Below are 288,358 nucleotides of genomic sequence, written 5' to 3' on the forward strand. Positions count from 1 at the left end.
CCGCAGAATCGCGGGCTTCTTCCACCGTAGCTCTAAGTCTGCAAAACTGCTGCGTGACAGGCAAATCCTGGAGTGCCTCCCACAACACCGGTTACTGCAGGATGTCCCCACCCGCTGGAACTCCACCTACATCATGTTGGAGCGCATGGTGGAGCAACAGAGGGCAGTCCACGCTGTCTCGCTGTCAATTGCGGCTCCGATAAACAAGCTGGTCCCCAACAACCAGGAGTGGATGACCATCACTCAGCTGGTTGAGATCCTAGAACCGTTCAAACTGGCCACCGAAAAACTTTCAGGAGACAAAGCACTACTCAGCCATGTGCTCCCAGTCATCTCGCGATTGAAGAGCCATTTGGAGTCGCTGGGTGGACAAACTACATTGCAGTGTATGGCTGGGCCCTTGACTCCACAGGCCCAGGAGGTGGTCAGAAAGTTGAATTTCTCCCTCCGTAAACGTCTTGTACCGTTGACAGAGAGTAAGATTCATGTTTTCGCAGCACTCTGCGACCCTTCCATCAAGGACACTGTCTGCTCCAAAGAACTCCCAAAGTGGAAGGCCGAACTTCTCTCGCTCGTGAGAGAAGAATACTCTCGGAGGGTGGGGGAACGCTCAGAGCAAATTCCTTCTGCCGTTACTCCCAAAAACACCCGCGGTTACGGCAGCACCGATAACATCAGTCCCGCCTTGCCACCTATCAGGGATGAAGCAAGAGCACTGCAGCTGAAAAAGAGGAGAGCGGAGCGTTTCATACATGACAGTATCGCTTTGATGGCAGGGCAAGGAACATCTTTGTCGGCCCAGGCAGCAAAGATGGACTCGGCAGAGATCTCTGTCAATCGGTACTTTGACGAGCCTCAGGAGGATGTAGACACCGATCCATTGGCGTACTGGTCCTCAAAAAGGAGTACATGGCCTGACCTCTCAACCGTAGCCCGCAAGTTTCTCAGCTGCCCACCAACTAGTGTGCAGAGTGAGAGGGTTTTCAGCCTGGCAGGAGATGTCGTCACCCTCCAACGTACCTCACTCAACCCCCTTTCGGTGGAAAAGCTGGTGTTCTTAAAGGCCAACTTGCCACTTTTGGGCTACCCGGAGATAGATTTCGACACCAACCCTGGCTCCGTGCGGTAGATCACCTTAGTTGCTTTGTGCTTTGTGCCTGCTCAACGCGGGAAGATTGCCCTGATGTGTACTTTAGTGCTTCGTGTTGCCTTCCGTTACCACTGCCCGCTCAACGCGGGAAGATTGCCCTGATGTGTACTTTAGTGCTTCGTGTTGCCTTCCGTTACCACTGCCCGCTCAACGCGGGAAGATTGCCCTGCTGTGTACTTTAGTGCTTCGTGTTGCCTTCCGTTACCACTGCCCGCTCAACGCGGGAAGATTGCCCTGATGTGTACTTTAGTGCTTCGTGTTGCCTTCCGTTACCACTGCCTGCTCAACGCGGGAAGATTGCCCTGCTGTGTACTTTAGTGCTTCGTGTTGCCTTCCGTTACCACTGCCCGCTCAACGCGGGAAGATTGCCCTGATGTGTACTTTAGTGCTTCGTGTTGCCTTGCGTTACCACTGCCCGCTCAACGCGGGAAGATTGCCCTGCTGTGTACTTTAGTGCTTCGTGTTGCCTTCTGTTACCACTGCCCGCTCAACGCGGGAAGATTGCCCTGATGTGTACTTTAGTGCTTCGTGTTGCCTTCCGTTACCACTGCCCGCTCAACGCGGGAAGATTGCCCTGCTGTGTACTTTAGTGCTTCGTGTTGCCTTCCGTTACCACTGCCCGCTCAACGCGGGAAGATTGCCCTGATGTGTACTTTAGTGCTTCGTGTTGCCTTCCGTTACCACTGCCCGCTCAACGCGGGAAGATTGCCCTGCTGTGTACTTTAGTGCTTCGTGTTGCCTTGCGTTACCACTGCCCGCTCAACGCGGGAAGATTGCCCTGCTGTGTACTTTAGTGCTTCGTGTTGCCTTCCGTTACCACTGCCCGCTCAACGCGGGAAGATTGCCCTGATGTGTACTTTAGTGCTTCGTGTTGCCTTCCGTTACCACTGCCTGCTCAACGCGGGAAGATTGCCCTGCTGTGTACTTTAGTGCTTCGTGTTGCCTTCCGTTACCACTGCCCGCTCAACGCGGGAAGATTGCCCTGATGTGTACTTTAGTGCTTCGTGTTGCCTTGCGTTACCACTGCCCGCTCAACGCGGGAAGATTGCCCTGCTGTGTACTTTAGTGCTTCGTGTTGCCTTCTGTTACCACTGCCCGCTCAACGCAGGAAGATTGCCCTGATGTGTACTTTAGTGCTTCGTGTTGCCTTGCGTTACCACTGCCCGCTCAACGCGGGAAGATTGCCCTGCTGTGTACTTTAGTGCTTCGTGTTGCCTTCTGTTACCACTGCCCGCTCAACGCGGGAAGATTGCCCTGATGTGTACTTTAGTGCTTCGTGTTGCCTTCCGTTACCACTGCCCGCTCAACGCGGGAAGATTGCCCTGCTGTGTACTTTAGTGCTTCGTGTTGCCTTCCGTTACCACTGCCCGCTCAACGCGGGAAGATTGCCCTGATGTGTACTTTAGTGCTTCGTGTTGCCTTCCGTTACCACTGCCCGCTCAACGCGGGAAGATTGCCCTGCTGTGTACTTTAGTGCTTCGTGTTGCCTTGCGTTACCACTGCCCGCTCAACGCGGGAAGATTGCCCTGCTGTGTACTTTAGTGCTTCGTGTTGCCTTCCGTTACCACTGCCCGCTCAACGCGGGAAGATTGCCCTGCTGTGTACTTTAGTGCTTCGTGTTGCCTTCCGTTACCACTGCCCGCTCAACGCGGGAAGATTGCCCTGCTGTGTACTTTAGTGCTTCGTGTTGCCTTCCGTTACCACTGCCCGCTCAACGCGGGAAGATTGCCCTGATGTGTACTTTAGTGCTTCGTGTTGCCTTCCGTTACCACTGCCTGCTCAACGCGGGAAGATTGCCCTGCTGTGTACTTTAGTGCTTCGTGTTGCCCCCCCCAAACTCCTTTTCATACACCCTTTCCCCTGTCATCCCCTACCGGTCCCCTTTCAGCCTGTTGGGCATCGCCTCTGGGGTGCCAGGAGAAGAGGCTGTCCTGTACTCCTGTGTACGCTTCCCCCCTCCCCCAACTCCCTTACCCATAAACAACTACCTACCTCATAAAAAAAACACACAAAAAACCACCAAAAAAATGAAAAAAATTTAAAAAAAAGAAAAAAAATTATATTTTAATAGTAGAGCAGCTGCTACTATTATTCGTTGATTTAATTATTTAAAAAAGGAAAACAAAGATACTCACCAAGAAATGCTGCTATTATGTCTTTTATTTATACATTTCTTTAAGAGGCACTCCTGTAGTCCTGTGTACGCTTCACAACAGGGCTTTTGTCCTCTAGTTTGTTAGTTTTAGTTTTGTTTTAGTTTGTTATATTCTTTAAAAAAAAGTATATATTCGCTTTCACGAATCGATTCGTTATTAATCTCAATATCGAATCGAATCGTATGTATGTAATAACGACGTTTCGGAAGTCGCTTTTGCGCATGCGCGATCGCGTCCGACGTACTAACGAATACATTCGTTATATCCTTAACGAATCGACCCCGCGCCAATAACGCCCTCCCCCACCAACTCCCTGTCATACAGCCTTGATTATTGTAATGAGCCACTATCAGTTTCACTGTAACGCCCTTGTGTACTTTACATCCCAAGCTTCCTCTCCCATCCTTTGCAGCCTTTGGCACTCCTGTCACTTTTTATTTATGATTTTAAAGGGTGCCCTGATGCGTACAAAACGCGGGAACATTGCCCTGATGCGATCAGACCCAGGTTATCTAGAGTAACCAAAGCGGCCGGGCCATCATCTCTCCCACGCACTGGGTGATCTGCTTGGCTGTGGGTGACTTTTCCCCCGATCTCATCCTGCCCATGGGCAGACCCCAAACTTTCAGCGTGGACTGAGTCTGTCTCCCCGCTCCCCCCCAACTCTCCCCCCCAAGTCATCACAACAGCTACGGGAGGGAAGCACATGAAGCGGTGAGGGAGGAAGGGGACACCCGCATAGTAGCCAGATCGTCTGAATCAACCCTGGCGATCAATGGCAACTTTTTTTTATGGCGACTTTATGGCAAGTTCGCCCCAACTCACCGTCATGCAGCCTTTCCTCCTTTATTTTCCTTTTTTTACTATTTTTAAAAATTCCCTTTAGTGTATTTCATTTGTTCTTCAATAAAATACAAAAAAAATTCAAAAATATTGTAAAGCTCTTGTGTGGCTGTGTCCTCTACTTGGTCCCTGTTTGTGGCTGTGTTTGGTCCACAGCAGGGAGATTTCCTCCTTTATTTTCCATTTCTGACAATTTTTAAAAAATACCTTGTCATGCAGCCTTTGGAAAAATGGGAAAGTACTGGAGACCACGGTACACTCCTTCTTTACCTTGGACGTCGTCATGCAGCCTTTGGCACTCCTGTGCCCCCCCCCCAACTCCCCGTCATGCAGCCTTTCCCCAGTAGTTGCCTGTCGGTCATTCCCTTTCATACACCATTTCCCCACTTTTTTTTATGTCGACTTTTAGGCAAGTTTTTTTTGTATATTATATTTTGGGAGGGTGCCCTGATGCGTATTATTGATGGTTTTAATCACCGGGGTCAGCACACACGGAGTGCAATGGATGAGCCTAACCCCGGAGGACCACCTTCATGATCACGGTATCTCCCCGGTCATTCCCTGCCAGTTTCCCGCATTTGGGGAAATCGCAGGGGTCAGCGGGACTCAAATGGAAATTTCAGTTTGAATGGCTGTCTTGCAAGGCACTTCTGTGAGTCTTCTCTTGCCGTGCCGTTTCATTTCATTTCTTCATTTAAAAAAATGCAACGCACCTGCCATGACGCCACCTCCGACTTTCATTTCATTGGTTCATTTTAACACCTCCGACTTTCATTTCATTGGTTCATGTTAAAAAATACAAAAAAAATTTGTAAAAAAACAAACTCCGACACTCTGACAGTCCAAACAGGAGAATGAGTACACCTGAAGTGCGTACTAGGGGTAGGCCGAGATCGCTCCAATGGGATCATTACAATGTTATCCCAGTCGAGGAGAGGCAGTTTAAGGAGAATATCCCGGCTCCCAAACTTCTTTGAAATGTCTTCCTTTTTGCTAGGACACTCTAACTTATAAGGAAAAGGCTGCCTGTGTGCTTACCTCCTCCTCCTCCTTCCTCTGCAACGCACCTGCCATGACGCCACGTTCCACTCCAGCAACACCTCCGACTTTCATTTCATTGGTTCATTTAAAAAAAAACAAAAAAAAATCTAAAAAAACAAACACCGACACTCTGACAGTCCAAACAGGAGAATGAGTACACCTGAAGTGCGTAGGGGTAGGCCGAGATCGCTCCAATGGGATCATTACGATGTCTCCTGACATTTCGCCCACATCTATGGCAGGCATCCTCAGAAGTTGCGAGGTCTGTTGGAAACTAGTCAAGTGGGGTTTATATATCTGTAGAATAATGTCCAGGGTGGGAGAAATAAGTCTTGTTTGCTTGAGGCAAGTGTGAATGTTGCTATTGGTCACTTTGATTAGCATTGAATAGCCTTGCAGCTTCAAAGCCTGGCTGTTTCCTGCCAGGGGGAATCCTTTGTTAGTAGGTGTTAGCTGGCCCTGATTGTTTACTATCTGTTTTCTGAGTATTGTTCTTTATTTACAGACCTGATTATTGAAGGTTTTTTTAAAATTATGTGCTTTGAACTGGATTGTATGGCAGTGTAGACACTTATAATCCTGTTTAAAGATGATGATGGGGATCATCAGCTTTGACATTCAGGATTATATGGCAGTATAGATCCAGCCTTAGAGTTAGTTACAGATTTCCCTTTATGAATGCATAGCCTGGAAAATTATTTTGCAATATATATATAAATTCAAATCAATTTTGCTTTGCTTTGCTTTGCTTTGCTTTGCTTTGCTTTGCTTTAGTTTTACATTGCCACTGCCTGCTAAACGCAGGAACATTGTCCTGATATTGAATACAAAACAGATCATAGAATCAAACAGTTGGAAGAGACCTCATGGGCCACCCATTACAAACCCCTGCCAAGAAGCAGGAAAACCGCCGGGCGAGCTTTTTGGTTAATTTCCCTACTTTTTGGTTAATCTCCCCCACAACTCCCCGTCATGCAGCCTTTGGCACTCCTGTGCCCTCCCCCCCCAACTCCCCGTCATGCAGCCTTTCCCCAGTAGTTGCCTGCCGGTCATTCCCTTTCATACACCATTTCCCCACTTTTTTTTATGGCGACTGTTAGGCAAGTTTTTTTTTTATATTATATTTTGGGAGGGTGCCCTGATGCGTATTATTGATGGTTTTAATCACAGGGGTCAGCACACACGGAGTGCAATGGATGAGCTTAACCCCGGAGGACCACCTTCATGATCACGGTGTCTCCCCGGTCATTCCCTGCCAGTTTCCCGCATTTGGGGAAATCGCAGGGGTCAGCGGGACTCAAATGGAAATTTCAGTTTGAATGGCTGTCTTGCAAGGCACTTCTGTGAGTCTTCTCTTGCCGTGCCGTTTCATTTCATTTCATTTAAAAAAATGCAACGCACCTGCCATGACGCCACGTTTCACTCCAGCAACACCTCCGACTTTCATTTCATTGGTTCATTTAAAAAAAAACCCAAAAAAATTCTAAAAAAACAAACACCGACACTCTGACAGTCCAAACAGGAGAATGAGTTCACCTGAAGTGTACTTTCAGCCTGTTGGGCATCGTCTCTGGAGTGCCCGGAAAAGAGGCACTCCTGTGTGTACGCCCCCCCCCCCCAACTCCCTGCAGCCTTTGGAAAAACGAATGCGACTTTATTTTGGTATAAAAAATAGTATTATTTTGGTATAAAAAATTAAAATATTTTAATTATTTTAATTATTTTGATTATTTTAATGAGCCATTTTCAGTTTCACTGTAACGCCCTTGTGTACTTTACATCCCAACCTTCCTCTCCCATCCTTCCCTCTCATCGTCTCTGGGGTGCCCGGAAAAGAGGCACTCCTGTGTGTACGCCCCCCCCCCCAACTCATGCAGCCTTTGGCACATCGCCCTGATGCGATCGGACCCAGGTTATCTAGAGTAACCAAAGCGGCCGTTTGCCCGGTGTTCCTGAGCAGTGAATACAGAAGACATAGCTGCCCGGCTCCAGCCTTATTTTAATTATTTTAATTATTTTGATTATTTTAATGAGCCATTTTCAGTTTCACTGTAACGCCCTTGTGTACTTTACATCCCAACCTTCCTCTCCCATCCTTCCCTCTCATCGTCTCTGGGGTGCCCGGAAAAGAGGCACTCCTGTGTGTACGCCCCCCCCCCCCAACTCATGCAGCCTTTGGCACATCGCCCTGATGCGATCGGACCCAGGTTATCTAGAGTAACCAAAGCGGCCGTTTGCCCGGTGTTCCTGAGCAGTGAATACAGAAGACATAGCTGCCCGGCTCCAGCCTTATTTTAATTATTTTAATTATTTTGATTATTTTAATGAGCCATTTTCAGTTTCACTGTAACGCCCTTGTGTACTTTACATCCCAACCTTCCTCTCCCATCCTTCCCTCTCATCGTCTCTGGGGTGCCCGGAAAAGAGGCACTCCTGTGTGTACGCTTCCCCCCCCCCCAACTCCCTGTCATGCAGCCTTTGGCACCCGCATACCCATCCAGATCATCCGAATCAACCCTGGCGATCAATGGCTACTTATTTTAATCGCGACTTTATGGCGAGTTTCCCCTGATCTGCTTGGCTGTGGGTGAATTTCCCCCCCCCCATAACTCCCTGTCATGCAGCCTTGATTATTGTAATGAGCCATTATCAGTTTCACTGTAACTCTCAGCCTTTGCATGCGTGTCATTTGTTCATTTGTGTAGTAACTTCCAACCGGTGCAGCCCATAAGCCTACACGAAGCCGCAACTCATCACAACAGCTTCGGGAGAGAAGCACATGGAGCGGTGAGGGAGGAAGGGGACACCCGCATAGCCAGCCAGATCATATTCTAAAAAAAATTTAAAACTCTTCTGTGGCAGTGTGCTGTAGTTGCCAACTCTAGTTTACCCCAACTCCCCGTCATGCAGCCTTTGGCAATCCTGTGCCCTCCCCCCCCACACCCTGTCAAGCAACCAAGAAAGGGGAAATCACGAATAGGGTTCAACGGGTTACCAGCACCTGTTTGGCACTCCTGTGCCCTCCCCCCCCCCCCAACTCATCACAACAGCTTCAGGATGGTCATCAAAATACTGTATATTTCTGGTTTGTGATTGATGATTACCAGTCTTGGAATTACTCTAAAGATTTTCTATCTTCAAACCTCCGACTTTCGTTCTTGATTGATGCAAGCGGCCAGCTTTGACCGCACTAATTTTTTCAAAGTAAATGCTTCGGTCCTCCACATTTTCATAGCAGCACTTCGTTTTATTGATGATTTTAATTGCGACTTTATGGGAAGTTTCTTGGCACTCCTGTGTGTACGCTTCCCCCCCAACTCCCTGTCATGCAGCCTTTGGCACTCCTGTGCCCTCCCCCCCCAACTCCCTGTCATGCAGCCTTTGGAAAAACAAGCTAGCTATCATTAGCTAAGTATTTCTTTTATTCTTGATTTATGATTAATGATTAATGATTGATTGTAATGGCGAATTTTAGTCAAGTTTATGATTTTTATGGCGACTGTATGGCAAGATTCCCCCAACTCCCTGTCATGCAGCCGTTGGCACTCCTGTGCCCTCCCCCCCCCCCTCCCTGTCATGCAGCCTTTGGCACTCTAAGGGCATCACAGGAACCCCAGGACACTTTTTATTGATTATTTTAAAGGCGACTTTAGTAATGGAGACCTCGGTACACTCCTTCTTTACCTTTGACTTCGTCCTCTGCAACCGAGCGCCATCAAGCGGCGGAAGCCTTCCCGCTCTACCATATGGAAGGGTTTGGCAGTTGCCAAAGTGGGAGTATTCTTCCTGCGGCTCCAGGTGCTGCCAGTTTCTCTTACTCTCACCTTGATCATTGGGTGATGCCTCTTCATATGCATCTCAAACCCTTCCTGACAGATGGCTAGCCTGTCTCTACTGAATCATAGAATCCTGAATCACAAAATCCTACATTAGGAAGAGACCCAAAAGGCCACCTAGATGGCTTCCCCCCCCCCCCCAACTCCCTTTCATACACACATCCCGGAGGTCTGGGCTCGTCGGCATGGATTAGCTCTAGAGGGTGAGCATTTGGAAAATTTTCCATTTTTAAATAGAGGCAAAGAACTCGGTGAAATTGTTTTTGTTTCACCATGGGAAAACCACCTTCGTTAGGACTTCTTCATCATGGAGGACTGCGCTCGTCGGCATGGATTACCTCTAGAGGGTGAGCATTTGGGTAATTTCCCATTTTTGAATGGAAACCCTCCCCCCCAACTCCCCTTCATACACCAGGGTTCAGAGACGTTGCTCACATCCCTCATACTAGGATGGAATAACATTTTGGGAGGGTGCCCTGATGCATACTACTTTGCTTTCTGCGTTGCGGTTTCTTACATTGTCACTGCCTGCTGAACGCGGGAACATCCCAAGCTTCCTCTCCCATCCTTCCCTCTCAGCCTTTGGCACTCCGACAGTCCAAACAGGAGAATGAGTACTTTCAGCCTGTTGGGCATCGTCTCTGGGGTGCCCGGAGAAGAGGCACTAAACGCTCCCCCACCACTCCCTGACATGCAGCCTTTGGCACTCCAGTGCCCTCCCCCCCCCAACTCATCACAACAGCTTCGGGAGGGAAGCACATGGAGCGGTGAGGGAGGAAGGGGACACCCGCATAACCAGCCAGATCATTTCTGTAGTTCCAACCAGTGTGATGAAACGCTTCCTTCCCGGCGAATACCAAAGAAAGGCAGGGGACTGCAGATGGACACATTGAAACACCCGCATAGCCAGCCAGATCATCCGAATCAACCCTGGCGATCAATGGCACTTCTGTACTCGTGCACTTGTTCCTGATTGATGGGACCGGCCTGCTTTGAACACACTAAAAAGGAAACACTTTGGACCACAGGGACACTCGTTTAAGAGCATGGGGAGAGCGCCGAGAGAAGTTAAAATTTGACTTTGCATGGCTTCCCAACCCCCCAACTCCATAAAAAAATGAATGAATGCATTGCCTGGAAAATTATTTTGCGGTAATTCATAGTCAAGAAAATTATTTAACATACATATTATTTCCCCCCCCCCCCACTAACTGTCTTCCTGGCTGCTGAGAGTAGGCCAGTACTTAATCCCAGACATTTTCGTGGAAGCACTTCTTTTTATTTATGATTATAATTGCGAATTTTGGTTGGTCCCCATCCCTGACCTATACTTGGGAAACCTCCCCCCAACTCCCTTGTCTTCCTGGCTGCTGAGAGTAGGCCAGTACTTAATCCCAGGGGTCAGCACACACGGAGTGCAATGGATGAGCCTAACCCGGGAAGACCGCGGGACTCAAATGAAAATTTGACTTTGCATGGCTTCCCAACCCCCCAACTCCATAAAAAAATGAATGCATAGCCTGGAAAATTATTTTGCGGTATAAATTCATAGTCAAGAAAATTATTTTACATACATATTATTTCATACACCCTTTCCCCAGTCGTTACTTGCCCCCCCCCCCCCCCCCACTAACTGTCTTCCTGGCTGCTGAGAGTAGGCCAGTACTTAATCCCAGACATTTTCGTGGAAGCACTTCTTTTTATTTATGATTATAATTTCGAATTTTGGTTGGTCCCCATCCCTGACCTATACTTGGGAAACCTCCCCCCAACTCCGTTGTCTTCCTGGCTGCTGAGAGTAGGCCAGTACTTAATCCCAGGGGTCAGCACACACGGAGTGCAATGGATGAGCCTAACCCGGGAAGACCGCGGGACTCAAATGAAAATTTGACTTTGAATGGCTGTGAGACCAAAGTTCGTCTTTACCTCCCTTAACTCTCTTTCATACACACTTTCCCCTCCTCTTTACCTCCCTTAACTCCCTTAACTCCCAGAAGGGCCGCACTGGTTGGAACTACACTAATAATGAGCACTGTAAGCATTTTGTGTTGGCTTATGGGCCGCACTAGTTGGAACTACACAAATGAAATGCTTGCCCTGATGTGCAGCGAAAATACCACAGGGCACACAAAAACTGCAGACAAATGCGCTGCAGTGTTTTCATTTTATTTCAAATATTTTATATATTTTTTTTAAGAATAAAAGAAATATGTAGCAGTGAAACTTTTAAAAAAGAAAAATTTCAAAATGCTTGCCCTGTAGTGATGCAAAAACAGCTGCAGGACAGCCACAACAACTGGGTAAAACAGCTTTTGTTTCACCAAAGACAAATGTGAAGACGTCTACAGATGGCGAAAGTCAACTTTCTGGCCACCTCCTAAGCCTGTGGAGTGAACAGGGGCCCAGCCATGATAGCAATGTACTTTGTCCACCCAGCGACTTACCACAGTAAAGGCTGTAGTGATCTACGCATCCATGCTATCCAGATCAATCTGGGGATAGCCCAAAAATGGCAAGTTGGCCTTCAATAAGACCAGCTTTTCCACAGCAAGGGGGTCGAGCAAGTTACGTTGGAGGGTGTGACGATTGCAATGTACTTTGTCCACGCAGTGACTCCAAATGCCTCTTCAAACGCAGGACGACAGGGACCACATGGCTGTAGTGCTTTCTGTGCTGAAAGATGTTCGGTGGCTAATTTGAATGGTTCTAGTATCTCGACCAGCTGAGTGATGATCATCCACTCCTGGTTGTTGGGGGTCAGCTTGGGCTGACAAAGATGTTCCATGCGCTCCCACATGATGCAGGTCAAGAGCCCACCCCGGGAGGAGTTAATCTGTCTCAGTGGCATGGGAGGGAGAAGGCCGGGAAGGGTATCGGCCTTCTCTCAGCAGACAAAAAGGCGGTCAATCCCAGGGGGGCCAGGGTCAAGAGCCCACCCCGGGAGGACTCAGTCTGTCTCACTAGGGGACGGCCAATATGCTGTGTAAGAAATGTGCACACCATGACAGTCCCGGGGGGGGGGGGGCGGGCCGAGCAATGTCCCCCTGGGAGGGAGAAGGCCGGGAAGGGTATCGGCCTTCTCTCAGCAGACAAAAAGGCGGTCAATCCCGGGGGGGCCAGGGTCAAGAGCCCACCCCGGGAGGACTCAGTCTGTCTCACTAGGGGACGGCCAATATGCTGTGTAAGAAATGTGCACACCATGACAGTCCCGGGGGGGGGGGGCGAGCAATGTCCCCCTGGGAGGGAGAAGGCCGGGAAGGGGACGAACAAAATACTATTAAAGATATATTGTTTTGAAGGAGTTAAGTTATTGGGAGTTTTTGGCCAAAAAAGCTTAACAAAAAACTGTTATTTTAAGAAAAATTGCCCAAGAACTGGAGTTAAAAAGATGCATGGTCAAGGAACCCTTATTTAAAACTTCGATTTAGAACTTCGATTTAGAAGAAACACTTCCGGGTTTGAAAGAAATACCGATATAGTACTGTTATAAAAAAAAACAATTTACAAAATTGTCGAACAAAACCACCCAGCCAGATAATTTCCCTTAATTTAATATTCATAGTTGTTTCAAAGTGAAATTTATGATATTTTCTTCTTTTGATTTAATTTACTTTCTGCATTTTTAACAATTAATTTGTAATAATATTATAAATAAATAATTTATATTTCGTATTGTTATGTTAAAAAAATATAATACATTTCTTATGTATTACATTTTATTACAGTCTTAAGTAATTTAATTTCAATTTCTTACCTTGCTTCTTGTTTAGCAACTGACTGTATTTTAATTTTTGGTTTAACTTTTTATTGATTTATATTCTATTTGATAATTTTATTATTCTTATTTGTTATTTTATTGTAGCAGACAGTTATATTATTTTATTATTTTATTTCTTATGTTACATTACTTTATTAATATATGTTTTTTTAATTATTTCTTTTAATTACCAATATATTAAATTACCAATATTAAAATATATATATATATAATATATATTTAAAATATAAAAAATATAAAAAATATAAATATAAAATAAAAAAAATAAAAAAATATAAAAATATAAAAATATAAAAAATATAAAAAATATAAATATAAAAAATATATTTAAAATATAAAAAAATTTAAAAATATATGGGGGAAGGGGTGAAGATAAGGGAGGAAAGAAATCATAAATGCCAAAAAAAAATGATTCCCTTCTATTCTGCTCGTGCAATATCTTTCATTTTCTATGAAAAAAACACAAAATTAGTTCCATCTAAATGTATGATGAAGCTGTAAGGTTTTTGTTTATTTTGTTTATTTTCGATTTATTATTATTATTATTTATTTTTATTTATTTATTTATTTATTTTTATTATGTATTATTATTTATTTATTTATTTATTATTAACGAATGCTTGATTAACGAATTTCGTTAATGCCTCCGCGCATGCGCTAAAGCGCGGAAGCGACATCTTAACGAATCGATTCGTTATTAACGAATAACGAAATTTCGTTAATGTAAAATTCGTTAATCGATTCGTAATTTCGTAATAACGAATTAACGAATTTCGTTAATATTCGCGCATGCGCTTTAAAACCGCTGGCGCCATCTTAACGAATCGATTCGTTATTACCCTTCAATAACGAAATTCGTTAATATTAACGAAATTTCGTAAATAACGAAAAAAATTTTGGGAGAGTTTTGTAAATATTTTTAATATCGAAACAAAAAAAAACCCCAATTAAGAATCGAATTTAGAAACAATTTTTTTCTTGATCAAACAGGCCTACTTTTTACCCCCCCTTTTTTTTCTTTTTCTATTTTTATTATAGCCTTAATGACCTTTTTTTCTTCTGCACTGTTCTATCTTCTTTTTAATGTTCTCCCTCTTTCGTTGTATTTAGTAGATAATTCAATAAAAACTTATTATAAAAAAAAAGATGTCCCTGTTATAGACGATGAAGAAGTGCAGTTTCCCACAGCAAGGCATGAGAGTGTTGATACTGAAAATAGCCAGGTACAGATGGATTCAGAGAAGGGGGATAATTCTCAGCCTGATAATGAGCAAGCAGGGAAACAGGCTGACACTAACATACAGACTGACCTTGACAAAATGAGAAGCTTAGATCGGGTTGACCGTTTGGAATTCCAAGTCCGAAGGAGTGAAAGGATAACTAACAAGAGGGAGGCCAGGGAGGCCAGGGGCCAAAGAAAAGCCTTCATGTTTTGCAAAGGATATTAAGGCATGTGAGACGAAATCTTTGTCAAAGCAACTTTGCGTTCTACTAAGGAGCTTGCCTATGCTTGTCTGGATTTAACTTGCAGTTTTTATGTTCATGATTTCAGGGCCTTGTCATGTTCTCTCAAGTTTTTTGCTTTGCTGTTGTCTTTTTGGACTAAGCTTCAAGTGCTTTAGGATATTGATCTGTTGGAACATTAACCTTTGCTTTTACAAACCTTTTACCTTTTGTTCTTAATAAACTATAAAGACTTCTGGCTGTGTGTGGTTTGGTGTCTTCAGTGAGGTGAATCTACTCTGAGGTGCAATAGTTATATAATTTCATCATGAAGTATGGAGCCACGAAGGGGCAATGGGTCAAACCCTTGTGCCAGCTGAACTGCTGATCTGAAGACCTGAAGGTTGGTGGTTCAAATCCGCAAGACAGGGTAAGCTCTTGTCTGTCAGTCCTATCTTCCCATGTGGGGACATGGGAGAAGCCTCCCACAAGATGGTAATTGAATGCTTGTAGATACAGTGGGTCCACTGCACGGACCTACAAGCTCTCTAAATACAGTTCATCTAGACATCTCTGAAATCACTCTCATGCCCTTAGAGGAAGAGGGGGAAATAAGCATGATTTGCTCCTTGGAATAGATGCAGAATATTGTTAGCATTTTGCAGCTGAGGGTAGAGCAGGTTTCTGCTTAATGTTCATTATTCCAATGAGAAGAGACAGGGCCACTGGCAATGTGTATCAATCTGTAACTACAGAATTTCATACATAAGCAACACCTATGTACCAGAAATGAATATGTACCATATTTATAGAATCATTCTTGAATTTCTCCCTCATTAGCCATGTAGATGCATCTGTGGGAGACAGGATAAATAATCAGTGGCAGTCCCTCCTTTTCTAATTAGTCAAGAAAAAAGATATATGGTTCTTTGTAACATGAATTATTCTTTACTTGTTGGTTAACTGGCATTAGTTTTCTGACATCAGATAATGGAACATTGTGTACAGACAAATCCCACCCTACCCCTGCTTCCAAATCCTGGAGATAAACTGGAAAGGTGTGTGCTCTGAATAATATGGAATAATCTGAATAGCACGTCGTTCAGCTATAAGGCAGAGCTCTTACCTTACATTGGCAGGAAGGATGTTAGGCATATTTATAACTACAAAAGGTTAAAACAGAATGTTCCAAAATGTTGCCAGACGGTTTAGAATTAATAACAGCTGGAAGTCTGTACAGAGCTGGCTTTCCATTTCTAATGCACTACTCAGCACTCAAAGGGGGCAAGAGACTAACTTTGTCCCTCATTTATCTTTCAGGGTCTGCTGTCTTTTAGTAGTCCTTTCTCCTTTGTGACAATGGCAATTCAGAAAGTACTCAATGGGACTGATTAAAGAAACACCATGAAATTTCTGAAATACTGGGGAAAACAAATGTATCCCTACTCCCCTTAGCTTGAATAATACCTGAGAGATTTGTAGTTACAATATAGTAAACAGTTTCTTAAAATAAGCACCTCTGTATCAAGATTCAGAAAGCTTACCAATTAAATTAGGGATGAGCCAAGTTCTCAATTTTTAATATGGTCAAGGGTGTATATCATGGGTCCCCTAACTTTTAAAGTGGAGGGCTGGTTCATGGTCCCGCAGACTGTTTGGGGGGCCAGACTTTAATTGTGCATGTGTGGCGTGAGAGGCGGTGCCACTCACCTTAACTTTACCTCACCACACACTTATTGCCACCGCTCCCTCACACATACACACATTGCTGCTGCCACCACACACTGACTTACTTACTTACTTAGGTGATCCCTCATTGTCTGAGTAGGATAGTCTTCCAAGGTCAGTGTACTGGTGGGTCCGTAGGTGACTGTGGAGCCCTATTCTTGATCTGCTTCTGAGGGCATTGGTTTTCAGATGGAAGGCAGTCTCTGTTGGGATTGGCTTGATGTGTCTTCCTCTTGGCATGTTTCTCTCTTTCGCCCTCCATTCATGCGTCTTCAAATTATACAGCACTGCTGGTCACAGCTGACCTCCAGCTGGAGTGTTCAAGGGCCAGGGCTTCCCAGTTCTCAGTGTCTATGCCAGAGTTTTTAAGGTTGGCTTTGAGCCCATCTTTAAATCTCTTTTCCTGTCCACCAACATTCCGTTTTCCGTTCTTGAGTTCGGAGTACAGCAACTGCTTTGGGAGACGGTGGTCGGGCATCTAGACAACATGGCCAGTCCAGCGGAGTTAATGGCAGAGGACCATCGCTTCAATGCTGGTGGTCTTTGCTTCTCCCAGCACATTGACATTTGTCCATTTGTCTTCCCAAGAGATTTTCAGGATTTTCTGGAGGCAGTGCTGATGGAATCATTCCAGAAGTTGCATGTGACATCTGTAGACAGTCCACGTCTCGCAGGCATATAGCAGGATTGGGAGGAAAATAGCTTTATTGCCACCACCACATGAATGCACCAGCCACACATGTGTAGCAGTAGCAGTGGGGGTTGGGAAAAAGGTCTTGGCTGATCTTAGTTTGGGGACCCCTGGTGTATAAACAAGCATGGTATAGTGGTTGGAATATTGGACTAGGGCTTCAAGAGATAAAGAGTATGAACCCTCACTTGTCCATAGAGAACCAATGGGTTATCTTAGGCAAGTTACATTCTTTCTGCCACAGTAAAAGACAATGCCAACTCAACCCCCTTTGAATGAATCTTGCAAAAAAACAAGCACAAAACAAAAAAAAAAAACCACCCGAGGGGCTTCCTCAGTCAGAAATGACTTGAAAGAATGCAATAATGACAACAAAAGAAAAATCATACTTTACTTCTTGGACAAAAATAAGTTTTTATCGATAACGATTTTATATAAGTGTTGCCTTACGTAAACATCCAGACACTGAGTTTGCATATGTCGAACTATCTTTGAAACCAAGAGTTGTGATCCTATATGTAAACTGATGTTAATGACAGAGTATGTATTTTGGGGGGAATATTGCATTTACTCTCCCATGATCAGTCAGTGGCTAGGAGGAGGGTGTTAGCCTGCTATTTAGTATCTGTCTACAACTGAGCATCCAGGAGAAAGGAACTACTGTTTCCTTCCCAGACTTCCAGCATATGGTAGAATACATCCAGTGCAGCATGGAAGGATAATAACTGCTCCTTTCTCTATAGCAGACAGACATTGCTGGGGCTACCTTCAGACATAAATTGGATGTGGAAAGATGTGTGCTGAAGTTTTATTGGGATCTTTGGGCTCTGGAGGACTTTTGTTCAGGAGTTTTGGGGACTCAATCAGAATTCTGATGATATGATTAAGCAGGCCCATAGCCAGGATTTCGTTTGGGGGGGGGGCCTAAAATTTTTTCGGGGGGTTTTTGGGGGGGGGCTGAGTTTTGGGGGGGGCTGAGTCTGAGTGAAAGAGGGTTTAGCCTAGCAAACCTTTTGTATTATTACCCCAATACCCCCATGCATATGGGATATATTGATTATGGTGATCAGATCATGATATGAATAAACATAACAGTTTAAATAATGCACCAGTAAGGCCTTTTCGCGAACCACCATCAGAATTTCGGGGGGGGGGGGGGGCTGAAGCCCCCCAAGCCCCCCCCCCCCGGCTACATGCCTGTGATTAAGGTACCATCTCCTGCAGGATTTTTGGACAAAAGGGATACTTTCTGGATTCATAGGCTTGAGGCCCTGACACCATAGCCTCAGCCTAGATGATAATACCACCATCTACTGAAGAATGTGAAAAATATAATGTTCTAAGCTGCCACTTTGAATGTGGCCAAGTTTCACCTTTGGCAGTTGAAGAAGGTAGAAACCAAAATGTTTTGCACATTTTATAGTCTTTAGGTCTGAATTAGAATTTTGTAAATATTTAAGTTCATATTTATGGTTGTTACATGACTGAGAAACCAAAATCCAACCTTTGAAATTCCATTATTTGGCAGAGGTACATGTGCCAAGCAAGTTCCTTTTCATCATCACCCATAGAGTTTCAACCACTGACATTCTGGATCTCAAGTAATGGCATGCTAGCAACATTTCCTGTGCCATCCAGATAAAATAGGATTTCACCTGAAATATTTTCTTAGACTGCTTGACCAGCAATTTTCCTGACATTCAAACATTTACAACTGCCCAACCCAATCAGCAGATCTTTAGTATCATTTTTCTCTTTTGCTTCTTTCTCCTGAAAGTAGATGCCATACAATCAATAATGACAGTTGTATCATAGTATCAAAGTACATGGCAAGTAGCTTGATTATGTGACAGCATTCAATACCAGTTCAAAAAAGTGCAAAGCTTTTTGCCACTATTCTGCCTTTTGCATGGCAGTGGCTGATGCCAGGTGTTGGTGACCTTGTGTAAAAGCTTTTAGCATACACCGAACTCTATGTGCATCCATTTTTAGCAAAATATTTCTTACAATTGCTGCACCTAGTCATTTATTGTGTTCTGATGTTGTCGAGTTAATGGCATGACAGGATGAAAGTTCTACACATTTTTGTTGAGCTAAAGTAATTCATGAGGAGGACAGACTCTTGCACAAAAGCCTGATTTTTCAGAGTTCTCTTTCAACTGAAATTTAATTTAGTAATAAGGCACCCTGCCAAATGAGAAAAGGTCAAAGACTAGAGTGACTGGAAAATTCAAGGTTATTCTTGACGAAAGAGGGAAGCAGAAAGATATAACACAACAGCCGACTGTCAGCATATTACTGCCAGAAGCTCAAGACAGAGACGGATTTTTTTACCTTGATAAATTGTTAGAATAGGTCAGTCAGCTGCTCCCCATAGCACCACCAGGAGCTTAAATGTCAGTGATTAAGCGTTTCCATGGAAATCTCTCGGAGTTCCACAAATGGCCCATTATTTACGCCCACAGTTTCTCAGTATAAGTGATAATGACAGTGTGTTTTGTTGTGCCCTGTGATATCTGAGGCAGGCGGTGCAGATGGAGGATGAAATGCAATATCAGAGAACCAAGCCAGATCTCTTGCAAGGAAGCAAGACCTGCTGCTTGATTTGTGGCCCTGAAAGGGTGGCCAGGTTTGTTGTAACCATTGATTGTCAAACAGGCAGCTTCAGGGATGAATTACTGGGACAGAATATGAGACAAAATAAACTCTCTCAAGAAGAGAGGAGGATGGCACAGCGGCTCCATAGTACAGGAAGTATATGTGGCTAATGGCTGATAACACATATAACGTTTACCTTTCAGAAGAATGCAGAATATTGATTGAAATGCTGCTGTTGTTGAAATATTCAGGCAATCCATTTCTTCTGTCTGAAACTGGCACAAGAGCTTGAGAAATAGGCATTTTGTGCCCCACTAAGCTATGATAAAACTGCAATCTTTGTGTGTGGCTGCACTGATTGGTCTCCTCAGTTGATTAGTCCTTCACCGTGACAAATCACTTGCTGTCATTCTCCCTCCCAGCTAATCCCAGCACAGATCCTAGACAAGCTATTTTCTGGCCAATTTGGGGGGGGGGGGGGAGAGTGGGAAGTCTAAACAGCTGTAAGAACTATATAAGATGTCTTTCCCCGTATGTTTATGCTTGTACTTGTATCCTTTTTGGTTGAATCATAATAAATCTCTGTAGCTTGTCTTCAACCTGGTGAGTTGGTTTCTCTGTCCTGGCCTATCTGGTTTAGCATATGCTCGCCAGGTATGGACTTTCTAACTGTGGTCTTAGCTAAATCACTACAAAGGGATGGCCTCCACTGATGTCATAAACAACAGACCTTGGTTATATCATCAATCATCAACCACAGATACTCTGGATATGTCATTAAAATTAAATAAAAAAACAAAGCCAGGGAAGGAATCTGCACACTTAGTTTTCAACCCCTTTAATTTTCTTGCCCTGAGTTTCCTCTCTCATACCTGGGTTCAAGAGAAAAAAGAGCCAGGCCCTAAGATATGGGAACTCCAGATATTTATTCTATCTTCTAAAAGACACAATTATTTTGTATTTCCTCACATTGAAATGTGTTTTCTTAAGACTAGCTCTACATAGTAAGCAGCTAAAATATGCTGGCATATTTTTATCCCAGTATTTTACCTTAAGCCCTTGCTGGCTTGTAGCCTCTGAAAACATCTTTCAAAATTGATTTCAGTCCTTGTTGTGAAAAAAGTTCCATCCCTTAGCTGTGAACAAACAAGTGAACTGATTCTCAGAGTGTTTATCCTTCTGTAGCCAAAATGATTCCATCTACACACAAGAGGTGGTATCAGCAGGCTTGGAAGAAGTCACAATTTGAATATGTACCAAAAACCAAAACAACAACAACAACAACAACAAAAATAACTTTGTAGGAAAATGTCTTAAGGATAGACTTACCAAAAACCAAACTTTGGAGAATTATTTAAAAAAAGTAATTAGATACTGATATAGATCAAACCTTCTCCAAATGGTTACCAATAGATGCAATTGGGGGGGAAACAATTCTTTACTTTATTGGTTCTCACATGTAACAGAATGATTACTTTGAGTTACTTTTAAGACAAAAAATGTTTACTGCTTAAATATGGGTTGAAGCACAGTTTTCTTCTTAGGCATTGTCAAACCAGATAACTATCTCCCAGTTATAAGCTGGCAAACTTATAGGAAACACTAAACACACACACACACACACACACAATTTATGATTAATTAGACTTGGATTTGATTGCTTTCAGTCCAGCAATCAAATCAAGGTCTAATATTTATCTAATGACTGGGTTGTAGCCCTGTTCTCTGATTCAGTTCCTAGAATTGCCATTCTGTATATTGGCACTTCTGGGAATGATACTGCAGTGCTATAAACTCTGATTTAGTGTTCTGTTTAAACGAAATCCTTCCAGGAAGCCTGGCTTTGTCCTCGGAATCCAAACTCATCAAATGTTCACAAGTTTCTCATATCTAATCTTGTTACTTGTTTACCATTTTTTTTGAAAGAGAGAACCCCACCTGATGAGGGTGACCCGTACTGAACTTTATGACCAGCCAGGTGAACATGCCACATGAGAGCAATGCAACCCTTGGCTTATAGGCTGTGGCCTCCTCTTCAAGATGTGTGGGCTTAGTTTAATGTAATCTCCAATGCATGCCAGGCAGAATCATTCTCAAAACAGTTGTTAAATTAATTAAATTTGCACCGGCTGTAGGCTTAATTCACAGATGTCAATAATAAGGTTAATGGTCGTGTGAATTGCTAAGGTTGGCAGAACAATGGCAATCCCTCATTCTGTTCTTCCTAGGTTTAAGGAAATAAATAATAATGTTACAAAAAAAAATAGATCAATAGAGTTCACTCTATGAGTCCAGGAGAAATGTTAGTGGATGCTCCCCTACTCCTGGCTAAGTGATAAAATAGATCTTTGTCATGTTGGTTTGTCAAGTGTCCCTTATTATAGGAGATAGCTCTTACTTAGGGAGCTACGGTGGCGCAATGGGTTAAATCCTTGTGCCATAAAGACTGCTGACCTGAAGGTCAATGGTTCGAATCCATGAGATGGGGTGAGCTCCCATCTGTCAGCTCAAGCTTCTCATGTGAGGACATAAGAGAAGCCTCCCACAGAATGGTAACACATCCGGGCATCCCCTGGGCAACGTCTCTGTAAATGGCCAATTCTCTCATGTCAGAAGTGACTTGCAGTTTCTGAAGTCGCTTCTCACATGATAAAAAAGCTCTTACTTTGTTGGAGCATGCAAGAAATCAGTGAGAAGGGGTGAGAAGGGCTGGGTGAGAAGGGCGGAATATAAATACTGTAAATAAATAAATAGGCATGAAATGATTTGTCAGCTCTGCAAGTTGTGAATTATGACTCTTGTTTGTTATTGGTATTTTGTCCAGTGTATGCAGGTGAAAATTATTGGTATTTTTATTGGTATTTTTAAAACCTGGTAGCACTATTGGCATGCATAGGTTCAGTGCCAGCCATCTGGTGGACAACACACTAATTTAGTTCAAGATACAAATTACATAGCTATCCAGATATTGTTGTACTACAGTTCCCAGCATTTCTCATCACTTTTTAGACTGGTCAGAGCTGCTGTGGGTTGAAATCCAACAATTTCTGCAGGGCCACACAATTTCTGGGTTAAACCACTGAGCTGCAGAGCTTATTTATTTATTTATTTATTTACTTCATTTGTATGCCGCTTTTCTCAGCCCTTAGGCAACTCAAAGCGGTTAACAAGAGCAGCAGCAAAGATTCAATGCTAACATCATACAAACCATTTAAAAACAATTAACACAATAACACACGAAGTAATTAAACATCAGTAAACAACTAATTAGCGTCTCATAACTAGAATCATGATCCAGCTCGTCATCCGTAGTTCCGTTTTCCTATATTCATTGCACTGCCTTCTCAAACGCCTGTTCAAATAACCAGGTGTTCACTTTTCTCCAAAATACCATTAGTGAGGGAGCCGATCTAATATCTGTGGGAAGGGCGTTCCACAGCCGAGGGGCCCCCACTGAGAAGGCCCTGTCCTTCGTTCCCGCTAAACGTGCCTGTGTTGCAGGCGGGATCCTCCCCAGAGGATCTTAAAGTCCTAGTGGGTTCGTAGGTGGAGATGCATTCGGATTGCGTTGGGCCAGAACTGTTAGGGCTTTATAAGCCAACGCCTATGTTGACTGAAAGGTCACAGGTTCAAATCCGGGGAGTGGCGTGAGCTTCCGCTGTCAGCCCCAGCTTCTGCCAACCTAGCAGTTTGAAAACATGCAAATGTGAGTAAATCAATAGGTACCTTTCCAGTGGGAAGGTATGGTGATCCATGCACTCATGCTGGCCACATGACCTTGGAGGTGTCTACGGACAACCCCAGCTCTTCAGCTTAGAAATGGGGATGAGCATCAACCCCCAGAGTCAGACATGACTGTACTTAATGTCAGGGGAAAACCTTTACCTACAAAATTTCTTCTGTTTGCTTGCTCTTGCTCCTCCTTCCAAGCCAGACGTCCAAAACTTTTGTATGAAAAGTTATTTTCAAGTATTTTGAGGTGCACTTCTATCATCTGCTGCCAATGCTATGTATTGGTAATACACACCATTGTCTAATAATCTTTCCCAGCAACATCATCTGTTTTCAAATATTATCATTTAGAAACACAAATAATAAAATGCTACACAATGCTTTAAATCTTTCAACAGACAATTAGCTTATATGCAAAAGAACTGTGTGTCCAAAATATCCTTACTTGTCTACAAAAAAACAAACCAAACCCTAGCATCCTTTGGAAGAGAGTTCCACAGCCTGAGAGTGTCCACCAAGAAGGCCTAAAGCAATGTTTCCAGCCAACTCCATCTATGAAAGAGGAAAGAGTAAACAGGGACATCAATATGAATGTCTTGTAGCCATGCTTTTTGTAATAAACCCTAGTCAATAATCTGTTACAGCTGAAGTTTCTTAATACTTCCAAGATAGTGTGTCACAGGAATCCAACTATAGCAATGTTTAGATCTGCCTTGTCACTCAACTGGCTTTAAGAAATCTGGTGGGTTTTGGCAATTGATGGATTAGTAATAAGTTATTAAATTGCATTTAATTCAAGTTACAGTGTAATGTGTTCAATTATATGCTATTTTATTTGATTTTACTGGCATTTTCTTTCTTTAATCTTCCTGTGAGCCCTATTGAATCCCATAGATATTTATTTATTTATTTCATATATTTATATCCCGTCCTTCTCCCCACAAGGGGAACTCAGCGTGGCCTCACATGAGCATCAGAGGATGCTAACAGCATAAATACCATAAAAATTACAATTCATAATAAAATCATTTTAAAACATTAAAACAAGATAGGAGAAAGGCAGCATCTAAATCAATCAAACAACAAAAAACTAACAAACACACACATTTCAAAATACATTTTAATTATACTTATTGTATTCTAACTGTATTTTAACCTAACACATACAACACTGTTTAATTGTTTTTTTTAAGTATTTGTTTTGTTTTAAATTGATCAAAGTGTGTGGCTGTTAGCCACCTTGATTCCCCTCAAGGAGAAAGTTGAGTAAATCATGTATACAAATTCATTATAATTTTCAAGATTTTATTGGAAGCCAGATTTATCAATAGCTTTTCAGAGCTGTGTGAGCAATTTTAATAAATGAGTCTATCATGGCGTAATGGAAGGAAGGGTCTAACGTCGTCACTTTCCTTCTATATGATTTCAAACAGTTTTGTCTGATGAAGAAACAGTGAAGCTTTTGAAACTTGCATGATTTTTTTTTCTGCATTGCGGTTGGCCAATGAATTGAGTTTTTAAAAAAGATTTTGCATTTTGCTGTATTTTGCTGCATGGGTAACATGGTTACCTCTGAATATTATATTGTATGTGTGAGAGAGATATTTGCATCACATAGCAGCATATGACTAGCATCAATCTATGATTACCTGCTACTTCCACCATAGAGAAGCATTACAGGAAATACATTGTTTTCTGGAGAAAGCAAAGCATATTGCTGACAGCTGGATGAAATTTAAGAAGAGCTTGGAGGTGATGGTTATGGCAATATGTTTATATTTATAATGCTGTGTAAAATGGATTGATGCTGAATACAGATAAACACAATACTTCAAAGACCCGCCCCCCCCCCCCCCGCCACATTCAGGCTTATTATTTTCCTTCCTATTCGGCAATGAGTAATGTGTATCATTTTTGAAGATCACTGAAGTAAACAACAGAGTCAATGTCTAGATATGGATCATTATATTGTACAAATACATCACTCAATCTACTTTCCTAACAAAGCAGTCAGCCCATCAATGTTTGTTCATTTATTTCTTTGGCACAATATCTAGACAATTTCTAATCAAATATCTAAGGGGGGCACAAAAACAAAGCAAAACAACAACAACAACAACAACAACAACAATATATATCTAAATGTTATAAGGAAATCCTTCCTTGACGTTGATTGGATCATAAATAAGGTAAGGGGTAAAGTGAGAGCATCGCTCCTCATAATGGAATTATGCTTTATTCCCACATTTCTAGTCTTGCAGTAAATTAAAACCTGACTACAACATTTAGAGCAGTGGCTCCCAACCTGTGGTCCATGGACCACCAGTGGTCCCCAAGAACTAAATTATGGTCCACGGCCTCACCATTATTACACCGTTGCAATGAGAGCAACTGGTCTCATGAAGCCCTCTTATAGTGCCAAGGAAACGGGGATGTCGGGAGGAGAGAGGCTGACTACCCATGAAAAGTGTGACAACAAGCCTCCTGTCTGCTGCTGATCCTCCTCCTCCCTTCTCTGAGCGGAGCTGTTCCATGTGGCACCTGGAAGCAGGGGTGCCTTGGTGTCTTTGTTTTTACGCCTGTTCCTGGGCTTATTTGGAGTGGTGATTCAGAAAACTGCATTGGATAGACCATATCAGCTCTAGATGATTAAATATGGTTTTCTGTGAGCGAGCAGATTGCAACTACTGGATGGCATATGTTCTGCATCAGAAACTAGAGCTGATGTGGTCTATCCAATGCAATTTTCTAAATTGGCATCCCAAATAACCAAACTTAATCTAAAGTTGACCAAAAGCTGATAACCCTTTTGGTGCTAATGTTGAAGAGTGATCCCTGGTCAAAGTGGTCCCTAGTTAAAAAAAAAAAAAAAGCTGGGAACCACTGATTTCGAGCTATTAAACACAGGAGTTTAAGCATCCAAAGAAAGAGGGCAGAGGGAGTTATGGCATGAGTACAAACACAGCAAATAAACGAAGAAGAACTATTTGAATTCACCTTGGTCATCTTTTCTCTCAGTGTTCACCTTGTTTTCATCAAAACTGTGGATTTTGATTTGACTCATAGATAAGTTGAAGGTTACTAATGCTGTTTAGGGCTAGCTGCCCTTGGCTGCTGCTATTTTCCCAGTCAGGGCATTCAAAACACCATAGGCACTACCACAACAGAGAAAGGAGAGAGGTAGGTGTGTATTTTAGGTTCTCCTAGGATGTGTATCAGTGCTCTGTGTTTTGTGTAATCACTATCTGAACCTCCTAATGGTTCCAGGATTTCCCTATGTAATCATCCTCACAGTGAAACCACTTTCTTCCATACCAGTTTGAAATGACATAAATTGGCCAGTGTAGATGGGGTCCAAGCTTTTGCTTCATTACCCAGAGAAGGCAATGCTTCAATCTTTTTTTTTTAAAATAAGAGTTAAGATACAGTACTCACATTGACCCATGGATTTGTTGATTCTTTGACTAAAATTTTTAGACATACACATGAATATAAATTGTAATTGTAATGGTCTCTGCCAAATAAGGATAATTGAAAGGCATATTGTTAAGAAATATGAACTGGGGGCTTTTAGGTCTGTGAATGGAGTTCTTTTCTTACTATTAGTAAAATCCCCAGGGCCCTTTAGAGCTCTGATTTCTGGGAAATTTGCTGACCCCCCCCCCCCAATAATGTTTCGAACCTTTTAGATTGGACTAGTTGATGAAAGGTATTGAAATAATTGTGACAGTTTTAATGTGATGTAAATTCATCATGATGTTCTCATCACTTTTGGTTTGTGCTGAAAATAATTGCAAAGGCATGAAAAATGTATCCATCATTTTTTTCCTAAAAAAATAAGGTCACATATGGGTTCAAAAGCATCTGAGATAAACATGAAAGGGTTATTGATCTCTTGCTACAAGTATCAGTTATAAAAATTCATGCTCAGGTATCTTGATCAATCTATGGTGATGATGACCTAATTTTGCAAAGTGGGACAAGGTCAATTTTCTGTAAGTGTGCCAGCTAAAATCCAGATAATCATACTACAAGTGAAATAGTGTTAGGTTTCTCAGAGTATTATATTTTTGTGGAGAGAAACAGCTTTTTGTCAGTTCCATTAACCTTAAAAATCCATGTGTTGCTTAAGTCCTTGATACACATCCTGAAGGAACGGACTCTTTTGTACTTGAGTAGCATTTATGAATTTGGAACTGAGTAACAGCAAGTCAGCAAAACTAAATGTAGAAACAAAGCTGCTGCGGGGTTTTCATTTTGCAGAGGTGGACAAATAATGTTGCTTACATTGCAAGCTGTGTGGTGGGATATGTGTAAGCACTGATCTCATTTCTGTGGATACATTCCTTTGTTCAGCTCTAAAGCCGAGGGAGAGGGTATTAAACACCTGTTTTTATTTCCTGAAGAATGTGGCACTTGCAATTTCTAAACAAAATGCATTGGAATTTGTTACTCTGACCTTCAGTGCATCTGGTTTGGCAGACAATTTGCTACTGGTATTTATTCAACTAGCATAACTGCTGGGTTCTTCATGGAAATATGTCCTCTGACACAGTGCAAGATAATTAACATCATCAGCTTTGTGCATCAGCTCTGTTGACAGCACTGAAATGGAAATGTGCCAGTCCCAGCACAGTCTTGAACTATCTCCATGGTATATAAGCCTCTTCCCGTCCTACTGTTTCTGTATCACATCAGGGACTTTCTGGGACTGTGTGGGATCCAGAACTGGAAACCTTTTGCAGTTAGCATATGGATTTAAAACTGGAATGGGAGAAATTCAGTACTACACCTATTCAAGAATTGTACTGTTTTCTGCAATACATCCTGTGATTTACCATCAGGGACCTCATCATATGGAAGTTTTCTTCCATTTCTATTAGTTTCTACATACTTCAAAGATGGACTCCCATGGAGCCCATCAAACAACACAGGGCTGTTTGCAGTGGTTGCTCATGGGACTTCATCTCCACAGTGTGTAGAAATGGGAGAACTTTAAAGGCAGGCAGAGTTGATTTCAACTCCACTCCTCTCCTTGTGCATAGAAATGCTTAAAAATTGTGTTTTCCCTTGTGATGGGAAATGGCGAATTTGTCTGATTACTTTGTGATGTTTCAACATGGGCATTCAAGTGGGTAGTCTGCTAATGCTCCTTTTGTTTCTATTCATGGTTTAAAGGTGGTGTGGGTCCCATTGAACAAAGTGTTTTAAAAAGTGTGCCTGTCTCCTTTGTAGGGGTTTAAGGAGAATGATCCCATGATAAGTGTTGTTTCAAAAAGGAAAGAGTGCTTGTCTCCTTTGTAGGGGTTTAAGAGGAATGATCCCATGGATAGTGGTGTTTCAACAGGATGCCTCTTTTTAAAAAATGTGCTTGTATCCTTGAAATGGGAGGAGACCTCACTTGCCACTAAGTGGATGGTTGAGCTAGAAGCAGGAGGAGGTGATCCTATGTGATGGGAGATGAGTAAGTTCTCCATCTTCTTTAAAGATGGAACCCCATGAAATAACAATTCCATCAACTTTCTCCCCCTTGTGGAATGAAATCTCAGGTAAACTTCTACTATTTCATGAGTATTTCTCATGTCCTTATAAAATATATCATTCTTGGTCCTATGGGGCCAACTATAATTGAATATTGCAAACACAATTGCATTTGCACTTGAAATGCCAATATATATACATGTTTCAGTTTGTGGAGAAGGTTTTCAAAGGGTGTATATAATACGACAAGTGTGTAATTTATGCATCTGTTTTTTTTTATCCTTCCTGTCTCCTGATAATGGGGATTCAAGGTGACTAACAAGGACTATAAAACAATGCTAATGAAAAACAATACAAAGATTTTAAAATATATAATTAAAAAAACAGTTAAGCAATTTATATTGTTAAAACATCTCAATGCATTAAAACATTTTAAAAACCTTAAAATCACAACATCCATCAACTTTAGAAATATTTGATAGCAGAGACATACTTTGATCTACCAATGAAAGGCAAGCTGGGATGATATCATCCTGGTTCCTAACTCTGGGAACCACCACTGAGAAGGTTGTGTGATAATGATACTGTGGGTGATGATGATGATATCCATCATCATCATCATCTCTTAGGCATACAGCTTTAGAGATGGAAATCGTATTAAATCATTGATTTACTTGAGATGAAAATACAACCTACATTTCAGAATCCCATTTCCCCGAGTTGAGAAGGCCAAGGGAAGATGTTACTCCATTCACGGTTTCATCTTTGATCCTTTAAAACTTAAACCAGTGGTTCTCAATCTGTGGGTCTCCAGATGTTTTGACTTCAACTCCCAGAAATCCTAACAGCTGGTAAACTGTCTAGGATTTCTGGGAGTTGTAGTCCAAAACACTCAGGGACCCACAAGTTGAGAACCACTGGCTTAAACTCATTGCAGTAGTCAGATTTTAGAAATGACCCTGTGAATATCAACATCCGGCATCAGAATTGGAAATAGTTCTGCACCTGGGCAGTGGGCCAGATCAAGTACTTGGTATTCAAAGTATGGATTCTGTCCAGTAGAATGCAATTTATTCTGTGTCAGATGGATTACCTTACATAAGCATGTCATTTGCTGTCTGAAGGGATTTACTTTTGTTTAAATCTTCCATTGGGCAAACACATGACCTTTGAAAGATTTAGAGATAAATTTGACTTCTAAGGTATGTTGGGACTAAGCTGGAGGAATTTCTGGAATGGAGATCTGAAGAGGTGATTGAAGAAAGGTAATATTTTGATTGTGTGCTTGAATGCTTTTCTTGAGTAGTGAAGCATGATACTGAGCTAAGGTGTGACCATTTCCCTTAGATCGCTTTGTGTTGTCACATGGGATGGTGATGATGCCATTTCACACATTACAGAGGAAAAAATGAAAAATGGACAGAGAAAAGAAACTCATCAGAGAGCAGGAAAATGCCAGATCTTAGTGATGAATGAATGTTTGCAAAGGCAAGCCTCACCTCAGGTATGGGGAAAGTTCACCTGTGTGAACAATATGTTATCCACAGAACTTTCAAACATGTACACACACACACATTTTTTCCAACTAATGGAAAATTAGTGATTTTGTAATTTTGCTACTCCCAAATTCTTAAATACAGTTCCTAGAAAGTTTAGACTGGCATTTTCCTTGCTATCCTTCTTTAGGAAGGTGACAACCTGTTTGTTTCAGCAGGTGTTTGCAGGCTGAATTCTCAGGGGTGAAATGCCTTTCAAAGTGTATTATATTATCTGTATTTTCTGCTTTTAACTGCTTTTAATTTCATTGAAAGTTTAATTATACTTACAATTTTTAGTAATGTGATCTTTTAAAATGTGTACTTTAAAACTGTTTTAACTTCGTGAGCCACCTTGAGTCCTGGACTGAGAAAAAACACATCCATGACTGCAGTACGAAGGACCTTCAATATAGGACTTTTAATATAGTACTGTTCTTTCACAGGCAACTCAAAATCTCAGTTGTGTATAGTTCAGTTTATTGTTTGTCACTCAGAGGTTGAGAAAATGACCATGCTGCTTGAAGAATTGTGAGAGTTGTAGCCCATACAAATCTACTGTCTCTTCAAGTTATCACTCCAAGAGGATGTTAGGCTTAAGCTGCAGCCGGAGGATCTGGGAACTTCTGTGCTGGTATGTCAGCACAAAATGGACATCAGGGAAGGGATGTCAGTTTTGTGCTCCCTCCTTCTCACTTATACTCTCTCAGAGCCTTTCCAGATGTTATTGAAGACCCCCAACCCCACCCTTAATAAAAAGAAGACATAGTTCAACCTCCGTGGGAACTGTAGTTTCCCAAGGACAAAGGGCCAGATTAATTGGAAAAGGCCTTCATCCTCACAATCTCCCTTCAGCTTCTGTAGCAATGGTAGTGCATGAGAATTCTTGTGTATAAAATGTCTGCTTATGATTAAACTTTTACACTTGTACCCTTTGTGCATCCGTGCTGTATCCCTTTTGCACAAATTGAATAAAGTCTCTGTTGTTTGCCTTCATCCTGGTGAGATTCCTGGTTCCTGATTCCTGACTTGAGATGTTCGTGGTTAGAGAAGCTTGCCAGGCGTCACTTGGTAACCACAGGACTTAGAAAGACTCCAAATTTCTGGCATCATAGACAGTCTCTTAATCCAGGACAAAGAAGTGAGGCAATAAAAAAAATCATGATACCTTAGGGAAAGTCCAGATACAGAGCTTTCAGTTCCAGTAAATGGTCCTCCAGCCCCCTGAAAGGCTTGGTTATAGCGGATTTTTCAAAATGGACATCTGCCTAAGGTTTTCTTTTAATTTCTTTAATGGATGCTCTTATATGTACTGGACCTCATAAGCACTGATGTGGATATTAAAAAGTGCACAGAAGCAAATTTTTTGTTATCTCTCCTCACCCTGCTGCCACCTTTACGTTTGCCCTCTTGAACTCTGTTTCCCTTTGGGGTCACTTACCCATCATGCTGGTGCCCACTGTTTAATTTAAAGCTGTTTAATAATTTCTTAAATATGAGAAGAAAGGAATGGTTGCAGAGAAGTCTCATGGGAATTGTTTCCCAATTGTGTTTACATTTGGCCACCTGTGTGTCTGTGGCTACATTTCTTTAGACTCATCACCAGCTGTTTCAGGATTTTAAAATGTGCACATGCGCTGGAGCAGTTCCCACCAGCGTATTGCAAAGAAATCTCATGTTTTTCTTGAGTGCAGGAAAATACATTGATTTGAATATGCACATTTTCTGGATGAAATCAGATTTTCAATGCACCCTTTACCCCATGTTTTACTGCTGATAGTGTGATTCCAAAAGCATTTTCAGCAAACATCATCTAGTCCCCGTCCCCCACTTATCCCAGTTTCTCTCAGATTTTAGGGCCTGTGTATATAACAAACATATTATTTCCTCACCTTTTAAAAATAAATAGAGGGAACATACTTTGGATGAGCTAAGAGAAGAAGATTTATTTATTTGATGGGTTACAATGTGTGTGTGAATTGCATTGCTAATCTTAAAATATCTACACAAGTAGACATCGGGAAAGAAATATATATGAGGGGAAAAATTAAAATGTGGGCAGAAAAAAGCACCTATGGAACAGTTAAGAAATAATTCATCAGAAAGAAAAGAAATGATTAGAATAACAAAGTCTGATAGATTTTCCAATTTATTCACTGATGCTGGAGTCTGAAGATAATTAAGAGAACTGTGATTCATTTTTTCATTAATAAGCAATAAAATGTAATGACTATGTTATACAGAATGGCAAATTGTAGAAATAATAAACTGAAATGCTGGCAAATTACTGTTTGTAGAGTTGACATATAATAATTACTTTACTTGCCATGGAAATCTGGGAAACGTCAGTAGTGAACACTCACAATGATTTTAATTTCTCTCCACAAATTGCAATTAATTCAAAATCTAAAAAGTGCCAGATGACTGTCTTTTCTATCAACCACTGCCAATAACATATGGCATTAAAGCAAACAAACCATGAATGTTGAGCATAAGTATCTCCTCAAAGTATTTCTTTTACTTCTGTTGGAAAAAAGCAAGCACTTCTTTAGAAACTAATCATTCACCACTATAAGCAAAATTCGGTTCTCTTCCACAATCTGTACTTGCTCATTTGGCAGTCTTAATTTGTCAAGATGAGAAATTCAGTTTACTAAAGAGAGTAGCTTTATTGAGCGAGTGGACATATGCAGTTTTAAATGGAAATGGCAGCTAAAATAGATTAAACAATAAACAGTTTCTTGAGATAATTGCTTCTCTTTATTTTGGAAAAGAAGTCTTAAGCCAGTGTCATATATCTGTAGTATTTTCCCAAGTATTCAGTGAATACAATGCATGCCATGAGCATTGTAAGAGTCAACCTATCCACATTTATTGAAAGCCTCAAGTGCCTATGTGTCTTTTCAGAGATTGGGGGTAACAAATTAAGTAATCCCATTATCTTTAATGACTTATTAGAAGTTATCACAAGGATGTAACATGCATATTTCAAAGCCATGTAGTGGATAGGCATTGCTTTGCTGGCTTTGGTATAATAATTAAGATGCTATAATTCCTTTTAAATGACACTTACAGGGGATTTTTTTAGACATTTTAGGACATTTTGACATGAATTATTCAGGTGTCATGCCATTCTCATTTAAACAATCTATGGAGTTTGAAGGACAAGTGAACAGTGGACATGTGCTAGGGATGAGTGGCGGTAATAAAAACATTATTACACAAATTCTTAGACACAAAATTTATGACAAGCTTTTTCACCCTGGCACTTTCCAGATATATTTGACTGATGTATCACCATCCCCAGACAATAATTGGACTTGTATATGTTGTATATATCTGGAATCTGCCAGGTTTCGGGAAGCAACTTTAATAACTACTACTACTACTTTTGCTCCCAAAAATGCATTATTAAACTATCCATGTTAACCAAAGTATTGTATAGTTTTTTTCCCTGTCAGTTCTATGGTTTCTGACATTAACATCAAGGATTAATATCATGGCAACTTACAATAGTTTCATTCTCTCCCTTGAAAGTAAACACAAAGAATTAGTGAACTCAAAAATCTAATGAAATGTGTTCAGTCTTTTTAAAAATGAGGCTTCAATCTGTACTCCTCTGTGTAGGAGAGAGAGAGAGAACTTCATGGAGGAAAAGCCGCCCTGAGGATATAAATAAAGATGATGATGATGATTATTATTATTATTGAGCAACAGAGGATCCATTTCCTTGAAAACAGACTTTGGAAATCACCAATAATATCAGACAGAGCCTGCTGTGTTCACCTGCATGACAGTCTCCTAAGACTGGCTCAGCAACCAAGCTTTTTCTGGTGGGGACTGCTGAAGATGCTGTAATTTAAATTTAAATCAGTAAATAAAAATTAGCAAGCTTGATAAGGAAACTAAAGCAATTTGGGTCCTCAGTTGTGCTATTTGCATATGTTTGTTGATATGGTTTCCTGTTTGTCCATTTCCCTGAAGAGTTGACACATTATTTCAGATGCAGTATGTTAGGAGGCAGTGAATAAACCTAAACCAATGTCAGCCATGTATCTTAAGCAACTACCTGCATTCAAAGGACGAGCATAGGTAGCATCTCCAGTTACATGGCTGATGGCATTTTGGGGTATCTAGATAGGGTTTGTCTTACTATTATTTGGAGTGAAGCAGTTGCCTCAGGCAGGAAATTCTGGGAGTTGGCAGGAAGATCAAGACAAGAACGGTGTGCCAGACAGTCTGCCCAGCATGCTATCCTATAACGTGTTGAACAGCCAGAAATCTCATTTTTATCCTGGAAGCTCATTTTTAGCAAAAGCAAATGACCAGAAATCCCTTCCTATTCTTTACCTTATTTATACAGTGACCTCTCCTCAGCATAAAATGGCTAGGAAAATAAGAGTAGCAAAAATGCCTCCAACCTCAGATGGCATTGGGGGCGGGGGGGGGGGGGGGGCGGTGGCCAAGAAGGGGCAAACATTTTTTAAACAAAAAATCATTATTTTAGCCCTGCGGAAAGCATGACATAAATTTTACAGTTGGAAGCAGATAGTATGGAGCATGTGGCAGAAGTCTTTTATTTGTGAATATAGATTGTTTGGCAAAAAAAAAAAAACAATCTATTTTGCAGGTGATGGATTTAATCCTTGAAAACTGTTTCCCAAAAGCTCTGAAAAGCAGGGATCAAATGAACAGTCAGTTTGCCAGGGCAGGGTGTGGGCTAAAAATAAGCTCTGTTCTAGTTTGGCCCCTGCTTTTCAGAGCTTTTGGCAAATGTTTAGCAAAATTAAATAAATATTAAATCTTGAAGAATTAAAGTGAAATATACCATTCAGTCAAGCAGAGTTTAATTTGTAAACAAATGCTCACCACTGATATCTCTTAATTGTATTGTTAGCCATAAATCTTGAGATTTTAGTCTTCCTGTAAATGCCAGGGAGCTAATATTTTACACTTACTATTTCTTTCTGTGACTAAAGAAGGCTGAGTGACCCCAGTTCTATGTAGCCTCCTTGGCTTGGTTTCTGATAATTAATTCCCAGTTCAAATAGTGAGGCGCTAATAAGAAAACTGTCCCTATATTTTGTTATTCAGCAATACTTGTAGCATCCTGGCTCCAAACTTCATACAACTTTCAGGAAAAGCAATTTATATTTGATTAAATACTAATAAATCATATAGTTCTCTGATAAATTATATTGTTCTCTTCTGCAGCCTTATTACTTTGTGTTATCTTCCAGCCTTATACTGTAAGATGAATAAAAGCAGGAGCTAGTTTTCAGGCTTGAAATGTGCCTACTGAATTGTATTGTGGCATTCTTAAAGTCCATGGGAGACATTTAGTTTTAAAAAAAAATCAAATTATTGTTCTCAAACAACCTCTCCTGATGGAGTGGGCCAGCAACTTTCATGCAGACAAGTTAAACTAAAAACAAATTGGGTTTTTTCAAGATAGTGGCAGTAATGCAGATGGAGAAATTACTTTTTACTATTTTGATTTCATCTTAATGCCAGACAGCACAGTAGCATAATGTCATTTGAATGTCAAGGAGCCCCCGATGGTGCAATGGGTTAAACTCTTGTGCTGGTAGAACTGCTGACCAAAAGCTTGGTGGTTCAAATCTGGGGAGCAAAATGAGCTCCCGTCTGTCAGCTCCAGCTTCACATATGGGGACATGAGAGAAGCCTCTCACAGGATGTTAAAACATCCAGGCATCCCCTGGGCAACATCCTTGCAGATGGCCAATTATCTCAGAGTAGAAGCGACTTGCAGTTTTTCAAATCGCTCCTGACCCATTTTTTTTTACGGTCAGACAGTAGAGACATTGCTGTTACATGTGGGTCATAAGGGGCTTTTGTAGCTAGACATGAATTGCTTGACGTTGACTACAATAATTCACCTCTGCTTAAATAAATATTGATTCCAGTTTCTGGCATAGATGGTTCATGTTAGTGGAGTGTTAAATCTATTCTGGGTTTTAGTCTGAAAACGTTATCAAAGAGATTTTGACGTAGCACCTTGGATACCTACTTTAGGATTTGATCTTCAAATTTGCCCCTACTGACATGGAAGCTACCAATGACTGTTGGGGCCCAAAGATGTGACAGAGTACTTCAAGATGTTCAGTCTATTATCTGTGTATGTCACACTTGCTCATTCGGCCCTGGGCTCAGTACTGTTCAACATCTTTATTAATGACTTGGAGGAAGGTTTAGAGGGCATGCTTATCAAGTTTGCAGATGACACCAAATTAGGAAGGATAGCTAATACTCTAAAGGACAGAATCAGATTTCAAAATGATCTTAACCGATTAGAGAGCTGGGCCAAAACTAACAAAATGAATATCAACAGGACAAATGTAAGATACTACACTTAGGCAGAAAAATGAAATGCAAAAATACAGAATTGGTAATACCTTCCTCAATAACAGTACATATGGAAAAGATCTTGGAGTCTTCATGAACAACAAGTTGAACATGAGCCAACAGTGTGATGCAGCAGCTAAAAAAGCCAATGGGATTTTGGACTGCATCAAAAGTAGTAACTGTCTAGATCAAGGGAAATCATGATGCCTTTGTATTCTGCTTTGGTTAGATCTTGGCTAAGCTATCTAATAGCAATACAGGACTGGGGGCTTAGCAGATTTGTGGCTCTGATTAGTACTTCAGGTCCAAGAAGATTAATCTAGTAGTTACCCACAGTCTTTCAACTGAAATATTTTGTAGGGCACTACCTTAGTTTAGACAGCCATGCTATTCTTGCTAAACATTTTCTCCCTTTCTTATCTCATTACATTCTTAATGTAAGGCATTGATTCTGGCTATTTAAAATAATAGATTTTTGGGGGCTCTCTTACTGTTGGATTTGACCTGATGAGGTATTCTACCATGGTTTTTAATTTGCCTGCCTGGTCTGTTGAAAAAGAGAGCAGCTCACTCATTGTTCTTTTTTTTCTGAGGCTTGACTACAATGCCTAGAGCAGTGGTGGGCAACTGCAAAGGGAACAAGGGCCTGTTTCCTGATTCAAACATCTGCCTACATGGCTGCAATGTTCCTCCTGGTATGACAGGAAAAATGCAATGTTACTTCCAATTTCATTTTGTTGCCCCTTAGGCTGTTTCCCCCCTTTGTTTTGGAGGGATCTGTGACAAAGGGATCTGTGAAAGCTTGGGTATTTTATGGGCATAGTTTGGCTGAAAAATGTGATTGTGATTGGAGTCATAAGCCATAACTGAGCCATATTGTATAGTCTTGCAATCCTACACATTCACCATTACCCACTCCAATAAATAAAAATGCTTATGGGTTGGAGGTCAGAAATATTTCTCATTAAGCAACCAATTCATGATTTTCAGCCACATTTGCGGAATGGGGAAAATATACTAACAAACTAACGGTTATTTCATAGCTCTGTTTTTTTCTATTCTGTCTTATGATGCCTGAGGTTTTTATGCAGCTTGGCCAAGCCACTCTGGATAACACATGGCAGAACAAAGACATACACATATTTCAAATAAAAGAAAACAAAATACTAGTAAAGCAAAGGTTTCACTTTCCCTGGCCAAGAGCAGGAAAAGCAATTCTGGTATCTTTCAGTTTTTCAACGTCTGTTTGCAGTGAACGCTGCTGTTGCATCTTTGGTATTTTGGTGAGCAATTCTGAGAAGATTCAAAAGCTGGCTTCAAGATAAGAATATATAACATGCTGCTGAATGTCTAGATATAAAATTTCTTTCCTAGCATACAAAACTGAGCCTTAGAAGCAAAGGAGCAATATTGTTCAATCCAATCTGAAGGAGAAAGATTTGATCCAGGCTCTTAAGGCTCTAATTTGTCAAGGCTTGTGTCTAAATCCCAGGATTTTGGATGAAGAGATTGAGTTTCTGCTTGTGAAAAATAGAAGTAGGTTTTATTGAACAGAAAAAAAGTATTATATAAGAGAAAACTATCAAAGTTTTGAGGTAATCTTTAATGCCATGGACAGGCTGTCCATTTTTGTCTAACAAAAGGTATGATAGAGTTGAAGTTAGAGTTGTTAACTGTTTCCTTGTAATTATAGTTCAGAGTGCTGCCAGAAAAATCTTTTATTTTTAAATTACCTTCCTTTAAAAAGATTTTTACAGGGGTAGGAACTTCAGGTGTTATTGTAGTGATTTCAGATAGGAGGTCCATGCCCAGTGAGCATCTGCTAAACCAGATCATCTAGGATAGAGAAGCAAGCTCCCCAGGCTGAAGGCAACGTTTATTATGATTCGGCCAAAAAGGATGCAAGTACAAGCATTTTGCTTCAAAAGGTACAATGTAAACTCACAAAAAAATACATGACATTTCATACAGTTCTGATAGGTATTCAGACTTCCTGCAAGCCCCTTCTAGTTCACAGGAACAACTGTGTTTTAATCTTTAATGTTTATAGTTTTATTGTTAATTTTGTTATTTGATTGTGCTGTATTTTGTGTTTTATCTCAATTTGATGTGTTATTAATTGTTTACTCCATTTTATGCATTTTTCTGTATTGTATTTATTGTATTATTTATGTTGTAAGCTGCTCCGAGTCCCTTGTGGAGAGGTGGCGGGATAAAAATAAAGATGATGATGATGATGATGATTATTATTATTATTATTATATTGTTGTATAACATTTTGTTTTTGGTTTCTCATCTGGACAACCAACAACTTTTATTAAATGAGATTTATGAGATTTTATTATTCCCCTAACAATTCCAGTGTATATTAACACTCTCTTGTCTTTGTGGATACAGTGAGTGTTCATGGGTACAGAATGAACTCCCAACAATTTCATATTTACATGAGGGACAACATTGGTCTTGAATAGACTTTCCTCCCTTTCTCTCTCACTGCCCACACTCTTTTTAAAATATAAACTACACTGCCAGACCTGTAGCCAGGATTTCATTTCGGGGTGAGGGGGTGGGTGGTGGATTTTTTTCAGGGAGGGGTTCGGGGGGGGGCTGAGTTTCGGGGGGGCTGAGTCTGGGTGAAAGAGGGTCTAGCCTAGCAAACCTTTTGTATCATTACCCCAATACCCCCATGCATATGGGATATATTAAGTATGGTGATCAGATCATGATATGAATAAACATAACAGTTTAAATAATGCACCAGTAAGGCTTTTTCGTGAACCACCATGAGAATTTCGGGGGGTGGGGGGGGGAGGCTGAAGCCCCTCGAGCCCCCCCCCCCGGCTACATGCCTGTACACTGCTGCTGTGTTTTGGCAATACTACTATCACTATTTTAAAATGTAAATTCTTCCTTTCTTAAAACAATGAACATAAATTGTGGATAAAAACTGCTTTTGTTATCCAGAAGATCTACAGTATCGTGAGACAACTTTGGTCCCCAGTAACAATTTTTTTTATCTTCTGCAGAAAATCTAGTGAAATACCATTATTTGTGGTAACCATTCTGTAATCCAAGCAGAATAAGAGAATTCAATGTTATAGTGATTCTTTGAAGGAAATTTCTCACCTGAGATCTACCATTTGCTGGTTTTCTTTTGTGCTGACCTGCTGAAGACCTAACCCTAGATGGGGCTTGGAATTCAAGAAGTATTCCATCAAATGGTGCCAATACAGTAGAGTCTTGCTTATCCAACCTTCACTCATTCAACGTTCTGTATTATCCAATGCAGTCTGCCTCCCGCCTTGTTGCACAGCTGTTTTAATATATTGTGATGTTTTGGTGCTAAATTCGTAAATACTGTAATTACTACATAACGTGACCATGTATTGAACTGCTTTTTCTGTTGATTTGTTATAAAATATTATGTTTTGGTGCTTAACTTGTAAAATCATAACGTAATTTGACATTTAATAAGCCTTTCCTTAATCCTTCCTTTTTATCCAACATTTTCCCTTATCCAATGTTCTGCCCATCTGTTTATGTTGGATAAGTGAGACTCTACTGTATAAGGAAACATTTTGGTACTGTAATTTTTAGCAGCTAAAAAAAATGCCCACCACCACATTTTTTTATCTAAGAATTATAGTTTAATCAGTATTGTCAACATGCTGGAAGCAAGCAAGCTGCATGTTATATGACCACACACTTTTTAATTTTGCATGGTTATGTGACCACCTGCTTGACATGTCAAGGTGTTTTACCCCTGGAAAATATTATTAAACATAATGTTTTTTTAAAAAACCAACTCTCATGCAAATTGTATTTTTGAAGTGGTATTCAAGAATTCTTGCTTGATAATGTTATAGAGTAATTTTGTAATTAGGCATTCTTGTAATTATCTTGGCAATCTGCATGGTATCATATCATCAAAATTAGATTAAAACTTCACATGTCAGGGGATGTATATCACCATTCAAGCTTTTTCCTAATGTCGTGAGAACAATGGAAACACTGCCACCTAGTGTCCTTGTTGATATTACAATTTTGTACAAAATTATATATTTTAAACCATTTAATTTTAGATACACTAATTGATTAAAGCTCAACATATACTAACATGTTTCTAACATGGACTATAATTGTGGGGTTAGGTGCGATGCATTTAACAGTTTATTTAAATGTATTTATATGGTTTGTTTGATGATTTTAATGCTCAATGTATTGTGCATTTTGTATGTTTCTGTGTTGCAATATGGCACTGAATTATTGCCAAACTGGAAACTGCTTTGAGTCCCCTTCTGGGTGGAGATAGAGTGGGGTAAAAATGCAGTAAATAAATAAATAAATAAATAAATATTATTTATGATATTATGGTTATCATAAATACCAATGCCACAGCTATTATTAGATTATGGTACATGGTAGTCGGCAGGGCAATATAAGTCAAAGAAAGGCAGGTTGAGCTTTTGAGGAGAGCAAGGTCTGAATTACAATTAAAAACACAGTGAAAAAATACTTGAAAGCAGGGACAGGGAAAGTAGGAGGCACAGGAGACATGTGATTTTAAGTCTATTTTTGAGCCTCGAAATGTCATATATTCTAACATTTCACAGATGAAAACCAGGACGCATGTGACCAAATACTGTTCCTGATTAAGAACAGAGGAAAGATTTCATTAGTTTGTTTGGATGAGCAAGGCTACACAAAGGATCGTATCTCCATATACAAACTTGCCAGAATCTTAAGATTCTGAAGAGAAGCTTTCTCTTGGTCTTCCACCATCATAAGCCTGTTGATGAAGACACATGAGAGAGATTTCTCATGGTTGCTTTCACCTTCCTCCTTGTTTTCCTTTTGTGAGCAGGCAAATACCTTTTTGTTTCAGCAGAAAGACTTCATATTCTCTCTCTGTGTGTTTTCCTTTTAACCTTTCTATGCCTTTTAATGATTTTATACTGTTTTAATGTGATGGTTTAAAATTGTTTTTAAATTTTCATTTCTAGAGTTTAGATGATTCTTTTATGAGCTGAGTGGGTTTCACTCTTGGGGGAGAAAGCAGCATAGAAATGAAGTAAATAAATGCATTTCTCTTTCTCCCTGCTGAGTTAATTGAATGCAAACTCCTTTTGCATTTTGAACTCCACAGTGGTTGAAGTAAGCTGAGGATAAAAATAGGAAAATGGGAGAAGGAGAGAAAAACAGATGTTTTAAAATCAGATGAAAAGTGGGATGACAGAAGATATCAGAACAGTTTGAGAGTATGGACGGTGCCACTCTCACCTCTTTTTGATTTTTGTATGTGTGCTCAGAATGCCTCCCTCTAGTGTACTTTAAAAGGAATGGGGGAAATTACACCATATTTTAGACTTAGGATGTAAATAAACCACAAGTCACTGTGTGAAAGGTCTCTGCTGGTCATAAAGTAAACCTGGGAAGGGGATTAGGAGAATTTTCCATCATGCCCACGAGAAGGCACAGGAGGCATTTGTAGCAAAAACAATTTACTGCATTTCTTTGATTCTAAGACACGATTGTAAGACACACACTAATTTCAATACCACTAATAGAAAAAAAGTTTTATTTATATATAAGAAAAGATGTAATGGAGATGGCATCTATCCTAAACATGGTCCCAAATTGCTAGTTTACTTTGTGCATGTAACTCTATTTTGTTGTGCAGAGGAGTGTTCAAATGGAACTTCACTTTGATGAGGACGTTTTCGCTTTGAAAACCAACTGAATTTTAGAGATGTTTTAGAGATGTTTATACGGGGGAAAGTGCAACTTAGAAATGAAGAAATTGAGTAGTTGAAGTAAGGGTCCATGCCATCATATTACTCATTTTTATATATGGTTGTGAAAGCTGGACAGTGAAAAATGTTATTGGAAGAAAAGCAACTCATTTGAGATGTGGTTTTGAGGAGGCATTCAACAGATATCACAGACTGCTAAAAAGACAGATAAGTGGGTCCTATAGAAATTCAGGCCTGAATTCTCCCTAAAAGCCAAGTTGATTCAACTGAGACTTGCAAACTTTGACCATATTATGAGAAGAGATAATTTGTTAGAAAAGACAATACAGTGGTCCCTCACTTATCGCGGGTGTTACATTCCTGGACCACCCATGATAAGTGAAATTCCGCGATGTAGGGATGCCCCCTCACTTTCCCTCCTCACCTTCCTCTTCCTCCTCATTGCTGCATGGGGTCTCTTGCCACCACTTGGGCCCTGCGACGCCTCCTCAGTCGTGGGGCCCAAGCGGTAGCAAGAGGCCCCATGTGGCAATGAGGAGGAGGAAGAGGAAGGTAAGGAGAGGCAAAGGGGTGGCTCTTCTCCCCCCCTTGCCCTCCTTACCTTCCTCCTCCTCTTCCTCTTCACCACCTGGGGCCTCTTGCTGTGACACTGTATGGTGCCCAGGCGGCAGCAAGAGGCCCCAGGTGGCGAAGAGGAGGAGGAAAAGGAAGGTAAGGAGAGTGAGGGGGCGGCTCTTCTTCCCTCCTCACCCTCCTTATCTTCCTCTTCCTCCTCATGGGATGCAAGCAGCAGCAAGAGGCCCCAGGTGGCGAAGAGTAGGAGGATGAGGAAGGTAAGGAGGGTAAAATTCTTTAAAAAAAACAAACAAACGCAAAACAGCAAGTCCACGATAAGCAGACAGTGAAGGAATGAGGGACCACTGTACTTGGTAAAGTAGATGGTAGGAGCAAAAGAGAAAGATGGATAGACTTAGGGCCTTTCTAACTGACAATGCAGTTTGAAGCCGACTTGAGGCTGCAGTGGCCACAAAATGCACACTGCCAATGTGCACTGCAGCGTACATCTAAGAATATATAACACATTAAAAAATTCTCAGGAATGTCTGGGCCAGCCAAATAATGTGCTGCAGCAGATGTCACTGCATCCCATTTCCAGGGCATAAACAGCTCCACAAATGGAGAACACATTGTAGACACCCTGCCTTGCGGAAGCACATCATAGACTACAGAATGGGGGTTTCCGAAAAGTGTCCCAAGAGCATGACTGGCTAGCAGGGGGCTAATTGAACTCCTTGGAGGGGTAATTGATTATAGCTGGTGCAGTCACTTTCCCTCCCCCCCCCCCTCTGTATACTGATGCGCATCTCTCCTGGAAATGGTGGGAAAACCTCCAAAGAGGCTTGTGTGGGGCTTCTGTGCTAAATATCATCCCCCTCCTGCCCTAAAACCAATTCCAGGTATGGCAATCTGAGCACCCGTGCAAATCAACTGGTTCCTCCTGAACGGATTCCAAACTGAATTATAGTGTCAGTGTAGAAGCTCCCTCAGTTGAGGGAGCTTCTCACGCATAAGGTCATCATAAATTAAAGTTGACTTGAAGGCAGTTAACAACATGCGTTTGCAGCTTTTGAGGTCCTCTGAATACTGCATCAGCCACCAGATCCTGCTTAGTTGCCAAGCTCTGCTTGAAAGGATCTCAGGCATATTTTTAAAAGTCTAAAAGTTGACAGAGATTTTATATAACTGTTTTCAAATGTCCTTGCCACTGGATTTCAAAGTTATAGAAATGCATCAAGATGTAATGCTTACATTCTTTCATTGTTCATATGTATTGTCACAAGGAATGCATCAATGTCTATTAATGTTATGTGCCTACTGTCCAGTTGGTCTAGAATGGTACAATTAATTGCAATTCTTAGGTTTTACAGTTATTCCGCTTCCACATCTCATTTGGCAGAGTGATTAATTGGTAGTGGATTCCTCCCTCTGGGTTCTGTTTTGAAGTGATTTTTCTAGACCTATAGAAACCAGAGGGAAAAATCTACTACCAATTGTCAATATTTTTCTTTCAAATATAATATGAAAAGGAATTTCAGTGTGTTTGAAATTTTTATAATAGGTTGTAAAATGCTATATTCTATTTGTAAATCATAGCAACATCCCTTGGAATCCTGCAACTTGTATTTTGGTGAAGTATTAGACCTCTCTAGCCAGAAATTCCAAATGTCCCTCCCTAAACTGTAAATCCCAGAATTCGTTGGGATGTTGCCATGGAAATTTAAGGAGAATATAGCACAATAATGTATTGTATGAAAGGGCAGGTCATACTCCTCTTGGTGGATAAATACAACAAAATAAAAAATAACACTTTATTTATATTCCGCCCTTCTCACTCCGAAGGGGACTCAGGGCAGAACACATACATGACACATACATGGCAAACATTCAGTGCTGCTTTGTATAGACAGTACACAGACAGACAGAACAGAAAGGAGGTGTGTGTTGTTTTGTCTCGGTGTCCAGCTGTTTTTTAGTGCCATGGAAGGTGAATCCAAGCACAGGGGGTGCTGTCGCTGAATCCTCTGTTACAAAGAGCTGTCAGGACTCCATCCTTCCTTTTGGTCACCCAGCATTTTCTGATCTTCTTTCTTTATTGCGTCGTAAAACACCTCCTCCATTTTTAGCAGTACTTAATTTCTCTAATTACAGCTAAAACTGTTTTCGAATGCTTAGGTAAATAGTGAGCAGGGCTGACAGTTGGCAGCTCATGCTGACCTGGGGCTTTGAATTTGCAACGTTTTGGTTGACAGATCTTATAGTTGCTGGTGATTTACCAGCTGTGCTAAACCTCTGGATCTCCATCTTGCCATTCCTTCCCAAGTCTTCTTTGTAACCATTCAGCACTGAATCTATTCACTTTTCTTCATAGAAAAAAAGACAGTGTTTTGTTGGTAATCTGTCACTTTGTAAGCTTTGGAAGAAGCTAAATTCTCCATTACCCTTAATTTTATTTGATTGGATACAGTGGAATTGGAAGTGGAGAAGAAAGTGGGAGCAATGTGGAGGAGCTGCCATCTCACTATGCTGAAAAACTGAGCCACTGCTTTTTTCTTTCTCTGTTGAATTTAATTCCATCACTTCATTTAATTTGAATGGGAAGGAAATCCCCAATGTCCATTCCTATCTGACGTAAGTGAGGTCAGGTCCTGTGGTGCCTTAAGAACAGGAAAGGTATTGGATTTATTCAGTTATTTTTTCTACTGCGAGCCATTTAAAAGTATTTTGGCAACAATTACTGCAATATACCTGCTAATAGTAGTGTCATACCTTTTGTGTTCTCCCCAGGCGCATCTACATAGCAGAGATGTCAGAGATGCTTCCTCTCTGCCAGTGAAATCTAGCAGAGCAACACTTTGTGAAATTTTAAATTCTACCAACAAATTAGATTTAGATGCTCTGGCAATTAGGATTTCTGTAGATTAATTTTCTTGCCAGTTGCAGGTTATGCTTCAGATTCACAGCATGTAATGAGTTCTGTGCAGAAAATTTACTTGGAAGATTTGGCTATTAATTAGAGCTTTATGCAGAAATTACTACTTGTCATGCAGTTCCCTTGAAATAGCAAGGTTCAGTTCACTAAGTCATGAAACACATTCTAATGCATTTGTTTCCCATCCAAATTCATTTTACAAGAGGCTTTAGAATGGAATTATATTTATTCTTGGATATGCATCCCACATTTCCACCAGACATGAACAAATATGTCTCACAACAAGCTTTCGGGTCAAATGAGAAACTGTGATGTTAAAACAAGTATAGCATGACTACCATATCCGTAGATTCAAAATCTAGTTTCACTTACCCATGCTCCAAAAAACATTCCTCAGTTCAATAAAGATTCATTATTCAACAGTGCCAAATCCAACCTGAAAGCTGTGGGAAAGGATGAAACTCTTTCATTTTGGGTTGCAACTGTGGCAAGAGAAGTAGAATTTCTGCCATTCCTGTGTAAGAACAGGAAAGTCTGGAGACCCCACTATGGCGCTCTGGCTCAGTAGACCAGTGAAATCTCTGGAAGTGTACATGTTCTATGTGCTAGAATTACACAAATACTTCATAATGGCCAGTTCCTTAATCCAACTGAAATAAGGAGGGCATTCTTCTCAATTAACATAAAAACATTTCAAGCATTGGAGAGGTGATTTAAAAACACCCATGAAAATACAAGCCTTTGAATCCTGCACCATGTAGTTTAAACAAATACTTTTGCCAGCCTTTAAAAAGCCGTTTCTAATGCCGTTTCATGTCCATTCCTCTGTGAGTATCATTCTGTATAGCTGAGAGCAATGCTAATGGGAACTACGACTTCAGTGTCCCTGTTAGTTTTAACTTGAAAAGCTGCCAAAACCTTTTCTTCCCAGTGTCTAATATATGAAATAATGTTGCCTTTCCTGCTCAATGGACTTAAAATAAAACATTGCTAGGACTTGACATTTATATTTTTATATAAGGTCACCTTTCCTCAGGGGGGTGAGTTTGTTATGACATAGATCTTTCTTCTGAAGGAATCCAGTACTCAAAAGGACAAGAGGTGAACTGTGATGTCTTCTTGCTTTACAGGAAGTCTAGGCAGGGAGAACAGTGAATAAAACAGGGCATACTACTACTTTTTGCTCTTCCAATGTTTTTAATGGAGGAACATTGAAATATTTCTGAAACCATCTTATATAATTTTATGAAATACAAACAAAGAACATCACACACACACACACATACACATACACAAACCTACTTACAGGACAGTACCCTATGCCAGGTATTAAAAGACTTGGTTTCTCATAGGAAACTTGTTATGTACACTCTGGTCCACACTAACTTATGGTGACTGTATGATAGTGTGATATTGGTAAGATCTGTTCTGAAGAAGTTTGCCAATCATCTTACTTTAAAGGCTGTGAGAGTATGATTTATCCAAGGACACCAAGTTGGTTTGCTGAGTAGGAATTCAAATCAAACCCTGGTCTTTCTATAGAACAGTGGTTCCCAACCTTTTTTGACCAGAGACCATTTGACCACTGACCACTTTGACCAGGGGTCCCTCTCCAACATTAGTACCAAAAGGATTACAAATCAATTTTTGATCAACTCTAGAATCTTTGTTTCCACAACAAGACAAATGTTTCAAAATCCAATTATCACAGGGACAGAAAGTGAAATGAAATATTCTGAATAGGAGTACAGAAAGCAAAACGAACATTACAAGGGCGTTAACCCTTATTTATTATTTATTTAAAACTTTTATATCCCGATCTTCTCAACCTCTGTAGAGGGACTCAGACCGGCTTCACTATGCTATCCAAAATTTTAAAATTATTATTATTATTATTATTATTATTATTATGGCTATTATTATTATTATTCACTTAAAATGAACCTTTTCTAACTTACATACAAATTTAGCTTAAGAACAAAGTTACAGAACCTAGCTTGTCCAGGGACTGCCTGCAGTAAAAAGAGAATCTTTATTTAATCACTTAACTAGAAATTTACAAGGACTATGAAGGAGAAGGGGCTTCCAAGGATGAGATCCTATTGAGGCAGCATGTCCCCACCTGACTCTTTCCCAGTCATCCCTGAATGAGCACCTGAACTCTAGGACAACACCAAATCTCTTGACTTGCTATCCAATCAGCCTTTGGTGCTGGAAGCCTTTTCTAAGAATATGTGTCCATATATCTGGATGTTAATAGGCAGGTGTTTATGAGACATGCCCTAAATGATCATCTATCTCTACCTCAGTCACCATGAGCCAGGCCCGTAGTCAGGATTTTGATTCGGGAGGGGCTGAGTTTGATTCGGGGGGGGGGGGGGGGGCTGAGTCTGAGTGAAATACAGTCTACCCTAGCAAACCTTTTATATCGTTACCCCAATACCCCCATGCATATGGGATATATTGAGCATAGTGATCAGATAATGATATGAATAAACATATCAGTTTAAATAATATACCAGTAAGGCCTTCTCGTGGACCACCATGAGAATTTGGGGGGGGGGGTTGAAGCCCCTCAAGCCCCCCCACCCCGGCTACATGCCTGCCATGAGCTAAAGGTCAACACTGGGTATCCCCGTATACCAAATGGTGCCTGTTGTTACTCTCTGTACATCCTTCTAATTCTCACTGTACGACTTGTAAAGTTCACTTCCTATTTAAGACTGAATTCATAGAATCATAGAACCATAGAATCAAAGAGTTGGAAGAGACCTCAAGGGCCATCCAGTCCAACCCCCTGCCAAGAAGCAGGAATATTACATTCAAAGCACCCCTGACAGATGGCCATCCAGCCTCTGTTTAAAAGCCTCCAAAGAAGGAGCCTCCACCACACTCCGGGGCAGAGAGTTCCATTGCTGAACAGCTCTCACAGTCAGGAAGTTCTTCCTAATGTTTAGATGGAATCTCCTTTCTTGTAGTTTGTCCATTTCTCAGTCTCCCAACTTCATACAGAAAATAAAGACTTTCTGTATATATTTCAGATTTCAATATTAATGTCAAAGATACGTAGTATGATTTTACATAGGATTTGTGCTACATTAGAACAGTAAAGACAAATATCACTTGGCAAAAAAACCCCTCAACAACAAAAGACAAAACCCCAGTGAAAGGCTAGAACATTTCTCCTGGCCAAGTTATGACCAACTTGAACTAACAATGAGCTAGAGTTGGGTGGGTGGGCCAAGCATGTGCAGTGAAAGAGACTTTGAATGGAACAGATCAGGCTAAAACAAGCTCCTTTGCTCCACATCTGACGTGTACATTCAGTGCCAAGACAAAATGCTTTCTAATAGTCTTTATTCTTTCTAGGGCAGGCAAGACAGATGTGTTGTTGGCAGTTCTGCAGCAAGATTACTTAAAAACCACCTGTATGTTTCATGTGACATATCTATGCAACTAATTATACATACCAAAATGATATTCTAAACTGAGTACTCCTGGGTAATTTTAAGATTATACTGTTGTGATGGGCTAAAGAGATCTTGGGTCATAGAAATCTGTTGAAAAATATTTTTTTTTGTTTTTTGTTTAGTACCATTTCTGCTAAATGTATTCCCATAGGAACAGCTTTGTCTCATTTCTTTCCTTTGTCTTGGAATTCTCTGGTTAAGCAAAGCATTATAAACCTCCTGTAAAGTGCTCTTTGCTTAACTTTTTCAAATTCCATAGACACATCAATGAATAACATTTATAGGTCTTTGGAGGATGTTTCCAATTTACCTGACAGGAAATCTTTATGCATGGAGATCTCTGAGGAAGAGCTAACTGGCTGCTCTACTATATTTGAGTGGGGATTTACATTGCACAGTTTTCTACTTGGTTTAACCCTTTGATTATTCTCTAATTCTCCCAGCTATTGATTCTGTTCACTTGCGATTTAATATGAGAACATCTTTAAGGTACTTCTCAACCTGTGCAATTTTAAATTGGTTACAGAGTGCTTAATCCTGCAGTATTGTACATGAAATGCTATCCATGTGATCCACTTCTGCTTGCTGCTAAAATTATACAGGGCTTTGAACATCAAAGATTTTCTGCTTTGAACATCCAAAGAAGTTGTGAGGCAGTTGAAGAGATGACCTTTCTGTAGCTTTAGTGGAAGAGGCTTGCTTTTTATTGATCTTGGAGGTTTTGAGAGGCCACGTGGGAACAGATAGTCTTTCATAGTTTTGAGAACTTAAGAGTTGAATCGAAACAATTTCCAAACAGGTTTTGCATGTCAAAATGGCAGTTGTAATCCTATTCATACAAATATCAGAGTTAGATCACATTAGGTAGGTAGGTAAAGGTAAATAAAGCCAGGTCAACTTTCTCAGGCAGAGGCATTCACTGCCCTCTGGAAGCCATTTGGGACCCCTGAAAATGCAAAGATTGTTGGAGACTAAATATTTCTTAAAGGCAATTCAGGTTGCTGGAGAAGCATTTTAACTGGGAAGGCTTGAGCATATGGGGATGTAAAAGGAGAGCAGAGGCACATTAGTCTTAACAGCTCTAAGGCTAGTTGCCAATGTACTGTATATACTCAAGTATAAGCCTAGTTTTTCAGCCCTTTTTTGGCTGAAAAAGCCCCCCTTGGCTTATACTTGGGTGAGGTTCCTTTGGTTTATACTCAAGTCAATACGTTTTCCCAGTTTTTTAGGGTAATATTAGGTGCCTCAGCTGATATTCGGGTCAGCTTATACTCGAGTATATATGGTAATTCAGAAAAATTGGAAGGACTATGCAGAGTTATTTCTCTAATCAGTTACATGGGCAGGAACATCAGAGGCTGTTCAAGAATGCAGTATTCTATATCAGCCCTGGGGCAGCTACACTCTTTGCTCCCACTACAGAGATGGAATAAAGTCCTAAACCATCCAGTGGGGCCAAAGCAGTTTCAACCCCACTAGACAGCCTCCCTTACCTTTGCTGTTCTGTTGCCATTGTAATGGTGGCTACAACAAAGACACCTGTGTGACTTAAAGAAAGAAGAGGAAAAGGAGGCCAACTCCCTCCCCTCTCTGAGTCAAGGTGGCATCCTTGCCGACATCAGGGACAATGGACAGCCAAGAACTGTTTGGAGCTCTGTGTCTGCCACTTCAACACCAACAAGATGACAGACAGATGTCACCCCCATGTCTCCTTGCTGTAAAGCTCAGGCAAGTTCACATGGCCACACGGATGGCCATGTGAACACTGGAGCCAATTCTGAATCAACTGTTTAACTGGGAAGGCTTGAAGTTCTGGAGCATTCTCTCATGTCGGGGGCAAGGAGGTTCCATGCATCATGTAGGCACCGCAGAGCCAATCCCCATCTGCCCTGAGTTAAAAATACCTATGTAAATATGCCCTTAGACACCTAATATGTGTTCTATGTGCCAGAACTCTTTGTGGGTCCTGTTCTGTAAGAAGGGATGGTTAGATCCTAGTAACCTAAATTGGAATTTGAATTGGCTGTAGATTCAGATCTCTCCTGCTCAAAATATTTTCAGCATTCTTTGTGTTGTAATTTTATTCTCATATGGTAGTATAGAAATAATTCAGACTGCTAATTCAACTAGCCATCATGATGATAAACAGCTGGTGATCAAAAGATTTATTTTATTGGGGTTTTGAAATCATCATCAAACGGAAGCAATGAATTACAAATCCAAAATATTTAAGGTATACATTGTATTGGATACTATGCCAGTCTTCTGGTTGAATGCGACAGGTCTTGTTATTTCAGATGCATGAAATGAATTGTATGCTGGACCCCATTTGTATTCAGCAGTGGAAGTAGTAGTAGGAGCATTAGTCTGCTTTAATAGCTGAAATAACAAGAATTCTCAAAGTGCATATGAAGTTTCACACAACCAATTAGGAATGGGATGTCAGTGCAAGTTTAATACAGTGCACATTCTTTATTTAGCAGGACTTGTGTGTTCAAACATGATAATGTTTTTTAAAGATGCTGGCATGGTATTATATTGAGCCTTTCAACTATCTCAGTTTAGCAGGTACAGTTCCTATTAATTCATGTCATATAATTTTGACCTGCTGTTAAATGTTTCATTCCTCCCTCCTGGTTATACTTTCTTCCTTTGTCATCATCTTATTTCATTTCTTACAAACTGAGATCACCGTGCAAAAGTAGCTTGCATTCAGTTACCTAAACTCAGACAAAGGACAGGAGGGGGTGGAATCTTCTCTTCCCTGTAGCATCAAAACAAATAAAAACTGCTGTATCCTCTCCTAATTTGGGTTTACTTCCCCAATAATACCTGATCTTATTTGGCCACATTGTTTTCATCAGTGAAATTTTGGTGAGTATGTGATATTATATTATTCTTTTTTATACATCAACTGAATGCATGCGTTTCAGAGGTTTAACATATACTTAAGCACCTGTGTTCTTTTGTACATGTAAGAGAAGTAGTGTGGTAGGAATATTTCAAAGAATAGCTGAGCTTGGAAATGTTACCTTTTGGACTATGAACCTTAGTAATTCCTGACTGACAATGGACTTTGAAGATTCAGGTGTGTGTTCAGTCTTCTTGAGGGAATGCCTTTTGGGTCATTCCCTACTACAGAGATGTTTGTTCTTCTATAGCTTTGGGCCGTCTGTTATATCTATTGATTCTTTCTTCTGCGTATGTGGTGCCATTTTGGCATGCAAATCTGAGAACTCATCATATGAAGTTGGAAAACAGTAGCAGCCGTTAAAATGATGTGTATCTATCCTTTTTTTTCCTAGCCAGTATTTGAAACTTAATACAGATCAGCACAACACATTTCAAAAAAGTAAGGGAATGTTCTCTGGTAGATCTGGAGAAACTAAATCAAGGCTGCAAGTAGCCTAAGAGGCATCTGAGTGGAATTTGAGGTCACTGGGTCAGATCAACACAACTGAGACTCTTATTTTAGTTCTGAGGAGAAAACTGCTTTGAATTCTGGATATCTGAGAGATGTCACGACATAGGAGGGAAAAATGTAATTGAACTATAAATAAGCTCCCTGTTTAGAACATTCTCAGCTTATTAGTAAGATTGAACTACATAGTCATATCAATACTAAGAAGAAACAGACACATAAGGAAGGTGGGCTGGATTTGTAAAGCTTTTAAAGGTTCATTTTTGTGTAAAATACCATATTTGTGTGTGGGTTACATTTATCTAGCTCATTCTTGGATTATAGCATATCATTTTGTGTATTGATATTCTAATTTAGAAAGCCAATATCACAAAGCATACAATATCACAAAGCATTCCTCTGATAATACTATTAATTTGGATAACCCATGTGAATTTTTTGTTTAAAAGTGGGAAGGTGCATTTATTTATGTAAATCTTTTCAGTGTTCCCTGTCATAAATCTGAGATACAAGATTAGTTAGAAATGGTACTTATAGTGTGTGGGTAGGAAAAAGCTGAATATTCCTGTTCTGGAACTGCAAATAGAAGGAGGAGGGCAAGGATGAGGGACACACCACAGGAGACTTAAATCTCTCAGCCATGCTATATACCTACATGGTTTCAATCATAGTGCACTAAGGGAGAAGACTCATATCTTCATCGCCACATTTAGGTGAGGGGGAAGTGGGAATAGGAGAGGGAGGGCAAAGGGTGCACAAAAGGCAGAGTGAAAACTGATCGGTCTGTTGGAAAGAAAAAAATTATGTTGTTATGTCCAGTATTACAACATGTAGAAGACCGTTCACTTTGTTTCAGAGTACAACATAAAATAAAGGAAGTGCCATTAAAGTAGGGTGAGACCATGGTATCTGAAACATCACCTACCTACTCTGGGGTATATTCCTCAGAGGCACCTTCAAAGGATGTGTGGGTAGTGACCAGGATTTGGACTCTTCATTGATAAGTCTTTTGTAACTGAAAATATTCCCTGGGTTTATTAACTCTCTGCTGCCAAGATAAAGTAGCTGGTTTGCTTTCTGCTGGAAACTGTCCTAAGTCTCCTTGGGGAGATAGGGCAGGTTAAAAATAAAGATTATTATTATTATTATTATTATTATTATTGCTTTATAAAAACAGAAGTTTTTTATTAGTATGCTTTATATACAATAGGAAAACATTGCTTTTATATTTATATTGAGAGCTTTTTTGCTTGGTAAAATTCTGGATTTTATGTTTAAATATTTAAATTTATGTGAGCCACATGGAAGTTTTCTTAAGTGAAAAAAATTACATTTGGATATTTTCAGTAAATTTATCCTTGCTTAAAATGTTTTCATGGTTGTTAATGGCCAACTCATAAAGAGTGCTTCCTCCTTCTCTCTTTTGGCCACTACAGGCACAAAGCAGCATCGAATTCCAGCTCATTCTGAGGCATGCGAAAATGATCACTCACCCACTGCCCTCATATCCTATGGGAACTCCACTCTGACAGCTGTCATGTCATAACAGTTTCCTGAATCAACCCAGATTCATCATGTCATCATTCAAATGGCTGAGATCCTAAATTTTAGTTATTTGAGATAGAATTAGAGAATTACACCCTCGATGTTCCATCCCTAGCCTTATTCTTCTTCATATTCACACTTGTGCCAAAAATGTTCCATGCAAAGCTACCCTGCTATGGTATTTGCAATGTTAAGATAGTTTCTGCCTGTCTACAGCTGTCAGAGTCTGAGCCAAAGAAAGCAACTTACATGGGGAACAAAGCACTCATTGAGAAGGTGTCATTTTCATGGTGGGCACTTCTTCTGAAAAACACACATTAATTGGACACTGCAAAGCTAGACTAAATTAGTCTCAGCAGCTGTGTTTTGGTTAGCAGACAGGTGTGTCTACAGAACTATATTCTCCCACCCTTCTGCTCTACTTGTCAACAGGCAAACTACTGGAGGGAAATATGCACATAATTTGATGAGTATCTCCTATGCTGTTGTTTCCCCAGGTCATCGTTACAAAGCAAATTGTTACATAGAAAATAAATAATCGGAAATAAACTCATATTCCTTGTGCCTCAGCTTAGAATGGTTGTGGTTGGCACTATTTTAAGACTGCAAATATTTTCCAGACTTCTGATTTTACCCAATCAGTCTGTTAAATTTGTGTAGAGTGCTCAATCTAAAGAAGATTGCTGCTAGTGATGACCAAGCCAGAGGGAAATATTCTTGTATTGTGTAGGATTATCATTTCCAAATGAACTATAAGAGATGAACTGCAAGGATCTTGGGTTGCAACAGATCCATTGGCCAACAGTCTCCTCCCAGTGGCAATTCAAATTCCTGGTTACAACCTACAGTATAAAGCCCTACACAGCTCAAGGTCTGGGTTATCTGAAGGAATTTATTCTCCCATAAGAAATTGTCTATTTTTGAGATCTTCTGGGAAAGACCTTCTACTTGTCCCACCACCCTCATATACTATGGGAACATAGGAGGTCTTTCTGAAAGTTTCTGCCAACTTCTGGGATCCCCTCTCTTTCTTAAGAAGTTAGACTGGTGTCTTCCTTGTTATCTTTCTGTAAGCAAGTTAAAACATCCTTGTTTGGGCAAGACTTTGAGACTTTACTGTTTAGGGGGAGAGAGTCTTTCATGTATGTTGTTGTTTATATTTGTTGTTCTTCTGTTCATGCTTTTAACTGCTTTTACATTTTTGTTAGTTATTTTTACACTTAACTTTTCCTTATGTGATTTATTGAAAATTGCATCTGTTTTACATTTTGTAGGCTAGACTGGGGAAAAGGAATACAAATAAATATAGTAGCAGCAAAAACTATGAAGACTTTTAAAAAACAGCAATTCTTGTTTGAAGGACACAACTGAAAAGGTGGATCATTCTAGTCTAGAACTTGTGATCCTTTTGTTCAAGGACTTTTAAAATCAATTTAACACCGTTAGGAGCATTTGGGAAAATTCTGATAGAAATTAGTGCTGAATCTTTCCTCATTCATCAGTTTAACCAGATACGCCCTCAAAGCTTCTCTCTGATGATCTATATGCAAATGTCTCCACTTAGGACTGGCTGGGTTTATGTAAAACCTCTGAATCCCATTCAAGAATAATGGGTAATGGTCAAGTAGGAAGGTGCTGATGGGGGTACAAGTTAAACACCTCACTGTTGTTTTCAGTTTCACTCTGCCAATGGCTTCACTGCTACATTAACACTGTTCAGCCATGTAGGTTTATAAATCCTATCTGCTCTGTACTGTGAAGTGTTGTCTTCAGGGTGCTCCTACATAAGTGATCAAAACATGGAAGCTGCACTGATTTTCCTCCCTGACCACACTATATGCTCTCTCATTGCCAGTGTTTTTGTATTTTAACTGATATTGTGATTGTATGGATAATGACTCACCTGTTTTTAATTTGGTTTTAGAGCACTAAGTGTGTTTTTCCATTTGACAGATACTGCAGTCTGAGTTGACTTACACCATCATGGCTATTTATTTATTTATTTATTTACTTTGCTTATATACCACTGTATCTCAAGCCCGAAGGCGACTTACAGCGGTTCACAAACAGTAAAAACAGTAGAAACAGCAGTGGTTCCATACAACATATAACAATTGACTTAACACATTATCCATAAATTACCAATAAGCAATTACAATGCACAATTATTACAAAAAACAACCATACCCAATCTTCTCATCATCCAAGCGTAGTCCAGGTTCGTCGTCCATTGTTCCATTCCTATGTTCCATTACCAGATTGCACTAAATTACTCAAACGCCTGCACAAACATCCAGGTCTTCACCTTTTTGCGGAATACCATTAGAGATGGTGCTAGTCTAATGTCTGTAGGAGGGGCGTTCCACAGCCGAGGAGCCACCACCAAGAAGGCCCTATCTCTCATCCCCGCCAGCCGAGCTTGAGAAGCAGGCGGGATCGAGAGCAGGGTCTCCCCGGAAGATCTCAAAGTCCTGGTGGGTTCATAGGCAGAGATGCGGTCGGATAGGTAGCTTGGGCCGGAACCGTTTAGGGCTTTAAAGGCCAACGCCAGCACTTTGAATTCAGCCCGGTAGCAGATCGGTAGCCAGTGGAGTTGGCGCAACAGGGGGGTTGTATGCTCCCTGCGCTCCGCTCCTGTTAAAATCATGGCTGCCGAGCGTTGGACTAGTTGGAGCTTCGGAGCTGTCTTCAAAGGCAACCCCATGTAGAGAGCGTTGCAGTAGTCTAAACGGGATGTAACCAGAGCGTGGACTACCGTGGTCAAGTCAGACTTCCCAAGGTACGGGCGCAGCTGGCGCACAAGCTTTAGCTGTGCAAATGCCCCCCTGGTCACCGCCAAAACCTGGGGTTCCAGGCTCAGCGATGAGTCCAGGGTCACACCCAAGCTGCGAACCTGCGTCTTCAGGGGGAGTGTGGCCCCATCCAACACAGGCTGTAACCCTATGCCCTGTTCGGCCTTGCGACTGACCAGGAGTACCTCTGTCTTGTCTGGATTAAATTTCAATTTGTTCGCCCTCATCCAGACCGTCACAGCGGCCAAGCACCGGTTCAGGACCTGGACAGCCTCCTTAGTAGCAGGTGGAAAGGAATGACAGAGTTGGACATCATCCGCGTACAGATGACACCGTACCCCGAAACTCCGGATGATCTCCCCCAGCGGCTTCATGTAGATGTTAAACAACATGGGAGACAATATTGAGCCCTGAGGAACCCCACAAGACAATGGTTGTGGGGTTGAACAGGTGTCCCCCAACAACACCTTCTGAGATCGACCCTCCAGGAATGACCGGAGCCACTGCAAAACAGTACCTCCAAGACCCATCCCTGCGAGGCGTCCCAGAAGGATACTGTGGTCGACGGTATCGAAGGCCGCTGAGAGGTCCAGCAGCACCAACAGGGACACACTCCCCCTGTCGAGCTCTCGGCGCAGATCATCCACTAAGGCGACCAAGGCTGTCTCGGTACCATGTCCTGTCCTAAAACCAGACTGTGCCGGTTCTAGATAATCCGTGTCTACCAAGAATACCTGGAGTTGTGAGGCCACCACACGTTCCAAGACTTTGCCCAAGAAGGGGAGATTGGAAACTGGCCGATAGTTGTCGAATTTAGTGGGGTCCAGTGATGGTTTCTTAATCAGCGGTTTTATTATAGCTTGTTTTAAGCTCGCTGGAATCTTGCCTTCCCGAAGGGAAGCATTAACCACCACCTTAACCCACTCAGCCAATCCCCCTCTGGCCTCCTTTAGAAGCCAGGATGGGCAGGGGTCCAGGTCGCATGTGGTTGGCCTCATTCCTCCAAGTATCTTGTCCACATCCTCGGGTTTCACCAATTGAAAAGAATCCATCAAAACTGGACAAGCAGGTGGTCGTGTTACATCCTCAGAGACTGCCATTAACATGGTATCCAGACCAGAACGGATCAAAGCGACTTTGTCTGCAAAGAACTGAGCAAAAGCTTCACAGCGAGAAGTCGAATCGTCAGGGTTCCCACCTTGAGTGGTGGGAGTTAAAAGGCCTCTGACAATTCGGAACAGCTCAGCCGGACGGTTCTTTGCAGACGCAATAGTGGCCGCAAAGAAGGCCTTCTTTGCGGCTTTTATTGCCGCGGCATATGCCCTTAAAAAGGACACAAACCGTGTTCGATTTGGCTCACTCGGATCCGAACACCACACACTCTCTAGTTCCCTCTTCCTTCGCTTCATCGCTGCCAGCTCCTCGGTGAACCAGGGAGCTGGTTTAGCTCGGCTACTTGAGAGGGGATGTTCCGGAGCGATCGTGTCAATTGCCCTAGTCATCTCCCCATTCCAGAGAGTGACCAGGGCCTCGACAGGATCACCTACCGAGGCTGCGGGAAACTCCCCAAGAGCCATCAGGAATCCATCCGGATCCATAAGCCTCCTGGGGCGGACCAACTTAATGGGTCCTCCACCTCTGCAGAGGTTAGGGGGCGCAGTGAGCCTAAATCTGACCAGGAAGTGGTCGGTCCATGGCAACGGAGAGATGGTCAGCTCCTCAACCCCACCACCTTCCTCCCATCCCTGGCAGAAAACCAAGTCCAATGTATGTCCTGCACTATGAGTGGGGCCAGATACTTGCTGGGACAGCCCCATGGTTGCCATGGCAGACATGAAGTCCTGAGCCGCTCCTGAAAGGGCCGCCTCGGCATGGACATTGAAGTCCCCCAGCACAAGGAGCCGCTGGGATTCCAATGCCAGGCCTGAGACCACCCCCGCTAGCTCAGGTAAGGAGACTGTAGTGCAGCGAGGTGGGCGGTACACTAACAGAATCCCTATTCTGTCCCGGTCACCCAACCTCAAGTGGACACATTCAAAATTTGTTGACTGCGAGATGGGGCCCCTGGTCGGAGGGATGGAATCTCTATAGACCACTGCGACCCCGCCTCCCCGCCCTCCGGATCTCGGCTGGTGCTGCACGGAAAAATCTGGTGGGCAAAGCTGGGTCAAATTCTCGCCTCCCGCTTCGTCCAACCAGGTCTCCGTAATGCATGCCAGATCTGCCCGCTCATCCAGGATTAAGTCTTGGATGAAAGTTGTTTTTCCATTGACAGATCTGGCGTTCAACAGCACCACCTTCAATCCAGAGGGACCGCCATCCTGGTTACACCAGTTTACCATATCAGGAGACCGGTTTTGAATTACTAATGTTGTTACACGATCCCTAGGCCGAATTAATGGTCTCCTTTTCCCGCATCTCCCCTTCCCCACCACCACTTCTATGGGGGCCCCTCGGCTGGCGCAACACCCCCCTCCTCCATGCCGCATTCCATATCCAGAATCTCAATATGTATTTCATTGTTGGCAATTTGCTTTGTTGGGATCTCAACTTGCCATGGTCTTCTGTTCCCTTTATCTCCCCCACCCCTGTTCTATCATTTCCCAAGATCTCCAGCTCACTTTGTCCCTTGCCCCTTTCACAATTAACTAACAATAAGAATAGTAAATTCTAAGACAAGATGGAAGTGTCTTCTGTTCCCTTATGTCTTTGCTCTGGCTAGAGCAGCCCTTGGAGCCAGAAGGGGGGAGGGGCCTCTCAAGTGATGATATAGGCCAAGATGGAAGTCTCTTCTGTGCCCTTCTGTCTTTGCTCTGGCTAGAGCAGCCCTTGGTGCCAGAAGGGGCGAGGCCTCTAAGTGATGATACAGGCAGAAGACAAGATGGAGTCTCTTCTGTGCCCTTCTGTCTTTGCTCTGGCTAGAGCAGCCCTTGGAGCCAGAAGGGGGTGAGGCCTCTAAGTGATGATATAGGCAGAAGACAAGATGGAGTCTCTTCTGTGCCCTTCTGTCTTTGCTCTGGCTAGAGCAGCCCTTGGAGCCAGAAGGGGGCGAGGCCTCTAAGTGATAATATAGGCAGAAGACAAGATGGAGTCTCTTCTGTGCCCTTCTGTCTTTGCTCTGGCTAGAGCAGCCCTTGGAGCCAGAAGGGGGCGAGGCCTCTAAGTGATGATATAGGCAGAAGACAAGATGGAGTCTCTTCTGTGCCCTTCTGTCTTTGCTCTGGCTAGAGCAGCCCTTGGAGCCAGAAGGGGGCGAGGCCTCTAAGTGACGATATAGGCAGAAGACAAGATGGAGTCTCTTCTGTGCCCTTCTGTCTTTGCTCTGGCTAGAGCAGCCCTTGGAGCCAGAAGGGGGCAAGGCCTCTAAGTGATGATACAGGCAGAAGACAAGCTGGAGTCTCTTCTGTGCCCTTCTGTCTTTGCTCTGGCTATACCTTGGACCCTGGGATTTGTAGTTTGTAGTTTGGTGATGTTTTAAAAAGTCCTGTTGGAGAGCTCTAGTACCGAAGCTGTGTACACTCATCAAGTCCTGTATGTTTTCTGAGGTATGCACATTCTGATCTTGAGGTCGACAATTAAATGCTATAAGAAGAGTAGAGATTTTTGGATTTTGAGGAAAGCCCTTCCACCTACTGCAACAGAGTGACAGAATTTGTCAGTAAGTATGAAGAAATGGCAGAACCTTCATTTGCAGAACTACTTTCCCAGAATTATGTCTGCAGAGCACTAGCTGAAAAGAAGTGGACTGAATCCTAAATGGCTTGAAACACCATATACCAGCAGAATGTGGGCATGAGGTCATTTGTTAACCAAGGCTGTTCAGCCCTGGCAATGTAAACCCTTAAGCCTGGATTTATTGGAGCTTGTTTGTACAACTGTGGATGTTGTGGTTATACTGGTGTCTATGCAGATGCCATAAGAGGGATGGAAAAAAACCATGGAACTTAGCAATTTAAATCAAAGCAGGATTCTTACACATCCAAAGACCAATCACAAGAAAATACATCTCATCTCAAGAATCTGCACATTTGAGAGCCTTAATTCACAATAAACAATATGTATAGAGAGCAACACATATATTTCAAAATGCCATACTTGAGAAAATATGGAGAAAAATCAATGGACTGTTGTTGGGCAAAACCTGTGAATGCGTAAGTTAGAAAAAAAATGCATCACCATTCTATAAAAAAACTGGAAAGTGAAGAAAAGTGGCATTCATAAAATGTAAAAAAATGTTTAAGACATTTTCAGATATCTTGCATGAAAATAAGAAGATGCTTTATCAGTAGTTTTTTACTGATGAAGCAGTAAGAGAAAAAATATGCTTAAAGTGCACAGAGAAGGGATTTTAAAAATACATTCATTAGCAACCCTCATTTGTCTTCGAAAAGCCCGAGCCATTCCTGTCACTTAATTTCAGTAATAAATTTATAATTCTTTTTTGAGCAATTGTTTATACAATGCAGACACACACATAGAGGAAGAGGGAGGAAGAGAGGAGAGTTACTTTGACTATCTTGAACTTTTATTTGGTTTTATTTTTATTGTATTTGTTGTTTGGGCTTGGCCTCATGTAAACCACTCCGAGTCCCCATTGGGGAGATGGTGGCGGGGTACAAAGAAAGATTATTATTATTATTATTATTATTATTATTATTATTATTTCTGGAAAGAATATGAGAGGGCCTCCTTGGTGACTGCTCCCAGGCTCTCAACTTCCTTCTCTTGAGGTTATTATTATTATTATTATTATTATTATTATCATTATCCCTGGTGGCGCAGTGGGTTAAACTGCTGAGCGGCTGAACTTGCTGTCTGAAAGATTGGTGGTTTAACTCCGGGAAGTGGGGTGAGCTCCCACTGTTAGGCCCAACTTCTGCCAATCTAGCAGTTTGAAAACATGCAAATGTGAGTAGATCAATGGGTACTGCTCCTGCAGGAAGGTAATGGCATTCCATGCAGTCATGCTGGCCACATGACCTCGGAGGTGTCTGTGGACAACACTGGTTCTTTGGCTTAGAAATGGAGATGAGCACCACCCCCCAGAGAGACTTCGTGTCAGGGGAAACCTTTACCTTTCCTTATTATTATATTATTGTATTTATATCCCGCTTTATCTCCCCCGAACCTTCCATAGGCAAATTTCAGCAGGCATTTGAAGCCTGACTGCTCAGGCAAAAGAGGATTTCATATGCTGTGTTGATTTGTGTTGTTCTTTTAAATAATAAGCCTTTAACTACTTTTGTAATTTTATTAGTACTTCAGTTAAAGTTTGTATGATATGAATTATTTTAACCATTTTAACCTTTGCAAGCTGCCTAGAGAAAAGGCAGGATACAAATACTATCTGGAATTCTTTATGCAAATCACTCATCCTGCAATCCTCCTCTTTGGGGCAGCAACCACTGAGATTAGTGGGAGTCTGTTCATGTCACTTGGAAAGGGAGTCCGTTCTTGTCACTTTTGCTGCTTTTTCTATCCCATCCCATGGGTGAATTCCATTGCAAGAAGAAAAAGCAAGTCCCTGGTTACGATTCCCCCTTGTATTAGATATTGCTTGGGTAGGGATGAAATGGCAGCCATCTCCTACCCAATTGACAGGGTAACAGATTCTGGTTGATAACAGTAGCTAGTTTGCGAGACTTTCATTGCTTTGAATACATAGAGATCCTATTGTAAGGCTTTCGGGCAAGATTTATTCTACATAGCTCCCAAACCAGGGGCTGTGTAGAGACCATGACTGTAACAGCCATGAAGTACATAACTCCATAATGTACATTTGTAATTATGATACAAAATTCTGGTCATTGTCATAATCATAACCACTATCATAGTTCTCCAGTATAATATAGAGTTACAATATTAAATCAATGTACATCAAAATAAAGGCTATGCTGACAGGTACATCGGCCTTGCAATTCAATAGATATCCCTCTTGAAGCTCCCTCTTTCACAATTCTGTTGAAAGTCAAGAGAGATGTAGTTCTCTTCATCTTGAAACCCTAATGTTTGTATGTGTATTTACATGTGTTCTGTTATTAGATTCATATGAATTCACATTTAATTTACTGGAGCTTTCAAGCAAACATGCAAAAGATTGAGATGCTGTAATGTGTGTGAAATAAGACACAGGGATTTCTTTGCCATCCATCTACCAGGCGCAGCAGGTTAGGTTTCCAAGCTAAAGCATTTCAGTATTTCCTGTTTGGGCTGTCCCACATTTTAAATATTATGTATTAAATCATAATATAAATTAGATACAATTGGTTATTCAATTTTTAAACTTTCATTTGAATTACACTATGATCAATACAGTGCATGCATATATTTTTAATTTCTGTATTTTACCACCATGTGGCGCTGTTTTCTGTGGAATAATAACCAATGGTTTTCATAAAGTTTGTTTTCAGGAAAGCTGGCTTAAGCAATAAATGCTGAATAGGTTTTTTATTATTTGTAACTTCTTCATATTTTGGAGAATTGGATAGAAATATATTTAATAACTACAGACCTTACTTTTTGAGGGGGTGGAGAGCTAAATAACTCTAGTTTGTTAACAGAAAGCCTGATCTCTTGTATGGATCCACAGTAATAACTGAATAGTTCAGTATTCGTTTTGGTCAATTAATCAGTAAGAATAATATAGTTTTAACCAAAATAGACAGTGAAAGGAATAAATTTTTAATAGAAAATCCGCCATTGAACCTTAAAGATAGGGTTCAAAAGTATCCTTTTTCTATAAAGGTATGTTTAACTCCATTATTTGTGGCTTCAAAGGACTGAGTTTAACTTTGCGGGAAACACAAACAATATTTTTTTTTAGGATTACAGAAAATGTGAAAATTGTAAATTTGATGTGCTTCCAACCTTGTGTTGTTTTTACCATATAGTTGAATCCCTTTCACTCAATGTTTTCTATTCAGAGATACATAAAATGCACCTTGGTTTTTTACTGGGCATTTCCCTGGTGACATTATTTAAAGTATGACTGAATTTTAATGCCCATAGCTGTATTAAAAATGCTTGCTTACAAAATCCGCTTCAGAAGACTGGGAAATCATATTCTGCCTTAGTTAAGGCATTGTTCCAAAATACGTTTCAGATCATTTCATTACAGTTTGCTACAATGATTTCACTAGTTGCAGCTATTATAAGCTCTTTTCATTGTTGAAGGCTTTTGTCTTTGCTGCATTGATCATATGGAATTGCTGTTAAACAGAAAAGCAAAAGCATTTCTAGAGCATGATTTGCCTGTATGTCTTGTATCTTTTGAGGCTCGAATTATCTGGACTGTTAGCTATGCTTGGCACAAGGTATAGCTTGCCACAATATATTTTGACTTGGTTATGATGCGGAGCATCTTTCCCCCCCAAGTATTTGTAGTTCGTCAAGGGCCGGACAATGGATTCTGTTGCTTCCTGACCCAGCACACATAACTGGGTTCCTGTTTCCTCTCTGTGAATTCTCTGGCTTGTGTACTGGACCCTGGCCCCTGATCAGGGAAATGTAGTTTCCCAAAGGACACTGCTTCACAGATTGCAACCCAGAAGCCCCCCCCCTTTGAACTCTCTTGCTTGCCCTCTCCTATTGACTTTCTGCTCCACATCCCGGACTGTTTTCAGCCACACTTTTGGACACAAACCTCAGACCAGGCTAGCTTGGAGGGACAAGCAGCCTCTAGCCTACATGCGCCTTCACCAAGGAGACTATGATTCCAACAAGAATGAAATACATTTATTATTGTTGTCTTTAATAAACTTTGCTGGGTTGGGGAAGGGGATTCATTTATGGAATGTATAAAGGATATGAAGCATGATGAGATGTATAAAATAGAAATCAATCATATGAAATGTACCCTGACCCTCTTCCCCACCTTTTTTTCCCTCTGAACCTTGCCCCAAAAAGGAATGTGACCTGAGGTTACTGTCAAGAGAAAATCCTATTTCCTCAAAGGTAAATCCATATTTGCATCTGCATGGCCGCAGTTGGTCTTATCTCGGGGCTCATTTTCAGAGTTCAGACAATGGGCTGAGAGATAAGTCAACAGAAACTCCGGTAAAAGGATGATTAACTCAACCTTTGGTATTTGTGCAGCTCCTTTGTTTACAGGGCTCCCCTGTTTACAGAGTTTTGAGATCCAAATACCATCATCAGCCCCTTTTCATATTTCCTCCAAATCTCATCAACAAAACCAGGAAGCCCTTTGTCCCCCCTGTCTGCCACCCCTTGACAAACACAAAGGCTCGGAAATCAGCTGGGGGACGCCTCCGGGGCGTCCCGCCTCCCCTAAGCTGTCAAACTTCATCCCGCCTCCTGGCCTCTGATTGGACCATCTCCGGAGGCGCTAGGAAGGCTCCGATTGGCCCTCTGGAGGCAGCAGCGCCCGCTGGTTGGTCAAGAGGCGGGACGTGCAGCCAAGCCTCCTCCCAGCTGTTCGGGGGCCAGCCAATCAGGGCGAAGCCAACCAGCAGAGGGGGGGCGGGATTTTCAAACTGTTTTTCCTTTGTTCTGACAATATAAAAATGCCTGTAACTTCTATGAATGTATGCTTGTATGTGAACTATCACTACAATCGCATCCTTTTCAGCTGAATCGCAGAAATAAACGCTTCGGTCACTGGATACCTCTTCAGCCTCTGGTGGGATTAATTCTTAATATTTTGCGCTTTGGATTGGCTTTCGCTGGCTGCTCACCGAGGTCAAAAGACCCCATTAGCGGTCTTTAGGGATCTCCCTTCCTGGGAGGGCCCCCCAAAAGAGCTCGATATCAGTCAGATGTATTATGCTTTTCAACGCTCAGGTCCTGTCAAATGTGATAATTCCTCCCTGTGGTTTGAAGCAGTGCTTGGTTTTCAATTCCATCTGAACATGAAGAATTGACTCCCCAAACCCTGATAGTCAGGACTGAGCAGGAGGATCAGATTGTATTGAGGGAACACCATTGTTGCCTATTCAGACAAAACGGGAATCTTTTATTAGTCTTAAACAGAAAAGATGGGGTTAATTGTATCATGAAAGGTGACAGTGTGAGAACAACTGCCTGAGTCTTTGTGATATCTAAATAATAATAGCTATAGCTGTTAACCATTTTAACTGTCATGATTTCATTCTAGAGAATCTTGATTTTTAGTTTGATAGGGAATATTTTCTCTATAGAAGTAAACTACAATGCAAAAACCCTTTAGCGGGGAATACTATGTATCTCATCAAGCTACACACCCACAGGATAAAGCTATGGTAGTTATAGTTGTATCAAAATACTCTAATGATGGAAGGTACCCTTGAGATTCTTTGCTCATTCATTTAACAGTAAATCTTAGTTTGGTTCTATGTCTCTAATAGTGAGGTAGAAAGATATTAGGCCTGTGCAATCAGTGAAAAAGTTTCAAAAATCATAACTAAATTGGGGGTGGTGGGTGGCGAATCGTGTCTAAAGTGTTTATAAAATATTGTAAGGGGTCAATATTGTAACTATAATGATATAACAATTTTTATTACTTTTTTGTTATGCAATTGTGCAAATAGGGAAGCTTCTGGGGCAAACAGAATTCTGGGAAATGTAGTTTGGGAAGGTGAGGTGCCCTGTGCCAGAGAATTCAAAAGGCTCTACATTTCCCATCATTCTGCTTGCTTCCTGTGTTAAAGCCTCAACATGAGTGTGGTCTCTGCCTCTCTCTCTCTCTCTGGCCCAACCATGTGCCACAGGGGCTTCCTTTTTGCCCAGCCATCCAGCCAGACATCCCTCCTTCCCACCTGCCAGCCCTGGGACCTCTCACCACCCTCTTTGAGGAAAAAGCAAGGATTCTCCTTCCACTCTGGCCTTGCCATCCTCCTGGGGCCCTTTAGGGGAACCAAACCCATCCATTTTGGGGGAGAAGTGGTGCTCACAACAGAGACCTGGAGCTATTTATGAGACTTCCGTAACTCTTCTGAAAAGTCATAGGTCGGTGCTTTGATTCTTAAGATTTTTGTGTGAGTACCCCTCATGTTTCTTAATATCAAGTTGTATGTATGAATTTTACAAAATGGATATGACAAACAAGGCACAAACAAAATTTAGCACAGCCCTATAGATTATCATCATAGTTACCATGATGGTACTACTTATATGCATCTTGTGTGTCATGTAAATGTGCACCATGCTTCTATTGAGATGATAATAACAATTAATTCCCTTTTATTTATACTCCACTGTTCTCCTAGTTGATTTACAAATCGGACTCAAAGCACCTTACCAATTCAAATGATTACAATACATTTAAAATGGACAAAATCCCCCAACATTAAATAGAATTAAATGATTGTTAATATTAAAACATGTGAAACATATGCTTAAGAATAGTACAAAGCAGTCACAACACTACTATTTAAATGATATCCTATTTTAATTCATTTCTTTCAGTTCTAAAAGACTCTTTCAATAAAAAAAATCTTCAAGTGCCAATGGAAGGAGATCAAGGAGAGGGAAATTCTAGCTTTTCAGGGGAGGGAGTCCCAAAGTTAATGGAAAGCCACCTTGTGGGCTTTGCCAACTGCAGAATGTCCTGCTTTAATTTTTGTCAAAACCCCATTCTTTTAATATAAATAACATAGTTGTTAACTTGATGTTCTCTAACATATTGCCAAATATGTCCTCAAAACTTGGGCTTTAAAGACTTTTATACTTGTGACTCCATTTGTCTGAGAAATGTTTATGTGACCCCAGGTATTGAGGTATATAAAATAAGTATAAAAATCAAACATTTACTGAAAATATACATGTGCAAGGCTAATTTTCCTTTTTGTGGAGTACAGCTGAAGCATTTTCTGCAGAGTCCTCTTTAAACACTGCCAGATTTATAAATTAAGAAACCTTTAACTGTTGCCAATTTTGTGACCCCAAAACTGAGCTAAGGGGGGCCCATTAAACCCATAGTTTAAGAAGAATTCTTTATACATCTGGTTGTGTTGAAACAAGTAGTGCTTGTACTAGTTTTGTTTTATCAGTGTATGTGTACTTGTGAGAGGGAACCTCTGCCAGTCCCAGTTCTCAGTCCACAGATTTGTCACAAACATGTCATCTGTTCTAAAATGATGAAAGTTTACTCCATCTGTGGCCAAAGCCTTTTTCTTCACTATTATTGCTCATTTAACAAGGTATTCTTTTCTCATTGAAAATAGATCTTCATAGTTTAGACATGACTTCAATTAAACCCTTCAAGTAATTTCCACTTGACTCAAGGGGACTTTTCCTTAAGTGAATATATGGCTAAAGATTGGAGTGTAAGTACTTTTCATTGTTTCTTACAGCCTGATCTTGCAAGCTTTACATGGATATAGGTTTAATTAAAATCAATAGGAGTTATTTCTCTGCAAATGTGTTTTAGGGTTGAGTGTTACTACTTCTTGAAAGGAAACTGTGTGGGAATCCAATTTTACTAGTATTGAACAAATAGTCTTTTGTATCTGAACAGCCAAGCTCCTGCTTAAAATGAATTCAAAGCAAGACTGATGATCTTTGTAACAATGCCTTTCTAACATAACCATATGAGTCTCTTACCTATACAACTTTAAAATGAATACCAGCCTGGTCTTTTCTGTGGATTTTTAATTTAAGGAAACCATAATTCATGGATTTGTTAAAATATTTGTTTTAATATTATACACTCTAAATAATAGGACATTACCACTGGTGGGAAAATACTGTCAATGGTTAACAAAAATAGTGAACAGTAAAAAGGGCTGGTAAGGAAACTTTTAAAACCATTTAAAAACATTTTTGTGGTTTAGTATTTAAAAAAGACATTTGGAAATGCCAGGGCATATAAATATAGTATGTTTATAAACCCTGGCATTTCCAGGTGTGTTTTTTATAAATATTTTATAAAGATTTACCCAAGTTTGCCAAATAGCTTTACTGTCTAGCAGTGGTCATGCTATGAAATAAATGTAGAAATGTGATATTGAATTTTTTATAACTAAAGTGAGGAAAATATTAGAGAAGCCAATCTTAATTATTGTATATCTGCAAAACTACATTTCTAAATATGTAACGGAAAAACATTTTCCAGACATTTTTATTGGTGATGTTTCATTTGTAGAATGTGGAATTTCCAGAAAACAATTTAAGGCTATTTGGTTCACATCCCATCAAATTCAATGAGATTTACTCACAAGTAAATGGTTTTAGTTGATGGCTAAATAGACAGTAAGTCCCCACTACTTGAATAGCTTCACATATCAAATAACACCAGAAACTTTTGAGCTTTGAGCATGAAGGGTCTGAAGAGGACTTTGTAATTCTACTCACCTGTATTAGTTACAGATCCCCAGGTCTGGGACTGCCTGGAAGGCTTACAATGTATCCTTCCATCATCACTGCTCATTCAGACTTCCATGCATTTAGGTAAACATCTGAACAGGGTTTTAGGAGCCCATACTTTTGATTATAGGTTCATCTTTCGAGGAGCTTTTGTATACATTGCTGCTATTCTGTTTGTAACATAGATTTTAGTACTGGGTTGTTGTAGGATTTTAGTACTGTTTCTAAGTTGATATGATGCTAATCTATATCATCCAGTTGTTGCTTATGTTGCAGATCATAATTTTAAAAATCTTTTGCAAGCTGCTTTGAATACGGGTAAATCTCAGTTAATGAAGTGTTCCTGGGCACAGGTAGGAACATAGCTCCTTCTTTAATAGAAGATTTGATGCCAACCATAGAGACAACTTATAAAGAATATGAGAGAGGGGGAAGAGGGAGGAAGGGGGGAAGGACAGGGAGAAAGGGAGAGAGTGAAGCTCAACACATTCAAGCAACTAATCAGGCAGCATAATTGCTTTTTTGCTTTATTATTTATTTCAGGCATTTCTATCCCATCCTTCTTACCTCCGAAGAGGAACTCAGGATGGCAGGCAGTCATTAGATGCCAAAAAAACACACAATACATTAAAACACACAGTTACAATTAACACAATTAAAACAATTATAAGCATTCAATTAAAAACAGTTTGCCAGTTCAAAACATAATCCAAATCAGACCACAACGCTTGATCCCCAAGCCAGGATTTGAGTTTTTTCTGAAAGGTCAGAAGGGAGGGGGTGGATCTGATATCATTGGGGAGAGAGTTCCACAGTCGAGGAACTTTTATATTTTGCTTTTCACACTTGTTCAGTAAGATAATTTAGAGGCAGGTTATGTTTTCCTGGTCTACTGTATCAGTCATGGATACATATGGACCAGTGCTGCTTATTATACGCTATTGTTGTAGCTGAAAACTATATTAGACTTCTAGAATAAGATGTACAACAACTCATAAAATGATAAATTATACAGATTGTTTGTAGGTCAGGAAATGGCAAATCCTTGAGAATCTCTGTGCTCAACATTGCTTTATGAGGAGACTCAATTGAATCTCCCAGAAATTTGTGGAAACATGCAATGAAGTGCTACAGTTTAGCAAATGTAGGGAAACAATATGTTATATTAAAACATCCAGATTTAGATATTTTGAAATTTTTCACCCACTTTCCAGTCAATTCCATACATATAGGTAATTTTGTATCAACTTGCCTGCAAGTAAGACTCAGAAAGGCATGTTTGGATTTAACATTTGTTATGGTAAAGCCTTTAAACAATTACAGCTAGATGAGTTTGCTTTTAGAACAATAACAATGTTAACAACAACAGGGATGGACAATAACAATGAGCCAGAATTATAGAAAACAAGATAACTTGTTAGCTATTTTTACATCCTAATAACATTGTAGAAGAGCAAGAATTTTTGAGGCACCTTTAACCATTACAAATGGTGATGGTTTTATATCTTCAAGGAAACTAACTGGATCTGCATAGCAAGTTAATGTCATTTATTTTTAGAACCCTTTAAATAATGCAATGGTAACAATCAAACCTGGTTTATATTACATCAGTTAGTGCATCAGACAAAGTAGGATAGATGTAGATTCCACACCTGAAGGAAACACTCATTACGGAGGCATGATTTACAATAGGATCAGTACAATGATCCAAATAATATTTTATTGATTCAGTGAATAAAATACTATACTACAAGGGAGTCAGAATGGTGAACAGAAAACTAGGACATAGTCACAACTGCTGAGCCTGTTATTCCTCTATAAATAAAATGATAAACTCTGCTTTGGTTTTATCCATGATACTCAAAACCAATGATATTCTGATAGATTTACCTCTTCTAGTCCTGTCTGGGGGTAATACCAACTCAAATGCTATCCTGCCTAATACAATAGGTTGACATTATTTCTACCCAGAGGCTGCCTTTAGGTGAGATTTAGGGTGGGCCTGTCTATATTAAAACTACTTTAGATGGTTCTTGGATTCTGATAATGCACTTTACATCAATTGGTCTCTTCTTTATAACTATACTAACATGAGAAATATGCAGTTCAATCCTATGCAAATTTACTCAAAAATAGATCCTTGATGAACTGATCTGTATATTTGCTCAGAATTAAGCCCACCCCAAATTTAATGTGACTTCCTTTCAAGTAAACAAACATAAAATTGTAGCCACAGTGAGACTTTCTTCCCAAGCACACTTAAAACTATACTACAGATTTCTTAAAGTGCTTCCTAAAATGTGGGACAGGGAACTGAGTTTAAGAAACATGGTCCAGAAAGGGAAAGCTGAATCCCGGTACATCATCCCCCACTGTCCCCACAGCTGTCTTTTCATCCGGATTAAGATGGAGGGTGGATCGGAGACATGCCTCACATCTCTGTCTTCCCCTAATTTTTAAGTCAAGCTCTCTTTAAGATTACGAAGTGTAAAAGGCAGAATTTGTATTTCCTTTTCCCATCTGGTTCCCTGAGCCATGTGTGTCTGCGTTTAATGGCTGATTAGCTGTTTTGGACTTGACAGACATCCACATGCTCTGGAGGAGTCCAGAGAGTGGGGAGGACAGCAAAGCATGTGTCTTTCATGTAGCAGGGATATACAGGCATGGAAAGGTGCATTTTTTTCAGGTGTAATCAGGTTTAAAGCACACCTTTTTAGCATGTGCTTTCCAGCCCTTAATCTAATTCCTCCTCATTCCTCCCCCTTTAACCTGATTTAACTTGGGTTTATAAACGCATGTGTAGAAGTACCCTTAGATAATATTCATGGGGTATGTATTTAGCTATAAATTAATGTACATCAAATTATTTCAATTATCTCATAACACATATTGAGTATAGGGAAAGTTATACCTCTTTGAAAAAAAATGCCTATTCTCCTCCACTCCTCCACCCCATCCATATATATATATATATATATATATATATATATATATATCCATGTACCTCTCTAATTCTAATATATATTAATGCATTTGACTGTGTCAGGTAGATATTATCTGAGGTATGTTAGGGATACATGATGAGACTCAGAATCCTCCATTCAATATAGCCACTTGTGGCTGGGAGATTCTAAGTCCAAAAAATTAAGTGTTCCAAGTACTGCTAGGGACACAAATGATGTATATTATACCACTGATTTAGGATTTCAATAATATTCCATTAATGTTCACCAGGGAAGAAAAATATATTCATATAGCCTACTGACTATTCATATCATGGGTTATATTTGGTTTAAGTATAAATACATCTGAAAGCAAGTCTCACTTTGTTCAGTAGTATTTATGCCTCAAAAAGTACTATTAGGACTGGAGCCTTTTTGTAAACTTCATCATCTTCACTGACTCTACAATCCCATGGCAGAATGAGTGAATTCATATACTGGTAATTTAGAAATTGTATGTGAGGGGTTATCCAAGGAGACCCTCCTTAAAAGGGAAATTAACACTCAGAATTCTTCACCAGCCACTGCAGAAACTTTTGCAGCTAGGATTACTCTGATGTCAGAGGAATGTCTCTGGGATTGTGAATGGGTTCGGATCCATACAATACCATGGCTGTCCTGTCCTCAACAATGGATCTCAGATCATGAAAATGGCAAATACGATCTGAGCTGTGCAAATATTTTCTCACTCAGTTTTCAATAGAAGGGAAATAATAAAACAGAACAAAAACTAAACCTTGCTTTGGGGAATAAATTCCCTCACTACCATCTGAGCATTGAGCCATGGCAGTTAAAGTGGTATCAAACTGTATTCATTCTACAATGTAGATGCACCCCTGGAAAGTTCTTGCTCTTGACGTACAGTGGCATAATCCAAAACCCCCGACCCACTCCCCTCTTCTCTCTCCCGACAATTTGTAGGAACAATTCTCGCTATTTTTTTAAAAAAAAGATTGATCAGTTATAGTTCTTTTCTGAAAGCTAAACTTTGATTCCATTAGAACTTCACTCTGTGCAAAACAAACAAACAGGTTCCCAATCTTGTTGTCAGATAAGTAGTATTTCTCATCAATAATGACTTTCTTACCAGTATTTAGGAAGTGTTCACCCATTTTTCAGAATGGCATGAAAAAGCCTTGTAAAATCTGGGAAAATATAGCCAGGAAGGGGGTCACTTCCATTCTGTTTTTATTTCCTTCTCAACAGAGTCCTTTAGCCTCCCGGACTCAACATTATAGGTGCTGCTTTGCTCTGGTAGCTGTTTTCTTCCAGGACACCTATCACTATGAGCCCTCTCAGTATTACTTGTACTATTAAATTTAGCATCCATTAAAGCTTTTGGCATGGATCTAGAGAAGAGAATAATATAATTTTGGGATAATGAAAACTGAAGTTAGTACATACTGGACTGTTTGAAACTGGAATGCATTATGACCTTATAGCAACCTTATAGCTTATTGTGATAACAGCTGTCAACCTAAAGGGTTTCAGAAAAGAAAAGGTCAGATAATTATTTATTGGTGCATCAAATGGGCCATTGCTGGAAAGAAAACAGAATTCTAGGTTATGTGTACCCACTCCAACAGGTTTGATAACCCACCTAATCAGAACTATTTTGGGGTGCACACTTTTGTCTGTGATTATTCTATTTGTAGCAAAAGTGTAGGCAACTTCTTCATTCTTGTATTCCCAAAGAGGTACACGTCATTAAAAAATGGAGGCACATCATGCAGTAACATAAGACAGAACATGCATGGTTCAGGTTTATTTTCCAGTATCTTCAACTTGTTTCTGAAAGAATGCAGAGCTGGCAGTATACGTCCAATGCATTTGCCATCCTCTCACTTCAGTAGGTCCTTTTATCCAACCTGTCAGAGATTAAGACATAAAATGTACTTTATCCTTTTCATTGTCATAATCACTAAAGTCTATAGCTTCTTGTTCTTGGGCTTTGAAATTCTGAAATGCTGTGATGAAATTAAGCTATTGTCAGTGGTACTACATATGACATTCCTGGAAATATTGAACTGGACCTGAACATCAAGTGCCTTTGTAAGGATGTTGGTGGCCTTGAAGATGCATGCAAGTTGATGCCCCAAATTAATACACAATAGCAGTCAGTTTGATCCAATGAGCTGTAACGTCCAGAAACTCTTCTCATTTGGTCCAGCAATCTGACAGAGAGTACATTTGATACAGCACCCATCCACTGTATTGGTTTTTCATGCATTCTAGCTGAAGTTTGGTCAATTCTGTTTTTTGACATCTTGAAACACATGAAGACTATGTTTATTAAAACAAGATAATTTTTAAAAAATCATCTTTTTCCACAAGCTGAATTGCTTGTGTCTCTATGACAAGTTTAACAATTCATATAACATCTTGATACCAAATTCTCTTTATCTGCTCCTTCATTGGGGAGCCCATGGGACATTAAAAAAAAGAATCGGTGGACTTCCAGGGGTGCAAAAGATGGTTGCAAAAATGATGTCTAGGCTGTCTCACGTTATAGTCTGCAAATTTCCACATTAATTGGCAGAAATAAGCTCTTATTGTTGCTGATGCCTTTTGTTCACTCTTTGGAAGGAGAAAATGTCCTTCTGCTCTGTCAGAGACATACTGAAATTCTGGATTTTGTCAGAGATTTATATACTCTGCTTTTTAATCATTCTAGGTGTATGGTGAAAGAGATCTAAAGTAACAATTTTTTGAAGGCTGTATAAATCCATCACCAGTCAAGATTTTGTTTGTGGGCAGTTGAGAAATGAATATTAAGTTGGAAAAAAGGAGTGACTGACAGGAAGTATGATGAAAGCACTTAAAATGTGGCATGTTAAGGTGGTGGTGAAAAAAAGAAATCAACTGACAGAGAGAAACTAACTACTAGAGCCTCTAAAACCTTATAAGATATATTTTGGAGTAGGGGATGTGGGAATTAGGGCTGAGGATGGGGGGAATTTCAAGTGAAAAGGAAAGAAAAATATGCAGATTTTCTTTCCCACTCTCTAGAGCCATTTCTTCACTTAGCAAGTAAGGCTAGAGGGATAAGCTTAAATGATTTGTATGTGGTCTAAGTAATCCAGAGGATTCATACTGACAGCTAAATTGCAAATACTGATGTTGCTAACCACAAGAGTTAATATTATGGCCAAGCAATATCAGAGTGTGGTCAAGATGCCAAAAGTTGTTAAAGAGGATGAATACACAAGCCCAGAGAAGCTCCAGTAGTTTGCTTTTGCTTGAATATACAGGGAAGGGCAAGATATGTCATCTCCTCTCCACACCTGATGAATTTTGCACTATGAACCCAGTTTTCAGCAATAGAAGGATGCTGAGGATAAATAGGAAATGTTGGAAGAGGAGGAAAAATTGGGATTTCTGAAAACAGCTAGAAAAATGGGATGACAGAAGATGAATCAGGACTGTCCATGATGAATCAGGATGGTTGGAGGGCATAGTGGCGTGAGACTGACTTAAAACACACACAGCCACACTGGGTGAGCTCCCAGCATCAGACCCTCGGAATAAACCCTCCCAAACCTCATGACATTTGAAGATTGTGTGTGTAAATATAGTGTCCTCTTATAGGTAACACTCTCAAATAAGGACATAGAAGCTTGCAAATATCACAATATTTGCAAAATCATATGGACTACAAGTTTAAACTCACACATTCTATCCATGCAATCAGGTAGATGTAGAGTAAATGAGACAAGTAATTACACTATATCCAAGTGAAAATGGGCAACATATCAAATCAATATATGGCAGATAGTTTATATAAGGGGGAACTTATTATTCTTAAATAATTATAGTACATGAAATATGACTATGTCATTACTTCTACATAACTTACACAAATTTGTCATTTGGTACATTGTTATGTTAGTATTAGGATTGGAAGACGGGGGTGCCTAGGTTTTCTATCTTGTGTTTAATTAATATTTAAGTACTAAGAGCCATCATGGTGTAGTAGTTTGAGCACTGGATTATGGCTCTGTTTCCCACTCAGCCATGGAAACCCATTGAGGCACCGGGCAAGTGACACTCTCTCAGCTTCTGAGAAAAGCAAAGACAAACCTCTTTCAAAGAAATCTTGCCAAATAAACCACATAATAGGTTCTCTTTTGAGTCATTATGAGTTTGAAATGACTTGAAGGCATACAACAAGAAGCACATAAATACTTGTAAATGTTATGCATAACCAATTCCACATATATCCAGGCCAGCTAGTCTTTGGCAATCCACAGCCTTAGACAGACCTATCCCCCAGATTCCTAAAATGAGATATTGGTGACTGATGTGCAATAGAGAAAAGTTATTTTAATAAGAATGGGCAGACTGATAGGCATTTCTTATTTATGCAAGGCCTAAGAAATCCAGCCGTTACAGGGTCTCATATTGAAAATCTGAAAGCGGTACAAGGACAGGTTAAAACTGAGTTAAGTCCTAGCATCAGGTTGTGCTATAACTCTTCTGACTAATGTTTTAAAAAACATGACTATGCAAATATATTATGTCTGTCAATTTTTTTAGAGTAGTTCTTATTCATACTTGTAGTAAGTTTTTCTTAGCGCAAGATGCTTATCATTTTAAATGCTACAATTCTTACCTGCAGGTGCTGAACTTAATGACTTCAAACCACTAAGGTTTTCTATAAGCTTCACCTTGTACATTCGGCATGAAATTGGGATAAGCAGACCTGGAAGTAAGTCTCGCTCAAATCAATACAGCTTAGTTCCAAACAAATATGTATAAGATTGGATTGCCAAGTATTTATCTGTTGACATGTCTCTTTTATAGATTTGGGAATAAGGATTTGTAGCTCAGTTATACCAATGATAGTTGGACAACAAGAAGGGCTAAAATTAATGTCAAATACCAGACAAAACTACTGGTAAAAATAAATGTAGAGTCACACAAGATTACAAGAAATATTGAGAGCTGAAAAGATGTTCAAGATGGTGAACTACTGTAGCAGGTACATTTTGTGCAATTCTCTTCCTCCACCACCCCCACCCTCCCTCGGTGATACTGAACACAAAATGTCATGTTGGCATTAATTCTAGTTTAAATCTGACATGTCAGAGCATCTTGCCTATGGCAGATTTGCTGAAGTCTGTTTCTGTGTTGACACAGAAGCTCATAGAACTGGGCACCCAATAGGAAACTCTTAGGGAATTGTCCTTTCTCTGAATGTCTGAGACACACAGTGCAAGTCATATATGTCTACCTAGAAGAAATAAGTCCTGGTGAGATTAAGAAGGCTTACTTTTAGATTAGTAATAGGTGAGGTCAGTCTCAGACATTTTCCTGCTTGCCACAGAGAACTCAGTGACATCAAAAAGATGAAGGTATGTATAATACATAAAACCCACATTTTTAACTGACAAGGCAGAAAAATCCATCAGTAGTTTTCCCTCTTCCTAACAGGAAGAGAAAACAAAGCAATCAGGAATAAACTGGCTGCTTATTAATGGCCCCCCAAAATGTTTTCAAAGTAGGAATTAGGCTTGAGCCCAGATTAGTTTTTAGCCATTCCCTTTGGCCAAACTGGCTTCTTTGGTTTGTTCAGATGCCTAAAATGGCAAGGGGCCAACATCACGGATTCCCCTCTGAAAAGAGACCACGTGACAGCCGATCATGGCTCCTCCCTTATTCAACATCACAGTTGAAAATCTTTTTGATTTTCCTTTATTTTCTTGATTCTTTTTATTTATTTATTTATTTACAATATTTCTATCCTGCCTTTCTCAAGCCCGAAGGCGACTCAAGGCGGCTTACAAATTGGCAGCAATGTGATGCCATAGCAACCCACAATATACAATTAAAACATTTAAGACAGCATTATAAAATTAATATAAAATCAATACAATACAAAAACTATCAAAACATATAAAAACCAATGTCTTCCTGTTAATCTCACTTTCCAATAGCATCATCTAAGCCATTCCATGATTCAAACTTATATAACTCAGTGTTTGTCTATTTCACTGCATTTACAAAGGCTTGTTCAAAGAGCCAGGTTTTCACTTTTTTGGAAGCTCAGGAGGGAGGGGGCCAATTTAATATCCCTAGGGAGGGAGTTCCACATCTGGGACTGACTGGAAGTTGGGGATGTGTGCATGTGTTTGGGGGCTTAATGGAGAGGCACCATTTTAGCTTCTTTCCCTCCTTTATTTATTTATTTTATTTATTTCTGATATTTCTACCCCATCTCTTCTCAACCCCCAGAGGGGGACTTGGGACAGTCTACATTTAGTAATGATACGATGCCACTACATAACATTACATTCCCTTCCTCTCCTTCAGAAAATACTTCTAAAAGATAATGATAATTATTAATAATAGTAATCTCAGCAAACAAAGAGAAAATCCTACCTCTCCTCTAGAGTAGAAAGTAGAAACAGCTTTAAGGAAGCAAAACCAGAAGCAAAAAAGAGACTGCAGGCATTAGAGGAAAGACAGGGGATTTTAAAGGTAGTCCTGGGAGGATAGCTCCACTGAGCTCCAGGTCATTGGGCTCAAGTTCCTTTCTTGGGCCTCCTTAAAATGCCTTGGAAAGAAAGAGATATCTTAACTCTCTGATGCTTTTAAACTAGGTCTTAAGATCACTGACTCTTTTAATGGATGAAGCTGACAATGACTATTTTATTGTAATTTATTGAAGAGCTATATTTTTACATCTTATACAGTTTTAACTGTCTGACTGTTTGTTCCTTATGCTTGACTGTTTGACTCATTTTATTAATGAATATCTTTTACTTTGTTTCAATTATATGTATAAATACATTAATGTTTTTGATGGCATTTAATGTTTGCCAATTTTATGTTTTATGTCTGGAAGCCACCATGAGTTCCTTTGGGGAGAGAGGGTGGGTTAAAATAAATAATAATAATAATAATAATAATTATTATTATTATTATTATTATTATCCTTGTTGCTGAAACCCAGTCTCCATTGAAGGGAAAAAAGGAAAAGCAGGAAAAGAAAGGGGTGCCTCGTAAGTTCCCCATTGCTGCCAATGGGCTGAATATAGCCAGTTTTTCAGGTGAGGACCAAAAAAGGCTTATCCGGCTACCCGCCCATTTTCAGGAGGTGAGTGAAAACGGATATGAGCGCCTACAGAAACCAGTAGAAACGGATTGAGATCCAAGCCTAGTAGGAATGACCCTGGTTGCAAGATAGCAGCTGCAGGACTGTGTTGCTGCTGTTAAGTAAAAAAAAAAAATCAACAGTAAAGCACATGAGTGTGATATCAACCACATAAACACTTTATACATATATACTATATTAACTATATTAACTATTTTAGGTTGCTATACTTTGTGTATTTGTTTATCATAGTCAGTGCCGGTATACAACTTTGTGAGTTTCCCATGGAAGGAGTCCTTAGGTGCCTGTAAGCATAAACCTTGCAGAGACTCCACCTATATACTAAGCAACTGCATTTGCTCAGATCTACAAAGGGACTCTGAATTCATGAACTGAAAGCACTGATATTTTCTTTCCAAATTACAGTAGCAGCCTAAAAAGAGAACAAATCAACAAAGTGGGAATTATGCTAAGGAACAATATATTCAAGAGAGATCCCATATGATCTAACTGTCCAATTTGGCAGAGACAATCCTAATTAATCATCTTTTTGGGGAGATGATTTTTAAATGTCTCAGTAAATCTATCCTTCTACTTTTTCTCTTTTGACTTCAGCTTAGTCTATTTGCTGCAAACTGAGTTAGACATGTAAAAGGAGTTTACCACCAATTAACAGGGGTGGGGGCTGGAGCTGTGATGGCGCAATAGGTTAAACCCTTGTGCCGGCTGACCTGCTGATCTGAAGGCTGGCGGTTTGAATCTGTGAGATGAAGTGAGCTCCCATTTGTTAGCTCCAGCTTCCCATGTGAGGATATGAGAGAAGCCTCCCATAGGATGGTAACACATCCAGGCATCCCCTGGGCAACGTCTCTGCACACAGCCAATTCACTCACACCAAAAGTGGCTTGCAGTTTCTCAAGTTGCTTCTGACATGATTAAAAAAACTTGGGTGGGGAGATAAAGAGACAAAATGTTGTCCTTCCCAGTAGGCCACGATAAATACTTCACCCTCTCCTAACTTGAGTGTTGTTCCTCAGGAATAATTTTAATCAGTTTGACCACACTCTGACATTGCTTGGCCTGGTTTTCATCTATGAAATGTTGGAAGGTATGAAGCAAGTTCTACTCTTGTCTTCTAAACACTACACTTTTCTCACAACCTTTAGAAAATTGAATTTAAACTCGGTACAGCAAGCATTAATGATGCCTGACAAATTACGGTTATCAGCCTTCTTCTGTACTGAGGAACTTGTGTTTGTGCATAGCAGTGTGGGGTTGGACTGGATGTCCCCATTTGGTCTCTTCCAACTCCTTGAGTCTATGGTTCTATGTACAATATGATCCAAATCTGTGGGGCCACATTCCCAGACTTCATTTGGATAAATGTAATTGGGGATGATAGCAAACCCTGTTGAAATGAAGGGCTGCTGGCCCAAAAATACCAAATAGTCATGCTGGAGGATCTAGAAAATGCCTAGCAATTGCATATTTTCTTGAAATAAAACAGTGGATATCAGTTCTGTGGATATGGGGGCCATTCTGTACTTAGAAGTGCTTTTAAGCCAGGCATGGGCACACTTGAGCCCTCCCTCCAGGTGTTTTGGACTTCAACTCCCACCATTCCTCACTGCCTCAGGCCCCTTCCTTTCCCCCCTCAGCTGCTTAAGCCAGAAAGGGAAAAGGAAATAGGAAAAGGAAGGGGCCAGAGACTGTTAGAAATTGTGGGAGTTGAAGTCTAAAACACCTGGAGGGCCAAAGTTTGCCCATGTCTGTTTTAAGCTCTGTGAACCTGAGATGTGCCTGATTTTTCTCAGGTAAAGATGGGACTCATGTTGCCTTCCAGACTGACAATCCTTAGCAACACAACAAGAGGGCCAAATCCCTGTGCTGTTGACTTTTGCCTTAAAAGGCCTGTGTGTGTAGATGGATGTTTCCCAACGTATGGTCCGTGGCCCACCAGTGGTTCGCAAGAACTAAAATATGGTCCGTGACCTCAACATTACCACACTGTTGCCTCAAAACCACATGGTAATGAGAGCAACTGGTCTCGCGAAACCCTCTTATAGTGCGAAGGCAACAAGGATGTCGGAAGGGGAGATGCTGACTACCCATGAAAGATTACTACCACATCAGCTCTAGAGGATAAAATATGGTTTTCTATGGGTGACCAGATGGTAACTAGTGGATGGCATATGTTCTGCATCAGAAACGAGAGCTGGTGTGGTCTATCCAATGCAATTTTCTGAATCAGCACCCCAAATAACCAAATTTGATTGAAAACTGATTCGTAACCCTTTTGGTTGGAGAGTGGTCCCTGGTCAAAGTGGTCCCTGGTCAAAAAAAAAGGTTGGGAACAACTGCTGTAGATGCTGGTTTCAAAACCATCTTTTTTTGGGGGGGGGGGGGAGGGCCATTCCCCAATTCTTCAGCCACTCCTGACTGAAAGACTGCAGTAGTCTCAGACTGCTGCTGCTCCTGCCACAGGGGTCCTGAATCCTTCCATCCAGCTTGGCTGCCCTGGACTACTTGTGAGTAGGAGAAGCCCCAGGCCCTTTCCAACTGGGTGCGACTCAGCAATCCTCCAAGGAGGGAGTGACTATAAAGCTGTGTTGCACCTGCCTTGGCCTAGTCTCAGACTGCTGCTGCTCCTGCCACAGGGGTCCTGAATCCTTCCATCCAGCTTGGCTGCCCTGGACTACTTGCGAGTAGGAGAAGCCCCAGGCCCTTTCCAACTGGGTGCGACTCAGCAATCCTCCAAGGAGGGAGTGACTATAAAGCTGTGTTGCACCTGCCTTGGCCTAGTCTCAGACTGCTGCTGCTCCTGCCACAGGGGTCCTGAATCCTTCCATCCAGCTTGGCTGCCCTGGACTACTTGTGAGTAGGAGAAGCCCCAGGCCCTTTCCAACTGGGTGCGACTCAGCAATCCTCCAAGGAGGGAGTGACTATAAAGCTGTGTTGCACCTGCCTTGGCCTTGTGTTACCTGCGCTATTTAACCGGATAGAGACCAACTGGGCCGACCGCCACCGTGTCGACCACCTCCGGAGGTCCATCCGCTATCTTACATCAATCGTCTGTTTTACATCTAAATCATAGCACTTGTGCCAACTGTCAATCTCTTGTTTACTGTGTTTACATATTGCCAACATCGAACGTTATAGTTCCATCCTAACTTGCTGCTAATGTGATAATAAGAGCATAGCATAGCACTTTAAAGGCGCCTGCCTCTGTCGCCAACTGTTTTTGCACTTTGTCCCTTCCCCGAGTCCCCCTGCCGCACTTTAGTAGCATTGAGGGCCAAGTTTTGGGCTTGTTGCACTTTAATATCTTGTCGCACTTTAAGTTCCTGCACTTTAAGAACTACCCTTGTAGCCGTGGATTTTGCTACTGTTACTACTGTTGCACTTAAGACTCTAGCACTCTAGGGACCACCCTATTTTGCGGTTGAACGTTTACCATCTGTATTTACCATCTACCGAAGTGTATTGTTCCCATCCATGTGGTCCCCCACCCTCCTATGTATACTGTCTCTGATACTATTGACTGGTGGAAGAAGCAGGCGAGGAAGTGGGCTGGAGCCTGTGAAGAACAATGAGGAGGGGAGGGGGGACAAAGAAGACCAAAGTAATTGGCAAGAAAAAACGCCAACATTTCAAACATCTGATGAAATAGAGATTAAGACCCTGGTCAGGAACTGCGGCATGGAGGAGGGGAGGTGTTCCACTAGCCGAGGGGCCCCCATAGAGGTCGTGGTGGGAAGGAGGAGATGCGGGAAAAGGAGACCTCAAATTCGGCCAAATTCGGACCATTTATCCAAAACATTAACAATTCCAACTCGGTCTCCTAAGGTAAATTGGTGTAACCAGGTGAGCGGACCCTCTGGACTGAAGGTGGTGCTGTTGAACGCCAGATCTGTCAACGGAAAAACGACCTGGATCCAGGACCTAATCCTGGACGAGCGGGCAGATCTGGCGTGCATCATGGAGACCTGGTTGGATGAAGCTGGAGGAGTAAATCTGACCCAGCTTTGTCCTCCGGGCTTCTCCGTGCAGCACCAACCGAGATCCGGAGGGCGGGGAGGCGGGGTCGCAGTGGTCTATAGAGATTCCATCCATCTGACCAGGTGCCCCATCCCACAGACCGCAAATTTTGAAAGCGTCTACCTGAGGGTGGGTGACCGGGACAGAATAGGGATTCTGTTAGTGTACCGTCCACCTCGCTGCACTACAGTCTCCCTACCTGAGCTAGCGGGGGTGGTCTCGAGCCTGGCGTTGAAGTCTCAACAGCTCCTTGTGCTGGGAGATTTCAACATCCATGCCGAGGCGACCCTCACAGGTGCGGCTCAGGACTTCATGTCTGCCATGGCAACCATGGGGCTGTCCCAACAAATATCTGGCCCCACCCACTGTGCTGGACACACATTGGATTTGGTTTTCTGCCAGGGATGGGAACAGGGTGGCGGTGTGGAGGAGTTGTCCATCTCTCCGTTGCCATGGACCGACCACTTCTGATCAGATTTAGGCTCACTGCGCCCCCTAACCTCTGCAAAGGTGGAGGACCTATTAAAATGGTCCGCCCCAGGAGGCTGATGGATCCGAATGGATTCCTGACGGCTCTTGGGGATTTTCCCGCCACCTCGGTAGGTGACCATGTCGAAGCCTTGGTGGCTCTCTGGAATGGGGAGATGGCCAGGGCTATTGACATGATTGCTCCGGAACGTCCCCTCTCAAGTAGCCGAGCTAAACCAGCCCCTTGGTTTACTGAGGAGCTGGCAGTGATGAAGTGAAGGAAGAGGGAACTAGAGAGCGTGTGGCGTTCGGATCCAAGCGAGTCAAACCGATCACGGTTTGTCCTTTCTTAGGGCATATGCCGCGGCAATAAAGGCCGCAAAAAAAACTTTCTTTGTGGCCACTATTGCGTCTGCAAAGAACCGTCCGGCGGAGTTGTTTCGGATTGTCAGAGGTCTTTTAACTCCTACCACTGCAGGTGGGAGCCCTGACAATTCGGTCGCGCGCTGTGAAGCATTTGCTCGGTTCTTTGCAGACAAAGTCGCCTTGATCCGTTCTGGGCTGGACGCCGCGTTAGATGCAGACTCCGAGAATGTAACAAGAGCACCTGCTTATCCTATTTTGATGGATTCTTTTCAGTTTGTGAAACCCGAGGATGTGGACAAGATACTTGGAGGAATGAGGCCCACCACGTCCATCCTAGACCCCTGCCCATCCTGGCTTCTGAGAGAGGCCAGAGGGGGATTGGCCGAGTGGGTAACAGTGGTGGTGAATGCCTCCCTTCGGGAAGGCAAGATTCCAGCGAGCCTAAAACAGGCTATCATAAAGCCGCTGTTGAAGAAGCCATCACTGGACCCCACTAAATTAGACAACTTTCGGCCTGTTTCCAATCTCCCCTTCTTGGGCAAAGTCATGGAAAGCGTGGTGGCCTCACAACTCCAGGTATTCTTGAGAGACACGGATTATCTGGATCCGGCACAGTCTGGTTTCAGACCGGGGCATGGTACCGAGACGGTCTTGGTCGCCTTAGTGGATGATCTGCGCCGGGAGCTAGACAGGGGGAGTGTGTCCCTGTTGGTGCTCCTGGACCTCTCAGCGGCCTTCGATACCGTCGACCACGGTATCCTTCTGGGGCGCCTTGCGGAAATGGGTATTGGGGGCACTGCTCTGCAGTGGCTCTAGTCATTTCTGGAGGGCCGCACCCAGAAGGTGTTATCGGGGGACTCCTGTTCCGCACCACAACCTTTGACTTGTGGGGTGCCACAGGGTTCCATACTGTCCCCCATGCTGTTTAATATCTACATGAAGCCGCTGGGTGAGATCATCCGGAGTTTCGGGGTGCGGTGTCATCTGTACGCAGATGATGTCCAACTCTGTCACTCCTTCCCACCTGCTACTAAGGAGGCCGCTGTAACGGTCTGGATGAGGGCGAACAAACTGAAACTAAATCCAGACAAGACAGAGGTACTCCTGGTCAGTCGCAAGGCCGAACGGGGTATAGGGTTACAGCCTGTGCTGGACGGGGTCGCACTCCCCTTGAAGGCGCAGGTTCGCAGCTTGGGTGTGACTCTGGACTCATCGTTGAGCCTGGACCCCCAGGTTTCAGCGGTGACCAGGGGAGCATTTGCACAGCTCAGGCTCGTGCGCCAGCTGCGCCCGTATCTCGGGAAGTCTGACTTGGCCACGGTGGTACACGCTCTTGTCACATCCCGCCTGGACTACTGCAACGCTCTCTATGTGGGGCTGCCCTTGAAGACGGCCCGGAAGCTTCAGCTGGTTCAGCGCGCGGCAGCCATGTTACTAACTGGAGCGGGTGGCAGGGAGCACACAACGCCCTTGTTGTCCCAGCTCCACTGGCTGCCGATTTGCTACCGGACCCAATTTAAGGTGCTGGTTTTGGCCTACAAAGCCCTAAACGGTTCCGGCCCAAAATACCTTTCCGACCGCATCTTGGCCTACGAGCCCACGAGGACCTTGAGATCGTCTGGGGAGGCCCTTCTCTCGATCCCGCCTGCCTCACAGGCACGGCTGGCGGGGACGAGGGAGAGGGCCTTCTCGGTGGTGGCCCCCCGGCTGTGGAACACTCTCCCTGCACACATCAGACAGGCGCCTTCCCTCATGTCCTTTCGAAAAAGCCTTAAGACATGGCTGTTCGAGAGGGCATTTAATTAAGTGCTAAACAATACGGTAATGAGAACTGGAATGGAACAAGGAATATGAGACTGGCTATGATTCCACTAAGAGATGAAGCGGATTTTTAGTGTAGTCTGTAATTGTTGTATAGTTTATATGTTGTTGAAACTGGCTTTTTTGTAATTGTCTTTTATGTGTACTGTACACCGCCATGAGTCGCCCTTATGGGCTGAGAATGGCGGTTAATAAGTGCATCAAATAAATAAACAAATAAAATAAAGAAGTGGACTCCCTGAAGACACAGGTCTGCAGCTTGGGTGTGATCCTGGACTCATCGCTGAGCTTGGGACCTCAAGTTTTGGCGGTGACCAGGGGAGCATTTGCACAGTTAAAACTTGTGCGTTAGCTGCGCCCGTACCTTGAGAAGTCTGACTTGGCCACAGTGGTCCACGCTCTTGTTACATCCCAAATAGATTACTGCAACAAACTCTATGTGGGGTTGCCTTTGAAGACTGTTCGGAAGCTTCAAATGATCCAATGGGCGCAGGGCCATAGCCAGAAAGATTTTTTTAGGGAGGGTTGAAACTTTTTTTAGCAAATCATGAAGAGTAGTTCGATAACACAACAACATTTTTAATACAGTCCAAAGATCCTTATTGCTTCGTAAAAGGTAGAAGATACAAGGTATGCAAGGTTAGTAAGGGCAAAAATAGCCAAAACTGATTAAGCCACAAGATGTGGGTGGAATAAACAGCAGATAAAACCGATAAAACAAGGATTAAAACTTATAACCAGCATTTAAGATAGTAATGACCTAGGTAAAAGACTACAAAGGGTAACAGGCATGTTTCATCATGCCATAACATAAAATACTTTAAATTATATGGTTTCAATTATATTTTATATAGAGTTCATTAAATCAAATTTCTATTTTAGTTAAAGTTTCAAGTCTTAAAATAACTGAAAATGATTGCTAATTGATAATTTATAGTTACAAAAGAATACCACAATGTTTGTTAGAAACACTTGAAAACTGTGTCAATACACTTTGACAGAAATCAGGCTCTATTGATAAACTTCGGTGGACACTCAAGAGTACAAGTCCAGTCAGTCTTTCTTGCCTCCTTGTGCTTCTTGTGTATGTTTTCAAACGTTTAAGGGTTGAAAACGACCTTTCATTTGTAGCTGTTGACACTGGCAATATTGCAGAAATCTGAAAAAGTTTCTTCACATTCGGAAAAAACTGTCCGTCACAGACAAGATATGCTTCCAGTGCATTTGATGGTTTTTCTGCAGGTGCAATCTCATAGACTTAGCATGGAGATTTGGTTAGCCAGTTAAAATTCATGAGTAAACCAGGTTTTTTTTTCTAACCTGAAAAGTTTCGGGGGGGGGGGGATTGAACTCCTAACCCCCCCCCCCCCCCGGCTACAGGTGTGAATGGGCGGCTGCCAGGTTACAAACAGGAGTGGCGCACAACTCCTATATTGCGTCAACTACACTGGCTGCCAATTTGTTACTGAGCACAATTCAAAGTGCTGGCTTTAGCCTAAAAAGCCGTAAATGATTTGGGCCCAGCTTACCTGCTCAAACGTATCTCCTCCTATGAACCATCTAAGAGTGTAAGATCGCTTGGGGAGGCCCTGCTCTCGATCCCGCTTGCCTCACAAGTGTGGTTGGCAGAGACAAAGGACTGGGCCGTCTCAGTGTTGGCCCCCCGGCTATGGAACTCCCTCCCCAGGGATATTAGATCGGCCCCCTCCTTCCTGACTTTCTGAAAAAAAAGTAAAGACCTGGCTCTTTGAGTAAGCTTTTGAGATTGCAGCGGAATAGATAACACAGAACTATGAATAATGAACATAAAATAGCCAGACGATGTTACTGGATAATGTTTTTAACAGGGTAACACTGAATATTATATGCTTTAATGGTTTTTATATATGTTTTATATTGTAATGTTATTTTTAATGGCACTTTTATGAATTTCTGGCATCAAATTGTAACCCGCCTTGAGTTGCCATATGGATGAGAAAGGCGGGCTATAAATATCGTAAATAAATAAATAATAAATAAGTTTTCCATCCTCTGCTGTGGCCTCAGGTTGCATTAGGGCAGTGTTTCTCAATCTGTGGATCCCCAGGTGTTTTGGCCTACAACTCCCAGAAATCCCAGCCAGTTTACAAGCTGTTAGGACTTCTGGGAGTTGAAGGCCAAAACATCTGGGGGTAATAGTATGACAACTGGGTCCGGAAGCTCTGAGACGTACACTCTTTCCGCTTCGCTCCTTTGGGAGCGCTGTTTGCGCAACGCAGAACGGAAGACAGATATTATAGAAGGAATGTACAAATTCTTTAATGGTAAAACCACTAAGCCTTACCCTAACCCCTAAGCCTTACTCTAACCCTAAGCCTCACCCTACCCCAAACCCTAAACCTTACCCTAAACTTTATCCTAACCCTCCTCGCCTTTCTATCCTTCCACCAAACTGAAGTATATTCCTACCCTCAGTGTGCCGCTCTCCCCTTCCCTTATTCACAATGTGCATAACGCTCGGCGCTTCAGGCCCCAGCTCTCATACTATCACCCATCTGGGGACCTACAGGTTGAGAACCACTGTATTAGGGCGAGAACCAGTGGTTCCCAACTTTGGCCCTTTAGGTACTCTGAACTTCAGAAGCTTCAACCAGCTTGACTGACAGCCAGGAAGGTTGGGAGCTGAAGTCCGAAACAGACGCCGCTCAAAGTTGGGGCGCTCCCGCGAGACGCCGCCCTCTCCCCGGGAGTCTGGTCCGGGCAGGTGTTCCCTTGGGTTCCGCCGCAGTCCGCTCACGTGCGGCCACGTGAGGGGAAGTTCTGGCCCCGCCCCCGCAGGCAGCCCCTCCGCGCGCAGCCCCCTTCCCCCTCCCGCGGCGCCCGCGCGACCTCCCGTCCCGCCTGTCACTCGCGCCTCCTCCAGCCAATGGCGCCGCCTCCTGTCACCTTTTCCCCACCCTCCTCCTGGGAGAGGAGGGAGGGAGGGAGGGAGGCGGGGGCTTGGAGGGAGTTGAATGATTGAACTTTCTTTTTGGCGCGCCCCTCTTCTCCCTCACTCGCTCGCTCGCTCGCTCGCCTCTTCCCCTTCGAGCGGAGTTTCTGTCGTGCTGCTCGGCGAGGTGGCAGCGTCTCCTTCGCCTCCTGCTTCCTGAGGCGCCTCGGGCCGGCGTTTGCTGCTGCTGCTTCCTCCTCCTCCTCCTCTTCCTCTTCTTCTTGTCTCTCAGCGAGCCATGGGGCGGCGGCGGCGGGATCCCGGCGTGGCCTGGCCCCTTCTCCTCCTGGCCATGGCCTCCGGCTGGGGCTCCGGGGCGGGCGAAATGGCTCTTTCCCGGCGGCAGGACGACTCTTTCTCGGCGGCCGGCAGCGTCTCCGGCGCCCGGTGCGCCTCCCGGTGCCTCAGCCTGCAGATCACGCGCATCTCCGCCTTCTTCAAGCATTTCCAGGTGAGGCGGGAGCTCCCCGGAGGCCCAGCAAGTCCCCGCGAGTTCCCAGGGCCGCCTCTCCTCTCCAGGGCTCGCCGCACCTGCCGGAGTCCTTCGGGAGGAAAGAGGCGCCAAGGCCGGGCTTTGCGGGAAGCCGCTTGGGTGGCTGGGCTTCGACTGGGTGGCCATCCGTCGGGGGCGCTTTGATTGTGTCCCTGCAGGGCAGGACGGGGTTGGAGAAGGTGCCACTTGCGATCTCTTCCAATTCCAAAATCTGTCATCCCTGGGAGTTGAAATCCCCCAGACTTGGGACAGAAGTCCCCCAGAGGACTCGCTTGGGCCTTTGCCTTCAGCTCCTGCCGCTTGGCTTCGTCCTCCTGGGCAGGTCTTTCAAGGGACTTCCTCGCATTTCGGGTGGGGACACATCAGGGTTAGGCTTTTCCTCAACACGGGGAAGGGGCGGCGAGAGTGCAGCTCTGCCATCGAGGCCATGAGCTGGGTCTGTTTACCTTGGAGGAAAGAAGACTGAGAGGAGGAGACAGGAGAGCCATGCTTCAATATTTGGAAAGATATCACATTGAGGAGGGAGCAAGCTTGTTTTCTGCTGCTCTGGAGGCTAGCACAGGAGCAAGGGGTTCAAACCCAACATCTTCATTAATGACTTAGATAGAGGAAGGCTTAGAAGGCAGGATCATCAAGTTTGCAGACGACACCAAATTGGGAGGGATAGCCAATACCCCAGAAGACAGGAGCAGGATTCAAAACGATCTTAACCGATTAGAGAGACGATTGGTCAAAACTAACCAAATGAAGTTCAACAGTGACAAATGCAAGACACTCCACTTAGGCAGAAAAAAATGAAATGCAAAGATACAGAATGGGGGATGCCTGGCTTGAGAGCATTATGTGAGAAAAAGATCTTGGGGTCCTCGTGGACAACAAGTTAAACATGAGCCAACAATGTCATGCAGCAGCTTTAAAAGCCAATGGGATTTTGGCCTACATCAATAGGAGTCTAGATCCAGGGAAGTCATGCTACCCCTCTATTCTGCCTTGGTCAGACCACATCTGGAACATTGTGTCCAATTCTGGGCACCACAGTTGAAGAAAGATGCCAACAAGCTGTAATGTGTCCAGAGGAGGGCAACAAAAATGATCAAAGGACAAGCCCTATGAGGAACGACTTAAAGAGCTGGGCATGTTTAGTCTGCAGAAGAGAAGGCTGAGAGGAGACATGATGGCCATTTATAAATATGAGAGGGGAAGTCATAGGGAGGAGGGAGCAGGCTTGTTTTCTGCTTCCCTGGAGACTAGGATGCAGAACAATGGCTTCAAACTACAGGAAAGAAGATTCCACCTGAACATAAGGAAGAACTTCCTAACTGTGAGAGCTGTTCATCAGTGGAACTCTCTGTCCCAGAGTGTGGTGGAGGCTCCTTTGGAGGCTTTTAAACAAAGGCTGGATGGCCATCTGTTGGGGGTGCTTCGAATGTGATTTTCCTGCTTTTTGGTAGGGGGTTGCACTGGATGGCCCATGAGGTCTCTTCCAACTCTTTGATTCTATGAAGCTTTAGGGAAAGAGATTGAACATCCTTTCAGCTCCCAATATTTTTGGAAGCTTGTGTGACTCTGCATTAGCAAGAACTTCTTGAGGGGAGGAGCTGTTCGGTAGGGGAATGTGAGGAGTTTCCTTCTCTGGAGGTTTTGAAGCAGAGGCTGGATGGCCATCTGTCCAGAGGGCTTTGATGGTGTTTTCTGCATGGCAGAATGGGACTGGACTGGAAGGCCCATGTGGTCTCTTCAATCTGTAGCAGAGGTTTGAGCATTGGACAATTTTGAGCAGGGTTCAAATCCCCACCAGGCCATGGAAACCCACTGGGGGATCTTGAGCAAGTCACACTCTCTCATCCTCAGGCAAAGCCTCCCTCCCAAGCCTGCTCTGAACACATCTTCCCAAGCAAACCTCAGGATCTGTTCCCCCTCAGCATACTGGAGCAAAGCGTGACATCTGGAGATGTGTATTCATAAGGATGAAGGGAGAGTGTTTTGGCTACGAAGGTGATAGTTATTCACACAGATTAAATCACAGTTTTAAAAACTTGAAAACCTGAAGCAGTGGATCAAAGTTAAGCATCTTGGGGTTGCAATCCTGAGAGTAACTTGTACCAAACTCAGTGGGATTCCCTTCTGAGTAAGCAGTGACAGGATTGTACTGTTAAAAAAAATGATGTACCTGTTAACATTCATCTGAATGCAGAGCCTACCACTTATGCCTCTACATGGTCAGAATAGGAAAAAAAATAGGACATTCCAAAGATATATAAACCTCACTTGTGGGTGAAACATCAGGAGAGAATGCTTCTGGAACATGGCAATACAGCCCAAAAAGAACTCACAGCCACCTAGGAAAAGAGCCTCCCCCCCCAACAACAACAAAACTATTGATTTCATCTTTTCACCCTCTTCTTGCAGATTCATGTAAATGTTTTCCATCTTGTTAATACTCTGTATGGAACTGATGGATATTCTTCATTGCTTGTTTTATATATATACACACACACACACACATATATACGTATATGTATACGTATACGTATAGAGAGAGAAAGAGAGAGAGAATTGTCCATTCTTGGATCTGGGGCTGATAGATCTACCTTAGATTACTCATTAAGACACTTTCTTATGGTAATAATTATGACCAGACTGATAAAAAAGACAGTTGGCCCTTCTTTCCCAACTGGTTCATGTACTCATTTAAGTAAATGTGATAAATAGTCTGGATTAACCAGTCTGCATTAAAAAGTGGATTTTCAATGGGCATTTTGTATTTATGTGCTGAATGGGGATAGTCGCTTGGATTCACAATTAGGTGCATGCAACCGGGCTCATGAACTTCCTAGCTTTTTTCTCCCCTCAGCCATTCATTCTGCCTGCAAATGCTGCATAGAATGGTCCCTGTAGAACAGAGTAAATTGGAGAAAGGGAAGGGAGGGGTCCACCAAATTGGGCGGAAGCATCTTCTGTACAGAGAAAGTGAATTCTTGAACCAATCTTGTGAATTTCTGAGTATTGTTTTACTCCTGAAATAACTGAGAATTCTCATGCAGATATTTTATTTGTTTTTGCTAGCCGAGTTTTTCTTTTTGAATATGTGTGTGAGAGAGATAAACTGGATAAAGTGATGTTTTCTGTACATTTTTATCATGGTTAATGAATGCAGCTCTATATTCTAAAACTATACTTTTGTAACATGAATTGGAAATATCAGTTTTCTTATACATTAGCTAAGAATAGTTCACCACATTGAGCTTTACTGAGTTGAGAATGCTAAATTCCATTCAAATCTGTGGATAATAGCCTGTCTAATTCTGTATAAGTTTGGGATGTAAGTTAGGAAAACAGTTTGTTTTGGAAAAGTTGACTCTTCAATGTAGGGAGGGAAGATGTTTTTTCATTGAGTCTCTGCAGGTTCCCATTCACTGCATATAGGGACTGGCAATTATTATGATAACACAGGATATGCAACATGTAACTTTTATGCTTTTTGTCATAGGAAAATAGGCTGGGATAATTCTCTTAGCACATTGATGTATGTATTATGTTTTTGCTTTGTATAGAAAATGGCGAGAAGAAAAGAAATGTCTCCCTTTTTGAGCCTGAATTAATATCTGCTTAAGGGGATTGATGAGAAATGACCAAGTTTTCAGAACTTTGACTAAAACTTTTATGGGGTATCAGTATTGTGTACTTATGTTTATATCCATGTGCTCATATTATGTAGTCATATTACTGACATTAGCTATTTGTACTACCTTTTTAGATGTTTTGAAATTTGTTTTAATAAAAGGACACAAAAAATCTTTTGGAACAGGTGTTTCGTCTTAATGAATTGGCCATTGTTGCTTTTCTTTGACCTTCATGTCATTTCCAATGTGTGGTGACTCTTAAGTGTCATGGGATTTTCTTGGCAAGATTTGTTCCAAGAGGGCTTGCCATTGCCTTCTTCAGAGGCTGAGAGGGTGTGACTTGCCCAAAGTGACTCAGTGGGTTGTCATGGCTATGTGGGGATTCAGATCAACATCTCCAAAACCTTAGTCCAATGCTCAAACTATTACACCATATGTTGGTAAGACAAGCTTTTAAACCCATGACTTTTGTAAACTGTGTCAATTTTTCGCAGAATGTATTCTTGTAAATCAGCTAATTCAGCAATGCAGAAAACAAGGCACTCGACTATTGTGATAGCGAAAACACAGATGTTACATGTTGTTATGTGTTTTGTCATGCAAGTCTTACAGGGAATAGAGGCAATGGTATCTGAATGGTAGTTTGAGTTGGGCTGGGCAGACACCATGTATTGTATATCTTATTGACACTTCTTAACATGTTCAGGTTTTCTCTTCCATTGTTTTCTGTGCTTAAACACATATTTTACTTTCAGCTGCACAAAAATATAGGACATAACTGAGGCCATACTTAGCCCCAAAGTCAGAACTGCCTTTGAATCATATGAGACTAACAGTGCAGTCTTGCATGTGGCTGTCTGAAATGCACTGAGCGTGTTTCTTGTGTGTATACAACTGCGGATTTTCTTGTAATGTTTCCCATTTATTCAGAACCTGGAACCTAAACAGAAATCTTTACAGAAAGCTTTCCAAAACGTATTGAAACAACTTCTGTACTTTATTATAAGTGCTTATGTAATTCATGTTACCATACTAGAACTCTATACTCCAAAAGAGAGTCAAGCAAATTTTTGTTTTGGCTGTACAGACTACATGATCAGCTTTGGGGTAGTCAAAGGAGGGGAATAAAAGCACTTTCTTTAAGAAGAGGATTACATTGTGCATCTCATGCTCATTGCAAAGTGCTAAATCAACAGTGTGGGAAGGACTCTGGGCGTCTGTTGTTACTTTGGTATGTCAAATTAAGTACACTTACTTAAGCCCTCTTAAAATAAATAGAGCTCAGTTTTGTGTTACAGAGTGTGGAGTTGCAGTCTAGGTATAGATTGTACCTGATGTTATAATGTTACAGGTGTGGCGGTAGAATTTAGCACGTCTCATGGCATTGAATCACTATGTATTTTGGAGAATTTCAGCAATTTTAAACATTTTTGTCATAATTCTGGCTGCTCTAAAACGTAAGCAGAGATTTTATCAAATTCTTACATTTTAAATCCATGTTGACTTTGCTACATATTGATGACACAAGTGGCTTAAGAACTTTGATATTTACATCTGAAGTATTTGCCTTTTATATCTGCTCTCACATGCATTCTCTCATCGTTGATTGTGATGTAAATTTTTCCTGAAGTGAGTAGCGGAGTAATTATACCAACAGATTGGTGTAAACCATTACACTCAATATGAGGTACTTGGATAAAAAAAGAAGCTAGCATGTGAGGCATGAATGTCTAAAATTGCTTCTGGGACTTGCGTCCACTAAGAGTGAGAGAGTGTGATCTTTACAAGGTTGCCCAGTGGATTTTTGTGACCTGGGGGGGGGGGGAGAGATTTGACCCTTGGTCCTTGTCTAACTCTCAACCACAAGACCTTACTACAGTGGTTCTCAGCCTTCTTAATGCCACGACCTCTTAATAAAGTTCCTCATGTTGTGGTGATCCCCAACCATAAAATCATTTTTGTTTCTACTTCATAACTGTAATATTGCTACTGTTATGAATTGTAATGCAAATATCGGATATGCAGGATGTATTTTCATCCACTGATCCAAATTTGGCACAAATACCCAATACACCCAAATTTGAATGCTGGTGGGGTTGGGGAGGGGGATTGATTTTGTCATTTAGAAGTTGTAGTTGCTGGGATTTATAGTTAACTTACAATCAAAGACCATTCTGAACTCCATCAACAATGGAATTGAACCAAATTTGGCACACAGAATTCTCATGACCAACAGAAAATACTGGAAGCGTTTTGGAGTTGTAGTTTACCTACATCCAGAGAGCACTGTGGACTCAAACAATGATGGATCTGGACCAAACCTGGCACAAATACTCAATATGCCCAAATGTGAACACTGGTGGAGTTTGGGGAAAATAGACCTTGACATTTGGGAGTTGTAGTTGCTGGGATTTATAGTTCACTTACAATCAAAAAGCATTCTGAACCCTTCCAATGATAAAATTAGGTTAAACTTCCCACACAGAACCCCCATGACCAACAGAAAATACTGTGTTTTCTGATGGTCTTTGGTGACCCCCTGACATGCCCTCACGACCCCACCTGGGGTCCCAACCTCCAGGCTGAGAAATGCTGCTCTAGCAGCATGGGAACCCCCCTCTCAAAACAAATGCTGCTACCCTCCCCTCCCCCGGCAGGTTCATCTTAGGATAGCCCCAATTTGAAAATGACATAACACACAAAAACAGTATGATGGACATCTGCTTTCCTATCTTGCAAAGTATTTGAACTTCATAAAGAAGATACAAAGAAGTAGGTGTTATTACTTTTTTTTGTCTATAGCTACCTTGGCCTCGATCCAATTGAACTTGAATAGATCCACTGAAAAAATTGAATCTGGATACATTTATCATTCAGCAGTGGACTTGCTGGTTCTAGTCTAGCTTGGACTAGAAGTAGGTGTAAACTTTTGAAGTCAAGTTATTATTTGTAGACGGTGCAAATGAACCACTACGAAAGAAAAGATATAGAAATTCATGTTATTGTTTGAAGAATTTAGTGTGGCTTAAGTGTATGTGTATGTGTCTGTACAGATCTAGTTAAATAGAGATATTACTATTGAATTCCATTCATGATGAGTTAAGGGCTCTAGACAGTAAAGATGTGCTGGAATGTAACTTTAAGAACTGTCTCCTATGGCCATGCATTTTCTTCAGAAGATACAGTAAAAGCAGGAAATCATTAAACATAGTTAATTGTCTTGAAAGGAGATTAGGCTTTTTTGAAATTTAAAAAAGCCCTGTTGTCATTTGGTTGTAACTCTTTTTGTTTTACAGTCTCACTGGCTTTATAAAGGAGGCAATTTGCACTAGACACTTTCTAGTGAAAGGCCTTTTTATGTGTGCTCTTTCTTGGCCTGATTTCTTTCCAAGCAAAAACTGCTGACAGAATGCACATTGCCAAACAATAATGATTACATTTTAATTAGCTGGGGTGAAATAAGCTGCAAATTACTCAGTTAAGACTTAATAACTGCCTGTGCCCCCCCCCCCTTTCTGCAAATCAATTGCAAATCGCTGACTCTAACCCTAACCTGTGAAAGCGCAGTGCAATCTGTTTAAATTACAGAGGATTAAATTCTTCGAAGACTTGAAATGGCAGTGGTGTAAAAAAAAAAAGCAATCTGATCTTGTTAATAAATGTTCAGCTCTTTTTTCTTTTAGAAATACAAAGCACCGGAAAGGGATATGGTAAACTGTGTATGGTCTCACAATTTGAGATGTGCAACTGATGACCAGGTCAAGCAGGTGTGTGCAGCATTGTTCTAACATGAAAACAAAGATGACTTTACTGCTGCTACTTTACCATAGCAATTTGAGAAGGTCTTTAAAGTGTAAATGACTCCACAGTATTATAAATCATTACCTGTCTTAGATTGTAAAGAAAGCCAAATCCTGAACAGCAGGAGTAATTGTCTTTTTAGTAAGAAATACAAGACATGTGTGTTCTGTCCTAAGAGAAGTCTGATTCATCTGCACCACTCTTTGATTTACTGTGTGGAGACTTTGCTTTGATGGCAGTTAGTAAGCGGGTCTCAAAGGAAGTTAAAGTAGGTTAAATGATGCTTTTTACTGGGCCAGCCTCTTCTGGGAATAGTGTACAAGCTTTTGGTGTTTATCAGGACTTTTCTTTACAGTTCAGAATTGTGCACACTTCTTTGCAACGTGGATTGGTCCCGTAGAAAACATGATTTAATGGTGTGTGTGTTCTATTAATGACAAAAAAGCTTGCTGCAAATTAAACACGAAAGTGCAAATGTGAACAGCTGTTTATTTTTGGGACTGCAGGGCAGTGCATAATGCATCTATTTTTGTATTCTTTTAAAGCAGCCTTTCTCCATTATTTGATTCTAGAAACTCATGTCCATCTTCATGACATAGTTGCTGAAATGCTGTTACTAGATCAGAGATACATAGTTTTGAATTTTCTTTAAACTCTAAATTTCACTGGGTAGCCTGAGGCCTATATTGCACAACAAAGATGAGAGTAAGCTGGATAACCTCATGTGTGCAACCTTGCAATGTGAAACGTGGAATAGGAGACTGTGGAGAAGTTTGGATCCTTTCAGTAAAGCCATGGATTTATTTTTTACTTGTAGTTTATGGAACCCATTTTCTACTCTACCTAATGAACAAATACATTAAAGCTGTTCTTTACTGAGATAAAATGAAGAGTCTTAAACCTTGCTCTGTACTGAAACATATTCCAATGTGTCACTCAATTGACTATTCTTCTGTTTTTTGCTTTTTACTGTCTTGTCTATTTCAGGTAAATTTTGGTTCCAGTATCCATAGTGATGCTGTCTGTGGATAAAATGAAATGCATCCGTAGGGCACACGACTGGGGAAGATTGTACCGTGAGGAATCTGCTAAAAATTTGGAGTATTTTGTGATCTTTGCACAATTTCCAAATTAAATCATGTAGTTTGATAAGATCTTTAGCTTCTCTACCAAAGAGTGCTGGTTAGTTGGTCTCAAATATTAGCTTGCGTTTTAGGTTTTTTTGTCTGAGTGAAAGGGATTGTTGCCATTGTCAGGAAGAGGGAGAGAGTGCATTGGGGTAATGGGAGGCGGCGGGTTGTGTGGAGTGTTATACCATGAGGCATTGGATTGGCTCAGTTGATGTGTGATTTGTGAGAGAATTGAAAGGAAGAGAAGGTGTTTCTCTGTAAACCAAGTCATACATGAGATTTAGAATGTGTGGAAACATGAAACCATTAATAATACCAAATCCTATTGAAATGAAGGATTCTGGCCTGAGAATACCATAGGGTTGTGTTGAAGGTCCCAGAAAATGCCTAGAAAAAACATATTTTATTGGATGTGCATAAATGAAACTACGCATACCAATCCTGAGGAAAAGGAGGCTGTACTGTGTCTGTAATGAGTAATCTAGCAAGTTGTTTCATAGACAACTTTAACTTGTAAGTCATGTAATTAGTATTTTCGAAAGTAATATTTCAAGCTCTATTTCAATGTGTCTGGAGGGCACATATAACATGAAAGACTTACTGCATTGAAACCCCTGCCATTCACAAAAGCTGGGATAGGAAGTGTCTAAGAATTGTAGAGTCTCATTTATTCCATTGAATCCATTCATATCATATCTACCCCCCCCCCCCCCCCCCCTGGCTACAGGCCTGGCACCAACAATGGAGTTGAACAAATCTTGGCACACAGAACTCCCATGACCAACAGAAATACTGGGAGGGTTTGGTGGGCATTGACCTTGAGTTTTGGAGCTGTAGTTCACCTACATCCATAGAGCACTGTGGACTCAAACAATGATGGATCTGGACCAAACTTGGCACAATTAGCCAATCTCCCAAAATTTGATTACTGGTGGGGTTGGGGGGGGGGATTGATTTTGTCATTTGAGAGTTGATGTTGCTGGGATTTATAATCAACCTACAATCAAAGAGCACTCTGAACCCAATCCATAATGGATCTGTACCAAACTTGGCACACTACCTACATGGCCAACATTCAATACTGGTGGGGTTGGGGGGGCTGTTTTTGAATTCTGGGAGTTGTAGTTCACCAACAATCAGAGAGCACTCTGTACTAAACTGGTCATAGAATCAAAGAGTTGGAAGAGACCTCATGGGCCATCCAGTCCAACCCCCTGCCAAGAAGCAGGAATATTGCATTCAAATCACCCCTGACAAATGGCCATCCAGCCTCTGCTTAAAAGCTTCCAAAGAAGGAGCCTCCACCACACTCCGGGGCAGAGAGTTCCACTGCTGAACGGCTCTCACAGTCAGGAAGTTCTTCCTAATGTTCAGATGGAATCTCCTCTCTTGTAGTTTGAAGCCATTGTTCCGCGTCCTAGTCTCCAAGGAAGCAGAAAACAAGCTTGCTCCCTCCTCCCTGTGGCTTCCTCTCACATATTTATACATGGCTATCATATCTCCTCTCAGGCTTCTCTTCTTCAGGCTAAACATGCCCAGTTCCCTAAGCCGCTCCTCATAGGGCTTGTTCTCCAGACCCTTGATCATTTTAGTCGCCCTCCTCTGGACACATTCCAGCTTGTCAATATCTCTCTTGAATTGTGGTGCCCAGAATTGGACACAATATTCCAGATGTGGTCTAACCAAAGCAGAATAGAGGGGTAGCATTACTTCCTTAGATCTAGACACTATGCTCCTATTGATGCAGGCCAAAATCCCATTGGCTTTTTTTGCCGCCACATCACATTGTTGGCTCATGTTTAACTTGTTGTCTACGAGGACTCCAAGATCTTTTTCACACGTACTGCTCTCGAGCCAGGCGTCACCCATTCTGTATCTTTGCATTTCATTTTTTCTGCCAAAGTGGAGTATCTTGCATTTGTCACTGTTGAACTTCATTTTGTTAGTTTGGGCTCATCTCTCTAATCTGTCAAGATCATTTTGAATTCTGCTCCTGTCCTCTGGACTATTGGCTATCCCTCCCAATTTGGTGTCGTCTGCAAACTTGATGATCATGCCTTCTAGCCCTTCATCTAAGTCATTAATAAAGATGTTGAACAGGACCGGGCCCAGGACGGAGCCCTGCGGCACTCCACTTGTCACTTCTTTCCAAGATGAAGAGGAAGCATTAGTGAGCACTCTGTGTTCATCCACTTAACCAATTACAGATCCACCTCACCGTAGTTTTGCCTAGCCCACATTGGACTAGTTTCCTTGCCAGAAGGTCATGGGGGACCTTGTCGAAGGCCTTACTGAAATCCAGGTACGCTACATCCACGGCATTCCCCACATCTACCCAGCTTGTAGCTCTATCGAAGAAAGAGATCAGATTAGTCTGGCATGACTTGTTTTTGATAAATCCATGTTGACTATTAGCGATGACTGCATTTGTTTCTAAGTGTTTGCAGACCGCTTCCTTAACAATCTTTTCCAGAATCTTGCCTGGTATCGACGTGAGGCTGACCGGACGGTAGTTGTTTGGGTCATCCTTTTTTCCCTTCTTGAAGATTGGGACCACATTGGCCCTCCTCCAATCTGCTGGAACTTCTCCCGTTCTCCAAGAACTCTCAAAGATGGTTGCCAATGGTTCCGAAATGACTTCCGCTAGTTCCTTCAATACTCTGGGGTGTAGTTGATCTGGCCCTGGGGACTTGAACTCATTAAGAGCGGCCAGGTATTCCTGGACGACTTCTTTCCCAATTTGGGTTGGATGTCCTCCAATCCCTCATCCACTCCATCTTGCTGAGGTTGAAGACTCTCTTTTTGTGAGAAGACCGAGGCAAAGAAGGCATTAAGTAGTTCTGCCTTTTCCCTATCCCCTGTCAGCATTGCCCCATCTTCTCCTCGAAGAGGTCCTATCGCCTCTTTGTTTTTCCTTTTTCTACTGACATAAGAATAGAAGCCCTTTTTATTGTTTTTAATGTCCCTGGCAAGTCTGAGCTCGTTTTTTGCTTTAGCCTTGCGGACCTTTTCCCTACAGGTGTTGGCTATTTGAATTCTTCTTTGGTGATTTCTCCCTTTTTCCACTTCTTGTGCATGTCTCTTTTGTGTCTTAGCACAGTTAGAAGTTCTTTGGACATCCATTCTGGCTTCTTTGCACTTGTCCTATTTTTTCTCTTTGTTTGCACAGTTTGCAATTGCGCCTTGAGTATTTCACTCTTGAGAAATTCCCATCCATCCGTAACTCCCTTGTCTTTTAGTATCTGTGTCCACGGAATGCTGCTTAGCATTTCCTTCATTTTTTGGAAATCAGCTCTCCTAAAGTCCAAAATGCGGGTTTGACTTGTCTTAGTTTCGGCCGTCCTTTGTACCTCAAATTGCAGGAGCACATGGTCACTTGCCCCTAAGGATCCTACCACTTCGACCGCATCGATCAGGTCCTCCGCATTTGTTAGGATGAGATCAAGAGTAGCCAATCCCCTTGTTGCCTCTTCTACCTTCTGGACCATGAAATTGTCTGTGATCTATTGTCATGTGATCTATTCAGTGTATATGTCTGTGAGAGCAGGTGGTAATGAGAAGAAAAGAAACAGTGAACACTTAGTTAGTTCTGAACAAAAAAATCCCCATTCATATTTAATTTCTTTTTAGTTCTGATAAAATGAGATGTGGTTTATTTTTCACAATGATATTTCATCTGAATTCAAATTATTGTGCTTTAATATTTTTCAGGGACTAAATTTATAGCAGTTTTATTACAAATTGGGGGTATATGTATGTTGGAGTGTCAGTATCCCAAAAACAACTGGAAAAGTATAATAATTCAAGCATCTACTGTACTTATAAAATGCTTTCTAGAATCACTTTTGTAGAATTAAGAGGAGTAATTATGCTGGGGTGAAAATTGCTGGAAGAAACATTAACAACCTCAGATATGCAGATGACACCACTCTGATGGCCGAAAGCGAGGAGGAGCTGAGGAGCCTTCTAATCAAGGTGAAAGAAGAAAGCGCAAAAGCCGGGTTGCAGCTAAACGTCAAAAAACCCAAGATTATGGCAACAAGAATGATTGACAACTGGAAAATAGAGGGAGAAACCGTGGAGGCCGTGACAGACTTTGTATTTCTAGGTGCAAAGATTACTGCAGATGCAGACTGTAGCCAGGAAATCAGAAGACGCTTACTTCTTGGGAGGAGAGCAATGTCCAATCTCGATAAAATAGTAAAGAGTAGAGACATCAGACTGGCAACAAAGATCCGCCTAGTCAAAGCCATGGTATTCCCTGTAGTAACCTACGGATGTGAGAGCTGGACCTTAGGGAAGGCTGAGCGAAGGAAGATCGATGCTTTTGAGCTTTGGTGTTGGAGGAAAGTTCTGAGAGTGCCTTGGACTGCGAGAAGATCCAACCAGTCCATCCTCCAGGAAATAAAGCCCGACTGCTCACTGGAGGGAAAGATACTAGAGACAAAGTTGAAGTACTTTGGTCACATCATGAGGAGACAGGAAAGCCTAGAGAAGACAATTATGCTGGGGAAAGTGGAAGGCAAAAGGAAGAGGGGCCGACCAAGGGCAAGATGGATGGATGGCATCCTTGAAGTGACTGGACTGACCTTGAGGGAGCTGGGGGTGGTAACGGCCGACAGGGAGCTCTGGCGTGGGCTGGTCCATGAGGTCACGAAGAGTCGGAGACGACTGAACGAATGAACAACAACAAATTATAATTATGAAGATAGGCTACAACAGAGAGAAGAATCTCTGCCTCGGCATCTTGCTATGCTCTTTTCCCTTCCCATATGGTAAGAAAATGAGTGAGCAGCAAGTAAAATTGAGTTCTTGAATTTAGGAAGGTGAGATTTAAATCTCCCCTTGTCATTATTCCTTCAGTTGCTGAACAGAGGGACTTTGTACACACAGGAGAGAGAGAGAAAAATAAAAGAGATTATGGTTATCTGTACAGACTGCCAAGTTTTGTCTGAAGTTCACTACAGGGAATTTGCTTATGCAGCCCTTGCTCTCAAAAAGTTTCCGCGTCCCTATGTAGTGAACCTTTAGTAAGTGTCACAGTTGTAGGGAGCCAATGTGGTGTAGTAGTTAGAGCACTGGACTATGACTCTGGAAACAAGGGTTTGAATTCCCACTCAGTCATTAAACCAACTGGGTGGCCTTGGGAAAACCATACTTTCTCACACCTCAGATTAAGATAATGACAAACCTTTTCTGAACAAATATTTCGAAGAAAACCATGTTATAGGTTTGTCTTAAGGTTGCCATAGGTCAGAAGCAACTTGAAGGCACACAACCGCAACAATCACAGTTGTAGTCCTGCATTATTTTCACATATTTCTTGAATATTACCATAAATTGAAAAATGATATTGCCATGGGGTGGCTTCAGGACATGACTAGTGTACAAGTCAATCTATTGTATTTTGGTATATTGATAAAATGTCATTGCTCCTATATATATGTGTGTGTGTGTGTGTGTGTTTATTGTTGCAGCAAAAAATACATAATCAAAAAGGACAAAGAAAAAAGACACACTTAAACCAAACAAACATAACATAATTAAATAATAATTGAACATAATTAAATAATAAAAATCAAATTATATATAAGTTCACTGAGCACCCTTCCACACAGAATATCAAGGCAGATAATCCTCAATATCTGCTTTGAACTGGATTATCTGAGTCCACACTGCCATATAATCCAGTTCAATGTGGATTTTATACAGCTGTGTGGAAGGGACCTGAGGCTGAATCTACCCTGCCCCATATCCCAGGAACGATCTCAGATTATGTGTTTATCCTAGATTATCAGGCAGTTTAGACACATATAATCCAGTTCAAATCAGGTAATCATGGATCAGATTCCTGGAGTATAGAGCAGTGTAGGACCCTTCCAGACAGGCCCCTAACCTGTGTTGTTAAACCCGCCTCAGGTTAATCCAGAGTAAACTGGGATTTCTTGAGATTGCCTTCCAGGATCTTGAGCACCAACCCCCATTGCCATCCCAGTTCTTTGGGCTCTAAAAGCTTGAAGGAGCAGCAGGACATTCCACCCTCCCCTCCCAGACCCCCCATTCTCCCTCTAAACTTACCGAAGAGGGGTGGCTGCATCCTTAGGCCTCTCAATGACAGCTTGAAGGAACCAGGCCCCTTTAGTAAGTTTAGAGGGGAAATGGGGGGGGGGGGGGTTGCAGGCTGGCTAGTTCTGCTTGACCCAGGAGGGCATGTAGTCACCCTCCATGGAAAATTCTGGGGTTTGGTGCTGCTGGGATTTGAAATTACTATTCCTCTCAGAATTTTGGCCTTTCTGGAAGCACCCATAGATCCACCCTGAAAAATTTGTTAAAAGCAATTATCAAGTGTGGAATTATCTTTTTTTATTGTGATCGACTAGAAAGGTCTTTTCATGTGTGAAATCCAGGCACTCTTTCCACTTAGTCCTAAGTTATATTCAAAGTGTGAAAGAAAAAGATTTGTGAGCAGCTAGAACTGAAAGCAAAACTTTCAGTTCCTTTGTAACCTGAATTGGTTACCTTTCTGCTTTTTAAGATCTTGTATTTCTTTTATTCATTTTATCCCAATTGCAAATGTCAGAAAATGACTTTCTAGAGATGTGCAGTGTGATCAGGAAGCCCTTTTATTTGTGGATTTGAATTTATGTGTTTAGTAAAACTTGCCACACCACCATTCCTTTCACATAGGCTAGACTGTGATGTTAGGAATCTCCTCATTTTTAATTACATTGAAATATTGTGTTATTAGGTTTTTCCCTGTCTTCTGCAAATACTTTCTTCTCTATATTGCCCACAAATGTAGATACATCATTGAGGAAGCCAGGGTATACAGTCTTTAAAGACTTCATCAGACAGGCTGATTTACCTGTCCTATGCCACTTCCTTTCCCTCTTCTTCCATGGTAGAAGAAGAGAGGAAGTGGTGCACGCTGCCACTGTGACAACACAGGAGATTTCCCATGTTGTCTTAGGAGCAGTGGGGGAAACTGGGCGGTGACGCTTCCTCCCATGGAATGGGGGTTGGGATAAGTTGTGCAATGCGGGATGTGGAACGATGGGTTCTCCACACACTCTGCTGGGACCCCCATGGATTTGTCACTATGCATGGTGAATCCTTAGCCTAATGTGATAAGATTGTATGTAAATCAGGCAAGAGAAAAAGACTGTTGAAAACAGTAGTTCTCACTCTTTGGTCCTCCAAATGATTTGAATGGAACTTTTAGAGACATAATAATCCCTAGTAACCAGGAACCGAAGGATTTAAACATCTAAAGATCCGACAGCTGAGAACCACGATTTGAACTACTAGTGGACATGTTAGAGTCAACCTGTGTTCTGAAGTGGTACCATCTAGGAAAGGTTGCCATGTTGGCTAGGAGTCTGAAAACAACAATTCCCTGAGTTATAGATTTCATGGATTCTACTAGAGGAATGTTTTAAGAACACAGAGAAAATGAGAGGACTGAGTTGTGGATTTTAAGTAAACCAATTTCTATAGAACACATTCTGTTCATTATACATTGCATTTTCTAGTTTATTCTCTGAAGAAGAGCCTGAGGTACTAAATATATCAGGATATAAATCTGTTTGCATCTTTAGTCGTGGACTTGGCTGGTATACTTCCTCTATCTGCCATGATCAATTTTGTCAAATACCACCAGGTCATTACATGTCTGCAAAAAGCATACTTCATGATTTTGTAATTTACATCTTTGTCCTTGGGCCCTGGGATGAAATGAAACAGATGAAGAAAATGTTGCTCTCTGTTCAAAAGATTTTCTTTCATATTTCTGAAAATGGATTTTATGTCATTTTTGGTTATAAACAGAAAGGTATTGGAAAATACATTGAGTGACTTTTTAAACAATGTGTTCATTGCCTAGCAATATGTATATACTATCACTGTTCAATATACAGTAATATTGCTGTTTGATCAGTTTTGAATGAGTGGCCTGGCCTTTTTGTCTCACTAGTATTCATGGTGTGTGTTTTCAGTATGTGTTAATTATTGTGGATATTTTCTTGAATGGGCAATTCACTAGCAGGATTAAAGTATTTGACTAGTTCCTGCAGATTATATGTATGTGCAGATAAATCCAAACTGAGAATTTCTTGTTAAAACTGGAAACAGAATGAAGCATTAGACCAGTGGTTCTCAACCTGGGATCCCCAGATGTTTTTGGCCTTCAACTCCCAGAAATCCTAACAGCTGGTAAACTGGCTAGGATTTCTGGAAGTTGTAGGCTATAAACATCTGGGGACCCCAGGTTGAGAACCGCTGCTTTAGACATTGACATATTGCCTACCAACAATTTAATACTGGCTGTAATACCTACCTACACAAGTGTACAAGTAAATACGTTTAGCAAAATGTTTTTTACGTACCTTATTATCAGCACCTTGACAGTATTTTAGGACTTCAGTCATGGAGCCAATGGCTCCCACCACACACCAGCTAAGTACTTCCAGGGCAGCTCCATGGCTGAAATGCTGCTGCCACCAAAAAAATGGTGATGGCAGACAACGGCAAGCTCCCTGCCTTTCTATAAAGAAAGATGTGTTGAGCCACTGAAAAAGGGCTCCCCCCATGTGATGAGGAGGGGGGAAGCCACAACAGAACAGGGTGTGGGGCGACAGGTTCCCACACCCTCTACACAATTGCCAACAGGACATGGCGATCTGGGACATCTTCAGCGGTCTGTATTACAAGGTTGTCAGTCAATTCCTGGTGCTTAGCAGTAAAGGTTAATGATAAAGCTTAAACCAGCCATGGATTTATAACACTGTTTGGGATGTGTGCATGGCTGGATTAATGTTTGTTAACATAAATGAAAAACAGCTAATCTGAGTAATTACTAAGACCCCTTAAACTAGCTGTTGTTATTCAATAGTTAGTCATTTTTTTTATCTACCCACAATATGTATTAAAGAGGCAGCAAGTGATTTGGAAAGAAATAATTCTACTTTGCCTTAGTAGAAGGCTGGTCCTATATAAAAGTAATGCTATGAAATCTATAGAGTTTATGAAGCATCCATTTCCTGGTTGTTTTTAGTAAGTCTGAAATAAGATAGAGTAACTGAGACTAGTTTAATGTCCAATCTTCTGTTGTGGGTAGGAATTTAGAATGTATCTGGTCTCCCAACTGCAGGTGCTCCTGGATGAAACAGATTATTCAGATTCATTTCAGTCTGGTTTCAGGTCTGGCAATGGAACTGAGACAGGTTGTTCACCTTAGTAAATGTCTTACAGGGAACAACAGAGGAGGAACACATTCCTGTTCATCCAGCTAGACCCCTCAGTAACTTTCAATTATTTTGACCATGGTATTTTCCTGTGTTACTTCTCTGGTTTAGGGTCCAGAGACACCGCTTTACTGTAGCTTGGTCTTTCTTGAAGAGCGAAACTCTAAAGGTGGTGCTGATAGATGCCTAATTGTAATTCTGTCCAATAACCTGGGGTATTTTTCAGCATTCAGTTATGTCTCCCATGCTGTTTAATATTTACATGAAACCTCTGAGAAAGGTCATCTGGATTTCTGGAATTAGGTTCAGGGCTTCTTTCCTTTCCATTTAATTTCAAGGACAATGTTTCTGTACTAAACCAGGTTCTGCTGTCAGTAACGGACTGGAGGAAAGTGAGTAGATGTAGCCCCATACAGTACCACCTTCTGAGTTTGCCCCTCCAAGAATGACCAGAACCAGTATAGAGTAGTGTTCCCTACCCCATTCTAGAGAGGCATCCTAGATGGATTCCATGGTGAATGATATTGCAAGCTGCTTAGAGGTCCATCAGCACCAACAGGAACAGTCCTCTTCTCTAGTTCCTTTTGTAGGCCACCAGAGTGACTAGAATTGTTTCTGCCCCATCACCTGTTTTGAAACCAAATTGAGATAGATCTAAACAATCCATGTGTATATATTGTATTACACTTTGGGTAATTTAATATGGGAAAATTTAAGAACTTCTTTTTAGAAGTTTTAAATTGTTCTTAAATCTCATTTTTTTAAAACGATCTATTTTAGGATTTATACTGTGCCATGTAATATAATAGTAATAACATTTTTCTTTATTTTGCTATGAATGTTTGCAGTAGTCTGTGGCTATAGGCAATACAATTTTGAATTCAAGATAATCTGTTTAATCTAGGAATTGAGAGTAGAGGGAGAATCAATAAGAGAATTAGCAGACTGTGTGTATGGATATTTATTGGGGTATTATTCCAACCAATATATTCCAAAGGCAAGAGAGCTTAACCTGAAAAGAAGCCACACAGCCGTAAAATAATGCAGCTAGTTACTGCTAATCTGTTATTGCAATCATTGCTCTTTGCTGTCAGTCTCTCATAAGAAGAAGGAATGACTAAGAAGCAGAAAGTAGTGCATGAAATATTACTTTAAAGTTACTGCTGGCTAGGTTTTGTAACAGGAAATAATAAATCCTTGGCTGGCACTGAGTCTGCTGAAGCATTCTTGTTAACTTATGTTATTTATGGCATCCTCCTAAACTTTTATTTCTGTTCCTGTCCTTTCATAAGCATTTGCACAAGTATTACATTTCACATTTAGTTATACATGTGCTTTAATACATTGAGGATAATTTATGAGGCTTTGCTGCCAACCATAAGATCAGTACATTTGAAGTTCTGACTGTTGAAGATGTAATGTACTTTTCAGTTTAAGATCTGTCAAGATGTAAGTATTTTTATTTGTAAATATTATGGAAAGGTCCTTCTTTTGGCTGGTTTCATAGCCCTAAGATCCACTGACAGAGAAGTTTTTGAATACAGTGAAAGTTTTCTTTATTGCTCCACTGGCAGAGAAGGATCTATAGCACTGGAGTGTTTTACTAGTGCTGGCAAAGACACCAAGGAAGTGGGGAAAGTACACCTCTACGCAATCCCAAACTGACTCATAAAACATGCATACCCATGAATATGGAAGTAGTCCTCTACACATTGGCTCCACAAGAAACCTGTGTAAAATTAAACATTACCTTCACTGTGTCCCACAACATTTTCTCTATTTTCCCTTCCTCTTCATCTGAATTGGGGATCTCTTGGATGCAGTGGAACTATTGGGATCACACTTGGTATTTAAATTAAAACCATTATCTGGTCAACCATGATAATGATCCATGAAGCTTGGTTAAAAGATACTCAGATGTGCATGGATGCCATAGGGTACTATATAACACTTACAGTAACCTGTCTGACAAAGGTGGAAAATAAATTAGATGCATATGCAAATGAATTTTCTATGCATACCATGTTTATTTTGTATATGTTGTAATGTACATGCATAGGATCCAGAGTGAAGCATTGGTGAATCCCTGTTTCTGTGTATCTTTTTAAAAATAGTCACTATACTTTTGTGTGGCAAAATACACAGTGGTTAAATATGATAAAATCCATAAATCATTTTGATCACAACATCTGCCCCCGCCCTCCAATACTGGTATTGGTAAGGGTTCTTTACCTGGGTTATCAAACAAGCATATAGAAGATTTCAACCTTGGGCATTCCTGCTAGGATAGGAAAAAATGGTGCAGTGGTTGAACATTGGACTATGACTCTGGAGACCAGGGTTTGATTCCCCCGCTGGGAGATCTTGGGTGTGTCTCATACCCATTATAGGTTTGTTTTAGAGTCACCATAAGTAGGAAATTACTACAAGGTACACTAAATAGCACCATCATTGTGGACTAAGAATGGAAAAAGTGAACATTTTTATTGTTTTGCAAATTATCCCTGAAAGTCCAGATTTATGCAGGTTTATTTTACCATGAATATTTTACTTCTGCTTATTCAGACTTCCCAAATCTATTAATGTTTGTAGTAAAAATGTAGCTGGAAATTAACATAGAAAGTTTTTGAAGAAGATATATCACTAATTCTCCCTGCTCTTTCTATTCCAGAATAATGGTTCCTTGGTCTGGTGCCAGAATCACAAACAGTGCTCAAAGGTATGGTAGTTTTTCAGCTTTCTATAGTCATTGCTTGTTGTACTTGTGGATTCATCTGTATGTTTCTGGGTTGCTATCTGTAGGAGTTGCTTTATGCGCTACAATGTTTTGCACTATAACACAGTTGCTGGAATTACAATATCTTAATCATATGTAGATTATTGATAACTTAGTGCACATACTTACTACATATATACACATATTTAGATGGCTTTTCATTAAGCTATGCGATTAAATATTAAATAGAACCCAGTGTATTAATATTTTGACTTCCATGGTACATCTCAGTTCTCCTGCTTGGACTCAGTGGGATTTAAAAAGTGCCTATTTCAGGTGCCTCACTACTGTTTAAAAGAGTTAAATATGTCTAATACTATTTATTCTGTAGTTAGTAATTCTTGAGAAGGTAGAATAGTCAATCTTATTTTTTAAAAAATCTACCCAAATTCCAAGCTGATGGAGGTCCAATATTTTATTCTACTTGGCAATTGAATTTTCTGAAGAGTTAATTTTTTTAGGATATTTCTGATGGTCTTGTAGTTGCCTTTTTGTGATAGCTGACTTTTTGACCCTCCTAGATTAGAGTGCAAGTGAGCTAATAACTGTTTGATTCTACTAGAAAAGCATCTTGCTAAGTTGCCTGGAGAGAAGCAACAATGATTCATCAGCTTTAGAAAGTCAACGTGGAAGTACAGGGCTTAGGCACTGACTGTTCTTTTCATCCACATACAAAGCTGAGTGGAGTGCATCTATCCCACTGCTTCAGAAATTCAGCTGCAAAGCTATTAAACAAGTACTCTAATAATTGACGGAGAAAATATTATTTAGCCTATGTAATTCCATGATTCCGTAATGTGGAGGAACATGTATTGAAGCATGCTGACATCTATATTTCATTGTTGATTTTTTGAGGAATAGGTAATGAACAAGAACCAAAGCAATGCTTGATCTTTACTAGTTAACTAAATAGAATATATTGTGTTTTCTGCTTCACACTGCAGAAAAATACATTAGGTCTTCTATTTTTACCAGGACTGCTTTCAAAATGGAAATATCACAAATAAAAAAATCTACTATTTTTTTAAACCTGAGAGAACACTTCTCCAAAAATCCATAGGTTCAGGTCAACTCTATGGTCCACCATAGAATCACTCCGGGGAATGTAGAGATTCCTAGAGAAAACGTATTAATCAAATCCGCGAATAATCAAATCAAGAAAAGTCAAACCTGCAAATGTGGAGCACTGACAGTATCTTGAGAACTTTACATAAAAATCTCTTATTCAAGGATTCCTTAGAAAGCATTTAATTTTTTCTCTCATATCAGCTTTTACCACCAAATTACAAGAGTTCATTTTAGGTCCCATGTACACTGCCATATAATGCAGTTTAAAACTGCATTATATGGTCGGTGCATATTCATGTGATGCAGTTTAAATACATTGAACTCTACATTATATGAGTCTACACTGGCCATATAATGCAGTATGAAAGTTGGATATGTGTCAGTGTAGATGGGGCCTTGGTTTTGGATTAATAGTAATCATACCCAAAGAGGGTTCTGGAGAGGAAATATTAAAGAAATACTGTACAGTTCTTTTTCTTCTTCAGCCCGAATGAGACTGCTGTGCTGTGAAATAAGGAAGATCCATCATGTACGTTACTATGACATGTTTTGAAGTAAGGACAGACTCTTTTAGGAGAGGCCTTGCAAATTTCATTTCATAAAAAAACAAAGAAAAGCAACAAGGCTTATGACTTGGCTGATAACTAATATTGGAATGAGTTGATTGTGTAAAATTATCTTTTAAAAGCATCTTATTCTTTTCTTTCCAAAGAGTTACTGCAATTTTTAAAAGTGCAAAATTGTATTATACAATTTCATCAGCTTTGGCATTACTCTCCCATTTAATCAAGTATTTGTATAGCTATTATAAACATAATAGCTCTTCCATTTCGAAGAGATTGACACCTGTACTAAATCTTTGTCAGACACTTAAAACGCCCTTCTGATTCTTTTAAAAGTAAACTTATATTACAGAGACCTGTCTGGATGAGATGGTGGGGTTAAAGCTTTGGGTCCTTCCAGATGGGTCAAAATCCTGAGTGGAACTGGAGCTTTGGAGAGCCCTCCCCTTTCCAAAGCTCCTGACACATCATTTTGACATGATAGGATTTTACTCCAAGAGGCCTGCAGATAGAAGGAGGCCTCTCCAATAAGCTTAGGCGGAAACAGGCGGTGGAGTGGCAGTGGGGTCCTGAGAGTCAATCAGCACGGGCCCAACACCAGGAAAGATTCAGGCCTTATTGGAAGGTCTGGATCTTCACTGGTATTTTTTTAACCCAGCACAACTTGGAAATCCAGGTTTACTCTGGGTTAAATCAGATTAGTCTGTGTTGTTGTTTGGATGCCTCAGGCTAATCCAGAACCCATTATGGGTTTGGAGCCTGTCTGGAAGGATCATCTCTCAGCTCTGCCCACCAAGATTCGTTCAGCAGCAGGAGGCAAGGCCTGGAGGTGGAGTTGCAGTGGTCTGCTGGGAAAACACACCCCTGACCAGATGCCCTGTCCCTCAGTCTATAGGGTTTGAGTGTGTTTACTTAAAAGTGTGAAGTCAGGAAACCTTGTAATGCCTTTGATGCTGCAGGAAAGAAGTATATAATTGTAGATATGTATACCAGTTTATTTTTACTGTAATTCTTATGTGGAAATAGATGAGAATCACAAGGAGTCATATGTCTTCTATCCCTGAATGTGTTGTGGTTATTGCGACCATTTTCCGTTTTTTTGTGTTGTAAGGAAAAGAATGCCCATCTTGGCACACCAGCTTTCAGCGTGCAATATTGATTTCAGTTATTGATTTGAGGCTTCTGTTCCTAGAGAAATGTTCCTCATACAAAGTATATTTTAGCTAGGTGGATTCAGTGGTAGTCAGCAGTAAGATAAACAAAGGAGAATTTGACCCACTTATGGTAGTGGCCTTTCTTGAGTTACTCAGCTATAAATTCATGTTTCTTTGCAAATGCTTTTGACAGCATGGATTTGTTTGCTTTGAACAGATGCTTTGATTTGGAAATTTTCATAATCTGTCTCAAGAAGGAAAGTACAGTATGTCTCTCAAATAGGTGCAAAAGAAAGATACTACTTCCACTTTAGTATGCAGCCAAGGTGCTCTATAGATCAAAGCATATTTTGCTTTTACTGAGTTGAAAGATTTGTATGGTATAACTGCTCAAGTAAGTACAAGGGATCCAAACTGCAGCTTTTAAGCGGCTTCTATGTTCCAGGTTGTGTAAATATGGCTATTTGTGAAGATAAATGATAAAGATTAAAATAGTGATATTCAAATTCAGCAAAAACATTTCTTCCACCTACAGTCAAAGTAGAACTTGGGAAGGCAAAGAAAGCAAATTTAAAGGATCCCAGAAAAGTTTGTAGAGATCAGAGGTGGGTGAGAAAGAGAGAGTTGTGTCCTGCAGTGACATGTTGGATGGCAGTCACTGTACTTTTGAGGATGCTACATCAAATCTCTTTCCATAATCTCAATCTCTAATTGTTTTTTAATTACTCACTGCCTCAAAGTAATTTTAGGAAAGTTACTCATATACAACGTCTCTTTCATCACTTCAAGGACAAATATAGAATACACTGTAAGCATCAAGATACTTCTAAAGTCTAATCTAATCATTTCAGGTAGCTTTAGAGATTAAAATGTTGACTAATTCAAAGAAATTAAAAATGTACAGTTAAATCTTCTTTTGACACAGCAAACTGGTCTTGAAAAGGTTTCTTCATTTATTTGGCCATAAAACTGTTTTTTAATGAAAACTAAGAAAGGTTACATTATCCTGTCAATCTGTTACAGTTTCCCACAAGTAGCATTTGTAAGACAGCACATGTATTGTTCAATAGACAGTGCTATGACAGAAAAAAACCCAAAGTAAGGCTGGATGATTCTCTCTCTCTCTCTCTCTCTCACTCTCTCTCATCTCAATTTCTTGCATAGCGTTCAAGAAAAATGGTCATCGGCCAATGGTAATTTAAAAAAAAAATTGACTTCAGAGGCATACATTACTACAACTTTTACACATCTCATGCTGCAGGACATATGGCTGGATTAATACTGTTTTAGGAATAGAGTTCAATGGAAGACCATCCAAGAGTAATAATAATAATAATAATAATAATAATAATAATAACTCTATTTATAACTCGCTCTCTCTCCCCGAAGGGACTCAGGGCGGTTTACAAAAATTATCAAAATGGCAAACACTCAATGCCCAAAAACAATGAGACAATCAAAGCAAAATGTAAAATAACATAAACTCAATACAATTTATAAACTAACTTCTAATACTTTGCATACCTCTCACAAAGTTAAACCTGAGTTTGGATTGTTTTTTAAAGACAGGAGAAATGGCTCAATATAAATTTTGGAGTCAGTCTTAGCAGTTGTAGTAGTTCTGAATGTGGGGAAAAGTGGTTTCTTTTGGACATAGAAATATATCCCAGTGAAGGGGGGTGTTTGTGCATTTTTTAAAATGAACTGAGTAGTGACGGAACTGGAGTAGAAATAGGAACTGAACCAGCTTGAAACCGTGTACTGTAGTGCCTTATGTATTGGATTATGACTCTGCAGCCAAGAATTCAAATTCCATCTCAATCCATTGGGTGAATATTTTTTCCAAGAAAACCTGACCTAGGGTCACAATAAGCCAGAAATGACTTGAAGGTACCTAATAACAACAGCAAGGGATGGGACTGCCTTTTCTGGATACTTTTCACAGAGCAGATACTTTTGAAGTAGATTAGCCTGCTTATTTTCTTTCAGCCTGATTTTCAAAGGTTTAATACAGTGAATGGTGTCTCTCACCTGTAAGATTTGAAGTGTGGGTAAGCAAAATACAGCCCATGGATTACATGTGACTAACTATTTAAAAATATCCCTGTCACTTCAAGAGCTTCCCAATGACCCAAACAATCCCCTTTAATTGCTGACAATCTTTAATGGTATTCTTTCAAGGCAGTTGTTATTTTGTAGCCAACGTTTTCTATTAGAATTTAAGTCATGTCCAAGAATTTAATTTCCTATTTCAAGTTTTTAAATTGTTATATGAATGTTTGTATTCATTTATTTGTGGAACATAAGGCACTGTTGATGTTCTCAGGGATATCTGTCTCTAGCCTAATGAAACATCCAAATAAAGAAGAGTTCATTAAGTCTGAACTTTGTTCCATTTGGCTTTACATCTTTTGATTCCCTTCTTTCCTGAGTTCAGTCATTCATTACCTATCTTATACCACAACTGATTTTATCTTCTTGTCATCACTTTTAAAGATCTGTGTTACTACAGTCTTTCCTTAATTATCTATTGCTTGACAAGTGTCAAATTGTCCCTATTCTTTTACTACTACTGTGTGTCTACATCTGTCATTTTCTAATGAAACATCCTTGAATTACTTAATTTTCTGTAGGCTTCTGACCCAGATACAACTGAATTTCCTAGAGACCCATGTTTGTCAACAAGGATTTCTAAATTTTTAATTTTTTCTTTTAGCTTGTGATGCAACAAACTGATTACATATACAGGCAGTCCCCGAGTTACAAACATCTGGCTTACAAATGACTTAAAGTTACAAATGAAGGTGAGACAACAGGAAGTGAGAGAAATTTATCCCTCAGAAGGGAGATTCACTCCTGAAAGAGCTGTCATGGAGAAAGGTGTCTCCACTGAAGCTTTGTCACCAATCTTTGTTTCCACAAGTCATTTTTTTTTCCAAAATCCAATGCTCACAGGGACAAAAAGTGAGGTGAAATCTTCTGATCAGGCCATAGGAATGTTAACCCTTCCCTATGCTATCCAAAACTAAATATATTTTTTTGGGGGGGTGGGGGGGTGGAGTTACCTGTTCCAACTTATAAACAAATTTAATTTAAGAATAAACCTACAGAACCTATCTTGGTTGTAACTTGGAGACTGCCTATACATTGTATACAATTTCGTACAGTTTCTGAGCTCGTCTTGGTTTTAATCATGTTACATCACTATAGGGGAGAAAATGGTTCATTATATTTCATTACTACTAGCCATTCACATTAGAATTAGTCATTCACTTTTAACTGATGTATTTATTTTATTTTACAGAAATTTAGGGTGCAAGTACAGGAATATTTTGTGTAAATAAATGCCATTCATTTTCTCAGAAATGTATATCAGATATAAACATTTCTGTTTAGAAGTGTCTGTTCCCAGCTCTACATATTATTTCAATAATATGAATGATGTTTCATGTGAAGGCAAAATTAATTGTTTCAGAAAGGCAACCATAACATTGTGTACCTGAGCATGGAGGCTATTTTTGTGATATCCTCCTAATTACCCTAAACAAGCTTTGGTACTCTTATATCTCTGTGTCAGAAGTGTTACGAAAGCAGAGGTATTTTGAGAGATGATGTTTAAAATGCCAGTAAGTTTGCAGCTTCTGGTTTGAACACAACTGATGATCGGACAACAATTTAGGAATGCCTGCACATTGACATTTACAAGGACTGAAAATAAGTAGACTACATGCACTGTGAATCACAAGTCTGCTATCTTTATTTCTTTTTGAAAATTCTTGTTGGTGGCAACAATGCACTGACAGCAGTTGCTGATTGATTGAGTCAACCCTGAGGCCATTCAGAGCCTTAAGAATAAAGAGGATTTTGTGAAAGAAGGGATGACTAAGGATATAAATGCAGCAGGAAAATAAACTGTCCGTCTTTAAAAACAAGACCAAAATCTTAGTCAAAGGGCTTACCCTCCAAAAATTGGTCTCTGTGAGCTGTTCTGCAGGGCATCCAGCTATGTTGTTTTTAGAAAGAATGCAGTTAGAAAAATAAGTTATGATCTACATAATTAGAGTTTTGCTGCAACTTTCTGTCTGTCAAATTTTATGAAAGTAAAAAAGCCCAATTGTCACTTGTGCCTTCAGCATCAGACTTTGTCTGAAATCATGTCACAGTTTTGCTCCACCCCTTGCAAAAACTGTCATTATTACAGTGAGCACGCTATTGTTGCATACTAGAATATTTCTACCAGGCATATTATTTTGCATTTTAGGGGATCATTAACCTGCAGCACAAAAGTGAACACTGGGAAGAGGGAAAAAACTTCTCCATTTAATCTCGCTCTCTCTCTCTTTGGATCCTTGAAAGAAAAATCTCCTTGCATGGTCCTTGAGATCTTTAGGAGAGGCCCTTCTCTCAGTTCCATCTCCATCTCAAGCTTGATTGGTGGGAACGAGAGAGTGGGCCTTCCTTCTTGGTAGCTGTCCCTTGACTCTGGAACTCCCTTCTTCCCAGGGAAGTCAGAATGGCCCCCTTCCTGCTGTCCTTCCAGAGGGAAGCTAAAACCTTCTTATTTAGTGCCCTTCCCTACAGCCCTATATCCAAGAATGTCAAGTTAGAAAATCCCACATTATCTGAGTGTGGACACAGATAACCAGTTCAAAGCAGATATTGTGGGATTTTCAGTCTTGATATTCTGGGATATAGGGCTGTGTGGAAGGGCCTTCAGACAGGCTTTTAAAGAAGAAGGTTTTAAAATCAAGTCAGGGGCTGCTGTGGTTTTTAGTTTTGAATATGTTTTTATGGATTTTTTTTTAAAGAATATTATTATTTTTTAAAAATACCAATGATGTTTAATCATGTTTTAATGTTTTTATATTTGTAGTTTTTAAGTTGTATTGAAATTCTTTTAATGTAAGCTGTTTTGAATCTCCTTGTGGAGAGAAAAAGCAGAGTGTAAATAAACATAATAATAATGATGATGGTAATAATAACAGTAGTAGTAGTCCTGATTTAAGTCAATCTATCAATCATTATTGCTCAGCCAAAGGTTATTACAGGCTATTCTACAATAAAATGAAAGAAAAAACATAAACAATTACTATGCCTGTTGTACATTCAGAACCTTATAGAATAGCAGAAATATTTATTTACCGTAAAGATAATTAACATTGAAACAAAAAAACCCCAAGAGAATATGTCCCCATAGTGTTAATACTACCACACTTCTATTTGGTTCTTTAAGCAAATAAAATTCTAATAGCTGTCGAACAAAAGTAATCAAAGAACTGGCCCTCAAATTCTTATGAATAGTGTATGAATTTAAAAATGACAAATGCTTTCTCTTCCTAAATACACTGTTTTTTGAATGTAAGTTTGAAAACGCACAGGAGCAGGGCATTTTTATTTATCTGGCACAAAATACAGCTGGCTGTGCTGAAAAAAGAGTGATTTTTATCTACCCTTGTAATCAGATTTTTCTAGTTCAAATATTCCATACATGAGTGAAGGTCATTTTCTTTTGTGTTCAGTACTATCTTGTTATATTCTGATAAAATCTATTATTTCAAAAAGATTCTTATGTCATAAATACTACAGAAACCAACAGAACTGACTTCAAAAGTTTTTATGGCAAGGGTATAAATTGAATTACAGTGTGACAGTACCAAAATTGAGCTCGCTGATAATCCTTTTGATATTTGCAATATTTGTATCCATGGATGGGATGGAAGAAATAGGCCATTATCAGTAAAGTAATTTTGTGCTTAGAATTCCTTCATTATAATAAATTGTGTTAGAACACCAAAGCTTCCAGTAATGGAAAAGAAAAACTTGGGGTGCATCTGTGTTGTAGAATGAATCCCTTTAATAGCCTTGGCTCAATCCTATGGCATCCTGGGGACTGTAGTTTTATAAGGCCTTGAGCCTTCTCTGCCAAAGAATGCAGGTGTCGCGTCAAACTAGAAATCCTAGGATGACACAGCATTGAGCCCTGGTCATTTATTTAGAGATGATGTCCCTCAAAGAGGAGCTCCAGGTGCGGCTCTTGAAGCACCTTCCCCTTTTGCCTTGGCCCTGCACTTAGATTACTGTGTGACATGAATCTATAAGAAACATACATGATTTTTGTGTTTAGACTTGGATCCTATTTTTAAGATGTCTCGTGATATACATATATTTAAATACTGGTTTGCCAAAATCTCACCCTCCCAAAATAATATACCAAAATCCAAAACACTTCAGGTTCCAAGCATTTTGGATCAAGGGATGCTCACTCGGACAAAGAAGTACCACAGGCTATGTAGAATTTCCCCAAGTTTGTATTTCAGGCTTTACATGTACAACCACAGCAATGGCTTGTGTGTTCTGGCTTAGTAATGAGAAGTGGGAGAGTGGAATATCAAGGCCTTTTGGAAAAGTGCACACACAAAGATACTGTGGTTGGCATTTTGAAGCACTAAATGCTTCTTTAATGTGGTTTTATCTGCTTGAATGAACACTGTGTTGAGAATCTAGGATATTCACACTTCAGATTCTGAGCAAGCCCTCTCTTTTCTTCGGAGCTATTTGGGCACAATAATAATCCTTTCCTAGAACCTTTTATCAAAAGTAATTGAACTATACAGGCTAATCAGCTGTAAATCTTTGCCATCTAGAAAGCAGCTGATTAAATGACATCTAACAGTAGTTCAATCAGTGCCGAAGCAGAGTTGATCAAACACTTTTAAAGGCAGACAGTGCTTTGGGACTCAAGATAAACGAGCAGTTAAGTCTATTTCAGAGTAACAAATTTATTGCTTAAAACTGCAAGACAGCCTTCTTGTGGCTCTCATTACATAGTGTTCCTCAGCTTCTGTAAGTACTATATTACATGTTTTCTATTGTGTATTCATTCTGTAATTTAGAGTGGAGAGAAAATATGAGGTTAGTGGCTGTAGGGTAGAGTGGTGTGAAACTGACATGATGTAAAAGCTATATGTGGCCCTTTTATGTTGACAAACACTGATATATTATGGTTTATTTGTTAAATGATAAATTATTTTCTTACAACAACATGCATGTATAAGATAAACATTGATAAATGTGCAAACACTCAAATTGTCAGCAAAACATCGATTATTTTTGGATAATACCACTACTATGCAAACACCCCCCCCCCTCCACACGCTGTCTATTAAACAGCTGATATATTGAGAAAAATGGGTGAAGCTTGTCATCGACATTGGGAAAAAGCAGGAGTACATCCAGCCTTTAAATCCTCACTCTTGATGTAAAGATATTACTACATTAGAAATCATGCAAATTATTCATCAAATCTCCTGATAATGGTTAGCATTTAATTTGCTTTTCCCACCACTGTTACATCTAAGTTGATGTTTAAATGGAGTTCAGGACACTAGTAGCTCTTGTCAGGCTACTTACCGACCTTTCCTCTATCATTTTGTATGTGAAGTTGGTAAGTTTTTGTTTTTTGCTGTGATTCTAACAGAAAAATTCGTGTCAGAGCTAGTAGGAGTACAGCTGAGTGTGATGCTGTATTGTAAGCTTGCACCATTCAGAGCAAAAACTCTTTCTACTAAATCTAGTTTACGCTAATATAGTTGAAGGATCCAGCAGTTAAATATCGTAGGAATATGCAGGACTTTCAGTCTGATCAGTCTAAAACTATGAGGTGATTTTAGTGCTTACAGTAGTTTTCTGCCCGTCTTGTCATAAAAACAGTCACAAGGAGTGAGCAATAATGTTTTGATTCCTTTATTTAGGATAGTTTAAACAAAAGAGATCACAAAGATTACCAAAAGGTCTTTTTGTGTTGGAAAGTAGTCATTCAAATGACAATATGATGTATAGAAACGAAAATTCCATCATCTCATATACTGGTTATAAGGACAGACAACATGACATTTGCAGTTATTCCAAACATAGGTTACTTACTCTCCACTTTTTTTAATTTTTGGCTTTCTCCTTATTAATTAATTATTGATTTTTCAGCACTCCGAGTACTTATACATTTAGTGAAGAAAAAAAATCTATTTTTAGTTAACATGCTGGTTTTTCTCATCTTCAGCAATAGTTTTCTTTGTGGTCTGTAGCTGCAGGCTGATGTCATTTGCTTATGTATGCAAGAAGTATATAAAGCTAAAGGACCTGAATTCTCCTGGTTAACAAAAAATCTTGTATTATAATGGCTATCTTTTAACTGTCTGATAAGGAGGCCAATTTTAGAACTTAGTTGCATATTTTTGTTACAAGATCAATAGTTTCACATGCTACTTGCCTTAAGAACTGTCAGCTGTATGCCATCTGGATTTAGAGAAGTGTTAATTTTTAATTTGTCAGTTAACCAATCCCATCAAATCAGAGTCTTGCTGTTATGTAATTTAGTAGGTGATGGCAGATTGCCAGTTTATAGCATAGTTTAGGAAAATTTAGTCCTGGCAGTAAAGATTTTTTTTAAAGTACTTGAATGCACTTCATCTAGAAGATATACATGCTCACTTTTACTGAAAGCTACATGAATGGGGGATTTCTTCCCAATGCAAATAGTAGCTTCAGAGGAAGGGCTTTATCCAGCACCATAGCATGGCAGGAAATATTAAAACCCACCTTTTATATGTACTATGTCTCCAATATATTGGCCCTTTCCAAGTAAATTGTGCCTGCATTTAAAAGACAATGCGTGTTGTAGGATTTAATGTCATCACTAATTTTCTTCAAGATTGTAGGTAGAGTACAATACATCCCTTGACCCCAGATCCATTTGGAAGCACTCACTTCTTCATTTAGGACTAATATTGGGATTTTCTATGTAATCCAAAGTAGTTCTAGAGTTTAGAACATTTGGGGAGGGGGGGGGAGGAGGCCCTCTCTTATCATTCCCAAGCTTATTGAATTATTTCTTTTGAATTTATGTCTGATTTGTCTTTTTAGAGAGTTGGAGCACATTCAAAACATCCCAGGTCCTCTAGCTACAAGCAAAGTTCAGTTTCACTAGAAAAAACATACGTCAAAATATTTTTGTTTCAGATTATGTCCCATGCATTCTCCGGTGATGTCTCTAGGTAGAAAAAGTGATGATAAACTAACCTAATGTGAATGTAGCTGCCCAGTTTGCTTAAGTCTACTTGTGATCAGTCACAGTGACTAAAATAGAGACTTTACTGTAGTCCTGATTTACAAAGATCTGAGAGAATAGGGAGAACTTACCATACATAGATTTTCATTCAGTTGGTGAAAAAACATTCATTTTCACGTGGCAGGATGATGTACTTGACCAAAGTATAATTGAATGAGAAAGTATTCACCCAATGATAGTTTGACATTTTTCATCTATATGGATGGAATGTGCTACCCCATGATATCTTTCTTTTTCCCAAAACAAATCGAGTGAACTGATTTTTGATCTTTTGTTTGCCTGTGAGCTAGCAATTCTTGTTCTTGGGTGGCAGAAGTGCTGATGTGGGGTTTGGCCATGCTCAGCAGGATGGAATTGGTCTGCTTTACGGTTGTTAATATTTGTTTGGTTCTGCACTATACTGCTGTCTGATATCTGTAACTCTCATTATTCACTCACTGGGTGGCAGTTACGGATGTGAAGTTCATTAAAAGCATTTGCTGAGAAAAAATTTAGATGGGGTCAAAAGTTGGAGCTGGAACTGAGACAAAAGTCAGCTAGCAAGGCACCATATTATTGAAGTCCATGAAGACAATACATACCTAATTATGTCAATCCTTGGAAAAAATATAATTTGTCTAAGTAGTTATTAAACTCTTGCTGGTACCTAAATGGATATGAACCCATCCCCTCCCTTCACAGTGGTGTTCTTTTGAATAAACTTTCTGCCTCTGTGTTTAGATCCTCTCGCTTCATTATTAAAGCTAGGAGTATTTCCATGACAATGGCAGGTCTCTGAATGCTTCAGCTATCTACTGATTCTCTTTTCAAAATTTGCAAATGAAATATTAGAGCATATGACATTTGGTTTTGAGGTAGGGGTGTAACATGGAATAGTGAAAACAGTTATTATCAACTAGCGTGCCATCTTTTCCCCATCCGTACAATAGCATAACACCATCAAACCTGTTATAATAATGGCAAATACCACTGTTTTATGTTGTCATATAATTTATTTACTCTGAGAACATTTAGTAAGTGCCTCTGACACTTTGGGCATTTGAATCTACAGTGATGTGATTTTCAGGGCAATGTTATGGCCATGCTCCAGAGGCGGTCATAAATACAGTGAGCCTGTGGTGTTTTGAAAGTCCCTTTGGCTGGGAGAAATTGTGGGATAGTATCTGTGTCTCTGCAGCGTAGAAGGAAAATCAGAGAGCACAGTAGATGTGCTTTCCTGGTCCTTAGTTTTTCCAATTTTTGTGTGTCTTGGAACAGTTTCTCCTTTCAGAGATGTTCAATATGTCGTCAAAGGCTTTCATGACCGGAATCACTGGGTTGCTGTGAGTTTTTTGGGCTCTGGAACATGGCCATACAGCCATACAACAAAACTATAACTGTTTTTTTTAGAACAAACAAACAAACACTATTTTCACTTCATTAACGATTTCAAGTTATTGAATATAGAGACAGTTACAGACCAAACGTGGGTTGTTTGAAATTAGAAGCTTAATATATTAGGGGCTTCTCTTATTGCAAAGATATCAGACCTCCTAGGACAGTGGTGCTCAACTTGTGGATCACCAAGTATTTTGGCCTACAACTCTCAGAAATCCCAGCCAATTTACCAGCTGTTAGGATTTCTGGGAGTTGAAGGCCAAAATATCTGGGGACCCATAGGTTGAGAACCAGTGTCCTAGAATGTTTTTGCTTTTGTGTTTCCTTTGCTCATTTCTTTTTAGCATGGATTTATTGCTTTCAGGTAATGCAGAGTTTTATCAGAACCATGCCTATCTTAAGGGATAAGTCCTCCTCTTTATTTAAATGTACTAGATTTTTTGAAGTATGTATGTGGTCATCTAAGCATGGAGGTCAGCTTTGGAAGCCAGAAGCAGGTCCTTATCATTTTATGATCCCATGGCTGGGCACCATTGTAATCTCATCAGAAGCATTTTTATCAAATCCATGAATAATCAAACCTATAAAAATTAAATGTAAATAGCTGGCTGTATTTTCAACTTTATCCCAGGGCAAAACAGCTCAGCTCAACTCTAGAGAGTCTAACTGAAAATTCATCATCAGAAAGAAGAAGTCTTTCTAGATAATTTCTAATGGAATTAGAAAGATTTCATCAATTCAGCATATATGCCCTGTTCCCCAAAGTAGACAGTGTGAAGTAAAGTTTGCTCACATGGAGAGAAAATCAAGAGGTATACAGTATTCCTTCCTCCTTCATACGTGCATTTTCCCATTTTGCACTTCGAACCATTTCTTTCTTCCAACTGCATCTGCATTATTTATATTTGTAGCTTTTCGTATTTGATGGAAAGTGAGATTCTAGATCAAGGGTTCTCAAACGAAGGCCTGAGGGCCGGATACAGCCCTCCAAGGTCATTTACCCGGCCCTTGCTCAGGGTCAACCTACGTCTGAAATGACTTGAAAGCACACAACAACAACAATCTTATCTCATCAGTCAAAAGCAGGCCCACACTTCCCACTGAAATACTAATACGTTTATATTTCTTTAAATTGTTCATTTTAATTGCATTGTTTTTAAGTGTTTTTTGCACTACAAATAAGATATGTGCAGTGTTCATATGTGCATAAGAATTCATTCATTTTTTTTGTCAAATTATAATCCACCCCTCCAACAGTTTGAGGGACTGTGACCTGGCCCTCTGTTTAGAAAGTTTGATGACCCCTGCTCTAGATGATATTTCAAAAATATCCTTGCTATGTAATGTGACATAATTATCATGGGCTTTATAAATTGAATTTGATATTATGTGCACTTTGCACTTATCCCATTCCCTTGCCCACTGTTTACAGCCTGCCCAAGTTTACAGTAGATTACTGCCAGATGAGCACTGTTTTAATTAAGTTTTAAATTGTCTTATATGCTTACTTGTTTTATTTAATTGCATTTTATGTTGTGTTTTATTTTATGTTCCATCTTTAGGCACTTTTGTGCCATGTGTAAGCCGCCCTGAGTCTCTTTGAGGAGATGGTGGTGGGATACAATAATAAAGTTGTTGTTGTGTTGTTGTTGTTGTTGTTGTTGTTACTTCCTTGTTCATTTAATGAAACAAATCCTGTTCACATAGTTGCTTAATTTTACATTTCTCCAGTGTCCAAAACATATGGCAAGATAGTATTGGATAAAATGTTTGTTTCTTTAACAACCCCCCCCCCCCAAAAAAAACAAAACAAAACATAACTTTGTTGTGTAAGTCTGGATTCTACTATATTTATTTGTGGAGGCAGTTGGAATCTTTCAGGCTACTGATAAATTTTGGAAACAAATTTTCTCAGAATGGAAATTGGATATACTGTTCTGTGAATAGCAGGAAATATGGAGCCAGAAAAAGAGAACTAGAATAGAGCTCCTTTTTGTGGGTGGCATTTTTTTTGCTTAGTTTTCAAAATATTAATGGTAAATAAATAGAGGTTAGTTTGGCTCTTGAAATTTCAAAGAATGGCTAATGCTTCTAAGAGTTTCTATTTTCAGAAGCTGTTCCAGCATTGCTGTGGATAAAACCTTCTGATAGTTCCAGCCAATTTGAGATTTCAGCTGGTATATGATGGCAATTTAAGCAAATCTCTGTCCTCTCTGTAGCCTCACAGTGTCCATAAAATTTATTCTGCAGGATTTGTGGGACCATCTTAAGCAAATTTTCTGGGACAGCAGTAGCAGGATTTCAATTTTTTTTCTCCCTTCATTCTACAGAAAGCTTTTAAAATGAGAAATAAAATATATTGTGCACATCATGCCCTATCTTCGATGCATTTATTTTATAAACTATGACTATGCTTTATTATATAGCAATTAATTGAAGAATGTGTACATTGTCATCTATGACACAAATATGCCATATGAAAAAGGAATACTAATTGGGGATTAAATCCACTGTTCTTCATACATGAGCTAGTACCACTCAGTTGTTTTCACAATAATGTATCATATCTGTGTAATTGATTGTTGTTGAAGTCTTAGTACGATTTTTTTTGGAAAGAAGTCTTATGCATTACTTATGGGACATATCTGCTTGAAAGCTAGCAAGAACTTTATTGTCTCAAACAAGAACAGAACAGGCAGAGACAAGGTCAGACTCTATGTAGTTACTGATACTCATCCATATCAGTAACTGACTACATGCTTTCACTATCTGTGTAACTTTTCCACGTTGCATTTACATGACAGTATTGTTGAAACAAATGGAAACAAAAGGCAAACAGTTACTCAAGATGAAATTTGAAATAACTTTGCCATAGTGAGAAACAATATCACATGTAAACTCTGGCTTAACTCCCAGTGATGTAGTCCCATTGACTTTCACTTGTTTGCTACTAGTTTTAGCTTTATAAATTAAAAGAGAAGTACTTCCGGGAATGTCTACCTTTGATTGAGATTCCAAAAAGGTAGTTGTAACAGAACTTAAGATTATGTCTTTCTATTTCTAATTCTGTTGGATGATTTTCTGTAGCTGTCTAGGTTATTGATCAGTATTACTTCAAAGAGCAAAACAGATCATACTGTCTCAATGTTGCTTTTCAGTTTGTTATGCCCTCTGTGTGGATCATAATAAATTGTGGCAAGTTCTTGGTGGGATGGGCATACCAAGCCACCTTGTCTCTCTCCTGAGGAATCTGTACAAGGACCAAGTCGCAACAGTAAGAACTGACCACGGAACAACAGGCTGGTTCAAGATTGGGAAAGGCGTACGGCAAGGCTGCATACTCTCACCCAACCTTTTTAACTTGTATGCAGAACACATCATGCGATGTGCGGGGCTTGATGAATGCAAAGCTGGGGTGAAAATTGCTGGAAGAAACATTAACAACCTCAGATATGCAGATGACACCACTCTGATGGCCGAAAGCGAGGAGGAGCTGAGGAGCCTTCTAATCAAGGTGAAAGAAGAAAGCACAAAAGCCGGGTTGCAGCTGAACGTCAAAAAAACCAAGATTATGGCAACAAGAATGATTGACAACTGGAAAATAGAGGGAGAAAATGTGGAGGCCGTGACAGACTTTGTATTTCTAGGCGCAAAGATTACTGCAGATGCAGACTGTGGCCAGGAAATCAGAAGACGCTTACTTCTTGGGAGGAGAGCAATGTCCAGTCTCGATAAAATAGTAAAGAGTAGAGACATCAGACTGGCAACAAAGATCCGCCTAGTCCAAGCCATGGTATTCCCTGTAGTCACCTACGGATGTGAGAGCTGGACCATAGGGAAGGCTGAGCGAAGGAAGATCGATGCTTTTGAGCTGTGGTGCTGGAGGAAAGTGCTGAGAGTACCTTGGACTGCGAGAAGATCCAACCAGTCCATCCTCCAGGAAATAAAGCCTGGCTGCTCACTGGAAGGAAGGATACTAGAGACAAAGTTGAAGTACTTTGGCCACATCATGAGGAGACAGCAAAGCCTAGAGAAGACAATTATGCTGGGGAAAGTGGAAGGCAAAAGGAAGAGGGGCCGACCTAGGGCAAGATGGATGGATGGCATCCTTGAAGTGACTGGACTGACCTTGAAGGAGCTGGGGGTGGTGACGGCCGACAGGGAGCTCTGGCGTGGGCTGGTCCACGAGGTCACGAAGAGCCGGAGACGACTGAACGAATGAACAACAACATGCCCTCTGTGGGCTTGTCTACACAGACCATATGCCCTAGGTTCATCCAGATGTCACTCCTGGATGTACAGATGACATCCAGAAATTTTGCTTTCACCTCCAAATTTTATTGTATTGTGTCATGTCACTGTTAACCACATTCAATCTCTCTGAGGAGAAGATGGAATAAAAATAAATAAATAAATAAATAAATGCCAGGCAGTATAATTAACCTGATTCCACACTACTTTAGGTAAAGTCAGGGAAATGCTCTGGAGCTTCTTTGAAGCTTTCGAGCAGCTTCCCACTTTGGGGTGTTTGTGAACAGCTGGACCAGTTTTGATTTGGAAGTGTCCTCACTGTTCACATGAGCCAGTAATACCATACAATTTTCTTCATGCTCAGTAGCAGGGGCAAAAGAGGATGGCATTCCCTGTATCATTTTTTATCGCTGCCCTCATTTCTCCCATCCTCAAGTTACCCAGGCATTTTTGCTGACATCACTAAAGGTGCCCAGTGATATCTAGAAACTCTTTGGAGCTTTGTGGCTATGAAAAATGACAAAGGTAAGACAGTGGGGACTGAAGCAGATTCAGCCAAGCTTCGCCACTGCTGTGAAGATATGTAAATATATGTAAATACCGTGGCAGAATCCGGGATTGGTCCAAAGACCCAATGCTTTTGGCTAACCTTGGAGTTTGTGACCCATGTAGATGTGCCCTGTGTTAAGGTACAGTGAGCACAAGTGGTAGTGGAGTAGAAGTTGTAAAGTAGCTGGAATGTCTGGAATTCTTTGCTGGAAGATGAGTTTCACCATTGATTACATTTTTATAATTATACATTTATTGAAGCTTTAAACTCAACTGGTGGAACTTTTTAATGAATGTTTAATAATTGATTTTAACTGTTGTTTTAACTATAATTGTTTATTTATAATTTATGTGTTGGCATCGAATGGCTGGCTTTGTGAAGCTGCCCTGTGTTCCCCTTTGGGGGTGAGAAGGACAGGGTACAAATGTGTGAAATAAATAAATAAATAAGTTTGAATCCGCATTTTAAAAAATGTGATGATCTTGAGTCTCATTAGGATGAGAAAGATGGGATATAAATGAGTAATAATAGTAATGATCATCATCACCACACCACCACCACAATTGGGAAAACACACAAACATTCTGAGATACTGTTCTTTATATTTTGATTTCCCTGCTTTATTTGTAATGGTGCTTTTTGTAGTGCTCTATTGAGGTTTTCATTGTGGTTTTAAGTTGTGGCATTGTATTTGGTTCTGCATTTTTATATTCTCATTTATTTATTATCCCTATTTATTCTAAATATTGTACCCATTTATAATTTTATTGTATTCTGAAACATACTTTTGTCTGTATTTCTGCTATGGTCTTTTACAGTATATCAACCTGTGGTTGAGACCCTTCTCTTCTGACTTGTTTCTGGACTCTGTTTCTGCATAGATCCTCTTCTCAGGCCCCTTCTACCCTGCTATATAATCCAGATGATCAAAGCAGAAAACTCAAATTATCTGGATTTTATGTGGCATTGTAGATGGGGCCTCAGAAACATCTCCAAATTATAAGATGCAGGCTTCTGACTAATATCAGTCTTCTTGATTTTTAAACCATTTTTGTCTGATATAAAAGCCAGAGTGATGATTTCTGTGCTTTAATAAGGTTATTTTGACTATGGATTTTGTAAATTGTTTTATGGCCAATAAAGCTACCTTTGCATATTTTGAAGATGGTGTTTAATAATACTGTACCTGTTGATGTTAAGCAAAAGAAATATTGGTATACATTCCAAGAACAACACTGAATGGAATAAAATTTGAATAACGAATGCTGCCATTACTTGTAATGTGGCCAATAATTGTAATCCAATCTATTAAGGAACAACTTGGCAAGTATATAGTCAAAAGAAATATTATGATATGAAGATGGCAAGGGATCTACTGGGATCCTTTCTTCAGAGTAAAATTTTCAGCTTCAACCCGGAGTTGAGTTTATTGTGTTTATTCAGTAGGTCTTCCCCATCCCTTCCCTTAATTGCAGCTCTGACCCCCATCCTGCACCTGCTGAAATACTGCTTCAGAGTCTTGTGTCTGGTCACACTACATGGGTGGGAGGCTGCCTGGGAAACGAATGTACACCGCCTTGAATTTAATGATGGGAAAATGCAGGAAATAAAAAGCAGGATATAATAACTAACTAGCTAAATAAATAAACAAATTGGTTTGGATTGCAATTAGGTCAGTTTGGCTACACCTTCAACTGGAAAACAGCACATTCATGAAATGAATATTGTGCATATAAAACATTACAGACAATTGTTTTAATAATGTAGCCTATGTGCTGAACATGTAGATATTAATTCGATTTTTGAAGAACAGTTAGACAAAAGGAATACTATCTAATTAATCCAAATGAATTCACTACACTGCCTTTAGATTAATCCCCTACTTCTTGCCAATTGTACAATTATTTTGATTGTTTTTCCCAAACTAGAAGAACACGAAAACTGATACTTTGTGTGTTCAACAGGTCTTGGACTGTGTAAGTGCAAAACATGTTTCACATGCTCAGTCTATTGACCAGAGGCCTTTTTTGAATTACAAATTATTTGCAGTTTGAAAGGCTGTTGTTAGTGAAATACAGGCTGTGAATGCTAATTTGATTCTGTTTAAGCAATTAGCAGCTGTGGATTGAACACCCTGTTTTTACTTATTATAAAACTTATATGTACCATATATGACAGTTGTGCACTACAGATTAGGACAACTTTAACCTCTTACTGGGTTAAAGAAGCAAGTATAAAGAATTCTTCTTGAAGTTCAAGCACTCCTTAGGTAATCAACCGGCTTGTATGTAAATGTGCCTCAGACATAATTTGCTTGTGCAAAGAGAGTTAAAGAAGCTTACTTCCTTTATCCTTATGCAAATAAATGAGTTGCTGTCCATAGTCTATCCATCCACTAGCTGTTTTGAGCAGATTGAGAAATCTATTGCGGTAACTGTAATGATTTTCTTTCATTAACAGTTGAGCCAGACAAATCAAAACCTGTATTGCTGTATAGCTGCCATTATCAACTGGGGTTTGTGACAGTCTGTCCGTTTTGAGATAGAACCCTGTTTCATTCTTATGAGTTCTATTTCTCTTGCATTCTTGTGCCTAAGAACCAAGTTCTCTTCAGATTTTATAGAGCATTATGCTTCATTATTTATTCACCAGTGTGTGGCTTTTCAAAACATGGTGTGCTTAAGCCCACACACATGTACTTATACATAGTCAGTTTTCATTTATAAATATAAATATGCTGGCATGAGAGAAGTAGGGATCATCAGGTATAGAATATGGTCTAAGAGAGTCCCATGCCTCCAACTGTTCCAGTTTGGTAGAGAACATCCAGATCAATGTTCTGCCAACCTGTTTTTTTTTTAAAAATTACTTTTAACATCTGTGGATTTGTCCTCTCTTTAGTTTCCCCCTTTGTTATTAGCTTACTTTCATAGCTGCAAATTGAGTTCAAATTCCAAAAGTATTTGGAAGTACACAATTATTTAACAGGGAGAAGAGGAAAGGAGAGGAGGGGGCAGAATCATGCTTTCTCTGGTAGGTTCAGGCAAAGGCAAATTGATAGCCTCTCATAGTATGTGTGTAAGGGTGAAATGTGTAGCTTTAAAAATGTTCCAGGCTTTTAAAATGTTCTGATGTAATTAATTAAATTTGTTCAAAACACCCTAAACCTTTTAGACAGGGAGGGACATTATGAAATACTTTACATGACCTTTTCAGAGGGTGCATGTTCACTGACCTGTAAATCCAGTCCAGAATCCTTTCAATTTTGGGTTGAAGTCAACATGGTTTAGCCAGGTTGTTTTAGTCTTGGATTGTCACCTTCTCTTCTGCATAGCCAGTGCCACTCTGTTGTCAGTTGGCCACAGAGCCCCCCACTTTCTTCTTTGTCATGCAGATACCTTGGTTGATAGGACCATGAGACGTGACAGCCAGGTGAAGGCGAATCAGTCTAAATTCTGGGAAGGCGAGTCAGTTTTGAGTCTGCTATCCATACTGCCCTAAAGCACTAGGATATTCCAGTGTTTCAAGCATACTTTGAAGCACATTCCAACTTTAACTCAATCAGGGCTAAACCAGATTAACCTGGTTTAACCTACAATATTTTCCAGAAGTTGAAAAATGTTGTGGGAATAGCCAGGAATGAATACAGATTTTAATGCCCATGTAGATGAGCTCAGAGAGTCACCGCTGATAAAAAAGCACTTGTATAATTCTTTGCATATACTTTTCTGCTGTCCAGCACACAAAAATCCTGTTTAAAGAACGTTATTGACAATTGCTCAAGTTGTGTTGACTGGCTGACAGCATGGCCTTGCAGATATGTGATGGATTTGTGCATGCAGTGACTTTGAGATAGCCCTGTTACACTCGTATTATGTGTGGGTTAAACAGAAAGATTGGACGTGCATATATGATTTTTAAAATAAACACTTTTAGGGATTACTCTGCTAAGCATATATTACTAATATCATTCAGGAAAAGCTTTGCTTCCCAACAGAACATTGGAGATGATAGATTTATTTACAGAATTTGTATACCGCTTTTCTCACCCCGAGGGGGACTCAAAGCAGTTTACACATAAGTAATGGCAAAAATTCAATGCCAGTACAAACAATTACAATTATACACTACAATTAGACATAAATTAAATTAAAAAATGGGCAATAAAACAATCATTAAAACAATAAAATAGTCTCGTTTGTCGAATCGCCATTCCAGTCATTGTCTTTCCGAAATGCTGCATACATGTACTTCTACTGCCCAGAGGCCTGGTCCCAAAACCATGATTTTAATTATTTTTCTAAAAGCCAGGAGGGAGGGAGTGAATCTTACCTCATTTGGGAGTGTGTTCCATAGGCGGGGGACCACAGCTGAGAAGGTCCTGTTTCTCGTCCCTGCCAGGCACACCTGTGCTGTTGACGGGAGCGAGAGTAGGGCGTCCCCGGATGATCTTAGATTACGAGGTGGGACGTAGGGGTGGATGCGTTCGGATAAGTAAGCTGGGCCAGAACCGTATGGAGCTTTATAGGTCAAAACCAGCACTTTGAATTGGGCTCGGAGATGGACCGGCAGCAAGTGGAGCTGGCATAGCAGGGGAGTGGTATGCTCCCTGTGTGCCACCCCAGTTAGTAATCTGGCTGCCACCCATTGAACTAGCTGAAGTTTGCAAACTGTCTTCAAAGGCAGCCCCACGTAGAGCACGTTGCAGTAATTTATTTGGGATGTAACCAGAACGTGGACCACTGTGGCCAGATCAGACTTTCCAAGGTATGGGCGCAGCTGGTGCATGAGTTTTAACTGTGCAAAAGCTCCCCTGGCCACCACCAAAACCTGGGGTTCCAGGCTCAGCGCTAAATCCAGGATCACTCCCAAGCTGCGAACCTGTGTCTTCAGGGGGAGTGTAACCCCATCCAACACAGGGCCTTTTCTGTGGTGGCCCCTCGGCTTTGGAACACCCTCCCTATAGAGGTACGATCAGCTTCCTCGCTGATGGTGTTTCGGAAGAGATTGAAGACATGGATGTTTACACAAGCATTCGGTTAATCCGTTGCAACGAATTTTGATGACTAAAGGACTGGTAATCATAGACGACGAATTTTGGACTGCGATTTCAATTACGAGATGCATGGATTATTATTGGTGGCCCAATAATTTGTATTGTATATGTGTTTTAGGTTTTAAACTGAATACTGTTTTTTAAGTGTTGTAAACCGCAATGAGTCGCCGACTTAGGCTGAGATATTAGCGGTATACAAGCGTATAAATAAATAAATGTAACCCTATGCCATGTTTGGCTTTTTGACTGACCAGGAGGACCTCTGTCTTGTCTGGGTTCAATTTCAATTTGTTAGCCCTTATCCAGTCCAACACAGCGACCAAGCACCGGTTCAAGGTCTGGACAGCCTCCTTAGTAAGAGGTGGAAAGGAGTGACAGATTTGGACGTCATCTGCATACAGATAACACCTTACTCCAAAACTCCGGATGATCTCCCCCAGCGGCTTCATGTAGATGTTAAAGAACATCGGGGATAGCACTGAACCCTGAGGGACTCCACAAGACAATGGTTGTGGAGCCAAACAGGTGTCACCCAGTAACACCATCTGAGACAGACCCTCCAGAAAGGACTGAAGCCACTGCAAAGCAGTACTTCCAAGTCCCATTTCTGTGAGGCATCCCAGAAGGATACCATGGTCAACGGTATCGAAGGCCGCTGAGTGGTCCAGCAGAACCAACCGGGACACACCCCGCCTGTTGAGCTCCCGGCGAAGATCATTTACTGAGACGACCAAGGCTGTTTCAGTGTCATGTCCCGGCCTAAAGCCAGACTGTGCCGGATCTAAATAATCAGTGTCTACCAAGAACCCCTGGAGTTGTGAAGCCACCACATGTTCCATGACTTTGCCCAAGTAGGGAAGATCGGAAACTGGCCGATAGTTGATGAATTGAGTGGGGTCCAGTGATGGTTTTTTCAACAGCGATTTTATAACAGCCTGTTTTAGGCTGGCTGGAATCTTGCCCTCCTGTAAGGAGGCATTAACCACCACCTTAACCCACTCTGCCAAACCCTCTCTGGCTTCTTTGATCAGCCAGGATGGGCAGGGGTCTAGGATGCATGTGGTAGGCCTTGCTTCTCCAAGGATCTTGTCCACATCCTCAAGCTGAACCAATTGAAAAGAATCCATTAAAACCGGAAAAGCAGGTCTTTATTGGGTAAAGGAGCATATGAGCTCTTGCAGGGAATTCCTCACACCCTGCCCTCAAGTCACCCTCCTTAATGAAATTCCACCCTAGAAGCTATTCAGTTCTAAAAATAACAAAAATGTTTCTTCCAATTTGGTTTCATTCAGAATGACATTTATAACAAACTTTTCATGGCTCTTTTTAAAAACATGGAATTTAATTCTGTAAACATCTTTATTACATTAGCATATATAGCATATGAGCAGTGGAAGCTTTCCATGTTTTTGTGGACAAGTTATGAACTTTTATATTTCTTATTAAAAAGAGATTACTTTTACTGACAAATGGTTTGTATTTATCAAAACAATGCTCCCCTCACCTTTCCATATTGGCATTTTTGGCCAAGCAATTTATATTGGAAAGATACAACACAGTTAATAGTTTTGTTTCCACTTCTGTGTTTAAAATGTTTGTGTCTTTTAGATTTATGTCTGTGATAAAATGCTTTGCCCAACTTACCGGGTAGAGATGCCGTGGCGGTGGGGCACCTTCCCAGCTGCCATGGCATCGGAGGGGGCTTGTTCTTCCCAGAAATCCCCTCAGTGGCGGGAGAAGTTCCCGCCAGCTGGGTGGCTAGCCAATCAGAAGCAGTGCCTGTTCGCCTCCTAATTGGCTAGGACGCCTGCCCCCAGGAGCTTCAGGCAGCCTTAAAAGGCTGTGAAAGGCCACGGCAGGCCTTAATAATTTTGAATGAGATTTAAAGAATTCTTGTTCAGATATGGAATTGCTTTCCATTTTTATTGTTCAAGATGGTTGTTAATTTAAAATCATGTATTGAAATCTAATGGATGTTAAGGAGTTGCACAGATTTTTTAAAAAGAGACAAATGTGATTAGTTGAAATATTATTATTGTGTCCACAATTTCTTCTTTCTCAATTTTTATTGTACAACTCCAAGAAAGCTTTACATTTGGCTTGTTGCTCAAATAACACATTCATTGGCCTGCTGCTACTGCCTCTATTACTCCTTCTTGTGACTGCTGTTAGTGACCAAACATTTATTCATATTGAATATATTGGCTATGCTTCAGGCTTTCCTGGGCAAAAATTTATCTGTCTTAATGGTGGGTGAAGCATGAAACATGACCCTTGAAATTTTGTGCTTATTACTTCTCATTAAGTATATTGGCTAGGACTGATGGAAGTTGGTCCAGCAACATCTAGAGGGCTACCCTTCACAAACTCCCATTTTTTTCTTGTTCTGTGCTTCTGTGTTGCTCTTAACTTATGTTTTTGTCCTTTCTGTTCCTCTGTTCTCTTTTTGCCTGTTTCTCTATGTATCCTACCTAACTGTGACACTGGATATTTGTAAGTTTAACTTTTATCTTTCTTTTGTATTACATAATTTATTTTCCTGTTTTCTGCTGACTCCTCTTATATGTTTCACTGGACTTTTCTGTGACTAATCAGAACCATAAAGTTCCTTAACCTCATTTGCCTTATTAGATTCTGCAGTGTCTTTTGTAGGGCTTAATTCTGACACTAGTTTCAAGGTCAAATAAATATTTCTTGGCTCAGCCTGCTACCCATATGATTGAGTGCCTTTAGCTGTCTTTGACATTCTTTGAATGCTATTGCCATATTTTGTCATTTTCCCAAAACTATTTGATGTACAAATAAATTTGTTGAGACTAGATGGATCAGAGATGATCATACTTTTTGCATTTTGTATTCTTCTGCAATGTTTGATTCATCAGACATTATGCAAAGTGCCTGGGTGACAGACAGATGCTTGAAACATTAATCACATTTTACGTTTACTTCCGCAGTACAGTATTTATATCGTCTTTCATTATTTTAGCATCCCTTTATGATCCTTACAAGACAGGGATGTTTTTAATGTCAGTGGGGCCAGAGCATTTTAATAGTATCAGCTGTTAGTATATATCTTAGCATAGGAATGGGTTAACATCCCTGTGGTGTTTGTTTTGTGGTCTGCTCCCCTGTTCAGAAGAGTTCACCTCACTTTCTGTCCCTGTGACAATTGGATTTTGAAAAAAAAAAGATTGTCGTGGAAACAAGGATTGGTGATGAAGATTCAGTGGAGATACCTTTTTACCACAATAACTCTTTCAGGAGTGAATTTCCCTTCCAATGGTTAAATTTCTCTCACATCCTGTTGTCTCATCCCCATTTATAACTGTGAATCATTTGTAAGTCAGATAATGGTAACTCAAGGACTGCCTGTATTTCACCCTTAATGAAAATTATCACTTTTTTGCCATATTTGTACTCCAAAATTTTTAACCCTTTCTCTATGTCATGGCAGTTAAAGTGGTGTTAAACTTCATTAATTATACAGTGTAGGTGCACCCTTAGTCCAAAACCTGATTAACTTGAAATAGTAGCCAAAAATCACTTCCAATTTTGATTTTCTATTTCTCCCTCCTTCCCCCCAGCTGCCCACTCATAGTTGAAGAGTTAGTCTGAGTACAGATAAAATGGAAATTTAGAAGTGCTCAGAAGCCATTATTTTCCCACTCTTCATAACACATTTTGTCCCTGGAATTTCAGTGTAGTGAACACCGATTCTTGCTTGTCTAGCGAGAGGCTACATGCAATAACCTCTTCTTTTTCTTCTTCAATCAAAACCCAGAATAGTTTATAGGCATGTTAGAAACATGATAACATGACAAGGATAGCTATGTGACTGATGCCCTTGCAACTCTTCTTGTTGTCCTTTAAGGAACAGCCATGGTGAAATAAGATGAAATTTCACATGTGGCTATCACATGTGGTTCTTTTTCTAATCTTCTAGCATATTTCTAAGTAAGTGGTTGAACATTTTTGTTTGTATGTTGTCCTTTGCTATCCTTTACTGTTAGTTCCAACAAATCAACTATAATCAAGGGCCCTTGATGTATTTCTCTTGCATGGAATTTAGCTACTACTGACCTTGGTTGTGTTTCCAAGAGTGATATCTAATACTGATTTCTCTTTGTTTTGTTTTAATTAAGGAAGTTAACACATTTTTTGTATATTAACTAGATGATGTGGTAGTTGACTAAATGGTCAACCATTCATTAGACATTGTCAGCAGAATACTATTTTACAAACTTTCCAGTACAGGTACAAAATTCTTCTAATTATGCTAAATATGGAATATTTATTAGCTAATTGGAATTAGTTAATACTAATGCTTACATTACTACTCTTGTATGAACTGACACCTTCATACAGCACTGATGCTTTGAAAGTGTAGGCATGCTGGGTGGGATCGGAGGGGGAATATGAATTTTAGTGGCTGTTTTATTTATTGTATTTTAATCCTGTTTTTACTATTTAAGGGTTTTTTTTAACTTTTGCACTTTTAAAACTTGTCTAGTGTGGATTGTTAGGTGCCTTGAGTTTAAATAGTTAATAATAGTAATCATTTGCAGCAATATGTTTGATTATGGCCAAAACTAAGCCAGAAGGGAGGGAAGAATTAACAGTTTTTATCTCAGGTGAGAAACTCATGCCTTATTGTAAAAACACATAGTGAATTAATGTGGAAAATGCATCTGCCTGTTTCATGACTGGCCATCATCAAATGTGTCTCATTTGTTCGTATGCCAATTAATTTTGCCTTATGGATGAAAAAATTCTTCAGTAACCTAAATATGTCTTATCCATTGATACTTGTGATTAGTGATTCAGAGCAGATAAAAGTGTCTTTCACAGTACTGTCTTTCAGATACTTAGCATAAGCAAGAAATTATGTAAAAGGAGCAACATCTGTGGATTCATCCAGCTGAAGTGCAGTGTAAGGGGCTTGTTTTCATTTCTGCACTTAATTGATCCAAAATGTCATTGCACATCACAGAGATTCAGTTTCTTACACTGTTCTTTTTTTGAAGCTGAGATCAGATTCAGCTTGCTCAGATCTGACTTGATATGATCTTCTCTATTAATATGGAACTTCTTGCTTTCAAGAACATTAAAAGTAAAGGAGCAAAGTTAAATTTTAAACACCCCTTAAACATAAAAATATTTGAAAATATTTCCATTAAACAAGGTAACGACATGGTTTGCACAGTATTTGGTAATTTCTGAACTTCCTCATGATCATTTTCTTTTTATATGTGTAAAGATATTTGTACAAGAAATGTTACATTTATACAGCATCATACAATTTATAAAAAACATTGTATTTCATGCAAAATGCAGCATTTTTAGCATATATATATATATATTAGGCCTGGGTAACAACGCAAAAATTTGTTTCTAAAATCGATTTGTAATTGGGGTTTTTTTTGTTTCGATATTTAAAATAATTACAAAATTTTCCAAAAAAAAAGTTCGGTATTTACGAAATTTCGTAAATATTTACAAAACATTTTGTAAAGATGGCGCCCTTTTTTTTCCAATATTTTTAAAATATTTTTAAAATTTAATTATTAATTTAGTAGAATAGGGAGGAGAAATTAAAATTATTATTAAGGAGGGAAGGCAGGCACTCACTCTGGCGGGCCCTCTCGCTCGCCGCTCGCTCGCCCCTCTCGCTCGCCGCTCGCTCGCCCCTCTCGCTTGCCGCTTGCTCGCCCCTCTCGCTCGCCCTCTCGCTCGCTTGCTCAGCCGGCGCCGAGAGAGGAGAGCTCCCAGCAAGCATCGGCAGGCGGCCATCTTACGTATTTCCGAAATGGACGGAAATACAAAAATTTTTGCCGCCTGCCGTTTCGATATTTAAAAACACTTCCAGGTTAAAAAAAAAGTTTTGTAATCGTTTCGTAATTCAAAAATTAACGAATTTTTTAACGAATTACGAATTAACGAAACGAATTGACCAGCCCTATAATATATATATATATATACATACAATTCATATATATACAATTTATATATACAGCATTGGTTTTCTTTTGTTCGCAACTGAAGATATTCATGACATTTTAAAGTTTCTTTTTGCCACTTTTTTTCTTACTGACATATTTTGTGCAATTTTTATCATGAATGCAATGCAATGTAATATAATGGAAGGTTTCAAAAAAGGCTTGATTCCTCTAGTATAGTGGTTCTCAACCTGGGGTCCCCAGATGTTTTTGGACTACAACTCCCAGAAATCCTAACAGCTGGTATAGCTGGGATTTATGGGAGTTGAAGGCCAAAAACATCTGGGGACCTCAGGTTGAGAACCACTGCTATGTCCCACTGAAACATACAAGAATATTTCATAATGTGTTTCCCACTTTTTGCTTTTATTTTGTTGTGTCTGCATTCAAAACAGTCCTTTAATTTAGAGAATTTTGTACTCCTAATGCTAAAGACTTTATTTGAAGTGAGATTCTTTAATGTATTTGTTGGTAACTCTTTTAAATGGCTTTAAAATACAAATGTTTTGATACAGCCAATGGGCTAATCAATAAAACGTACTGTACTGCTTTAAAATACGCTTTTTCTTTTAAAGCTGTAGGCTATGCATCCACATTCATTAGTTAGACTTAACTTGGATGTATACTGCCCTATATCCCATCTGATTGCAGATTATCTGGCAGTGTAGACTCATATAATCCAGTTCAAAGCAGATGATTTGGGATCAGATCCTGGGATATAGGGCAGTGTAGATCCAGCCTTGGAGTACCCACTTCTTTTGTCAAACTCTTGTCATAAATTCATGTCACCTTTTCTACCTGAGGTCCCATCTATACTGTCCTACAATGAAGTTTAAATGCATTGAACAGCTACATACACATATACACAGACTTTATAATTCTGGTTAAAACTGGATTAAATGACAGTGTAGATGGGACTGGAGTCCTCCTCTTTTTCCACTACAGTCGTTATAGAAACAACTGCCCTATGACCAAGATAAGAAACCAAGTAGGGAAACCTAAGCCATCCTCTCTCCTACTTTACATTTGATTTGTGATTTATGTCTTTTAGATTGTCAATGTTTGGCTTGTACCCTTGAATATGTTGGAAAACACCTTTGAGAGAATTTGTTCTCAGGGGTATAAAATACATTAAGAAAGGAACTTCTGCTTGTTGTTAAATTCAAGTGGACTGTAAAATATCATTTTAGTATCCTTGGTTATGAATAGTCCTGAAACCATGCCAACAGCCCAGCAATGAAATATCCACTTACCCTACATTAGCCTAATAAACATTTAGTGTTAATTACAAAGTTTTTCAATAAAAATGTGGCAAAACAGAAATAGCCGACCACTGTTTTTTATAATAGATCATAGGTACTATGCTGGTTCACCAGGATCAATTTGCACTTCACTTATATTTGTTGTGAAAATCCCATAACTAACATAATTTCTTGAAAGAAGTGACTTTAAAAAAAAGAAATTTACAGTACTGTGTTTTCCTTCTTTCCCACCACCCATCCCTGCTTTGAGAAGAACAGATGCCCATTGCCATAATATGGTACTTAGCTGACCATCAAACAGGCTTCTCAAAGAAAGACCTTTCAGGTCCCACAGTGAAACAGCTACGGTATCTTATTATAGCGTGAAATTAGAAGTGAAAAGCCCTACAGCAATTGCTATTTAGTAATGCAGACTATGTCTACATAGAAGGCTATGGTAGTGCTTGGAAGGGATCTGCTAAGCAAAAACCAAAACTGTAGCAGCGGTCTAGACAAATAGAGTGTCTCCAGATTCCTTTCCTGGTTGTTTGGTGGTCTGTAACATCATAACACTGCATTTGCACTTCACCATGCATTTGTTGTTGTTGTTATTGCCTTCATGAAGTCGACAAGAGAACTTAAGAAGAGAATAGTTCTGTTGCCTGTACAGTTCTAAATATTTCTCTATCTCATAAAACAGTAAACATCACCTTCATTTTGCCAAATATGTTTTCTGCTGTAACTATGTGATTTTTAATAAAGGAAACACATACTTTAATAAAGTAAGCAACATTTAGTTTATTTAAACATTGCTTAGCTACAGTACATTATTTTTATACTGTGTAACCACTTGGAGTAGAAAACCTGTCTGTTATAATGGCATTTTATCTTGCTAACCTTTTATACTTCAAAAAAAGAAGTGTTTAAATAACTGCAATGGGGTAAAAAATGAAATTGTTCCCAAAATGGTAAAATACGGATTTTTCAGTTTTTTGTCAATTTTTTTCAGTCAAGTATCTAAATTGTTTTTAACGTATATTTGAAAACAATACACGAGGGAAAACAGACCCATACATAACATATGGCATTATACTGCTATGAGGCTCTGAAGTCAACTTTACCTTGCATTTTGGTGATTTTCATCTTCAGTCCTGATTGTATCTTGTTAGGTAAATGTATCTATGTATAAGGGGGAACCCACTAGAATTAGAAGAGCTGGAAACCTGTGCAGATTTATGTGGAAAGTCTATGTGAATTGGTATCAGATGTCCATGTATAGGGATGTTGGGCCAAGGAGCATGCCTAATTCTTCATTTACATGCAATATATCCGTGAGTTATTCATATGTGAAGAGGTCTATATAAGCCATATTTATTCTGTGAGGATTCTTGAAGAAATCTTTACCAAGAAAGATCTGTCAATTGTTATTGAAATGATTTTTTCAGTGGTGCCAATGAAAATGAACTGTTAGACGTTTTGACTGAGTGGGTGCATTGCACAGAGTAGTTGAGGAAAAGGACATTTTAAGGAGAGTGTAAATTTGTCCATAGGCAAGAAAAGATACACAGAAAGGTGCAGGCAGCTTGTTCCAATACTATTCTATGATCTCATGACACTAGAGCAGGGGTCCTCGAACTTTTAAAGCAGAGGGCCAGGTCACAGTCCCTCAAACTGTTGGAGGGCCAAATTATAATTTGAAAAAAAAACATGAATGAATTCTTACACACATAGGAATACATATCTTATTTATAGTGCAAAAAACCTTTAAAACAATACAATAAATAAAATGAAGAACAATTTTAACAAATATAAACTTATTAGTGTTTCAGTGGGAAGAGTGGCCTGCTTTTGGCTGATGAGATAGGGTTGTTTTGTTGTTGTTGTTTTTGTTGTTGTTGTTATTGTGTGCTTTCAAGTCATTTCAGACTTAGGTTGACCCTGAGCGAGGGCCGGGTAAATGACCTTGGTGGGCCGTATCCGGCCCCCGAGCCTTAGTTTAGAGACCCCTGTACTAGAGCATGGAGCTTTAAATCCAGTTTCTACCTCCTACAGAATTCTGTGGCTCATAGTTTAGGGAGGGGCCTTTAAACTTCTCAGCCAGACAGGTCCTGGGATTGTTAGTGAGGCGTCCAACAAATGTTTCCTCCCCTTCCCGCAAATTATTATTGGTTGCAAATCAGCCTGACCCAGGCAACTGATCCAAGGCTCACAAAAATGGACTTTGTACCACCTTTCTCCCATATAAGTTTTTCTTGTATCACCAGAATCACATGAAAATTGGATGACACTCTGAATTTATACAATAAATAGACTGTTTCAAACATAAAACAAAGAAAGCACACTTTTGGAGTGCTCTTCTGAGTCACATAATTGCTGTAATTACTAAGGAGGTGCATCAGATTACAAGTTTCTAATATTGGGCTAGCTTTCATTTTCCAAGGAGTTTCATGTAAAAGCATTTTATAAAGGTGATCTTTCAGATGGCAGCATGAACTAATAGACTGTTATGCTAATTCATTCTGATAGAATACAAGTCTTAGTTATTCTGGGTGGCACATCAGCCAAATTAATATTTACTTGATACTTTGTTCAGCTACACCACAAAATTAACTAGCACAGGAATCCTCACACTTTGGCCTGCCAGCTGTTTGGGCCTCCCAGTTCCTAGATGCCCTATCTGTTTTTTCCCCAGTGGTCAAGAATTTGGGGAGCTGGAAGTCAAAACAGTTGGATGGCTGCAGTTGTAGGATTCCTGTTGCAAAATGAGGTAGAAGGTCAAAGACCCAGTTTCAGATCTCAACTCCCTATCTACCAGAATACATATGTAGTGATAAGATAGAATATGAGAACTATGTTTAAGAGCCTTAAAATTAAATCAATTAAGTTTTCAGACAGACTTATAATTTAAATGTGTGTACTTTACATGAAAAAAACCATGGAATGCAAAGAGAGGCATAATACTAGTCCTCTAGAAATAATATATTATTTCTTTGTCAGGGGTGTTCCTCTGCTCAGTTGTAATAAAACCAGTGCACAGCAATGACAGTAAAAGCAGTCTCTGCTCACTGCTACCATTTATCAGTTCTCATACTCTGTCTCCTTTATGTTTAGGTAGAATACTCACATCAATTTTAAACTAAGAATCTAAGCCATGAACAGAACCACTTAAATCCAGTCATATGCCTCATCTTACCAATTTACTGACCATTACAAATCCAAGTCTGGCATTTTTTCAAAAGTGGCTTTTCACTCAACAAATGCTCTTCAAGGAGCATCATTTGGATTCCCCCAGTATATATGATAATGTTGCCAAATAAACCTTAGCTGGAACTAATTGAATTAAGGCTCTTGGCTTCACTTAGAAAACTTCCCTTTCCAACCAAATGGTGGTGCTCTCTAATCAAAAGTTGCCAGTTCAGACTGGCACCACTTTTTTTCAGCAAAGAAAACAACTACAGTTTGTGTACAACAACAAGATTTCAATATTTTTGTTGGAACAACTTCAGTACAAATGCTTGAAAAAAAATGAAATGCCTAACTAGACTTCTTACTTGGAGCCTAATAAACCACAGTAAAAAAAACCCACAAAAATTGGTAATGTCATTTTATCTAGCAAACACTGTTGAAGAAAGTATCATGGATTTTAGTAGATTCAAAGAATCTCATTCCAATGAAACACAGGCTAGTAAAATCTTATGATTTTTTTCTTTAGTTCTTCCCCGTTAGTAAAAGGTTCAAGCAAGAAGAAGAGGCCAGCCACTAAGCAGAGAGGAACTTGCACTTATGAATCTAGCCATGGCTACCACTCAAAGAAAGCGAGTGAATTGAATTTCTGCATATGAACACTCATCTAATCTGTAATGGGATTTGTGTCTAACAATGAAAAATGTAAATGCCTTCTACCATATGGACATGGGCATCTTCTACACTTTTAGTATAGTGCACAAAGAAAACATTACCTCAACTGTTAATACTCCATTGAAAGAAAGACTTACTCGACCTCCCTATGGTGTCTCAAGGCTCTGTAGAATAATAAAACTATAGCTGATTAAATGTAAATATCAATTAAATATGCTTGTAAATTAAAATGCACATGAAAGAAACATACAACTACAGATTGGGAAATATTGGAATTGCTAATCTAAAGTCATTACAGTCATTCTGTCACATTTCCAGTTTTGACTTTTGCAGATTTGATTATCCATGGTTTTGATTTAGAATGTTCTCACTAGGAATCTCAAAGTCTTCCAATGCAATTCTATGGCAAGCTGCTGGAGAGTCATGCTAGTAGATCTAGACATTCATGGAAAAGCATTCTCTCAGGGGAAAAAATATCAAATTATTTATGTGCCTTTTTCACATTTACAGGATTCATGTGCTCTAACCCCAGTGAATGTGGAGGACTGGCTGTATAATTAAAGCGGGAGATAATGTGAAATTTTACAGATGTGCTCCAATCTTAACCCGCAGTGATATGAGCTGCTTTTAGATTACAGCCACCCCTAGTCTGTTTTGTAGCTATGGCATATGTCTTTATCTTCTGCACAACTATGTTTAGAATTCTTCCTGTTACCTCCAATATACAATAGTTGAAATAAGTATATTAGTGGTGGTGATATTTTTTATTTTTCTTCTGACCTTTTTACTTTTTTGTTTTTAGTGTCTGGAGCCCTGCAAAGAATCTTGGGACTTGAAGAAAAACCACTGCCAAAGCTTCTGTGAGGTATGTCCCTTCAGGACTATAAAAGAAATCTGCTTTGAATATTTCAGTTGCAATATTAAATGCTAACTAATAGTTACCAAAACTTAGTAACTCGTTGATGACAGCTAAGGTACTATACAATATTTGCACTTTGTGTTCTATCTTGTAATTTATGAAGACTATTGCATCAAATTGATGCATAGGCTATTATTGGTTATTATTGTCAGTGGATTTACGCTGATTTATTGCAAAGTTTTTTTAAAAAAATACACATTTGTTATAATTATAATTAATGTCTTTTTTTCTTAGGCTGCAGCAACTAAACACATTATTGGCTCTTCTGTAGTCATATGTAGTCTCATATTCTCATATGTATTCTCAGTTCTCATATGTATTCCTCCAAAGCAGCTAAAAAGCCAAGGGTAGCCAAAGGATCTACTGATAATATGTACTAGATCAAAAAGGCTTTTTGGTTTCTTATATGTTTAACTGTGGTAACATGAAATTAAATCCCCCTTTTAAATTAGGCTGTTAAAATGAAGAATACAAGGATTGAACTTTGTCATATCATAGAATCATAGAATTGTCATATCATAAAATCTCTCACACAGATTTAAAAAAAACCCCTAAACTGAGTTTATACCTATTATACGATTGCTAGTAGTGACTTTTTATAAACAAAGCTCTTCACTTGAGACAACCTTTCAGTTTGAAGCTGAGCCATCAATGATAACTCTTGGAGCACAGTTTGCTAAGCAATTAGGTCCTATCTGACCATATTCTCATCTATTCCACATTTAATCAGTGTGTTAATTAAACTATTGTGGGAGATATTATTAAATGCTTTCCTTAAATCCATATTGGGGACTTCTGCAGCATTAGCACAATATACTAAACTGGTTACCTGATTCACAAAACAAACAAACAAACAAAAATACCATGGGGGAGGAAGGGGGAGAGAGAGAGAAACTCTTGCTGGCTCCTACTAGTCAGTGTCACCACATTCTCATCAAGTTACTTATAGACAGATTCTATATTCTAATTCTAATATTTTTCCTGATATTTTCCTAGTATTGAGGTCTGGCTGTCCAGTCTGTAAATGGCTTGATCTTCATTTTTGCATTTTATTTTTAAGAGAATGGTTGTCCCTATCCATTGTTTTGGCACGTCTCCTGTTCTTCAAGATTTCTCAGAAAAGAAGGCAAGGGTTTTGGGAGAGCACATCAGAAGATCTTTCAGTACCTTGGGATGCTTTTGGTCTAGTCCTGCAAAACTGAACTTGTTTAGATTAACTAGGTGATTCCTGACTAACTCTGTATTTACCTTTTTAAACCAATACAATAATTTATAATTTTGGTTTGAAAAAAGTTGTGGCTACAGCTCAGAAAGAAGCTTATACTTGGCAAGCTAAGATTTTATATCTATTCTAGAGCAGAAGATTTGGTGTTGTATAATATAGAACTTTATAAAGATTTGTTAACTGCTGCCAAATTACTTGTAGTCTTGCATTCATTCAAGAAGTCCATTCTGGAATTGTACCAGCATGAAAATATTGAGATTGACAAAGGTGAACTGTAAATGTAAAATAAATACGTTAGCTTTATGGGTTATTGTGTTAGGGGCTCATTGAAGACGGAAATGAACGCTTACCAGTTGTACTAAAGAACTATTGTCTTCCAGGTTTAGTCCATGATTTGAATCTATTCTGGGAGTTTAAAAGACTAGAAGTAAAACTGGAACTTAGGCTGGAAACAAAATATTGTATACTATATTGAATAAATCACTTAGGGTATAAGCTTCAAATGAGCTCAGGTGATGAAGTGAAGCTTCAAAGGCATGCTATGCCTCAAGGGACTATAAAAGATTTTTAATTAACTAGGTGAAAATTTGTGATGTTTTCCTTGAGCACATATCCAGACCTGTACACCTGCCCATTTGCCATACCAGATATAAATTTAAAGTATCAGGTACATTTTGTTTCGATTAACCTTTGTCCTTGCCAGCTGCAATCACAAATTAATTACCAGTTTTGCTTTATTGAGCATAGTGTTTGAAAATCAACAAGCATTTAGCTATGGTTCTGATGTATTTCAAAGTGAAAATGAGCTAAGTAAGCTTTGAATACCTCTAAAGTGTGTTCTCCAAGAATAGATAAACTAATCTTCATAGTCTTACCAAGCCTTTTTTCTACTTTATCATATTCAAGTTTTAAATCTCCAATAAAATTTTCTTGCTGGTCATCAGGAACTGCTGGTTTTTATGGCTGGCTGTCCACTGAACTGCAGATGGTGTTTGCCAGTGAACTATGGGGCTATTTACCCTTATTTTGTTCTTATAAATAACAATATATCATTTTAGAAGTTCTTCCCTTTGGGCAAGATTCCATGAGTATTTACACATTTTGAAATAACTTTTCATACTTCATTAACTTTTAAAAAGTTTGAGCTTACTCTTAAAACAATATTACACTGTTGCTACAGAAATGTCATTTGTCTACAAACTATTTTCTACCAGTTTTCTACCATTTTTGTATGAATAAATTTCTTTGAAAAAATATTTTGTTTGTTTATTTATTTATTTACTGAATTTGTATACCGCCCTTCCTTCAAATTTGAAAAATCTTATAGAGCTTGGCCATTTTACTAATAGTTAGGGTGTTTAGTGGGCTGTGATATAAATGCAGATCCTGATTTGATTGTGACCACCCAGATGATGGGTGATGATGACAATGATGATTTTCTCATCCACCTCTTCCCATTGGTTCTTCTTGGAAAATAAAGATCATAATAACACTGTTTTTCTGTTTGTGCAGTAAAATCTTATTACACTTTAATGTGCTCCTTTGTTCTTTCTGCTCTTGGTTCTGCATTTTGGTTTGTACCAGAGTTCATCTCAAATTGCTACCTATGGCATCTAAGGACCCTTCCACACAGCCCTATATCCCAGAATATCATGGCAGAAAATCCCACAATATTTGCTTTGAACTGCGTTAGTGTAGTAATATTCTTCAATAAAACTATTTTCTTACTAGAATATTTATGGACTTACTGAGAAATATTAAAAGGCAGAATTGTTATGTGTTTTGGGCTTTTTAAAAGAAAAATTGGAGCTGGGTATGATGGTGATAAATGGTGGGTGAAAATTTGCAAAAAATGTATAAACAAATACTAGCATGCCTTAGTACACATTGTGGAGAAAGGTGTTTACTTCTTACCACATAATGTCTTTTCTTATACAAAGGGGCAGTGAATTGGACTGGTAATACAAGAGATTTTGTGGTTATTGCCTCTCAACTTAAGGATGTGAGTAGGATGTGGAGCCTGGAGTCCTCCACAGCACCACAGCACACATTTTGCATTACTCCCAACCACTTCTGTGCTTTGGGTCTTGGAATTATCTTTCAAATATCTTGGAAATATTTTAATATGATTTTCCCCTATTAAAGGCATTATATATCTTACCCAATACCTTATCTAATTTTTTTTTTCAGCCTCTTTTCCCCAAGAAGAACTATGAATGCCTTACTAGCTGTGAATTCCTCAAATATATCCTCTCAGTGAAGCAAGGAGACTGCCCAGCACCTGAGAAGGCCAGTGGCTTTGCGGCTGCCTGTGTTGAAAGTTGTGAGGCTGACAGTGAATGCTCTGGTGTGAAAAAATGCTGTTCCAATGGATGTGGACATACTTGTCAAGTACCAAAAAACCTTTATAAAGGTAGAGATTGTTAATGACCATTTCAAGAGATGTATAAGTTAAAGCAAACTACAAAAGAAACTTTATTATAGAGAAGAAATATATGGTGTTGACAACACGGAAAAAGGGGGGATAGAAGGAAAACTCTGTAACTGTGCCAGTGTCTTAAACTTGCTAGACTCTTAAACACAGTTTATGGAACCAGGCTTTGGCACTCTGGATTATTTAGTCTGACCCCAGTTTAATCACCTCTTTTATACCAGCTTCCCCATATCTTTTCTCATTTGCCTTGCATAGAATTATTTATCCCATATAAGGCACAGGATTAGCTGGTATTACTTTCAGGAACTGAAACAAATCTTGGGGTTAAACATTTGAGGGTGAATTTTTAAAATATTATGTTTAATATGGATGGAGAAATTGCAAAAATTACTAAAGCTGGAGGGAAATCCATATAAAGGAGATATGTGCAAGTCAACTTTCACCAGTTTTCATAGATTCACTATATCTAATCCATTGTTTTATATTTATTTGTACTATGTGACTGATTATATATATATATAGACATATATATATATAGACATATATATATATAGACATATATATATATAGACATATATATATATAGACATATATATATATATATATAGACACACACACACTCCTGGAAAATCTGGTTTATCTGCTGTTATTATATCTAACTTTGTTCATATTTGGTATTTACTGATTTACTGAAAGCTCTGATATGTTATACATATCTCATGTTTCTTATTCTGTTTTTCAAGTTGTCTAGGTCCCAAAATTACACTCTAACTTAATAACACTTTAAATCTTTTGAATTCCAGTTTTCCATGGATACTAATACTATACCATTTTTGAAAGAGAGAGGGTGAAATTATTTTGTTTCATTAATTTTTGAAATTAATGTGTTTCTCCTTACATGTCATAATTTCAGATGTATGCTGAAAACAATGTGGCTTAGGTATAGCAGATAGTTATAGACACTTGATCGTCTTGAAAATAATATGTTTATGTTGATTGTATTTGGTATTTTTAAGATTACAAATACATATGTTGAACTCTGCATCCTGCATAAATATTTTGTTTTAGCATCACACCAGTAAAAGGCCAAAAGAGGGCAAAGGATCTGCATCAGTCTAAAAGCCAACCACTTTGTAATGTAGAAGACTAATTTGTGCTACAATATTGGATACAAATAATTTTGTCTAATAAAAACACACTACTAAACTGAAAGCATACATTTGGATGTGAGATTGATGATTTTGGTTGTATTGGAATCTTCTAAAATGCACTGCTGCTATGCTCAACTTGTTAGCACTCATGAGATCCATGTGCATACAATTACAACCATCAGTGGGGGTAAGTTAGCTCCAATCAAGTGAATCCAATGGACCCTAATGCAAACCAGATGCAAGATTTATTTGCAAATAGACTGTGGGTTTATTTAGCATAATAATTGTAGAAGAATTAGTAAATGCAGAAAATGGAAACATTGTGTTTAGCAATATTAATTATAGCACATGCAGTGTGCTGATCATTTATTGACATTTAGATGAAAATTTGTGTGTTTAAAATTATCAATTTTATTCCAGATGCTTTTTGGGTGTATTTATATCTATGGATAAACATGAATAGATACATATGCATGTGTGCATAAACACACACACACACACATATATGCACATATTTGTTTACTACAAATTTGGGTTATTGGATACTTTGGAGGTAGTGTTTTGCTTTCTAGTTTTCTAGAAAACACAGTGTGCTTTTAACTACACATCCAAAGAAGTGTCAAAATAGAAAAAATATTTTATTGGAGGTGTAAGTCATGCTAGGCATTATTTGCCCCTTAACCCCTGAAATAACGAGACAGATAACAAAGGTATGGATTCAAATTGGGCAACTTTTATTGAATGTTACCTATTTAACTTTACCTGAACTAAACTATGTGTCTAGGAACTTGGTGGCAAACCGAGTCAGCGTCCTCGGCTACTTAGTGTGTAATATCTGTGTGCCCTGGATCCCCAACCGGGCAACCTGAAGGTAAAAGTCTGGAGAAGCCTGTGTCCGATTATTGATATTAGCTTCCCTCTTTACTGTGCCAATTGATGTCCCCTCACCCATTTGGTGACTTCTAGGTGAGTGTTTGTTGTACACTGACCCCCACCCTTAAGGGGTGCCTTGCGTATACCTCCATGTCCGTGTTTTCCTGATCTATTTATGCCACGGATTGGGGGCAAATGTCTATTTTGCCCCCATCCCCCACCAAGCTCCCCAAAACTTCCTGAATGCCTAACTGCAAATCAGCCAAAAATTGTGTGCTACCCAAATCTGTTAGGTGTATACCATCACAACAGTAAAACTGTGTTTTGTCATGCGAAATATCTCCATGTTGTATGTAAGATCCTCTGCCCTGTGCCAAAGCCGTGCGCATGGCTCGGTTCACACGCTTTCTGGCCTTCTCGAGCTTCCTGACGTCACCGCCTCCTGGCCACCGAAGGCGTGGAATGATGGCCGACCAAGCGATGTGAACCCGGGGCCATGCCTGCCAGATCTTCAGAATGTCAGCACGGGCTTGTAGATATAGGGCCCTGCCGTTAAGCAGGCCAAGGTCGTTACCTCCGATATGGAGCACCAAAACGTCAGGAGGGGGCCCGCTCCTGTCATGCAATAACAAGGGAACCAAACCGTCCCAACGAAGGCCCCGAACACCCTTCCACCCGACCAATGCAGTGGAAGCAAAACCCAGATGCTGGCCAAAGGACGAGTTCCTGGCGTATCTCTCCGCCCAGTGGACATAACTATGCCCACAAACTAGGATCCTCCATCTATGCACCAGCCTGGCAGTCTCTGAAAAATAAACAACAAATTCACACAAGTACCGAGAGAACATATCGCCTGTAAGCATCCGATTTCCACCTGCCAATTGATTTAATGGCCTCATCATTGTAACCCAAGTGTGCTGCCGAAGATGCCGCCCCTATTCGAAAAGAGTGAGTGCCAAATTTGTGAGAACCCAACCCCAGCATCTTCAGCGCCCTATCTGTGATGGCCCAAAACTGATATTTCGTGAGGGGGGTGGAATCCTGATGGCAGAACAAATAACCCCTTGACTCAGCCCTAACTTGTATGAAATGTGCCATTGCCGAAACAGGGCATAGCTCGGGGTCACTGCATCTGGCTAATGTAACCACAGCGCCCTTGGCTTGCTGGTCCGTCTTGGATGAACGTACCAAAATTTGGTGGGTGTTATGCGTTAGTTTTATATCTGCCAACAGCAACGCCCGCTGAGAGACATCTCTCTTCGACATGGCGAGTAACTCACTTATCCTAAGAGCAGCGAAAAAGGCCGTCAAGGCCGCCGCATGAAATAACCGCTGCTCATACTCGGACCGACACACTTTGGGTCATGTTCCCTTCAATCCCTTTAAAATTGTGGGTGACAAGGGTTCCCTCGTATCCTGCAATGGACCCCGTTGACGGGCCCAACCCGCAATAATTTTATGTAGGCGGAAATCGTTCGTGGGGTCCGAAAGGCCCTGCGCTTTCGACCAGTAGGCTAACGCCGACAGCTGAGACTTAATAGTATGAGGCGTAAGGCCCCTTCTGCGTGAGTACACACAGAATTGCGCCAAATGTTCATAAGGAATCGGTACTGTGGACGGTAACTCGTAAAACTGTCTAAACTCATGAAACTCCTTAACCACCCTCATGTAAGAATTTTGTGAACTTGGGGCTAATGCTAAAGCCATACCCATTACCACCTCGTCCCTCCAACCTGCCAAAGATGGCCTGGCATACGCTGTGGATGAACGTCGGCGCTGGGCGCGAGTTGTCTGAAGCACTCCATCTGCATGCGAGATAGAGCGTCAGCCAAAGAATTGTCAATTCCCGCTATGTGAAAGGCTTTAAACAAAATGTTATACCTCAAGCAGTGTAATGTGAACTGCCTAAGTGCCCCCATCACCCTATTGGATTTTGATGTCAAAGTGTTGATAACCTGAACAGTGGCAAGGTTATCACACCAAAAATGAACGGTTGAATTGGCAAAGGCCTTAACCCATAATGTAACTGCAACTAGTATGGAAAAAAATTCTAAAAATGTTAAGTCTGATGTGATCCCCTGTGCGTGCCAACTGTCCGGCCAGACTTCGGCACACCAGTGTCCCTGAAAAAACACCCCAAAGCCAACTGCACTTGATGCATCGGACGCCACTTTAAGAGCGTCCTGCAGCCTTAACTCCTGCCTCCAGAATGAAACCCCATTAAAACCCCCCAGAAATTCCATCCAAATGGACAGGTCCTCCCTGACCGAAAGTGTAACCCTAATCCGATGATGGGGCATCTTGACCCCTGCTATGGCACTGCATAGCCTACGCAAAAAGGCCCTCCCCAGGGCAACAACCCTACACGCAAAATTTAAGTGGCCAATTAACTCCTGAAATTCTTTTAAAGTGGCTTTTTTTATGAAACAAAAACTGCTGAACCCTACCCGTCAAGTCTGCCACTTTATTAGGTGGCAACCTGGAATATTGATTTACCGTATCCAGTTCGATCCCCAAAAAGGTCAGAACCGGTGACGGGCCTTCCGTTTTTTCTTCCGCCAAGGGAACCCCTAATTCCTGTGCTAGCCGATGAAATGACCTGAGTAAGTCCTTGCAATTACCCGACCCGGAACGCCCTATGAATAGGAAATCATCCAGATAATGAGTGACTCCAGACATTCCAGATTTGGTCCTAACGGCCCAATCAAGGAAGGTACTAAATTGTTCAAAGGCCGCACAGGAAATGGAGCACCCCATGGGAAGTGCCCTGTCCATGTAGAAAAAACCCCGGAATTGAAAACCCAGCAGCTCGAAGTCGGCCGGGTGGACAGGAAGCAAACGAAATGCCGACTTGATGTCGCATTTAGCCAGCTCAGCCCCGAGCCCAAACCGGCGAACAAGCTGCACAGCCAAATCAAACGATGCATAGTGAACCGAGCATTGCTCGTCAGGAATCGCATCGTTCACCGACCTGCCCTTAGGATAGGACAAGTGATGAATGAGGCGATATTCCCCTTGCGTTTTCTTCGGTACTATTCCCAAAGGTGATACCCGCAACATTGGCGTTGGCGGCGCCGTGAATGGGCCCAAAACCCTCCCTTCTAACACTTCCTTTTCAATTTTACGCTGCACTAACTCTTCCATCCCTATAATGGATTTCAAATTTGGGGATAAAGTGGGAAACCGGGGACCCAACGCCGGAATACGAAAACCCTCTGAAAAACCTTCCCATAGGTATTTAGCTGACCCCCTATCCGGGTACTGATCCAACCAGACCCTCAACTGATCTAACTTAATTGGGCTGGGGCCCTTTTGGAACTGCGGCCGGTCCTGAGGGTTTCTTAACAAATTGGGTGTCCCTAGGATTACCTCTTGCGGCTCTCCCTTTGGGGCAATTTCGAGACGGGTGGGTGCCGAAACAAATTGAGCACGAGTGAGAGTATCGACAGATCTTCCGTGAACAGGCTCCCTGAGACACAAATTCCCAGCATAAAGGCTTTTGGCGCTGAGACTGCAGCTGGGGAGCCCCCTGCCGAAAGGGCTGTCCTGTTTTGTTCTGAATAGTATGCCCACTGTCTGCCTTCAAGGCAGCATAAGCCCTGGACGGATTCATAACTTCAATCCAAATTTGGTCATCAATCAAGTCCCAGCGTTTGTCTGGGTGGCAGGCCGCTTCGGATCTAAAGCGCCTATCATATTCTAGCCAAGCGTTAGGGGGGCCACTAACATAAGCCTTGTTAATGATATTCTGGTACTGCCACAGCGCTGTAGCCCTTTCCGGGGCAGCATCCGAGAACAGGTTCGCGCACATCGTGAAACAAGGGAGCCAGTTCTCCCAATTCTGCTCAACCTTGCGTTTTTTAATTCTTTCCTTACTGTCCTCATCTAACTCATCCTTCTCCTTTTTCTCAAGGTCCCTAAAATATAACGAAAAGATATCGATATATTCGTTTCTCAATATCTTCTCCATAGTTTTGGTAGCCAAATGGGAACCTAAGCCTGATACACTGACAGTAGGAGTAGCCAGCAGTGGCCATTTCGCCGTGCCCAGAATTTGTTGACTTCACCAGTTCGGGCCGATTCCAGGGTGATGGTTGCCTGTTTGGCCAATTGAGTGGTAGAATCAGCCCTCTTGTCCCCTATACTGGGCTCTGACCCCACATCGGACTGAATCCCAACTAAAGCGTGTGACTGAACCCCCACCGCAGTGTGAGCCCGCCCTTGGTCCCAGGGCCATGTAAATGAGGTGGAAGTACTCGCTGATGTGAGTGTGGTGGAAGTACCTGCTGATGTGCGGCATGGGGGCAGCTGTCACCACCTGCTCGAGCCCTGCTACGGCAGTGGAAACAGCAGTCGACACCACCGCCTGAGTGGACCCGGCCGCGGCACTGGACGTGGAGGCCAATGCCGCGGGCTGACTGGGTCCGGCCACAGCAGCCGCCATGGACCCGGACGCCTCCGGACCACTGATAGTCTGCACAGCGGAATGTGCTTCAGGGCTAGTGATGGTCTGCACAGCCGATGACGCCAAAGAAGAGCCCTCCGCAGCCCCCGGAGCCGCCAGTTGGTCAGGAATCCGAACCGCCCTTCCAGCCCCCGAGATCGCGACCGACTCTAAAATAGAAACCCGGGACAACAAGGATTTAAACAACTGCTTCTTGCTTGCCCGGCGAGTGGGGCATGAACCAGCCCCACCAATCCCCACCCCCCATCCTTCTCCACTTGGTTAACACGCTGAAGAAGGGCCTCTAAATCTTCAATAGACACGCCGTCTTCATCTGACGATGACCCGTCCTGATGTAAAGGGCGCTTGTGACCCGTCTTCTCTGTGGGACCCTTTCCCTTAGGGCCTCCTCTGTTCTTCCTTGAAGGCATCCTAAAGAAACGGAGGTGAGAAGACACAACACATAAGCATACTATCCCTTAATAAACTAGGGAACGCACCAAAACCCTTCTCTAAAGGAGGTAGCATGTCCCTACTAACATTATTAATAAGAGGGGGGGGGGGCTAGGGCCCTAACATCATAAAATCAAAGAGTTGGAAAAAACCTCGCGCATATAGATAAATATATATCGCACTGACGTATAAAACACCCTATCCACGCAGGCATATAGCGTAATACATTCCGTTTACAACATTATGCCGAGGCTACTTTTGCCATAGAAACCTTGACAAAAATGGAGGGGTGTGGGATTTGCCCATTACCTCCCATAGAAACATAGAATCTAAGAGGTGAAAGAGATCCCGAGTGGTAATCATAGAATCAAAGAGTTGGAAAAAACCCCAAACTATGAGGTTCGTCTATGGCCCCCCCATGGAAACATAGAATCAAAGAGTTGGAAGAGGCCCCCAAGTGCCTATCACAGAATCAAGGAGTTGGAAGAGACCCCATGTGTTAACATAAATCAAAATTGTAAAACCCATGTGTCAGTAATCCCAACCCCTTGACCCAAAGAGGCCTCTAACTGAGAGGCTTTCAAACAGCCCCAAGCCTCGGCTGGCCGGCAGCCTCGCCCATGAAAATTGCCAGCTTGACTCAACAAAAATGGTGGTGGCCAGAAAACATCAGCTGCCACCATCCAGCACCCATAGCCAGCTGTATCCCCCACATGGCGATGGCTAGCGAACCATGCAGCCTCTATTATTAAATTATTATTTATCATTATTATTTTTATTTGTGAAATTCACAGGCGAAGGCCCTGTTGCCGGCCATGCCCTGGGCTAACTGCGTCATTTTTTATCGAAAATGGCAGCCGTTGCCGCCAATTGATGCTAACTGCGTCATCGCGCATCTAAAATGGCGGCCGTTGCCGCCAAATGACGCCAAAATGGCGACCATCGCGGCTGCGCCCAAAATGGCGGCGATCGGCGAAAAATGCAGGCCAAAATGGCGCCAGCCGCGGGCGCGCAATGAGCGACCCAGGAAAACGAAAAATATCGCGCCATTCCCCCGATTGCGCCGCACGCCGTCCATTTCGCGGCTAAGGCCTGCGCGACTAGGCCGCGCCGCACCCCTTCGCGGCCAGGCCCTGGCGACTAAGGCGCGCCGCTCGAAAACGCGCCGTGCGCCACTCGATTCACGGCCGAACCCGGACCGGCCCAAGTGCAGGCCTCCAGCCGCCGCTCCTTCGCCGAATCGCAGGGGAAGGAGAGACAGCACCCTCCTTCCCGATGTGCTCCCAAACCGACCTGGAGCACAGCAGAAACGCGTCTTGCCCTCTGGAAAGTCTGACAAGACTGAGGTAAGGAGGCTGGCTCACGTGGTTAGCCAGCCCCCGCCCCTCTTCCAGGAGGTTCTAATGGAACCTCCTATTCTCTGCATTCAGGGGGAGGGGCAAATTGCTCTCCCCACCAACTGCGTTGGTGTGGAGAGTCCCTTACGCTGCCTGCTTCCGCTAAAAAGCATCCAGTTACAAATAGAAGAAGAAGATAAACGAAAAAAAAAGGGAGAAAATAGAAAGGCGGATATCCAGTTCCACTACATATCGGCAAAGGGTCTGAGGACTGAGGAATACCCCGAAAAGCAAGCAAGCAATGAATGAACCGGTTTGACCTAACAACAGTCCCACAGAATTACGCGGGGGAACGGAGGGCATGGAAAATAGGAAACGTGAGTAACTATCAGTAATCACCGGCACTGAATTCACTACAATATCTGTGATTGTCCCTTGTGATTGTCCCTTGTGCGCTACGGGCTCCAGAAGACTGGAGGACTGTGGACGGAGTACTGAACTTGATTTTTAATCCCCTAAAGTCTATAGTCTATAAGATCCACCCTTGGCTCTCCCTCCCCGCCCCAACATTACCCACCCCGTTTGCTTCCCCGCCCTGCGTCTCCAACTACAGTAATTTAGAGTAATCTCATTTACCTTGCTGCCTCCTCTCCCCTACTCATGAGAAGGACTGCCTCATACAAGCGGGAACACCCGCACGCGGACGTATCGACGTACCGACGCTCAATCACGTACAGCACGCACAGAGAGGAAGTTCAGGCGCAAAACCCGCCGCATCTCCCTCCTGCCCACAAATCGCGCGATACTACGGAAATCGCGGGAAATACCGCGAGAAGAGGAAGAAGAGTGGCGAGAAAGGGCGAACAGGAAGAGAGAGAGAGTGAGAAGAGTGGCGAGGAAAGCGAACAGAAGAGAGGAGGAGGCAGCGAAGGAGGGGAGGAGACCCAAACGGCAGGAACAGAAAGGGCTTGCACTGAAGAGGAAACTGCAAGGAGAAAAGAGAGGTAGGAAGTTTATCCTCCCAGAGCTTTTTACGGCGCGGGGCTGACGGAGGGGAATTAGGGGAGTAGGAAGACTGGAAGAGGGGAATACCCTTAAGGCAGGAACGCAAGTGGGAGAGGCCTCAAGCCTCTTGGAAGAAAGGGGAAGAAGAGTGGCAAAAGTGGACAGGGGCAGGCCGCAAAGCTCCAAGGACAAAGAAGAGACAAAGAACAGAGGAAGGAACAGACTAAGGGAGCACAGACCAGGCAACCCCATTAATAGGGTCGCACGGTAACGTGAGCCTCCCACAACCCAAGAATTACCATTCTAATAGCTGGAAAATAGCTGGGAAAGAGGGAGAATGACGGAGAAAATATCATCTGTGTCGAAACAAAACAAAATAACTGGCTCTACACTAAGCTCCTCGATGAATCCCATAACGGCAACTGCAACCACATCAACAATGCAAGCTCCAATACTGACTCCGACGCCGGCTCGAAGGCTATCCACACAAACGGAAGCGATTCCAAAAGAAACAACCATCAAAGACCTGCTGCAGGAAATGCTGAAGATGCAAGAAAAGATTGAAAAAAAAATAGAGGAAAGCCAGGAAAAGACACAGCAGAATATGGAAAAGTTATTCCAAAAAGAAATGGGGAAACTAAGACAAGAGATGAAGGAAGACATGGCTCAGTTACGGACAGAGGTCTCCGGTATACAGGATGACATTAAAACACTAAAGAAAGAAAATCAAGGTTTAAAGAAAGGTCAAGACAAAACCGAAATCAAAATAAAGAAATTAGAGGAGGCAAAAGACAAACTTGAAAAACAACATGAATTATGGGCAAGTAAAGAGACGGACTTCCAACTAAGATTTAGAAACATTGAAGAGAAGGAAGGAGAAAACTTAAGAGAAATAATAACGGAAATCACTGCACACGCAACCAACATTACCCCAGAGGAAATAAATAAGGAGATTGATACGACACAGAGAATTAACTCTGGCTATGCCAAAAGAAATAAGGTCCCTAGGGATGTTGTGGTAAGCTTCAGCAGACGAAGTGTCCGTGATGAGATAATCAGGCGGAAAGCAAGAGAGGAAATCACATTCAATGGGAAAAAAGTCATAATACTCAAAGAGTTCTCGGCTACATCAATAAGTAAGAGGAAGAAATACTATTTTTTAACGGATGAACTCAAGAAACATAAGATCAAATTTAGGTGGGAGCGTCTAGAGGGTATACAAGTAACATATAAAGAAAGCAAATTTTGGCTTACATCGGAGGAGAAAGCAAAGGAATTTTATAGGAGACTTCAAAAAGACCTGGACCCTCTCCAAAACACCCCAGGAACAGCCGGATCGAACAAATTAAGTAATGCTCCAACAGGAAACCGGCATAAAGAAGAGGAATATAAGAAGAAAGACAAAAAGAGGCCAAGACCAGAATCCCTGGAGGAAGAGGAGGGAAAGAAGGACATGGGACCTTTAACCAATGAGAAGCAATATGTCAATGACGAGCAAGCTTAAAATATATTCCAATAACATCAACGGAATGAATAACCCGAATAAAAGAAGATTAATAGTAAACTCACTTAAAAAAGGTAATTTCGACCTGATAGCCCTTCAGGAAACACACATCGCGGTGAAACATAGCACATACCTAACACAACCTCAACTGGGAAAGGAATTTCACTCATCTGCACCACAAAAAAAAAAGAGGAGTAGTAATATACGCTAAAAGCCCATTAAACGCAACACTGGCATTTAAGGATGAAGACGGAAGGATGGTAGGGATAAAAATTAGAAATAACGACCAAGAACTTCTGGTCTGTAACATCTACGCCCCCACGGGCCCTAAAACAAATTTCGTTAAGGAACTCCGGAAAAAACTCTCTGAATACACACATCTGGACACCATGATAATAGGAGACTTTAACGGGGTCATAGATTGTAACAAGGACAGAACCAGAAAAAACAAGAAAGACACCAGCGGAGGGAAACTACCAACCAGCTTCCTAGACTTACGGAAAGACCTGTACCTGCAAGACGCTTGGAGAGCAAGAAACCCGGAGGGCAGGGACTACACCTTTTATTCGGACAGACACTCATCATGGTCCAGAATAGACGCCTGCTGGGCCTCAAACACCCTAATGACCAAGTTGAAGAAAATCCAAATTCTGCCCAGAACAATATCCGACCACTGTCCGATCCTAATTGAAATAGAAGGGCATAAACGTCAACGAAAGTGGAAGCTAAATGAATACCTATTTTGTAAAGAGGAAGACATAGCGGCATTTAGGGAAAGTATTCAGGAATTCTTCGAACTTAATAAAAGCGACGAGATACATCCAGAGGTGATTTGGGACGCCAGCAAGGCGGTGCTCAGGGGGTACTTCATTCAGAAAGGTGCAAACAGGAACAGGGAGAGACAAGAAGAGTTACTTACACTAACGGAAAACATAAAGGTTAAAGAAGAGGAATTCAAAAAAAAAAACCAAGAAACAAACGAATTAAGTTAGAGCTAAACCTTCTGAAGAAACAACTAAATTCATACCAACTCGAAAAGCTCGCAAAGAATCTGAAATACATGAAAGTCAATTATTATGCTAATGCAAATAAGCCGGGCAAATGGCTTGCCAGGAAACTAATGAAGAAAAAACAGCAACAGCATGTTACAAAAATAGTAAGGAACGGGGAAACTTATCATACGGAGGAAGAGATACTAAACCAATTCAAAGAATTCTATGAGGAATTATACCGGAGAGACAACATCAGACCGGAAGATATAGCAGAATATCTGGCTAAGCACAACCCGGGAAAAATCAATGATGAACAAAGAGAACTCCTCAACAACCCAATAGCAGAATCCGAAATCAGGAAAGCAATAAGTGATCTACCTAACAATAAAGCACCGGGTCCTGACGGATTCACTGCAAAATATTATAAAACATTTCTGGACGACCTGATCCCGCACTTAAAAGTAATATTCAACAATATTCTACACGAGGCCAGAATGCCTGATTCTTGGCAGGAAGCCACCATCACACTCATCCAAAAAGAACCAACAGAGACAGAAAACATGAAGAACTACAGACCTATATCGCTGTTAAACACAGACTATAAGATCTTTACTAGTATTATGGCGAATAGAGTGAAAAAGCTCCTCAGCAACATCATCAATGCAGACCAGACGGGATTTCTTCCGTCAAGATACATGCATGAAAATTTAAGAACTATTGTGGATATCATAGAATATTACGCCAACAACCCACAGAAAGAGTTAGGCTTGCTGTTTCTTGACGCCGAGAAAGCCTTCGACCGGGTCAGTTGGGACTTTATGCTACAACTAATTGGAGAAAAAGACATGGGCTACCAATTCACAAACGTGATAAAAACGATATATTCAAAACAAAGGGCAAAAGTCAGAGTCAATGGACATGAAACAGAAAATATTACAGTGGAAAGGGGAACGAGGCAGGGGTGTCCGCTCTCACCCCTGCTATTCGTTCTGACCTTGGAAAGCTTGCTGGAAGATATAAGAACAGACAATGACCTGAAAGGAACTAGAATTAGGAAGGACGAGTTTAAAGTCAAAGCCTATGCGGATGACATTGTCTGTATCTTGAAGAACCCTCTGGAGACGATCGCAAAATGGCTTGATAAAATAGACAATTATGGGAAGGTCTCAGGACTAAAGATAAACAAAGTTAAAACCAAAATCCTGACCAAAAACATGTCCCCAACCAAAAAGGAAAAACTACAAAATACATCACAACTCGAAATTGTCAGCAAGATAAAATATCTAGGAATCTACGTGACATCAAATAATACACAGCTAGTGAAGAACAACTACGAGGCTACATGGAAAGATCTTACAAAAAAAATAGAGAGTTGGAAGCAACTCAATCTTAGCCTACTGGGAAGAATAGCCATCATCAAGATGAGCCTACTCCCCAAAATGACCTTTTTATTTAGAATGATTCCGGTTTTAAGAACCAACTATTGCTTTACACAATGGAGGAAAGACATACTTAGATTTGTCTGGAATGGTAAAAAAGCCAGGATTAAATATAAATCACTGTCTGACGCTAAAGAAAGAGGAGGGCTTAACCTTCCGAACTTACAACTGTACTACCAGGCTAGCGCCCTAACCTGGGTGAAGGATTGGGCCACCATCTCCAAAACAAAGATGCTTAATCTAGAAGGCTTTGACTTGAGGCGTGGCTGGCACGCCTACTTATGGCATGATAAAGCCAAAATTGAAAAAAGCTTCTCAAATCACTTCGTACGGGCTGCGCTCCTCAAAGTCTGGAACAAATATAAGAGTAATTTTTACAGTAAAACACCTTTATGGCTATCTCCCATCGAAGCCAATCATAAAAGAGAATTCCCAAGTAGTCAATGGCACACCTACAAAACACTGATTGAAAAGAAGGATAACCAGTGGAGACTAAAACCCATCGAATCACTCAGAAGGATAGACGAAAATCTGTCGTGGTTTCATTACCACCAAGTGGCTAACGCATTCAAAGAAGATAAAAAGGCAGATTTCGCGTCAACAGACAATTTTTGGGATTCAGTCATGGTGAAAGAAAAAAAACTGATAAAAATGATCTATAACAAGCTACTAGAATGGGACACGGAAAAGGACTTAGTCAAAAACAGCATGATTGCATGGGCAAAAGACTTTGAGCATTCCATCCTCCTTCAAGAGTGGGAAGACATTTGGAGAAAAAAGATCAGATATGCTAGTTCAGCAGCCATCACAGAAAATTGGTATAAGATGGCTTACAGATGGCATCTCACGCCACAAAAAATATCGAGATTCCACAAAGGAATCAACAGTAATTGCTGGAAATGCGGCTCTCAACCAGGTACATATCTACACACCTGGTGGCAGTGCAGAAAAGTGAAAAGATTTTGGGCGGAAATTCATAAACAGACCCAATTAATTATTCAAACTAAATTTGCCTTTAAGCCCGAATACTACTTGCTACATTTACTGGACTTTGATCTTGAAACGAATAAAGATAGAATTTTTTACCACTTAACAGCAGCAGCAAGAACGGTACTGGCGAGAAAGTGGAAACAAAAAGAACTGCCCACGATAGAGGATTGGCTTTTGAAAGTCAGAGACTTAATGGAAATGGACTCCCTTGCTAATTTACTACATGACCAAAACAAGAAAAAAAGGACGGACTGGGAACCGATGAGGTCATACCTAAAAGAAAAGAAAAAAATTGTACAAGATTGCGGACTGTAAGGTAGTGGAAGCAGAACAAAAAAAAAAAGAGGAGGAGTAACTACAAAGGAGGATCACTTTCCGCCAACTATTTTGGAAGTCAAGCTTTTTTTTAAGTAGTCACACCCCCCCCCCTCCCTTAACCCGCCGGGACCCCCTAGTTCCCAACCCCCTGGGGACCCAACACCCCCACCCCTCCCCCCTCCAGCATGCCCCCCCCCTACCCAAGCCCTATCCATACCCAATACCCAATTGTATGTTTGTATTTACTGGAAAACGCTAATAAAAATATATTTAAAAAAAAAAGAGAGTCCCTTATGTGGATTACACCAATGTCCAGTTACACAAAGGAATATGAGATTACTCCTATCTATCTATCTATCTATCTATCTATCTATCTATCCATCCATCCATCCATCCATCCATCTATCTATCTATCTACCAGGATAGACAATTTAACTACACATTATGCATAGTCAAATGACACACCTGTCAAATCTTGTTTTCCTCCTTATTTTTTGCAATATATAGTAAGCATAACTGTGAAGCAACATTAGAATATTGCATGCTTCCACACCAGTTGCAGCTAATCATGTAGGAAAGAGGCAGGGAGTTTTAATGTGTTATTTATGTCTGTATCTTTGCCAAGCTGTTTCAGGAAATGTGATTAAATATTTCAGAGGAGATGCTGTATAAGAAGTAGAAATTACTATTAATAAATACTTGGACATCCATGCTATAGTGTGTAATTCAAATAAGAACTTTGAAATTAAGATAAAACCTTTAATCCTATGACTACAACAATGTGATAAACAGTAGCTGATATGAATTTATTACAGCTGTTTCACTCTTAATTTATGAGCTGTCATTTTCTTTACCTAGTTTCCTAACTTGCACCCAAGTTGGATGAGTACTGAATCATGGATAGAAATAGCAGCATGAGACCTAACTCTACACAGATGCAGGATGTAATAACCAAGTGCATTTCCATGATATGGTTTTTGCAACTATCATGGGCACAGAAATGGCTGCTTGGATTAGCCCATTTTGCATTTAATTGTCTTTATAGACAAGACCAACAGGTGGAACTAAACAGCTCTGTTCATTGTGTGATCTACTGAGTAATTCTGTTTAGTCAAAGGAGATTAGATTACCTGTGGATAAATGGATTTGGTTCCACACGAGTGATCTTCCATTCTAACAAAGTCATTTGATTAAATTGCATGCTTTGCTTTGACTTTATTTTCAAGCCACCTGAAAAGCAAAGCAAAGCATGCAATATGAAGATAGATTAGTTCGAAATTATTCTCAGTTTAAAGCAAACCTACCAACACACAATTTTGTAACTGATTTCTTATATTTCAGGTGTCCCTCTAAAACCCAGAAAAGAATTAAAATTTAATGAACTTCAGTCTGGACAACTGGAGATTAAGTGGTCTTCAAAATTCAATATATCTATTGAGCCTGTGCTCTATATAGTACAAAGGAGATGGAATTATGGAATTCACCCCAGTGAGGATGATGCTACCAGTTGGCAAACAGTGGCACAGGTCTGTCCTGTCTGTACAAATCTGTATTTTCTAGGCCCTTAATATTATTATCATTGAACAGAAGTCAAAGAATGGTTTTTGCGACCACCCCCAAAAATTTCATGCCAAAGACATCTTACCTTCTTTAAGGATCAAGTGTTGTCTTTGTAGTTCAGTAGAATTGCTAAAATATGCAAGGAAAAGCTGTTCTTCTTTCAATATCTGAACTTGAAAAATGTGAAAAAAATCAAGTGTTGTCCTTGCAGTTGGATTTTTCCTTATCTTTAAAACAAGCACTTCTACTAGAGCAGAGCAAAAATGTTTTGGGGGTGGTATTGTTTGTGCCCTGCATGACAGACATCCAAAAGGTCCAAAGTTAAGCAACTTAGTTTTTATCTACAGTTCTGAGAGACCAACACAGTAAATTGCTCTGTTCTTCTACTTTTTGTCTTCAGCTGATGACAGAACATTATGTTTTGCTGTGATTCTGTGCTTCTATCCAATAAGTATGGGACCCATAAAAACCCTGAGCTTCTGCTAAACATTTGGATTCAAAAATTTCAGGTTGTTTCAATTTATGGAGCTTAACTAACTTCCTAGTAGATTGAAAGAAGTGAATATCTCTTGGAACTTATTAATAAATAGCTTTTTTCTTGGGTACGAGATTCCCCTGATAATTAAATAACCCCACAAGACAGATTCCACAGGCATATCTACAGTGTAAAAATGTACTGTGGCTACTGTCTTCCTTTAAATAATTTCTGACTTGTGGAGACACTATTATGGGATTTTCTTGGCATAACCTGTCTAGGGAGAATTTGCTATTGCGTTCTTCTGATGCTGGGAAGGTGTGAGTTGCCCAAGGTCACTCAGTGGATTTTCAGGATTGAATCCTGGTCTTTCAGAGTCCCTAGTCCAACACTCCCAAACTACTGCATTATCCTAGTTCAAAGATAACTGGATTTTTTTTTAAAAAAAACCAAAACGTTCACTATCTAGACGGGGTGCATCTGAAGCAACAAATGTCATGTTTAGGGATTTTCCTGAGTAGCTGTATTGTTAAATATAGGACAATGGTTCTCAACCTGGGGGTCCCCAGATATTTTGTCCTTCAAATCCCAGAAATCCTAACAGCTGGCAAACTGTCTGGCATTTCAGGGAGTTGTAGGCCAAAACACCCTGGGACCCACTGGTTGAGAACCACTGATCAAGGGGCATGGAAATAAATGTTTATCCCTCTTGTCCTGCCATGAACTGTCAGATGTAAGTTAGAAGTGCAGACAGTGAACACAGAGGTTTGGAAATCATGTAACAGCCAAATATGGCTACAGAGCTTTCTTCTGACTTTTGTGTTCAATAATATAAGTTGAACTTATATTATTGAACAGGTGCTTCAGATATTGTGAAGGATGACAGCTTGTAGCCATTGCCATTTGAAGACAATTGCTTATTACTCTTTAAAGCAGTAAAATATACTAGATTGTTTTTGGTAGAAAACTAATGGTGTGACAGGAGGTATCTCAAAAGAATTCAATTTATAATTATAGCTGACAAGTTTGTACATATGAGACAGCTCAGTTGTTGTTTATTTGAATTGCATGCAGAAGATCCCAGAGACTCCCGCTTTAAAGAAGGATTAGATTAGAAAAGATCTATATGCCTGAGACCTTGGAGATATGTTGACAGCCACAGTAGTCAGTACTGGGCTTGATGGACAGATCCTTTGGTGGAATTGAAGACAGATTCCAAATTTCTGAAAAGAGGGAAAAGGAACTGTCCTTTCTGCATGAGCAAAACATAAAAACAGCAGCACTATAAACTTAATAATAAGCATTAAAGAAAGTTTGTATATTAACCAAGCTTTGTTCTGCAGACCACAGATGAGAGACTCCAATTGTCTGATATCAGGCCAAGCAGGTGGTACCAATTTCGAGTGGCTGCCATTAATGTGCATGGAACACGAGGTTTCACAGCTCCCAGCAAGCATTTTCGTTCTTCAAAAGGTTGGTGTTAATTTCCTACATTTCATAGTCTTGTTTATTTGATTTGCACATGCAATGCAATTCAATTCTTTTAATATTTCTTTTATCTGTGTATTTGCAATAGATGATTATTCAATAGTGAGTCATTGCTCTAAAGTATGGGTGGGCTCAGGGTTTACTTTATTGCATTACATTGCATTTCATTGCATTATTACATATATTAAACACACCATTGATGTTTTGTTCCGAAAGTAGACTCATAGTGGCTAAACCTTCCTTTCAGCTTTTTTCAATGTTAGATGTAACAGTTGAGGTAATTTTATGGATTGACACTGACATTTAAACATGAGAAGATCTGAGACTTTTGTTCTGGCTGATACATAATACTGATTGACTTATGTGTGGTATATAATTTTGATTTCTCAGTTAAAAAAAAAACCAGGAAACCACCAGAAAATTTTCTTATATCCCTCTTGTATCTTTCTAAAACCATGTTGCCTGTGATGCTCATTAAAATTAAGCATTTCTATCTGATTGTGTCATTTCATGTATTTTCCAGCTGTATTTTATGATACAATAAAAACCTGAGAAAAGGCTATTATTCAATAAAAGCCCCAAAAAAGTTTAAGTCACACTATTTCTTTAGTTTGTGAAATTTCTGAGTTTTAAAATTATGATTTAAGGAACAATTGTGGTTTAATTACAGCTGAATTGCTAATATGGAAAGTAGTAAAAAAGCAAACAAATAAAAGATGCCTCATAAACCCAATGCTAATGTTTTACTTATTGAATAAATAAGTAAAACAGTAGCATTTGGGGGACAAAGAGTAGGATAAAAATCCCAACAGTAACAGCCATCATAGCAGGACATCTAAACCAACTAGTAAGTGCGTTGTTGTATGTATTATGAAATATATATATATATGTGTGTGTGTGTGTGTGTATTAGGGCTGTGCGGTTTCGTTCGTTAATTTCGTAATTCGTTAATAATTTGTATTTAAAGTGGCCTATGATCCGATATTGAACCATTCAGAAGCAACTAAAAATTGAAACGAATTTTTAAAATTTATTTCGTAATTGTTTCGTAATTGTTTTGAAATTGTTTCGTTATTATTTCGTTATTATTTCCATATGTCTGGTGCAAGTTTTATAGTTGTTGTTTGTTTTATCAGTGATAAAAAATAAATTATCACACCAACAGTCAACAACAGAGGGAGAGGGAAGCTTCAGAAGTTCCCCCTGTCCCATTTGGAGGGTTTTTTAGAGTATTGCGCAATCGCGTCCGCCATTAACGAATCGATTCGTAATTGTTTCGTAATTGTTTCGTAATTTCCGAAATTTCGTAAATATCGAACTTTTTAAAAGAAAAATTTCGGAATTCTTTTAAAAAACAAAACGCAAAAACCCCCTAAAAACGAATCGAGTTTAGAAACAAATTTTTCCGTGATTGCACAGCCCTACTATATATATATATATATATATATATATATATATATATATATTGCACACTGAACTTTTCTGCACATGTAGTTCTTTGATTCTCACCAGATAGAATAGGATGTATCTTGCTGCTTACAATAGTTGTTCTCTGTGTGTTCAACCATATTAATGAATCCCAGGCAGTGGGACACTGGAAGCAGTAAGTTCACTAAGAAGATATATTTCTCCATTTTCTGTGTTCATAAGTTCAACAAGTATAACTTTGTAATGTGTTACTGAAGTATTTGGGTTTTTACTTAGTGTGCGAAACTGATATTTATAAATATAATTTAAAAAATGGTTGGTTACCTTGTAGATTTCAATAGATCAATGGAAGCAGTACTTAACCATCAAAGATGGGATGGAGAATTTGTTGACCATCTCTACTGCCCCTCCTTCAAAATCTATAGTAGTTTATGAGGGGAAAAATGTAGAGGGAAGGAATTTGTGAAGCTCCCTACAATTTAATTTTATTCAGGGCTTATTCCCACCAGCGTAAAAACAAAACTCAGGATCCTGGCCAAAACGAGTTAAGTGGTTGAGAAAATCCAGGCAAGAAATTTTATGAAATAACTGGTGTGCAATATACCTTTGGCTCAACTTGTATTTATGACTTTGGATGACATCCAAACAAAGTTCAACTTTGTTTAAGTTCCACTGTAGTCACTGGGTCTTAGGCTCTTAGTGGTGACCTTAGCTCCACAGATTGAAACTCAGTGGTCTACTTAAATTAATAGTTAACACCCAGTTGCTTTATCCAAAGAGCCCTATTAACGGCAAATACATTTAGCTGTGTTTGCATGCAATGGAATCTAGAATGCAAGTGTATTCAGATTATTGTATCGAGGGGTCCATCAATTAATGCATTTGGGTAGGCAAGTATGTTTATTCTATATGTGCCGCATACGAATAGCTTTTGAGCCTGTTTGTAAATGTGGTCTTTGTGTCGTTCTATCAGATATTTCTCAATCTGTGCATAAGTTTCACAGGAATTTTTCAAGATGGCAATGACAACTTTAGATCATTGTACTATCTTACTAACCTAAGGACTGTTTTGTTATCCCAGGCAGTTTTGTTATTCCACACAGCTGTATAAAATCCACATTGAACTGGAATATATGGTGGTGTGGACTTAGATAAGCCAGTTCAAAGCAGATATTGTAGGTTATCTGCCTTGATATTCTGAGTTATATAACTGTATGGAAGGGCCTCCAGATATAGTATGTCTCTGGTGAGGTTTTCTCATTAGATAGCTATCTAGCTAGAAAGATTATATGTTTATGTATCAGACTAAGATACTATAGCATTACATCATTCTCAGTGTCACATCATCACATCTAGTTTCAGCTTTTCACAGAGATGCTTGCCTGTCTAGAATTAAATACATAAGTGGAACACTCATAAAGGAATTGTGTGGAAAGTAATAATTAAAGGAAATGGAAAATCTGCTTGGATGATAGCTAATGTGATATAAGACTTTTGTATATATGTTGCAAACTGAAATAAACTGAAATAAAAAGTTGGAAGAGTTTTCTTAGCCCCGCAGCAGAGATGTTGCAATGTATAGTGCCTCTATGCAGGATTCTAGCTTCTCCATTTTACCTCTTTATCCTGTTTGATTTTTCTCTTCACCACCTGCCGTTCACAATTCACTAGGCATTATCAATTCTTAATGGTTGCTGCATTCCAGCTATTTTAAAAAACTTGGATTTTTCCATTGTTTATGATGTATAGCTTTTACTACCATCCAGCAACAGTTGACCAAACAGGCGCAGAGAAGAGATGTAGTAGTCATGGGCGATTTCAACTATCCCGATATTTGCTGGAAAACAAACTCAGCCAAGAGTACAAAGTCCAACAAATTCCTCACTTGCCTTGCAGACAATTTCATGGTCCAGAAGGTAGAAGAGGCAACAAGGGGATTGGCTACTCTTGATCTCATCCTAACAAATGCGGAGGACCTGATCAATGCGGTTGAAGTGGTAGGATCCTTAGGGGCAAGTGACCATGTGCTCCTGCAATTTGAGGTACAAAGGAAGGCCGAAACTAAGACAAGTCAAACCCGCATTTTAGACTTTAGGAGAGCTGATTTCCAAAAAATGAAGGAAACACTGAGCAGCATTCTGTGGACACAGATACTAAAAGACAAGGGAGTTATGGATGGATGGGAGTTTCTCAAGAGTGAAATACTCAAGGCGCAATTGCAAACCGTGCCAACAAAGAGAAAAAATAGGACAAGTGCAAAGAAGCCAGAATGGATGTCCAAAGAACTTCTAACTGTGCTAAGACACAAAAGAGACAGGCACAAGAAGTGGAAAAAGGGAGAAATCACCAAAGAAGAATTCAAACAAATAGCCAACACCTGTAGGGAAAAGGTCCGCAAGGCTAAACGAGAAACGAGACCATAAGATTAAATCCACCACACTGGACTGTAGGAAAAGCAATCCTTGTTTATTGATGAAAAATTGGTTACAAAAGAAAGGTAAGTGCAAAGTCAAAAAGCCACAGAAAAAACACAGCAGTCAGTAGAATCTCTGAACTTGAGCCAAATTTCAAAAGCCACAATACAAGAACCAGGAACCCGTTAGCCTTTTACTAACCATGAACTTGAAAACTAGAAGCCTGTGGGATTACTGGCCATGGAACACAGGAATTCTGCCAAGGCACAGCCACAGTCCCAAACGTTGCTTGATCTAAAGAGGCACCCGGCAGGAGGCCTCTTAAACCAAAGAAACTATTCTTTGAAACGCCCCTTGACTTTGAAGCCTGGACCTGTCTCTCCTGTAAACGATGTGACCTTCGTAGAAACTGTGAAACATTTCTGTCTCTAACTATCTGTTCTCTTTGGTCCTCATTAAAAAACCCAGGTGGAGAGATATCACGGCTAGCGATATCACGGCTAGCTTCCAAAACATTTTCCTCCAGCTGTTGAGTTTCATTTTCATCGCCGCTGACCTCAGCATCAACAACAGATTCCACACTGTCAGGGTCAGGGAGAGCTTCCTCAGTTGGAAAAACTATCAGAGAATCCGGTTCACACAGATCAGTGACAAATGCAAGATACTCCATTTTGCTAGGAAAAACGAAATGCAAAGTATAGAATGGGGGATGCCTGGCTCGAGAGCAGTACGTGTGAAAACGATCTTATTTATTTATTTATTTATTTATTTCGAGGTTTTATATACCGACCCTCTCACCTTCAAAGAGGGATTCGGACCGGTTCACAACATGTGTTAACATACAAAAAATATACAATAACAACACAATGCCACTTCATTACACGATTAAAATATCAGCACCATACACATTAAAATATTAACATCCTAGTTAAAAGAGCCAAATTGTCCAACACCATCACAATCACATTCATCATCCTCCTTTCATGTGGGCAAAGAATTAAATCAGTTGTCAAATGCCGCGTTCCACAACCAGGTCTTTGTTAGTTTCCTGAACGTCATGAGGGAGGGGGCAGTTCTAATCTCTAATGGCAGGGAGTTCCAAAGTCGAGGGGCCACCATCGAGAAGGCCCTGTCCCTCGTCCCCACCAGCCGTGCTTGTGCAGGCGGAGGGACCGAGAGCAGGGCCCCTCCAGACGATCTTAGTGGTCTTGATGGTTCGTAGGGGAGAATACGTTCGGAGAGGTAAACAGGGCCGGAGTCGTTTAGGGCTTTATAGGTTAACACCAGCACTTTGAATTGTGCTCGGAAGCTAATCGGCAGCCAGTGGAGTTCGAGTAACAGCGGAGTGGTGTGCTCCCTGTATCCCGCACCTGTTAGTAATCTGGCTGCCGCGCGTTGTACTTGCTGCAGCTTCCGGGCAGTCTTCAGAGGCAACCCCACGTAGAGAGCATTGCAGTAATCTAAGCGGGATGTAACCAAAGCGTGTACTACCGTGGCCAAGTCAGCCCTCCCAAGGTACGGACGCAGCTGGCGCACAAGTTTTAATTGTGCGAATGCTCCCCTGACCACCGCTGAAACCTGGGGTTCCAGGCTCAGCGATGAATCCAGGAGAACTCCCAGACTGCGTACCTGTGCTTTTAGGGGGAGTGTGACCCCGTCCAACACAGGCTGTAACCCCGTACCCTGTTCGGTCTTACGACTGACCAGGAGTACCTCTGTCTTGTCTGGATTTAGTTTCAATCTGTTGTCCCTCATCCAGTCCGTGACAGCGGCCAAGCACCGGTTCATGACCTGAACAGCCTCCTTAGTGGCAGGTGGAAATGAGTGATAGAGTTGGACATCATCTGCGTACAGATGACATCGCACCCCAAAACTCCGGATGATCTCTCCCAACGGCTTCATGTATATGTTAAACAACATAGGGGACAGTATTGAGCCCTGCGGGACTCCACAGTACAATGGCCGAGGAGTCGAGCAGGAGTCCCCTAGTGACACCTTCTGGGAGCGACCCTCGAGAAAGGACCGGAGCCACTGCAAGGCAGTACCCCCGAGACCCATTCCCGCGAGGCGTCCCAGAAGGATACCGTGGTCGACGGTATCGAAGGCCGAAGAGAGGTCCAGCAGAACTAACAGGGACACACTCCCCCTGTCCAGTTCCCGGCGCAGATCATCAACTAAGGCGACCAAGGCTGTCTCAGTACCATGTCCCGGCCTAAAGCCAGACTGTGACGGATCTAGATAGTCCGTGTCCACCAGGAATTCCTGGAGTTGCGAGGCCACCACACGTGGAGTCCTCATGGACAAAAAGTTAAACATGAGCCAACAATGTGATATGGCGGCAAAAAAAGCCAATGGGATTTTGGCCTGCATTAATAGGAGCATAGTGTCTAGATCTAGGGAAGTAATGCTACCCCTCTATTCTGCTCTGGTTAGACCACACCTGGAATATTGTGTCCAATTCTGGGCACCACAATTCAAGAGAGATATTGACAAGCTGGAATGTATCCAGAGGAGGGCGACTAAAATGATCAAGGGTCTGGAGAACAAGCCCTATGAGGAGCGGCTTAAGGAGCTGGGCATGTTTAGCCTGAAGAAAAGAAGGCTGAGAGGAGATATGATAGCCATGTATAAATATGTGAGAGGAAGCCACAGGGAGGAGGGAGCAAGCTTGTTTCTTGTTTTCTGCTTCCTTGGAGACTAGGATGCGGAACAATGGCTTCAAACTACAAGAGAGGAAATTCCATCTGACGATGAGGAATAACTTCCTGACTGTGAGAGCCATTCAGCAGTGGAACTCTCTGCCCCGGAGTGTGGTGGAGGCTCCTTCTTTGGAAGCTTTTAAACAGGGGCTGGATGGCCATCTGTCAGGGGTGATTTGAATGCAATATTCCTGCTTCTTGGCAGGGGATTGGACTGGATGGCCCATGAGGTCTCTTCCAACTCTTTGATTCTATGATTCTATGATTCTAATGCTCCACCTCAGTTTGAACTCAGAAACCTCCTTTCCCCCTCTCAGTCTTTCAACATATACCCCATTGAGCTACGTTGTATCCCAATGTTAGGTTTTCCAATTCTTTTTCATTTCTGAAAAAATTGGGGTTAACTTACATGCATGTATGTATGTATTTCTTTCATTTACTTTATTATTTTATTTATTATATTTTCCTTACTTTGTTTTATATACACACTGCCTCTCTCCCTATGGGGACTAAAGGTGGCTAACAATTCCACACTTTGACCACAGTTTAAAACAAAATAAATGGAATTTTAAAAAAAAATACTTAAATAATACAGAGTGGATTTAGGTTCAAATACAGATTAAAATATAATAAATACACTTAAAATAGCATTTTAAACTCTCTCACACACTCTTCTCCAGAATTCTAATTTCCCTGTTCATTGCTTTTTCAGTGGGTCTTGGAGTTTTGTCTCAAGTTATGTAGTCAAAAGAAAAATATATATTAATCAATTAGTATGTTAATGTGGCTAGTACGGTCAGTTCTCTGTGGATTTTGCATACATGGAGATTATCATAGAATTATCTCCCCTTTCTATTTAGTCCCCAAAACACAAAGTTTGATTTTGCTATTTTATATAAGGAAAACTATTATATCATACAACTGCAAATAATGGAACTTGAGCATCCACAGGTTTTTGTATATTTATTTATTTATTTGCTGCATTTGTTGACCGCCATTCTCAGCCCTAGGGCGACTCATGGCGGTGTACAACATATAAAAGACAATTTACAATAAGCAATAACAAAAAAAAAAAAAGTCAACATATCAGTAAACACAATCATATAGTTACACTAAATAATCCGCTCCGTCTCATCATAGAATCATAACCAAACTCGTAATCCATGTTCCGTTCCAGTTGTCATTACCAATTTATGTAGCGCTCAGTTAAATGCCTTCTCAAATAGCCATGTCTTTAGGCTCAGAGAGTGGGGGTTCTCGAACGCACCACCAGTGGATACCAAGGACCCACTATACAGTATTCCGAATATATTATTGTTCTAATTCATATTCTATAAAGTTTCTAAATCTTTTGTTACTTCATTCCCACATATAAAAACAAATAATGTCAAATGTTTCCTTCCTGGTGAGTGAGATAATTGGAACTTTTGCACAGTTTAGAGAATTTTTCAAAGTTTAGAACTTTTTGAAAAAAAAAAATCTTCTGAAGTGTATTGTATGCATCTACCTTGTTCTGCATGGATGGACAACTTGATTGTTGAGTGCCCCTCTGGATTTTGACAGCCTGAAAATCTCATCAGTTTGCACCACTGGCTATTCTGATTAGGATTGATAGAGGGCTACATAATTCCTAGCTTTTTTAGTAGAACCAAAAGCATGCTCTTTCAAGCAGCTTGTTCCAGCAAAAAACAAAACAAAAACAAAAACCAAGCAACTAAAAAATAAACACTTTTTAATACAAAATTACAAGATGATAGGATTACCCAAAACTCAATGGTAATTCTATCTGACAGCATTGTTTTCACAGAACATAAGTGGCCATGCTGAATGTGATTTTGTGCATATACATACAAACAGTGTTAGTAAAACAAGAACAGACACCCACTTGTAGCAATAAATTTTTCTGTGTTTTGCCATGGGACTAATGAATGTTATATTGTTGTACAGCTGGTTTGTGTATACCAATTCTAGTGGGCAAAGCCTGTCCCTTTGCATATGCCATGAGACTGTTTAATAGCTGGAAACTTATCTGTAGTTTAGGTTTAACAATCTTTAGAGTCGCATTTTTTAAATAAAAAAAAATCACTATGGGTGATCCCAATTCAATTAGAAGAGAAAAACACTCTTGTCTAATGTGTAAAAAATTTTTATATTATAGCTAAACCTGCTGTTGTGTACATAGCTGAAAATGAGTTTTCCATATTCTTATATTTTCCCACCAGTGGTACATTGTGAATTTATTTATTCGGTTTTTTCATCTCTGAAAGGAATGAAACATTAACATCCATCCAGATGTGAAACATTTTAGTTGCAGTTTTGTTTTTGGTCACATTCAGGTCAGCTTGGATCGGGATGCCGACGTGACTCTGCTTTACGTTCTTCACCTGGTTGTTAATCTATGTCATGACTTTACAGGTGGCTAACAACTTAGAATTTGAATGCTAAATTCACTTAATGTTTTGTAACACTCCCATCCTTCAAAGATTAAAACCTCTTGTCAAAACACTATTCAGCAACTGTGGAAGCCTTTTCTCAATAGTTCCCACATGTAATTTCCACTCAAATTTTCACTGACTTGATTAGATGGGATAGACTTGCCTCTGCTGTCTCTCAGCCTTTGGTGTTATTTATAAAGTGATGTCTTACTTGACTATGACTAAAGGTTACATTATGAATGAGAGACTTCTAAATATCCCTGTGCAGGTCTTGCAAACCTGATGTTATTGTTTCCTTTACTGAGTCTATCCTTCAGTAATACAGACTTCCTTTTCTCTGGCCTTCTACCTTGCCAAACACCATTGTCTTTTCTAATAGACCATGTCTTCTCATGATATGACCAAAATGAGGCAGCCTCAACTTATTCATCATGGCTTCTAGGGGGAGTTTAGGTTTTAATTGCTCTGGGCCCTATTGGTCTTTTTGCCAGTTCATTGTATACACAGAACTCTCTTTCAGAACCACATTTCAAATGAGATGTTCTCTTCGTATTATTTTTTTCTCCTTCAGCTTTCACAAATTTATTCAGAAATCAGAAATACAACGGCATGGGCAATCACTACCTCTGAGGATGCTTGCAATAGATGCAGGCGAAACGTCAGGAGAAATGCCTCTAGAACATGGCCCTATAGCCCGAAAAAACCCACGAGTGGCATTGAGAGGTTCCTGCTCATTCACATGACGATTAATTTTTGGAGTTTCGGAGGACACTGCCGTGTACCCTGTACTACTCAATGTGAAGTCATTGGATAAGATAATTAGAGATTTGTGAGTTAGTACTATGAGTATTCTGATGACATCAGAATACCTTGTCATCAGTGTCAGCTGGGGGTGGGCAGGGTCAAAACAAGTGCTTGGGTGAGATCCAGCAAACTGAAGCTGAAACTTGGTAAGACTGAAACTCTGTAAACTGGTGATTTCCACGTCTGGAATTTGGGTAGGCAATTTGCCCTGGATATGGTTGCACTCCCCCTGAAAGATCAGATGTGCAGTTTGTAAGTGATCCAAGAGCGATCTCTCTCAGGAGACCCTTGACTGATATTAATTGCCATGTTAGCTGCCTTGTGTCCCCATTGAGAGAAAGGCGGGATAAAAATAAAGTAAGTAAGTACATTAATTAAAATATTCCAGTGGTGGTGTTGTAGCTCAGCTAGATGAGGATGAAGATGAGGGATTTGGTGTAGTTCAGCCAGCTGAGGATGATGATGAGGGGTTTGGGGGTGCAGGGCCTGCAGGGCCTGATGCTTAAGGAGATGTTCAGACAGAGGGGATGTTAGAACAGGTTGGTGAGTCCCTGGTTGGGAGAATGAAAGGGGATTTGGGTGATTCTCTATGTGAAAATGAAGCTGTTTTACAAGCTGACAGACAGAGAAGGGTGGAAGGGTGGTTAGATAGAGAATCAAGACTGCTTCTGCAGGGGAAGAATTCCAGGTGCAAACCAGGCTATGGGAAAGTGAGACTGAGAGAGATTACTAAAGGCTGAAGGAATGCTTTCATGCATTGCTGTCCTTAATTAGGGAAAGAATAGCTTTCGGTTCTTAAATCGAGCAACGTAGCAGATAGAGCAAGAGCCGTCTGCCTTGTTCCTCACTTCAAGCCATGCCCTTGTCAAGTTTTGCTTTAAGTCTTGGGGATTTTACTATGGACTCAAGCTCATATATTGTTCTTTGATTCTTGGTTTATGTTTTATTCCTTGTCTTTTGGATTAATCAGGCTCATGATTATACCCTGCACCTTGGATTAATGTTCATGTTTTAACCTTTACATTGGAGATTTATCTCTGGCTTATGAGACTTCTTTTATCTTACCTATTTGGATTTTTTTTACTCTTTTGCTGTATGTGCTTTTTCAATAAACTGTTTATTCCTACGTTTGGCTTCCTGGTGAGTGCTCGAGCAAGGTGAACCCTTGCTGAGGTGCAACTGGTGGCCTTTCCTGGACAGAAATGTCCACAGTAGTTCATAGATTGATAATATTCTGATTATACTACTGGAGTGCACAGTGTATGACTTTGAAAATACTGTGGAAGATGCCATGGAAGCCTTGGCTAGTGCAAAATGAGGCAGCTAGACTGCTGAAAGGAACATCTTATAGAAAGCATACAGGTCTAATTTTAAAAGAATTGCATTGGCTACTAATACGTGTTTGTCTTGCTTTCAAAGTACTGGTAATGCCATTTCAAATCCAAAAAGGTTTGGACCTCAAGATTTGTAGAAACACTTCACCCAGTTTCACTTCTTGCAAATTGAGGTCTGCTAGAGGCGCTTCTCTGTTTTCTTTGAGTAGAAACAATATACTGTATGAAACCATGGGAGAGAGGCTTCTTTACTCTGATGTCTTGGTTTTGGAATTTCCCACCTTTGAATGGCTGATTGGTGCCAATAGTGGCTTCATTTCAGGGCCAAGTTAAAATATGGCCTTTTATCAAACCCTTTGAAGACTAATTAGTTACTCCTAATCTGTCCACTTGTGTGGTCCAAAACTATTTTTAACTTTTTACATTCTTAAATTAATATATTTTTAGAATGTTTATATTATTTTTACTGCCAGTGAGAGATCCAATAAAATTAGCAGGGAAGTACCCTGCCTATCATATACAATTTTTATGTGGTCCCATTAACCCTAATAATAACTAAATATTTTTTTAATATTTTCCTTCAGACAGAAGGTAATGATAGCTTTCTTTGTAAATTTTGTTAAGCTATTTGTATTGTAAGGCATGTAGAAATCTTATGGTACAAGTTAGGATATAAATGCAATAATAAAATAAACTCTTTAAAATTTAGATCAGAAAAAAGAGGAAATCTGATTTTAAACTGTAGACCTTTCTTTAAGTGCAGAAATTAGAAGTGTACACATATGATGTGTACACTTTGTTGGCTATGTATTTTGAAAAAATGATTGATATAGAGAGGTTTTCTATTTTGCAGGTGAGAGGAAATGAATCTGTCATATATTTAGGCCAAAGTTTGTTCATAGTAAGGGTATATCTCAAAACTAAATCAAAACCTCTGTGTTCATTGTTTGCTTTAGCTATAGGGCCAAGGCTAGACATGAAAATTCAGGGTGCATCTACACTGCAAAATTAATCCAGTTTGACACCACATTAATTGTCATGCTATGGAATCATGGGAAGGATGGTTTGTTGAGTTACCAGCATTATTTAATGAAGATGGCCCGAAGCCTTGTAAAACTACAATTCTAGGATTCTGTAGCATTATAAACTTTGGCAGTTAAAGTAGTGTCAGACTACATTAATTCCACAGGTAGATGTACCAGAAGATAGTCATTTGACTGTAACTGACTATAAACTGTCCTGAGTCGCCTCCGGGCTGAGAGGGACGGTATGTAAACATAATAAATAATATAAATAAATTTTTGAATAGGCAAAAAGGTTTATTTCTTCTTTTGCACTGGCTTGAATAGCTAGAAAACAAGATTATGATGCAAGAGCACTGCACAACAACAATTAAAATCATAGAGTTGGAAGGGACCCTTGGGCCATCCAGTCCAACCCTAGGAAAAGCCCAATCAAAGCCAATTTATGCACAGTGCAGCCTTCTTCCATGTGCCCATCCACTTAGGTATAGAATTGGTAGGTATGCATAAACTGAAAAAGACAAGTGAAGGTGGGGGAGGTGGGGTAAAGAAAACTGAAGAGAAAAACCGGATTACGTTAAGGAAAGCTGCACAAGTGTATAGTAGGTAGCAAATATCCCAAGCACATGGAAGAGTTAAATTTGGTGAATTAAGTATTAAGATCTGGGCAGGCTCATTTAAACATAGTTGTAGATCTCCTATGAGCAAGAGCCATGGTAAAGGTGTAATGTTCACTCACAGAAGCTCTATATATGGCTATTTCAAGTTCCACGAGCCTCTTTCAAACGTGTATGTTGTTCATTCGTTCAGTCATTTCCGACTCTTCGTGACCTCATGGACCAGCCCACGTCAGAGCTCCCTGTTGGCCGTCACTACCCCCAGCTCCTTCAAGGTCATGTGCAAATTTTTAATTTTTGAATGTTTGGGTATAATGTGGGCAGATACTGAAATCCTCATTTGGTATTCTGTTCATTGCTATGAAAACATTGAAGTGGACTGAACAGTAAATAATCAAATATCAATTTAATATAAATAACTTTAAAAAAAATAAACATATCTGGCTTTATTTTTGTCTTGAAATAAATGGGGTTTTTTTTACTGTCAATTTAAGAAAATAATTTTAGTTTAGTTTTTACTCAGTTCTGTTCTTTGGTAACATACCTCCATGATTTACAAAGCCTATATTGCAGAAAGTTTTTTAAATTTTGGTAGTAATTGATGCTTCCCTTGCTACCAGAAGGCTCCGTAAGTTGAAGGAACATGAGTTGCTTTAGCTAATTCTCTATTCCTCAGTAACCTCCTACACCTATATTTATTATTTCCAAAAAGTTGGATGATCGATTGCCAAAGTATGGAAGATGCTATGAGGGGGATTTGAAGAAGTCATATTCCATCTCCTTCTTTAATGGAAGCCTATGATTATTTATTTATTTACTTAAAACATTTGTACCCCATCCTTCTCAACCTCCGAAGAGTCGCTGATTTAGGCTGAAAAATGCGGTATAGAAATAAAGCAAATAAATAAAAAATAAATAAACTCAGGACGGCTTTCAACAGGCAACCATTCAGTGCTGACACAATATAAAACTATAAATAAAAAATAGGAGTGGATATTACAGTTTTGTATTTTTTAACATGAGTCTAGTTTTAGGAAATTAGAAGAAACCAACATATTTCTTTTTGGTTAAACAAGACTCAGAAGGGGAAAAGCATGGGAATATTGAAACATGGGACTATATGGTGAATGATAAATGACTATATGATGAAAGATGAATAACTGTATGATGAATGACAAATGAAACACATATAGTTAACAACAGTAATTTTGTATACATTTGGAGATCATCTGGACACCTCCCTTTTTATTGTGGTAATTCCTGCAATAAGGGGGCTGTCTAAATCTGCCCTTAGTAAATTTCCCAGTTTTTGTGCTGTGTGAAGACATTGTCATTTTGTTCATGCTTAGTCTTCTACAGTTCCATTTTCTTAGACGACCCTGGCTTATTCATACCTGTGCCCTGCTCACCCCACCAGCTCAATAGATAGCTTTCTCCATGTCATTCAACATGCATTTTTCATGTGTCTTTACTTTGAACTGTATTTCCTATTGTCCACTCATCCAGTTCAGAAGAATGCCTTTGGAGCTCCTCTCTATCGTAATCTGTGTTATCTAACCCACAAAAGTGAACTAAGCTGAAATAAAGTTTAGGAGCAGTTTAAATACACCAATTCCTTTATTAGTACAGATCCTTGAGGAAACCAATTATTTTTAGTTATCCTTTCTAAGGTCTGTCCATGTAATCGGATTCTCTGTATACACAAAGCAGAAACAAATTTAGACAGATAACATGTTTACACAACTACTATTAGACAGAAGACAAAAATAAAGCATTCTTTCCTATATCTAAACATTCAAGCACTAAACTTACAACACTAAACCAAAATAAACAGACACAGTTTAAATGTCACAACTACCTAGCTCCAAATATATATGTGTATATCTATGTATGTATGTATATATATATATATATATATATATATATATATATATTTGGAGCTAGGTAGTTGTGACATTTAAACTATGTCTGTTTATTTTGGTTTAGTGTTATATATATATATATATATATATATATATATATAAAATAGCTCTAACTCCTATTATTAAGTCAGAACATTTTGATTAATCATAAAAGAAAATTCTAAAAATCCCATTCATTAACAGAATATGTATCAAAATTTAAATTCAAATTATAAGAAAAGACACTTCACATAAACATGTAACTGATTTACTGTAAAATTGATTGATGGTGAAATAGACTCCAACCTATCCTTTGGAGATCTTTAAATAGAAGTTGAATGGGTTTATTTGGGAGTGCTTAAGTTGTGAAACCAATATACATCTCACCTGAGTATTTATAGTTTTGAATTCATGAATTACGTATACTGTCATGTTAAATTCTCAATTTTCCCACCAGATCCATCAGCTCCACCGGCTCCAGCTAATCTTCGAATATCAAATTCTACCAATAACAGTGATGGGAGTGTAAATATACGGATTATATGGGATCTCCCAGAGGAACCTGACATTCCAGTCCACCACTATAAAGTATTTTGGAGCTGGACCGTCAACAGCAAGTCTCTGGTTCCATCTAAAAAGAAAAGAAGGAAGACTACAGATGGGGTACTTAAGTTGCAGTTCATTTTTGTGTTGTTTAAAGATAAAAACATTGACATCCTTTTAGCTTTCTCTGAATATAAAGGTTTTTAAGACCTAAAAAGGAAAAAGTGATAAACATTTAGAAATCACTTGCATAAAAATGAGGAAACAGATAAGTTCATTTAAGAGGACTGCTAGCATACTGAATATTAGAGGAGAACATTTGGATCAGTGATAACTTGGGAAATAAATATATGCATATGTTCCATTGATTTAATGTGTTCCTTGTAATTAGAACTAAAAACTGGATTTAGTCCTTCAGATTTCTGGTAATTATAACTGTTGAAAATGGCCATTATGATGCATAACCCTTGTGCTGGTACGGCTGTACCAGGAACTCCAACTTCATTTCTTCCTATTGAGTGTTTGCATGCATTCCAAAGTTCCATGCATTTTGCAAAAGGTGACTTCCCTTGGTTTGCAGTCATAGGGCTAGCCACCTGTCTATCATTGTTAAGTTTTGGTTCCGCCCCTTTTTCTAGGGCTCTGGGAGGGAAAGGGAACCATTTTTAGTTCAGTCTTATAGTGGAAAGCTTAGCTACAGGACGTGGATCAGCTCCATCTGTAGACAAGCTTCGTTTCTCACAGCATCCAGGGGAAACAGAAGCATCCGCTGGAAACAGCTCCACATCTTTCGTGGAAAAAATCCAAAAGAACTCCAGCTGGAGAATATACAAAGCCTTGGCTGGTAGGTCTACTCGGGTAACCAGAAGAAATTGGAGCCGGGAGTAGAGCCCACACCAGCAAGCATAAAAAGTAGATTGCCTGGGAGGGGTTAAAAAGTGTTTTCCTTGTTAAAGAAAAGAAACCATTCATGAAGCCAGTTACCTGTCCATTTGGGCAAGTTAAGAAGCATTTGTTTGACTTGTTGAAGATCTGAGAAGTGTATTGTCGAAGGCTTTCATGGCCGGAATCACTCAGTTCTTGTGGGTTTTTTTCGGGCTATATGGCCATGTTCTAGAGGCATTTCTCCTGACGTTTCGCCTGCATCTATGGCAGGCATCCTCAGAGGGTGAGGTCTGGAGCTGGGAAAAAGGGGGTTTATATATCTGTGGAAAGACCAGGGTGAGACAAAAGGCTACTGTAAGATGGGCTAGGTGTGAATCTTTTCAATTGACCACCTTGATTAGCATACAATGGGCTGACTGTGCCTGGAGCAAACTCTTAATGAAAGGTGATTAGATGTCCCTGCCTGGTTTTTCTCTCTGTTGTTTTAATTTTAGAATTTTTTAAAACTGGTAGCCAAATTTTGTTCATTTTCATGGTTTCTTCCTTTCTGTTGAAATTGTCCACATGTTTGTGGATTTCAATGGCTTCTCTGTGTAGCCTGACATGGTGGTTGTGAGAGTGGTCCAGCATTTTTGTGTTCTCAAATAGAATGCTGTGTCCAGGTTGGTTCATCAGGTGCTCTGCTATGGCTGATTTCTCTGGTTGGAGTAGTCTGCAGTGCCTTTCATGTTCCTTGATGCGTGTCTGGGCGCTGCGTTTGGTGGTCCCTATGTAGACTTGTCCACAGCTGCATGGTACACGGTAGACTCCTGCAGAGGTGAGAGGATCCCTCTTGTCCTTTGCTGAATGTAGCATTTGTTGAATTTTCTTGGTGGATTTGTAGATTGTTTGTATGTTGTGTTTCCTCATCAGCTTCCCTATGCGGTCAGTGGTTCCCTTGATGTATGGCAGGGACACTTTTCCTCTGGGTGGATCTTCATCTTTATTCTTGTGGCTTGTTCTTGGTCTTGCAGCTCTTCTGATGTCTGAGGTGGAGTATCTGATGTCTGAGGTGGAGTAAGTATATTTCTTGCTGCACGGTTACAAAGCCACATTGGGCTCACAACACACTACATCAAGGACTCAGCCCACTTCATTGAAAAAATCAGCAATCTCAAGCTAAATACAAATGATAAACTGATCAGCTTCGATGTGGTGTCTCTATTTACCATGGTCCCAGTTGCAGACACCATGGCACTCATCAACCAGAGGTTCCCAGAAGACATCACGGCACTGTTTCACCATTGCCTCACCACCAGCTATTTTCAGTGGGACAATGAATTCTACGAACAGAAAGATGGAGTAGCTATGGGGAGCCCTCTCAGCCCAGTCATAGCTAACTTCTACATGGAACAATTTGAAAAACAAGCTCTTGAAACAGCAACCAAAAAGCCCACTATATGGTTCAGATATGTGGATGACACTTTCACCATTTGGAGCCATGGAGAAGAAGAACTCAACAGGTTCCTGGAACATCTTAACAGCATCCACCCTAACATCCAGTTCACTATGGAAATAGAAAAGGAAGGAAGACTGCCTTTTCTAGATGTCCTAGTCATCCGCAAACCAGATCAACAATTGGGTCACACCGTCTACAGAAAACCCACACACACAGATAGATATCTACATAAAAACTCCAACCATCACCCAAGTCAAAAAAGAAGCACCATCAAAGCCTTGGCAGACCGTGCAAAAAGAATCTGTGAACCCCACCTCCTCCAAGATGAACTGAACCACCTCAACTGGGCTCTCCAGGCCAATGGATACTCCACCTCAGACATCAGAAGAGCTGCAAGACCAAGAACAAGCCACAAGAATAAAGATGAAGATCCACCCAGAGGAAAAGTGTCCCTGCCATACATCAAGGGAACCACTGACCGCATAGGGAAGCTGATGAGGAAACACAACATACAAACAATCTACAAATCCACCAAGAAAATTCAACAAATGCTACGTTCAGCAAAGGACAAGAGGGATCCTCTCACCTCTGCAGGGGTCTACCGTGTACCATGCAGCTGTGGACAAGTCTACATAGGGACCACCAAACGCAGCGCCCAGACACGCATCAAGGAACATGAAAGGCACTGCAGACTACTCCAACCAGAGAAATCAGCCATAGCAGAGCACCTGATGAACCAACCTGGACACAGCATTCTATTTGAGAACACAAAAATGCTGGACCACTCTCACAACCACCATGTCAGGCTACACAGAGAAGCCATTGAAATCCACAAACATGTGGACAATTTCAACAGAAAGGAAGAAACCATGAAAATGAACAAAATTTGGCTACCAGTATTAAAAAATTCTAAAATTAAAACAACAGAGAGAAAAACAGGCAGGGACATCTAATCACCTTTCATTAAGAGTTTGCTCCAGGCACAGTCAGCCCATTGTATGCTAATCAAGGTGGTCAATTGAAAAGATTCACACCTAGCCCATCTTACAGTAGCCTTTTGTCTCACCCTGGTCTTTCCACAGATATATAAACCCCCTTTTTCCCAGCTCCAGACCTCACCCTCTGAGGATGCCTGCCATAGATGCAGGCGAAACGTCAGGAGAAATGCCTCTAGAACATGGCCATATAGCCCGAAAAAACCCACAAGAACTGAGGGATCTGAGAAGTGTTTGTTTAAATTGTTGAAAATCTAAGCAATAATAAAGGACTTTGTTAAACTTTTAAAGCATCTAAAGTCTTTTGTATAGGAAAATCCTTAGGGCCTCTCAGCCAAGGCAACTCGACTTTCTGCTGGGCGCAAAGAGCACGTCCTGTTCAAAAGACAATTATTATAGGCCCAGCGCATGACAGCACAACCCTAATATATGAACTAATTGAAATGTTTCTAAATATCTTGGCATTGTTTTGCATTCTCCAAACTGCTTTCTATTCAAATTATATGCTTTTATCAGTCTTGATTTGGCATTAAGCATATTACTTGGATCAATATAAGAAATATGTTTGTGATTCTTACTCTAATTAGAACACAAAGTTGTAAAGTGTAATATATACTTGTATTTTACTCCAGTGTAAAATTTCATGTCCTCTTCATGATTCAGCTTTTGCAGAAGGCTTGCATTTCTATCCATTGTTTTTTTATATATGGTATTTCAGCATATTAGGATTAATGAATTTGGGCAACTATGCTATATTTCTGTTGAATGTGATCCACACAGTGGCATTTATTTTCAAGTACACCTACAAACATAGTATTACATAAATGTTACTAGTCCACAACAAATACCACAAATTAGAAATAATCTGAGTATTACATTGCCAAGTTGAGTCTGTTTGCTTATTGTTGTTATTACTGGGTGTTTTGCCATTTCAATATTTGTTGTGATTTCTAATATTGTGCCTTAGATTGTGATTTGGACACACCGTTCATTTATGAGAGTATCTTGTATATCTTGATTTAACCTATTTAAATTACTAATTCTGTCAAATTACTAGATAAAATTACTGTTTAATTGGGCCTATCCAAGTTGATGCTAAAAACCATCTTATCCAATATTTCCTGTTTATTGGAAAATCATGAATCAAGAAAGTACTGAAGTTAGTAAATATGTAATGAGCTGTACAAATATATTCTATTCTATTATAGTCCCAGAATTATGTCACCCTGGAAGGCCTCCAGCCCAACAGTATTTACATGGTGGAACTACAGGCAGTAACATACTGGGGTCAAATACGCCTGAAAAGTGCCAAAGTGTCTCTCTCCTTTCGTTCTACTCAGACGGTTGTTCACAGCAGTAAGTATTTTCAGAAAGATTCCGTAAAATATTATTGAATCTTTAATGTCTTGGTGTTTCTATTCCATAAATGACATCTTTGCTACCTGGTTTGAACATAGTTTGTTGTGTGTGCTCTTGCTTCTATTGAAATATATTGTAGAGCATTCCTGCTTTTAACTTGTAGTTTTAACTAATACAGAGGTTGATGATGATTTTTGTTTTAATATGTAATATTTTTCTTTCCACCCTCTTCCCCTACCCTGTTCTCTTTGGGTGCATCTATGCTGTAGAATTAATGGAGTTTGGCACCACTTTAACTGCCATGACTCAATCCTTGGGAATCAGAAGTTTTGTAGTTTTACAAAGTCTTTAGCATTCTTTCCCGAAAACTGCTGGTGCCTCACCAAACTACAAATCCCAGCATACCATAGCAGTGAGCCATGCCAGTTAAAGGAATTTCATACTGCACTAATTCTACAGTATAGATGCACTCTCTCTATACTGAAACTTTTGTTAGATTATTTATGGAATCACTTAATGAGTTTCAGAAATTATATTAAACTAATTTATAAGCCTGAATTTCTCATATGACATTCTGCTGTTTTACATGCAGGTGGTAGGGACTTAAATTGAACGTTTAATCAGGCACTATCAGTATACTTTATTTTGGAAATTTTGAAACTCTGAAATGCCTCGGTTGGTTTGCTAACATATATTAGAATCAGTTGAGAAAATGATACATTGCTACAAGTTCTCCATTTGATATTTAGCCATTTCCATCTCCCCACTGTAGATCATATTCAATTTATGACCTGTGAAATCTTTGCCAATCTGTGTTAAGTTACCCTAATCTCCTTATGTGTATTTTGTGGTTTCATCAGTTTATGTTCAGTTCTTTTCTTTCCATTAATATAGATAGCTTTCAGTTCACTCCTTCAGCTACTTTGGAAGACATTCTAATCTTTCTTCATTTTGTTTGCCTTTAAAAAAATAGATTGTGTTTCTGTAAAGTTTGTTATCTGCTTTCCTCTTGCTTAGTGGAGTTTGATATTTCAGTTGGAAACTGATTGTTTAGTTACATTTACATTTAATAAATGTTTGCCTTGCTAGCAGCCAAAGAATTTGACTGGGGGTAAGCAATTGAAGTCCCCATAAAGACATGAGTATTAATATATTGACTGGTGTTTTACACGAGTCTTGGCAGGAGGAAGGGGCCTGGACAGAAGGTTAATCAACTGGCCCCTCCCCCCTGCTTCAGTTTTTCATCCAGCGACCCACCTGCCCTTGGCACATTATGAATGAATGCTGGTCTCCTTAGGGAGCCAGGTAGGATTTTTTTCCCTTTCTGAAAGAGAGGGTTTTTTCACATACCCCATATTGTGTCATTGGAGGAAGGGATTTGTTTGGGTGGCACTACTAATTAAGTTTCCAGTGGTAGGAACTGGGAAGAAAACATTGTTGGTATTCACCTTGGCACCCTCTATATGGGAGTGAAGGGGGATACCTGGGATAGCACTGACAAGTTTTGGGACTTGAGGGCATCTTGGGGCTAGCCCGGGGGGGGGGGTGTCCCTTTCTCTTCTAGAGTTCTCGGGCTCAGGAGGGAGTGCCCCTGGATTGGCCTTCCAGTAATGACTGTCTGGCCCAGCAAGCCCTTAAGTGGACTGTCCCTGGGGTCTGGTGTTCACCCAGAAGTGGACAATGAGATAGTTATTGTGTAATACCTGGCTTCCGTCATGACCTATTTCTTTGTTGCTCCCTCCAGGTTAGTTTTTACAGCTCTCCATTGCAGTTTAAATAGGTCAATAAATGATCCTTTGTTTCATATTTTGTTGTCTGGTCTCTTATTTAATGGTGTTACTTCAAACATCTTTTTCAAGATAAATACTTTGGTGGCTTGCATCTCTAACTATAAAGCAACTTTCCAAGCTTTGCAAGTGCCTTGTTTTAAGAATTTTTGGTCTAAAATTAGGTTAAGTGAAAATTACAGGTAGTGACCTCATGAGCAGGTTTTAGGGTTATTGTGTATTATTTAAATATTGAGATATTTTAACCTTACTAAAATCTTTTTGTACTTTTCCCTCTAGTGTGTAGAACAAACAATGCATTCTTTCCCCATTACTACAAATGGCTTTGTGAATAGAGCTTTAGGTTTAGGTGCTTTAGGTTTGTGCTTTAGGTTTGTCACATAATTAATGTGTGTTTCTTCTGAAAATAGGAAGGATTATAGCTCTGCAAAGTCTGCTGTGTGTTTTATCTTTTATTTCACTTTTCACATATTCTGTTCCAGTTTATTTAATTTGTATTTGGAGGTTGGCTATTGTAGATAAAATGTATCATTTTACTAACTACTGCTTTGGTTGGCTCAAGACACGTTTCTATGTCACTTAGCCAAATGTTTCGTTTCTTTGAATTTTGGGTTATCTGAATCATGTGCATTCATAAAGATTGAAACTTACTTTTATTCACTTTGGCTATGGATAGATATCATGATATTTCATGAGTGCCTTTGGTTACTGGGTGTGTATGTTTGAAAAAGAAAGAGGAAATGAATCTCACAAATCTTGTGTAAATATTAGGAGTTATTCTTTTTTGTTCATTATTTCTGTGGAACTGTATAGGGAAGTAGTTTAGCAATACATAGTAGTGCTTTATAAATATTCAGACTCAATTGGTTTGTGTGTATCTAATTACAGTCTATTTTCCTTGAGAAAATATTGAAAGACACTATCACAATGCTCTGGAGAGTTGGGATGCCAGTTTTCTTCCTTATTCTTATTCTAATAGAACAAAATACAGCCCAATATGGCAAGACTGTAATGTTTCCAAAAGCTGTTATGTCAGTGTGATACATGTTTTAGGCAGGTCTTTAGCAAGTATATGTGAGAGTTAACAATGTGGATGGGACAGTGAGCACTCAATTCATGATTCTCATTGTGTCTAACATCTTTGAAAAAATGTTGAACTTTATGCAGTGAGTGCAAGACCCTTCTAGAGTTTTTAAGTGCATCTAGCTGGACATATTTTCAACATGTCCCATGATTAAGAAACTCAAGGAAATCCTTTTTTACAAGTGACAAACACATGACTGCCTTTAGAGGTGTCCACGTGCCAGGAACAATGAGAACTGGGGCTTGCAAGTGTTCCCTGAGCCACAAAACACTTGCCAAATGTCTGCACAGTGCTCTTTATATCTAGGCAATGTATTATAGTAAATAGAGAGTGACTGCTATAGATTTAGGAGTGGGATTAAGAATTGATTCCCTAGTTTAAGTCTTACATTATTGCTACAATTACAATGTTGAAATAGTTTTAGTAATTTTCTATGTCCTTCCTTATTTCTAGGAAGCCCTAGGAATGATAGCTTAGTGGAAAATATAGCATGGAATTTCTTTAAAACTGGACTTAATTAAATAATATCCAGTAAATTCAATGGAATGTTCTTAATCTATAAAAGGAAGAATCATCCCAGCTATTTTGTCTTGCAGAAGAACATCTATCTACAGTTGCAAAAGCACCTGATGTTCTTCCATCCTTCAAAGGGAGAAGACCTGCTCGTCTTCTCGAAATTGGAGTGCCTTTTTATCAAGATGATCAGCTTCAGGTCAAAGTCTACTGGAAGAAAACAGAAGGTTAGTGGAAAACTCTACTCATAGTAATGCTAGAGGAATGCTGGTAGTCTGTGTAGCAGATGGTTTGCTTAGGATATTAGGTTTTAAGTCTGTCAGAAAAGACTTTTTTTCTTCTGATTGTGTAAAATGGAGGGAAGATGCATGTGAAATTGGCATCTACTGTAATTCTTTCCAGTTTCATGATGTCTTGATAATATGCTGTTTATTGAGACACAAAGCTGAGTGTTTCATCTCATTAAATTCTATCTACTCTGGTCTGGATTCATCAAATCTGCTTTCCTAGGTGTTGTGTCAGAGGAAACATAATTTCTCTTTGTATGTTCTTGCCAATAGTAACTTTATCATTGCGCTCTTTCATTGTGGCAGTAGTTGGAAGGGTAGCTCTTTCTCCTCCCTTATCTTAGTTTAAAAACTCAGAGTTAGAGAATAGCAAGGACAATGTAATTTTGAGTTCTTGGTGAAGGCAATTTTTTCTAATAGTCTCAATAATTTTTTCTAATAGTCTCAATAAATTATTAGTGACAAAAGTGAAAAAATTGATTGTATTACTTTTATTAAAAAATGAAAAAACAAAACAAAAACAAAAACACAGCCAAACATGTAAATTGATCAAAAACTGAAACCCAGGCAATGGCCATTACCATTATTCCTGGCTTGAATATTGCATGGCAGTTATTCTATTTATGACCTAGAGTTATGGACCTGTGACAGTTCTGTATTCAGCTATGATATGGATTTGTGATCATGGCACTATTGCCAAAATCATAAATACCTCGTACTTCTAGAAACTCACCCCAAACTCAAGGAAGCTGGGTTGCTGTGAGTTTTTCTGACTATATGGCCATGTTCCAGCAGCATTCGCTCCTAAAGTTTCACCTGCATTTGTGGCTGGCCTCTTGCAGGTGAAACATTAGGAGTGAATGCTGCTGGAACATGGCCATATAGTCAGAAAAACTCACAGCAACTCAGTGATTCTGGCCATGAAAGCCTCTGTCAAGGGAGGCTGCTAGTCCAGGGTTAGTGGGGTTAGTGGGGCACCTCAGGATAACCTGGCAAGCTTACCTGGACCCAAGACAGACTACCATGAGTCTCCCCCATGCCCTGAGCTACAGAATGCTTCTTCTCATTGTACCACATCTCCAGGACAGGAAGGGCCTAGTCATGTCATTATGAAGTTTTTCACTGGAGGCTACAGAGCTCCATAGCATAGAGGGGGTTCCTTAGGTGCATTCTGGGAATCAATTCCTTAGGTGATGCAAGAGCTCAACCACTATGATTGTCATTATTATTATCAACACCATCACCATTATCTTATTTCTTACAGCTAATCAGTTAGCTGCAGTTGCTTATGCTGAAATATGAGGTCATTCTATAACTTCCTATGTGAACCTAATTTTCCACTTTGCACCATAAGAAGCAGCATTAAGAGCTTTAGAAAGCTCTAAGCTGTAGGCTTTGAATTAGTTAATTTGCCATACCTGGTCATCTCATGGAAAACAGAATCCATCCCCAAATGTGTCATAGTTGTATTGTATAATGCCTAGCTTGAAGTATGTTCCTGGTAATCATATGTTAGCTGCTGCAATCTGGTGCCTTGTGTGTGGTCTGAACATCTTGCCTATATGACGTATATCTAGAAAGTTAGCTTAATTGCTTGGCTTTGCCTTTTATAATAGACTTTCTCACAAAGTTGCATTATGCAGAAAGTGCCAAGTTTTAATTTTGGTCATCTGCTACTGTTTTGGTATCATGTCAAGGCTTATTTCAGTGGATGAAATGTTTATACTCAGAATTGTAGACCATCCTGTCGCATGTCTGGATTTATTTTGACCCAACTGAAATGAAACTGATATGACCCCAAGAGACAGTAAACTGTCAGAAACTCAGGTGTGAAAGGTAGATCTAAGGATCTTATTATTTTTTATTAGATGTGTCAAGATATTTTTATTTTTTCATTTTTCAAGGTATTGAAAAATGAGTGTTTCTTAAGTGTTTTGTGACTAAGTGAATTCAAAGCTTGGCCTGATCCAACGTTTACAGCAATGAAAAATATGATTATAAAATTTATTATTATGAGTTCTAAGGTTCTATCTGTTTTGATAATATTATTAACAGGCACATCCAGTCAGCCGAATAGCATACTGGAATGACAATCTGAAAATAAACAAGAACAGCAAGCATTTGTAAGCTAACAGCTCCAGTAGCAGCGCAACACAAACACAGTAGTGTACTGTGTATTAATGAAGTAGTTTTGTTATCAGTATCACTTGCTTCCCACAATATCTTGTAGGAAGTAGACTGATATTCTCAGAAGTTTACTCTGACAAATCAAACAGAACACTGGAACTGGAACAACAACAGCAACAATATCCTACCCTTTTTACCTAGTTCAGAAATCAGGGTGGTTTAGAACAGATAAAAAAGAGTTACAATTTACAAAATATAAAAGTTAAAATAAACTATCCATGAAAGTAAAACCAGTTAAGGCCTTCATCTTCATGGATGAGTATACCCCTTTCCAGCAAAGACTGAAAGCCTGTTCTCTGGTCTGCACTTTTACTGACTATGAACACCTTTATTGAGACACACATTTCAATTGTTTGTTATCATCTAGTCTATTAATGATGGTGTCGGAACACAGATGCCTTAAAGGGCCAGACTCAGAGTTAGTTCCAAAACAGAGTTTATTAAAGCAAAGTAAAAGACTCAGAGACACTTAACTCAATGCCTCTGGTCAAAACTCAAAGGTAAAACCAGTCCTGGTTCAAAAGGGTAATCCCAAAGTATAATCCGGATTATCCAGAAAAAAAGAACCAAATCAAACACAGTACTCCGAAGTCACAAAAAACAAAACAGAGAAGCCGCAGGGAAGAAAACGTAGTCAAGTGAAGTCCAGCAAGCAGAATCCGAAGTAGCAAAGTCCAGCAAGCAGAATCCGAAGTAGCAAAGTTCCAAAATTCACAGAAGCAGTGTCATAGTCAAGCCGGTCCAAGGTCAAAGAAGGGGGAAATCCACACTCACAAGAATCCAATCCAAGTTGAAAGCACACACGAACAGGAGCAGCAACCTGCAGATCCCAAACCTAATGCCGAACATGAAACAGACAGCGATAAGTCCAGACAGTACCCAATGCATGAACGTATACCAACACCTTGCCTTCTGCAAAGATTCCCCATTTCTGAACCCACTTTTATTACACATCATCATCATCATCAGATGAACTGAACACTGCCCCATGATCATCCCCTGAAGCTGCTCCCAACTCTTCACGTGAAGTCCTACGCCCATCCCTCCATCTTTCTCCATCTCCTGTCAAGACTTAGATTCCCCCAAGACTCAGTTGCATTCCCTGATTGCCAGTCTTCACCTCCAGAGAATCCCATAAATGTATCACTAGATGTTGGCTCCGCACAAATAGCTTGCACTTCCTTTACCTTAGTCCAATCCACAGCGTCATCCCCGTTTTCCCCACTCTGTGACCCATCATCCCCAGAGAAACCCTCAAATGACTCCTCATCCATAGGTGCCGTAAGTATATCCCGGATCCTCTTCCTTTGTCGCTCCTCATCTGATTCCTGCTCCCGAGTGTGGTAAAGTGTTAATTTTAATCTGCAGTTATGTGTAATTAAAGATAGGTGTTTAAAAGGGTAAGTATTTAAACTAGCATAATTGGGGGATGGTAGCCAGCTTCGCTCACTCTGAGCTGAGTCGCCATGGGAAAAAGGGCGGAGCCAACTGCCACTTGGCAGGGCAGCCATTTTAAAACAGTTAGTCTGTAGTCAGTGAACTACAGGGAAGGCTGGTTCTGTTGTGTGTTGAGAACCAGTAAGGTAGTCTGTAGTCTAAGAACTACAGGGAAAAGCTGATTCTACTGTGTTGAGAATCAGGAGGGTTTTGACTTTTAGCCTGTGTAGTTTAGATAGGTCGAGTTGACTTATTTATATTATTAGTCAGTGTATGAGTAAAAGGGGGAGAAAACCCTAATAAGAATCTTTATTGCAACAGAAATAACATAAGGAAAAGATAAGCTTGTACCTGAAGTAATCTGTCAAAGAAAGAAATACATTTTGAAGGAAAATAAGTTTGAAACCTGTTTAATGGAAGGAATAGTCCTCTCAAGAGTTAGTTTATGAAATGTTATAAATGTAACCTATGAAGATATGTGCCTCTAAGAGCTAAGAAACATTGAAACCATCAAGCTTCTTCTATACGTCAATAAACTTGTTACAGTTTCTTCCAAAGCCAAGTCTCTGTTACAGATACTTTCAAGTTAAGTCACGCTACACATTGAAGAAAGCACAAATCAATATTACAAGCTATTAGTTGTGTTATCAATTGAATAAGTCCTTACAAAGTGGTGGCTCCTTTACAAATTGTTACAAGTTGGTGGCATCATTACAAACTGGGTGCCATCTTTACAAATTGGTGGCTTCTTTACACCGAGTAACCCTCTTTCTTCCTCTATTCCCATCCATAACGTCTCCTCTTCTCCTTCACTCATTGACCGCTCATCCCCAGAGAACCCCTCAAATGAGTCCTCATCTGTAGGTGCCATAAGTACATCCCGAATCATTTTCCTCTGTTGTTACTCATCAGACTCCTGCTCACGAGTAACCCCTTTTCTCCTTCTGGCACCCATACTACTGCTTGCAATGTTACTGACAGACTGTACTACAACAGATGGTAGGCTTCAATTTAGAACCAAAGCAACTTCCTTGGTTTGTAGTAAAATTTTATTTTAATAGGTTTTTAATAATGTTAATGTCTTTAGCTATTTTTAATTGTCTTCTTTTAAAGTCTATTTTAATGTTTTAAATAGTACATTGTATTGTTTTCAGCATTGTTACATAGTTGCTTTGAATTTTTTTTAGGAGGTTAAAAACAGGATGATGGTGATGATTATTGTAGTAGTAGTAGAGAGGAATTGTGGAATTGGGTGTCATTTGCATACTGATGGCACCAAATCCCAAAACTTTGGACAACCATTCCTAGTGGTTTCATGTATATGTCCAGTAACATGAGGGACTGAACCCCAAGGGACTCCAAAGGACAACAGCCAAAGAGTCAAACAAGAGTCCCCAAGCACTAACTTCTGGGTTCCCCCTTCATGAAGGAATGAGATTACTGTAAAAAAAAAAAGTCCCATCCCAATGAGGAGGCCCAGAAGGATGACATGGTTGATTGTACTAAAAGCTTGAGAGGTACAGCAAATGATTCCCTATTTACTTTCTGTCTCGTTAATTTACCAAGTCAACTACAGCTCTGTCCCATATCCAGACCTGACACCAAATTAAAATGGATCCAGTTAATCCGACCCATTCAGAAACACTCCAGAACTCTGCCCAAAGGTTTATTAGATACTGGTCAGTAATCATCCAGAATGAAGGGACCCAGGAAGAACTTTGTCGTAATAGTTTTATAACTGCCTCCTTCAAGTATGCTGAAATTCTGCCTTGTTTTAGTGAGACATTAATCCCTCCCTCTACACACTTAGTCAAAAAAATTGCCAGGAATGACCATGATCTCACACACATGTTGTGTCTGTCATCTCCTCAAGAATCCTGTCCACATATTTGGGTTACAAAAGTGAAAAATAGCTGTTATCATTGGAGGGACAAAAATTACAACCACTAGATGTGTATCAATGGTAGCATTCAATTCAGATCAGATTTAAGTAATTTTATTTGCAAAATGCTAGGTATATTGTTTAAATTAGGCTGTTCAATGGTAGGAATCAGGCTATTTTCAGATATTATGTGTTGTGAATACATGTGAATATGTGTCCGTCAAATACAAACCCCCAAGTCAAGTCCAGAGGTGCTGTTGGCTCCTTTTCTTCTTGGTAATATAAACTTAAGGAATCAGTATATTCAACTTACAATAACGCTGTCCATGTTATGCTATAAAAATCTGCATAATGCAAATTTTTCATGTAACAGTATTCAGAAGATAGAGGTGCTTTCTCTAGGACCAACTTTCGTCACTTTAATGGCTTATACACTAGGTTCACTGATTTCATTGATGCAATTTTCTCTCTGCAAAGAGTGGGATGCTGCTGTTTTCATATAGAGATGTAAAAGGGTTTAACCTATCCACAGCTCTGCGGTGACATAATTGCCAAAGTAGGATTTGAGCCCTCAGCAGGCACCTCCAAGTTAGCACTCAATTCAATATGCCATATCCATCATTTTAGTGATACAAAAATGTGGAACCTGGAAACTCAAATACACTTTCAAATGAAATTCAACCTGAAACACTATTTTATGACAACAAAAGTACATTTTCTCTAGGATGTGTTATAACATGAGTAAACCCATGCCTCAGGTTATATAAAATAGTTAGGAAATATTTATGATTTTCCAAGACATAATTGTCAGTGAAACAGATAGCAATTAGGGAAGACAAAGGCCTCTTGTTTTCTAAGTGGAAAGTATGTCTTTTCATGTTCAGCTTTTAACCCACCGCTGAGATTAGAGCAAAACTGTAGATCACACAAGCAACCTATATTCAACTCTTATCAGTGAAAAGAAGAATGTGCTTGTGGCTGGGTTGGAGTAGGCATTATATCTGTGTGAAATTAGAATTTGTGTGCTATTTTTGTAACAGAAGGAAAGTACTTAGCTGAATTCCTTTTAACTCTTTGGTGCTAGGAACTGACAATTCTGGAACTTATAGCAGACTGAGGCCAGGAATAGATGTCAGCTCTCAGCCTGAATAGATGAATTGCATGTTACTTTTAGAGTAATGCTAATTAGGATCACGCACAGCATTGACATGAATAAAATAAAGCTTTCTGCCCAGCATTAAATGGAGGAGCTCACTTTTTCCATAGGCAAGCCTTCGGATCACTCACATGCTCAAACAGTGTTAGATGAGCTTTGTTAGGTAAAAAGAATGGCATGAAAGAGTAGACGACTTTTCAAACAAATGTAACTTGTTTATAATTCTGGTGCTTTGCTTTCTGACCCCCATGCTGAACCCCTTGTCATCATATATGTACCATAATAGGACTGAATAAATGACCTTGGAAGTTGACTCCATCATGCCTTGTAATGACTAAGGCATAAGGAAAACATGGTCATGTCAAATCAGCTGTATGGGACATAGATTTGAATATTACTTGTATGAAACTAATTTGAGATTTTTATGTTCTAAGGTTACATTATCCTTCAAGTGGCTTTAAACTTATAAACTAAATTTTGCCAGAATAGTGAAGTCTAGGACATTAATACTTTAAAGGAGTGGTTCGCAACCTGTGGGTCCCCAGGTGTTTTGGCCTACAACTCCCAGAAATCCCAGCCAGTTTACCAGCTGTTAGGATTTCTGGGAGTTGAAGGCCAAAACATCTGGGGACCTACAGGTTGAGAACCACTGCTCTCAAAGCACCAGATCTTGTATGATCTTAGAAGCAAAGCAGGGTTTGCCATGGTTAGTACTTTTAATTGAGACCACCAATGAATACCAGGTACTTTTGACTACATTTCAGAGGGAGGAACCGGCAAAGCTACTTCTTGGTATTTCTTGCCAAAGAAAATCTTATGAAACACATGAGGCCATCATAAGTCGACAGGGATTTTTTACTTCTCACATTGCCTAGAATTTTATTTGAAAAAGAACTATTGTGGTATGTCAAGAGAGGAGATGGCTGTCTGTGTTTACATTACAGTCAAATTGCCCACTTCTTTGCTATATTAAAGGAGAAATGATCACAGTCTAGTGAAACTTGGCATCAGATTTACTTATTCATTCTAATATTTGCCTAGCACATAAAGCAAAGAATACTTTTATATAAGATAAGGGGAAGAAACCTAAAGTATGTGGGGCTAAACCTGCTAAACTGGACTGCTTGGTAAAACTAGAAGGAATAAAACAAAGACCACGGGAAAGCAAACAGGCATGCTAAAAATATATTTAAATCAATTTACAAAGAAAAGTAAGAAATTTCCTCCTACAGCCCTCTGTCTGCTGTAGCTGATCATTTTTCTTAGCTATAATTTGTTAAACAAGGAAAGCTACTTTCAGATGTATTTTGGCAGTATGGATACTTTGTTAGTTAGACAGTGAATGTGCATGCAATAACACTACCATCAACATCAAGTGAACACGATCCTTCTAAACTTTTGTCTGCCATGACCTGTTCTATGTCTAACCCTGAATAGATGGGAATTTCAAGGCATACCACCCAGCAAAAACAGTCATATGGGATACCATGATATCTTTCTTACTTTAGAAAAATGTGTACAATTGCTTGTTGGCATGTTGGAAGGGGCTGATCCATTGGCTTTTGGAAAGCTCTAAGTTTTCTGCAAGATTTTACAAGGCTAGCTTTGCTGACAAAGAAGTTATTAAATATGATAGAACAAAAGGACAAAACAGTAGATAACATGACATGAAAATTAACAATCCATTGGGTATGTTTCTTTTACAAAATCAAATCTTATGTGCCAGAAACGCCATGCACCTCATGTAGTTAGGTCATGGATGACTGTCATAGAGATAATGAAACAGAGGAGGAAACAATTCCATTTATTTATTATATAGTGTTACAGAACTGACAAAGTAATGTTGCCCACACTGACAAAGATAAGTCAGATGGAAGGAGATGTCATGATCTTTTTTGTTTAGGACATTCACCCAGAAGATTGTAATATTATCACACAGAAAAATCAAAGACAGTGTGAAAACTGTGGTGTGAGAATCTGCCTTATTTTTCCATGCTAGACAAGATATATAAAAGGATTTTAGAATGTGTATCTTGGAGATGTGGATTACACACTTTGAGATATTTCTGACATGTCATTCACTGTATTTGAAGAAGACAGATAAATTCACTGGATGGCGGGACATTTTTTAGCATAAACAATTGTTCCAGAATCTTGAAAGATGTTGCCAACCAATAATGCATTTGCTCACTGTTCTGTATACTTGGATAGAACAAAGATAGTTTCCTCTAAGTGAGGACAGTGTACAAGTAATGATTCCTAATTTACTTTTTTCGATTTAATTATAGGCCTCATCTACACCACACAAAATGTGATGTTGGGGGAACATTATCATGAGGTCGCCAAATGACAGCCAGTTCAGTAAAGAGAAACTGTGCTAACTAATCAGTAAAGCAAGTTCTGCTTAGTATGAGCAGGACTGCACTTTAAATTTATTGTAAGCTGAAAAGCAACAAGGCTTAGTTGCTGGCGGATGAGCCTGATTTATGTATTACTTTCCGTAATGTGGCAGATGCCAAACCACCGTTGAACAAACAGTACTTATTCAGTACTTAACTAAAGGGTGGTTTGTGTGCTGCAGCTGAGCCTAGGTGATCAGCTGCATCACTCTGAGTCAGATGAGAAGTCAATCAATCAATCAATGATTTATTATGGTCTTTGACCAGCACAGAATAGAATGGGGCACAGGAGCCCAAGGAAGGGAATCGCAGTTCCCAAGTAGGTCAGATAAAAAGCAGATTAAAAACATGTTATAAAAGAGACAGATTAAAAAGCAGACTAAACTTACAGTTTAAAATGCATGTATGAATCTAAAATATCAGACAACTGGGAAGCTCTAAAAAGGGATGAGAGGGGAGCATTTACAGCATTTCAGTTATTACAAATCATTCTAACTATATTCCCAGCAGGAAGTTGCCTGGGGGAGTCGGTCATCACCCGTCTAATGTTAATTGCTGCTGCACAGAACTTGGCAACACTGTAGGCTGTCGCAGAGCAAGAGTCCGAGAGCAACAGGGAGGTGTAATATCTTTCGGTTCACCCTGGATGTTTTAAAAGCCATGGAGTGATGACATTAGCTCTAATGTCTCTATAGAATACACATTGGAGGAGCACATGTTCAGTTGTTTCAGTGTAGCCAGACTCGCACGGGCATAGTCTCTCCTGGGCTGGGGTCTTCCGGTACCTCCCCTCCAGTACTGCTGATGGAAGGGCATGGCATCTTGCCAAAGTGAAAGCTCTTCGGTGTTTAGGCACCTCCAGGTTTGCTAAGTAAGCCATGGGAGCAATGAGATATCTGTTATCTTCGCTAATGGTGAATGCTGGAGAGCAGGCTAAGTCTGATTGTCGCTCTATATCCAGGGTCCGTTGTCTAATAAGATCCTTGGCTTGGTCCCATCCCATGCCTAGCCATTGTCCTTGAGAGAAGCCTAGAGTTGCGATTTTGATTGCCACTACCTTATTCCATGTAGACTGAAATTCATCTCTCAGAGTTAACGAAGCAAGGCCAAATGTCGAGAAAGACAGATGCAGCCAATAATTGAGGGTGGCTGTCCACACTCTCGCCTCCACTCTCACGAGGCCTGTCTCTAATCGCAGGGTGGCGTTTGAGACACATCTGGGGACCTGCATCACCGATCTTAGAAAATTTGATTGTACTTGCTCCAGAGGGGCATAGTTTGAGAAGGGACCAAGTTGGGCTCCATACATCATTTGGCCTTTTGGATTTTGCCTCAAAGAACTTAAGTGCTGCTGGTATGTAGCGGCCTCCTCCCATTTTGAGAAACTTTAGGATAGCATATGAGCTCTTTTGCGCTGCCTCTGCTACGTAATCCACATGTACTTTCTTGTTTCCAGTGCAGTGATAGAATACTCCCAGGTATTTAAAGCTTGAAACCTGTTCAGTATTGTGTCCGTCTAGTCTCCAGATATGATGCTTGGGTCGTTTCGCAAACACCATAATTTTGTTGTTTTTTTAAAAATTAAGATGAAGCTGTTCTTTATTACAATATTTTGTTAGGGCTCTCAAGGCTCTTTTCAGGCCTACTTGAGTTCTGGATAGTATCACTGCATCGTCTGCATAGAGCAGGGTAGATACGTATTTTATTTATCGTGTCATCAGCAACCATTGTATTACAATTCTAACAGAGCAAAACAAACACACAGATTAAAAAGAAAAAGGAGGAAAAAAAACAAACAGATTTTGCAAATCTGGTGCCAGAGCGCAGTCTGTTCAGCGCCTTCCAAGTCACCCAGTCTTCTGAGTGCCCAGGGGGGAGTCTCTCATCTGGTATCACCCATGAATTGAGGTGCTGGGTTTGGGCCTGCCACTTTTGGGCTCTCGCTTGCTGGGGTGTTCCAGCGAGTGTCTCTGTAGATCTAAGAAAACTATGTCTTATTTAAGTCGTTGACGTGCTGGCTGATACCCAAACAGGAGATGAGCTGGAGATGTCTCTGCCTTGGTCCTTTCACTATTGGCTGCTACTTCCCGGCGGATGTCAGGTGGTGCAATACCAGCTAAGCAGTGTAATTTCTCCAGTGGTGTGGGGCGCAGACACCCTGTGATAATGCGGCATGTCTCATTAAGTGCCACATCTACTGTTTTAGCATGGTGAGATGTGTTCCACACTGGGCATGCATACTCAGCAGCAGAGTAGCATAGCGCAAGGGCAGATGTTTTCACTGTGTCTGGTTGTGATCCCCAGGTTGTGCCAGTCAGCTTTCGTATGATGTTGTTTCTAGTGCCCACTTTTTGTTTGATGTTCAGGCAGTGCTTCTTGTAGGTCAGAGCACGGTCCAAAGTGACTCCCAGGTATTTGGGTGTGTTGCAATGCTCCAGTGGGATTCCTTCCCAGGTAATCCTCAGAGCTCAGGATGCTTGTCTGTTCTTAAGGTGAAAGGCGCATGTCTGTGTTTTAGATGGATTAGGGATCAGTTGGTTTTCCCTGTAATAGGCAGTAAGAGCACCTAGAGCTTCGGAGAGCTTCTGTTCAACCATCTCAAAGCTCCCTGCTTGAGCGGTAATGGCACAATCATCAGCATAGATTAAACTCTCTGTCCCTTCTGGCAGTGGCTGGTCATTTGTGTAGATGTTGAACATGGATGGAGCAAGCACGCTCCCCTGAGGCAGGCCATTCTTCTGTTTCCGCCATCTGCTTCTCTGGCCCTGGAACTCAACAAAAAAGCTCCTGTTTTGTAGCAGGTTTCCTATGAGGCGGGTGAGGTGGTAGTCCTTTGTGATATTATACATTTTTCTCAGGAGGAGGCGGTGGTTCACAGTATCATAGGCTGCTGACAAGTCTATGAAGACAGCTCCTGTGATCTGCTGCCTTTCAAAGCCATCTTCTATGTGCTGAGTCAGGTTCAGCACTTGCGATGTGCAGCTTTTGCCTTTTCTGAAGCCAGCTTGCTGTGGGATCAGACAGGGGTCTATATTTTCCATAATTCTATGCAAAATAAGTCTCTCCAGAACTTTGTAGAGGTGGCACAACAGGGAGATTGGTCTGTAGCTTTTTGGGTCATTACGGTCTTTGCCTGGCTTCAAGATGGCGATGACTCTTGCTTTCCTCCAGATTTTGGGGATCTGACAGGATGCAGTGCAGTTGTTCATCAGCTCCAGCAGCCAGTGCCTTGCTTTTGGACCAAAGTTCTTGATTTGTTCCATCCGTAGATCATCCAAGCCAGCTGCTTTGCCATTCTTACATTTGTTGAGGGCCATGTCCAATTCATTAGATGTAAAGGGTTCATGAAGGTTGTTGTTCTCAATCTCTTGTTGTCTGGCTATTGGTTTCTTTCCTACTTTGGTGGCAAGGTTGGGTTTCCCGTTCTTCAAGAGTTGGTGTGCTATCTGATCTGCCTTTATGTTGGCATGGGTATTAGTTTGTGAGGGGTCATTGCTCAGCCGTCTTAGCAACCTCCACGCCTTCTGGCTGTTCCTGCCCATGTCGACCTCTGTGATCAGCTTGATCCACTGTTCTTTCTTGGCTTCAGAGATGGAGGACACAATGCTCTGCGCTGCCTGAAGAGTCTGCTCACAAATGGGTCTTCGTTGTGGAGCCTGTAATAGTTTTCCAACAAGGCAGCTGTTTCAGGGGTAATGCTCTGAAGGTAGTTGGTTTTGCAGCCTCTCGGTATAGAGGCCCGTGAGCAGGTTTTCACTATTTCAATAAAATGTTCGTATTCCTCAGGGATTGGCACGACCGATGTGATCATGTCATCTAACATGTCTGAGATATGTGTCTTCCTGCCAGTTTTGGAGGGTGGTAGTCCAAGTTGTAAAGGTGCTTCAACATGGAGTTGATATAAAAGTTAAATAGTAGTGGAGCCAGAGTACATCCATGCTTGACACCTTTCAAGAAGTCAATCTGACACTGTTTCTCCTGACGCCAGCTTTTCATGGTCACAAGCAGAGCCATTTCCTACTTCTTTTATGTGAGCACCTTCAACCATAGATGATGAAAACTGAACATATCAAGTGAGTGGACAGTACTCGTTTCTCTAGGATGTCATGATGCTGTTTTGATGCAGCTTATTATGCCAAAAGTTGAATATCCTGGCTGTGCTATCGCTGCCAACATGGGTAGTCCATGGCAATAAAATACGTCAGCAATAGTAATAACAATTTTCAGTAATGAAGATATAAAAAGCCTCAGTTGAACTAAATTCAACTTACTGGTAACAATAATGAAGACTGCTGAAAATAGGAATTAACAACAACAATGACAAATGTATTCTAGCTTATTTTTATATTTCTTCTTTGTGATAACCCATTCTTAGAAAATGGCCAGGATCATCAGTAGTAAGCTGGAAAGTGCTCTGTGTGTGTTGCCTACTTCATACCACTTTCTTTAATTAGACTTTTCTTTCAAGTAAGGATTTCTAGCCCATTTATCCAAACACCTTTTTTAGTCTTTGCTAATAAGTCAAAAACCACTTTTCTTTACTGGCAGATTTTCTAAGCAAGGAAAATAAACATGGACTTAGACCATCATACTTAAGGATGTATACACTTTGAGAGGGTGGGTGCATATGGGGCATAGCATCGATTTTAAAAAGTTCCTTTGTTTATAGAAAAATCCAGGGATGTGTCTCCAGAAGTTATGGCAAATAGATATCCTAACTGATGTTTATTTGCTTCATCTGATTTTAGTTGTACTATTAACAGTTGTATTGTTTTCTCATTTTAGTCTATCATTATTATTATTTTTAAAATTAAATGGCTCTATTGACGTAAGATCATAGAATTAATCATGCTATTCTAGTCACCAGAGTTAGTGTAAATTATTGTTTGGGTTTTCTGGGTAAATCTTTCCAGGGACTGACCGTACTGTTTTGTATTTTGTGCTGTATTATAGCAAACATAAAACTCTTCCATCATTCCCTGGATACTTGACTGCAGATAGTTTTTGCTAAATCCATTTCATTTTGGCTTAGTAGTCTTATTTTGCTTGTTTACAACATAATTGCAATTGTTTTCTCCTTATGAATGGACATTGGGTTATAGATCAAATGTTTTTGCATATTATAAATGTATGTAGTTTAAAATAGATCTTTGTGGTTTTATAAAAAAGAAAGTTAAAATGGTGACTTTCACAGTTAACTATTATTTTCTTATTTGTTTTGTTTAGATGTAAGCAGTGGGAGTAGATACCATGTCCAGTGGTTCGCAGAATCTTGTGTGCACAATGATACAAAAGGGCCTGAAAAATCCAGTAGTACAACATATGTAAGTTGAGCTTTATTTATTTATTTATTTATTTATTTATTTATTATTTGAACTTATATGCTGACACTCCCCTGGGGCTCGGAGCGGGTTACAAGAACAGGCTAAAATTGAACACAATTTAAAAACAGCAAATATAAAAATTATCAAAATAGGCAATGGAAAAAGGCATAATACATATATATGGAGGAATAGTAACAATTCCCACTATTTTTTCATAGCTCCTTTGTTTTACCTTGAAAGACTCACCTTATCATTGAGTACTTATTTTTGTTTCACAGTCTATTCTTGCCCATAGTTAAAATCTCCCAAAGTTTACTACATTCACCAAAAATATTTTCCTCTTATCTGATCCATATGGTCTGTAGATTATTTAGCAAACCAGCTATGTAAACAAATGAAGAAGATGCACTTGATTTGTCTGCTTGTTTATCTTTTTCACTTTCTCAGCTGTCTGTCTTAAATTCTTTAGCAAATATGTGCTAGTTTTATCTGTTTGTCTTTGAATGGCACCAGAGCCATTAGTTGCTGTTTTATGATAAATTTGTTTTGGTTGACCATTACCAGAAAGTGGTACTGGAAGGCTGTCTCTCCCTTTGCTCAGATCTATATTGGCCTCCATGATTTCTAACATCTGCATGAAATTTCTGAGTTAGTAATAGATAGATTTAGAATAACATGTCATGTGATTAAAAGGATATGCTGAAATATCTGAACTGTAGATAGGCATACAACAAATAACTTTCAGTTCAGTTGAATAGCATTGTAAAATTATATATATATCTATATATATTGCAAAATCTGTTTATCTTTTAAAGTGAAAGTTATTTTAATATCAATCATTTGGTGTAGAGGCAGAAATGAGCATTCAATCTGAAATAATATCTAGAATAAGACAATGAAAAGTTTGATATAAACTCTTTTTTTAAAGGACAACTATATAGTACTCCAGAACCTGTCATTTTCGTGCAAGTACAAAGTCACTGTTCAGCCGGCAAGATCCAAAGACCAGTTGAAGGCTGAAACCATTTTTTTTACTACTCCAACTTGTTCAGATCTTAAAGGGAAAAAGCACAAACACATTCACTGTCCTACTGAGGAAGGTAAGTAGAGATGGCGAGGGGAGAAGCAGAAAAGAGACAAATACTCCTATTCTGAAAGATGCAAAGAACTTTTTTAGGGAAAGATATTAGGCCAATATTTCCTTGTGCAAAGGTTTTCCCCATATTACACAATTATAGCTGAGCAAATAAAAAAATACTAAATTGACACTGGATTTGTGGGGGTGGGTAGAAGCAAAATAAGAAGTTGCCTATAATGCAAAACTGTTAGTAAAAACAGCAATACTCAATGGAGATTGAAAGTGAACTAACAATCTCACAATCTACCTAATCATTTGGGATTATTCAGGATATAAAAGTAAATATAGAAGACATTATGTATCACCATAAGAAAAAAATACTCTATTTAGATAAAGAGAAGGGGGAAATATCCTATTTCAATATTTTTGTTTGTTGGAAAGGATCTTCTTTTTATAGAAAAGTATAGTTTCCCTATTACTCACACTTCCAGGCTCAAAAATGTTATGAAGTTGATAAAAACGCCTGAAATATATTATGAAAAAGAAAAGATGTTTCAATATATATATCATTGGTTGTCCAAATTGTTAGTGTGCGCATTGCCACACAGGTCTTTGTCAAAACTAGCATATAAAACATTGTATTTCTACCAAGTCGGTAGATTTTGGCTTGAAGCAAAGGTTTAATTAAAATGAAATTATTTGGCACACAACAGAGACAGAAGAGATTTAATTGGAAAAAAACAAGACTGCCAAACATGTCCAGTGAGGGCTTTTCAGCTATATACATAGCAATGTAAATGATACAGATGTTTGCTCAAACAAGAAACCTTGAGTCTAAGTCACTGGCTGGTTTCATTAGTTGTTTCTTTTGAATATGATATAGACTTTTAAAATAATCTATAAATCGAGTTAATACAACACATTCATTGTTAAGCTGATTTTTAAACATTTTTTTTTAAAAAAAACAGCTACAAATACTATGAAACCAACAAAAGGTGTTATGGAACCTTAGAGACTTGAAAAATTTGATTTGGCAGAAGAGTCATGGACTGAAGCCTATTTCATCAGATACAGAAAATGAAAACCTTTGCCAGATAAAACTTTCTGGTTTTTAAGATGTTACAAATATCTTTGTTGCTGCTGCAGATTTAAATGTCAAACCCACCTCCTTCCCAGGGAAAATTAATAATATTAGGTAGAGAAAGAGAATATGAACTCTGGAGTTTATTCCACATGTACATATAGTGAAATCTGTTCATAAAATCTTAATAGAAATGCTTACATCATGTTTTTCTTTTTTTTTCTTGGTGGCGATGATACAGCTCTAATCACCCCCAAAGTGCTGGCAAAGCCCGAGAATCTTTCTGCCTCTTTCATTGTTCAGGACATCAACATTACTGGGCATTTTTCCTGGAAAATATCAAAAGCAGATCTTCACCAGCCTATGACAGGGTTTCAAGTCACTTGGGCAGAAGTTACAACAGAGAGCAGACAAAACAGCCTGCCAAACAGCATTATTTCCCAATCACAGATATTGCCAGTCGTAAGTGTCTCCTACTTCTATAGTGTGGTTCAAAAGAAAAAAGTCAGGGAGGCTATTTTGGGCACATCTAGTTGGTCAGTTCACTTAAAAAGACTACTTCTGTTTCCTTTAAGGATCACTATGTACTGACCGTGCCCAACCTCAGACCATCGACTCTATATCGTTTAGAAGTACAAGTGTTGACAACAGGTGGGGAGGGACCTGCAACAATAAAATCATTCCGAACACCTGATTTATTGACATCTCCACACAGTGAGTATTGATGTACTGTAGGGAACAATTTTGACTGATATATGTACATAGAGAAAGGCACTTTCTCTCTCATGTACACATGAAGAATATAAAAAATATCCCACGTTTCTAGGTATGCACTTCTCCATTTGGTAAAACAACCCAACAATCATAATATGTTACTTCATTCTCTTTATGATACTGTCAGGGTGTAGCTTATTCTTAAAATAGGGAATACCAGCAATGTGGGAAAGAAAGTTTGGAAACTATGATTGCATTTTGGAACTTCCCAAATGTACCCAAATTGCACTCAAACTGCTTTTGAAATATTGGTTCTGATTAGGATTTGGTTCACTTGTTTGCCAGTCCTTCTTATCAATCATTTCCTGTCTTCTCCAAATATGGTGGTGACAATGCATGGAAATCTAGCATCTGGACCACCGCAAGGCTGTAATACGCTTTTGAAATATTGTTTAGGACAGTCTTTCACAACCTGGTCACATCACATGGCTTTTACATTTTTAAAATTTAGCATTGTACTGACATTTGGCTACTTAGTATTATATAAATAGAAACAAATATCCCTGTCACCTGTGGGTATGTTCTAAATAAAGAGTCCTATTAGAAAGGGAGAAAAATCAGATTTCATTACAGAGGGATGGCCACGTGCAGAAAGGAAGTAGATTTCAGAACAACTTCAGAAGAAAGGTAAACAAAGGAAACAAGCAGAAGTGAGTTAAAGAGGAGATTCACTTCCAAATTGGTAATGCTCATTTGGATGTTCATAGGGCATTGATTGCCAGGGCTTCCCAAGGCTTAGGTAAAGGTATAGGAATAGGAGGAAAGACCTAACTGAAAAAAACATAGAACACTCTATCCAGGTAACAACTTAAATAAGTAAACTTCAAAAAGTGTCCAGTTTGAGCATCCATTTGATTCTTAACTTGGTGACAGGAGAGATGCTTTACTGAAATGCTTTTACTCACACATAGAACTTTATAGTTTCATGAGAATCCATTCACAAGACTGCAGCTGTACATACAAGGTGAAATTCCTTCCAAGGGTCTCCGACAGCTAACACTTTTTTTCCTGCTGTGGTTGGACATCATCACTGAAATGAAGGGTGGCTTAAATGCTTCACTGGAGATCTCACGGTGGGGGATGCTCTGTCTGGGTGGACAAGTGCCTAAGTGATGCAATAGGAAAACTCTTTGCTTGGAAATGTGGCTTTGCCTCTAGCAGGAGAAATACTTCTGTGAGTGGATCATTGAAAATGGATAACATACCAGGCAACCCTAGGAGAATCACATGTCAGCATGAAATAATGCAGATCATGTAATCACATGGGAATCTGGATTCAGGATAGAAGGAAAGAACACAAATGAGCTAATGCCGCAGTAGTTTGGCTCTGCTCATTCAATAGTTGGTTTCCTGGAGTAAATAGAAATCTTCCTGAGAATCCTAGTTCTGGATAGAACATGCTTATTATGAATTAGAACAGAATCATACTTCCAAGAAACAAATGTATAGTTATTTACAGACTGTCTTTGTGTGGAGATGTGAGCACTTTGGGATTGTAGCATACATCCTGGAGGGATTGGGATTGATTGGAATATTTTGTCTTTTAAGTGGTTTCACTATGGTAGCAACCTGGATACTTAAGTAGGCCTTTAGTAATACACACACACGCACGGACACGTATTTGTAATCTTCCCTTTCAGTACTCATTAATGACTAATTTGTATTCAGACAGTTACAGTAAGGCACATAAAGACCATTGGATTTGCAAGTTCCTTCTTTGTTATTATCTTGTTTACTTTAGTCTAATGTTCATCTTTCTTGGCAAAATTACATTGCCAAAATTGAGGTGTGCATTAAATCTGATGACACATTAGAATCACACACATAAATCCACCTGTGTGAAAAGGCCCGGAGGAATATGGAACCACAGAGTTTGGACATGGAGGTGTGATGCCAGTGGTAGTGGTGCAAGGAATCTGTTCCCAGTGGTGGTGGCGGCAGTCTCCGGGCTCCATGGCCCCCGGAGTAAGAGAAAGAGTGTCCATCTGATGACTCAGTCATTCCTGCTGCTTAGCCCCAGATTCTGCCTATTTTGCAATCCTAGAGGACTCTCCCCTCTCCCCCCTAGACACAGTTCCACAATTCTCAACTGGTCTCATTCACAAAGTCTTCAAAACCTCCCCCTCAGACTGATGGAGAGACGTGGCTTCCCAGGTGGCCTCATTCATGCTGCCTGCCTCCCTAACATGTTATACCTGCACTGTTGGGTTCATTACATTTGAGGGCAAATCCATTTTTTTGTAATGTGCAACTTCAAAATTTGGATGTGCACTACATATGATGGTGCATTATAATGGAGTAAATGTGGTATCTTTAACCATAGTTGTTAGGCTCCTTATAAGTCACTTGCATAACATAGAGAAGGGTATTAGCGTGATGCCCAAATAACGATGGAAACGAAGTAATATTAGCTGTGGGATAGGTAAAATATGCAGTGGGTTTCTTCAACTGCACTTTGATAGTGGATACAGCTGCTGGATTGAATTTTCCTCCCTCCCTACAGTGGTCTTGAGATTGGGGAACCCAATGGAACAAATTTGAAAAGAAGTATTTTAATTTCAGTGTCTCTGTTTTTGCAGTGGAAACACTGCACAAGTGGGAGTCTGCTTGAATAGCATTAGAATCAGTCCTGTACTTTTGCAAATAGACGCACTGCAATTAATCTATCTGTTGATTTAGACTTGGATTAATAAATATAATAATTCCCACATTAACATGGATTTTCTTCATTGTATTTACTTTAATATTTCTATCTCTCCAGGGCCCCATTTGAAACAACATCATCCACATCACTACAAGCCACCACCTGAAAAATATTGAGTTGCATTGGATTATTAACTGGACAAGAAAAAGTAAACACATGCAAGAATTTCAGAAAGATTAAAAATATGCATCTGTATTGGAGTATGGAATGATCTATGGTTCACCCTGTATGGATAGGGTTCAGATAGCTGTGTCATATTGATTGATAAAAGCATGCTTTTGCTAACTGCAAGATGAACTTTGTCATGCAAAGGTGAACTATGTTCATGTAACTTAAACATTCAACTATGGAAATATGAGAGTATTGAATTATAGTGATTTACTGTCATCATAGCATATACTGTATGACACTGTCTTCAGTCTTTTTAACTGTATGTGTGTGAGTGAGTGTGCACATGTGTATTATACAGAGTTTTAAACATACAGATGTCAGCCAACATATGATCCTGTCATTGCTTGCCATAACAAACACAACATAGTGGCACAAGTTTCTTATTTTTCTAGTACATTAATGCACAATAGCAAATACAAGGAATATCCCAGTTGTATTATCTTAGTCAACATATATTATTGTGAAAGTCCTAATGCTAATAAATGCTGGCATATGCATGAGAATGTTGTTAACACCAGATGATCTTGGCAGAAGCGTATTAGGAGAAATAAATGGGTTTTATACATAAATAATAATGAATTTTGTAGATGTCATTTTTAAGACAGAAAATTAAGTATGTGAATGCCAGCAATCATATCTCATAAACTTACCAAAGCTTATAGTTTTTAAATATCTATATTACCTTTCTATTGATCATGTAGAATTATATGTATATGAAATAAACCTCTCAAAATGAAATGCAATAGAACACCAAAATGCATTTTATTCCTTTGTAATTAAGTTGAGTTCCAGCCATGTTTGTTTTCCACTAATCGTTTACAGATATTAAAAGATAACAAAAGATAACCCCCTGTAACCAATAATGCTTATGTTGAGCAATTGATGTAAATGACTATAGAAGTCCACAGAGAGGGAAGACTTTCAGGGGAAAATTGCAAAGCATAATGAATTTAGGAATATTCAAGTGATACCATTTTATAGAACCGACCAACACAAATGAGGACTTCCAGAAGCTAATTTTGAAAAAGAAAACCTTGCCTAAATTATATTTAGCAATTCATTTTTGGATCACACCTTCAGATATACAGTTGATTATTTTTCTCTTGTTCATTCTGCTTTTAAAGCATGATATAGCATGAAATTTGGGAAGTTTCTAGTTAACTTTACATTACATGTGAACACACAAATCTGATATTAGTCCTGGAATAAATAGTTTTCCCTTCCTGCCTCATGCTGCCAACTTAGTGGAAACTAGAGAACTGTGGCAACTTTCCTTGTATTTATGTGATTGATCTTTTTAAAGAAGCAGAATTAAAAGTGCTCTTTTAATGCTCTTAGACTGCTCCTAGAGAAGATGAAAATTAAGTTTGTACTGCTGTCTTAAAGAATGAGATGCCTTTCAATGTGAGTCCTTTTTTTGAAAACACAAGGCAAAAACAGGTTTATACCATAAATAATTACAGGCTTGAGGGTTTCGTAGATAAACATGTAAACTAGGGCTGGAAATCATGATCCATGCAGATGCTGAAATGCAGTTCCTAGCATTCCTCACCACTGGCAATGCTGGCTAGGGCTGCTGGGATTTGCAGTCCAACAATACCTGAAAAAAGCACATGATTACAACCATGAAGCAAACTCACAAGACAATAATTGCAGTTCTATTGTTAAGAGGTATAGTTCTGTTGTAAGAAGTATAGTTTTCATGTTGTTTAATACCATCCAAGATAGTGGATATAAGTCACTTGTAACAAACCATAAGTAGATCTTTCTATTTTATTTCAATAGAAATAGAACAGAAATGTGCATACACATACACACAACTTGTTGCAATTCAATTTTTCTGTGAATTCAAACTTATCAGATGAAGCTAATTTACACTATCAGTTGCAAGTAATAATCTCTTGAGGAATCAAGTTATCTATGTGCATAAATGTCTTTAAACTTAAAATGAAATTTTCATTGGGTTCATTTCTGGAAATAGTTATTTGAATGCTTAAATTGCATTGAAATCACAGAGTGGTTATCAACACAGGAATATGCTTTTACAAAACTATCTGCTGCCTTAAAAAACATAGAAACCAGAGCTATTGTTTCACTCTAATGTATGACACCTTTTCTAAAAGTGGTATAAAGGCAGCTGCAATAATCATTATTTATTTTTAGATTATGCCATGTTTGTTTCATTTATTCTTTTTTGTTATAAAGGGTTTTCAAATTATTGCTCAATACCTGCAAACATATACATTATTATAAATACCATACCTGTACATCTGTATGCCTGTAGCCCAGGAATACAATGCTTATAAGTTGTTGCATGTTTTTTTTAAGTTCCAGAAGTTTATTTAAAACAAGTAAATTAATACCTTCAGATGTTGATGGCGCTTTATAGTTTGGCATGCCAAAACTCATAATTCAGTTATAGGCATGAAATATATGACTGACTGTATTACCTCTATTGAATATATTGGTAAGAAACAATTTACAAAATAATTAACAGAGATTCTATAAGTAAAAAAAATATTTTCCCTTTTATGTAATATTGTAGTGGAGATAACAGAGCTACTTATCTGTTGACTAAATTGGCTGTAGAAATCATGTTCTTTATAACAGACATTTAAAAGTCAGTATTTATTTATATATGTTTTACAAAAGAGGGTTAATTTGTGTGTGTGTCATGTTCCTTAGAGAGAATAATGTAAAAACCATTTTGTAAAAAAATATTGTAAATAGTCTGCTCTGTTTCTCATTATTTTCATGTTTAGATTTTGTACATATGTTTAAGTAATAAACTACCCTTATATATAGAACCAGTCTCATCTCATTTTTGTGTCTATCAGTATTAATCTGAGTTGGCTATAGTCCCTCAAGAAGACTGGCATCCATCCAATGAATGTACATCTAAGCTTGGGCACATTCCATCTTAGCTGAATTCTCAGACTGATCAAATCAGCTATTTGGTGGGGAGAGCACAATCGGAAAATACAGTTTTGCTCTTTTGCTTCTAAACAGTTTATTGGCGCTATATCTAGTGGGTGTAGAATTAGGTGTGCAACAGCTATTTGTCTGTCTAGTTTTCTATCAGCTCGAGGATCCATGCATCTAAATCTACTTCTGGATATTATTTATTATGAAAAAATCGAACCTGCAGTACATATAAAGAACTAAAATTTGATGTAAATAATTAAAAAAACAAAATGTAAAAGTAAACAAATTGCAGTTTAAAAGATATATTAAATGATCTATTACATTAAAATGAGTATTAAAACATGTGCATGGGATGAAACCAAATAATTACACCCCAATGAAGCTTAATAAAAACTGTGTTTTATTTTGTGGCAAAATGTGACCAATGCCAGTGCCAACTCCATGCCTGGGATGTGCCAACAGAGAACACAAGTCTTCATGTGTTACTCCTATTAGAAAGACATAAAGGAATACCCCTGCGGGAGATCTCGGTCCTTGAGAAGACATATATAGCAAGATCAGTATGTGTACAACTATGACTAGCATACCCCTGTCCAAAAAAAAATTCATTGCTAATGAACTGAAGTTGGCCTTATGCACTCTGAGCTAAGAACCTAAAGTGGCAGAGGTGGATGAAGAAGTACTCGGCTATGCTGCTTTCAGAAGGAATGCAACTCCATCCAGAAGAAGTCACATATTCAGGTGAGAGGATGCACCCAGAGGAAAAGTGTTTTTGCCATACATCAAGGGAACCACTGACCGCATAGGGAAACTGATGAGGAAACACAACATACAAACCACTTACAGACCCACCAAGAAAATCCAACAAATGCTACGTTCAGCAAAGGACAAGAGGGATCCTCTCACCTCTGCAGGAGTCTACCGTGTACCATGCAGCTGTGGACAAGTCTACATAGGGACCACCAAACGCAGCGCCCAGACGCATCAAGGAACATGAAAGGCACTGCAAACTACTCCAACCAGAGAAATCAGCCATAGCAGAGCACCTCATGAACCAACCTGGACACAGCATATTATTTGAGAACACAGAAGTGCTGGACCACTCTCACAACCACCATGTCAGACTACACAGAGAAGCCATTGAAATCCACAAGCATGTGGACAATTTCAACAGAAAGGAGGAAACCATGAAGATGAACAAAATCTGGCTACCAGTATTAAAAAACTCAAAAATTACAACAGCAAAACAACAGAGGGGAAACAAACAGGCACATAAAATCACTCTCAACAAGAGATTCCCCCCAGGCGCTTCAAGGCCATTGAATGCAAATCAAGGTGATCAGCTGAAACATTACCCTGGTCATTCCACAGATATATAAACCCATTTTTCCTACTTCCAACAGACCTCACTACCTCTGAGGATGCTTGCCATAGATGCAGGCGAAACGTCAGGAGAAAAATTGCCTCCAAAACATGGCCATATAGCCCGGAAAAACCTACAACAACCCATTGAAGTACTGCTCCAGCATATAAATAGATCCTACTGTCCCCAAGAAAAAGGAGAAATGAAACATTTCTATTATCATATTGATTGCACATATTTCTGAAATTCCTGTCCTACAGCTTTAAGTAGATATTGAACAGCAAGGGTGACCAGAGGGAACGCTGTTATTCCATAAATCAAGAGAGTGAATAGGAACACAATCACGATAACACAACACTTCCTGTGAAGGTGATCCACTAGGTTACTAAGTTCAATTGTGTCAAATGCAGCTGACTTACCAGAAAACTGGTCTATCTTTTGCCCAGTCAGTCACTATGTTTATTTCTGCAAACAAAGGTAATCTGGGTAATTTGTCCTGGTTTGAAACAGATTTAATGTAGTAAATAATCTCTCCAACATATTTTGCCCAGTTACCACACACTTAAGCACCTTGTCCCAAAAGATGATATAAGTGGTATGACAGTAGTTCTCATGTACCACTGCATTCAGGAAAGTAATCTTCAAGTAACAATCCCTATAATTTCCTTCAAGGCCGCTAGCAGTTTCCTCTGACATAGCAAATCATTTACCATTTTTGAACTCACAAATCAATCCTCCTTTTGCTAAGATCTTATTAGCCAAGTTAGGCAAAAGCCAAGCTTTTGCAAGCAAGCATGAACATTGTCTAATTGTCTTTGGGAGTAAGCAAGCATTTTTATTATGCCCAGATTGCTTGGACATAGTTTCCTCCCTTGTAATCCATGCTCTGTGACAGACCATCACAACCTCTTGCCCCAAGGTGTTTAGGACTCCCAACTCCCAGATGTCCTAGCTGGCTTGTCAAGAATTATGGGAGCTGAGATCCAAAATACCTGGAGGGCCACCACCAGTATGGATTTAGGATGAATGGGGCACTGTGCTAATTAAGTTAGAGGCCCCTTCATTGGGCCCTGAAGGAGGTTGGTCCAGGAGGCCTACGCTGCCTGCTTTGTGGAACATTCCCATAGACCAGGAGTCCCAAAACTTTTTAAACAGAGGGCCAGGTCACAGTCCCTCAAACTGTTGGAGGGCCGGATTATAATTTGAAAAAAAAAATGAATTAATTCATATGAACACTGCACATATCTTATTTGTAGTGTAAAAAACACTTAAAACAATACATTAATTAAAATGAGGAACAATGTTAACAAATATAAACTTATTAGTATTTCAATGGGAAATGTGGGCCTGCTTTTGGCTGATGAGATAGGATTGTTGTTGCTGTTATGTGCTTTCAAGTCATTTCAGACTTAGGTTGACCCTGAGTGAGGGCCGGGTAGATGACCTTGGAGGGCCGCATCCACCCCCGGGCCTTAGTTTGAGGACCCCTGCCATAGACTATCAACTCTATCATTATGTCTGTAATCACTCTAAAACAAAATGGCTTCAAATTTAGAATTGCACCACATAAGTAAAATTCATTGTAATTTTTTTGGGGGGGGGGGGAGTACAGGAATATGGGCCCTGTGCTTAAGCATACTTAATGGTAAATAACACAATGGTAAATTCAGCACTGGCCACTGGTTGTGCAAGCCGGCTGTATGGACTTCATTGTTCCAAACATGTATATTGCCATAACATGCAGAATTCATCTACTTGGTTAGCTAATTTGTATTTAAGAGATACTTCCATTGGCACTAAAAGCTGAGGAGACCTTGCCTACAACTTACTCATTGCCACTTTCTTTTAATTCTCAGTCAAATCACACAGTCAGTTGTAGAAAAGGCATCTCCACCTTTTAGTACATCTAGAAGTACTTTCTTTTTCCAGACCTGAACCCCACATCAAACATGCCAAGTGGCTTCATTTGTGGGGCTCACTTGAGTTCCAATTTTCCCTTCACAAAAATTCCCAACCATTCAGAACTGGGAAGTTTCTACCCCCCAAAAGACTTGGCTAAACCACATGGTTGCCTGTCAATCCCACTTGCCATTGTACTGTAGATTCCTGTTTATTAATAAAGTTGTGAACAGTTTTACTCCAATACTGTCATCCTACATTTTAAATTTAATTATATTGAATGAAATGCCAGTTTAAACAATTCAATCAGCAGTTAAAACAGCCACTCGCCAATATAATAAAACCAATAGATTTATTTCAAACAACTGCATCATTGCAAAATTTCTTCCTGGTCCCTAGAGGAGACTCAGACTAACCAAACCTGAACAACCCCCAGAACAGATGGATGGCTGGAATAACAATTAAAGAATTGGGTTATATACCCACTCTAGGATTATCACATTGATTGTGAGAAAGATATTTGCCTTTGCTTCTACTCATTTCTTTTCAATGTCATGTCCCTTACTTATCTATGTTAGATTTTAAGCCATTGGTGTGATTTTGTTTTGTTTGTCATTTAGAATTGCCAGAGGCAGTTTTGAACATTTTATAAATGATAGTTCGGATGCCCTAGTTACCTCTAGAATAAAGTTCTAAGATTGTTTTGATGTCTATTTTAGTTTTTCTGCAGTGTAGTATATAAGATTTTTTCCCTGCCTAATATAATATAAAAATAGTGAGAAGCACCTACTGTATATTTAGAAAAAATTTAGTTCCAAGAATCATAATCATTTGGTCATGCCAGCATTATTGGACTAGAGTCTCTTTCTGGAAAAGAGTTGGTAAGTCAAAAGTTTGCTGAAAATTCATCAATTAGGATTTATATTGAAGGAGAAATATTACAGTTAAAGAAGCAAAGCAGGATTATGAGAAATTATATAATGGCTGAACTACAAAGATTGTTGACATCTTATTCTGTGCAATACCATATGGCCAGTGGCAACAAACCACTTCGGTCTTATGACAAGAAATGGAATAGGCCTTCTGAATATGCTGTTGATATTGCTCTGTTCAGTGAGAGTGAAGAGGGGAGATGAGAAATTTTGAGTTCTTTTGTTTTCAAATGTTGCACTTTTTATTATCTGGAATAAACCCAGTCTCTTTAAGAATGGCCTGAAGCCCAAATACTGGCTTTTGTCCAATGACAATAATACAGCAGAAGGAAAATCAAGGGAACCAGACGATAGATTGTAGACAGATATGCAATTTAAGAAATTAATTAATATGTATAATGCCTGGTGATGTGACAGGAGTTCATCATGCCAGAAAGCATTTTGGCTGCCATGTTTTTTTTGTAATTGTTGGTGCTATGTTGACATTTGGGAGCTAGGATTATAGATACTATTCATATATATGGAAATGTGAAGAATATGCATAAGATTTGGTCTCCTTTTCCCCGAGATGTCAGTCCCTGATCTTCTCAGAAGGAGAGTTTTGGGGAGAGTACATCTTTGAACTTATGTTGATCAGAAAGAGCATTCGGAATATAGAAAGAAAAACTAGGAATTATATGTGCATATTTTTTAAAAGTAAAAAATGATCATGAAAAGGAACAAGATTTCATGACTGGTACTGCAGAAGAAGAATAGAACTGACATACTTATTCATTGCACTCTGCTAATTCCTCCAGGAAGGTCTAACTCCAGGTGGGTCAGTATAAATTAGCTCTATCTTCCAGCAGAAAAGCACATTTTAGGATAGTAAGTTACTAATATTATAAAGAGAACAAGCAAGACAGAATCTAGGTCAAATGCTATGCCACCATTCCCTCATTGAAGTAACAAGAGTGAAGAAAAAACATGACTAATAGTACTAAGAAAAATCTACTAGTAATTCTATAGGAATTTCTTTTCATCTTTCTGTTGAGCTGTGTTTCTTATATTGTGTTTTGAGACTTGTAGGAAAACTAGATGAACAAAGACACACAAAATAGCCTGTAAAGTTGATCTTTTACTGTTTTTCATAGGACCCCTCAACACAGCCATATAACCCAAAATTTCTGCTTTGAACTGGGTTATCTGAGTCCACACTGCCATATATCCCAGTTAAAAGCAGAAAATGTGGGATTTTATTCAGCTTTGTGGAAGGGGCCATAGTTACAAGGTTGTGTTCTCCATGTCCTTGATGATGGATGGGAGAAAACTTTCAAAAGTCTGGCTAGTTCTTAGCATGACAAATACTTACAGAGATTCTATATTAGATGTGCAAGCACTTTTTTCTGTGATTAATGCTTCCCATTTCAAATGTAATATATGAAAATATTGTTATAGAAGACAAATGTGTTTCATTTGTGGTAAATTGCCTTGCTTTGAATTTCATTTTTACAGTTAAGTGTTGACAATATGTATTTACTTGCATGTCATAATCAGGCTATTATAAAAGATAGTTAATGTAAAAACTAGCCACTTTAATATTTTTACACTTTTTATAAGATCAGATATTCACACAACCCCCCCCCCCACTCTTGATTTGACCATAGATTCAGCCTGAAACATTTGAAAGTACAATCTGAATGCTTTAACACATCTCTGAAGTTCATATACATCTGTTTTATGAATTTAATCCAGCAGAGGAAAGAAAAGAATGGACTATTCCTAGTTTAAGAACCTTGGATAGGACTAATTAGATATCTTTCCTACAATAAATTTCAGTCAAATTTCAGTTGGAAATTTTGTGTGTGTCAATGTCAAAAAATGTATTGGCTGTTTAAATATAAGGCCATAATAATCACAAACAAAACAATAATTTAGTTTATCCAACAAATCTGTTTACCTCAGTCTTTCCTTTGCAATATTCCCACAAATGCCTGTTCAGACTTGTTTGACTCAAATATCATTTCCATCTATGCGCATAAAAAAGACAACTTGATGTTTTTGCTCAGGTTTCTTTATATTCACTGGGAAATGTTATAAATGGACATAGCTGAATATTTTAAGAGCGAATGATTACCATTAAATGTCTCACATTAGCAATGTAATATGTTACCCAGAATTTTCTAGTAAAAATCGTACTATATCTAGCATAGCACTTAACACAGTATTCTATTCCATTGGCTAAAATGCCTTGCTATCTGTCTTAGCAACAAGGCAGAAGTTTTGTATGCAAGCATGGAAGCCACGTTGACCCTAGTGGGTAGATATCTTTGTCACCGAGACCTCAGCAAAGCCTGCAATGACTTATTCTTGGATTACATGGTGTTGATTGTGTAAGAACCATTTGCTGTTCATTAGTTTGAGCAAATATGAATGAATAACAAAGGCAGTCTGATAGCTAGATAAACTCTGAAAGAGCAATTTAAGTTCCCTGTGCCTGGATAATATCATCCAACACAAAGCTGCTCTACTTTAAATCTTTGCTGTATGTTTGTCCCACAGGAACTACAAATGTGTATTCAATCATTTCATAGCTTTTTTAAGGAAAAGAGGGGAGGATCATGTCTCATATGGAATAATTTGCATTTTGTTCTTGTGGGTTTTTTCGGGCTATATGGCCATGTTCTAGAGGCATTTCTCCTGACGTTTCGCCTGCATCTATGGCAAGCATCCTCAGAGGTCTGCTGGAGCTGGGAAAAAAGGGGTTTATATATCTGTGGACTGACCAGGGTGAGACAAAAGGCTTTTGTAAGTTGGGCTAGGTGTGAATCTTTTCAACTGACCACCTTGATTAGCATACAATGGGCTGACTGTGCCTGGAGCAAACTCTTAATGAAAGGTGCTTAGATGTCCCTGCCTGTTTTTCTCTCTGCTGTTTTAATTTTAGAATTTTTTAATACTGGTAGCCAGATTTTGTTCATTTTCATGGTTTCTTCCTTTCTGTTGAAATTGTCCACATGTTTGTGGATTTCAATGGCTTCTCTGTGTAGTCTGACATGGTGGTTGTGAGAGTGGTCCAGCATTTTTGTGTTCTCAAATAAAATGCTGTGTCCAGGTTGGTTCATCAGGTGCTCTGCTATGGCTGATTTCTCTGGTTGGAGTAGTCTGCAGTGCCTTTCATGTTCCTGGATTCTTGTTTGGGCGCTGCGTTTGGTGGTCCCTATGTAGACTTGTCCACAGCTGCATGGTATACGGTAGACTCCTGCAGAGGTGAGAGGATCCCTCTTGTCCTTTGCTGAACGTAGCATTTGTTGGATTTTCTTGGTGGGTTTGTAGATTGTTTGTATGTTGTGTTTCCTCATCAGCTTTCCTATGCGATCAGTGGTTCCCTTGATGTATGGCAGGAACACTTTTCCTCTGGGTGGATCTTCATCTTTACTCTTGTGGCTTGTTCTTGGTCTTTCAGCTCTTCTGATGTCTGAGGTGGAATATCCATTGGCCTGTAGAGCCCAGTTGAGATGGTTCAGTTCATCTTGGAGGAGGTGGGGTTCACAGATTCTTTTTGCACGGTCTGCCAAGGCTTTAATGGTGCTTCTTTTTTGACTTGGGTGATGGTTGGAGTTTTTATGTAGATATCTATCTGTGTGTGTGGGTTTTCTGTAAACGGTGTGACCCAATTGTTGATCTGGTTTATTGCATTTTGTTTTCTAAAACAGAGAAGGCTCTTTTGTTTCAGACTTTTCTGATAATAATTACCTTAGAATCAACCAGAGAATTGAGGGACAGTTAGTGCCCATGCTAAATTACAAATGTTTCTAAAAGAAAAAGAAACTACAGCACACACATTTCAAATTCCCTTTGCTTTGGGATGTGTCTGCCTTCTGCAACTCAAGCTAAAGCTTCAGTTTAAATAGCATATTTCTGTTCTTGGAACTCCTACTGCATTTTTATAGTCATGGTTTCATGGATCCTTCTTTAGATTTTCCAGTCAGCATAATGTTGGGGGAGATCATTCTTCTCCAAAATCTCTAAGCATCTACTTTTCTGTCTTAACCTATCTCTATAGCTGTGAAATTATTTCTCTTACTGTAGTCATGGTTCTACATTTCCCCTGCTCAATGAGCTACTTGCAAAATCAAACCTTCACAAGAGAAATGAATGTTTTGATACAGGATAATTAAACAACCATTTTGGCATTAACTGACCAATAAAAACCTCATGTGAAAAATGGGCTAGAATGTCATGGATAATTTAGTTATACAAATCAAATCATATAGAAGTAAAAACAACTGCCATTGCACAAAGATTAGGGATTCCATTGCTCCCGACATGCACTTAAGCAGCAGCACATTTAGGAAAGATATATTCTCTCAAAAATGGTCCTCATAAAAGGAAATAACAACAACAACAACAACAACAACTTTATTTTTGTACTGCGCCTCCATTTCCCCGGAAGGATCTGGGCTGGCTTACAAGAGGATGAGCCAATCAACATAGTTAAAATATAACACATTAAAATACATAAACAACAGCATAAAACAGAATAAAACAACATTATAACAAAATATAAGAGCAAGCATCAAATCAATAACCAATGAACCTGCAATAATGATCAATTTCTGTGTATTTGTGATGTGAGAAATCTGATCATTGAAGTATTAAAGTAAGATTAATTCAAGTGCGGCTTGTTACAAAATGAATGTTATACAGTCCTTTAAACAGAGAGTCTTAGGCCGTCATCCCATTGAGCCAGGGACAGCAGGGGACAGCGAGGGAAATCATGGGGCAGTGTCACGCTGCATTTCCTACCCATCATGGGTCATTGAGGCCCATGGTATCTCTTCCCATAACATTTCCCCACTGTTCCCCACTTCCTCTTCACTTCTTCCGGCTTTCTTTCATGAAGAGATGCTGCCGGCATGGAGCCCCATGGAACCCCACCGGAAGTAGCTCTGCATCATATGATGTGCTCTAGGGGACTCCATGCCAGCACCATGCCAACAGGCCAGAGAAGCAGAAAAAAGGTTGTTTCTTGGCCTCAATGTGACTGTGTGCCGTTGCGCCTGGGGTTATAGCTCTTAGTGAAAGGGACATGGACGTGACATCTTTCCCCCAGGGGATTGCTTCTTGTCCTCCTTTAGAGAACTGGAACTCTCAAGGACCAAGATACTACAAATAACTCGAAATAGGTTTTATTGTTCACAATGAGTTATCTTCCTTAGGAATAAACTTTATATTCAAAGGGGTAAAGGAAACATACATTACAGTCTCTGGAGTCTTGGGTCCAAGGAGTTTTCTAGCTGAGAAGCTTCCAAGTTCTCTCTTTTCTCAATGGCTGTGAAAGTCTGAGCAATCACAACCCCAGTCCAATGGCCTATATTCGAAGGCACAAAGTCTTCCTTTTGTTGCCAAAGGACTGGTTTGAAAGTGCTTGAGACTCCTCAGTGTCATCCAGGGTGAACTGGGCATGAAATGTGAGCCTCAAGGGTAAAAACCTGAGAATTGGTGATGAGAGATAACTTGATCAAGGGCTTTAGAGCCAAGTCTTTCTCACGTCCATCTGTATAGCTGTTTGATGGTGGAATGAAGAAGGAAACACTGCCCCCCTCCCTAGGAAGGGTGGAGCCAAACAATTGAGCTGGGGAAGCAATTCAACTGGTGCAAACAATATTGATTGACAGCTATAAATAACCAATCAATCCAACTATACATTTACAAGGTAGGTAAGCAAGTTTGGGCATGTTACACAGTTCAAACCTTTGCAACTTAAAGTTTTACATACAGGTGGTGCCACTCGCGCCGTCACAGACTGCAATGCCCATCAGCTCAGTTTACTGAATGTAAAGGAATTAGTACAGGAAATCTAATTTGAGCTTGGGTTTGGAAGAGGTTTTTGGGAAAATGAGATCTTCATATTACTGAAGACAGGAAGCCTATTGCTGTAATGATTGACATGCAAAAAAGAACAAATCTTTCGTGCAGATTTTTTCCCACTGATAATATTGGAATATATTGGGGTGGAGCTCCAAAAACCTGCAAGGTCATAGGAAAACTCTATTTCATCACGCTGGAAATGGTTGGCAGTTTTGGAACATAAAGAATCAAGCTGGGGAAAATAGAGATAAGGGACTAGTAGCAGCTAGGTTCACAAAACAAAAGTACAAAAGCTTCCAAAACTTCCTGGCATACTGGAGCCTGTCTCATCTATTTAAATATCCACCTGAGAGCATGCTTCATTTCTCCACATCCAAAGCTATATCTGGTCTGTCAACTATTGAATGTCAAATCTGTATGTGTGTGAGAGAGACTGCTTGTTATTAGTAATGGGATAAAACCTTGCAATGTTCCTGTGCAACCAATCTCCTTTGACTACATTGGGGAAAAAAGCACTGCTTTTCTGCATACCGCAATGGTGGCCAGACTGAAGTTGTGTTTGTAATATTGATAGCTAGTCATCTAACGTTACACTTAACTACACACCTAATTATTGTATATGGTAAGTAATAATAAGCAAGGGCTGGTGGAGTAGTGATGTATTACTCCATACTTTTTCCATACGACTGTCATAATTGCACACTAGCCTTTGATCAAGTTCAGCTGCTTCCATTGCTGACACTGTTGAAACATGGGACAGATTTACACTGACTCATAAGGCAGAATGCCAGAAAGGCTCCAGACATAGTCTAGATGAGGACTTCCACATCTACTGCAGAAGCAGAAGGGAGTCTCCATCACCCAGCAGTGCAGAACACAGTTCTGTTTTATTTTGCAATGGACTCTGGCTGCAATATGGGTTCTAAATGTCTGCTGTCACATGCCGCAATGTTATCTGTCATGAAGAGGAAAGAAGGGAGAGGAGGAATCACCAACCCATCTCTCTCCCTTCCCAGTGTATATTGTCATTCAGGACTGATGTCACAGCACACAATGGTGGCCAGCTAGGAGCTGTGTCACAGCTAGAGATTACTGCAACCTGGAGGGTGAGATTGCCACCTTGTGTTCCTGGGCTGCCTGAGCCTGGGAAACATGGGGTGGCTGTGGGGATAATTGCAGCCACTTATATAGGTCCTAAATTAGGGAGAAGGTTCCATCTGTGTTACTCAAGATCAGCCCACGTGACTGATTTACCTTTATAATGATTTAAGACGTCAGTGTAGAAAGGGAGCATAGTGCTTTGTTGCAAGAATGCCACTCCGCTAGGGTGAATGACTAGGCACAAAGGTGTTGACAATGCCACAGATCTTTGCACATTTAACATAAAGAGCTTTGTAATTCCTGCAATCAATAACCCTAATAGGGGCAATGGGGATAGGACTGCCTGCTCCTTTGCATAAGATGTTCAGGTCAATCCTATCTGGAACACCTGAACCTTCTCTCCTTCTCAGCTTTCTGCTCCTCTTCAAAAACAAGTTGAGCCAAGTCCTCTGTTGTCTCAGTCTGACACGGGGCATACTGAGTCTGTAAGCCCCATAACTAAATGTAGAAGTAACATGATTTATTTGTTTCCCAACTTGCATGCATTTGTGGTTTGTTTTGTTTTTGTTTTAAGATCCCAAACTGTATCCTCATGCTGGATTAGGGTAACAATGTTCACATGGAGACTTGGAGGACTTCCGCAAGCTTCATTATATGCTGACTTTTTCATTACCACTAGCATCATCATATTTTTAAAATAATTCTCAGCAACTTCATATCTCACATTTCTGTGGTTGCTTCTGAATGAATTTTATTGTTACAGTCACAGGCCAATAGTGTAAAACTTTAAAACTTTAAAGTATTAGAAACTGAGTTTTTTTTAAAGTGGTTGCTTATGTTTATAGTAACAAACTTTACAATAGTTGAGATCACATGAGATTTTCCCTTTTCCCATTGTTCCCCTAGTTCAGTTTCCAGTACATTACTCTTCAAAGAAGTATTTTCTCCAAATAGAACATGAAAGTATGTCAAAGGTACATAAATTCAAAGCCAATTAATGAGCGCATTAATTTCAAGGGAAAAGAAAGCAGCTCCTACCTCATCATTCTGTTTGTCAAACTAAAAGGACAGCTTGAGCATTCTGACCCAACTAAGACCCTCTCTTCATACCTAATCTGTGATTTCTTGTGTATCACATGCACAGTAATCTTGTTTCTTTTGACATTTTTCACACCCACTAATCCTATTCACTCTGTGACATGCGAGCCATAATATTGTGTTACTAGGATATGAGAGCCTACCATGTCAATCATTTAAGTATGTTATTGTAGTTAAGTCCTGGGCACTGGATCAGGGAATGTGGGGTGACTGAAGGTAGTCTCTTATATAGCCTTTAAAAGTGTAGGCACATTTGTTAAACAGCCTAGTATTGAAGAGGATGAAAACGAAGTCTCAAGTTGTTTTAGTGTGAGTGTTTAAGCAGGATCAAAAGAAAACTGTCCCAGTTTTGAAAATCCACACAAATTACAAGGTGAGCCAAAGGTAGGGCACAGGTTGTAATCCTCTACTCTTGATGCTAGCTTTCCCTGACATTCCCTACCAAAGGTCTGTCACTTCCTAATATTTTTCCAAAAGGCTACATAAAAGGAAAGTTAGTGGTAAGGCAGTCTTGGAAAGTACAAGACTTATTGGGAACTCTCCAAAGCCCATGTCTTTGAGGGTTTCCTCTAAAATTCTAGAAATGTTCCAGGTGGAAAGAAAACTTGGAATGTTTCTAAAGTAATCCATTTATTGTTCTTTGTTTAAAAATATGTAAATACATTATAATTGGTTTTTGTAAAAATCCTTAAAATATATTTATAAACACAAAAGCATCATCTACAGATGTTATGTCATGCTTTATATCACTTTCTTTCAAGGATTCACAATGAGTTACAACAACATATAACTACAAACCTGATGCTGAAAAGTCTTTAAAAATATTATCTGTCTTGTTTGAACATCAATACCTAAAAAGTATTAAAACATTTAAAAAACATTAAAATACAGATAGAAATACAATATTGCATATACAGTATTACAAATTACTAAAATATGTAAATTTAAAATATTTTTAAATTCCTAATATAAGTCCCCAACTTATATTGGGTTTTGAGTAGGTATTACTTGTTTTACAGTCAGTCTTTTGTATCAACAGATTCAATCATCCACAATTTGAAAATATCCCCCCCCCCCCCCAAAAAAAAATTCCCAAAGCAAACCTTGATTTTACCATTTTATTTAAGAGATGCCATTTTACTACGCCATAATTGGACTTGAGCATCAATGGATTTTGGTATCCTCTGGGGATACTGGAAGCAAGCTCCAGTGGATACTAAGGGCCCACTGTATCAATATCCAAAGATAATGTGCTACAATGAATGCACTGTTGAATAAAGAATAATATAATTGCCTTTCAAGCCTTACTTTGCAGCTTGGACTAGTTTGACCATTATTGCCTATGATTATGAAAAGAGCTCAATATATTTCTACCACCCAGAAGATACCAGGCTCAGTATTGGCATTTCTCAGGTGAGAACTCTAAAGAAGACCTAAAAACCTACACACATTCATTAAGAAGTGGAAATCACATACTGAATAGATGGGTTGCACTTTTTTAGATAACTACAGTATGACCCCCGTATTCATTGGGGATATGTTCCAAGACTTCCCGGGGATACCTAAAACCATAGATAATAGCTGGACTATACTTAGGCCAAAAGTTATAAAATCACACTGGAGGATTTAGAGGCCCACAAGCACTTCCTGGGGGGAATATATTTTGAAGTGTGGGTAAGTTAAACAATCCTTATGAAATTCATGGATGTACTGTATATCATTATTCACTATTACAAGCAGATGTACTGAAAATTGTCCAGATTGTATTGGAGTGATCAATTTGAAGTCTTTTGGTTATTGCTGACTTCTAGATGTATAACCAATGGAAATTGTAGTTTCTTGCTGTAGAAGAAGACAAACACTGGTTATTTGATTACGAGTTTAACATATCATTTCTACTGCTCAATAGGAGTGGGCATGATATCGTCTTGGTGTCCCAGATTCCAGGGATTTTGCTGAATGCATGAAAATGAGCTTGGCACAGGCCAGCCTTTGGCTTTGCCAATACAGATCACAGCAACCAGTTATTTTCAGCTAATGGTGGCTAATAGGGCTGAGCATCACTCTACCTGCGACAGAGGTGGCATTGGGCAGAGCAGCCTCTCAAATCAAGCAAGCAGTGGCTCCTCCTATTATTTCTTCCCCATCAGCCTCCTCCATCCCTTCTCAAAGGCCCCTTCTCCCAGTGCTTGCTTGAGGCAATTGGGAAATCACTTTCCCAACAGCTCTTTGTGTGGCATGGGCATTGACAGAGCCTCTGTGCTCCCTCCTGGGGCATGTTGTGAATTGAGGTTTCTCTCTGTGTGTGTTTTTCATTTTATTTCTCAGCCAATCAGAGATCTGGTTGATTGTGTCCATTCTCTTCCCTTCTTGTGACATGACCTTCGGACTTCAATTCCCAGAAACCCCTGTTTTTAATGTTATGGTAAAAAAAAATTAAATCCCCAAAAATCATTTGATTGTTGAAATGTTCTGAAACTTGGCAGGCTTACAGTTGTAAATGTGGCCTAAAAGTGAGGCAAGTTTTATGCCAATAGGTCTAAAAATGACAGAAATACGAGCCTCTAAAATTTCACCATTGGTACCAATAGATCAAATCTTACTGGCACGAAAATAGAAACCCCCTTCCAAATTTAGAACATTCCCCAAAAACCAGAATGGAGGCATCAAAAATTAGGCACCAAAAATGGCACCAGGTTTTCCCTAATTACACCCCCCTCTGCTTCACACAACATCTCATAGAATATTAAATAGTGATGCTAGCCTTTCCTGACAAATTATCTATAGTCCACCATTTCACATAGCTCACTACAAAGCTCGGTCTGGATCTACTATTCACCAGAGCTATTAGAAAGATCCAAATCAATCAAACAAACAAGCAAAAAAATCCCAACAGTTTTGTGAATGTTTCTTTGAAGGTTTGGCACTTTATGGGATGCCTATATTGACCTATTACTCCTGCCACGTGTGCGACTGATTGTTTCCAGAAAGAAAGGGAAATAAATAAATAAAGCAACAGCATTAAGCCCTGTAGACATGAAGCACGTTCCAAACTGTGGGCTTGCTTTCATAAGTGAGCTCAATGATTTCCAGAGCATTATATACTCACTTAAAAACCAAAAACAAAAGTGTTTGGGCCACCTCTACAGAAATAAAGATGAAAGGAATCTTAGAGTGCTTCCAAATGGAGCCTATTGGTATCAATTTAAAAAAGGGAAGAGGAGAAGGCAAGGTCGGTCACCTGGAAAATGTCTCGATAAATGAGGAAATGACAAAGTACTTAGTACTTGGTGCAATGGATTTTAAGCACTGTGTGTTTGTTTAATAGTTATGTAAAATACTCATTGCATATAGTCAAACCTCAATTTTCATGCTATTAACTTTGATGGATTTGATTGTTTGTGAGTTTCCCAGTAATTAAGTGATTTTTTAAAAAGAGTTTTGTAGCCTACCAGCGAAAAATATAAAGATACTAGGCCTGGGTAACAACGGAAAAATTTGTTTCTAAAATCGATTTGTATTTGGGGGTTTTTTTTGTTTCGATATTTAAAATAATTACAAAATTTTCCCTTAAAAAAGTTCGGTATTTACGAAATTTCATTAATATTAACGAATCAATTCGTTAAAATGGCGGACGCGGTTGCGCGACGTGAAAATAATAGTTTTAAATAATAGTTTTAACCTCGGAGAAGGAAAGAGGGGGGAAAGAGAGAGGAGGGGTGAAACAAACCACTTTCTGCCTTCGTGAATGTAAGGGACAGTGAAAGCAGTACTGAAAGATGGCCATCCATTCTTAATAATAATAATAATAATAATAATAAATATAATTAATATAATAGTTTTAACCTGGAGAAGGAAAGGGGGGGGAAGGAGAGAGAGAGGAGGGTGGGTGAGATCTCTATTCTGGTTTGACAATGCTTCTTCTCAATAATAATAATAATAATAATAATAATAATAACAAACCACTTTCTGCCTTCGTGAATGTAAGGGACAGTGAAAGCAGTACTGAAAGATGGCCATCCATTCTTAATAATAATAATAATAATAATAATAAATATAATTAATATAATAGTTTTAACCTGGAGAAGGAAAGGGGGGGGGAAGGAGAGAGAGAGGAGGGTGGGTGAGATCTCTATTCTGGTTTGACAATGCTTCTTCTCAATAATAATAATAATAATAATAATAATAATAATAATAGCAAACCACTTTCTGCCTTCGTGAATGTAAGGGACAGTCAAAGCAGTACTGAAAGATGGCCATCCATTCTTAATAATAATAATAATAATAATAAATATAATTAATATAATAGTTTTAACCTGGAGAAGGAAAGAGGTTAGGCAGGCAACAGGCAGGTCTCTGAGTGCTGCACTGCTGTGTCTCTTTGCCCAATACACGCAGGCCAGAGTGAGGAACGAGGTGAGGTGATGACAGGAGGAGAGGAGAATTTGATCCACTTAAGCAGAGGCCAGGGACCCGGAAGTGGGGTAAATGCCGACCGCTTGCAACCAGGGAGAGGGGAGGGAAACAACTATCAAACTTGCACCAGACACATACGGAAATAATAACGAAACAATAACAAAACAATTACGAAATAGCTTTAAAAATTCGTTTTGTTTTTTAGTTGCTCCTGGATGGTTTGTTATCGCTTCGTTTACCCAAAAAATAACGAATTATTAACAAATTACGAAATTAACGAACGAAACCGCCCAGCCCTAAAAGATACACATAGAACATAAAGAGTGTTTGCCTTTTCTTTAAACTGGAAACTGCCCTGAGTCCCCTTGGGGAGATAGGGCAGGGCACAGATAAATAATAATAATAATAATAATAATAATAATTATTATTATTATTATTATTATTTGAAACACAACAAGATGAGTACACAGCAGACAAGATCACTCTGCTGGCAGTTGTATTGGATCACATGTCAGACATTTCCCAAGTGTCTAGGACTGTCGGATGTATCGGTGAATAATGCATGCAGATCCCTGTAAGGTGGCCTTCTGCAGCTGACAGATTGTGTTTAAGTGCAGGCCAAGGTCTTTAGGCACTGCACCCAGTGTGCTGATCACCACCGGGACCACCTTTACTGGCTTGTGCCAGAGTCTTTGCAGTTCAGTCTTTAAATCCTCATATCATGTCAGCTTTTCCATTTGTTTCTCTTCAATCCTGTTGTCACCTGGGATTGCAACATTCACAATCCATACTTTGTTTTTTAACACGATTGTGAGGTCAGGAGTATTGTGCTGCAAAACTCTGTCACTCTGAATTCAGAAGTCCCAGAGTAGTTTGACGTGTTCATTTTCTGTAACTTTTTCAGGCTTGTGATTCCACCAGTTCTTTGTCACAGGCAGATGGTGTTTGTGGCACAAGTTCCAATGAATCATTTGAGCAACAGTGTTATGCCTCTGCTTGTAGTCTCTCTGTGCAATCTTCTTGCAGCAGCTGAGGATGTGATCTATTGTTTCATCTGCTTCCTTGCAGTCTACATTTGGGATCTGTCGTCAACTTTTCAATTCTGACTTTGATGGCATTTGTTCTAATGGCTTGTTCTTAGGCTGCCAGAATCAGGCCCTATGTCTCCTTTTGTCAAAGTTCCATTTGTGAGCCACATCCATGTTGTTGTTATTATTAGACTAGAAAATGCAATGAAAAATAGATTAGTAACACATAATTGGATGAAATAAATGTACGGTATTTTTAAACATCTAGTATTAAATATTAAAGTTGGGGAAGGTGCTAGAGGTATTCAGAACTTCCCATTTTCACAGGGTTCCTGCATCACTAACCCTCATGAATCTAGAGGGCTGCATGAACTTAGGGAAACATCTAGGGAAACATTAGCATTGTCTCTGAACTACTATGCTTTACTGTAACCAAGTGTGCAGAAAGTAATCAAATGCTTATTTTTGTTTGTTCCCTGTTTTCTTCCTCTTTCCTAAGTCTGCTTTCTGTTCTACATCAAATTTTAGACTGCAAATTCCTTTCTTATTCCATGAAGTGACATGCACTTTGACTGAGTAATAAACCGTAATCAAAATAATGAAATGCATAAGATTCTGGTTTAAATATGCTAGCAAATGTTGCAGTAAGCTGAAAACAGTATTGTGCAGCAAACTGCAAACCGAGTTCATTCCAAATGAGGCTCTTATTGTGCAAAAGCCCTACTTTGTGGTATTTCTTTCTACATTTTGATCATTATCAAAATATCCCAGTATGTAGTGAAGACAAAATGGATAATAACAGTAGGAACTGTCTGGCTGGAAGAATGCAACACCAATTCAAATCACTATACTTTCCCCAACACTTTGCATACGGGATTATATTGTGTCTATTTATCTATCCATCCACACACATACTTACACACACACCTACACACACACCGAAAAGTGTGTTAGACTTCTGTCACCAAATGATCAAAAATCTACAGCACAAACTACATATATATTTCTTAACTAAAGGAAGGTGATAGTGGCACAATATATATTTTCAGGTGTATAACCTTATTTCAAGGGTTAAGAAAAAAACACTTCACCTGGGGGCATTTATGCATCTAGTTTTAAGCACGTTCTTGGTGAAAGATGTTAAATAGCTGAAGCATTCGTTATAGCACATTGCAATGTGCATTTGGTAGACAGGCTGAACAGAACTGGATTGAAGCTTAGGACATAGTTCCCTACTAAGGCACATACTTTGCATGTCAAAGGTCCACTTTCAATCTCTGCCACGACAAGTTAAAAGATCTCTGGTAGATGTACTTTAAAGAATTCCATCTGCTCCCAATCTCAGCATGTGATGCAGGGTTAAACAACACTGAGTCAGTAAGTGTCAGCATCACCTGGTCATGAATTAGGTATGAATTAAATATGAATGGGAAAAATCCAATGGAAGAGAGCCTGCTAATAAAGGAAACTCTAAAACAGGTCCATTTAGGACTGGCAAGTCTTTGGCTAATAAGTATTGTTTCTAGGCAATATTATGTTCTCCCATATTTCTAGATGAAGAGACAAATCTCAGGGTGAGCACATTTGAGCTCAGAAGAGTTGTTTTTTGAGTTGTATGTCTGAAGTCATTATAAAACCTTGGTACACAATCTCCACTCGTTCCCAGCTTCTGACAGGACCCATACAGAGATGTGTTGCTTGGTTCCATACAAAAGTATGCTGTGTGGTGTGTCATGCATGTGTGCTGCACTTACATATACTTTGGCAGTCCTCAAACCAGGGAACGGGACTGGTGGAGCCATGTTAAAACATGGCTTTATAATTAAGCAAAGGTAGCCACATACCATAAAATAATAGTAGTAGTAGTAGTAGTAGCAGTAGTAGTAATAATAATAATAATAATAAATTAATTAATTAATTTTTTTACCTTCCCTCCATCTCCCTGAAGGGACTCTGGGTGGCTTACAAAGAGACAAGCCCAAAAATTACAGGTTTAAACAAACACAATAAAATACAACGAACAATAAGAAATCAATAAAAAACATCACAATCAGGCAACATCATTAAAAAAACCCCAATATCATGGCTGAACAAAAATGGATGTTGTGTCCGGGGGCTCAGAGTAAGAGCAGTGGTTCCTAAATAGAGCCGAGGAAAGTGCAACATTCAGAGGGTTGGGCTGGAAGGGTAACGCCTTTCAGAACTTCTGATGATGTAACATAATATATTATAGTAAACAACATTGCATGAGAAATAAGGTAAAAGTAAAGGTTTCCCTTTGACATTAAGTCTAGTCATGTCCGACTCTGAGGGGTGGTGCTCATCTCAGTTTCTAAGCTGAAGAGTCAGCATTGTCTGTAGACACCTCCAAGGTCATGTGTCCAGCATGACTGTATAGTGTGCCATTACCTTCCTGCTGAAAGTGGTACCTACTGATCTACTCACATTTGCATGTTTTTGAACTGCTAGGTAGGCAGAACTGGGGCTAACAATGGGAGCTCACCCCATTCTGTGGATTCAAATTGCTGACCTCCCAGTCAGCAAGTTCTGCAGCTTTGTGGTTTAACCCTCTGCACCACCGCTGCCTTGTTAACCATATTAATCAAAATATACCTGTCATAGAATAGATTTTATATTGACTTACAAAAGTAGCACAACACAAGTAATATACTTTTCAGAAAATGGCCAGCTAAGGAGTACATAAATTATTGGATTGCCCTCAGGGTTTAGATATTTCACCCAAGAGAAGATAGTCTAGGATAGACACCTGTTCTCAGCTGGAGCTGCATTAGGTTCCTCTCTCTTGCTCCTTTGAGGTCCCAATAACTTAAAAAGGATATAGATCAAATAAAGTGGCCCTTATTTAGCTCAGCTCCCTGTGTCTAGTCTTATAATTCCATGATTGGTCATCAAACCAAGTATATCTCTCATTAAACAGACTTTATACTTGATTACCAAAGCAGCACAACATAATTATGTTACTGTATAAAAGCAACAACAAAAAATCTCTGTGGACTGGGGCAGAAATTTTCATGAGTCTATTTCTTTTTTCCCTCAGCTGGGATTACCTGATATGTTATTTAAATGTATGTATTTTTGTTTTATATTACATTATTTTGAATTAGAATTGTAAATTATGAATGCCACTTTGGATTTATAGATATTTTATAATCCAAATTGTCACACAAGATTTATGATTATAAATCAAAATAATGCAATATAAAATATATGAGCACACAACACTTAAATAATAGAACAAGTAAAACCATAATCCCAGCAGTGGGGGCAGGGAACAGATGTAAAAGATCTGGATATATAACAATGAACACCCACCACCTTTGGCTGTATTTAAAAGTTTGATCTCAGATGGATTCCTTGAAAAGGTCTTGCTTATATATAATTTCTGCCAGAAGAGATACTTCAAAGGGTTTCTAGGAAATGACTCTAGTATTCAGGTGGGATCATATCACAGAAGGCTGTCTTTTAATCATTAAACCATATTAAGTTCACCAAATGAAAAACCCCAGGATTCTATAGAATGTAGCAATGGGGGTTAAAGTGGCTTTATAGTGCTATGAATGTGAAAAGTGTTCCAGAACTTGAATGAGAGTGTCCCTCATAATTATCTGTACACTTGAATGAGAGTGTCCCTCAAATTAACTGTACACCAATTGTTAATTTGTGGTTCGAGAGATGTTTGTTCACTTAGCACTGGAACTGCAGTTCCACTGTTCTATCATATTAAAAAAAATCATGTTTTTAAAAAAGCAGTTTTGCAATTACAGTTTAGGTTGATTAAAAACAGTCCAAAACAAAACAAACCAATGATTTACTTCCTTGGAATAGTGAGAGAGAGGATGGAGAGTGGGGGAGGAGGGGAATCCAATTCCCTGATGTTGCACCAGTTAAGTCAGGCATGGGCAAACATTTTGCCTTGGGGCTACATTGTGGGCCAGGCGAGGAGGGAGGGGGGCTGGACACACACCAGGTGGGGAGGGCCCAGGAGAGGGTGGGGCAGAAGGGGGCAAGGCAGGGCCGCAGTCATCCTCAGGTTGTCATCCTAGCATAAGGAGGGGGCTGCTCACCCCATTATTATGCCGAGAGGAAGGAGGGACATACAGTAACTGCACTGATCCTCCTCCTCTGATCCTCAGGCTGTCCTCTTGGCATTATGCCAGGAGGAAGGTGAGACAGGCAGTGGCTGAGAGTGCTCTGAAGGGCTTTCACCCACAACGTGCCTTCCTCAAGCCATCCTCCTGGCATAAGGGTGGGGTTTTATACTGGGAGGAGGGCAATAATAATAATAATAATAATAATAATAATAATAATAATAACTCAGCTGCTGGAGGGTTCTCAGCTGCTACATGTCTTCCTCCCCCATCTTTTTGGCATAAGGACACAGTGAGCCACCATGTCCTTCTGTCAAGAGGACAGGGAAAATGAGGAGGGCCTGAGGTAAGCTCTCAGGGGGCCACGTCCAGCCCCTGGGCCTTAATTTGCCCTTGTCTGAGTTAAGTGATTGGAATGTGGAGCAATTCCAGGCTGACAGATTTGTTTCCTGTCAACAGCCGGGGACAGGTTTATAGTGGGAGTTGGTAGTCCAGTAATGGGATGTGCATGGCATCATGTGATAAGGACCATCTCCAAAGGTAATGATCCCATCTCAATGTCAGTTTGCCACCTTTGTGTGATAAAGTACTTGGAAAGTTTACTCTTTTGGATATATGCATTTGCAAAGAAAACACATTATTTTCATATAAGCTTTCTAAAGTGTTGGGTGTATAATTCTTGATCAAAGTACCTGTTATTGATGTCTTGATCTTACTTAGAACTAGAAATCATAACTCAGATATGACCAGCTCCCCAGAATGATTTGTTGGAAGAAAGAAAAAACATACTTGCTATGACTGATCTCTACTATGTCAGGCACAGCTTTGAACAAAGAAAGTATCAGCACTGCACATTATGAATGAATATAAAATGTGTGTTAAAACATGTCAAGATGCATGATTTAAGTGTACTGATAAAACGAGAATAGCAACTTTTAAAAAAAGCTACCCAAAACCCTTCAGTGGTATATAAAGTCTGTCTTAAGGCTTTCAACAAATATTGTTAGATTGATGTTATGGCCTTGCTGAAAATCTACTTTTGCTATCAAGGCTAGAAACATTATAGAATAAATAAGTTCTAGTTTCCTCTCAGGAGGAAACTTTCACATGCATGTTTCAGAAACTATTGCTTCAAAGAGTTGTTCATGTCACTGTAAACAGCTTTATGTTGCAGGCCAAAAGTGCAAAGTGCCAATAATGGAAAAATATGGTTGCGTACATGAAGAAGTTAATTTGCTTTTCCTGTGTGAAGTTTTGCTTTATGTTTTGAAACACAGTGAATGACACTTGTAAAATAAAAATGAATACTCAAATTACTGGGAGAAGCTAAAGAGAGGTCTTTGTTCTATTCTCTTAGTGAGAGCACTCTTATGGAATAGGTAGAACGCCAACTTGCCAAGTTAACATCAATTCAATAAGTCAGCATCTCACCTTTTGATGTGGGAGAACAATTATGGTCTGAATAGTACAGGAGTAGAAAAACATGTTGATCTTCAAAAAATACTTCATATATACAGGAATGTCATTAGGCACCACCAATTGTTCACCTTTGCCCCTTCACTAATACTAATGATGAAAGCAGGTTTATTTGAAGGTTTGGGGATTTACTTTTCTTAATGGGACTCTGATCTTAGGCCAAGTGTTTTGTGAATGAAATCACTAGTTACTAAGAAATATAGAAATAAAATTCAATTAAATACTATATGTCGTAGTATCCATGGTTTGTACAGAGAAAATGACATTTACAAAGCATACTGGAAGATGAAGCTAACACAATAATTTAACAACAACAACAACAACTCTATTTATATTCCACCTCATCTTCCCAGGGGGACTCAGGGCAGATTCCATTATACAATGGCAAACATTCAATACCTCTATAGAACAAACAGGTACTGACAAATAATCCCAGGAAAACCCCACATATAAAAATATTAGAACCTAACATCGATAAATTAAACCAAATGTAATCAAACAAAATTTAGATAATGACACAAAAAACGAACATAAAACATCCACATTGATTTATAGAAGCCAACTATCGTTCCCTATCGTTATGTGGCCAGTGATTGTAACTGGTCTACACATGAACTCGCAGAGCATTCCTAATCTATCATATAAACAAAGAACATTTACTTTCAACATGCGTAATGGCAGACATATTTGAAGCTTTATTATATGCAACCGTTTCTTATTAAATGCCCAGAGTTCCACTTCAATATCACCAGAAAGATGTCAACCAGCAGTTAATTGCATCAGATTAAAAAAATACTTACCTAGAGAGCTGGTGAACTCTCTCATTTACTGTATGCTTCAAAAAGTGACTTTACAGCTACTTACTGGTGATGCTTTAGCTGGAGATCCTGCATTGAGTATTGGGCTGGACCTGATGGCCCCAGGGTTACTTCATACTTTATGATTCTATGATACTATGAAATAATGACTTCACATCCAGGTAAAGGTGAATAGAAGTTAACTAAATTGTTTGAAGTCTACTAACATTTCCTCTTTTCTAGGAGATAGCATATCTCCATTCAGTTATTGTAAAAATACAGTATGTGAAGATGGGAGTATGCTAGCTGCACTGTTGTGTTTTTCAGTTTGAGCAGGCAATCCTTTTCTACCATAGAGTCTATCCACAAAACTGAGAATCCTAAAAATGCAGAGTTCCAATATTATGGAGTTCTTCATATGTAGCAGAAGCTTTTCTATTCAGAGTTATCATTTTCCACATGAGAGAAATGGAACTGGAGATGAGGTAAAGGCATCCTTCAAATAATTCCTAGATATTGCACTATCGTTTTGACTGTGTTTTGTTGATTAGATTTTGGATCTGGAGTATTGTGTTAATTGATTTCAGGAAAGAGTTCCACATATGAGACAATGTCTAGGTAATCATACAAACCCAGTATGGCACCATCAGAAAGTAACCTTATCACTCCCCCCTCCCATTATCAACATTGTGGAGCCAGTAAACATGATATGGCTAGTGTCAGTCACTTCCAGAGTGTCAGAGCAAGACAGGAGGAGGGACAGAGGAGAGGAGGAATTGCCTCTTCCTTTCCCATCTCCAGTTGCCTTGCTACTCTGGCTAGCACTAGCCATGTTGTGTCTTCTGTCTACCACAACAACGAGCATGGGAGGGAGATAGTAAGTGCTATCTCATGTCCCCAGGCCACCCAAACTTAGGTAATATGGAATGGCCATTTTAATAGTTGCAACTGGTTCAATCCCAGAACTGGCCCAACTGCAACCCAAAATCGTGATTTACTCCAGATACTTGGGAAGAATTAGGAGCAACTCATGACTGGTTAATACAATTCAAGACTGCATTAAGAAGCCATGCCTTGCATCAACTTGAAGTTCCTTGTGTTGTTTAGCTACCATAGAGTTGATTCACGATCTCTTCAGGATAATTGTTCAGTGCAGATGTGCCCATGGTCAGTGCCCCTTGGATGAGTTGTGGTACCAGGAGCTGCAGTGCAAAAAAAAAAAAAAAGGTAAAAATTCCAAATTCTGTTTCAAAATGCATTTTTTTCTGATATATTAACTCTGGCTAGGTAACAAAGACATAGATACACAGCAAATTTTCAGCTGAGCTGATAATGAAGAAAGTGTGGACATTAAGTCTCAAACTTAACTAAGCTTGAGTGAGACTGACTGATCTACACCAGGGATCCTCAAACTACGGCCCGAGGGCCAGATATGGCACCCAAGGTCATTTACCCGGCCTTCACTCAGGGTCAACCTAAGTCTGAAATGACTTGAAAGCACACAACAACAACAACAACAACAATTTCATCTCATCAGTCAAAAGCAGGCCCACATTTCCAGTGAAATACTAATAAGCTTATATTTGTTAAAATTGTTCTTCATTTTAATTATTGTATTGTTTTTGTCTCAACAGTTTTATAGTGTTTTTGCACTACAAATATAGCATGTGCAGTGTGCATAGGAATTCATTCATGTTTTTCTCAAATTATAATCCAGCACTCCAACAGTCTGAGGGACTGTGACCTGGCCCTCTGTTAAAAAAGTTTGAGGACCCCTAGTCTACACAGATTAGAAAGATAAACCATGTTGCCTGCTTGCCTTGTAGCAATTCTGTAGTACATGTCATAGATGTTTACCACTTTAGTTAAAACTTGAAGCCTACATCTTCTGGAAAATCTTTGTGCAGGACTATCTAGAAGACCAGAAAATACTGAGACTATATATGGATGAGAATGTTTAAACTGGTTAAAAATGATTACTCCTACATGCAAGTCACTGAATGGGTAAGGATACAATTCCAGTCTAGCATATTTTCTACTGGGGAATCAAGGTTGTTTAATTTATCATTGCAGGTAAGATACATAGCCAAATAGAGTCATAGACAAAGTTGACACATAGTTAGACAATTTGCAGTTTTTGGCAGGAACACTGTAAAACACTGTCTAGACTCATTCTTTGAAGCAAGTATCCAGCACAAAATAAAGCAAAGTTTTCTTTTATTACGGGAATCTAAGTTTGCTGGAAAGTTTGTCAATGTTATTGTGAAAAATCTACAGTGATCAGGTCCCAAATATATGATGAAACTTGACCAAGTTCTCCACAATTTTCTGCAGTGTTGGGCAATGTATTTCAAAGAATCAAAGCCGACCACCCTCTGAGATAGTCTATTCCACTGTCAAACATCTCTTACAGTGTTTGTTTGTGTGATCCCAACAACATTGGTATCAAAGTAGCTGACAACATGTTGTTATTCTTTTGCTATAGTTTCTCTTGTTTTCATCTCGATTAGGATTAATTTTGAGAATGGCCTCATGCTCCCATGCCCAGATGGCACACTGAGATGATAGCCATCAAGTTCATTTTGAGAAGATTAATCAGATCTAATGGATCGAGATTTTAAAACTAATACTATTTTAATGTTTAATTCAACCCCCACCCACCCAACAGATAATGCTTTCCCTGAACATGTAGGTCATTTAATATGTGTGTTTTTCCCCCAGAAGATAAAAAAAGAATGTTATTATAACAGTATTTATTTCATTTTTATTTCTGTTTCTCACATAAAAATACAAATATTAATTTAGAACAAAATGTAAACTGACATTGCAAAGAATACTAATTAGGAACTGAAGTAAAATATGTTGTAGATTTGGACCTTTTGCAAAAGACAGGAAATAATCATGTTATCATTTCTTGTTAATGTGAAACATTTATGATGAGTGTAATCATTCAAATGACATTTAACAGTATGTTTTGATGTATGCAAGCTGCAAAGTATATGTTGGTATCCTTATATAACTGTAATATATTCTGATATGTGGTTACTTTTATGTTGTTGGGGTAATGGTGGTGGTGGCGGCGGCATGCTTTCACATTTATTTCTGATCCACAAATCCATCATAGGGTTTTCTTGTCAATATTTGTTCAGAAGAGATTTGTCATTACCTTTCTCTGAAGCTGAGGGCGTATGACCTGTCCAAAGTGGGTTTCATGGCCAAACAAAGTTTTGAACCCTCATCTCTAAAGCCCAACTCTCAAATAACTGTATCACAGTGCCTCTCTATGATACTACTAAGATACTTAAAAGCTCAGATTCTTATCAGACCATATTTATTTATTATTTATTTACCATTATTAATATGTTTTTTAGAACTAAAGATTTCAAAGTTATATATATATATATATATATATATATATATATATATATATAATTTTGAAATCTATATATAATACACATGCCTAAAATTATTGCATATCTGTATATCCACTGGAATAAATGTATAGTCACAATATACCAAGAATGCATTCATAACCTACTGCATCTGCACATGGTTTGGTAACTGCACAGTGGCAGAAAGGAAGGTGCTCCAAAGGGTCACCACTTTTACACAGTTAATCAATAGCTGCCCTCTCCCCTTGTTGAAAGAACTTTATAATTCCCGCTGCCTTAAGAAAGCTCAGAGCATTCTTGGGGATCTATCCCACCAGGCATATTCTTTTTTTGAATTATTGTCATCTGGCAAACAATACAGGGTGATAAAGACAAGGAAAAACAGACTGAAGGCTACTTTTTATTCTAGAGCTGTGGCTATGTTGAACTCTGTGGTTTCACATTGATGTGACATTGGGGGCTGTGTGGTGATGGGGGTGTGTGGAGGGATGGTTGTGTTGTTTTCTGGTGTGTGTAGGGGAAGGCATGTAATTTCGTTGTGCAAAGGCACAATGACAAATAGAGCTGTTCTAGGTTGTAGGTTTTTTTGGGTTATATGGCCATGTTCTAGAGGCATTGTCTCCTGACATTTTGCCTGCATCTGTGGCAAGCATCCTCAGAGGTTGTGAGGTCCTCACCATCTCTGAGGATGCTTGCCATAGATACAAGCAAAACATCAGGAGAGAATGCCTCTAGAACATGGCCATATAGCCCAAAAAAAACCCTACAACAATGCAGTGATTCCGGCCATGAAAACCTTCGACAATACAAAGCTATTCTATTCTATTCGGAGATGTGTCTTTAAAATTCATCTAAAAATGGTCGATACATACCTAATTTCAAAGTCGAGAGAAGGTCATTCTACACAGTATACAGCATCATATTAAATGCCCTCTCTCAGTTCCTTTATTAAAGGTTTAACATGCTATTGGTATCTTCAGGATCAGCTATAGCAGTAGTTGCATGAAAACTATATTGGTTGCATCTTCTCCAAGCCAGCTGTAAGATGAAGGTGGACAGATTTCCTCAGGTTGACATATACAGCCTTAATGACCCTCTGTCTCCCTGTATTGATGTAACTCTACAAACCTAGGTGGGCAAATCCAGCAGCCAAGCTACACTGGGTCCTATCCAGGACTTTGTCATGGTTGACAAACTAAACTTGCTTGCATTATCACTGGATTAAATTGCTGTGCCCATCCAGGCTACCGATTCTGCACCCCTGTCATAGGTCTGATGGCTAGAGAGATGATGTTCTTTGATCTACAGGAACTTGGCCATTCTCTCCTTGGTTCCAGTTCAGTTGAATCTCATTTTTAAAATGTATATTGTTGAATTGTCAGCAAATGTGCTTTTCAAATTTTTAAAGTATTATGACTCAGATTATGACCTAATTGCCTTAGAATCCACTGAAATCAAAAGAACCTACATCTCATTGATTTCAATAGATCTATTCTAGATAGGACAGTTTGGACCCCACAGAACAACTATATTTCAGGAATATTATATCAAATTGTGTGTATACTAAGCATAACTATAAAACTTTAAATATGTACCTAGGCCTTACACAGAATGTGGAGCATCTCATTATCTTTGTCTGTGTAACAATATTTCAGGACTCTATACTCTAACTTGGGATAATTATGCTGTCAATATTTTTAGCTATACTCATTTAAAACTATCTTAAATTATTACTTCTTCCCCACTGGGGGATTTAAGATTACTGTCTTGGGAATTATAGTTATGTGAGTTAATACATAAAGCAGAACGGAATTTAATAAGCCACAAAACCTGAAATAGTTAGATAGGAATTAAATTGATTAGCTGTCCGGAGATAATTAATGGTTGGTAGATGTATTAGGATTATTTTGCAAAACGTGGACTCTCTAGAACTTCAGAATTCCCTAGCAGATGAATTTTTGTCTGAGTTATGAACTCATAGTTGCTATATCTAGGCATTAAAAACTGAGCTCAGAAAATTGAATCTCCTTTTCCCCGTGTAATGCAGACAATTAGAAAAACCGAACTTTGGAAGATATAATTCTTCCATCTGAATATTGTTTTAACCGAACTTATCAGATACTTAAGAAAACTTTAGTGGTAGTTCCACACGACCCATCATCTGTTTGGGTAGAATGGCTTATACACACCCAAATGGATTTTTGCCAGTTGTATGTTAGTTCCTGGAAGAGCTATACTAGATTAATAAGGGCCATTATACAGCACACTCACTTTGAAATTAACTGTTTTCTTTTGTATAGAAGTGAATTTCCTTCATTGAGGCTACGGTTAAGAACCAGTGAAAACAGCCATGTTTTTATTATTTTGTGTTGCTTTTTAAACTGTGTGTTTTAAACACTGTGTTGTGAGGGCTTTTGGACTGACAGCCTCACAATTGGCCATTCACTGTTGCTTTGCTATTCATTGGAAGCTCCCATTATAATTGACTCCAGCTGAGTAGTAATAGAAAGTACACCCTTTTACAGTTTCTGTACATACTGAGTGAATGCATGTATGAGATATGAGATTTCCCCAGAAGTTCATTTTATCTAAAAGCTGCAATATTGCATATTATCCCAAAGAAAGTGTGGAAGTTAAAGTAGTTCAGTGTGTCATTCTATTCAAAACTATTTCAAAATACAACAGAGAAGGGAAAACAACTTTTGGATTTAAACAAATTTTGGATTCTCCCCTCCCCTTTTCTTTTTAATAAAAACATCCTGACAAAAATTCAAAAAAGCTTTATTTGACAGCAGATGCAAACTGAGTATTCTACCAAGGGCTTTGTAAAGTATCTCTATAGAACTGTACACTGAATTATTAAAGCCATTCCAGCTCCCATAATCAGTTTATATCCCACTTCTTCATAAACATTTGAGCCCAAGGCATTTTAGTATCACAGAGCAGAAGTGTTCATCTCTAACTGTGCTTCAGTGAAGAACAACTGCTTTGAGAGTTTCTGGCCTGTACATGTAGATAAGCATAATATACAACAATATAACAGAATACGTTAGCTACAGATAAAACAGCAGAAGTTTCAGACTTCTCTGCTTTGAAAAGAAATTTATATTGAAGTCATATATAATCAGTCCCAACACACCTTCCCTTCATAGAAAAGGGAGGATATATCAGTTTGAAGAGAAGATGAGGACTAAGAGAAATCATAACCCTTCATTTCTTATTATTTTCTCTCTGAAAGTTTTCCTCTGTCTATCTGTGCAACAAAATATGGATTATATATTAAGTTGAAAATGAGGACTTTAATTTTCCCAAGTAGATTATTGTGTAAAACTGTGTGCCTTTCACACTACACAGTTATATCACTATGATGCACTTTATCTGTTGTGTTTGCATCCTGTTGAAACCTTTTTATGAGGATTATCCAGAAAATAAGGTTACAAGGCATGTAGCTCTCGCTGGGAATTTTCTTGGGGGAAGTTGATATCACTGCCATGTAGCAGGAAGCCACCGGAAGTGAACAAGCAGTGACAGTCGCCAGTAGCTCATCGACTGGCATTATGGTAAGGATTAGAAATGAGCGTCCTTATTCTGTTTCCCTCCAAGTGCAAGGTTCACACTGTAACACATTACATAAATGTTAAAGGCATGAATGCCACATAATTCTTAATGAAATCATTTTAGTTTATGGAGATGATGTATTGTCAAGACAGCATGTGACAAAATGGTTATAGAATATATTGTGAGACCATGAAGAAACTTTGCAGAGCCATCCCAAAGAAACATAGTGAGATGCTGATGGTGGGAGTCTGTCTCCTTCATGACAATGTGCATCCGCACACCTCTCATGCAACACAAGAGTTGTTGAATTCATTTGGTTGGGAGGTTTTAAGCCACCCATCTCACAGCCTCGATCTTGTACCCAGTGACTATAATCTGTGTACTAAATTGAAGGAACACCTTGGTGAAAAACACTTTTCCGATGACAAGGAGGTGAAAATTGAAGAGATGAACTGGCTGAAAAAGGCGGAGGGAAACTTCTATGACACAGGCATCAAAAACTTGTTCCATGGATGACAAAAGGTATTGAACTGAATGGTGATTATGTGTAAAATAATGTAACACCTATGCTACAATCCATATAAGTTTTATTAAAATATATTCATTCTTTGTATTTTTAAAAAAATCTTGTAATCAGGGGCAGCTCAACCCATTATGCAAAGTAAGCATTTGCAGTATAGTTGATTTTGCCCAGAGGCGCTCTTGAGGCGCTCTTGGGGGAAAATAGATCTTGACATATGTGAGTTGTAGTTACTGGGATGTATAGTTCACCTGCAATCAAAGAGCATTCTGAACTCCACCAATGATGGAATTGAACCAAATATGGCACACAGAACTCCCACGATGAACAGAAAATATATATCAGTGATTGGTTGGGGATTGCTTGTAACCTTACATTTATTTATTTATTTAGTATATTTGTATACCACCCCTCACAACCTTCCGGCAACTCGAGGCAGTTTACAAGGCAAAATTCAATGCCACCAAAAACACAATTTACAATATACAACATAAAACGTCCACAACAATAAAATCATAACACTATAATAAAACATAATTCAATAGATACTCATTAAAACAATGTCCAGTCCCGTCATGTACTTTCCAGATAACCCTCATAGTTTGATGCGGCACTAGAGAAGTTTTCTGGCTGAGAATCCTTGATCAATGTTTGTTGTAGGCCTAAAGGCTTTCCTGGGCAGATTTCTTCAGAAGGAGTTTGTCTTTGCCCTCCTCTGTGACTGAGTGAAAATGACTTACCCAAGGTCATTCAGTGAGTTCCCACGACTGAGCAGGGAACCTATCCCTGTTCTCTAAAGTTGTAGTACAATACTCAAATCACTGCACCATGCTGCTCTCCATACTCCTTTCTAAATTTCAAATCCCTGGATTCCATAGGAAGTACCTATGGCATTTAAAGTGGAATCTATGTAGTGTGAAAGAGTTCCCACTGATGATTCTCTGTGAGTTTATGCCAAAGATCATGTTATTGAGCATATATTCAGTCTTTGCTCTTGTGTTAGTCTATACATGTGTAATGTAATAACACCTGCATGGCTTTTGACTGCAAGGTTCAAGAACAAGCCCATGTGCATGAATGAGATTAAAAAAGGTTAAAATATTTGAGAAAAGGGACCTTCAGCAATACCTGGATTGTTAAGGGAAAATTGAAACATTTGTTTTACTCTTTTCTCTGGTTCATGTTGTCCTTAACTAAATAATCTTTAACAAATAAATTATTATTTGTAAAGCAGATAAATTATGGAAAATATGGCTTTCCCTTTAGTGTTTTGCTATTTGAAAGAAAATTAAAGGATGAAAGGTGCTGATCTTATTTTAGAGATAGGGTCTAAAATCTTGGAGATCTCCTCTCAGCCTGACGCTAAACCTTGGCAGGAAGTCAATACTCTACTGACAACTGGAATCTCTTGATTTCAATGAATGTAGCCCTTCAGCCAAGGATGCTGTCCACTTACGATCCATAGATGTCATCCTGTGGTTTTGTCTTCCCAAAATACCAAATAGTCAAGGTTGGCAGAACACAATTAATAACCCATAGGGTCCATTATAATGTGGTAAATAACACATTTTGCCAACCTGATCTATACTGTAGTCATATTGCTACAAAAATAAGAGAAAAAAAATACAACAACAACTTTATTTTTATACCCCGCCAACCATCTCCCCTAGGGGACTCGGGGTGGCTTACAAGGGACACGCCCAAGATTGCAATTAAAACACACATGTAAAACACTTTAGCCAATTAAAGCATCAAATAAAACACATAACAACACAACTGAAAGCAATATAAAAACAATACGGTTGAAAGAAACATAGCTGAGGTACAGATTCAATGAGTGCAATACATTTTTACAGGAGCGCAGGAAAGTGCAACAATACAGGAAACTGGGCAGGAAATACTGTCATAATACATGTTGAGGTAGAATGTATGCCAGTGTAAAATGCGGGCTGATGTAAAGTGCGGAACTTCAAGTAGGGACAAGAAAGTTACTGGTGAGCTGCTTATCAAAAATGCACCGGAACATCCAGGTTTTTAGTTGACTACAAAAGGAGGACAAGGTGGGAACCTTGATCTCCCTAGGGAGGGAGTTCCAGAGCCGGGGGGTCACCACCGAGAAGGCTCTCTCCCTCGTCCCCATCAACCGTGCATGTGGCGGTGGGGGGAGAGAGAGCAGTGCCTCCCCAGAAGATCTCAAGGTACGCACTGGTTCATAGGGAACAATGCAATCATGAAGATAAGCAGGTCCCGAACCATTTCAGCATTCTCTCTTTTTTAACATGTTTAAATAAATTATACATTCTAAAACTTAAGTATAAGATTTCAAAAAAAAAACAACACATGAGCTTTAACATTTACAAATACTATTCTTCCGAGTTAAAATTACATGGTGATATCGCAGCCTGCTAACATATTCTTGGACTGATTAAAATGATTAAAATCTCTGTTGCAGACAAGCAAATAATAGACTCTGCAATATTCTTATCACAAACACCGATAATTCAATTAATGTCTGATCCTATCTGATTCCTATTTGGAATAATCTGAACAGCACATACCATGTTAACTGGCACATAAAGTTAGGTTTGAATTTCTTAAAGTTACTGTCAAATGACAATTCACAGTCAAAAGACTTTTATGGTGTGCTTGTGAGTTTGTTTGTTTGTTTATTTTGTTCAGTGGGGGATGTTAAATAGATAGCCGGTGTAACATAATTTTGTGCAAACGTACTCCAGTTTCTATCTATGGTTGTGAAACTGAATAATGAAGAAAGTTGAGAAGGAAGGAGTCAACACATTTGAAATGGTGTTTGAAATGTTTTACAGCTATCAAAGATTGCCAAAATGACCAATAAATGGATCCTAGAGCACATCAAGGACTAGAAGCAAAATGACTAAACTGTGATTATCGTTCTTTGGCCATATCGTGAGATGTCATGACTCATTAGAAAAGATGGCAATGCTCTATAGAAACCATAGCCCTAAGTTTGTAGGAAGGTTGATAAGTTGTTATTTTGTAGACTTTCCATTCATAGTCTTCATAAGTTGAAGCTGTCTTGACAACAATTACTGACAACTACCTTACTGTTTTCCACCAAACTTTTTTCTGGTAAACATGTGGAAATCCTACAATGCTGTTATTGATGAATAAACAGCTGCTGAATTCAGTTGCTGAATGGGAAGTCAATAGTTAAGAAAATCCCATTGACTCAATGGGGCTGTTTCGGGGTGTGTAAATTCATTAAAGTAACTTCTCTGAAACTATGAAGAATAAACATGGAATGGCTATGATACTATTGGAAAATGAGTTTAACAGGACAATACTGGTGATTATATGTTTTAATGCTTTGTTATATGGGTTTATATTGTTATACTGAATGTTTTTAATTGTATTTTTTTATGAATGTGTGGCATTGAATTGTTGCCAATCTGTAATCTGCCTTGAGTCGCCTTAGGGCTAAGAAAAGTGGGCTAGAAATGCTGTAAATAAACAAATCATAAACAAAACTTCAACTAACCCTCTTCTCATCCACAAAGATGATGTTAATTGTTCACAACCTGGCATTGCTCAAGCAATTTACTTTTTGGATTATGCTAAACTTAGAATATCACTTGATAAGTTTGTACTTCCTATGTGCAATGCCATTTTTCTCTCTAGTGAAAAGGAGCTAGGGAAGGCAATTATTTTTACTTGGAAAACATGACTGCTGCATACATTACAGTGGTATTATAGTCTCTTCAGACATGTATGACATAACATAAGAATTCAAGAGTTTTACTATGAAGATTCCTGACATTTTTGATGAAGTCCTGAAATCTTATATAAGAAATAGAAGAATGCTAGAAAGTTCCGACTGCTCATTGGAGGGAAGGATACTACAGACAAAGCTGAAGTACTTTGGCCACATCATGAGGAGACAGGAAAGCCTAGAGAAGACAATTATGCTGGGGAAAGTAGAAGGAAAAAGGAAGAGGGACCAACCAAGGGCAAGATGGATGGATTTATTTATTTATTTATTTCGTGTACTTATACCCCGCCCTTCTCAACCCCCGAGGGGGGACTCAGGGCGGCTTACAAAAGGCACATCTTGGTGCCTACACAAATACAATAACATATAAAACCAGCAATTAAATGGTCAACAATTAAAAACACTTAAAAACAATATATCACACAATCGATAGCCAATCTCAGACACAGCGTTCATCAACTCAGAGTTCATATTTCGTTCCACCATTGTCCAGTTCCTATCCATCGTCACAGTCCCTTATTCATCTGCCAGAGTGCCCAAAAGCCTGGTCCCACATCCACGTCTTTAATTTCTTTCTGAATGAAAGGAGGGATGTTGCTGATCTGATCTCCCTGGGGAGTGAATTCCATAGGTGAGGGGCTACCACCGAGAAGGCCCTGCTCCTCGTCCCCGCCAATCTCACTTGTGACAGAGGCAGGGCCTCCCCAGAGGATCTCAGACTCCGAGGTGGGATGTAAAGGGAGATGCGTTCGGACAGATACGCTGGGCCGGAATCGTATAGGGTTTTGTAGGTCAAAACCAGCACTTTGAATTGTGCTCGGAACTGGATCGGCAGCCAGTGGAGCTGACATAACAGGGGGGTAGTATGCTCCCTGTATGACGCTCCAGTGAGCAGTCTGGCTGCCTCCCGCTGGACTAATTGAAGTTTCCGAACAGTCTTCAAAGGCAACCCCATGTAGAGTGCGTTGCAGTAATCTATCCGGGATGTAACAAGAGCGTGGACCACCGTGGCCACTTCCGACTTCCCAAGATACGGGCGCAGCTGGCGCACAAGTTTTAATTGTGCAAAAGCTCTCCCGGCCACCGCCGAGACCTGGGGTTCCAGGCTCAGCGATGAGTCCAGGATCACTCCCAAGCTGCGAACCTGCGTCTTCAGGGGGAGCGTAACCCCGTCTAACACAGGGATGGCATCCTTGAAGTGACTGGACTGACCTGACCTTGAAGGAGCTGGGGGTGGTGATGGCCGACAGGGAGCTCTGGCATGGGCTGGTCCATGAGGTCACGAAGAGTCGGAGATGACTGAACGAATGAACAACAACAGAAAGTCCTGGACTGCTGATATGGGAGTCATACTGACCTTCATGAATAACCATGTATAAGAAGCTATTACACTGTCAAAGTAAATTATGAGCTATGGGTCCTGTATCCAGATACAGCTGTACCCTGGTTAAGATCTCAGCTCCTGAAAAACCCACCTCTTTCTTGTTGGCTCCATTTGACATGGTCACAAAGTGGTCAGTAGAGAGCAATAAGAGCTGAGAAATATATGGTTATGTCTAAATAGCCAAACACACATGAAGATATTCTCTGAGATCTCTGGAGTTATGCTAAGAAAGTCCAGGATGATTATTGTGTGTCTGGCTATAGATACACTGCAGGTACTTCTCAGTTGTTCCTCTTTATTTGCCACTTCATAGACATGCCAAATGGAAGGGCAACAAGAGACAGGTGTTTTTTTATGGGACCAGCGGTCACTGCACAAGGTAGGCATTAAATTCCTTGTGCAATGACAAAAGCAAAACAAAAACCACATGTTAGTGTTATGCTGCCACTGAAAAGATGACAATGATAAACCCATTTTGTGGCCAACTTCTGATGAGATATATGCTGACAGGAAAATAGGCTGAGAAAAGCAGAAACCTCCCACACCTATAAGAAAAAGGAAAAAAGAGAGAGCAGGAAACCAATCCATAATCATAGTAAGTAGTGCCTCTCTTATTAAAACCTTTTGGAAAATGTCAGATTTTCAACTGCTAAGATGTATGACTGGACTTTTCTTAAGCTTGACATCAATTGTTGACATCAGTAAGTGGGGTGGTTGGTTTTTGAAGCCCATCTGTACAATATATCTGAAAGCAAAATATTAATCATGAAAGGATATCACAAGATAAATATGTTATGGTGAATGTATCCTGGAAATTAGTCTAATTGGTTATCCTACAACTTGCTTATTTTCACTGATGGTGAATTATATTTTTGCTATCATACAATAATTATTACCAATTTGTTTCTGAACAAGATTTAGATATTCAATCTAGAGTGTAATAACTGGATTTTTAAAGCATAACATCAAGCCTGCTTACCCAACTCAGTGCCCTACAGATGCAGTCCAATGTCAGGAAGGCACCAGACTGAAAATGGATAATGTAAAATAATATTCCTAAACCAAAATGTTTAACTTCTTTATAATTTTAGGTTTCCTGCTGATCTTGAGAGCAAGGAAGTAATTGAGATTCTTTGGAGATACATTCTTCCCCTGTTGCTGCAATCCTTCATCGTCTGGTGGCTACAAATCAGATTGTGAGTACATTATTGATGAGGCATCTGCTAATATTTCATTTGTGAGTGGTGCTATTTTTGTAGCATTGGAGTGAAAACCTGGCTCACATTTCTCAGCCATGTCAGCACCTGGAGATGCTTCCATAGCATTTTGCTATTATTATTCATTAACCAACTCATAATTTTATCATAAATACTACAAAAGAATATGTGCACAAGGTAACTAAGTTTTAACTTCTCAACTATGGGAACAGAACACAATTTATAATCTAACGTAATTGGAGGCATGGGCTGTGATCCAGCATGTGTGTGCTTTCTATTCGAACAATTCAGAGTCAAAAGGTAGTGGAGAATTGGTACAACAGCGTCTAAAGTTGGAATATGACATGTTTCATACCATTTATTTTCTTTTTAGAGCATTTTGAGAGATCTGGAAATGAATTTGAATAGTTTATAAAGTATATGTTTGATGTTACCCTTGCTTTGCAGTTGTGTACATACAGAACACTAGGCATGGCATATCCCTAGATTCAGACACTTATGAACCTGCTTTGGAACATATACCCCATTTACACACAGGGTTTTGTAATCATGGAAATCTCTAAACAAGAGTCTCAACCCTCCTGTCTGAACTGAAAACCAAAAACATTACAGTAATTATGTCCTTATGCGGTAAGTTTACCTTTTATGTGCCGACAATCAAAATACTTAATAAAGTATCTTTTAAGGAAATAAATATATAATGATAGAAAAATAAAGAATATAGAAATGTAGGCCATTCAATGCTAATCAAGATGGACAATTGCAACATTCACATCTGCCTCAATCAAACAAGAGTTCTTTCTTCCACCCTGGACATTCCACAGATATATAAACCTCACTTACCTAGTTTCCAAAAGACCTTACAACCCCTGAGGATGCCTGCTATGGATGTGGGTGAAACGTGAGGAGAGAATGCTTCTGGAACATGGCCATACAGCCTGGAAAACTCACAGCAACTGAGTTTGCTTTATTGTTTGGTGAAAATAACATCATCCCCAAATTGGACAACTTTTGAGACAATATATCAGCATATTTTACTGAATCTATTTTACCACAGCAACCTTTCTAACTAAATGTAGGGCTGAATACTGGTTTGATCACTCCAGAGCTTGGAATTTTGTTCCAGCCATGCAATAACCAAAATCTCCTTCGAACCCACCTTGTATGGAGCATGTTCCTCTGCCCCTCTCCATTTATATGCTATTGGGAGCAACTCCCTCTGTTTTCCTAAGATTGGATGGTCTGCAAGGATGTTATCTGCAGTGAACTTCCAAAAACTTCTGGATGCATGTTGCAGAATACATAGTGCAGGGAAATAGTAGGGAACATTTATGTAGTTTCTTCCATTCTCTAACAACATAAAATTAGTTGGGGCTATGCTTCTTATAAGGTCCGTTTTGCAAGGACAGGAATGGGATACATAACTATGAAGATCTAACCATGTATGTATGTGGATTTTGTTTCCAAAAAGTATCAAATCTATCTGAACACATTTAAAGAAATTGAAAAAACAGGCAGAGGATTTGCATTATTTTGCTATAAAATGCAAAATTCCAAGCTCCTTCTCACCTTCCCCCTCATTTGCAGTGATTTAAATGGAGCCATGATTAGCACAGTGACCCTGAAAGGTGGTTTCTCTGAAGAGACCACAAACCGCATTATTCAAGGACTCTGTGGCTTGCCTTTTACAGTTGGCAAGGAGAAGGATGGAAAAGACACATGACTTTATTTTTGTGCTAATTGCCTGATCAGGCAGGCATTGCTGTGTGCCTTAGACAGGTCCCAGCACTGCAAAACTATAAAAAGAAGAAAATGCAGGAGACCTGACCAGGTGTTTGTTACTTGATCGCCCTTCCCCAGTGGGGGGAATGCCTTGCATATCTCATTCCCTGACTGATGTCTTTCCCCAGGAACGTGCTTCTGTCAGTTTTATGTCTCTCACTCTGCTTTTATAATTCCATTTAAAACTGTATAAATTGACATCAAGTTACAAACAGGCTATCACTTGGACAGTTAGAAATAGCATTTTTGGATACTTCTGATGAATAGCCATATGTGAAGGGATAACGATGGAATAGTGCCCACTTCTTAGCACCAAGCTGCATCCCCAAAGGACAACATGCAACATACAAGGGAGACAAAACAAAACAAAGATTTGCATAACATCTATACATTATACTTTTTACTATTAGAGATTGAAATGTATAAAGAATTTAATTTAAATTGACCTCCTTCTCATCCCAGAACAAAGGCTGTGATGAGTTGATCTGCTATTCTGGGATTTTGGTCTGCATAAATAGGAGTGTAGTCTCTAGATCCAGGGAAGTTATGCTACCCCTCTATTCTGCCTTGGTCAGACCACACCTGGAATACTGTGTCCAATTCTGGGCACCGCAATTGAAGGGAGATGATGCCAAGCTAGAATGTGTCCAGAGGAGGGTGACTAAAAGGATCAAAGGTCTGGAGAACAAGCCCTTTGAGGAGTGCCTTAAAGAGCTGGACATGTTTAGTCTGCAGGAGAGAAGGCTGAGAGGAGGCATGATGACCATGTATAAATATGTGAGAGGAAATCATAGAGAGGAGGGAGCAAGCTTTTTTTTTATGCTGCCCTGGAGACTAGGATGCGGAACAATGGCTTCAAACTACAGGAAAGGAGATTTCACTTGAACATAAGGAAGAACTTCCTAACTGTGAGAGCTGTTTAGCAGTGGAACTCTCTGTCCGCAGTGTGGTGGAGGCTCCTTTTTTGGAGGCTTTTAAACAGAAGCTGGATGGCCATCTGTCAGGGTACTTTGAATGCAATTTTCCTGCTTCTTGGCAGGGGGTTGGATTGGATGGCCCAGGAAGTCTCTTCCAACTCTATGATTCTATGATGCTGTTCTATGATTCTATTATATTGTAAATATTTTTGTGGGTGACTTCAGGGCCCTTGTTATCTCTTATGAGAAGACTTTATTATAAATCAATATTTCCAGCTTAGAAAGCCCTAAAATGGAAAAAGATCAAGTAGATGACTGTCATCTTTAAAAGAGGATACTTTGGTCACATCTACACTGTCTACACTGATCATACACTGCAGTTTAATACTACATCATATAGCAGCATAGATGAAGCCATAGCCACCCTTGAAAGGAATTGAAATAGAGCCCCATCTTTTTTTAAATGCCAGTGCTAGTAAGAACAACATGATTATGGTTATCTTATATTCCCCTCAGTGATTTATTTTTTGCCAGTTTGAAATCATAAACATTCTCTCTTTTTTTGGGGGGGGGGGGGGGTAAACTGGGCTTCTTTTGCAAGCCAATCAGGCTCACAAAGTTTAATGTAGTAATGTAGTTTGACCTTCAGTTAGGTGTATCAAGGGATTTAATTAAATATTTTTGAAAAAAATATTAAAAGTTATAGAGTTTATTCAGCCACAATCAAAATGCATGCAACCCAAGTCTTCTTTGGCTTATTTTGCTAGTATTATACCTGAGAATGTATATTTCATTGGTAGCAAAATAGTCACAAAATTTTTGATTATAGGTTTTCAGCATCCTGTCCCTAATGCATTTAACCAAATGATGAAGCAAAGGTCAGCTATTAAAATTTTCACTTGGATTCTTTTTTTAAAATGGATGGGTGGAGGAATATGAGAACAGATGTAAGTAATTCATTTTTAAATCTGAGAAAAGGCATAAGAAAATTCCATTATAGAATTAAGCTAGCATTGACACTGAATCATACACTCCCTGAATACTTGGCTCTTTAGAGAGATTTTGTATATGTGTGTGGCTTGGAAGGGAAATGTAAATTCTTTACTTATTTTATCCATACTTACCAGCTAATCCAGAAATCCACAAAATAGGGGGAAATATTTTAGTGCCGGATTGTCAAAGATGAATAACTGTAACTCTGCTGGCATTTGCTCAAAAGTAAGTCCCTTGGGGTTTAGTGGGACTTACCATCAAGAAAGTGTGTAAGACTGCCAGTCAAAAGGTGTGACTGGATAGAAATGTTACTTAGCAAAATCGTTAAAATTTCTCTTTGTTCTTTATAGAACAAATGGGTTCTATGACATGAGAATAGATATTTCTCTGTTATCCAAGAAGACAGAAAGTTGCAAAATGTCTTAGGTATAAAATGGATCTTCCAAAGTCTAGATGTTTGTTTATATATCTTTGAGGCAAAACCATTTCAAGCATGATTTTGTCCCCTAATGTTCAATGTTGTCTAAAAATAGGCACATACTTGACAATCGTGATGAATAGGGTTGATTTGCTGAAAGAAAGTTTCCTGGAAACCTTGGCAGGTCCCTGCATTTTGTGAATGGTACTTTCCAGACCAATATTCTTTGTAGGTGGAAGGTGGGAGGCAAAATCAAAACCGCAGCCTTTCAAGATGGAGGGGAAAGCCCACATCCTGTTAATGCTATGGAGATGAATGGTAACCTAATGATCAGTAGAAACACTTTGATCTGTTTGACTATAAGAATAGCAGCATAAACCACTTCCTGTACTAATAATATGGTCTGAGTGTTGCCAGAGCCAATTGAGAGGAAAATTATGATGGAGCCAAAATATCTAAGGAAGCAGACTTAAAGGAGACACAGTATTCTAGATGTTCAAATCTTTAACAAAGTAAGTACTTACTTTAGCTGGAAAACTCAAAGGCTGTTACCAGACATCCTCAGGATATATGTTTTAATGTCTGAACATGGCTTCAGGAATTATAAAGTTCTTCTGAAACATAAAAGTTTCATTTCTTGGCTGATATTAGGTTGGTGAAGCCATGCTAACCAAGGGCCCTTCCAGACAGCCCTATATCCCAGAATATCAAGGCAGGAAATCCCACATTATCAGAGTGTGGACTCAGGGCCCTTCCACACAGTCCTATATCCCAGAATATCAAGGCAGAAAATCCCACAATATCTGCTTTGAACTGGGTTATCTGAGTCCACACTCAGATAATGTGGGGTTTTCTGCCTTGATATTCTGGGATATAGGGCTGTTTGGAAGGGCCCTCAATATGAAAGACCAAAGTTCAGGTAACATCTTGCATTGCATAATAATAGTATAACCCAGGCATGGGCAAAGTTGGGCTCTCCAGGTGTTTCAACTCCCATAATTCAACTCCCACACTTCCAAACAACCAGTAGGCTGTTAGGGACTGTGGAAGTCCAAAACACTAAGAGGGCTGAAGTTTTCCCATGCCTGGTACCACATGTGTCAGGGTCATGCTCCTGTTGTATGGTTTCTTATGCACCTGACTGGTGAGGTTTGGCAGTGTTTCCAGAGATTCTGGGGAAAATAAGCTATTTTAACACCATTTTGCTATTTGCGTGTGTTTTGTCTTTGAGTGGGCATATGCTCGATGGGATGGCAATTCCATTAAGGAAGGAGTATCATATTTCTGCTCCCAATGTAATGTGAATATAGAACCACTGTGTAAATTGCAAAAAAGAAGTCATCTATAAATATAGCAAGAAACAAATAATACAGCTGCAGTATGGCTGAGGAATGTTAGGATAGCTGCAGGTAATCCAGATGAGGTAATACACACTAAACAAGATTCAAACATGAACAAATGTTCTTATTACACACAGTAATTCCCCCTGTCTGATTCTCTCAAGAAGAAAAATATCAAGTAGTCATGTTTTCAGGTATGACTAATTACTTCAAGGTGCACATTGGTAACAACTGGAGCATTTTAGGGTCTCTCTTCAAGTTTATTCAAAACAGCTTTTCAACAAGAGCATCAAGGTCTAGCAAGCACGTGTCATATAACACTTCATGATTAACATTATAAGAACAGCTGCTCTAATTTAATTAAAATTCACTGACAAGAACGGCTTCATGCCAGTGCAATGCTTTGAAGAATAGAGCACATGCTTTTGAAAAGAAATGCCATACATAAGGTTGAAAAAAGAGATTCATTATGTTCAAGAGGTTCGGTTCATATGTTATAATGAAAATGTAAAGACCATCTTTTTTTCCCTCTTGCAAAATTAAATTCAAAATTCATTTCTAAATGTGCAGTAAGTAAATGCTTAAAAAATGTACCAGGGATGAATTTGAATGGGATATAGACTTGATACTCTGCTCTTAATTGACCTTGAAAACAATCTTTTTACAAATTGTCCTAACTATTGCAAGCTTTGACAAAAGGGAGGAGTGTTAATGGATGAAGTACTACTCTTAATTTCACACATACAGAAAAACGTGCACGAAAACTACTGGCAAATGGTACTTTCTGCAGTAGAATTCATTAATGCTGCATTGTATATTCAGGTAATGGCTTATTAGATAAGCTGAAGTTTGCACTAATGATCTTAAAAAGGTCAGACTTGTGTCAGTGCCATTATATACTACATTATTTTAATTTGAATATTTTTTATTGATTAACATTGATCAAACTGAAGACTTTACAGTTCAAGCACTGATTCTTAGTAGAGTTGTGTGTGGAATTAATTTCTCCCATTTCATTCGTTCTTTCGTTCCCTTCGGGAGCACAGAATGGGAACACTCCTCCCGGTATGAAAATCAGCACGACACGAAAGCAATCGGGAGCCAATAACCACCTCCCCCTCTGCTTTTGTGACCTAGCTTGAGTGAGATCTAGGTCATTGACTCTTCCTTCTGTGTGCCTCCTTGAAATGCACAACCAAGGGCCAAGGAGCTGTCCCCTCTCTCCCTCGAACTCTCTCTTTGTGCCGCAGGAGCCTGGATAAGGATGAACGAACAATCTCAGAAAGAGGGGTATCTTTAAACTTCTCGGGTACAGTCTCCTCCTTCTCCACCACCAACATGGAAAACTTTAGCAGCAGCAACAGCCAGGCTTCCATCTCATTTCCACAGAAGGGGGACAAGGCTAAGTGCATGCAGCTAAGGAGCTTCCCCCTTCCTCCCTCAGCCCCCCTCTTGGGAGATGGAATCAGTGCCACAGAAGCCTCATAGCTGAGTCCCCCTAGGGGTGAGAAAAGCGGTATATAAATACTGTAAATAAATAAATAAATAAATAAATAAATAGCCAATCCGTGTCCTGCCTCTCCTCTAGACTAGAAACTATTTGTATATAAGACCAAATAGTTTTAATTGTTTATATGTTTAGATTGTTTATATTATTGTGAGATGTGTTTTATTGTTATCTGCGCCGCACTGATTTTTTGCCGGATTTGTAATCTGCTTTGAGCCCCCTCCCAGGTAGAAATGAAGTAAATAAATAAATAAATAAATAAATAAGAAGCATTAAACTCAGGCTCCTCCTCTACAAAGGGAAAGGATTCTGAAAGAGTGGTAACCCTGATGTATTTTAAAATCCAGGTCTTAATGAAGTATATGGAAGGGGAGCCTGTGGGAAGTTCCCCCCACAATGGGTGCTTTCTTAACCTTGTTGCTGCCAAAGGGCTGAAAATGACCTTTTTTTTTTTTTTTTGGATGCTGAACGAAAACCCCATTCAGCAGTGCGCCCATTTTGAGGAGGCGCTTGAAAATGGATATGGGGGGCTTCTGAAACAAGCAAGCAGAAATGGAAGGTGATTCACCTCGAATGCACTAGCCTAGTACTTAGTATATTGTTGGTTGGAGGAAAAATATTATGATGGTTCCACCCAGGACACTCTTACAAGGTCATAGATGCCTTTGGAAGAGATAGTAGCATGGAAATTAAGAGAAAAACCAAAGCAGTCTTTGAATATAAATCTTCCAGATCTGCTGCATCTATCCACCATGACACACTGAAAGGATCTTTCTTTCCATAAACAATTTAAAATCAGAGTTGGAGTATATATTATAGCCCATTGAGGAAGTACATAGCCATAGTTGTAGTGCAATGCACTCCCAGTCCAAAACAGGAAATTGAGAGCTAGATCATCCACAACATTACCCTGTAGATTTTGCTTATGATCAGTTACTATCCTGATATTCTTGAAGCATACATTATGGCCATACTAGATACTCCCAATCAAGATTTGAGAATGTGATTATCTATATCTATGTAAATTGGATTTCACTTTGGATGGATTTTGTTTTCCATCCTATCAAGTTGATTTTGAATGCCATTCTAATATGTTAACTATTATTTCCAAGTGTGTGTTATTTGCAATTTTTATAAGTGTGTTATCAAAGGCTTTCGTGGGCAGAATCACTGGGTTGCTGTAAGTTATTAGGGCTGCATGGCCATGTTACAGAAGCATTCTCTCCTGACGTACCACCTGCATCTATGGCAGGCATCCTTGGAGGTTGTGAGGTCTGTTGGAAACAAGGAAAATTGGGTTTACATATCTGTGGAATGTCCAGGGTGTGAAAAAAACTCTTGTCTGTTGGAGGTTGGTGTGAATGTTTCAACTGACCACCTTTATTAGCATTTAATGGCCTAGCAGTTTGCAAGGTGTGGCTTCTTACTGCCTGGGGGCATCCTTTGTTGAGAGGTGATTAGCTGCCCCTGATTTTTTCTTGTCTGGAGCTCCCCTGTCTTTATTTACCATTATGATTTTAGATTTTTTAAAATACTGGTAGCCAGATTTTGTTCATTTTCAAGGTTTCTTCCTTTCTGTTGAAATTGTCCACATGTTTGTGGATTTCAGTGGCTTCTCTCTGTAGCCTGACATAGTAGTTGTTAGAGTGGTCCAACATTTGGTTCATCAGGTGCTCTGCTATGGCTGACTTCTCTGGTTGAAGTACTCTGCAGGTTCCTTTCATGCTCCTTGATTTGTGTTTGGTCAGTGCTGCATTTGGTGGTCCCTATGTAGACTTGTCCACAGCTGCATGGTATATGGTAGACTCCTGCAGAGGTCAGAGGACCCCTCTTGTCCTTTGCTGAATGTAGCATTTGTTGGATTATCTTAGAGGGTCCATAGATTGTTTGTATGCTGTTTTTCCTCATCAGTTTCTCTATGCAGTCAGTGATTCCCTTGATGTATTACATGAACACTTTTCCTCTGTATAGCTCAAACTTAAGCATCAAAATATCATGGACTTTGCCAGATACTTTGAAGAAACTGATAAATTTCTTCATCTGCATAAATTTCCTCATCTGCATCTGCTCATTCCAATGAGTGGTGAAGAGATTAGATTAATCTGTCATGATTTTCCACCTCAGACATCAGAAGAGCTGCAAGACCAAGAACAAGCCACAAGAGTAAAGATGAAGATCCACCCAGAGGAAAAGTGTTCCTGCCATACATCAAGGGAACCACTGATCGCATAGGAAAGCTGATGAGGAAACACAACATACAAACAATCTACAAACCCACCAAGAAAATCCAACAAATGCTACGTTCAGCAAAGGACAAGAGGGGTCCTCTCACCTCTGCAGGAGTCTACCGTATACCATGCAGCTGTGGACAAGTCTACATAGGGACCACCAAACGCAGCGCCCAAACAAGAATCCAGGAACATGAAAGGCACTGCAGACTACTCCAACCAGAGAAATCAGCCATAGCAGAGCACCTGATGAACCAACCAGGACACAGCATTTTATTTGAGAACACAAAAATGCTGGACCACTCTCACAACCACCATGTCAGACTACACAGAGAAGCCATTGAAATCCACAAACATGTGGACAATTTCAACAGAAAGGAAGAAACCATGAAAATGAACAAAATCTGGCTACCAGTATTAAAAAAATCTAAAATTAAAACAGCAGAGAGAAAAACAGGCAGGGACATCTAATCACCTTTCAAGAAGAGTTTTGCTCCAGGCACAGTCAGCCCATTGTATGCTAATCAAGGTGGTCAGTTGAAAAGATTCACACCTAGCCCAACTCACAAAAGCCTTTTGTCTCACCCTGGTCATTCCACAGATATATAAACCCCTTTTTTTCCCAGCTCCAGCAGACCTCTGAGGAAGCCTGCCATAGATGCAGGCGAAACATCAGGAGAAATGCCTCTAGAACATGGCCATATAGCCCGAAAAAACCCACAAGAACTGACTGTCATGATTTGTTTTTAACAATTCCACACTGGCTCCACTAATAACTGTGATAAAGATATTTAACAGGAGTCATTCTTAAATCAGGTAGTATGTAGGATAGCCTTCTCTGACCTGGAATATTTCAGATATGTTGGACTATAACTCTCCTCACACAACAGAATCGTTGATCCTTCAAGGTGGAGATAATTGAAGTTATAGCTGAATTTCAATGGTCACTAGGCTAGGGAATGCTGAAAGAACTCGGCGTAGGACCCATATTGTTCATTGAAACTGTGAAGGTGGGTTTAAGTCCCCTCTTTTGTAGTTGATGTGTATGTGACCACCCAAGAATGAAAGCAAATCCTCTACCCTGTATTTACCAGAAAAGTATGAGAATTACAAAGCAAAGCATTATTTTTTAAAAAACACATTAAAAATATAGGCCATTGTACTGAATTTCTGAATAGCAAATGCAGAACATAGAACAATAACCTTTTAATCAGATGTTTTTCATATAATGAAAGCATGAGATGGCATCTTTTCTTCTTTTCCATGAGTATTCCATACCTAAGTGTGTACTAATTTGCGCCAGCTGTTACATCATATTTCCCAAAACATATCTCTAGACAGTACCTCATTCTGCTTTGTGCTAATGGGTGGCTCCTTTCTAGCTTTCATTTCAGTAAGATTATTATTATGTAAAAGTGGGACTAATTTTTTGAAAAGGTTCTTCATGATCTGTGGATGCTAATCACAAGGAACATTTTCATTTTCAAACTGACTGATTGAAATTACGTTAGAGCATACATGGACAAACTTTGGGCTTGGGGACTCTGTTGTTGTTTTTTAACCAAACAGCTTATCTGTCACAAACAAGAGTTGGGTGCCAAATATAAAGAGATTGAATCAAATAACTTTGAGCCCAGAAACTTGGTTTGAGTACTAGAACATAATACAGTTGATACTCCCACCACTTGGGTGGCCACTCACATATCACTCAAATCTAGGACATGTACTATCCCCAAGGGAACACACAGGTTGGAATAAAATGGGCATATACTAATGTTTGCTACAGTATAAATATGTATTATAATCTACATATAAATGTACTACATCTCACCCATATGTTCGCTCAGGTTGCTTTCTAGAGCTGGGATCCTGTTGGTCAACATAACCGAACCAGCACAGATAATGGTAGTGGTTCAGCAGAAACAATATGGTCCTGGTCCTAGTAGCAGTGTGGGTGGAGAAAGGCAATCAAAGCTGCCACTGAGAAGATGGCCTTCTGGCTTCCAAGGTGAATAGGAACCAAGCCAGCAATAGTTTCTCCAAAGTGGTGGCTTTCTCCAACTTCTTAACACCACTGTCATGCAAAAGGTAGTCTATGGCAGCATGACAGAACTTTAACAGTAATGTGAAGCTAGACTGTTCATCAACCAAGGTATTGCTGGGTTCAGGGGAGATGAGAAAAGATGAGTTGTAGTCAGGACCATAGCCAGAGGGGGATGGGGTTTAAAAGTTCAACCTTGCCCTAAAAAGTGTCAAGTTTAAAAAAAGAAACCTGGCTTACTCATACATTGGTTAACCAGTTAAAATTTATGAGTAAACCAGGTTTCAGGGGGTGGGGGTGGAGTTAGAACTCTTTCGGAGGGTTAGAACCCTTAACACACACACACACCCCGCTATAGCCCTGGTTGTAGTTGTGGGAGGGAAACTGCCATAGTCTCTTTTGCATCTGGTCATCCCTAATGGTATACTAGAATAGTTAGTATTTTTATACCCTGCTCCCATCTCCTGAAGGGACTCAGGGTGGCTTACAAAGGGACATGCCCAGGAAATACAGATTAAAAACAAGCACAGAAATACACTCAGCAACTAAAAACATTTAAACATCAAATCATACAAACATCATAAACTAATATCGTGACTCAACAACAAATAGTAGGTTCAGGCTCACGATTCCTAAATGCGATTATTCCTATGCAGCACAAAGGTTAAGTGCGGTAAAATGGAAAGGCTGGGCTAGTGTCCTTATCAATGGATAATTTGACTTAACTGCACAAGTGCCAGAAGGCATTTTGCATATGAATACACGCTCTTAGCTTGCAATGAGAGCATAAGCATGGCACTCGGAAGTAAAATCTCCAGATTTTGGGATTGTAGTGATCCTAGTTTGCTGTTCAAATGGAACTATTGAATGGGTCTTGTATTACATGACCTCCTTGTTCAGTTGCATAATCTAAAGAATGTATAAAGAGAAAATAAAGATAATAGCTGAGACGCTTCATTGCTGTGTTAGGTAGGATTTTTAAAAATATACCTTAATAGTCAGCAGCCATTCCTAACAGTCTGTTCACAGGTGATCAGGATAAAATAAGATGATGTTTTTGGACCTCTCCTAGTAGTGAATGAAATTACAATGAGTAATTTTATAGAGATCTTTCTTATCATTTTTATAGTCTCACTTGCTGGTGAGAGGGGTTGGAAATATCCTGCTTCACCCCCAAATCCAGTGGAATAGCACTCCATTACTCAGAGTGACTCCCTGGAGTTTACAGTAGTTATCAGATGTAGTTTTATTTGTGGCAATAGTGTTTCCCCATTCTGTCTTCAACCCTGGTGATGAGATACTATTTCCATCTCCTTCGAGGACAGTGCGTTTGCACAAGGCATACAGAACAGTTCTGTAATAAACAGCTCCATCATGCAAGCCAGGGGAATAGAAGAACTCTATCATCCAGAGGTGAACAGCTATGAGGCTGTTGCCTCCTCCATACCACACAGCATCTTCTGCCTGAGGGGGTTGCGTCACTCTGTTTAATGGTAAGGCTGGCTCTGTTTTGAAATTCATCTTATTATTTCTTCACAGTAAAATGCTGTTAGCAGCTGCACAACCTTCTTCTGTGCTTGAAGTACATAAATCAGCAGGTGAGAATGCTGATTACCTGCCATACTTTGCTGTTAGAGACCCACTTGCAATGGCTCATTAAAAATCCTACTGAATATAAATATAAACGTATGCCTAAAAATAAATGCAAGTCTTGTAATTTTTATCTGTCTTAGGTAACAGTGATGAAAATATTATTGCTTATTGCTAAAGCAAGGGTGGTGTCGAACTCATTTTTATTGAAGGCCACATCAGTCTTATGGTTGCTTTCAAAGGGCTGTTAAATCCATGGATGGAGAATTCATTGATACAGAGGGCACACTATATTTGCCTACATAGTGGTCAGTGCTCTTAGTTTTACTTAGAAGTTATTGAACTTCAACTCCCATCACTTTTGATTATTTGCCATCTAGTCTAGAGATAATGGAAATCGCAATCCAACAGCAATTGTGACTCAGAGATTGGGGAAAGGTTAAAGAACATTTCAAAGTCAGACATCATATCCACAAGCCTTGTATCTAAATTCAAACTGTATCACAACTTCCGTAATCTCTAATTATGATGTGTAATGATGAGGAATACAGGAGGTGTAGTCCAGCATCTGGAGGGCCACATAAAATGATGTGGTGGACTAGATTTGGTCCACTGGTCTTGAGTTTGGCACATGTATGCAAGAGTATGAAATTTATCCAGACTAATTTATCCTCAATATGTTATTATGGTATTTTTTTCTGCAATTTATTTCTGTTCAGAAACTGATTTTTTTCTACACAACAAACCCTCTCTTTTTTTGCAAATAAAACAGGGGTTTCAACCCAAAATAATTCACCTACAATATTTCAGAACATTTAAATTCTGGTTAAAAATTGGTCTAAATTCATAGTTGTTGCTGTTATATGCCTTCAAGTTATCACTAGACTGGCCACATTGTCTAAAAGGCAAAACACTCTCCCAAAGCAATTACTTTATGCTCAACTCAAGAATGGCAAATGGAATGTCAGTGGACAGCATTTTTTTTTAAAAAAAGATGTGCTTAAAACTATCCTTAAAAATGTGGCATAAACACCAAGAACTAGGAAGCCCTGGCACTCAAACATTATAACTGGAGGTCAGCTGTTACCAACTGCAGATTTTGAAAAGACATTAATACAAGACAAAAGAAAAAATATGCCAAGAGGAAGTCATGTCAAGCAAACCCTCCATCTGGAAATTTATGTCCTCAATTTGAAAGATTATGGACCCATCCAGACAGGCCCAAAACAAGGGACCTGTCTCAATTATAACAAGACATCCACATAGCGCCTCCATTAAAAGTGAATAAATGTGGAGTAAACCAAGGTTTGTCTGGTTTATTCCATATTAATTAAACACCTCATTAGATCTGGATCTTTATGAAAGATCTGGGTCTAATGAGGTGCTGGGCCTGTGAAGACTGACTCTTGGGACACGTCATACGTTTCCCAGGGATCAATCACCTCAGCCATTCTGCTGAGGGCACCCAGGAAGGGCACCCAGGAAGGGCACTCACCCCCTCCCCCAAGCCCCTGATTTACTCTCTAAAACTTACTGAAAGTGATCACTAGCTGCTATGGAACCTCTTCTCGTGTCCTCCTGAAAGACGATGGCATGAGTAAATGGCATGTGAGGTAGGGTGAGGTGGGGCGGGGATGCAGAGGGATTTTCCTCCTTACCTCTCCCATCTCTTCAAGCGTCATTTTCTCATGCCACAAGGACACAAGAAGGGGCTCCATGATGGCTATGGACCCCTTTCAGTAAGATTTAGGTGGTAAATCAGGGGCTTCATGCTATCCCGATTTCAAGCCTAATTTCAATCGAGATAGAATATAGTCACCTTGGGAGGGAAATCCCAGGCTTGTGAGAGGAGGTGGGGACCAAAACCCATGATAAAGCGGGTTACTTTAACCTGTTTTGGCATGGCTTTTAGGTTTGTGTGGAAGTGCCATATGTGGATCCAGAATAGGTCTTCACAGTCATTTATGGACCCACCACCAAGACTCTACTTTTGGAAGACAATAATACTTGACCACAAGTGGTTGCCTATGATGAGAATCAAGACTTTTTAAAGGGAGTTTGCCTCTGATTCTGTGACTAATCCAAGGCCATGCGGTGGAGTCCCATGGCTAAGTGGGGATTTGAATCCTGGTTTCAAAACTGCTAGTCAAAAGCTCAAACCATTACACCACACTAGCTTTACATTCTTGCTGATATTCTTCTCAATTCTTGGTAAACCTGGGAATCAATCATTTTAAGTATTCTTTCCTTTCATGCCTACTTACTTTCAACACTCAGGCTAAGTTGAGTGGAGTTGCACTCCTTACAGATGCTATGACATTGGGGTGATTTTGTTGGGTTTATCTAAGGCTGGATCTACAATGCCCTATATCCCAGGATCTGATTCCAGATTATCTGCTTTACATGAGTCTCCATTGCCATGTAATTTGGGACACACAGATAATCTGGGATCAGATGCTAGGATATAGTGTAGTGTAGAAGGGACCTGTGATACCTCTGGATTTCTTTTCTCAAGCTCTCAGTCAGTTACAAGCAGGCCCATAGCCAGGATTTCGTTTGGGGGGGGGGGCTAAAAATTTTTCAGGGGGGCTGAGTTTCGGGGGGCTGAGTCTGAGTGAAAGAGGGTCTAACCTAGCAAACCTTTTGTATCATTACCCCAATAGCCCCATGCATATGGGATATATTGAGTATGGTGATCAGATCATGATATGAATAAACATAACAGTTTAAATAATGCACCAGTAAGGCCTTTTCACGAAACACCATGAGAATTTGGGGGGGGGGGGGCCTCCCCCGGCTACATGCCTGGTTACAAGTCATATTTTAGGGAGGAGGGGAGGAATGGTGGGTGAATGCTACAACAGAGATTGAGGAAAAAATAGAAGACCAGAGTTTTATGGAGGATGCACTAAATCAATTCATTGTAGTATTGTAAAATAAAATTCTGCTCTAGAAGTCCTGGCACCATCAATTACTGGTTTTTCACTCAGTGCCACCCAAAAACTTGGATGCGGAGCTTTGCTGTCTGTTGGTTGGAAAACGGGTGGAGACAGAATCCATTAGCTCAATTGTGCCAAAGCTTGAGGACTGTTTGTACAACTTAATGTTCTCATGTAGATGAATCTTGACAATACTATTTGCAGGACAAGATTCAAGCCCATATGCCTCATCATTTATTTCACCACAGTGCCATCCAGGTTTTTTTTTTCAAGTTTCTCTAAATATTCACACACACACACACACACCACTTTCATAAATCCCTTCAAAGGCACCTGGATTCCATTTCTATCTTTTGGATCTTGTCCTGCATTCTACCCCCCCCCCCCCCCGCCACTTCCTGGCAGGCTGCCTAGCATGGTATATATTATCTAGAAATTTAAGATTTTTCCTCATATGATTTTTATTGCAAAAATACAAGAAGGATACAAGAGTGGATACAAGAACAGGGGCATTTTTAACATCTTGCATCTTTATCTTTTTCCATTGTTATCTAATACAAAAAAAGGTTTACATGATGTTAAAAGGGGGAAATATTTTTTCTAACCTAAAACAATGATAGAAAAGCTGGTGTGTAGTGTTTTGAAACAAAGGAGATAGAAAAGTTGGGAAACAGAAAATAGAAATTATTATTGTTGCTATATTCCATTCCATACTTTTTCATAGTTGTTTTTATATAGGTTCAGATTTTTCATAGTCATGTAAATTCCCAGATACTCGACTTTGTTGACAATCTCAGTATCTGTCCTTTACTTTAAGGTTCTCTAGTCTTGCTGCAACAACAAGGCAGCAGGAGACGACGGGATCCCAGCTGAACTGTTTAAAATCTTAAAAGATGATGCTGTCAAGGTGATGCATGCCATATACCAGCAAATATGGAAAACACAAGAATGGCCATCAGACTGGGAAAAAAAAATAAACTTACATCCCCATACCAAAAAAGGGAAATGCGAAAGACTGCTCCAACTTCCGTACAGTGGCCCTTATTTCTCATGCCAGCAAGGTAATGCTCAAGATCCTGCAAGGAAGACTCCAGCAATACATGGAGCGAGAGTTGCCAGATGTTCAAGCTGGGTTTAGAAAAGGCAGAGGAACGAGAGACCAGATTGCCAATATCCGCTGGATAATGGAGAAAGGCAGGGAGTTTCAGAAAAACATCTACTTCTGCTTCATTGACTATTCTAAAGCCTTTGACTGTGTGGATCATAATAAATTGTGGCAAGTTCTTAGTGGGATGGGCATCCCAAGCCACCTTGTCTCTCTCCTGAGGAATCTGTACAAGGACCAAGTAGCAACAGTCAGAACTGACCACGGAACAACAGACTGGTTCAAGATTGGGAAAGGCGTACGGCAAGGCTGCATCCTCTCACCCAACCTTTTTAACTTGTATGCAGAACACATCATGCGATGTGCGGGGCTTGATGAATGCAAAGCTGGGGTGAAAATTGCTGGAAGAAACATTAACAACCTCAGATATGCAGATGACACCACTCTGATGGCCGAAAGCGAGGAGGAGCTGAGGAACCTTCTAATCAAGGTGAAAGAAGAAAGCGCAAAAGCCGGGTTGCAGCTGAACGTCAAAAAAACCAAGATTATGGCAACAAGAATGATTGACAACTGGAAAATAGAGGGAGAAAATGTGGAGGCCGTGACAGACTTTGTATTTCTAGGTGCAAAGATTACTGCAGATGCAGACTGTGGCCAGGAAATCAGAAGACGCTTACTTCTTGGGAGGAGAGCAATGTCCAGTCTCGATAAAATAGTAAAGAGTAGAGACATCAGACTGGCAACAAAGATCCGCCTAGTCCAAGCCATGGTATTCCCTGTAGTAACCTACGGATGTGAGAGCTGGACCATAGGGAAGGCTGAGCGAAGGAAGATCGATGCTTTTGAGCTGTGGTGCTGGAGGAAAGTGCTGAGAGTGCCTTGGACTGCAAGAAGATCCAACCAGTCCATCCTCCAGGAAATAAAGCCTGGCTGCTCACTGGAAGGAAGGATACTAGAGACAAAGTTGAAGTACTTTGGCCACATCATGAGGAGACAGCAAAGCCTAGAGAAGACAATTATGCTGGGGAAAGTGGAAGGCAAAAGGAAGAGGGGCCGACCTAGGGCAAGATGGATGGATGGCATCCTTGAAGTGACTGGACTGACCTTGAAGGAGCTGGGGGTGGTGACGGCCGACAGGGAGCTTTGGCGTGGGCTGGTCCACGAGGTCACGAAGAGTCGGAGACGACTGAACGAATGAACAACAACAACAAGTCTTGCTGCTGGACTTTTTTATCATTATTTTTGTTTTATGTTTGCTAATTGTGAATCCAGCCACTTTTCCAAAGTTCTCAATGGTTTTCAATATTTTAGGTATTGTCTCTGTGGGCTCTTCTGTAGCTAGCACCATATCATCTGCAAAGCATCTCAACTTGATTGTTCCTTTTTTTGATTTTCATTCATTTAATTGAGTTTTCTTGCTGTATTTTTTTTGCCAACACTTCTACTGCCATTATAAATAGTAGTGAGGATAACTGATATTCTTGTCTCACAACTTTCTGGATTTCAAATCCTTCAGTCAAATTGCAGTTCATCTGTATTTTTGCATATTGTTTAGTATATATTGCCTTTACCCCATTCAAGAAATTTTGTCTTCATTTAACCATCATGAGCATTTCTTTCATAAATTCCCAGCTCAGATTGTCAAATTTATGATTTGATGTTCTAAACGGTGTTCTAAATAATAATAATAATAATAATAATAATTATAATTATTATTATTTAGAACTCTAGAGATTATGATGTTTATTTATATTCCACTTTTTATCTCCACAAAGGACACTCATGCTTTAACTGTCCAATGCATCATGCAATTACTCCTGTTTAGTACTACACCATGAAGTATTACATGTTATTTTTTTAACGTGATATGCTATCAAGTTCTCATGATAATCATTTTGCATGTCCCAGTCAGGAAGTCTTAATGCTTTTGCAGGGACAGCATGTTAAGTATGTTGGATTCCTCTCTGAGTTGTGATAATAAGATGCCTTCTGGAGAACTTTCCCAGCTGCTACTTAGGCATTTAACATATCCCATGTTTGTAACATTTAATAAGGTAATTAAAACCAATAAAACTTGTGCTCTTTAAACTTCGCAGGAAGGCTAATAGTTGCTGCCCACATGGTAAATAATCAATTACTTTATTATAAAAAATGTAAAATGGGAAATGAATCCACGCCATGTAGTTCACTGCAGTGCTCTCACTCAGAAACTACATCTATTTGATTATAGTCTGTTCTTCTAAGGACATAAACAGCTGTTCAGTAAATGAGGCGGTGCTGAAAAGAGGACTAATTAATTAAATGTATTTATTTACCAGAGCTTATTCCACAGGTGTCAAGATAACTTCAGGGCAACTTCATCACGGCTGTCATTCCAAAAATTAACTCATCGTCTTATGTGCATTTCCCACAGCAAAATCAACTTGCTTCATGGAATTCCTCCCCATTACCCCACTGTCTGTTGAATCTGGAAAATCAAGTTAGCACTGACAGCCTGCAATGAGAGCATTTCTTTTTGTAATTATTTGAAACAGCTATGCTGTAGTTTCTTCTGAACAAGGAAAGCCCAAAACTAAGGTTACATGACTTGCACAAATAACCAGATAGCTGCATTACCTGTTAGCTTCCGAAATGTCTTGAAAGGCAGCCATCTGACTATATTACAATAGTCCAGTCTAGACCAGTGGTTCTCATCCTGTGGGTCCCAGGTGTTTTGGCCTACAACTCCCAGAAATCCCAGCCAGTTTACCAGCTGTTAGGATTTCTGGCCAAAACATCTGGGGACCCACAGATTGAGAACCACTGGTCTAGACCATCAATGACTGAAGCTCAATTTCTTTAGCAGTTGGCTAGTAAAATGTAAATAATCAACAGTTGCAGACTTGTTCTTTCAGATAGAGTACTAAAGGCTTCAATAGTGATCACATAACTTCTTCCAGATGACTTCTCCCAGGGTTATGCATGATCTATCTCAAAAGTAATAAGAATGTTTTTTTTTTTTTGCTGCAGTGCAGAAGGACCAGGAAAAGAAAATGGGGGTTGGGGCAGGTGGAGGGAGAATCCACACATACAGCTTGACCTTCCTCAGTTGAGTCCACTCCTTTGTAACAGTTGGTAATTTAAGGAGTAGCTTCTATGTCTTGTCACCAGCAATAATGCAGAGGAGTCTGGAACAGCATCCCTCAGTTCCAAGAACTGAGAACAATGGACTCAAGTGAAGGCTGTTCTCAACATTTCTCCACCCACCATGCAGCCCTAACTTGGCACTGTGTAATTTCTTTCCCTAAGCTCAAAACCCACCTCACAGGGCATCATTTTGAGATAGTTGAAAATATCCAGGCATCTGAGATGAAGGCTTTGAAAAACATCTCAAGTGAAGACTTCCTCCACTGCTATAAAGAGTGGCAACAATGCTGGAATCACTGTATTTGGGTTGTTGTAGGTTTTTTGGGTTGTATGGCCATGTTCTAGAAGTATTCTCTCCTGATGTTCCAGAGGTTGGGACGATGTTTGCCACAGATGCAGGTGAAACATCAGGAGAGAATGATTCTAGAACATGGCCATACAACTCAAAAAACCTACAACAACTCAGTGATTCCAGCTATGAAAACCTTTGACAACACATCACTGTATTTCATCACAAGGAGCCTATTTTGAAGGGGTTAAAAACTGTAATTACATGCATGTTCAATAACAATAAATAAATAAATAAATCATTCTAATTACTTTGGGACAGACCACACATAACAAACCTTTCATAACATGTAGTAATCTACATCGAGGTAGAAAATATAAAATGGTTTTGTTGAAGTATTAAATATATTACAGTGATTTCCTTTAACTGTAGAAGGCCTCTGAGCAATGACAGATATAGTTACAATATTAAACTTATATATGAGATGCATGCTTTCTTTTAGTTCACATATTTTAGGTTGAATGAAAGCTGTAATATAATGTTGGAAGTTTCTGTAAGATATTACACCGTGAATTTGAAGAAAAGCAGAAACATTTCATGCTGCATTCAGATAAATCTGTTATTATTTGAACATAGCACTTCAGTTGGTATGTTCCTTATGTGATGAGATAAAGAGTAGACCTGAGCACTCCAACATCTTGGAAGTTTAGTTCAAGGTATTTTGGCCTTACTTAGACTGGATGCATTCATCTGCATTTTCATTCAATTGCTCTAAAACCAGACAATATTGCATATTGATATTTGCAGCACCAAAGCAATGGATAATCATTGTTATAGTTACTATAATTATATAATAAACTGCTGGGTCCATTCTGCATATTTGACTATTATAAAACAACACCCACCCTCAGATGGAACAACTGTAAATATGATTTAACAGTTAAGAATACTTATAAATCTTAAAATGATGTAGCAAGGAATGAAGCCTAGCTTTCTGTTTAAGGTAAAAGTGGAGAATCTTCAGCCATGCATATGTTGTAAACCACAAATTTCATAATCTCTTTCCACTGGCCATGTTTGCTGAAGCTTCCATGAACTTTTGGAGGTTAAGCATTCCACATCCCGTATTTATGGGAAACAAAGGGCACAAAATGAGAGGGCAATCCTATTTTTCCAAAACAGTGTTGGAGTAAGTGCAGCCACCTTTTCTCTCCCAAATGGCTGCCTTTCTCAGGCTATCACAAACAAGGATGTCCAAGAGATCAAAACAAGAATTGTCCATACAAGAAAAGTCTAATTGATTTGGCAGTGGGCCTCTTCAGCTAATGTATTGGGGCATGAAAAGATGTATCAGTCAGCAGACAGAAGTGATTTACATTTATCCACTTTCCCACAATGTTTAAGATTACCCATGAAAAGAGACCCAAAAAGAAATATTTCAATTTTCCTCCAAATGTTTTTCTTTTGTCTCATTGCTGATGGTGTATATTTGGAAAAAAGAACAGTAAGGACTGCTTATATAATGCCAGCTAAAATCTTTTGAAATTAGGCAAAGGCATTGAATTGGATCTCTAGATAAAAGTTGCTTTGACATTTTGGAATAAAACATATTTATAGCTGTTTAATTTTCCCCAAGTGATTGAAAGGATTTGCTGTCTTACATTCCTGTCCATAGTCTTGGAAAAATTATGAAGCTGGGATAAACCTTGAATGTTCTATTATAGTCCTGTTTACCCACACCAAGGCCTTTTTACAAATCCAAAATTCCACTCAGTATTCATATCTAAAAATCAAATCCAGCCCAGACTTAAAGGAACATCAGAGCTGAAAACAATTATTTTTTTTCATAGCATAAGAACTTAGCAAACTATATAATAAAAATGACATCTGTGTTATGTTCAGCAATTGTGTAGTATTACTATAAAAGATACCAATTAGAATGTTTTAATAGTATTAGTGTGTAAGTATTGTTTATTTTGTTTTATTTACGGATGATGTCTCTTGTGTTATACTTAATATGATTGTTTTTATGTACTTTGCTTCATTTAATTTAAATTGTCTATATGTTTATTATTGTGACGATGTGTAAGTTTTATTTCTTTGGTTATGTGTAGTTTGGACAGTGGTTTAGGGATGGTAAGTATGGGAGATTATGTTTTGTGGGAGAGGGTGGCTTGGTGTTAGCTGAGTTGCCATAGCAACAAGGGCGGAGCCAACCGCCTCTTCAGGAGGCAGCTGTGTTTTAAAAAGTCAGTCAGTGGCCGGAGAGCTACTGAGAGAACACTGAGTCTCAGGGTGGAGATTCAGGGAATGTAGTTGTAAGCCGGTGAGCTACAGGAAGGGCCTGATTTCTCTAGTGGGAGAAACAGGGAATTAGTCAGTGGCCGGAGAGCTACTGAGAGTACACTGAGTCTCTAGGTGGAGATTCAGGGAATGTGTCTGTAGCCAGTGTGCTATAGGGAATTCTGTTAAAATAAGCCTTTTAGCTTATTTGTTATATTAGGGCAGTTGTCCAAAAGGGTTACATCTGCTTAAAGAAACTTCTTGAAGACTGTGCCTGAGATTACTCATGAAACATTACTATTGTAACCATCAAGATTTGTGCCTCTTGAGAAGAAACAGTTAAATATGTTATACTACTCTTGTTAAAATAAACTTGTTACTGTTTTCCTCAAGCCTTGCCTGATACAGTTTCTTCTAATTTGAACAGCCTGCAATAGTGCAGTCAGCCAGAGATAGTAAACGCTACGCTATCCACTGAATAAAACCTTCTGTCATTAACAGTTCCTTTATAAAATAGCTCCTAGGCTGATATTGATCGTTGCCCGGCTTCCCTCATAGATTAGGTGGCAGTGGGTGTTTTACCACTCGCACCTTCACATTCGGTGGCATTAAAACGGTCTCCTTTACAATTGGTGGCAGCAGTTTAATGACCTCTTTACAATTATCATGTACCTTGTTTATATTATTACATTGCTATAAGCTGCTCCAAGTCCTCTCGGGGAGAGAGGGTGGGATATAAAGAAAGTTTTACTATTATTTATTTATTATAGAGATTCCCAAAGGCAAGGACAGAACTAGACAGTCGCGTTCCAAATTTATGCACACTTATGAAGAATTTCCCAAAGCTGGAAAGCTCGCATTCTTTTTTTATGAATAGATGTTACTCTGTAGAGGGTAATAACATCATTTTGAAGTAGGCTTATTAATAACAGTTATAACTGTATGTTATATGTTATTATATTAAAAAGATTTTTTTGTCGCCTTAAGCAGCTGCAGAAATTATTGCCTAGGACTAAGATTTATGTTATATATGGCAAGAAGCTTGAAGGCTGGTCCACCCATTTGGTGCACCGAGATGACTCCCTTGTGAGGTGAACCTACCCCAATGAGAAAGCTTCACTGGAGCCTTACTTGGCCATACAGGCTTGACATTATTGACTTTGAGGAGGTCCTGGTGTCCTGGTTAATTTCTCAGGGAACCATGCCCATGATGTCTGGTTCTGAGGAAGAATTCTACAGAGTCAGGCACTGTGTCTTGCCAACTCTACAGAGGTTAGCCTTGTGAGACTAGAGCTGTGAAGAACTACACATTCCCTCTTTCTCTTTTTTTCTAAGTGAGACAGAGGATTGGCAGAAGTGGTGAACAGAGGGTGAAAGGAAAGAAAATAGGGAGATCATGGAGAAGTGACAATAGTTGGGGCAGTGCCTTTTCTCCTCATGCCATACATTTCTGAAAGATGTAAAGCAAGCAGCCCATTTCCTTTATTAATTGAAACGGAGGCCCGGGTAGTGCAGTGGGTTACACCCTTGTGCCGGCAGGACTGCTGATTGAATGGTTGGCGGTTCGAATCCAGGAAGCGGGGTGAGCTCCCATCTGTCAGCTCCAGCTTCTCATGAGGAGACATGAGAGAAGCATCCCACAGGATGGTAAGACATCGAGGCATCCCCTGGGCAATGTCCTTGCAGATGGCCAGTTTTCTCACACCAGAAACGACTTGCAATTTCTCAAGTTGCTCCTGACACACACAAAAAATCATTGAAACAGTGCAGTAAGAAGTATCTTGCATTATGAAATGGGATCTGCCCCCCTTGATTTCAACAATGTTTGCCATTCCGATGGATAGACATTCGCCAAATGCTTAGTCCACTTACGCAGTCACAAAACTTTGTTTGCAGGAGTGTCAGTCATGTGTACCCAGAGACCACAGGGGAGAACTTGCTCTCAAAATTCTATCCCTGTTCATTGGATTTGTGGAAAATTATCCACCCCAAAAGTAGCTTGCCTAAAACTGCTATCACTCCTTAACTTCTTTAGAGCATTACATATACATCATCTCTATCAATATTAATTTATCAGATTTATGGGGGAGTGTGCTATCTATCTGCCGGTTATCTAGCTACACAGAGACACAAACACAAGCTCACTTATGAGAAATTTTGTTAGGCAAAAATAAGTTCTGTTTCTTTTGTGTTAAAAAGATTCTATTACACTTCTGCCGAGAAAGAACTTTCCATAATTTGATATTTCTAGGGTCTTAATGAGCAATGTTCTAATCAAGCAAAGATGATCCAGCTTAAACATTGTTCTAATTAAGCAAATCTTCCACCCTTCCCATTTTTTCTGATTAAAGGCCAAAAGAGATAGTTTGGTTTTGAAACTTGCATGTGAATTCCTTGTACATGATTCACAGAAACACTGTAATTGGTTTTGAATTTATTTCATTAATAGTTTTCTTAATATTTACACAGATGCACAGGAACAATCATTCTCACAATAAATTTTCAGTCCCTAAAAATATAAAGTATAGACGAGCATACACATCTAGATTCTAAAGAAAAGACTCACAGTTATATATCGAAATTCTATTGTTGACATTACCCTAAATTTCAGCTGTGAATAATCCCACACAAGATCATGAAGATTTCTTGATCTCCATGGTGGGTGAAATTATTTTGAAGAAGCTATATAAAATACACCAAAGAAGGCATGTCTAAAGTCTGGCCCAGGGCCCAATTGCGGCTCCTGTTCAAATGTCCATTGTTCATCTCTCTCCAGGCCTCTCTCCTTTCCTTGTTTCTTTCCTTCCTCTTTCCCTCCCTTGACTTCCTCCATTCCTTGACTTCCTCCCTCTTTTCATCCATTCCTTTCTTCTTGGTGATTAGGGCCCCAGAAAAGCTGGCTCCTCAGGAGGAGAGAAAGAGAGATCACAGCCTTTTGTGCCCCTTCACCTGGACTAGGTGTTGCCTTCTCCTGGGTCGTTCAAGTCTTGGGCATCCCATTGCTTTTCTCTCTCTTTACCTCTTTCTCCACAACTTTTTCTTTATTTTTTTAAAAAAAGAAGCTTCCCCATTTGCCCCAGGCATTACCGCCCCATGTTTTCCAAAAAGGCTGCCCTTCACTGTGGCTCCTCCCTTGGGAAGAAAAGGGGAGAGCCAGGAGGCAACTATAAGCCCCACACCCACCACAATCAAAGCACTTCTGCTGAAAAACCTCCAGAGGAGACTTCACCAGACTCTAAGGCAGTGTATGCCACTATCTGAAATGACTTGAAGGCACACAACAACAGTCCTAATTAACTTGACTTTCTCATCAGCCAAAAGCAGGTCCACACTTCCCATTGAAAGACTGGTACATTTACATTTATTAAAATTATTTTTCATTTTATACAATGTATTGTTCTTTCATGGATTTTTTGCACTACAAATAAGACATATGCAGTGTGCATAGAAATGTGTTCATGTTTTTTTCCAACTATTGTCTGCCCCCCCCCCCCCCCAAAGGCTGAGGGACCATTAACTGGCCTTTGGCTTCAAAAGTTTGGACCGCAGTGCAAAGGTACCTGATCATGCCTGATCTTGGAAGTTAACCAGAGTCAGCCCTGGTTAATATTTGGATGGGAACCAAATGCTGCAGGCTATGATTCAGAGGAAGGAGCTTACAAAGCACCTCTTACCATTTCTCGCAAGAATACCCTATCAAATTCATGGGGTTATCATTGGTCATAAGGTGACTTAAAGACACAAGAACACATACACACATGAGTGTGTCGTTCTCATTTCTACCAACCAACATAGACTATTGACTGATCCTTCATAGCCCATGAATCCAAAGCATTTATTGTGTCAAACATTTTATTTTTCTCAATTGCAATAGAAAAAATTAAATGATTTTTTGTTCAGTATCTACTCTAAAAACTTTAAGCCCTATAGTAGTAGTGCCCCACTCTATCCTTCTCATCTATCCAATTGTAGCTAGATTTCTGTCTGCCATCTGGTAATTTCTCAGAAGGTGCTGCCCGGTATTATCACTAGATCTCCCATGGATATGCACCTCAAGAACAATATTCAGAGAGCCAAAGACACTGAAGAGTTCATGTATCCATCACATATGAAGTTGGAATAGTGTTACATTTGATCCCTCCTATTTTGGGATGATTTTTGTTTGTGTGGTAAACTGTGACTTTAAAGACTAGGATTCAAATCTGCATTGAGCCATAAAAACCCACTAGGTGACCCTGGGAAAATTACATTCTCCAGCCACAGATGAAGGCAAAGGAAAACCCTTTCTAGACAAATCTTGCCAAGAAAGCTCTGTGATAGGAAAGCATACAATGGCAACAATAATATATGGAAGCAGATGAGAATATCTCATTTCCCAAGCGGTCATAAAGTAGAGGGCTGCCCTGGAGACTAGAGCTTTTCTGCTGCCCTGGAGACTAGAGCTTGGAGCAAGGGGTTAAAATGACAGGAAATCAGATTCCACCTGAACATTATGAAGAACTTCCTGACAGTAAGGGCTGTTCAATAATGGAACTCTCTGCTTTGGAGTGTGGTGGAAGCTCCTTCCTTGGAAGCTTTTAAACAGAAGCTGATGGCCATCTGTCAGGGGTACATTGTGCTTTTCCTGCATGGCAAAGGGTGGACTAGATGGCCCACGTGGTCTCTCCCAACTCTATGATTACAGAACCCTGTCTGTCCCCAAACAACTTTATTTTCTTCTGACCTCCTTCTCAAATTGCTGACAGAAATTTCCTCTGCAGATCCTCTCAAAATGTCTTCATGGATACACCCATACATGGCCAGGTTATAGAATCACCGAGTTGAAAGAGACCAAATGGGCCATCCAGTCTAACCATCTGCCATGCAGGAAAAGCACAATCAAAGGTCCTCTTTAAACTAACACCAATCATGAGGATAGTTTGATCTTCATAATCCCCTTGATACATGAAACAGGGATATTATTTCAAGGAATTTGACATTTCTAGATGCAACCCTGATGTTTACTTTCATGGATGATCCATTTTCTCTTGGTTCAATTTGCAACCATTATCATGAACTTTTATTTAATGGATGTTTATCTTACATTTCCACTAGAAACCCTCATGCTTCATGAAACAACAAAAAGAAACCAAACAATGAAACCATTGCATTCTTTCATCAGTAAGCACAAAAATGGTTCAGAATAGATTTTGAAAACTGAAGCATATTTAATTTTTGTATGTTATCTTAATGGTATTCATGTTAGGAATACATCTATTCACTACCGACACCACAGAATATTGTATTTTAAATAGTTGGAACCAGACTAATGGCCTTTTAGTTTTAGAACCGTTTGCAAAGATATCACCTATGAAAAAAGCTTATCTTTTGAGACATTATATTTATTTTTATGCATTTTGCTTTTGAACAGAAGTTTTAGAAGTTTAAACATTCATTATATTATTTCACATATTTTACAGTATTGAGGATCTCTTGGATAGGATAGTATCTAGACTAGTTAAAGTTTGAATAAACAAATTTAAAAATAGGGCTGTGTAGTGATAAATCAAATAGTATCTCCCTTATTGTCCCATACTTACTGTGACTGCATGAGCCAGGGGTGAAATATTGGAACAGCTGTCCCAAACTATAGAAGGGCCCTTTTTTAGATATGTTTGTTCACATTTAGATTTTTATCTTCTAAATAATGCTGGATTTGGGTTTGTCAGTTATACAGAGGACTTCACATCAAGAGCTTAGAAACACAATTTATCAAAAAGTTACTTTGGGGTCTAAAGTTCCCTGAATCCTTCATCCAGCATGATCCATAGTCATGTTGACATGGTTGTTCAAAAGGCCAGGGACCTTTTGAAATGCAGAAGCAGCAAATTCATGAGAAGATGCTATTAAAGTATATTACCTTGTGTGAGATTGTAATAAATTAGATCTTCTGTGTCTACTGTAATGTCAATATATTTTTCAAAGCTTCATCAACAGAGAGGAATGCTTTTAAAGCTAACTGAACAAAGGATTTTTTATTGGTTATCTAAAATTAATAAGCGGCTGGTAATGAACTCAATAGGTATCACTCTTGTCTGGCAGATCACAAAGGTTTCCAGCACTGGGTCGGGAGGGGGGGCGGTGATGTTAGTTGTGATTTGGCAGTTATTCAATACCTACTGTTTTGCCTCAGGACTAAAAATGTATGAAGTATAAAAATGTTCTGCAGATGTCAGAAAGAGTTGAGCTTACACGAAGCTCATCACTGTGAGTGTCAGCCTTTGAAAAGGTAGAAAAGATGAAAGCATACAATCTCACTGGCACAGTTTTGCAAATGCTTGTATGTTAAGTAGTCCTGCAGGACTAGCCCTACAACTAGGCAGAGTGAGGAACTCCATTAAGTGCCAGATGCCTCTGTTGAGCATTATAGCCCCCAAATGTTCCTCCTGAATTCACTAGTGGCAATGCCCACTAATTAATATATATATTTCTGGCAATTTCTACAGCCTCAAAAATATCCTAGGAGAACAAAACTGGTACCCAAATCCAGTGACAATGCCCTTTTTTTTGCAATATCTTGGCAATGCCCAGTTCATATGATTCTCTGATTTCCTTGATGTTATATAGAAAACAATCCTATGTACAAATAACGGATATTATTGCACTTTCCCCAATTTTCTGCCTGCCTCCACCTTTTTTACCTGTGTTCAATGAAAGTAAAACCATTTAAATGGTTGAAGAGCTACATGAACAGAAAAAGAGTACAGTAGCCTAAATTGGTGCCACACAAGAATACTTTTCATACGTTGTTCTACCAATCTGAATTTTCTTAAATTCTTCAGGACTGAAGCACCTCGAGTAAAAACCCAAAGCTGTACCAAAGCCAGAGTAAATGCACTGAACTTGTCCGTTCTTTCTCAGCTTTCTCCATAACATAACAACTAGAATATAATAGCTAAAATGTTGTTCTTGGAACAGATTCTCACAATTTCAATCTTCATTTCCTGTAATAAGAAGCTGCAGAGGAAATAAAAGCGAGAGATAAACTTTTATTTAAAGGCAATCCTTCAGAAAAGGTTTAACTGGAGCCTGTCTCCTGAAGCTTTAATTTAATGTTTCCTGAAATAACCAATCATATGATTTTATCCATTAATCTGTACTCCACTGTGAGCTTTATATATATGAATTCTGCAGAATAGATATCTCTCTTGTAGTAAGGTAATGCAAACGGTGATAGTTGCTATGTTGCAGATATTAATGGCAAAGGCAGAAGTTCGGTCTGAATTGGACAATTTTCAGAAATACTGCCATCATGAACTTGATTCAAAAAGACTCTAGGTCAGGTCTCCTTCATATTCCCTCATTGCTTTACATTACTAAAGCAATAACTCTTCAAGCCGATGAGCTACGGAGATGAGCGAAATCTTCTTACATGGGCCTTATATTCATTCGGATTAACCTCACCATATGGCAATCACCTGAAATAAATGACAGATTGACAGGAATATGAAATGGCTCTTTAATGAACTCTTGAAACTCAGCACAACTGAGACCTTCAGGCTACTGACACATAAATCCCTTTTATACTGTCTGAGCAATTACTGTGGATTTGTGACTGATAACTGACTGCTGTGGATTAAGTTCTCAGCCAGTAATGTGGTCAGGCTGAAAATGTGCCCTTATGGGATCCATTCCACACCAGTCCTCTCTCCTGTTTTTTCTTCTTTGAGTGGGGAGAAGGGCTACATTTTTGAATGTCAGGCATACTTTGAATAGCATTAATTGCACCAGGTCACCAAAACGTATATCATTGGTGATTGTCTGGATAACTTCTCTTTTTTAACAGCAAATTCTTGTATTCAGGGCTGGCCCTAGCACAAGACTGGGTGATGTGGCTGCTGGGTGATGTGGCGGTGATGTGGTTAGTTATTTACTTAGTTATTATTATACTTCTACTGTCAGGTTTAGGAGATGTTCTCACAGGATTGTCTGTGTTACAGAACATAATTTGAGTGCTATGAACCTTGACTTGGGGCAGTGATATTTGCTTCTCCATCTGAAACAGAAAAAGGTTTCAGGACAGCCCCTTTGAACCCTCCAAATAAGTCCTGCTTCTTGTATTTATCTGTTTCCTTAAGAAAAGGGTAAAAATAAATATTACCTAGAAGAGATTGGAAATTTCAGTTTTATTGGTTGTTCTGAAACCCATATTTCAGAATTGTTTCAGGAAAGAAGAATCCTATAAATGGTGGTGGATATTCACCATGACACTACCACCATTTTTAAATCCTGCAAGGTGGAAAGCCCAGGAATACAGAGGATGGTATTCTGTTGCAAGTGCTAATTTTTTGGCTTGATCCAGCCTGCATTTGTGTTTTGAAAAAGGAGATACGGGTGTTATTAGGATTGTGTATTGATGGACCTCTTTGAATGGAATGAATTGTAATTTGTAATGACTGAGTATTAATCAATTTAGAAGAAAGCTGTACAAAATATGAGTGCTAAATTGGTAGGAAGTTAGGAAACTTCTGGCATGGCTTGGATTTTGATGATGAAATAGATGTATGTAACCCAGGGCTGAGCATATGTGTGTGTGTGTTTAGGTTGCATAAGGAGCTACAATCATCCCTGCAAATTTATTGGGGTTAGTGGCACAGTAAACATATGAAGATGGAAAACAATACATGAAAACCCATTTTTAAAATCTGGGGCTCTTTCTACACTGTCATATAATCCAGTTTCCGATACCAGATTACCTGCTTTTAACTGGATTATATGGCAGTGTAGACTCACAATCCAGTTCAAAGCAAATAATTTGGGATCAGATACTGGATTATATGGCAGTGTAGATCCAGTTCCCATCCACAATGCCATATAATCCAGATTTTCAAGGTAGGTAAAACAGATTATCTGCTTTGAACTGGATATGAGTCTACAGTGCCATATAATCCTATTTAAATCAGATAATCTAGATTTCATATAGCAGTTTGGATGGGGCCCAGCCTAAGAGAAAACCTCTCTGGAAATCTCTAGGTTCTTCAGCTGGAGGTTCACCAGAGAATTGCACCTGAAGAGCAAGAGATTCTGTGGGCTCTTCCAGACAGCCTCATAATTCATGACAAAGAATTGTCCAAACACGGAGCTGTCAGTCCCGGCAAATAGTCCCCTGCTGTCCTGAAAAGTTTGTTAGTAACAGATTTTAAAAATCTGCAAAATGAATATGGAACATACACCAGATATTTTATTTTCTTCCTTTGAAAAAAATTGATGCTCCGAGATGCTGTCAACCTCATAAGTGCTGATACAGCTATACAAATGTGAACACAAGCTGATTTCTTGTTATTATCATTATGTCTTCAATGACTTCTCCTGTCTTTACATTTGCTTCCTTCCCTTTGGAGTCACGTGCCTGCCATGTTGGTGCCCACTGTGTAAATTCAAATTCTGATTAATTTCATAAATATGAGAACAAAGAAATGTTTGCAGAGAGTTCTCATGGGAAATGCTTTCCATTTGTACTTCCATTTAGTCAGCTGTGTGTCCCTGGCTCCATCTGTTTACAGCCCTCACCAGCTGTTTCAGGATTTTAAAATATGCACATGCACTAGAGTAGTCCACACTAGCATAATTCAATGAAGTCCTATTTTTGTGTGTGTGTGTGGGGATATACAGTGATGTGAATATGTGCATTTTTCAGCTGATCTCCGATTTTAACCCATTTTTAAGCCAATGATGCAATTCAGCACACATTTTCAGCAAGTGTCATCCAGCCCCTCCCTCTTTTATCCCGGTTTCTTTTGGATTTTAGGGCCTGTGTAGAAGGGGCATTAGAAAGTGGTGGTGGTTTGGGAGAAAAAAGGCAATTAAACCTGGGAAAGAGAAATGAAATTTCTCTTCTGGAGCTCCAGTCACTCTTCTCTCAACTTCAGAAATTCAACCAAGTTCTGCTTGTTCATTTATGACTCCCTCTATCCAGCCAGAAATGGCCATGGCAACACCCCCTTATCTTTCATATAAGGCTCATCAAGCAGCAAATATTTTCCTCGTCCAGCCACTATTTTTGCAATGTAACCATGAAACTCAAGTACTTTGTCAAGCTCTACCCATAATCCCTTGGACTCCAGATCAATCTGTCCTTGCTTTGCCCTACCTTATCAGATTCTGGCAGGCTCTATCTTGTCACTCATCAAATTCTGATTTAATGAGGTTTACTTGTCCTGGCTCTGCTTCTTGTCTAGAAAGCCAGGATTTTTGAACTAAAAATCAAGTAACCCGAAATGAGGATGTTACAGTGCTAAGCATATTTGTTTGTGTACCACATAGTATGAGGATCGGTACTTCTAGTCTTGATAATATACTATCATCATGTGTCCCTGTTTGATTTTTACACCACATGCCTAAAAAGGGGGCAAGAGTCAGAGGAAAGTAGGTAGAGGTTAACAGAGCTCTCTAATATCTCTAATAGATAAAGCTGTGTCTGTGTGTTTAATTAATATAATTTTGTATTTATTATGTGATTAAAATAGTACTGACAAATGAAATGGTTGTGAATTAATCATTTTAACAGATTAACTGTAACAATTTAAACAGTACTATGTGAATTACCATCTACTTAGCATTACAATTAAATCACTACATAATGGATTTATATATTTTTGAGGAATTTTAATTATTGAACAGTTTTTAGTTTTACATCAACTTTGAACTTATAAAACTATTAATTTTAACTTCCTATGGCATATTAGTACACACATTAACAGTGCTGAAAAGAAGCAAAGGTTGCCTATACCGAATGTATGGGAAAATGTTTTGAGATCCTTGCAAAATAATGCTTAAGATTGACTGGTAATTGTTTGGCTAATTGACTGCATTAGTAAATTGTATCATATTACTGCATTTAACAGTTGGCATTTAGACTGGAAATTGATAAAGAAATTTATAATACAAATGATATTTATCAATGTATTTAATAGTTTGTGGGAGAATTTTGGTGGGAAACCATACCACTGACCTGGGAAGGGTAGCCTTTCTTGGTCTGTGAACTGCATTTTGCCTGTCCTTCAAATGGAAAGTGATCTTTGGCTTATTATAGTACAGACTGTGTAAAAGAAGACATAGTATTTGGACATTTTCGCTCTTGTTCTGGATCTTAGAACTTATGGAGTTTTAGAGAAGCTTAGACCCAATATTTTCCTATCAAGGAATGTAGTTCTTATTTGTAAATAAACCTTTTCGATAACTTGAAAGTTTGAACTCTGCATTTTTGCCTGCTAAGTTCAAAATACTTTTGCAGCCGCACAACACTTCACCTTTCCACTTGGTGTGAGCTGAATGCTCAATTAAGTATCCTATTTGTATTTTTGGATGCTCTGCTATTTTGGGAGAATTCCCTAACAAAAGTGAGACTGAGAGAATGCCGCGTCCTGAGGATCTTAAGACCTGGGCAGATTAGTACTGAGAGATACAATCTGCCAAATAGTTTGGCCTCTGAGCTGTATAGGGCTTTATAGGTCATAACCAGCACTTTGAATTGTGCCCAGAAGCACACTGGCAGCCAATGGAGCTGCTGCAACAGAGTGGTTGTGCACTCCCTGCAGCCAGAGCCAGTTAACACTCTGGCCATGGCTCCATGAACCAAATGAAGTTAGAACACCCTTCAAAGGCAGCCCCATGTTGAACATATTACAGTAATCTAAATGGGATGTAACTAAGGCATGTACCACCATCACCAGATCCAACATCTTAAGAAACGGGCGTAGGCTGGTGCATTCGTTTTAAATATACAAAGTACTCCTGACCAGCACCTCATTTTCCAGGTTCAACATCAAGTCCAGGAGGACCTCCAAACTGCGGACTGTGTCTTCAGGGGGAGTGTAACCACATCCAGAACAGGCTGGGTGCCTATTATCTAATCTGCTTTCTGGTTGGCCAGGACTCAGACCAGTTCTATCTTGTCTGGATTCAGTTTCAATTTTGCTCACACCAAGTCCATTACTGATAATAGACATTGGTTTAAGACCAGGACAGCTTTCTTAGTTTTGGGAGGAAAGGAATAAGAGAGATGGGTGTCATTTGCATAAAGAGGGCACTGTACTCCAAAACTCTGGATGGTGTTTCCCAGTGATTCTAAATTCATTCCACATCAGTGTTCAAGTAATCTGGAAGCTATGTAGTATCTGTGAAGACACTACTCTGGAAAACTCTCAGGTGAAAAATAAGCAAACGAATCCACAGTAAATAAAACTTCATCTTTGTCTTTCAGATTTGATTGCGCAAGTGAGTCTTCTGCTCAGTAACATAGCAATAAATTCAACCTTATTAGTAAAGGCTAGGGCATTGATATCCCTGGCCTCAGGATTTATAATATTGAGCAAAACTCAGGCAACATAACTCCTTAGTCAAAGTTCTTAACTAAAAGCCTCAATTTCTTCTTAAGGCTGTAATAATACAACCTTATTAGTTTATTGATTGACTGAAATGTCAAGGCTATAGAAAATACATTTACTCCCCTAGATTAAGAGGGTGGTAAGATATTTACACTGTAAATTAATGGCATTGCGTTCACCTACAGGGGAATCTGTGGCTTTTAGATTCTTCACTATGACATTGTCAAGAAGTATATCTCTTTGACATATTATGATATGGACATATTTTGGCTCTGTTTATCTCCATATAAGAAATGTCAACTTTATTGTGCTCATGTAGTAACTTATAAATCATGGAATCATCAACATGCATAACTATAGGATAATGATAACCTTTTCCAGCTCCTTTTGCCTGTATACCATACGATCATATGTGGCTTGTTTTGATTTCCATGTTATATTTTGGCATCTGTTTGAAGCATGTACAAGGAATAAGTTTGTATTGGCCCAGTTCTAGCTACTATTGCTGAAAGATTACTATGCTAATATGTGCCTTCTAGTCGCCTCTCGATTTACATGATACTGTTAAGGCAAGGAATGATCAAGGTGGTTTTGCAGTTCCTTCTTCTGAAATATTTCCTAGCTCTAATGCACTATATGATAGAGATTTTCATTAGTCAGAAATCTGAAGCAAATTTGCTGTCTATATTTTTCCAAAACCATCTTCTCTTTTTCAGTAGTCCAACTATATCCCAGATACGAATAGCATACCTATCTCACCTTCCAGTCACCAGATTACCTTCTATGAAGCTAAATTACATGGAATGTGTGTATCTTGCTCAAATACTGGGTTCATTTCCACTACCTTGGCAACCACCTCTCCACATCAAACTACAAAACCGCCTGAGCTCTGCCAGTGCAGCATTTGTCCAAATGAAGCAGAGAGTGTTTGAGGACCGGGACATCTGTAGGGATACCAAGGTGCTTTGTTTATAAAGCTATTGTCCTCCCAAACCTACTATATGCCTGTGAAATGTGGACTGTCTACAGACATCACATGCAACTCCTGGAACAGCCCAAGGGATGAGTTTGGCTTCACAGAAAAATAAACTGTGATTTAGTGTTGCTTCCGGAAAATCCTGCAAATCTCCTGGGAAGACAAGTGGACAAATGTCAGCATGTTGGAAGAAGCAACGACCACCAGCATTGAAGCGATGGTCCTCCACCATCAACTCCACTGGACCGGCCATGTTGTCCGGATGCCCGACCACCGTCTCCCAAAGCAGTTGCTCAAGAATGGAAACCGGAATGGTGGTGAACAGGAAAAGAGATTTAAAGATGGGCTCAAAGCCAACCTTAAAAACTCTGGCATAGACACTGAGAACTGAGAAGCCCTGGCTCTTGAGCGCTCCAGCTGGAGGTCAGCTGTGACCAGCAGTGCTGCAGAATTTGAAGAGGCACGTGTGTATTTTTCCAAGAGGAACATATCAACTTAATGTCGACGCCCCTTGAACTTTAGAAGTTCATGTCATTTGAAAATTCTTTCAAATTCCAGTTGTAGGGCATGGTTTTCAGAGATCCAAAATTGCCAAAACTAAATTGGCAAAATTGCTAAGGCAAAAATAAAAAATACAAAGAATGCTAGTGATTGTAAATAAACCAGTGAAATTCCACAGTTAAATGTTTTTCTGGCTTACAGTGAATGCCACATTCATCCACATTATAAATGTTTTATTCTCTAAAAGTTTGATATAGGAAGGAATCTGAGTGTTTGTGAAGAAGATATTAGTGCTGCATGGATTAAGCAAACATAAGGAAGGTTCTCATGCATAATTATAAGTGGCATGTTGCCGAGACTTTGTTGAGCACTGCAACTCTTTCACACAAGATTGGACAAGTTTGTTAAATCACAGTTTATTTTTCTGTGAAGCCAAACTCATCCCTTGGGCTGTTCTGGCCACAGTCAGTTTATTTTTATCCTCAAAGTTTAAGTCCTCCTATTTCTATGTCACAGCAAAGCAATGAAGGAAACTGAATTGATCATATTGCTAGGGAGAAGGCCCTGAACTTGCTATAGCATC

General features: G+C 39.7%; 1 protein-coding gene across 2 annotated transcripts; it reads left to right on the forward strand.

The window, feature by feature from the left end:
- The first annotated feature begins 88,904 nt into the window (after nucleotides 1-88,904).
- On the forward strand, nucleotides 88,905-213,366 carry ANOS1 (anosmin 1). Of its 2 annotated transcripts, XM_060769921.2 has the most exons (14): nucleotides 88,908-89,362; nucleotides 109,872-109,919; nucleotides 145,017-145,079; nucleotides 148,549-148,771; nucleotides 164,640-164,824; nucleotides 166,677-166,806; nucleotides 181,933-182,138; nucleotides 186,545-186,692; nucleotides 190,163-190,306; nucleotides 204,654-204,751; nucleotides 205,680-205,851; nucleotides 207,152-207,372; nucleotides 207,486-207,624; nucleotides 210,446-213,366. In XM_060769921.2, exons 1-14 carry the CDS (start codon nucleotides 89,150-89,152, stop codon nucleotides 210,502-210,504), a joined length of 2,049 nt encoding a protein of 682 aa, XP_060625904.2. In that variant the 5' UTR covers nucleotides 88,908-89,149; the 3' UTR covers nucleotides 210,505-213,366. The 2 variants fall into 2 exon arrangements, with proteins under 2 accessions (XP_067322910.1, XP_060625904.2); XM_067466809.1 differs by lacking the exon at nucleotides 207,486-207,624 and having other exon boundaries at nucleotides 88,905-89,362.
- Nucleotides 213,367-288,358: the final 74,992 nt, after the last annotated feature.

Source organism: Anolis sagrei, chromosome 3 (assembly GCF_037176765.1).
Source record: "Anolis sagrei isolate rAnoSag1 chromosome 3, rAnoSag1.mat, whole genome shotgun sequence".
Lineage (NCBI taxonomy): Eukaryota > Metazoa > Chordata > Lepidosauria > Squamata > Dactyloidae > Anolis > Anolis sagrei.

Excerpts from the sequence above, each read along its gene's own strand:
- ANOS1 (XM_060769921.2), top strand. The coding sequence starts at position 89,150 with ATGGGGCGGCGGCGGCGGGATCCCGGCGTGGCCTGGCCCCTTCTCCTC. Across the intron at positions 89,363-109,871 it reads CCTTCTTCAAGCATTTCCAG|AATAATGGTTCCTTGGTCTG; the intron begins GTGAGGCGGGAG and ends TTTCTATTCCAG. Across the intron at positions 109,920-145,016 it reads ATCACAAACAGTGCTCAAAG|TGTCTGGAGCCCTGCAAAGA; the intron begins GTATGGTAGTTT and ends TTTTGTTTTTAG.